Source organism: Pomacea canaliculata, linkage group LG11 (assembly GCF_003073045.1).
Source record: "Pomacea canaliculata isolate SZHN2017 linkage group LG11, ASM307304v1, whole genome shotgun sequence".
Classification (NCBI taxonomy): Eukaryota; Metazoa; Mollusca; class Gastropoda; order Architaenioglossa; family Ampullariidae; genus Pomacea; species Pomacea canaliculata.
Window position 1 is genome coordinate 15,396,454 of NC_037600.1, and position 226,240 is coordinate 15,622,693.

The 226,240-nt window shown below is 37.7% G+C and overlaps 15 protein-coding genes across 35 annotated transcripts; 1 reads left to right on the forward strand and 14 right to left on the reverse strand.

The window, feature by feature from the left end:
• Window positions 1-533: 533 nt before the first annotated feature.
• LOC112574770 (hillarin-like) lies at window positions 534-12,653 on the reverse strand. 7 transcript variants are annotated; one of them, XM_025256029.1, is made up of 15 exons: window positions 12,535-12,653; window positions 12,254-12,372; window positions 10,998-11,076; window positions 10,590-10,792; window positions 10,283-10,449; window positions 7,969-8,040; window positions 7,522-7,638; window positions 7,118-7,347; window positions 6,785-7,003; window positions 6,181-6,510; window positions 5,309-5,867; window positions 4,666-4,963; window positions 4,250-4,500; window positions 2,316-2,492; window positions 534-2,196 (listed from the first exon to the last, which is right to left on the reverse strand). In XM_025256029.1, the coding sequence occupies exons 4-15, from the start codon at window positions 10,750-10,752 to the stop codon at window positions 2,065-2,067; spliced, it is 2,715 nt and encodes a 904-aa protein (XP_025111814.1). In that variant the 5' UTR covers window positions 10,753-10,792; window positions 10,998-11,076; window positions 12,254-12,372; window positions 12,535-12,653; the 3' UTR covers window positions 534-2,064. The 7 variants fall into 7 exon arrangements, with proteins under 7 accessions (XP_025111814.1, XP_025111813.1, XP_025111816.1 ...); XM_025256028.1 differs by having other exon boundaries at window positions 534-2,193; window positions 2,313-2,492; window positions 10,998-11,073; window positions 12,535-12,652; XM_025256031.1 differs by having other exon boundaries at window positions 534-2,193; window positions 2,313-2,492; window positions 7,969-8,042; window positions 10,288-10,449; window positions 12,535-12,652.
• LOC112574780 (hillarin-like) lies at window positions 12,377-22,012 on the forward strand. 3 transcript variants are annotated; one of them, XM_025256055.1, is made up of 11 exons: window positions 12,377-12,463; window positions 12,778-12,860; window positions 13,833-13,949; window positions 14,578-14,807; window positions 14,927-15,145; window positions 16,324-16,680; window positions 16,989-17,556; window positions 18,437-18,734; window positions 18,902-19,152; window positions 19,645-19,824; window positions 19,925-22,012. In XM_025256055.1, exons 2-11 carry the CDS (start codon window positions 12,852-12,854, stop codon window positions 19,979-19,981), a joined length of 2,286 nt encoding a protein of 761 aa, XP_025111840.1. In that variant the 5' UTR covers window positions 12,377-12,463; window positions 12,778-12,851; the 3' UTR covers window positions 19,982-22,012. The 3 variants fall into 3 exon arrangements, with proteins under 3 accessions (XP_025111840.1, XP_025111839.1, XP_025111842.1); XM_025256054.1 differs by lacking the exon at window positions 12,377-12,463 and having other exon boundaries at window positions 12,727-12,860; XM_025256057.1 differs by lacking the exons at window positions 12,377-12,463; window positions 14,927-15,145 and having other exon boundaries at window positions 12,727-12,860.
• Window positions 22,013-23,562: 1,550 nt separating this feature from the next.
• Window positions 23,563-34,176, reverse strand: LOC112574777 (hillarin-like). Of its 5 annotated transcripts, none has more exons than XM_025256044.1 (13): window positions 33,408-34,176; window positions 32,243-32,315; window positions 31,896-31,987; window positions 31,344-31,419; window positions 30,579-30,695; window positions 29,875-30,104; window positions 29,539-29,757; window positions 27,019-27,375; window positions 26,154-26,721; window positions 24,951-25,248; window positions 24,530-24,780; window positions 23,845-24,024; window positions 23,563-23,744 (listed from the first exon to the last, which is right to left on the reverse strand). In XM_025256044.1, the coding sequence occupies exons 4-13, from the start codon at window positions 31,350-31,352 to the stop codon at window positions 23,688-23,690; spliced, it is 2,286 nt and encodes a 761-aa protein (XP_025111829.1). In that variant the 5' UTR covers window positions 31,353-31,419; window positions 31,896-31,987; window positions 32,243-32,315; window positions 33,408-34,176; the 3' UTR covers window positions 23,563-23,687. The 5 variants fall into 5 exon arrangements, with proteins under 5 accessions (XP_025111829.1, XP_025111832.1, XP_025111833.1 ...); XM_025256047.1 differs by lacking the exon at window positions 33,408-34,176 and adding an exon at window positions 32,620-32,849; XM_025256048.1 differs by lacking the exon at window positions 33,408-34,176 and having other exon boundaries at window positions 30,815-31,419; window positions 32,243-32,850.
• Window positions 34,177-37,234: 3,058 nt separating this feature from the next.
• On the reverse strand, window positions 37,235-64,029 carry LOC112574774 (hillarin-like). 2 transcript variants are annotated; one of them, XM_025256039.1, is made up of 11 exons: window positions 63,747-64,029; window positions 62,622-62,700; window positions 61,767-61,883; window positions 61,146-61,375; window positions 60,807-61,025; window positions 59,962-60,318; window positions 59,098-59,659; window positions 58,593-58,887; window positions 58,157-58,428; window positions 57,869-58,048; window positions 37,235-37,642 (listed from the first exon to the last, which is right to left on the reverse strand). In XM_025256039.1, the coding sequence occupies exons 2-11, from the start codon at window positions 62,628-62,630 to the stop codon at window positions 37,586-37,588; spliced, it is 2,298 nt and encodes a 765-aa protein (XP_025111824.1). In that variant the 5' UTR covers window positions 62,631-62,700; window positions 63,747-64,029; the 3' UTR covers window positions 37,235-37,585. The 2 variants fall into 2 exon arrangements, with proteins under 2 accessions (XP_025111824.1, XP_025111823.1); XM_025256038.1 differs by lacking the exon at window positions 37,235-37,642 and adding an exon at window positions 57,250-57,747 and having other exon boundaries at window positions 63,747-64,026.
• LOC112574784 lies at window positions 49,279-53,387 on the reverse strand. The gene is made up of 5 exons (XM_025256061.1): window positions 53,283-53,387; window positions 52,542-52,743; window positions 52,115-52,380; window positions 51,185-51,364; window positions 49,279-50,090 (listed from the first exon to the last, which is right to left on the reverse strand). The coding sequence occupies exons 2-5, from the start codon at window positions 52,702-52,704 to the stop codon at window positions 50,031-50,033; spliced, it is 669 nt and encodes a 222-aa protein (XP_025111846.1). The 5' UTR covers window positions 52,705-52,743; window positions 53,283-53,387; the 3' UTR covers window positions 49,279-50,030.
• Window positions 64,030-71,435: 7,406 nt separating the features above from the next.
• Window positions 71,436-106,819, reverse strand: LOC112574775 (hillarin-like). 4 transcript variants are annotated; one of them, XM_025256041.1, is made up of 12 exons: window positions 81,348-82,390; window positions 80,375-80,466; window positions 80,177-80,259; window positions 79,086-79,202; window positions 78,228-78,457; window positions 77,708-77,926; window positions 76,111-76,467; window positions 75,236-75,803; window positions 74,071-74,368; window positions 73,652-73,902; window positions 73,086-73,265; window positions 71,436-72,975 (listed from the first exon to the last, which is right to left on the reverse strand). In XM_025256041.1, exons 3-12 carry the CDS (start codon window positions 80,183-80,185, stop codon window positions 72,919-72,921), a joined length of 2,286 nt encoding a protein of 761 aa, XP_025111826.1. In that variant the 5' UTR covers window positions 80,186-80,259; window positions 80,375-80,466; window positions 81,348-82,390; the 3' UTR covers window positions 71,436-72,918. The 4 variants fall into 4 exon arrangements, with proteins under 4 accessions (XP_025111826.1, XP_025111827.1, XP_025111825.1 ...); XM_025256042.1 differs by lacking the exons at window positions 80,177-80,259; window positions 80,375-80,466; window positions 81,348-82,390 and adding exons at window positions 105,515-105,593; window positions 106,489-106,819; XM_025256040.1 differs by lacking the exon at window positions 81,348-82,390 and having other exon boundaries at window positions 80,375-81,180.
• LOC112574779 lies at window positions 83,809-94,992 on the reverse strand. Its single transcript, XM_025256053.1, has 11 exons — window positions 94,977-94,992; window positions 94,585-94,667; window positions 92,863-92,979; window positions 91,990-92,219; window positions 91,652-91,870; window positions 89,802-90,158; window positions 88,926-89,493; window positions 86,420-86,717; window positions 86,002-86,252; window positions 85,327-85,506; window positions 83,809-85,226 (listed from the first exon to the last, which is right to left on the reverse strand). Exons 2-11 carry the CDS (start codon window positions 94,591-94,593, stop codon window positions 85,170-85,172), a joined length of 2,286 nt encoding a protein of 761 aa, XP_025111838.1. The 5' UTR covers window positions 94,594-94,667; window positions 94,977-94,992; the 3' UTR covers window positions 83,809-85,169.
• Window positions 106,820-109,078: 2,259 nt separating the features above from the next.
• On the reverse strand, window positions 109,079-146,825 carry LOC112574773 (hillarin-like). 2 transcript variants are annotated; one of them, XM_025256036.1, is made up of 11 exons: window positions 146,773-146,825; window positions 114,058-114,136; window positions 113,272-113,388; window positions 112,741-112,970; window positions 112,402-112,620; window positions 111,752-112,108; window positions 110,886-111,447; window positions 110,387-110,684; window positions 109,959-110,230; window positions 109,671-109,850; window positions 109,079-109,553 (listed from the first exon to the last, which is right to left on the reverse strand). In XM_025256036.1, exons 2-11 carry the CDS (start codon window positions 114,064-114,066, stop codon window positions 109,482-109,484), a joined length of 2,316 nt encoding a protein of 771 aa, XP_025111821.1. In that variant the 5' UTR covers window positions 114,067-114,136; window positions 146,773-146,825; the 3' UTR covers window positions 109,079-109,481. The 2 variants fall into 2 exon arrangements, with proteins under 2 accessions (XP_025111821.1, XP_025111822.1); XM_025256037.1 differs by lacking the exon at window positions 146,773-146,825 and adding an exon at window positions 115,156-115,213.
• LOC112574783 lies at window positions 139,426-145,475 on the reverse strand. Its single transcript, XM_025256060.1, has 6 exons — window positions 145,273-145,475; window positions 144,400-144,967; window positions 143,221-143,518; window positions 142,796-143,049; window positions 140,478-140,657; window positions 139,426-140,377 (listed from the first exon to the last, which is right to left on the reverse strand). Exons 1-6 carry the CDS (start codon window positions 145,422-145,424, stop codon window positions 140,321-140,323), a joined length of 1,509 nt encoding a protein of 502 aa, XP_025111845.1. The 5' UTR covers window positions 145,425-145,475; the 3' UTR covers window positions 139,426-140,320.
• A 5,837-nt stretch (window positions 146,826-152,662) lies between the features above and the next one.
• Window positions 152,663-165,300, reverse strand: LOC112574778 (kyphoscoliosis peptidase-like). 3 transcript variants are annotated; one of them, XM_025256050.1, is made up of 11 exons: window positions 165,228-165,300; window positions 164,599-164,681; window positions 163,533-163,649; window positions 162,641-162,870; window positions 162,303-162,521; window positions 159,371-159,727; window positions 158,534-159,101; window positions 157,396-157,693; window positions 156,980-157,230; window positions 156,367-156,546; window positions 152,663-156,251 (listed from the first exon to the last, which is right to left on the reverse strand). In XM_025256050.1, exons 2-11 carry the CDS (start codon window positions 164,605-164,607, stop codon window positions 156,195-156,197), a joined length of 2,286 nt encoding a protein of 761 aa, XP_025111835.1. In that variant the 5' UTR covers window positions 164,608-164,681; window positions 165,228-165,300; the 3' UTR covers window positions 152,663-156,194. The 3 variants fall into 3 exon arrangements, with proteins under 3 accessions (XP_025111835.1, XP_025111836.1, XP_025111837.1); XM_025256051.1 differs by lacking the exon at window positions 165,228-165,300 and adding an exon at window positions 164,992-165,044; XM_025256052.1 differs by lacking the exon at window positions 165,228-165,300 and having other exon boundaries at window positions 164,599-164,952.
• Window positions 165,301-166,590: 1,290 nt separating this feature from the next.
• LOC112575790 lies at window positions 166,591-167,650 on the reverse strand. Its single transcript, XM_025257813.1, has 2 exons — window positions 167,592-167,650; window positions 166,591-167,267 (listed from the first exon to the last, which is right to left on the reverse strand). Exons 1-2 carry the CDS (start codon window positions 167,648-167,650, stop codon window positions 166,685-166,687), a joined length of 642 nt encoding a protein of 213 aa, XP_025113598.1. The 3' UTR covers window positions 166,591-166,684.
• A 2,593-nt stretch (window positions 167,651-170,243) lies between these two features.
• LOC112575791 (hillarin-like) lies at window positions 170,244-177,366 on the reverse strand. Its single transcript, XM_025257814.1, has 10 exons — window positions 177,171-177,366; window positions 176,916-177,002; window positions 176,523-176,605; window positions 175,460-175,576; window positions 174,584-174,819; window positions 174,246-174,464; window positions 172,191-172,547; window positions 171,332-171,899; window positions 170,415-170,468; window positions 170,244-170,261 (listed from the first exon to the last, which is right to left on the reverse strand). Exons 3-10 carry the CDS (start codon window positions 176,529-176,531, stop codon window positions 170,244-170,246), a joined length of 1,578 nt encoding a protein of 525 aa, XP_025113599.1. The 5' UTR covers window positions 176,532-176,605; window positions 176,916-177,002; window positions 177,171-177,366.
• Window positions 177,367-180,338: 2,972 nt separating this feature from the next.
• On the reverse strand, window positions 180,339-190,203 carry LOC112574782 (hillarin-like). The gene is made up of 11 exons (XM_025256059.1): window positions 190,175-190,203; window positions 189,770-189,853; window positions 188,215-188,331; window positions 187,339-187,568; window positions 187,006-187,218; window positions 185,057-185,413; window positions 184,199-184,766; window positions 183,048-183,345; window positions 182,643-182,893; window positions 182,047-182,226; window positions 180,339-181,931 (listed from the first exon to the last, which is right to left on the reverse strand). Exons 2-11 carry the CDS (start codon window positions 189,776-189,778, stop codon window positions 181,872-181,874), a joined length of 2,283 nt encoding a protein of 760 aa, XP_025111844.1. The 5' UTR covers window positions 189,779-189,853; window positions 190,175-190,203; the 3' UTR covers window positions 180,339-181,871.
• Window positions 190,204-195,480: 5,277 nt separating this feature from the next.
• On the reverse strand, window positions 195,481-208,684 carry LOC112574781 (hillarin-like). The gene is made up of 10 exons (XM_025256058.1): window positions 208,312-208,684; window positions 207,375-207,491; window positions 206,481-206,710; window positions 206,143-206,361; window positions 199,316-199,672; window positions 198,376-198,943; window positions 197,264-197,561; window positions 196,839-197,089; window positions 196,245-196,424; window positions 195,481-196,109 (listed from the first exon to the last, which is right to left on the reverse strand). The coding sequence occupies exons 1-10, from the start codon at window positions 208,318-208,320 to the stop codon at window positions 196,053-196,055; spliced, it is 2,286 nt and encodes a 761-aa protein (XP_025111843.1). The 5' UTR covers window positions 208,321-208,684; the 3' UTR covers window positions 195,481-196,052.
• Window positions 208,685-213,625: 4,941 nt separating this feature from the next.
• Window positions 213,626-223,265, reverse strand: LOC112576175 (hillarin-like). 2 transcript variants are annotated; one of them, XM_025258452.1, is made up of 11 exons: window positions 223,238-223,265; window positions 221,500-221,557; window positions 220,289-220,404; window positions 219,679-219,906; window positions 219,300-219,518; window positions 218,491-218,847; window positions 217,661-218,192; window positions 216,486-216,648; window positions 216,042-216,316; window positions 214,553-214,732; window positions 213,626-213,905 (listed from the first exon to the last, which is right to left on the reverse strand). In XM_025258452.1, the coding sequence occupies exons 4-11, from the start codon at window positions 219,786-219,788 to the stop codon at window positions 213,849-213,851; spliced, it is 1,893 nt and encodes a 630-aa protein (XP_025114237.1). In that variant the 5' UTR covers window positions 219,789-219,906; window positions 220,289-220,404; window positions 221,500-221,557; window positions 223,238-223,265; the 3' UTR covers window positions 213,626-213,848. The 2 variants fall into 2 exon arrangements, with proteins under 2 accessions (XP_025114237.1, XP_025114236.1); XM_025258451.1 differs by lacking the exon at window positions 223,238-223,265 and adding an exon at window positions 221,755-221,783.
• Window positions 223,266-226,240: the final 2,975 nt, after the last annotated feature.

The following is a 226,240-nucleotide window of genomic DNA, read 5'->3' on the forward strand; positions in this document are numbered from 1 at the left end:
GCAGCATGAACCATTGGGGTACAATGACATTGTGACAAGAAATCCGCAGGGTGTCGGGAGATCGCACTACCTACCCCGTCCGCAGCTCCAGCACTTCATACCTCCTCCTTCACCTCAGCCAGAAAGACCACAGTGCTGTCTTGACACATGGCATTTGTGAGTGCAAGGCTTTGATATTGTTTTCTGACACATCAGTAAAAAAGCAGTGAAAAGTAATCAAAAACAATAAAAAGTTACCCAGGCTGAGACCGAGACTATCTCTACACCCGACGGTTACGACAATCCCACCCGTCCGTCTCTTCAGGATTACATATCAGTGGGAATGGCGGCTGGGCAACAGACGTTGAGATATGTGGAATTTAGGACAAGATTTTAAAAAAAGTTATTACATTGGTGTACGACTGCCGCGCGGCCACGCTCTCAATACGCTGAATTGTTTACATTTCAGATTTCTTGGATCTCACTCTCACACACAAACTCACGAATGAACGCACACATATACACACAGAGGGTTAGAAACTTGGTTTGCATAGTAGATTTTTTTTATTGGAACAGCCAGTATCATTTTAGTAGATAAAATTAACATGAACACAAGTTCAGTAGTAGACAGTACAAAAGTAAAACACTTAGGCGTATCGCCACATTGATTCTTAAAACAAGTCTCTCTCGATATATACTTTACCAGGTAGAAACATCTGTAATTTAACTTGTACAATGGTTTAAAAAGGACATGTAAATATGCTACTTGATATTATTTATATGAATAAAACATTATTAAATTTATAGAATCACTTCAATATTTTCATATTTGCAAATAAATATAATCTGTCAACAAATAATTGTATTCTGTTTTTCTGTTCATCATAGTCAATTTTTGGCTAAAGCTTTATTCAGATGATTTTCATGTAAACATGTTTCCTGAAGTCCTTCATAGTAAAGTCGGGTTAGCTAGAGAACTAGACACAAACGTAAGCTAGGTTCTAAGAAATGATGAAATAATGGTTCACAAGGAAAAGTATAGTGATTTCATGTAAATCTCTCAGATTTGGTTAGGATTGTGATAATCAAAATAACTGGACAATGTTTCTATGGGCAAGGGTGATGAAAATGTAGTTTATGTTAGGGGATCAGTTCTGTAATTACCAATTGATCCTTTTGCCAGGATTATTATTTATTCAAATTTTATCTTGGTGTTCCGACTTACACACCGCTTGAACTACTTGGACGAGACCATCTCTGTTGACGAATTTTCACACTCGTGCTAAAAAAGCATTTTAAAAACTTCTGTACAAGACTTTAGAGAAAAAACAAACAAAAAGAGACATCAGGAAGTTTAACTTAGAGCTGAGGATAATGTTCACAGAAAGCTAATCTCTGTGTGAAAGAATACTTTCTGTCAGTCTTCGTGGAGCGTAGTGTCCCGTCACACACGTAGGCGTGGAGTGGTTTATTGTGCAAGTTCGCCAACGGTTCTTATGCACTCGCCAGTCAGGACCTCCCACCCTACCAGCGTGCACACCAGTCTACCTGTCTTTGTGAATAAATCAAGTGTTGTGTCGTTTTGTTTTGCTTTGTTGCCACCTACCTAACGCTCCCTAGCAACAGTCTGTAACATTATCAGACATTTTTCTTTATATGTTTTTGTTTTTGCTTCTCATATGTTATAGTGGTGTTCCTCTCCATCATTGGCTCTGTGTGTTTATGTCGAGACTGCGCTCAGCAAGAACACGAAGGACAGATTTTTTAAAGGATCAGTGTCCTGTGTGTCGCTTAAACTAATTAAACAAAAACTCCATTGCAGATAAATATAAAGAGAAATATTGTTTATTTCAACGCAGACTATAGAACAGCTATAGAATACATTTAAGATTGATGGTGACATAAATACAAAATTTTAATACGTGAAGACTTTATTTCTTTTCAATGAATATTTTTAACAAACGTCGTTATAGGCTCGTGCTGACCAACTATATGAAATGTCAGTAAAGTACAGAGTCAGTGAAATAAGTTGTAAAATTCTTACTGAATAATTCATTAACAGTCAGTCAAATATAAACATACGTATCACTTCTTCATGAGTATGAGAGATATGTTGCACCCTCTTGCTGGACAGTTGATATTCTTCATTTCCACGGCGTTAGTAGTCTTCTTGAGCCTCCCTACAGTTTCGTAAGAGCGGATCTTGTCCCAGCACTGAAAAAAAATCAGCCCTTATAAATGTAAATGTTACCTCCATAGAACAGTAATTCTGTATGACTGTGGGGTACAAAATATTAGTTAATTCGGTTAGTAAATACAGTTTGCAGACTTACCCTTTTCTTGAGTGTTTCTATTGACCTGTAATCGGCAAACGTTCCCTCAGCTCGATCCAACTTCTTTTTTGCCAGGTTCACCCGCTGTTGATTCAGATAATCAGTCGTATAACTGTTTACTTTTTTCTGCAATTCTTTTTCGTTCGTTTCCTTCAGTCTTGCAACGACCTTCTGCCAACTCTGAAATTCCAAATACTGTAGTAATGTTGCTCAAACGTGAACTGTATCATAGAAAACTTTAAAAACATCCACATGTTGGTACGAGTTGAACACACTGCCGTGACATTATCCTTCCTGTTCTGTGTTAAATATAATGTTATTGTCATGAACCAGCCTGGTTCAAGGCCAGAACAGCAGCTGAAGCGGGTATACATAATTATAGGGGGGCCGTGGTCAATGGAAGCGGACAGCGAGAGGAAGCCTTTCTGTCCGTTTCTACTTGAAAGATCGCCGTGAGTGATAGAGGCGATCGAGGCCAGGGTAAGCGGGTGTAGATAATTACAGGTGGGCCGCAGTCCATGAAAGCGGACAGTGGAGGGAAGCCTCTCTGTTCGTTTTCATTGATGTGACAGGTCACCTTGATTGATGGAGGTGATATAGGCCCAGGATAAGGGGGTGTATGATGTAGTAGTAGAGAATAGCGCGGTGGTCAGTAGTGGCCTTAGTACTAGAGAGATAGCGTTAGGGCCGGGGATGAGGGGTGGCGAGTAGCCACGTGGCCTCGTAGTATATAGTTAGGGTTAGAGGGTTAGTCGGGGCTTTTCCCCTCGTGTTCCAGCAGAGACACAGTCTCTGAGTGATTGTCAGTCGCAGGCAGCAGGTCTGAAATAGGGAAGCCCGTTCAGTCAGAACGTATCACTACCTGCTGGCACTTGTGATCTGGTGGAGTAGAGAGGAAGGTGTGCGCTGTAACCAAGGGTTAATTCTCCCAACGACAAGCGAGGGAATTTACTGTGTCCGGCAGCAAGACGTGCGAGGCAGCGGTTGGCAGACCCCACCGTGCCACCGGTCCAGGTGGTTACCTACAGAACAGCCTACAGTCATCTCTACTACGAGAATCGTCGCTGCACCCATTGCCTGGGGCAACTGTGGTGGGACAGTGACAAGGAATAATCTACGAGACCGGGTGTATGCAGGCAGCTGCACCCGTCTTCAGGAAATAACGACTTCCAGTTCAGGAGTCAGCTCTACTACGAGTATCGTCGCTGCATCCGTTGCCTGGAGCAACCGTGGCGGGACAGTGACAAGGAATCGCCTAGAAGCCCAGGTGTACGCAGTCAGCTACACCCATCTTCAGGGAGCAACGGGCGAAGCAGTCGAGTGGGACTATCAGTACGATATTATTCCAAGACTGTGAATTGTGTGTCAGGGACGGACCGCGTGTCCGGACTTATGTGCAGATACGTGCAGATACGTAAGATCATATTATTTTCTCAATTCATTGTTGTTTAATTGTCTTCTTGTCAACCTAATTTGCTTTTGTTTTAATTATAATCTTTTACGTGTACACTGTCGTGTCAGTTGAGTGTTTGCGCACGCGGGTGTGACTGCTAGTCAGGACGCGTGCGGACGTGTGAACGGGCGGACGAGAGGTGAGGGTGAAAGAGGGCAGAGCGAGCCAGCCAGAGTGACCCCTTTCCCCTAAGGGCGAGTGAGGCCCATCCCTCTACAGTCACGCACCGTTACATCACAGTTATATATGTATTTGCTTCTTCGGTGCTACTGGGCACATAGCAAGCTGTTTGTTGACAACTTTTTTTACGGATTATCTAATTTTACTTTTAAAGTTACTCTGACATTTATATGTAAACTACTTACAGGTATGTATCTGACCGTCAACCATATGTTTATTTATTATAACTAGTTTGCACAGCGAATGTGATCTATCTTAGTGGTGCTGCACATTACAAATACTCATTATTATTATTATTACTCACGTCAAGGTTTTCCTCTTTTTCTCCAATCAAAATGAAGGCTGCAACGATGACGTCCATGACATGGCCTGGAGGTCTTCTCACATTCGCCTCGTCCTGTTCCCTTACGGACAGCGTCCTCCTTTTAATGTCCTTCTGGACCTCTTTGAACCAAGCCTGCTCCTGTACCACTGCCCCCACACAGGTATTCTCTATTTTCTTTATGCACTCACGGAGTTCTTCCAGTTTGTTTCCTTTAACAGCCTTTTCCATTTCTGCACATATACATTGTAAAACGATACATGTACCCACATCCACTCATACAATCTCGCTGGAGAAACAGCCACGTGTACCAACTTCGTAAATCCCTAGTATGATATCTGTTTACGGAAACTTTCCACCAAAAATATTTATTTAACTTTAAAATAACTGTTTCCTACCTTCCTCACACAAGGCAATTAGTACTTTCTTGGAGTTTTCTATGTCTCCTCTGTTTTGCAGGTTTGCAGCAATGCAGGTTTTGAGATCTTTATTCAGACGATCCAAATTTCTTTCCCTTGCGGAAGTGAGCATTTCCTCAAGCATGTTTTTGTAGCAGGTTTGCTTGTTTCGTATTTTTTGGGTTAATATTGGATCATTAATACCAGCCATCTTGAGCATAGAGGCAGCTTTCTCCAGTATTCCTGCATCATCATTGCCAACAGAGACCCATGCATCTTCATAGTGCTGTAAATGTTCCTGAAAAAAAATTCATACTAAGACGATACACGTGATTTTTAATTTTCATTAACTTCATATTCATATAAGAATCATTGTATTTTACGACTTCTTTCTAATAAAATTATACGTGTGATTATATACCTACACAGACTACAGTTTTTACTAAATAGTTTTATAAAAATAGCCTAAACATACATTATTGTCTCTGTAATCAACTCCAAGGGTCAAACTATTAATTATTCTGACAGTCTGATTTAAGGTGTTTTTCATCCATAAATACCTGAACGTGCAAATGATCCAGTGGTGAAAGCACTATTTGGAAACAGAATCTGAAACATAAATGAATTGCTAAAATAGAAATACCTTTCTGTCTTTGTCCGTGATGACTGTACTCAGTGTTTCATCGCTTGTCAGAAGGTAATTAAGAGCAGGTAGTTCTTTTATCGAGTAGTCTGTTCCTTTAATATTTTTTGAAGTATCAACTTCAAGGGAATATTCTGGTTTCGGGTCGTCTGCGGGCAGTCTTGCAATAATTGTTACATTTTTGTTTTCTCGGTTTACGGTGATGTTGTCACGAAGTTTTTCTGATTCCCTGCTGAAGTGGACAAGTCTGGCCGAAATGTCCACATCATCTTTAACCTTGAAGTGGATGCTGATCTCGTCACCACTTTTCACCGGCACAACCCCTTCCGTGTGGGAAGGCTCCGACAATCCAGCTTCAGCAGCTGCTTCACCGAAGCCAAACCCGTTTTCTGGGTTGGACGGCAAGGGCCGTGTCTTTGAAGACGCATCATCATAAACGATCTGGAATGTGACTAGGCTAATTTCTCCAACTCCATGAACTTCCAACACTTCAAATTTGTATTTTCCAGTCTCTGGAAGTCTGACCAGAAATGATTCCCTCTGCTGAGTCCGCTTTAATCTGAAAGAACATTGCCATTTTAAAATAAACCGAAAAAAAATTATTTATGTAATTATCGGTCACACATTTGTTTCAAGTTCGAGACTAATTCTTTAAAAGGCTGACATTATTTAAATAAAAATATAAAAACTTAAAAATTTGCCAGTTATGTGCCAAAATGTGCAACATTTTGCTCATTATAGATGGGCAAAATAGTTTAGTGTCTTTTTGTAATTTTTGCTGCTCGTATCTGTTGACAGAACATACAGTGTATATTTATTTTCTTCTGCACTCTGCGATATTTTATTATGAGGTTAAAAAACATTGTCCTTACATAGTTACGCAGCGATCCGTTTCCACAATTTCTCCGGAGAATAATCTGTATTTAAGTTTATAACCAGGTCCTGGATTGAACATGTCAATCAAACACCATCCTGTTGTGGTCTTGATTACGCACGTCCATGGGCTGATTAGCTTCCATGCAGATGAGAAATAAGATTTACTAAAGAAAGGCGAGTCAAAGAATTCCTCTTCTGTCCATGGTTCAGTCACCAGCTGCTTGTCTTCATCATATGGGTGACAGAAATAATTCATCACCTCAGGGTCAGTCAGGAAATAAAATTCGTCAAAACTGGACATCTTGGTACCGACATTTGCTGGGAGCCTAAACAACAACAAACATCTTTTATTTATATACATACACTGATCATCTCTAGTAAATGGAACAAGAACTTAACCAATATTAAATCTTCAATAAGCCCATGTACCTGATGTTAACACGAGTACACCGATCATCAACACGCATGTTCCAAGGATATAAGAAAAAGAACACCGTGCCTCGGCACAGCTTAAGCAGTTTTATTCATTTTTAAATTGCGAATGTAAACAGGCGCCTACAAAATTACACATAAAAAGTAAACAACTGAAAAATAAATTACCTTGCTATTATTTGCTCTCCAGACTCCTCAACCAAGAATAAGTGTTCACTTTGGTACCCATGTACTGCTACGAAGGCAGCGAGAGAAAACACGAATCGCCAGCTGTCGGCCACGTAAACAACTGCCCAGGTATATTCTCCTTCGCTATCAACATTACCTGGCTCGTAGTTTGTACCTTTTGCCTTTCCGTTCACAAGAACACATGGGATTCTTGCAGCTCTGAAAATGAGTGCAATTATCAACATTATTAGCACCTTAGAAAGAGCCAGCATGATATCTGCATTGCGGACGTTTCTTTTTATGTATTTTATGATGAGAATATATATTACTTACCTACACATCCTGGCGAACATTATGTCAATTAACCTGCTGTTTTTCGATGCCTCCTGTAGGTAGTATTCTGGACTGTTCTTATCTTTGCAGTTGCTTTCCTGTTGTCGAAATCCTATCTTCTGAGCGCCCATCCACACAAAAATGGCTCTTAACTTGTGTAGATCGGAGCTTAAATGACTGGTGAGGTGCTGGACAAGTTTGTCGAAACTGTCCTTTGGTGAATTGAGTTTCTGAAACACGCACAAAATGAGGTATTCAAGAGGACAGTGTAAACATTTGATAGAAGAAGGGCAAAAACATTTTGCTATTACTGTACCCTTTTGGACAACGAATCGCGAGTTTTCCAGTATTGCAGGTACTAACTATCCTCCATAGCTATTAATAGTAATGTTTCTTTTTCGTACCGCCCGAGCGTCCTTGTCCACCTCAGTGAAGTCTACATCTCGGAGTAGGTCCTCCTTGAGGGTCTTCGGCGGACATAGGGGTGGGTACCCAACTTTGGGCTCCCATAGCTTCTTATCCTTAGACAGGGAGACCAGAAAAACCTCAATATAATATAAACTACTCTTGTCTTGAGCACATCTACCCCATAAGCAATTTTCTTCACATACCTCTCATGTTTTGCTTGTAATTAATGTGTAATATCTACCGTACACCTATCTGCAGTATTGCTATCTAAATTTAATCAGTTGTAATATGAGTATTACTTATCGTGAAGGTTGTGTAATCAAAATACTACTTTACCGAGACATCAACACAGAAACAGACAAAAGCACAATTTTTCACAAATATAAGCAGACACTCTAGAAATAATATGTGTATAAAAATAGGAAAGTGGCATGACGTCTGACCTTAATCATTTGAGAAATTCGGGTGATCAATTCTTCCCACTTTGGTAAGCGTCTTCCAGAAATATGGCTTTTCTGACATCAGAAAATCATTTGCTGTTGATAATGATCATTCTAAACAAATGTCATCACTTTTGTTTCACAAATAACATGGTAAATATTATTTTTATTTAACCTTGATGAACCAGGTTTTCTCCTACAAGTCTTTTAGTCCGCTCGTAAAGTAATTCAGATAGTAATAGTAAAACAGAGTAATTCCGCTAGGTGGATGAACTCCTGTAGCAGCAACAGAAGACTTCCACAGTACTCCCAAGAAAACTGATTTAGCCTCAGATTTTATAAATAGTACAGGTGTTATTGTGTTGAGCTTCACTACAACTTATTTAAATACCGGCAACGTACTCAGGCTACTTGACCGCCATCATCTGTGTGACAAAAGTGTTTTTATTATGTTTGTGTGTTTTCCTTTTTAGTAAATCGCTTTGAGTCCGCCTTTAATGGCACTCGTCCACACACTTGCGGACACCAACACGAAAGATTCTGGCCTCACCAACAGCCGCTACAAAAAAATACCCCAAATGATGCCGATTTCTAGGCAATAGTGTGAGAGAGAGACACATCTCTTCGAAGATGACCTTTCACCTTTAGGTCTTACGAACTCTCCGCTACCGAAAACACACGTGGCTGTCCTGTTGGTTGACCGTGGGCGAATTCGTGACCTGCCACAGTGTCTCCTCTCCATCCACACCCCTATTAACATTGAGATTGGTAAAAAGATACCCGTATCTCCAGTTCAAGCTGACTAGAATTCCTTCCTGCTACATACACCAAGAGGGGGAATGTAGAGCAAATTTTTTCTCATTTCACAAGCCATGAGGATAGCCTATCCAACAAAAGAAAATTTCCACTTGTACTGTGTCAACGTTGTTATAAATGCCCCTTTTCATGTTACCCAGCATCCCCCTGATCACTAAAAAAAGCACAAAATCTGATTCCCCATGCCCCCTATCATGTTACAGCAAAGTGACCACACTACTCCTGTCCTCTACTGAAACTTCTTTCGACCGAATTTTCTTTCACCCGAATTTTCCGTGTCAACCTCTGCCTTACTATCCGTTACAGATGAAAACAACGTGCGAACAGGGTCTCACAAAGGTAGCTAAAGATGACAGCTAAATCCTAGCTTCAGTACTGTCATACTGGGAGACTTGGTTATTGCGTTTGGCACTTGACAACAAACGCTGGACGGAACTACATCACACGGTCCTCAACCCTCTTGAACCGAAAGAGATCCTTAACACTGGCGTCAGAAGTGTACATGGGTATACAAACTTGATGTAAACTTAGCCAGAGGCGAGCTGGGACCTTTAGGGGTATCTGTGTCAAAATATCATGTCACAACAATGACCTTTCTTTGTGTAATGTGATATTTGTAGGGATGGTCCTCGAGAACTACATGGGTCTATATACCTTACATTGCTATTTTACTTAGACAAAAAAATACATCCACTAACAGGGGAGCTTACATGACAGGGTGGACGAATGCTGCGCAGAAGTCATAAAGTAAGCCACATCATATCATATCATACCATACCCATTTTGGGGAAACTAGTTTGTTCTATGCGTGGGCTGTCTTTCTGTCTTTGAAGAAAATGATTGTTTGACAGTGACGGATAAGCTTGAATAACTTGTTTTCAGATCTGATAATATCTTGGTACAACGACAGTCAGTTGGTCACTGTGCTGTTGTTCACACTCACACATCCGGGTGCACATCCCACCCCTTTACGTTAGATAAAATTTGGAGGAAGGAGAGAATGCATATCGATATCCGGATTGTATCATCTCTTTACTTTTACACTTAAAGATGATTATCTATATTCTATTATTTACTATCTCTGGACTTTAAGTCATACATCAGATTTTCCATAGTCTATTAGCTACGAATAAACCAAAATACTTTGTTTTGAATATTTTTAGAAAGTTTCTTTGGGAATTTTATTACATAAGGCCCAACACCGGCCATAAAATTGTCAAAAATTTTACATTTTAGCCAGTTTGAGATTACAACATATTGTTTAAGCTCAAAGTCTGTTCTATTCACTCACCAAGTTGCTTTTCGATTGTCATGGCTTCTGGATGTAAACAAATGTCAACAGTAACTTTAAGCTAGTTCTGGGATATTTTCTTTCTAAGACATTAACGTTATATATTAAATTTTCATTGGATTGTTTTTCTCCCAGCAGGATGAAACTAGTAAAGAGGACTTCTTTGGGAGACTTGAAAATACCTAACATGTCATCCGTTTGCAACTTCACCTTCTTGTTGTTGTTGCTGTTGGACTTTTCCAGATCCCAATATACCTCCTGGGCATACTTGAACCAAGCCTTTTCCCTTGCCTCTCTATTGACACCAGTCTCGGCTATTTTATTCAGCCAGTCTCCGATCTCTTGATGATCTTGATTGCAAATCGTCTTTTCCATTTCTGACAGAAAGATGTGTACACAAATAATACTCACATTTGAAATATTTCCATGTGGTATCCACAAGTGTTCTCAGTCTTTTTTAGACGCACAATATAAAAACGAAAAAAAAATATTTACACTTAGCATTTAATTTTCCTACCTTGCTTACAAAATGCCAGAATTTCTTTCTTCTTCTCCTCTATTTCTCCTCTGTCTTTAGACTTTATTTCTGAGAGTGCACGATTTAGCTGATCCAAGTATCTGTACCTTTCTTCCCTCTCTGGCAGTCCTTGTTGTGTTGTCAGGACTTCAGTGTCAGCCATCTTGACGCGACTCTATTCCTTTCTACCAGCCTAGAGTAATCTTTTCATCAGAAACATACACATCTTCATAGCATTGTAATGTTTGCTGTAAACGACAAATGTTTTAGCTTAAGGACACCTAAGACTTGTTTTGTATATAATGGTTCTTTCAGTCAATAAGAACATTGACATGTTATATTACATGAAACACTTTATCGTTTTAATGATATTTAGTTCTAAGAAAAAACGATTTATTTATAACTCACATTCTTGTTGCTTTCACGATGGGTTAGAATGTATCGCAGGCAGCCAATGCAGTCAACGGAGGATGGAGCAAAGATGCTTCTGATTACAGAGCACAATGCCAACAGCATTATTTTGAGTTTACTGAAGTTTATCAAGCTAACAACTTCTAAAACCAGGAAACAGAGATTTGTTGTAGTCCATCACTGATAATATAAAATGCAGATGTGAGTATTTTACTAAGGGAGGTCCTCCGAGGAACCCAGAAGGGATACTTTAAGTGATACTGCCATAACTATAGCAACTAATTCACTCGTGATTGTTGCATGTGTCCCGCATAAACCTACGATAAATATTATATGATTAGACTTATAACACTTTCTTTCAAAAAAATGAGAAAAAAACCAATGAAAGTTATATCTACCAGAAACATAGGAATGTGAGCACAACTGTAAGATGTTCTGAAGACTGTAGAGATGGCAACACATGAATCGCTACTACTTTTTTAATGAAATGATGTAACTAATTATACATATAACACTTTCTTTCAAAAAAATGAGAAAAAACCAATAAAAGTTATATCTACCAGAAACATAGGAATGTGAGCACAACTGTAAGATGTTCTGAAGACTGTAGAGATGGCAACACATGAATCGCTACTACTTTTTTAATGAAATGATGTAACTAATTATACATATAACACTTTCTTTCAAAAAAATGAGAAAAAACCAATAAAAGTTATATCTACCAGAAACATAGGAATGTGAGCACAACTGTAAGATTTTCTGAAGACTGTAGAGATGGCAACACATGAATCGCTACTACTTTTTTAATGAAATGATGCAACTAATTATACATATAACACTTTCTTTCAAAAAAATGAGAAAAAACCAATAAAAGTTATATCTACCAGAAACATAGGAATGTGAGCACAACTGTAAGATTTTCTGAAGACTGTAGAGATGGCAACACATGAATCGCTACTACTTTTTTAATGAAATGATGTAACTAATTATACATTAATTGAATAGTGTATGTAAAAAACATACATACTGTACGGTTAAAATTATATAATCAGTTTTAAATGCAAAAATAAAGACACTTTTCTATATAAATTTCATTGACTAACTACAAAGCTATTCGATGCTAAGAATTCTCGTGTTACTGAAATTTAGGTTAACAAACGGCAAAAAAACTACTTTGAGTAATCACACACCACAAAAGAATTGCACAAATAAAAACTAAAATTGGTGTAGTGAGAATGTGAGAATGTACTTACCACTCTGCCCACGGTGAACCATCTCTGGTGTATCGCGCTTAAATAGTAGTTTAAATACCGGTTTCTAGGAACTGGGACTTTTTCACTGATGACCAACCACCCACTCCACGCCTGTTCAACTGTGTGAACAGATACAGATGACCTACTTTTATCTGCAGCTATATAAGGCTTCTGAATGAAAAACATCTCGCTACTTCTGGGTAAATTCAAGTAAGTACTGTTCTTTCAGTCATTAGTTACATTTATTTCTTTTTTGTAACAAGTATTCGTTCTACACATACCTATTTAAACAGAATAAATCGCTGCAAGATGATCTTATCCCGTCTGCTGTGCACACGAAATTCGACATGTTAGTAAACCCGATAAGGTAGAGCAATGGAGTCCGAACCCAATGCAACGACGGTTTGATACCCGTATAGAGCAGCAAACGTCCTCCAGTACACCCTGAGTAAAGTAGAATTTTACAGGAAACAATTTAAGTGAAGAATGATTATTATTAACAAAGATTTATTTTCTGATGACAGTTCAGCCATATTTCTGGAAGCCACTGGCGGAAGTATAAAAAGTTTGAGAGTTCTTGTTTACTCATACTTCACAGATGAATCAGGTCAGACGTCATGTGACTTCATTATTTTTATACGTTTAATAATTATACCGTGAATATTGATATATTTGTGAAAAAGTGTGTTTGTGTGTGTGCGTGCGCGCGTGTGCAGATTCGTGTGTGTGTAGGAGTGTGTGGGGTGTGTGGGGTGTGTGGGGTGAAGCCCATAAAGCAGTATATATATGTGTGCAAGGAAAATCATGAACTTAACATCAAATCTCAACATTATACTACAACCACAGTAAATTGATCGAACCATGCTATCTTCATGGAGGATCCTGAGTTCCATTTGCAAATATTGGATCAAGTGCTTGAATCTCTTCTTTAGCCTGAAAGATATTTGTGAATATAATATCTTTTTACAATACTGAAATATAGGGTGTCCTAAAAGTGTACTCACCGCTCAAATAACAAACGCGGAATTTTTTTTGACATGATGAATAGTTAAATATTAAATTCAACACAATGACGCCTCGCTTTGGTGGATCTTTTTCTCAATTGTTTTTCCACTTTAATGATACTTTTGTGCTTCCAAAAGCAATTTATGATAAGTATCCTCTTTTTTAAAATTTCATCGTACCCCGGCCAGTTGATCTTCTCAGAAATGAAAAATTCAGTGAGTAGTAGAGAGTCCAAATGTGACTACTTTATTTCTTGCGAAATGGGGCACCGTGTCGTTTGTTGTGATATAATTTCCCATGCTGACAAAAGTGATGTGGAGGAAACACGACAAAGAAGATGAAAATGAGAAAAAGACGGTATTAAATAAAACCTTCATTGATAAGTGATACAACAACAAATTAAAAGCAAATACAAATACGTGTCTACAAAGGTACAGTTGAGAAGACATTAGACGTTTAATGCCAAATATGAGAGATAAGTGAAGAAAATTCTCGCCGGCTAGATCTCAACCTGTATAAAAGAAGGCGAATTGTTTATATTTCGCTAAGGTTTTCTTAATATCTCTGTCTAAAGGATCAGGAGCTATGGGAGCTCGAGGACTGGTACCCTCCTCTATGTCCACCGGAGACCCTCAAGGAGGACCTACTTCGAGATGTAGACTTCACTCAAGTGGACAAGGACGCTCGGGCGGTATAAATAAGAATCATTGCTATTAATAGCTACAGAAGATAGTTCTAACGTACAATACTGAAACATACATGGTCACTTTAATTTTCTTTTGTGATCAACAAAGTAATGTACTTCCAAACTTTTACTGATTTCCTCACTTCACAGGCTGGCATAAGCTTTAGAGAGTTGTTGCTCGGTACAGCGTTCTCCCTACTCCTGTCTGAATGTCCAAAATATAGATAGAAGACAGGAAAAACAGAAGTAATACACACTCTAGCTGCACTACGATACATTGTAGCTGTATCTCTTTGAGAAATTAACAAAAAACCGGTCTATGGGAGGGTCTAAGATTGAATTCACACACTTACTACCAGTCGAATGAAACAACAAAACACGAAGAGAGCAGTTGCCCCAATTGCAAAAATGCATAGTTCCCTGGGATGTGGTTTAATAGCCTGCTGCTCATAACAACTTAATTTGAGTACTTGTTCTGATGACAGTGTATAGAAACATGTCACAAAAACTATTTATCAACAACCTCTCTGCTTTATTTGTCAAAGAGGATTCAACAAAAACATGATAGTAGATCCTAATTTATATCAAATATTTATACCGTATTCTCAAATATCTCATATTGTGCGTGTTTCAGAAACTCGATTCGCCAAAAGACAGTTTCGACAAACTTGTCCAGCACCTCACAAGTCATTTGAGCTCCGATCTACACAAGTTAAGAACAATTTTTGTGTGGTTGGGTGCTCAGAACATAGGATGTCGACAAGAGACAGGAAGCTGCGAAGACAACAACAGTCCAGAGTATTACCTACAGGAGGCATCAACAGATTATAGTTTAATCGATAAAATGTTCACTAAGATGTGCAGGTAATCATTTGTATCACTAAATTAATATTTACTGGCATCGTAAAATCATAAAAGGACTGTTTTCAATATACAGTTATTATACTAGCTATTATAAGTTAATAACTGTAATAATTTCACAGAGCTGCAAGAATCCCATGTGTTCTTGTAAACGGCAAGGCAAAAGGTACAAACTACGAGCCAGGTGATGTTGATATAAAAGGACAAAATATCTGGGCAGTTGTTTACGTGGCAAACAGCTGGCGGTTCGTGTTTCCTTTCTGGGCCTTTGTAGTATTAAATGATTACCAAAAGGAAAATTTTGTGCTGGTTGAGGATTCTGGAACGTCAATAAAAACAAGGTAATTTTTATTTGCTTGTTTCCTATTTACGTGTAAAGTCATAGACAGGTTTTTTATTTAAATCGACAAAATTAACAAAGGATAAAACTGCGCTACATTTCAAAGCTGGATAAGATTAGTAAGTGTAAGGTATATGTCATCCTCTTAACATTTTTTAGTTCGGTTTTGAGGGTGAAGAGGTAGACGTGTCTCCATAGGCCAGCGTCTTCTTTTTTTGGGGCGATTCCCATGTATTCTTCTCGCCGCCTTACATCGATAGCCTTTCTACCTTTAGTATTAGCGACATCAACAGCAACAGCAGAAATGTGCAATTGTAAATAACGATAATTATGCTCGTATAGTCTTTAGCGTTTGATACAGAAACTACTATATGAAGGAATAGAAAAATAAGCACCTACGAGGATGAAGAATAAAACAAACCCATTTCGTTATTGCGGTTAGAACAGGGCTATTCTTGTTGTTATTCTTATTGTCGCTTGGCAATTTGCTAGATTATTTATTGCTTAGAACTGGGAAGAATCTTTATTCATTTTATAGCTTTTTAATAGCGAGAAACAGGACAGCATAACATAATGGTGTCTTATTCCAAACGAAAAAGCCATTGCATATTTCGTAGAATCTCCCATTACACATAAACCTGATGTTATCATTCCTTTTACTGTTGCAAAGTACAAAAAATTACTTACCAATATATTTTATAAATATCTGCTCTCTGTTTAAAATGCTAGCAGTCCAAATTCATATATTTTCTATTATGCATTCCCATTTTTAATACTCACATATACATTTAATTTAAAAAGAACAATGGAAGTAAAACATTCTTCAGCACATGCCTTTTGTGATGTATATCTTGCAGCTTTCGGATCTCTAAAATCGTTGCCATGGTTCAGATAAAAACTGAAACCAATACCAATTGTCTACTTAGAAGAACACAAGAGCTATTTGTTTGCATGATTACATTCAGTCTATTAGCAAGAAAACTTGTTTATTGTTTTCCATTAATTTATACTCATTCTTTGTTTTCAAACACAACATACAGTTAATGTATTTGGGAATGAGAGTATCGCGATGCAAAACTTACTGATCTCTAACTGATTTCAAAATTTTGTCACCTACACTTATAGAATATCACACTTTATACTGACAGTTTTCTCATTATGTTACTATTTGTTGTTTAGTCTCACAGCAAATGTCGGTAGCACACAGCACAGATTTAACGAATTTTTTTTCCTGACGGACCCCGAGGAGATGATTTACATCTGTCACCCATATGACGAAGAAAAGCAATTGCTGACTGAACCATGGACACAAGAGAAGTTCGTAGAGTCGCCTTACTTATGTGAACAGTATTTTTCGTCTGGATGGAAGCTGACCATCCCGTTCCACTGCGTGATCAAGTCCACATCTGGACTGTGTTTAATCGACATGTTTAGTCAGGGAGGTGGTTATAAACTGACGTACGAGTTGCTTTTCGACGAAGGTCGTTCAGGAAGAAAATTTCCACAGGAGATACAAACAGAACTCTACGTAACTATGTAAGGATAATACTTTTTAACCTCACAAGAAATATCGCGCAGTAATGTCGAGAAATAAATACTACTTTTGTCACTATATAGCATAAGTTGTGAAAATACAATAAAATTGTTCAACTATTTGAAAGTTGTATAACGTGGCAATTATCTGGAAAATATCTAGCAAAGATTTAACTTTTAGATGTTTATTTAGATAACGTTAGCCTCTGCAATAGTTAGTAGCTCACTTGAAAGAGAAAAATTGTGTTATCAATAGCTACCGAAGTACGATTTTTAGAATAATTATTTAATACATGACAGTTTTCTTCCAGAATAAAGCGGACTCAGCGGACGGACTCATTTTTGGTCAGACTTCCAGTAGCAGGAACATACAAATTTATAGTATGGGGAGCTCATGGAGATGAAACCTATAGCCTAGTCGAATTTCAGATCGTCTATGATAATTCAGCTCCAGACACACAGCCCTTACCGTCCCACCCAACAAACGGGTTTGGCTTTGGTGAAGCAGCTGCTGAAGCTGGGTTGTCGGAGCCTTCCCACACGGAAGGGGTTGTGCCGGTCAAAAGTGGTGACGAGGTCTGTATGCGCTTCAAGGTTAAAGATTATGTGGACATTTTGGCCAGACTGATCCACTCCATTCGGACACCGGAAGAGCTTCGGGACAACGTCATCGTGGGGCGAGAAGACGATAAAGTAACGGTCACGGCGAGACTCCCAGCAGACGACCAGACACCGGAATATTCTCTTGAAGTCGATACCATAAAAAACATAAAAGATAATGATCAATCTACAAACAATTTGTTTAATTTTCCTGTTCTGAACTACTTGCTGACAAGCGATGAAACACTGAATGCAGTAATCAGGGACGAAGACACAAAGGTATTTCTATTTTAGAATTTCATGCACGTGTCAGATTATACTGACATTCCTAATGATGCTGTCGCGTGCTTAAGACGTGGTATAATAAACAGTGTATAATTTGTATAATTTGTTTAGCCGACGACCTTATCTTCATATGTTAGAGTATTTATAATCTGAAAAGCTTAGAAAATCATGATTTCAGAATATGTAATAATTTGACCTGTGGAATTGGTCTCTACGTTCGAACTAACAAGTAGGTCATGGCTTGTATTAGAAATTAGATTTTTTACGATAATTTTTATTTTTCTACTGTATTGTTTGGAAAAAACAGTACTCTGTATGAGCAGACATAATAAAAAGTTTGATAGTATCTGTCGTTAAATAAATAATAATATGAGTCATGTATGAATATGAAGCCAGTAAAATGAAAATTTATGTTATTGCTCTTATGTTATTATTACGTTTTGTGTTTCTCTTTACATATTACATTTAGTCATAAAATTTCTGTTATGAATGCTTGTGTAATGCATATCAAGTACCAGGAGAAGTCTAGTGTACTGAATATTTTCAGACATGGTAGAAACGCATATTACTGTGTTCTGTTATTTCTTGTTTTGTGTAGAATTATGTTCTACGTGGCATAAATGTGAGATTCTCTGAGATTTGAGATTCTTTGTCACCATGACCACGCTGATATTTTTGATCGACCCAATAGTCTTTTCTTGATAATAATAAGAGTTTTAATAGAAATGATCTCAAAGTATTTTTAAAACATAACAATATGATCGAATTTAATTTCACATGACCGTATGTAAATGTAACTGTAACAATAAACTAAACTACAGAACACTCAAAATGAATAGCATATTGTGTTAATATAAATTTATATATTTTACAGAAAATATTACAGTTCTATGAAGATGCATGGGTCTCTGTTGGCAAGGATGATGCAGTAATGCTAGAGAAAGTTGCCTCCAGGGACGAGAGGGCTGATATTAAAGACCCGATGTTAGACAAAAGAATACGATCCAAGGAAACGTGCTACAAACGTATGATAGAGGAATTGCGTGTTTCTGCACAAAAAGGAGACTTCATTGAGCTGAATCGGAGCATCAGAAACTCCATGGTTGCAAACCTTCAGAACAAAGGAGAAATTGAGAACGCCAAGAAATTTCTAGTGGCATTGTGTCAGAAGGGTACGAAGAAGTATTTTAAAACCTATATAAATCCTTTGCTTTGGTGTGGACTGTATAGACATACAGAAATAACGCTAGGGTCTCAGGTAGATGGTACATTTGGATGTTTCTGCAGGTAGCTTGTGTAGATGTGGGTATGTGTATCTGTAGACAATTTATCTGTGCAGAAATGGAGAAGGCCGTTAAAAGTAATAACTTGGAGGAACTCCGTGAATGCTTCAATAAAATAGACAACACCTGTGTCAGTAAAATGGCTCAGGACCAGGCTTGGTTCGAGGAAGGCCAGGAAAAAATGAAAAAGATGGTGCAGTCCCTCAGGAAAAAAGACGAGGCGACTGAGGGAAGACCTCCAGACCACGTCTGTGACGTCATCGTTGCAGCCTTTATTCTGATTGGAGAAAACGAGGAGGAACTTGACGTGAGTACACGGTGTACATAATAGATACATAAATATACATAAATACATACATAAATGTACAGGCTTCAGGATGATACGGTGTACCCTTGAAATCATCGTGTAGTTGTTCAGGCTGAGTATCAAGAAGACGGGAAATGTGATTAAAATTAAGCTTTATTGCCATTTTCCTTGTGAGATTTAAAACTGCTCAGGTACAACTCAATTTCATCTATTTTTTTCTTCATCGTTTTCACAAGAGTCATATTTTGGGATACCAGCAGTTAAAATGAAACAAATACATACACTACTGAACCGTAATATAATCACGATATGACTTTTTGTAGTTTTATTGCTTACAGTAGTGATAAAAGATTGTATTAATAATTCTATTGTTGCTTTTGTAAAGAGACGCTGTGTTTATGCATGTGTTTAATATACCAACGTGCGGATGTTTGAGAGGTTTTCTTTCTCCAGTTAGTGGCTGAGAAACAAAAACTTTTTGGTTTTCAACAGACGTGGCAGAAGGTCAATGCAAAACTGAAAGAAACAAACGAAGAACAACTGATAAATAATGTAAACAGTCTGGACAACTCTTCGCTTACTCCAGAGCTGGTGGATCTGGCAGAACAGAAGCTGGAACGAGCTGTCGGGACGTTTGCCGAGTACAGGTCAATAGAAACACTCAAGAAACAAGTAAGTCCACACATTATATTTTAAGCCAGAATGCTTAAAACTAGACAATTTTATACCACAGAGTCTTACGAAAATGATTCGTAACATCTTACTTTTCCAGTGCATGGAGAAGATCACCTTTTACCGAACTAAAGGAAGTCTCAAAAGGAGAAACTAACTCCGTGCAGAATGAAGAACATCAACGATGTAGACAGAGGCTGTGACTTGTCTCCCCTACTCATGACCAAGTGATAAATGCTTTGGTAAGAGACTGACCCTTAATCAATTTTTCAGGAAGGATTTTACAACTTCTTTCAGTGACTCTATCTCTTACTGACATTTCGTTTTGTTTATCAACTCAAGCCTACAAAAAGTTTTTTTTTTTAGTTTTTATACTGACTATGGCGCCAGCTTTGACCGTTTAAAGCGATTTGTTCATGAGATGAAAAAAGCTAACATTTGTGCTGATTATATTATATTTCTTTTGTGTCACCATTTAGACAAATTAAAATTGATCCACATTATTCAAATTTAAGTAATTGTTGTTCTAAGAACTAGTTCACTGTCTCTTTTCCTAATATTTTTTTTTTTGGTTTCTTTAGATTATCAGTATATTATCAATCTGTACCTATGTTTTACTTCTTATCTCCTTGCCTCTGGGTATTTATCACAGAACAGGCTAAAGCTTCGCAGTTTTTTCATTCGAGAATAATATTAGTGGTGTAATTGTTTGGAAGAATTTTACAACTTATTTAGGTGACTTTATCTCTTACCAACACTCGATTTTGTTTATTAGCGAGCCTGAAAGATCTTTGTCTTTTGTCTTTAATATAAACTATTACTCCACTTTGGACGTTTTACAGGTTTTATTCATGAAAAAAATTTACATGTCTGCTTATTCTATTCTATTCTATTCGTATTACCATTTAGACAAGTTAAAATTCCTTGATCCACATAATTAAAATGTATGTAATCGCTGCATGTTTTAGGAACCAGTGTACTTTCTGTTTTTCCGCTGTTTCTTTGGTTTAACATCATTGCTAGATTATCAGTGTATTATCAATGTGTACCTAATTTTTTTTTTTTCTTGTTGCCTCTAAGTGTTTATAGCAGCACAGGTTGAGTAAGAGTGGTCCGTTTACTGTGACTATGTTTGATTCGAAAAAAGATGTCAGTGTTGTTGTTTGTCAACTTGCTGTATTTTGACCTTACAGAGAATGTTTTACAATGGCCAGACGGTTTTTAGGTTAAATCTTGTTTCATTAGCCGAGGTAAAGTGATAGATTGTGATGTTATTTACTGGTAGATTTACTTCATCTTGTAAATTTCGTGTAGAAATTGTTTTAAATAGTGCTATGCTATGTTATCGGAGTAATAGTATCGGAGTTATATTAAGGTAATAATAATCGAATGTCTTTGTTAAGAAATTAATGTAAACTATTGTATAAATTTCCATATCTTTTTTTTTTGCTGGTTTGACATTGTCAGAAGACTAACAAAAACTTGCACTAGGTAAAAAGTAGCACTCAATACACCTCTCGACTTGTATTCACACACTGGCACTGAGTGACATCCATGGTCAAGAAGAACGATCTCCTTCCCTGTACATGGCGAAAAGCTGCTTTTGCTTCCATCTCTAGCTCTTGTTGGTTTCATAGGTTGATCTTTGATTGAGACTTTCAATATTTACAATTAATTGTTGACTGGTGCACTGCTTTAATCACAAGCCACTACGATGTTTTGTATAACAAGCAAACCTTTGTGCATAAGGCTTTATAATGATATAAAATATCACGTACCATTAAAACTCTATGTCAATTGTATTATTTTCATGCCACTATTACAGAAAATTCGGACTTCTGCGAATTTTTTTCGCCTAAAATGTCTTAATATTTTTCCTCAAATTAACAATGTACTTCTTTATTATTTTAAAGTATTGTTTGTATAGGACTGTGTACATTGTAATAATTACTGTATTCAAGGCTGTTTTGTAGCTAGAACGATTCGCCTTCGCCTTACTGTGTAAACTGAGATAAATGTTACTGTGAATTTATTATGTCTTATTATTATGTATTTAAATATCTAAACCTTGATTTCCTTATCCGAGAAACTGTATCTGTTGTTATTCTGGAGTTCAAATAACATCGGATTATTAATCCACGATACATGTACCCATATTATGCATTAGGAATTATATTTTTCAATTGTTTGCTCATCTAACTTCGTTTTATATCTGTTATAGAAATGATCATACAAAATCGTCTCCATGCAGGGTATGAAAGATTATGTAGCACTTCAAGGACACCAAGCTTTTTCTCAATTCAAATAATTTCTGTTAAATATTTGCAATATTTTTCGTAAAGAGTAATTTTATGCTCGATAAAAGGAGCAAAAATTTTATTTCGACAGGGTAGTACACCATCAGTTAAATACTGGTTGTTTGGTTGTGTGATTCGCTTATGGGTATACCTTGTCATGTGATCTACAGTCCCAAAGTGACGTCACTATCCACCCCTACCTCTAGCTCAATGGTGTCAAACTCAATTACACAGGGGGCCAAATCTCACATCGCACACAAGGTATCGGGCCGAAGGTTATTATTTAAGTCCGATAACTTTTTATTGAACAGTAAAAAACTAAACTTTTTGTTATTAATTTTGTGTAAACAAAATCATACATTAAAACAAAATTAAAGTAATAACAAACCAAGGCTTAGCAGTTTTTTTTCTTAATTTACTTTGTCAGAAGTGGACGTTTGACATTTTTTTCTTGGCAACAAGTTCGTTTATGTTTGGAGAAAGTGTCTGTGTTGTGGAGATTCTCAGGATGGACTGCAAGTGTACATCAGTAAGACAGCTCCTGTGTGGTGTTTTGTTGATCTTCATCACAGAGAAAAGTTGCTCATGCACAGTTTGCACATATAATTCTAGTTGGTAGGTATATATATATATTATCCCCTGTCCTTGGAGAAGCTATACTCCCACCAACTTGATCTCCACAAGTTTGCTTCTCACAACTTAACGTCTCATCGAGACGCTCGCCAGCCCGCAGAGTCAGACAGTGATGAGTTTCTATTAGTCTTTTGCTGAGCTTCCTTGATCATACACGTGGGTTGACCATAGTCACCCTTTGATCTCGAACCGATTCAGGGAAGTTAACAGGTACTAAAAATCTTCGACCCGCGGACCGTGTTCAGGCCAGCGTGTCCCGTGTCAAAGGTCAGATTTATGGGCCTCGCCTTCACCATCCCTTCAGGTCATCAACAGGAGCGGTGGTAACTTGACCAGTGCACTGTTGGTGGTCTGTACAAACTTCACTAAACTCATCCCATCGCTTGCTGTGCTCGACGGGAACTTTTCTGTTCTTTGCCTTCTAACTGTCACCGTCGCCGGGCCATTAACAATGATTAACTAAAATTCTTTGCCGGCCAGGTAAAATTTCATGGGGGGCCTGATGTGGCCCGCGGGCCGGGTGTTTGACACCCCTGATCTAAAGAAACCAAAGAAAAATATAAGGAAAAGAGACAGTGCACTAGTTCTTAGAACAACAATTACTTAAATTTGAATAAAATGGAACAAGAAATTTTTACTTTTCTAAATGGTAATACAAAAGAAATATAATATAATCAACATAAATATGAGCTTTTTCTCGTTTTATGAGCAAATCGCTGTAAACAGTCAAAAGTGGTGTCATAGTCTGTATAAAAGCTAAAAAAAGCAAAACTTTTTGTTGAGAAACAATACAAAATTTCGGAAAGAGTTAGAGACGTTGTAAAATTCTTCCTGAAAAAATGATTAGGAGTCACTCTCTTATCAAAGCATTTATCACTTGTTCATGAGTAGGGGAGACAAGTCACAGCCTCTGCATCTTCATTCTGCACGGAGTTAGTTCCTCCTTTTGAGACTTCCTTTAGTTCGGTAAAAGGTGATCTTCTCCATGCACTGGAAAAGTAAGATGATACGAACAATTTTCGTATGACTCTGTGGTATAAAATTGTCTAGTTTTAAGCATTCTGGTTTAAAATATAATTTGTGTACTTACCTGTTTCTTGAGTGTTTCTATTGACCTGTACTCGGCAAACGTCCCGACAGCTTGTTCCAGCTTCTGTGTTGCAAGACTCACCCGCTCCCGGGTAAGTGAAGAGTTGTCCAGACTGTTTACATTATTTATCAGTTGTTCTTCATTTGTTTGTTTCAGTTTTGCGTTGACCTTCTGCCACGTCTGTTAAAAACCAGATAGCAATGCTGCTCAGTAATTAACTGGAGCAACAAAAACCTCTAAAATATCCGCACTTTGGTATATTGAACACATGCAAAAGCACAGTGTCTCTGTACAAAAGCAACAATAAAATTATTAATACAATCTTTTATCACAACTGTAAGCAATAAAACTACAAAATAATGCTAATATCTAAATAGATTTTTTTCTGTTTCATTTTAACTGCTGGTATCCCAAAATATGACTCTTGTCAAAACGATGAAGAGAAGCATTGGTGAAAGTGAGGTGTACCTGCCCAATTTTAAATCTCACAAGAAAAATTTCAATACAGCTGAATTTTAATCAAAGTCCCCGTCTTCTTTATACTCAGCCTGATTTCAAGATTGTAAAATTCAAGACTGAACACGTACACAATGATTTCAAGGGTACACCTATCACCCTGCAGCCTGTACATTTATGTATGTATTTATGTATATTTATGTATATAATTTGCACACCGTGTACTCACGTCAAATTCCTCTTCGCTTTGTCCAATCAGAATGAAAGCTGCAACGATGACGTCATTGACGTGGTCTGGACGTTTTCCCTCAGCCGCCTCGTTATTTGTTCGTAAGGATTGCACCATCTTTTTAATTTCTTCTTGGCCGTCTTCAAACCAAGCCTGTTCCCGAACCATTTTACTGACACAGGTGTTGTCTATTTTCTTGAAGCATGCACGGAGTTCTTCTAAGGATTTACTTTTAACGGCCTTCTCCATTTCTGCACAGATAAATCGTATACAGATACATATACCCACATCCACACATACAAGCTACCTGCAGAAATAGCCACGTGTACCAGCTACATAAGACCCTAGCGTTATTCTGTATGTCTATACAGTCAACACCAAAGCAAAAGATTTATTTAGGTTTTAAACTACTTCTTCGTACCCTCCTGACACAATGTCACTAGAATTTTCTTGGCGTCTTCAATGTCGTCTTTGTTCTGAAGGTTTGCAGCCATGCAGTTTTTGAGGCTTCGATTCAGCTGTTCCAAGTTTCCTTCCTGTGCAGAAACACGCAATTCCTCTATCATTCGTTTGTAGCACGTTTCTCTGGCTCGTATCTTTTTGTCTAATATCGGGTCTTCAATATCAGCCCTCTCGTCCTTTGAGGCAACTTCCTCTAACATTCCTGCATCATCCTTGCCAACAGAGACCCATGCATCTTCATAGAACTGCAATTTGTTCTGAAAAATATAAATATTTATATAAGGCGAAATGCGATTCATTTTGAGTGTTCTGTAGTTTGTTTATTTGATGTTACAGGTACATTTACATAAGGTGCAAGAGAAATTAAAGACGGCATTATTGTTATGTTTTATAAACACTTTGAGATCATTTCTATTAAAACTCTTCTTATTATCAAGAAAAGACAATTGCGTCGACTTAAAATAGAGTCGCCATGGTGGCGAAGATTCTCAAATCGCAGAGAATTTCACATACATGCCACGTAGAACATAATTCTACACACAACAACAAATAACAGAACAAAGTAATACTTCGTTGCTGTCAAATAACATGAAAATGTTCAGTACAATATACTTCTCTTGGTACTTGATATGAATTACACATGCATTCATGAGACATTTTATGAATAAATGTAAAAAGTAAAGAGAAACACGAAACGTAATGATAACATACGAGCAATAATATGAATTTTCATGTTTACTAGCGTCATGTTCATATATGACTCCTAGTATTATTTATGTAACTGACTATTTGATTATTTATTTGATGACTATCAAAATTCTTATTATGACTGTCTGCTCATACAGACTACTGTTTTTTTCCAAACAATACAGTAGAAGCATAAAAACAGATAAAAGAGACTCTAATGTGCATCATACAAGCCATGACCTACTTGTTAGTTCAAACGTAGAAGCCAATTCCACTGGTCAAATTATTACATATCCTGTAAGTAGGTGTTTCTGAGCTTTTCATTCGTAAGAAGATAATGTGGTCGGCTTAACAAATTATAGTATTATACGATGCTATTTACACTTTTTATTATACCACGTTTTAAGCACAGGACAGCATTATTTGGAATGTCAATATAATCTGATACGTGCATGAATTTTTAAAATAAAAATACCTTTGTGTCTCTGTCCGTGATTACTTCATTCAGCCTTTCATTGCTGGTCAGAAAGTAGTTCACAACATGACAACTAAGCAACTTCTTTGTAGATTGATCATTTTCTTTTACGTTTTTTACAGTATCTACTTCAAGGGAATATTCCGGTTTCGGGTCGTCTGCCGGCAGTCTCGCCGTGACCGTTACGTTATCGCCTTTTCGCTCCACGATGACGTTGTCCCGAAGTTCTTCCGGTGTACGGGTGGAGTCAACAAGTCTGGCCAAAATGTCCACATAATCTTGAACCTTGAAATTGATGCAGATCTCGTCACCACTTTTGACAGGCACAACCCCTTCCGTGTGGGAAGGCTCCGACAAACCAGCTTCAGCAGCTGCTTCACCAAAGCCAAACCCGTTTTCTGGGCGGGACGGGAAGGGATGTGTGTCTGGAGCAACATCATCACAGACGATCTGAAAGTCTACTAGTCTAAGGGTTTTGTTTCTATGAACTCCTCGTACTATAAATTTGTATGTTCCTGTTACTGGAAGCCTGACCAGAAATGAATCCGTCTGCTGCGTCCGCTTTATTCTGGAAGAATACTGTCACGAATTAAATAAACAACAAACATACTTCGGTATATATTGATAACATGTTTTTCTGTTTCAAGCAAAATACTAGCTATTGCAGAGGCTAAAATTATCTTTAAAAAGTCTAAAAGATAAATATTTGGTATTTTCGATAAAATTGCCACATTAGACAACTTTTAAATATTTAAACAATTTTATTGTCTTTTCACAACTTATAGTATATAGTGACAAAAGTAGCATTTGTTTCTCGACATCACTGTGCAATATTTCTTGTGAGGTTAAAAAGTATTATCCTTACATAGTTACGTAGAGTTCTGTTTGTATCTCCTGTGGAAATTTTTTTCCTGAACGACCTTCATCGAAAAACATTTTGTACTCCAGTTTATAACCAGCTCCTGGACTGAACATGTCAATTAAACACCATCCAGTTGTAGACTTGATCACGCACATGAACGGGTTAGTCAGCTTCCATCCAGACGAAAAATACGGACTATATAAGTGAGGCGACTCGAAGAACTTTTCTTGTGTCCATGGTTCAGTCAGCAATTGCTTTTCTTTGTCATATGGGTGACATATGTAATTCATCTCCTCAGGGTCAGTCAGAAAATAAAATTCGTTAAAACTGGGCGTCAGGTTACCGACATTTGCTGTGAGACTAAACAACAAATAGTAACAATTACTGAAAAAATTCAGTATAAAGTGTGTAAAGTGTTAAAGCATAAAGAATGATAACATCAGGTACATGTATAATGGGGGATTCTACAGACTGTGCAACTGCTTTTTTGACTGCAATAAGACATCATTAGTTGAGCAATACTGTTTCTTGCGATGAAAAAGCTACAAAACGGATTAAGATTCTTTCTAGTTCTAGGATATAATATCATGTTCATTAATTAAGAAAATTGCCAAGCGCCAATTGACGAACCTGCTTTCAAAATGCCGTTAGAGGATTATTAGGACCTGAATAGTTTATTATTCGCATGCACTACTAACATTGTTGGGTATAAAAAATGGTGAAGGTCATCTCCAAATCTTTACAGGTCTTTGAGGGTGAGGTGTTAGAGATCTCACTTTTCTCGGGGCCAGCTATTACTTGAGGGCAATGTTCATCTCCACACCTTCGCTGCTTTAACTTCTCCAACTCTATGGAGTCAGGTATCCATCGCTGTCAGTTGGGTTAACTGGGGAAATTTTTCTGCGCTAATCGGGTATTAAAGTTTTGATTTCTGCTGCAAATCTTGGTAGTAATCAGGACTAGATATAAACATTTACAAATTTTAATGAACTTGTAATGCTAGTTATTTATGTACTTTGTCTGTAATGTAAGGAAACAGAGCTTTACATCATTTGCACAGATAACAAAGGTTGTCTAGGGGTTGGATTGATTACTTAAACCAGATGTAACGAACAAAATGTGTGAAAACAATTATGAATAATATTCCCAACAAATAGAATGAAAAATGCTATCTAGTCAAGTTTATAGCCATTCAGTGTCTAGAGAGCTCATCATTGTCAGCCACCTAAAAGGCCAGACAGCTGGTGCTTTTCCCAGAAATCTTTGACAGAAAATAAGATACCACCTAGCCACAAAAATCAAAATCTGTAATCCATGTCACAGCAGAGGTAATTCATAAAATAATCCTAGCATACAGAGGAACAGAACATGAGCAGCTGCTCAAATTCTGGTGCACTTAGTGATGTATCTCTAGATCTCATGAATAGGTTATTCTTCTTATTCCTATGGGCCCCCAGTGGAGCATCGGTCCACAAGAATAGGTTATACTCCCCTGTAAGCTTTTGAAATAATTTCTTTAATGAAAGAATTATATGTTGATTATATGTTCATCCCATCACCCCGCAACTGAAGGGTAAGAATGAGAGTGTTTCCTACAAATGCTACTACGTCAGTAGATGCTCACAAAAATTGGAAGCAATATGTGACAGCATCACGAAATTTTAGCAAAAGACCAAAGATGGCAAAGACCATGAAGTTAGTGGACACTGAACTTCTATATACTAACTAAAACCATAACTGTGTAGCTAAATGTTTGCAAACATCATTTTTATTACTTTTTTTTCTCTGAAGCCTAGTCAGCATTTGGGCACACAACACAACCATGTTGCCTTTTATAAAAGTGAACAAAATAATTAATTTTATTAGTTATGTTAAAGTTATATGTAGTAACACATTGAAAGATGGTTATATTTTTCACTCAGCAGCTCAATTACATTAAAGGTTTAGATAAAACAAAGTTACTAAGCTTGAACTTTCTGATCTCACTTTTTCCGTTCCTTTGTTTTTGTTACAGTTTGTTAACTTAAATTCCCTGTAACTTTATATTGACATGTGATGCAGGCCTACAATTTGAATGCAGTTTTTTTCTACATATTTAAAAATTTTTGTGAGAGCTTGGTAAAAATAATTAGTGGTTTAGTAGTTACTAAGCTTTCACTTTGTTTTCCTTTGCCTTTTCAGTTTTTTGTTTTAGTAAGCTTGTTTGGTTCAAAAGCTTATGACTTTATATTGACATGTGATACATGTCTAAAATTTGGTTGAAGTTTTCTTTATCCATATTTGGACATTTCTATGATAGCTTTTTAAAATTATTTAGTAGTTTAGTAGTTATATTCTAAGCTTTCAGTTTTTCTTTCCTCGTTTTCTCAGTTTAACAGAGGACGACATATACCTTACCTTTACTTATCTTCTCTAGCTTCTTTGTAATTTAGCGCAGTTTTATCGTTTATTACTTTTGTCGAATTAAAAATAAATAACTACCTACAACTTTACACTTAAATGGGAAACAAGTTAAAAAATCACCTTGTTTTTATTGTCTTTCCAGAGTCCTCAACCAGCACCAAATTTTTCTCTTGGTATCCAGTTATTCCTACAAAGGCCCAGTAAGGAAACACGAACCGCCAGCTGTTTGCCACGTAAACAATTGCCCAGGTATTTTGTCCATTTATATCAACATCACCTGGCTCGTAGGTTGTACCTTTTGCCTTGCCGTTCACAAGAACGCATGGGATTCTTGCATCTCTGTGAAATTATTACAATTATTAACTTAGAAGTGCTAAAATGCAGCTGTGTATCGTAGATGGTCTGTTTTGATTTTACGACGCGAGTAAATATTACGTTAGTTATACAAATGATTACCTGCACATCTTGGCAAACATTCTATCGATTAAAATATAATTTTTTGATGCCTCCTGTAGGTAAAAGTCTGGACTGTTGTTATCTCCGCAGCTGCCTGTCTCTTGTCGACATCCTATGTTCTGAGCGCTCATCCACACAAAAATGGCTCTTAACTTGTGTAGATCGGAGCTCAAATGGCTGGTGAGGTGCTGGACAAGTTCGTTGAAACTGTCCTTTGGTGAATCAAGTTTCTGAAACACTCATGAATTGAGGTATTTGAAAGGACAGAGTACGAATTTGATATAAAGAAGAATCCACCATCTTGTTATCGCTGAATCTTCTTTAATAAATGTTTCTTGTGACAAGTTTCTATACACTGTCATAAGAGAAAGTGCTCTAATTAAGTTGTTACGAGTTGTTAAGTTGTTAATTTCTTAAACACACACAACTACAATGTATCGTAGTTTATCTTGAGTGTGTCTTACTTCTGTTTTAATCTGGATTCTATCTATATTTTCGGAAAGTGAGACGGTAATAGCGAAAACACTGCACCAAGCAACAACTCTTAAGCCATCCTAGGAAGTGAGGAAATCAGTCCTGCAAAGGTTTGGAAGTAAATTTCTCTGTTGTTCATAAGAAATCAGTTAAAGTGACCATGTTTTATTCATCGTTGCAAGCTATAGCCATTCTCAGTAGGTATAAATAGTAATATTTCTTATTCGTACCGCCCGAGCGTCCTTGTCCACCTCTGTGAAGTCTTCATCTCGGAGTAGGTCCTCCTTGAGGGTCTCCGGTGGGCATAGAGGTGGGTACCATTCCTCGAGTTCCCATAGCTCCTTATCCTTAGACAGAGAGGTCAAGAAAACCTCAGCAAAATATGAGCTACTCTTTACTTGTTTTAATAATTAGTGTAGATCTACTCAATGAGACATTTTCCACACTTACCTAGTTTTGCGCTTACCATATCATTTCTTGTTTACAGGGACTGATATCGACTTTTGTCTTGTTGTAATACGATTGTTACATCGATGCAGGTTCATTTTAATTCCGTCTTTTCCCCTTTTTTCCATTTTCGGCCTTGTTCTTCTCCACATCACTTTTGTCAGAAAGTAGGATTACATTACGGCAAACTACAGGGTGTACTCAAAATATACCTTTTTTTCTTCTGAGACCAACTAAGATATAATAATAGAATAAGAATGACTAAGTGTTGAGAAACATTTATCATTAATACCTAACCTTTACTGCTATCCAAGGACATAACATGACAGTTCCGGGTTCGTTATTTTTTGATGGGTTGGACAGTTGTGGTAGCAGTATAGGACTGAGATAAGAAAATGTCATAGCCATGGCTTTGCTTCTACATAAAAAAACTGCTTTATTGAAACATTTACAAGAGCACGCAAATTCACACTTTTGGCCAAATCCTATGAACATACCAGATCGAAAGATTAAGCGGATAAAAATAGTAAAGTCATATGACCTCTGACCTGATTCATTTGTGAAGTGTGCGTGAAGAGCTCTCCAAACTCTTCGTCTGCAAAGGCGTTGAAAAATATAGATGGTCTGTCATCAGAAAATATATTTGTTGATGACAATGATCATTCTAAACATATTTGATCATTCACGTTCCACAAATAAAACAGTAATTAGTCTCTTTTCTGAACCCAGTCTGATCCTGGTGAACCAGGTTTATTCCAAAATGTCTTTTGGTGTAACGGATGATACTTATTCTAAGTGGCGATAAGGAATGTCGATACACTTGTAGCAAAAGAAAATATTTCGTTAGTACTCCCGAGAAAACTAATTTGGTCCTACATTGTATCAATAGTGTAGGTATTATCTATTTAATTGATTTAAAGAGTTAGAAGAGATGACAAGTCAGATTCACTCTAATGCAAAGCTCAGAGGACAATACTAAGTTAACATGAAAGACTTGTTTTTGTTAATTATTTATCAATATAAGCTTTTCTGCAGGGAAATAAAAGGAAGACCCCAACCCAAAACTTACTCACCGGATACCGTTGTACTGTTTTACTTACTATTGAACCTTGCACCACCAAGGTTTGACTTCTTTGTACTCGCACTGTGTCAAGTGATGACTGAATTTTGTAGCAGGTCACATCACACCACACTGGCAAAAATATTATTCATTTATCTTTGAAGCAAACGTACTTTGATGGCTAATGGAAATTTTCACACTCAGACTCACGTTATCTTTGAACTATGATGACGATAGCGGGGGGGGGGGGAGTGCGAGAGCTAAGGAATAATATAATAACTATATTTTCAGTCACCAAAACACACACACGCACGTGAGCACCGAGATTTACTAACTTATTAAAAATTAGAACAAATTATAAAGATTTGCGCCTTACTAGTCCTTTACCTGGTGAGCTTTGTGTTTAGTTGCCGTCTCTCACACGAGCAGCACACGACGTCCGTACAACGATTGCCTGAGGCTGTCCATGTGATGTTATTAAGATGTGTGAATGACTCAGGATTTACAGATTACAAAACGCATAGGCATAAATAACAGCTCGCCTCTACACAATACTCTATCGGCGACACACAGCTAACGATACAATGTTTATCTCCTGTGCACTTCCTCGATCAACCGCACTCAGTCAAATAACTCTTAATCTCAACTGTTATCACCTATGTATGGAAAACACATGCTTTTCACAGGTCTGTTCGTCAACACAAAGTTCAAATTCTGTTATCTCATTCATAATCGCACCAGCAGTCGCTGAGTGCTTCACTTACAGTTTCTTGGCGACACGAAGCCAACGGTACGCCAGCCCACACACTGCTGGCTGTCACCGAAGCGATCGACGAATCGTCTAGATCTAATCCTTGATCAGAAGTGTTCTAACACAATCGTCCGTACTCAGAGGGAAATAAAAACAACCTTGGCTACGCAAGGAATTACTACTGCCATCTACGTTTCTCCTCTTAACAGTCTTAACACTAACTCAACACCCTTTCACTCTCATGTCCGCCAATGCCTTCTGCTCCTAAATATATTTTCGCTAGAGTGATCTCCCTTTCCTGGCTGACCCTCTCGCTCATTCTCCATTACGTGTTATTACCCTTGCAGTTTACAAACAGCGATGGTGTTAAACTAGCCTAAAAACATGGAGACACGGACTGGTCCGTGACATGCAGGAAGGACGAATACTGTATACAAGGTATATATAACAAAGATACCATCTAGGCACATCGCACCATACCCGACTGCCGGTGTTACGTCTGTGCTTTGCTGTTGTCACACTCTACATAATAATTATTATAGTCCCATCGCTACCGAAAGCAAATAAACAGCAGATATTTCCTGAAAATAGATGACAGCTAAGCGAATGATTGTGACTAAAGAGGGCAGACAGTAGTGATTATTATTGTTTATTTTGTTTAATATAATGCACTGACCAAAAGATTCTGATTTTCTTTGAAAATTAATCAATCGGATTAGAATTGTCTTCTCTGCAAACAAGCGGCTTTAAACATGTAGCTCTAAAGATAAGTTTAGTCTCAGAGATAAACAAAGTACTCACTAAACTTATTTCACGAGGGAGAAGACTTGCTCAGTTTGTAATCCAGCCGTGATTACACCTGCTCAACCGTGCACCCGTTGCAAGGAGTTGGGTGTTGGTTATGGCTGTCGAAATGAGTGTAGCTATCGACTCATGGCCCTCACGTGACTTATGCTCCTGTGAAAACCAGTGTCTGGCAGGGTGCACACCATTGTCCCTGTCCTTCTGAATAAAGTTTCCAGGATCGTGCTGTGTCCTACTCGTGATCCTTTCTGCCACCTACCTAACGCTCTTTCAGGTTATGCCATGGTGTGTGACATTATCAGTTATCGAATATCGTCAAGAGTTCACAGACCTCCAGGTACACGATAGGTATGTCTGCCTGCCTACCTTGATATCTGTTGCACCGCCCACCTGTGCGCTCGGACTCACAGTTTCACACACAGAATTACACGCACACACGCAGCTGGTTTATCAAAACGTTCAATACGAAACACACTTCTAAGGTGTATTTTTGAACAATCGTCTGTATGTAGACTATAGTCATAAACACTCACGGAAATGATCAGAGTAGTCTTACTAGGAGCTGGCCCTTACAAACTCCACACTGAATGCTGCAGGAATAAAATTGGTGGGTTTTTTCCACTTCTCAACAAAAGCGAGTCTTTTATGACAGAAACATATTCAAAGGCAGTTTTGCATTGCACTCTCAACGAAAGTTATCGCCCGTGATTGATTATGAATGTGTAGTGTTATGTCGTGAGTGGGAGACCATGTGAATAACAGTGGTTAGTAGAGAGGCCAGTATTCAATGTGAACTCGGTTCTTCACGAATAGGTCTTTGTGACAAAAGAATGTGTGAAAACGAAAAGGTCGAGAAGAAAGTACTTCCTTGTCTAGCCAAGGTAAAAGGTAAGTAAATGTAAATTCCCTATTTGTTGTCTATTTATATTTTGAAACATCAAACTATATAAGATGTGAGGAAATGAATAAGTATTAAGTATTAAGTTAATTTATTAGAGATGTGTATGGGACACATATATATTTGAATGTGCCACGAAAGTGAAACTAATGTTATGTCGGAGAATTAATATAAGTCAACTGATCATGAATTAATTAGGAAAAAAGAACTGAGGAACTACTTGCCCAGATATGCTCCAACGAGGAAAGTAGGAGAAACATCCACCAATCTACAAATTTACACCAGAAAATAACCATGTAGAAGCCAATTCGAGAAGAAGAAAAAATTTTTTAAACAAATGTAAATATTGAGAGGAAACAGTGCAAACACTGAAAGAATAGATAAGCTTAAATAAGTGACTTCTTGAATGATATAAGGGAATACTGGTGTTTACGTAATTGTGTAAGCAAGCATTACATTACATAAAAATTGTTTACCATTACCACCCCCTCCACTATTGTTGAAGCACCGTTAAGCCTAAAGATCTCTGGCAGCGGACATATTGTCAAAAAACTACACCGACATTACAAGCGAAAAGGACTAACAGTGTAATACATAACAGAGGTCAATTAGAGAAAGTTTTGCTGCTCTACACGGCTCCCATTTTCTTCAGATGCCAATGTTCTAAGTTATCGGGATTACTACTATGTCGGATATCGTCTACACAGCAGACCTGTCTTTAAAATACTAACATGTAGAAGGGACTTTTGTTACCAAAACATCGAGCTAATAAATCAAAATACAATACTTACTTGTATTCGCCCACAGGGAGCGAGGCTTGTTTCACTCACGAGCCTTTTATAGATGTAGATAATGATAGGTTATCACAGTCTCCTCACACATCCTAGATAAGTCAAAGCACTTGACTTTAAAGCTACTTTTAATGACTAATAGGGTTGGTTTCAAGTACAGTCTTTAACGTGTTCAAGCGCGTGCAGCTGTCTTTTTCAAGAAGGTGCCACTGTGTTTTTTGAGAAAATAAAGGAGATAAATACTGTGATATCAGTTGAATGCAGCACTCGGGTCCTGGTGGTGATAAAGTGTAAATTATGGAGAAGCACAGCATATCATTTGCACCTGTAATCTCAGGTAGATGATTGATAATGATGACCTCATAAAGAATCATTATCCGATCGCACGCTTCAACAAAACTTTACACTATATAATATTGGTTTTGTATTTATTAAAAGCAAAGTACTAAAAAATTTCGCTCACGCTTCCTACAACTATATTATTAGGGTAAAGCAGATACGATGGGCCACTTACTCTGATTTTTCATCAATTATCGCCCTACCTATCAAGTGTACCTTCAAGCTAGAGGTAGGGGTGGATGGTGACGTCACTTTGGGACTGTAGATAATGTGACATGCTATACACATAAGCGAATCATACAACAAAACAACCAGTATTTAAATGTTGGTGTACTAACCCTTTCGAAATAAAACTTTTGCTCCTTTTATCGAGCATACAAGTACTCTTTACGAAAAATATTGAAAATGTATAACAAAAGTTATTTGATTTGAGAAAAATCTTGATATCACTGAAGTGCTACAAAATCTTTCATCCCCTGCGTGGAGAAGATTTTGTATTATTATTTCTATAAGATATAAAACGAAGTTAGATGAGCAAACAGTTGAAAAAAATCGTTCCTAATACATAATATGGGTACATGTCTCATGCAATTTAATAATCTGATGTTATTTGTACTCCAGAATAACAACAGATACAGTTTTCTCTGATAAAGAAATCAACGTTTAGATATTTAAATACATAATAATAAGACATAATAAATTCACAGTAACATTTATCTCACACTAAACTTATGTTTAAACAGTAAGGCGAAGGCGAATCGTTCTGGCTACAAAACAGCCTTGAATACAGTAATTACAATGTACACAGTCCTATACAAACAATACTTTAAAATAATAAAGAAGTACATTGTTAATTTGAGGGAAAATATTAAGATCATCATCATCATCATCATCATCATCACAAAGACATTCGATTATTATTATCTTACTATCGCAACTCCGATGACATAACATAGACAGCACTATTTAAAACAATTTCTACGTGAAATTTACAAGAAGATGAAGTAAATCTACCAGTAAATAACATCACAATCTATCACTTTACCTCGGCTAATGAAACAACATTTAACCTTAAAACCATCTGGCCATACTGAAACATTCTCTGTAAAGTCAAAATACAGCAAGTCGACAAACAACAACACTGACATCATTTTCGAATCAAAGATAGATAAGTCACGGTACACAGTCCCTTCTTCTTCAACCTGTTCTGCTATAAACACTTATATGCAACAACAGAAAAAAATTAGGTACGTATTGATAATATACTGATAATGTAGCAATGCCGTTAAACCAAAGAAACAGCGGGAAAACAGAAAGTACACTGATTCTTAAAACATGCAGTGATTACATACATTTTAATTATGTGGATCAAGGAATTTTAACTTGTCTAAATGGTAATACGAATAGAATAGAATAAGCACACATGTAAGTTTTTGTATGAATAAAACCTGTAAACAGTCAAAAGTGGAGTCATAGTCTATATGAAAAACAAAAGACAAAGATTTTTCAGGCTCTTGCTGATAAACAAAATCGAGTGTTGGTAACAAATAAAGTCACCTAAATAAGTTGTAAAATTCTTCCAAACAACAACAACAACAACACCACTAATATCATTCTCGAAAGAAAAAGCTGCTAAGCTTTAGCCTGTTCTGTTATGAACACGGAGAGGTAAGGAGATAAGAAGTAAAACATAGGTACAGATTGATAATATACTGATAATCTAAACAAACCAAAGAAAAAGAATATAAGAAAAAGAGACAGTGCACTAGTTCTTAGAACAACAATTACTTACATTTGAATTATGTGGATCAAGAAATTTTAACTTGTCTAAATGTCACACAAAAGAAATATAATATAATCAGCACAAATGTCAGCTTTTTTCTTCTCATGAACAAATCGCTGTACACAGTCAAAGGTGGCGCCATAGTCTGTATAAAAACTAAAAAACAACCTTTTTGTAGGCTGTAGTTGATAAACAAAACGAAATGTCAGTAAGAGATAGAGTCACTGAAATAAGTTGTAAAATCCTTCCTGAAAAATTGATTAAGGGTCCGTCTCTTACCAAAGCATTTATCACTTGGTCATGAGTAGGGGAGACAAGTCACAGCCTCTGTCTGCATCGTTGATGTTCTTCATTCTGTACTGAGTTAGTTTCTCCTTTTGAGACTTCCTTTAGTTCGGTAAAAGGTGATCTTCTCCATGCACTGGAAAAGTAAGATGTTACAAATCATTTTCGTATGACTCTGTGGTATAACATTGTCTAGTTTTAAGCAGTGTGGTCTGAAATACAATTTGTGGACTTACTTGTTTCTTGAGTGTTTCTATTGACCTGTACTCGGCAAACGTCCCGACAGCTCGTTCCAGCTTCTGTGTTGCCAGATCCACCCGCTCTCGGGTAAGCGAAGAGTTGTCCACACTGTTTACTTTATCTATCAGTTGTTCTTCGTTTGTTTCTTTCAGTTTTGCATTGATCTTCTGCCACGTCTGTTGAAAACCAAAAAGTTTTGTTTCTCAGCCACTAACTGGAGCAAAGAAACCCTCTAAAATATCCGCATGTTGCTATTTAAACACATGCATAAACACAGTGTCGTTGTACAAAAACAACAATAAAATTATGAATACAATCTTTTATCACTACTGTAAGCAATAAAACTATCAAAAAAGTCATATCACTTAATACATTGCGGTTCAGTAGTGTATTTCTCAGTTGTATTTTAACTTCTGGAACCCCAAATACGACTCTTGTGAAAACGATAAAGAAAAGCATTGGTGAAAGTGATGGGTGCCTGCGACGTTTTAAATCATGCAAGCAAGATGGCAATAAAGTTTAATTTTAATCACATTTCCGGTCTTCTTTTATACTCAGCCTGATTTTCCGTGTAAATTTCAAGACTGAACACGTACACGTACAGTGATTTCAAGAGTACACTTATCACCCTACAGCCTGTACATTTATATTTGACTTATGCAAATTTATGTATATATTATGTATACCGTGTACTCACGTCAAGTTCCTCCGCGCTTTCTCCAATCAGAATAAGGGCTGCAACGATGACGTCATTGACGTGGTCTGGACGTTTCCCCTCAGTCGCCTCTTCTTTTTTCCTGAGATACTGCGCCATCTTTTTAATTTCTTCCTGGCCCTTTTCAAACCAAGCCTGGACCCGAGCCATTTCACTGACACAGGTGTTGTCTATTTTCTTGAAGCATGCACGGAGTTCTTCCAGGGATTTACTTTTAACGGCCTTCTCCATTTCTGGACAGATAAATTGTAGACAGTTACACATGTCATACCCACATCCACACAAATAATCTACATGCAGAAACAGCCACGTGTACCAGCTACGTGAGTTCCTAGTGTTATTTGTTCAAGTCTATATTGTCAACACAAAATCGAAAAATTTATTTAGGTTTAAAAATCGTACCCTCCTGACACAATGTCACTAGAATTTTCCTTGCGTTCTCAATGTCTCCTTTGTTGTGAAGGTTTGCAGCCATGCAGTTTCTGATGCTCCGATTCAGCTCATCCAAGTCTCCTTCCTGTGCAGAAACACGCAATTCCTCTATCATACGTTTGTACCACGTTTCTCTGGCTCGTATTCTTTTGTCTAATGTCTGGTCTTTAATTTCAGCCCTCTCGTCCCTTGAGGCAACTTTCTCTAATATCTCTGAGTCATCCTTGCCAACAGAGACCCATGCATCTTCATAGAACTGTAATGTTTTCTGTAAAATATAAATATTTATATTGAGACAATATGCTATTCATTTTGAGTGTTTGGTAGTTCAGTTAGTGTTACAGGTAAATTTACACAAGGTGTATAGTATTATTTTATGACTTATGACTATCAAAAGTCTTATTATGACTGTCTGCTTATACAGACCACTGTTTTTACAAAAAAATACAGTAGATACATAAAAAAGGTAAAACAGACTCTAATGTCCATCACACAAGCCATTACCTAATAGTTTAAACGTAGAAACCAACTGCAAAGGTCAAATTATTATATATTCTGACAGCATGATTTTCTGAGCTTTTCATATTATAAATACTCTAACATAAGAAGATAAGGTGATCGGCGTAACCAGTTATACAAATTATACACTGTTTATTATACCACGTCGTAAGCACGCGACAGCATCATTCGTAATGTCTATACAATCTAACACGTGCATGAATTTCTAAAATAGAAATACCTTTTTGTCTTCGTCCTTGATTACTTCATTCAGCCTTTGATGGCTGGTCAGCAAGTAGTTCAGAACATGAAAACTAAACAATTGTTTTGTAGACTGATCATTTTCTGTGATGTTTTTTATAGTATCGACTTCAATGGAATATTCCGGTGTCGGGTCGTCTGCCGGGAGTCTCGCCTTGACCGTTACGTGATCACCTTTTCGCTCCACGATGACGTTGTCCTGAAATTCTTCCGGTTTCCGGGTGGAGTGGACTAGTCTGGCCAAAATGTCCACATAATCTTGAATTTTGAAGTTTAAGCTGATTTCGTCACCACTTTTGACAGGCACAACCCCTTCCGTGTGGGAAGGCTCCGACAACCCAGCTTCAGCAGCTGATTCACCAAAGCCAAACCCGTTTTCAGGGCGGGACGGCAAGGGCTGTGTGTCTGGATCGGCTTTATCACAGACGATCTGAAATTTGACTAGGCGAAAGATTTTATCTCCATGAACTCCTAGAACTATAAATTTATATGTTCCTGTTACTGGAAGTTTGACCAGAAGTGAATACGTCTGCTGAGTCCGCTTTATTCTGGAAGAAAACTATCATGTCTTAAATAAAGAAATCGTACTTTGGTAGCTATTGATAACATGTTTTTCTGTTCCCAGTAAGATACTAACTATTGCAGACATTATCTTCAACATTATAATATTATAATGTCATAACTTTATCTTTGAGAAATCTAAAAGGTAAATATTTTCTATTTCCGGGAAAATTGCCACATTATACAATATTCAAATAGTTAAACAATTTTATTGTCTTTTCACAACTGATGTTATATAGTGACAAAAGTAGTATTTATTTTTCGACCTTCCTGTGCGATATTTCTTGTGAGTATAAAAAAGTATTATCCTTACATAGTTACGTAGAGTTCTGTTTGTATCTCCTGTGGAAATTTTTTTCCTGAACGACCTTCGTCGAAATACATCTCGTACTTTAGTTTATAACCAGCTCCTGGACTGAACATGTCGATCAAACACCATCCAGTTGTGGACGTGATCACGCACGTGAACGGGCTGATCAGCTTCCATCCAGACGAAAAATACGAATAAGAAAAACAAGGTGCCTCAACGAACTTCTCTCGTGTCCATGGTTCAGTCAGCAATTGCTTCTCTTTGTCATATGGGTGACATTTGTAAATCATCTCCTCAGGGTCAGTCAGGAAATAATAGTCGTTAAAATTTGGCGTCAGGGTACCGACCTTTGCTGTGAGACTAAACAACAAATAGTAACATAATGACTGAGAAAACTGTCAGTATAAAGTGTGATATTCTGTAAGTGTTACTGAAAAGATCTTGAGCTCAGTAAGTGTTACACCGCCATACTATCATTCCCGAATACATTTACTGTATGTTGTGTATTTGAAAACAAAGAATGAGTCATTAATTAATCGAAAGTAATTAAAAAGTTTTCATGCTAATAGACTGAATGTAATCATACAAACAAATAGCTCTTGTGTTCTTCTAAGTAGACTGTTAGTATTGGTTTTAGTTTTTCTCTGAACAATGGCAACGCTTTTAGTGACCTGCCGAAAGTTGCAACGAGATATACATCACAAAAGACAATAGTTTAAGAAAGTTTTACTGCAATTGTTCTTTTAAATTAAAAGTAAATGTGATTTTTAAAATGGTAATGCATGATAGACAATACATAAATCTGGATTACTAACATTTTCAACGGTGTACAGATATTTATAAAATACATTGGAATATAATTTATTGTACTTTGCAAAAGTAACAGGAATGATAGCATCAGGTTTATGTGTAATGGGGGATTCTACAGATTATGCAAAGGCTTTTTCGACATCATTATGTTGATCAATACTGTTGCATGCGATTAAAAAGCTACAAAATGGATTAAGATTTTTCCTAGTTGCAGGAGATAAGTAATTAAAAAAAGTGCCAAACCCCAATGGACCAACCAGTTTTCAAAATGCTTTTAGAGGAATAGGACCTGAATAATTTATCATTCGCACGCGCTACTAACACTGTTGGGAATAAAAAAAAAGCAAAGGTCGTCCCCTATCCTTTTTAGTTCGTTGGTGGTGAGGTGTTAGAGAGCTTACTTTTCTCGGGGCCAGCTATTACTGGAGGGCGATGCTCATCTCACCCTCACTGATTTACCTTCCCTGACCCTCTATGGAGTCAGGTACTCATTGCCGCCAGCTGGGTCGACTGGGGAAAGTTTGCTGCGCTAATCGGGTATTGAACCAGCGCGCTTTCAGTTCGGACGCCTTTATGTAGAGATTCTACTGCAACAATAATAATTTAAAAATCCTATCACTGAGACTACACAGAAACAAAAAGCAAAAATAATTAATCTGTGAAGGCGTGCAGCCACAGTACAGGCCATCATGGTGTTGGACACGATTATGACAGTCAGCAGCGGTCACAGATCCTTACACCATGGTGTTGGAGCACATGCACCTGATTTAACACGAGTACATCGACATAATAATTACAATAACAACAAGAAAAACCCTGTTATAATCGCACAAAGGAATAGGTGTATTTTTTTTTATCCTCATGGGTGATTATTTTTGTTCCTTCATGTACTAGTTTCTGTACCAAACGCTACAGACATGCTCTTATAGGCGCATAATGATGCGTCATTTACAATAGCACATTCAATTATAGTAAGGCTATGGATAGTAAGGCGGCGAGAAGGAGAAAAGATGGCAACCACCGTTAGAAGAAGACGCTCGCCTATAGAGACATGTCTACCACCTCAACCCCGAAAACGACCTAAAAATGTTAAGAGGACGACCTACACCTTGACTTTACTTATCTTATCCAGATTCTTTGTAATTTAGCGCAGTTTTATCCTTTATTACTTTTGTCGATTACAAAATACCTTCACAAAACGTTACACGTAAATAGGAAACAAGTTAAAAAGTTACCTTGTTCTTATTGGCTTTCCATAATCCTCAACCAGTAAGAAATCTTTCTTTTTGAAGCCACCTAATACTACAAAGGCCCAGTGAGGAAACACAAACCGCCAGCTGTTTGCCACGTAAACAATTGCCCAGGTATTTTGTACTATATGAACATCACCTGGCTCGTAGGTTGTACCTTTTGCCTTGCCGTTCACAAGAAGGCATGGGATTCTTGCAGCTCTGTGAAATTATTACAATTATTAACTTAGAAGTGCTAGCATGACAACTGTATATTATAGACCAGCGGTTCTCAACCTTTTACTTGTGGCGACCCCCCTGACGAACACCGGTAAGTCCGCGACCCCCCTTAGCCAGCTAAAGGTCGGTGGAAGAGCGGGGCAGCCTTAGCTAACCTCCAACCCCGCGTCGAGGAAATCAACAACGGAAGAACAAAGTTCGTATCTGCAAAAAGTATAACTGTTAATGAAATTTTACTAAAGCAAATTCTGCGGTGCTAATAAATATTATTTTATTAATTTTATTGGACACTCTCTTTGATTAATGAGAAGGCTGAGCCTGCTTGCTGTTGCATAGAGAAGCGAACCTGTGTGCGATGTTCGTACCCACTGCTATTCGCAGCTCAGCCTCTGCGTCCACACGATTTCTGTATTTAGACTTCAGTGCTGCCAATGCTGAAAATCCTTGCTCACACATATACGAAGTTGAAAATGGCAGAAGAACTTTCATTGCTTTCTCAGAAAGCACCGTTGACGCTAATCCAGAATGTTGGCACTGGTGTTGTTTGGAAGACCATTTTCAAGGATTGGTCATTCGAAAGGTTGATGAGCTGCTCTTCTTCTTCCGTGGAAACCCGCTTGTGCTAGGATCAGCCAGAAATGGATTACGAATCCAATCGCATTTAGTCACATCAATTTCAGCGAAATAATGCTGAAACCTTTCTTGCAGTCCGTTTAGATGGGCAATAATTACCTTCTTCACCTGATCAAGATTCAAGTTGTCAGCCTTGCACTTACACAAGCACAGAAACATCAAAAATATTTTCTCTTGCGTCCACAACGAAATTGTTCGGACGAAAGCATTCATCTTGTCAGTTGTTTGTAATATGGTGGTGTCTTTCCCTTGCAGAGACGTATTCACAACGTTCAGCTTCTCAAATGTGTCCGATAAATATGCCATTAGCAGCAGTCATCGGTCGTTCTTAAGCCCCCACCCCGCACTGTCTGGTCATGGCCTTCTGTCAGGGACCTAGAGTACTAGGACTGAGCACGTGAGCACGTGCGAGGGGAAAGGGTGTGAATGATGGACGTTTCCTGAATGCCTGCCTTTTAGATGTTTTTTTTTTTAAAAAGAGAGAGGTGTGACTGGAGAGGGAGAGGGGAGTCAGCGATGAGAGATTGGGGGAGAAAGAGGGCAAAAGGCGAGAGGAGGGAGATTGGAGGCTTAATTGTTGAGAGGGGGATTGTGTTTTGAGTTTTGGAAGTGAGAAGTCACTGCATGCCGATACAGTGTACTTGAATAGGGAGAAGCGATTTGGAGTTTGATCGCCCTCACCACTCGGTTACACAATCTAAGCTAATTGCACTAATACCGGTATAAGAAACTTTTAAAAAAGGACCACCTTCGCGACCCCCTTGTAGGCACGTCGCGACCCCCCAGGGGGTCGCGCCCCACAGGTTGAGAACCGCTGTTATAGACGGTCCTTTCATGGATGGTACGATGCGAGTAAATATTAATTTAGTGATACAAACGATTACCTGCACATCTTGGCAAACATTTTACCGATTAAACTATAATCATGTGATGCCTCCTGTAGGTAATAGTCTGGACTGTTGCTGTCTTTGCATCTGCCGGTCTCTTGTCGACATCCTATGTTCTGAGCGCCCATCCACACAAAAATTGTTCTTAACTTGTGTAGATCGGAGCTCAAATGGCTGGTGAGGTGCTGGACAAGTTCATCGAAACTATCTTTTGGTGAATCAAGTTTCTGAAACACACACAATATGAGGTATTCGAAAGGACAGAGTAAAAATTTGATAGAAAAAAGAATCTACCAACTCGTTATTTCTCGTTTGATAGAAGTTTTTGTGACAATTTTCTATTACATTGTCATCAGAGGAACTCCTCGAATTAAGTTGTTACCAGCAGCATGCAGTTCTGTTATGAACCACATCCCAGGGAACGGAGATTTTTGAAATAATTGGGGCAACCACTATCTTCGTGTCTTAATATTTCATACGACGGTTAATAAGAATGTGAAAGCGTTTTCTGTCCTAATCAGTTTTATACCATTACATAGACCTGTCGTTTCGTTGATTTCTTAAAGGCACACAGCTACAATGTATCGTAGTTTGGCTACAGTGTGTATTACTTCTGTTTTCATCTGTATTCTATCTATATTTTCGGACAGTCAGACAGTAGTAGGGAGAACACTTTACCAAGCAACAACTCTTAAGCCATCCTGTGAAGTAAAGAAATCAATCCTGCAAAAGTTTGAAGTAAATTACTCTGTTGTTCATAAGAAATCAAATAAAGTGACCATGTTTTATTCATCGTTGCAAGCTATGACTATGCTCAGTAGGTATAAATAGTAATGTTTCATATTTGTACCGCCCGAGCGTCCTTGTCCACCTCTGTGAAGTCTTCATCTCGGAGTAGGTCCTCCTTGAGGGTCTCCGGTGGGCATAGAGGTGGGTACCAGTCCTCGAACTTCCATAGCTCCTTATGCTTAAAGTAGACAAAGAGATTAAATTAGCAAAATAAGAACGACTCTTTCCTTGTAAATAATTAGTGTAGATCTACCTAATGAGACATTTTCCACACTTACCTATTTTGCGTTTAACGTATCATTTCTTGTTTACTACTTTTACCTTGTTGTAATATGATTGCTACATCGATGCAGGTTCATTTTTAATACCGTCTTTTCCCCTTTTTCCCATTTTTTGTCGTATTCTTCTACACATCACTTTTGTCAGCAAGTAGGATTACATCACAGCAAACTACAGTGTCGCGTGTCAAACATTTTTCTATTCCTGCCTTTCTCTCAGTGCTTGGAGACGCACCGGGAATAGAAAGGTAGCTTACAGCAGACCACGGCTGACGTCATTTTCCAGGCTATTTTTATCCGGTTCGCGGGGTCGAGGACTTCTCCCGCTGACTGTATCAACGTCTGACGTCATGCCCATGCTACGTCACGCGTCGTCTGCTTGATGCTGAGTCTGCTGCTTGTTGTAGCCATGGGGATGCACTGTTCATGGCCCCTCCCAACCCTGTCAGCGGTTTAGGCGCGAAAAGCCTTTACGCGCTTTAGAGTCACGTGGGTGTTGTGGGCGCTGGTTACAGCCCCTGGGAGAGAATGTAGCGAACCCCGGAGAGTAGCGTCCCTCGTGGCATTCTTCCTGAGGCGATGAGAAGAGTGGGTAATTTTGAGAAAGCAGGTCATAGCTATAGGTGGGTCATGGAGGGGGAAGTTTTTTGTTTCATGCTGAGGAAACCTAGTGACCGTTCTTCTTTTGTTTTCTCCACAGGCTTTGTGTAAGTGTAAGTGTTCTTGTACGTGTTTTCGATAGTTCTATCATCTTTGTCATCTTTATCGTCATTGTCATCTTTTTCATCTTACATTCTTCGTGTGATCTTGTCAACGTCGTCCTGGTTGTTGTCGTCACTGCATTTCTTCTACTTCGTCACATCTTCTTCGCCCTTTCCGCCCCAGCGTGGACGGAACCTCAACCGTTCTGCGTTTCGTTCTCCCTTCATTTCTTCGTTCCGTTTGCTTCGTCGATCGGTCCTGCAAGGCAACGGACTGTGAACCAGCAAAGGGTCCCCGCACAGATCGGACAGACAGTGCAGTTGTGGTCAGCTCTACACCTAACGTCAGATATAAAGGACTCAGGGGAAACAACTCTAACAGTACTGTGCCGCAGTGTGTGCTGGTGGTTTTTTTTTTTTTTGTTTTTTTTTTTGTCCATTGATTTTTTTCCCTTACTAACATCACTCGTTACCTTTTCTTTTCTTTGCGTGGGGTAGTCCCTGTTTCTCTTGCGTCTTGCGTGTCCGTGTGCGTGTACGTGCAAGTGTATTTCTTCAATATTTCTTTTTTCACATTTATCTACATTTTTATTAAACTTCATATTTGTACCGTTCATTCTCGTCTTTGTTGTGTCTACCTTCATCAAAGGTTCGACAGCCTCTGGCTGAGCGATTGGGTGTGTGTTCGTGCGGCTGTGTGAGCGATTGTGAGCGTGCGTCCGGCGACGCTGGGGGCGATACGCGACATATATAGTAGTGTAAGATTTAATTAGACATGTCATAGCCATAGCTTTGCTTGTACATAAATAAACTGCTTAAATGAGAAATTTACACAAGCACAGGCAAACTCAGATTTTTTCTAAAATCATATGAACATACAAGATCGGAAGATTAAGCGGATAAAAATAGTAAAGTCATATGACCTCTGACCTGATTCATTTGTGAAGTGTGCGTATACAAGAGCTCTCAAAACTCTTCTTCTGCAAAGGCTTTGAGTAATATAGATGGTCTGTCATCAGAAAAAAAAATTGTTGATGATAATGATCATTCTAAACATTTTTTGTCTTTTACATTGCACAAATAAAACAGTAATTAGTCTGTTTCTGAACCAAGTCTGATCCTGAGAAACCAGGTTTACCCCCAAATATTTTTTACTGTAACAGATGATAATTATGCTAAGTGGCAATAAGGAATGTCGATACACTTGTAGCAGCAAAACAATAATTCGACAGTACTCCCGAGAAAACTCATTTGGTCCGACATTGTATCAATAGTGTAGGTATTATTTATTTAATGGATTTAAAGGGTAAGAAAAGATGACAAGTCAGCATCACTCTAATGCAAAGCTCAGTGGACAATACATGTCTAAGTTTTGTTAAAGCAAATAGCATCGGATCTCATTCTTTTTAAATCTTTTAAAATACTTCGGATTTTGACCAAGGGATTCTAAAAATATCAGTGTTTGTGAAAGCAGAAATATATTTGCTACAGTAAAAAACAAGAGTCCCATATTTCTGTATTTTATTATTGCTTCATACAAATATCACGGGTTTTTGCAAGGCATTGTTTACTTGTGTGAAGTCATGCGCTACACCTTTGTCAATCCAAACAAATTTATAGTTCAGTATTGTGTACTGCTGTTTTTAAGGGTATTTCTGGATTATTCCTCTCGATTAAGATCTGTAAATATCAAGTTCTACGAAGACAAACTGATAATAGTATTGAAGTATAACCATTTTTATCCAAGTATATCCATGATTACCAGAACTGAGTTGCCATGTACAGGGAACTTTGAAAATTAATGAATCCGATTAGATTTTTCTTCTCTGAAAACAAGCGGTTATAAACATATAGTCACAAAGATATGTTTAGTCTCAGAGATAAGCAAATACAAAGTACTCACTATACTTTTCCACGAGGGAGAAGACTCGTTCAGTTTGCAATCCAACCTTTATGCATCCTGCTAGCCCTTGTACCTGTTGTAAGGAGTCGGGTGTTAGGTGCGGCTGTCGAAATGTGTGTAGCGATCTACTCATGGGTCTCACGTGACTTGTGTAAACCAGTGTCTGGCAGGTGGCTTATCAATGTCCATGTCCTTCTAAATAAATTTTCCAACCTCATGCTGTTTCCTCCTTGTAATCCTTTTTACCACCGATCTTCAGGCTGCGCAATGGTATGTGACAAGAGGTTATCTAATGTCTTCAAGAGCTCACAGACCTCCAGCTACACGATAGGTATGTCTGCCTGCCTACCTTGGTATGTTGCACCGCTCACCTGTGTGCTTCCACTCACAGTTTCACACACAGAGTTACACGCACTTAGTAGTTCCTTGTCTAGTATTATGTTGGAGAATTAATATGACTAAATTGATCAGGCAAGACTGTAGAAACCATTTATTCATAGGCTCATTAAATATATTGGATTAAGGGAAGATTACCCACATAATGTTGTGATACATCCTGGAAGATGCTTAGTTCTAGTCAACCTCAGATCAGCGAAGAGGCCCTCCAGATAATATATAATTCTCTTCATGTGTATATTTTGAAGCGGTCTAGTAGTGAAGAGCCACAGACTTTCATTTTAAAAGACGACGAGCTCTAATGAGAGTCGTTAACAATATTAGAAATTTACTTAGCGGACCCCTACCACTATCAGACGCTTGACTATTCGGTTCGTAGATAAACTGAATACGAAAGACACTTCTACGGTCTATTTTTGTACAATCGTCTGTATGTAGACTACAGTCATAAGCACTCACGGAAATGATAAGAGTAATCTAACTAGGAGCTGGCCCTTACAAACTTGACATTGTATGCTGCAGGAATAAAATTGGTGTTATTTTTTTCTTCTCAGCAAAACCGAGTCTCTCATGACGGAAACATATTCAAAGGCAGATTTACATTGCACTTGCAACTAATGCCCATGATTGATTATGAATGTGTAGTGCTATGTCGTGAGTAAGAGACCATATAAATAAATAGTGTTTAGTAGAGAGGCCAATTCAATGTGAACTCGGTTCTTCCCGAATAGGCATGTGTGTCAAAAGAATGTGAGTGAAAACGAAAAGGTCGGTAAGAAAGTACTTCCTTGTCTAGCCAAGGTAAAAGGTAAGTAAATGTAAATTCCCTAGTTGAGAAGAAGAAAGTTTTATTTTATAGCACTGTAAATATTTAGTATAAGCAGTGCATAATAAACTTAAAATACTAAAAGATTACAATGTAATCAACTTGCTTTGATAAATAACTTCATGAATGATAGAAGGAAATATGCTTACATTATCATACAAAGGAAAAAAAGTTTATTGTAACTTTAAATCAAACATGTTACTTTGCTCTTTTCTTTGTACAATATTAAATGTAAATTGAATGAATGTGTCAAAATATTGTCAAAACTACCAAGACATTCTTTAACATGATGACATCTTTCTTTTCTAAATACACTTTAGCCATTAATAAGATTCTTAAAGTATATTTGTATATGTATAAGAAAATACACAAATTTATGTAAGCAAACATTACATGATCTCTAAAGTGTATACAATTACCACCCCTTCCACTACGATTGAAGCACTATTAAACCTTAAGATCTCTGGTAGCAGACATATTACATAACATTGTCAGAAACAACACTGACATTATCTACAAATGAAAAGGACAGACAGAGTCATATATGACACAGATTTTTAATTATGTATTTAATAAAGTTCTTGTCGGAACAACAGCTTAAAGATCAGCAGGACAGGCACAACATGCTCAGGTGGTAACCACGGTGTGTTAGGCAAAACATGTCACACTCGAATCTCACGAAGTGTTTCATTTCTCACAAAGTAACCATGACATAAAACCAACTCTTAGGAGGCGAAGAAAAAGTCAAAAGAATTCCATTCTTGATTAACTCATAGAACTAAAGGTGTCACGTGATCTAAAGATGTGATATGATGTTATGTGTTGAAAAAGCGCATCATTCTCAGAAACGGGAAGCAGGCCACCCTGGTAAAACACTGAAACCATTTAAAGTAACATACATATAGTTGACTGTTTTTTTTTTCAGAGCACTGACTTAAGAATACTGCATAAATTATTTTTTTCCTATAGGAATACTTGTTGAAGCCAGTTAAAACATTGCGTTTGTTTGAAACACAAATTTGCAAATGTATAACACATTTGAAAATGCGTTAAAAATATTGAATAGGGCCACGAGTTTCAAAATTCCTAATCGGCATCAAGCAGATTCAGCCGTGTTCTATCAATTAATTTCACACTGTTGTCGCATAATTCTGGGAATTTGATTTTTTAACTCATAAATTGATATTACTAAAATAACTCGAAGCTTACAGACAAAAGGTATATGTTTTTATATATGTATGTGGAAATGAGGCTGCGCCTGTCAGACTAAGTTGCTTTGTTCTCCAGCAAATTTTCTTCTTTCTTGTTCAGCTTGTCTGTTGGTTCGTATTATAGGTTTCTTTTAGTTAATTGTTGCATTTTTGTTTCTCTTAATTTACTTTGTTTTTGATGTACTACTTGCTGCCGATTTTACTTTAACGTCTGCCATTCTTCGCCGTTACGTCGTTTTTTGGTCTAATTCTTGTTGTTAGTTTTATTTCCTCTCCTTTGAAACTGAACTTAACTTTACATCCTCAGCAATCTGTTGTACAAGCGAGTGGTGTCTGTTATATGAAAATATCACTGCGTGGTTATTGGTGATTTATTTTAGTTCTTTATATAATTTCTATACAGCGTTTTAAGCAAGTCATTGGAAAACCGTTCTATAAATTATTATTATTTTTGTGTCACGAAGTTTGTATAATGCACAAGTGAATAGCAAGTTTTCTGAATCAGTCCAATAAATCTGCTACACTACAATCCTCAGGCATGTCTTTAGCTGCTTCTATGTGTTTATAATACTAATAATTATACGATAAAGTATATAAGGCCAAATGACATCTTAAAGTGAAAACCATATTTAATCGATCTTTTTGTAATGGTCAACTTTACCAATGATATATATATATAGCTACTTTACTGTGTAGATACTTATGTAATAATTTCAACTCCTGGGATTAGTAATTCTACTATTGTTTAATATACTTACCCATTCATAAAGTCTCTTGTGGAAATCACACTGGTGGAAACGTCCATTACATCCCATGAACGTTTTTTCGGCAAGATCCAACTGCTCTCCAGAGAGCACAGAGTCGTCAAATTTTGTTAGTTTTTCAAGCAGTTGATTAGCGTTTGTTTGGTTCAGTTTTGTCCATATCTCTTGCCACTTCTGCACATTATCAAAGATTATTAATATTGCAAACACAACAATATCCGCAAAATAAACACTATGTCCCATTAAAAAAAGTGCTTGACATTATTAACCCACAGATGACACTGAAAATATTAGTATGCCCTTTGTTATTTTCAAATTTTTATGTTGAACATAATGTATTACTGTTTCTTAGGTTCTACTAACAATTACCAAATCTTTCATTAAATCACTTATTTGTGTTGGTTTTAGTATTATACCTGAGATATTATAAGAAAAAGTCTAAACTTCTATCAATATAGATATATAGGTATGCTGACTCTAATGCAACCATCATTCTACAGCGGTAGCTCAAGCAACATAAAAATATGCATGTAAAATTATATTTAAAATACACAAAAATTAAATTTGATTCACTGGTAATATAAACTGTTTGTATCTTGACCAAACCAACTAGAAATATCCTCAGGTAAGTAGTGTCGTGTGCCATGAATTTCTTTCTTTGCGTTTTCAGAAGTTTTACGTAGAATTAAGGTCAGACATTTTGTCGATAATAGTCTGTACAGCTGTAATTGGTATTAATGAGCCATTTGTTGTTGTTGTTGTTGTTGTTGTTGTTCATGATGATGATGATGATGATATCAAAGGTAAAGCGCGTACACACACACACACACTATTTATAAATGGCTTATACAAAAGTACATATATGTATTGTAATCTTGTACACTTAAGACTTTTCTGAATTTCATACATTCACTTTCTACTCACACTTAGTTCAGATTGGTTTTCTCCCAGCAGGAGGAAGGCAGTCAAGAAGAGGTCGTTAGGAGGCTTGAAAATACCTGAAATGTCATCCGTTTGCAACTTCATTTTATTTTTGTTCTTGTTAAACTCTTCCAGATTCCAATATACCTGCTGGGCGTACTTGAACCAAACCTTTTCCCGGGCCTCTCTATTGACACCAGTCTCGGCTATTTTATCCAGCCAGTCTCCGATCTCTTGCTGATCTTGATTGCAAAGCGTCTTTTCCGTTTCTGACAGAAAGATGTGAACATAAATACATACTCACATGTGTAAACAAAGTCATGCTGAAATACTTCTATGTGGTGTCCACAAGTGTTCTCAAATAGTCTTTTTTAGACGCATAATATGAAAATGAGAAAATTTGTTTACACTTAGCATTTTATTTCCGTACCTGCCTTACAAAATACCAGAATTTCTTTCTTCTTCTCCTCTACTTTTCCTCTGTCTTCAGGATTTATTCCTGTGAGTGCAAAATTTAGCTGATCCAAGAGTGTGTACCTTGCTTCCTGCTGTAGCAGTCTTAGTTCTTTTATCAGGAATTCGATCCCAGCCATCTTGATGGGACTTTATTCCTTATACCAGCTTAGAGTAATCTTTTCATCAGAAACATACACATCATCATAGCATTGTAATGTTTGCTGTAAACGACAAATGTTTGAGCATAAGGATACCACATACTTGTTTTGTATATAATGCGTTCTTTCACTTATTATTAGGTTATATAGTCAGTTTTAAATGTAAAAATAAAGACACTTTTCTATATAAATTTCATTGACTAACTACTGTTGAAATAAACAAAACTATTCGATGCTAAGAATGCTCGTGTTACTGAAATGTAGGTTAACAAACCACAAACAACCTACTTTGAGTAATCTATCAAAAACATGGGCGCCTCCGAGGTAAACAACTTTTACGACGTAGGCTTGGCACGTTAATTGTTAACATGCAATCAGTTTTTTTGTAAATTAAGCATGATTATATACTTTCTTCTTCTTATGAACTTAACTTGTACACAATTAAAGATAAAATCTGAAGGTCTATCAGTTCCCCCCCACACACACACACACAAAATTGCACAAATAAAGTCATTCCAATTAAAATTGGTGTAGTGAGAATGTGAAAATGTACTTACCACTCTGCCCAAAGTGAACCATCTCTGGTGTATCACGCTTAAATAGTAGTTTAAATACCGGTTTCTGAGAACTGGGAATTGTTCACTGATGACTAACCACCCGCTACACGCCTGTTCAACTGAGCGAATCCGTGGTATCGTGGTCAAGCTCAACAGACACGACCCGCGGGTTGCAGCGAACAGATTTGATTTAAAGGAATAGTGAGGTGCAATTTGTTTTAAATATCAGACAAATCATTTGTACAAGATAACACTTTCACAAACTGCTATTAAACACTTTCAAGACCACAAACATTATCAGAGATCATTAACACTGGAGTCAGAATTGTATATGGGGGGATGTAAACGTCATGTAAGTTCAGCCAGAGGGCGAGCTGGGACCATTAGGCATATCTGTGTGAAAATGTCATGTCACAACACTGACCTTTCTGTGTGTGGTGAGATTTGTAGGGATGTATCTTGAGAACAAAATGTGTGTATTCACCTCGAGATGTGATTTTCCCAAATTAAATAGACAAAAATGTTTACCCCAGTAAACATTTAACGGGTGAGCTTATGTACCAGGAGAGAGGAATGCTGCCTAGAATGCATAACTTTAACCCCATCATACCATACCCGTTTTCGGGAAACAGATTCGTTCTATACCTGGACTGTTTTTCGAGAAAATGATTGTTTAACAGTAACGGATGAGCCTAAATAACGTGTTTTCAGATATGATACTATTACATGAATACTTTTATTTGTTAAGTTGACATTTTTACGTAAAAACCTTGTGCACATGCTTGTTGTTCCAAAGAAATATTTTCAGCTGTCTGCTGGTGGTAAAAATGTTTGCGTCTTGCAAAGAAAACATTCCAAAAAGTCTTGCGCTGGTAAAAGCTAGAAAAAGTTTCTCACATCTTTTTATTTTAGACCAACTCTGTTTTCTTTGTATGTTCTTGTTGGGTACAGATGTTTACGCAATATCTAGTAAAGCTGTAATTAAAGGCTATAATGTCAATATCGTTTTGCTTATTCGATATTTTGTTTTCCTCTAATGTTCGCTAGGAGAAGTTTTGCGCCATCAGGTGTAAGCCGGCAACGGGTTCAAAGACGTTTGACGATTGCACGATCATACGCTTAATTAAAGAGTAAAATTTGAGGTGTAAAGATGAAAAAGGTAGATTCAAGTAGTTATGTCTGTTGTTTCGGCAATATCAAACATGTATGTATGTGTGTGTGGGAGAGATAGAGAGAGACATAGAGAGAGAGGAGAAAAAGAAAAGAGGGAGATGGAAAAGAAAAAAGAAGAGAGCTCATTGCTGACTTGATTTGTTTTCCATTTCAAAGAACAGCTTCATATTTCTAACCAATCACCTTATTGCACGACAAACGGCGACCTCTAAAAATCTCTTTCTATGACATTTTTGGGAGAAGAGATGGGTACCGCCTCACATACAACAGGCCCAGTAATTCCAGAACGAACACATTTAGGAGATCTTTACTCTCAGTGTATTAGCATCTTAAAGTTAATGCTTCATATAATAGTATGTCTATAAGTATTGTTACAGTAGACCAGTAGGGTTTGTACAATTTAAACAACAAACCTTGCAACTGTATATCATAATATCACAGACTTGAAATCAGATCCGGCATATGTATGTACCTTATCCAGGCCAAGGTGAGTTATTTCACATCCCGACAACTTGACACAGTTTCTGAAAAACTTTACTTTAAGTAGAATGTAGCACCCTACTAGGATACCTTATTCACGAGTACCAGAAGCTTCCTTGTGTTGCCGCTTTACTTTATCTATGACAGTCTACATTCTACAAAGATAGGTAACAATACAGAAGTTACCTTCTCATTCCATACCCTGCATTTGGAAAATTCAGTGTAATCCTAATCTGTTTTTAAAGGAAAATATTACAGTGGAAAATATAAAATTATCAATTTTAGCATACATGAAGCGCAAGAGTTCCCCAAGGGGGAGATGGAGAAAGAAGAATGAATACAACAGTTTTGTAGTTCGAAGGTTTGTCTGTTTTACTAGAGAATTCGTATTAACCCCAGGATGACCCCGTCTGACTTGTTTCATTCATGTCTAGGCTAAAATAATCCTTCTCATTTGTTTTAATTGTCTCACTCGTTTGCCGATTGTTTCCTTGAGGTCTCAACTATCTCAACCGTTTCCCGAGTCTTAGTTATTATCTATTTCTTGTCATAGTCTAGAGGTTTTCACAAACTTCGGGTACATTACATTGTATACATTTCAGGCACGCAATACTCACTGCTATTATTCCCTTGAATGCGCAATTACCCTTTTAGACTGTTTATTATTCCTAATTACTAAGTTATATGAGTCTTATTCAAGTGTAAATGAACAATTTTGTTTAATATAAGCCGATGAGTTTACAGATAAAAAAAGAAGCTAGAATAAAAAAATATAGTTTGTTCCTGTTGCCTTTTCTGTATCATCTATCAGCACCAATGTTTCCTTTATGGGACCCTTTCCTCTGACAAAAGCCGTGAAAGGAAACACGAACCCCTAGCTCTCGGAACGTACACAACTTCCCAAGTATATATGTTAACCCTTTTACATACAGACTTTTTTGTCACTCCCACAAAGAAATGCAGCTGTCACATTTAGTAGAATGTGTATTTCTTCCGTATTCATCTGTTGTCTATCTATATTTTAAGACAATCAGACTGGGGTGGGGAGAACATTGTACCAGCAGTACAAGTGTTTAAATTCTATGCATTCCTGTGTAGTAAGGGAGTAAGTATGACACCAGTCGCAGGTCCTTCTGCACTCATGTATGACTGTCATCAATAGTCATGAGCGTAGGGAATGAGCACACAGAGTTTGTGCGCTCCCAGGACTGTTTATAATTAAGGACTGCTTTAAAACTCTAAAACGGAAGTAAACTTTAATATTGAAAGTGGATACGCTGATTTTGGGTGGTAAATGTTAAATCTTAACTGCCACCAACAGGCCTACCTCCCTGTGGCCAATGCGTTCCGATGGAGAAGAAAATGGACAAAGATCGTATTGTTTATATTAAAATAATATTCGTTTCTTACCATTTACATCGATCAGCACTCAAAGATAATAATTATAGGCTATTTATTGTACGCCCCACAGAAAACGCAGACATTTTTCACACAAACAAACAATGGCGGTTAATTACCCTGGGTAAGTTGCCTGACACAAATAATGAGAAAGTTGTCGAATGTGAATAGCGGGAAAGGGCTTATCATTGTGTTTATGATCAGTTGTTACTTGCTCACTCTCTAGACTTCATTCACACATCTACATGCGCCCTGCAGAACACTTCATATGATGCCTTCGAATATGTTGCTCCCTCTTTCAACTCTGACCGGGTGCTTCTTTAAGCAGATTTAAAATATCTCCAGCATTTATCATTGTCTTTGACTATTTTCATAAGATCTGTGCTGTAAACTTCTCATAAACATAGGATGAAGCTCCGTTGAGACATAATCATGTTAGATGAGTATAAATGGTGTTTATTCCAAGCCACACTTTCAGAGGCACTAAACACCACGTTTAGAACATTTATTGGTAATGGGCTTGAACTACTTCTGTTTCATGTATTAATTTGTTATGTGAGAAATTTATACAGCTTCTCTGTCTTTACCATTATAATAAATATTCCCTTATCTCGCATGCGCAAAGTGTTGTTTTTCTTTATTCGAGATACAGTGGAATCATCAGAGCCAAATAAAATACAAAACAAAGATATAAAATATTTTCATGAGTCATTTAAACCAGTTATAAAGCTATATACGCGAACACTATACTGATTGATATTTTACCAACTAAATGAAACATTTTTAATGACTACACATCGTGTACAAGGTGCGTTTTGTCTCTGCAGTGTTCGAAGCCCTTGTATCACGAAAAGAAGCAATAAACATGCTCATTGATGTCAAACATACAAAATCAAGACTTCCATGATTTCTTCTGTTATAAATTTATTTTCAGGGTTATAAAATGTAACACTATGATGTTTAAAATATGTCAACATTGATTGTTTTCAATAAAATAATAGATCTTTCTGTAAGCGAAACATACACAGCATTATTAAAACAATTTGAAAGAAGCTGAACCTCATCTCTGCTAGCAAGTACATAAACAAATATTACTTTCACTGAAGCGACTTTAAACCTAAAAGGGTGTGGCCATTATTTAAAATAATTTCTATATTGTCAGATTACAGCAAGCTGACCAACAACAACACTGATATTGTCCTCAAATCAAAGATGGATAAGAAAATAATGAAGTGAATGAATATATTAAGTGATTATGAGTCAGTCTCTTACCGAACCATTTATCATTTGGTAATGAGTAGGGGAGACAAGTCACAGCCTCTTTCTGCGCCCTTGATGCTCTTTATTCTGCAAGGAGTAAGTTCCTCCTTTTGAGACTCCCTTTAGTGCGGTAAAAGGTGATCTTCTCCATGCACTGGAAAAGCCAGGTGTCATAAATGCATTTCTTTTGCTCTATAGATCGATCCAATATTTTGGTATAAGCTTCTAGTTTATTTGAGCTGTGTGGTTTAATTTAATGTAGTTTCTAGATTTACCTGTTTCTTCAGAGTTTCTATTGTTCTGTATTCGGCAAACGTCCCACCAGCCTGCTCCATCCTTCTTTTCGCCAGATCCACCCGTTCTCGAGTCAGCGAAGAGTTGTTCAAATTGCTTACTTTGTTCAACAGTTGTTCTTCATTCGTTTTCCTCAGTTTTGCATCGACCTTTTCCCACGTCTGTTAAAACCAAAATAGTAATGTTGCTCAGACATCCATTGAAAAGAGAACCTCCTGAACATCCACATTAACCTGTATCCTGTATATTCATGTGTTACATATACTCACGTCCAGTTTATCCTCTCTTTCGCCGAGCAAAATAAAGGCTGCCACGATGACATCAAAGACGTGGTCAGGAGGTTTCCGAACGTTCACATCGTCCTTAGTCCTCAAGGACTGCGTCATCGCTTGCTGGCTCACTTCTAGTTTCGATAATACTTTCTCGGCCTCTTTGAACCAAGCTTGCTGCTGTGCCGCCTCCCCGACACATGAGTGCTTTATTTTATTGATGCACGCATTAAGTTCTTCCAATTTTTTTCTTTTTACAGCCTTTTCCACTTCTGCACATAAAAATTGCATACATCCACACGTGTACCCACATCCACACATGCAAGCCACACACAGAAATAGTACCAGCCATGCGAGTCTCTAGGATAATGACTATAATGTATACCGTCCACTCAAAAGCAACGGATTACTTCAGCTTCAAAAATACATTCCCTACCTTTCTGACACAAGTACATTAGTACTTTCTTGCCTTCCTCGATGTCTTTGTCTTGAAGGTTTGAAGCAATGCAGCGACTGAGGAGTCTATTCAGTCGCTCAAAATTCATTTCTCTTTTACAATCAAGCATTTCCTGTACCATACGTCTGTACCCTGTTTTCTTGGTTCGTATTCTTTTCTCTAATAATGGGTTCGTAATACCAGCTGTCTCGAACTTAGAGGCAACTTCCTCTAACCTCTGTGAATCATCGTTGATGATAGAACTCCATACATCTTCATAGCACTGTAAATTTTTCTGTAAAATAAATTTTTTTGCATTAAGGTGATATGCAATTCATTATGAGTCTTATTTATTCAGCGAATATTAAAGATACATTTAAATAATCTAAAATTCATAAAGATATCATTGTAAAGTTTTAACATTCAGATTATTTCTATTACAACTCTTTATATTAAATAGAAAAGACTATCTCGTCAAATCTCAAATTTCGAAGAATACAAATACCTTTTTGTGCGTGATGATTGCACTCAGTGTTTTATCGCTGGAAAGCAAATAATTTAGAGCATGATAACTGGGCAATTCTGTAATTGATTCCTCTGTTTCTTTCATGATTTTTATACTATCGACTTCCAGGGAATATTCTGGCTCTGGGTCGTCTGCCGGGAGTGTCGCAATGACCATTGCGTTATAGTCTTCTCGCTCCACGATGACGTTGTCCCGAAGCTTTTCCGGTGTCAGGGTGGAGTGGACCAGTCTGGCCAAAATGGATCTGTCCATTGAAACCTTGAAACGGATGCTGATCTTGTCACCCTTTTTCACCGGCGCAAACCCTTCCGTGTGGGAAGGCTCTGACAAACCAGCTTCAGCAGCGGCCTCACCAAAGCCAAACCCGTTTTCTGGGTAGGACGGGAAGGGCAGTGTCTCTAGTGGCATGTGATTACAGACGATCTGAAATGCCACTAGTCTCGCGGTCTGACCTCCATGATCTCCTGTCACTACAAATTTGTATGTTCCAGCCACCGGAAGTCTGACCACAAATGACGTCGTCTGCTGAGTCCGTTTTATTCTGAAAAAAACCCCAAAATAACCACAAAACAATTTTGTACTTGGTAAAAAGTTTGGCTAATTGTGGTAAGAAACTAATTATTACAGTGTGGGTTAGCATTATTTTGACAACAATGTTAAAGATATCACGCTTAAATATTTGCTAGCTATGTGCTCTTTACTGGAAAGATTGCAACAATTAACAACTTTATTTAAACAATTTGAAGGTTTTTCAACTCTTTGCTATCTGTTGACAAAAGCAGTGTTTATTTCTCGACCGCATTCTACTGCATTGCTTGTAATTTTGAGAAAAAATATCCTTACATAATTACGTAGCGATCCGTTTGTATCTTTTGTGGAAATTTTTTTCCCGAGCGACCTCCGTCATAAAACATGGTGTACTTCAGTTTACATCCACCTCCTGGACTAAACAAGTCGACCAAACACCATCCAGATGTGGATTTAATCACGGATGTCAATGGACTGATTAGCTGCCATGCAGACGAGAAATAAGAACTCAAGAAAAAAGGCGAATCATAGAACTTCTCTTTGGTCCATGGCTCAGGTAACAGTTGCTTCTCTTGCTCATGTGGGTGACAGATGTAATTCATCACCTCAGGGTCAGTCAGGAAGTACAATTCATCAAATTTAGGCATCGTGGTACCAGCACTTCCTGTGAGTCTAAAAACAAAGAGCAGCTGAAAATTAATTGCCTACACTGACCATGACTAATAAAGGAAAAATGAAACAATAAGTGACATCCTATTGGGTCCAGCTTTCTTCTATATCCTGGTAAAGATCTTAGAGAGCTGCTGAAAGTTTAGAAAGTCTGCTGCTCAGAAAACAACACTAATGAAAAGTTGAAATGTGTTTTTAAAAAATTGAATTTATATGTATTTTGTAAAAAAAAATAAAGTACATCAAATTGGACTGCTAATATCATCAACAGTGTGAAGATCTGTAAAAAATTGAAAAATTGATTCAAATGGTATTTTATTGTATTTTGCAAAGTTAGCTATCTACAAATATATATATATGATGGTTATGATTCTGAAGCTGGCATCTAAAGGCGTCACACAATTTTCACGAGTGGTAAGTTACCAATTTCATGTTAAATACATGCCTAAAAATTTACATAGTTCATAAAACCCAAGCTAAAAATAAACTACCTTGTTCTTGTTGGCTTTCCAGAATCCTCAACCAAAAGCAAGTTTTCCTTTTGGTAACCACTTGCTGCTAAAAATGCCCAGAGAGGAAACACGAACCGCCAGCTGTTTGCCACGTAAACAATTGCCCAGGTACATTGTCCTTTTACATCAACATCACCTGGTTGGTAAGATCCACCTTTGGCCTTGCCGTTCACAAGAACACATGGGATTCTTGCAGCTCTGTCAAATTATTACAAGTATTGACTTAGAATATCTTGCATGACAGCTGTATATTGCAGGCATTCCTCTCTATGGATGTTACGATTGGAGCAAATATTTAATTAGAGATACAAAACTTACCTGCACATCTTGGCGAACATTTTACCAATGAACCTTTTGTTTTTTGTTGCCTCCTGTAGGTAATATTCTGGACTGTTGATGTATTTGCAGCTGGCTCCCTCTTGTCGACATCCTATGTTCTGAGCTCCCATCCAGACAAAAATGGCTCTTAACTTGTGTAGATCGGAGCTCAGATGACTGGTGAGGTGCTGGACAAGTTTTTCGAAACTGTCTTTTGGTGAATCAAGTTTCTGAAGCACGTATGAAAAGAATACACTAATAGAAGGAAGGAACGAACAACTGTTTTGTATAGAAACTTAGACACCCGCTCCACGCCTGTTCAACTGAGCGATCCCGTGGTATCCTATTCGTGACCCAAATTCTAGCTGTCTGTTGTTGGTTGGATTGTGATACTAGGAAGCGCAAAAATTCCAAAAACTTAGCCTCCTACCCTCTTTATCCTACTCTCTCTGACTGGCCATTTCACAATCACCAGTCCAATTACTTTTCATGTTTTAGGACTTTTTTTAGCGACTGCGAGCTCGCTATCACGATTGCCAATCATGGTTAAAAACTTTAGGAACAAAATGAATATCATAATTCTTCTCGGTAGCTATTACTAGTAATGCTTCTTTTACGTACCGCCCGAGCGTCCTTGTCCACCTCTGTGAAGTCTTCATCTCGGAGTAGGTCCTCCTTGAGGGTCTCCGGTGGACATAGACGTGGGTACCAGTCCTCGAGCTCCCATAGATCCTTATCCTTAAAGTAGACAAAGAAATTAAGAAAACCTCAGGAAAACAAGAACGACTCTTTACTTGTTTAAATAATTAATGTAGATCCACCCTATGAGACATTTTCCACACTTACCTATTTTGCGTTTAACGTATCATCTCCTGTTTACAGGGACTGATGTCTACTTTTAACTTGTTGTAATATAATTGTTACATCGATGTAGGTTCATTTAAATACAATTTTTCCCGCTTTTTGGTCGTGTTCTTCTCCACATCACTTTTGTCAGCAAGTAGGATTACATCACGGAAAACTACAGGGTGTCCCCAAAATATACTCACGTCTTTGCTTTCTCTTAACTCAATTTGTTTTCTCAGATCAACTGGATTATAATTATGGAATAAATATGACTAAGTGTTGAAGAGAAATACTTATCATAAATATCTCATCTTTACTGCTTTTCAAGAACACAGTATGACTAAGTGTTGAAGAGAAATACTTATCATAAATATCTCATCTTTACTGCTTTTCAAGAACACAACATGACAGTTCTGGGTTTGATATTTTTGATGGGGTGGACAGTTGCGGTAGTAGTGTAAGACTGAGATGAGAAAGTCATAGCTTTGGCCTTTGCTTGTACATAAATAAACTGCTTTACTGAGACATTTACACAAGCACACGCAAACTCAGACTTTTGCTCAAATCCTATGAACATACAAGATCGAAATATCAAGCGGATAAAAATAGTAAAGTCCTATCACCTCTGACCTGATTCATTTGTGAAGTGTGCGTATACAAGAACTCTCAAAACTCTTTTTCTGCAAAGGCTTTGAAAAATATGGATGGTCTGTAATCAGAAAAAGATATTTGTTAATGACAATGATCACTCTAAACATGTTTGGTTATCTATGTTCCACAACTAAAACAGTAATTAGTATCTTTTCTGAACCCAGTTTGACCCTGATAAACCAGGTTTACTAAGTCACATCACACCACACTAGCAAAAATACGATTCATTCATCTTTGAAGCAAAAGAACTGATGGCTAATGGGAGTTTTCACACGCATATTAGCTTTATCTTTTGAATTATGATGATAGCGTGGGAAGGGCAAGAGCTAAGTATATATATAGTATATAAGTATATATGACTAAGAATATTGTTATTATTAATAACAATATTCTTAGTCTCCAAAACACACTCGCGCGCGTGGGCACGGTGATTGTACAAAATTATTAAAAATTAGAAAAACTGGCACCCTACTAGCCCTGTAACTGGGGAGATCTGTGTTTAAGTACAGGAAGGACGAATGTTGTATACAAGGTATACATAACAAAGAGAAAGCGATACCATCTAGTCACATCGCACCATACCCGACTTCCGGTGTGACGTCTGTGGTTTGCTGTTAAGTCACCCGCTACATAGTGTTTTTCCCCTCCCGCCTTCCTCACCCCCACAACACAGGAACACACATGTTAGAGCTACTGAACAGACATGAAAAATAAAGCAAAAAGAATCGGATCTCATTATTTTAAAAATCTGTTAAAATACTTCAGAATATTATTGTTGGAAGTCACACAGAATGGCCTGTGCACTTGCAGTTGTCAACAATATTGAAAGAAGGCATATCTCTTCTGCTTCCCATATAGTTTCATCGGTCCCAAAGCCAATGAACAGCAGATATTTCTTACAAATAGATGACAGCTAAGCGAATTATTGTGATTACAGAGGGCAGACGGTAGTAATTATTATTGTTTATTATGTTAAATATCATGCACTAAGCAAAAAATTCTATTTATCAGATTAGATTTTTCTTCTCTGAAAACAAGCGGGTATAAACATATATCAACAAAGATAGGTTTAGTCTACGAGATAAGCAAATACAAAGTACTCACTACACTTCCTCCACAAGGAGACTCGCTCAGTTTGCAAACCAACCGTGAATACACCTGCTGGGCCGTGCACCCGTTGCAAGGAGTCGGGTATTGGTTACGGCTGTCAAAATGTGTGTAGCGAACTACTCATGTGTGTCACGTGACTTGTGCCCCCGTAAACAAGACACAAAGTGGGGCTACCCTGCATTTCTTTGCTTTACCTGAGCGTCTTTAAAAGGAGCAGTGCAGGGTATTAGGCAAATCTTCCAGATAATGTTTTTACAGTTTAGTCTTTAACTGTTGGTGTATTTGATCTTCATTTGTCGTTTTCAGCAAAACTTTGTTAAAGAATAAAACAATTAAACTTTATGACTTGAAATTATTTGATTCATACAATGAGTGTGGCATCCTTGAAATCAGACTAAGATTCAGAAATTTTGTTGTTTAATTGCTTTTCTAGCTTCACAGAAAGGTAAGAGACATGTCTGTGTGACAAGAGCACTTTCTGTCTCATACAGCGTGTGTGCACCACAGAGTGCTGTGACCCACGTCGGTGTGAAATAGTTTATTGTGCAAATTTGCCAAAGGTTATTATGTACTCGCAACTACGGGCCCTCCACCCTACCTGCATTCACACTACTGTCCCCGTCCTTCTGAATAAAGTTTCCAGGATCGTGCTGTGTCCTACTTGTGATCCTTTCTGCTACTGACCTACCCTCTTTTAGGTTATGCAATGGTTGGTGACATTAACAGTTATCGAATGTCGTCAAGAGTTCACAGAACTACAACTACACGATAGGTATGTCTGCCTGCCTACCTTGATATCTGTTGCGCCCCTCACCTGTCTGCTCGCACTTACAATTGGAGTCTCTCATGACAGAAACATAGTCAAAGGCAGTTTTATATTGCACTTGCAACGAGAGTTATCCCCCATGACTGATCATGAATGTGTAGTGTTTAAATTAATATTCAATGTTTACTCAGTTGCGCCATTCTCGAATAGGCCTGTGTTTCAGAAGGATGTGCGTGAAGTTTGAGAGGGAAAGAGTCGGAAAGAAAGTACTTTCTTGTCTAGTATTAAGTAGGAGAATTAATATGACTAAATTGATCAGGCAAGACTGTAGAAACCATTCACGGAGGCTCATTAAGTATATATAATGGATTACGGGAAGATTACCCACATGATGTTGTGAACATCCCGGAAGCTGCTTAATTCTAGTCGACCCAAGATCAGTTAAAAGGCCCTCTAAATAATAATGCTCTTCATATGTATTTTTTAAAGCGGCTTAATAGTGAAGAGCGGACCATAAACCACAGAGAGGGGAAACTACTCTCATTTCTAAAGACGACGAGTTCTAATGACAGTCGTTTACACTTTACAATATTAGAAATTTATTTTTCGTACCCATACCACTATGGTACGCTTAAATATTCGGTTCGTAGAGAAACTGAACTTTACAGTCTAACCCGATAGGTTAACGGGTATACCAAGAACTAAGAGATAGTGGAGAGAGTGTGAGAATAGAATTTAGGAGAGGAAATGGGACTTTTGTGTATATATATATAAATGTATTTATATATTGACATTTTTTACCGCATTGATGATGGAGAGTTGTAAATCACTGATATAATATTTACGGTTATGTTTATTGCTGCTAAGGTATAACTATATACACACTAAAAAATGGAAAAAACAATATGAGAGAAAATCCCAAGCAAGTATAAAAGAAAAAAAAGAAACCTAGCAAACACGAAAAGGGTTTTTCAAAAATGTTAATATATTAGTGGGGCACCTGCAGGCAGATGTTTGTTTTCTGTTGAGTGAAAGAACGCGTGTTATTACCTGTGTTCAAGTCTATATCGACTCAGTGAGGTTGTCCTGACAACCATTTCTTCTGCTCTAGGGACAACTGTCCTTCAGCAAGTAAGAATAGACTGCATTTTGACAACTCATGTTGCGGTCATATCAAATAAGTATCGTCCATGTTTCTTAGACGAGGTTTTAGCATATCAGTAAATCATCTGATGGCGAATGTGCAGACTTTGTGTGTTGTGCTGTTTGTCTCCCATGCTCAGTCCTCAAAGACATTTCTCGCTGGTTGTTGTTGTAGTGAGCTTTGACTCATGCACGCCACAGGATTTTTTTCACACTGACATCTCGCAGTCGAACCATTCTTTCCTTCAGTGGGGTTGTTGTTCAAATTATAAATCACACTGGTAATCTACTACAGGCGGATTTTCCTTTCCCGAGCGGGTAGAAAACTCGTGTAACTCATCGACAGATGACACTCCAAGGCCGTACACAGTGGTCGTGTCGGGGAGGGGTTCACACAGTCACAGTAGTTGTACTCTAAGGTGACAACAGAAACGAACAGTACAACGAGCACACTCACTGCTGGCTGTTTCACCGAAGGCGATCGAAGAATCGTCTAGATCTAATCCTCCTTCAGAATTTGATTAGATCAACACAACTGTCATGTACACGAAGAAAACTTGGCTAGGCAAAGAAGTGGCAAGGAATTTCTTCTAAAGCGCTGGCATCTACGCTTCTCCTCTTAACACACACAACGTCCCTCCACTCTCATGTCCGCCAATGCCGTCTGCTTCTCCTATACTTTTCGCTAGAGTGATCTCCCTTTCCTCGCCGACGCTCTCACTCACAGCGTCGGGGTTCAACTAACCTAACAACACGGAGACACGGACTGGTCCGTGACAGACTGAAATTTTCCAGATTCCTATATACCTGCTGGGCGTACTTGAATCAAACCTTTTACCACGCCTCTCTGTCCACACCAGTCTCGGCTATTATTTTTATTAAGCCAGCCTCCGATATCTTGCTGATCTTGATTGAAATTCGTCTTTTCCGTTTCTGCACAGAGACATGAACACAAATACATACTCATATACGTAAAAGGAGCAATCATGCAGAAATATTTCCAATATGTGTCCACAAGTGTTCTCAAATCGTCCTTTTTATAGACACGAGAAAATATCTTGAATACACTTAGAATTTATTTTTCGTACCTTCCTTACAAAATGCTAGAATTTCTCTCTTTGTCTCCTCTTCCTTTTCACACTATTCCTGTGAGTGTAAAATTTAGTTGATCCAAGTGTTTGAACCTTGCTTCCTGCTCTCCTTGTTCTATTAGTTCTTCAGTGTCAGCCATCTTGATACACCTTCATCCCTTTGTACAAGTGTAATCTTTTTCGACAGAAACATACACATTTTTACAGCATTGTAATGTTTGCTGTAAACGACAAACTTTATAGCATAAGGAAACCCAATATTTATTTAGCATACAATACGTTCTTTCAGTTAATATTAGAAGTACATTGACAAATGTTATACAAAATGAAACAGATATATAATTCTAAGGAAAGACGATTTAGCTAAAAATCACTAAAAAAAAAACGATTGCATACCAGGAGCACATCGCGAACAGCATTATTTTGAGTTTACTGAAATTTGTTAAAGGAAACAGAGATTTCTTATTGTCCATCACATGAACTGCAGATATGAGTATTTTCCTCTGTCCGTCTTTTAAAAATGGTCCCTTATCTCTGATCTGGAGAAGCTCCAGAAAGTGGAGAGTCGACTGGTTAGAATCTGAACCCAGAAGTTAGCCGGTTCGATACCCGTTCGGCGCAGTCGACCCAGCTGTCAGAAATGTATGACTGACTTTGGATTAGTATTAAGTGAAAAGAAGGGGGAGATGGTACTACTTTTACCAAAAATGTTCCTACACAGAAAGGCGTAGTCCTTCACTTCAGTACTCAAATGACACAAAAATAACTTAGGAAAGACCTTTTTCTACACATGATATATTTGATACATAAATATAAAGACTTCAATTTACAAGTTACTGGTAGGTGAATGGTGTCCTTGATATAAAGATACGTTTTGTGTACCAAATACATAGGAAGATAAGCAGTTATCGGATTACCAATATGTCGGATATGCACAACAGACCTGATAATCTCTTCTTGCAGTAATTGTCTTTAAACTACAAATATGTAGAAGGTCCATTTGTTTAAAAAAATCGAGCTAATAAATCAAAAGACAATACTTACTTGAATTCGCCCATAGGGAGCCAGGCTTGTTTCACTCACGAGCCTTTTATAGATGTAGATAATGATAGGTTATCACAGTCTGGTCAAATATCCTAGATAAGTCAAAGCACTTGACTTCAAGGCTACTTTTAATGACTAAATGGGTTCGTTTCAAGAACACTTTTCAAAAGCACAGAACTTTTAGTTTCGACAGAGATACTTCAGATATATATTTAAAAAAATTGCAGAGACGCACACACGTCTTGTAGGTGATAAGTGGAATTTTGAGGTGGCACATACATAAACCACTTATTCGGATCTGTAGTCACTTATCGAACTGTCTAGGTTTAGTACATAATGCTGTAGAGATTATTTTACAAATTGCACATTTCCTTGCAGCATTGTACTGCAGTTAAGTGTAAATAACAAATAACAAAGTATAAAGTCACACAGTATGTACAGAACATACAGGCTTTAGTACCTTTAGTGTCATTTTATTGTCATTTTTACAAGATAATGGCTGCGCTATAAGTTGTTACCTTTAATAAATTTTATTTACATTTTACATTTCGCTCTATTTAGTATTTAACGTGTTCAAGCGCGTGCAGCTGTAGTTTTCAAGAAAGTGTATAAAGGTGTTTTTTGAGAAAGTAAAGGAGATAAATACTGTGCTATCAGTTGAATGCAGCACACGCGTCCTGGTGGTGATAAAGTGTAAATTTCTGAAGCAGCAGAGATATGAACCACGTACTCAGATATTTATCAGTTATCGCACAGCGTATCATTTGCACCTGTAAGCTCAGGTAGATGATTGATAATGATGATCTCATAATCATTCTCCGATCACACGCTTCAAGAAAACACTACACTATGTAATATTGGTTTTGTATTTATTAAAAGCAAACTACTCAGAAAAATCCAGTATAATTTGCAAGTGTTTTAGCTAAAATATTTTATTTTATTATTATTCCTGTTTTTTTACTCTGTATATATTAATGTTTAAATACTTTAAGAAAAAAAGCATCTTTAACAAGCAGATGTTATGAAGCATTTAAGAATAATGCTATAAGAAGGGAAATCAATTTTAAATTGAACTGACAATTTCTGATTAAAAAAGTAAGAAAGGAAAGGCTAAAAACGTTGACCGTAAAATCAATAAATACATTTTAACAAGAACACAAACTTGCCCTACGGTTTAATTTAAACTGTCCATCTCAATTCCGTTAAAACTACTACAAAAGATATTCAAGTCCACAGAAAGACAGAGTAGGTCACTTTTAAATGTCATAAAGCTGCAAACATCGCCAGGCAGAAACTACAGACGTGCAGGCATTAAGAAAAACATTGGAAGAGACCGGAAAGACTTGAAATTGATATCACAACAAGAGATAAGTAAGATAAAATTATTATACTGCAGGTTAATGTACACAGATCACACAGTATAAACTTACATGGTGTATACAGAAGATTCTGTCAGTCCCGCAGACCTTAGTACCTTTAGTGACCTCAGTTGTGAGAAGTTATGTCAGGGTGTATGTAAGATTCACCATCCAGCCAGTAAGTAGTAATTAAAATTGTCTACTTTTGTTACAAGATAATGTCTGCGCTATATTTTGTTAACCTTTCAATTTGGACTTTTCAACTGCCTTTCCCGAGAAAGCAAGAGAACAAAGATTACTGCGCTACCAGTTGAATGTAGCTCACGTGTCATACAAATATAATATTAGGGTAAAGCAGATACGATGAGCCACTTACTCTGACTTTTCATCAATTATCGCCAAACCTGTCAAGTGTAACTTCAAGCTAGAGGTAGGAGTAGATAGTGACGTCACTTTGGAACTGTAGATCATGTGATAAGCTATACACATAAGCGAATCACACAACCAAACAACCAGTATTTAACTGTTAATGTACTAAACCTTTCGAAATAAAACTTTTGCTTCTTTTATCAAGCATAAAATTACTGTTTATGAAAAATATTTGAAGTGTATAACAGAAATTATTTGATTTAAGAAAAAGCTTGGTGTCACTGAAGTGCTAAATATTCTTTCATCCCCTGCATGGAGAAGATTTTGTACGATCATTTCTATAACAGATATAAAACGAAGTTAGATGAGCAAACAGTTGAAAAATTCGTTCCTAATACATAATATGGTACATGTCTCATGAAATTTAATAATCTGATGTTATTTGTACTCCAGAATAACAATAGATACAGTTTTCTCGGATACAGAAATCAAGGTTTATATATTTAAATACATAATGATTCGTTCTGGCTACAAAACAGCCTTGAATACAGTAATTACAATGTACACAGTCCTATAAAAATAATACTTTAAAATAATAAAGAAGTACATTGTTAATTTGAGGAAAAATATTAAGACATTTTAGGCAAAAAAAAATCGCAGAAGTCGGAATTTTCTGTAATAGTGGCATGAAAATAACATAATTGACATTGAGTTTTAATGGTACGTGATATTTTATATCATTATAAAGCCTTATGCACAAACGTTTGATTGTTAAACAAAAAATCGTAGTGGTTAGTGATTAAAGCAGTGCAGAATGCATAAACAGTCAAAAATTAATTGTAAATATTGAAAGTCTCAATCAAAGATCAACCTATGAAACCAACAAGAGCTAGAGATGGAAGCAAAAGCAGCTTTTCGCCATGTACAGGGAAGGAGATCGTTCTTCTTAACCATGGATGTCACTCAGTGTCATGAAGTTTCTCTCGTCGTTAATAAGACTTGAGCTAGTTAATAAGTTAATAAGACAAAAATGAGTAGTGACATACATGTACTGATGATTGTTTTCCTATCCAGAGAGCAGACCTAAGTCTACTGAAATGCCCATGCGGGCTTTAAAATGAAGAAATTAGAAGGCACCAATCAGCTATTTTATCATGGCAATGAAAAAGAAAGTTCCTGTGTGTGAAAACAAGTCGCGAGGTCTACTGAGTGCTACTTTTTACCTAGCGCAAGTTTTAGTTAGTCTTCTGACAATGACAAACCAGCAAAAAACATTGCAGTGTAATGCTTGCCAAAAACAGTAATGCTTACCAAAAACAGCAAACAAAACTTGCAGTCTAAATAACGCAAAAATGCAGTGGAAGAAAATTCAAAGTACTGTGAGAATATTATGAGTTTTAATGAGATATGATTCCGAGCCCTCCAAAGTCTTAACATGAAAATCAGATCAGAGCCAACATTTCTCAGAATAAGTTTGATTTTTTGTCTCAAAAGAATATTGGTCTTGAATTACAAATTGTTTGACAATTATCTATACACATATGTTTCACTCCATTTTAATAATAACCAGCTGTTGTACTTTAAGTGTATATAAATTAAACATCATCCACCCGATCCGACCATTTACATGGTACACGGACGTTTCACCGCCGGACGTTTCGGCGCGGGGCACTTCATTTCGGCATTTCACGCGGGACCTTTAGCCGAAGTCAAGTGTGTGACGCCCCTTAGCTCACACATTTCTCTCGCCATTGTATCAATGTATCAGTGAACTCTCTCTCACTATCCCTCCTCATGTGAACCGTTAGCTCACACATTTCTCTCGCCATTGTATCAATATTTTTTCTCAAAGCTGTTGCTCATAATCTGTGACAATCAAAGTGAACTGTCTGTGAAGTCTGTGTGTAAAATTTGTTTGAAATAAAGAATTATTGTGTAATCTAGTAGTTACTTTCATTCTTTGGGAAGTAAGTAAGCTCTCTCTGTCTCTCTCTGTGACATAATGCGGCGAAACGTCCGCACACGCATTTGTCTCATTAACCTGTATGTGCCACACACACTCGCTCCACTCTTTCACTGATATCCGCTTTCTTTAACAAAGTATGTGCATCCAAACAAACAATTCTAATCATAACAAAAAGAAAGTAGACTCCTCAAGGAAAACATCTCAGTCAAACTTCAATCCTGTCTCGACATTTCAATCTGGTCGAGTAAAGTCCATTCCGGGTCAGCTTTTGCGATGACCTTGTTCGTTAGGTTTGCTGGCTGGCTCATTCGTCACGTGATGGGGAAATCACGTGACTAGTCTCGTGACTAAACACGAATAGTCTAGACGTTTTTGTCTCTTGTGGAAAAGACAGCGGTATGTACGGATTTCTTATCAGAATGAGAGCATTAGTAGATAAATGCTAAAATGAGACTGAGAATAATGATGTTTGTTCTTGGGCAGCTAACTTAATCCGTTCCGACAGTTATGTTTCGGATTGATTTATTGGTTGATTGACTGACCAATGCGTAAATTAAAGGATATGGAGATTCATACAATAATTTACATTCATTTCTTAACAAAGACATTCGATTACTTATTATTTTCTTAATATCGCAACTCCGATAGCATAAAATAGACAGCATTATTAAAACATTTCTATGCCAAGAAGATAAAGTAAATCTACCAATATATCTACCAGTAAATAACATCACATAAATATCACTCTACCTCGGCTACTGAAACAACATTTAACCTCAAAACTATCTGGCCATTCTAAAAACATTCTCTGTAAGGTCAAAATACACAAGTCGCCAAACAACACTGTTATCATTATCGAATCAAGCATAGATAAGTCACAGTACACGGACCCCTCTTCCTCAACCTGTTCCGCTATAAACACTTAGAGGCAACAAGAGAAAAAAAAAATTAGGTACAGATTGATAATATACAGATAATCTAACAACACCAATAAACCAAAGAAACACAGCGGGAAAACAGGAAGTATATTGGTTCTTAAAACATGCAGCCATTACGTACATTTTAATTATGTGGATCAAGGAATTTTATCTTGAATAAATGGTAAGATAATATAATATGACATGACACGACATAACATAACATAATATAATATAATACAATCAGCACACATGTACATTTTGTAAAATAAAACCTGTAAACAGCCAAAAGTGGTGTCTGTACGAAAGCCAAAAGACAAAAGTCTTTTAGGCTCTTGCTAGTAAACAAGACCGGGTGTTGGTAAGCGATAAAGTCACTTAAATATGTTCTTCTTAAAAAAATGATTAGGATTAGAAGACAATCTTACCAAAGCATTTCTGACTTGTTCACGAGTACGGGAGACAAGTCAAAGCCTTTTCCTGTACCTTTTGTGTTATCACTGGGCACGGCGTTAGTTCCTCTTTTTGAGACTTCCTTTAGTCCGGTAAAAGGTGATCTTCTTCAAGCACTGTAAACGTCAGGTGTCATATATATATAATATAGAACAGCTTTGGTATGACTGTGGTACGATTTTGTTTTTAGGGTTAGTGTGGTCTGAAATACAGTTTGTGGACTGACCTGTTTCTTGAGTGTTTCTATTGACCTGTACTCGGCAAACGTTCCACGAGCTCCTTCCAGCTTCTTTTCCGCCAGATCCACCCGCTCTCGGGTAATCGAAAGATTGTCCAAACTGTACACTGTATTTAACAGTTGTTCTTCGTTCGTTTCCTTCAGTTTTGCACTGACCTTGTGCCACGTCTGTTAAAAACCAGATAGCAATGTTGCTCAGCCACTAACTGGAGCAAAACCTCTAAAACATCCGCATGTTCGTATATTGAGCACATGCCAAAAATTTTGCAGCATCCTTACACAAAATTAGTAAAAAAATTATCAATACAATATTTTTATCACTAGTGTAATCAAAGTAGTTAAGAACTACAAAAGTATGTTTCATATCACTGAATACGGTTCAGTAGTACAATTCTCTGTTTCTTTGTATAGCTCTTGCAAAATTTCACCCTAGCAAAAAAGATGAAGAAAACAATTGGTGAAAGTGAAGTGCGGTTTACAATCTCACAAGACTGAACACGTGGACACCGTATTACCCTTTACCCTGTAGATTAATGTACACTGTGTATACTCACGTCAAGTTCTTCCTCGCTTTCTCCAATCAGAATGAAGGCTGCGGCGATGACGTCATTGACGTGGTCTGGAAGTCTTCCCTCAGTCGCCTCGTCTTTTTTCCTGAGGGACTGCACCATCTTTTTCATTTCTTCCTGGCCCTCTTCGAACCAAGCCTGTTCCCGAGCCATTTGACTGACACAGGTGTTGTCTATTTTCTTGAAGCATGCACGGAGTTCCTCCGAGTTATTACTTTTAACGGCCTTCTCCATTTCTGCACAGATAAATTGTATACAGATACACATACCCACATCTACACATACACACTACGTGCAAAACCGCCACGTGTACCAGTTACGTGAGACTCTAGTGTTATTTCTGTATGTATACTGTCCACACAAAAGCAAAGGATTTATTTAGGTTCAAAAATACTTATTCGTACCCTCCTGACACAATGCCACTAGAATTTTCTTGGCGTCCTCAAGTTCTACTTTGTTCTGAAGGTTTGCAGCCTCGCAGTTTTTGAGGCTCCGATTCAGCTGATCGAAGTTTCTTTCCTGTACAGAACCACGCACATCCTCTATCATCTGTTTGTACCACTTTTCTCTGTCTCGTATTTTTTTTTCTAACATCGGGTCTTTAATATCAGCCCTCTCGCCCCTTGAGGCAACTTTCTCTAACATCTCCGCGTCATCGTTGCCAACAGAGACCCATGCTTCTTCGTGGAACTGTAATGTTTTCTGTAAAAAAGAAATATTTGTATTTGCTGTTTATTTTGTATTTTATGTAGCTCAGTAAATACTTCTGATACATATACATGAGGTCCAAGTGAAACTAAATTCGATATTATTGTTATGTTTTTTTAAAAAAAACTTTGAGAAAATTTCTATTAGAACTCTACATATTATCAAGAAAAGACTATCGGGCCGCTAATAAATATCAGTTCTCGTTGTGGAGTGAGAGAATCTCAAATTTCAAAGAATCTCACATGTACGCCGCGTGCGACAACCAGAGCATAATTTTACACACTACAACAAATAACAGAAAAATACTCCATTGCTGTCAATTAATATGTATTAAAATGATCAGTACAATACATTCCTCTTGGTACTTGATATGAAATAGATATGCATCATAAAATAAATCAAATACATATGAATTTATGTAAAACTAAAGAGACAACACAAAAAGGAACAAGAACATACAAAAACTTGAATTTTAATTTTGACTAGCTTCATATTAATATATGACTCATAGTATTATTTATTTGACGATCTGATGACTACTGAATTATTATTATGACTTACTCATACAGATTAAAATTTTTTTTCCAAATAACAGAGTTGCTGCATAAAACAGTTAAATCAGACTCAAATGTACATCAAACGAGTCATGACATAAATATTAGTTCAAACGTAGGTAATCAATTCCAAAGTTCAAATTGTTACTTATTCTGACAGTCTGAGTTTCTGTGGTGGTGTTCTCAACAAATTGTACGATGCTTCTATATTAAAAATGTTTATTATATTTCGTATTAAGCACATGACAGCATCATTCAGAATGTCAGTATAATCCGACACGCGCATCAATTGCTAAAATAGAAATACCTTTGTGTCTTCGTCCGTGATTACTGCATTCAGTGTTTCATCGCTGGTCAGCAAGTAGCTCACAACCTTAGAACAAAACAACGGTTTTATTGATTCATCTTTTTCTTTTATGTTTTTTATAGTATCGACTTCAATGAAATACTCTGGTGTTGGGTCGTCTGCCGGCAGTCTCGCCGTGACCGTTACGTTATCGCCTTCTCTCTTCACGATGACATTGTCCCGAAGTTCTTCTGGTGTCCGAGTTGAGTGGACCAGTCTGGCCGAGATGTCCACGTCATCTTTAACCTTGAAGTGGATGCTGACCTCGTCACCACTTTTGACAGGCACAACCCCTTCCGTGTGGGAAGGCTCCGACAAACCAGCTTCAGCAGCTGCTTCACCAAAGCCAAACACGTTTTTTGGGTAGGACGGCAAGGGATGTGTTTTTGGAGCAACATCATCACAGACGATCTGAAATTCGACTAGGCGAAAGGTTGTATTTCCATGAGCTCCTAGTGCTATAAATTTGTATGTTCCTGTTACTGGAAGTCTGACCAGAAATGAGTCCGTCTGCTGAGTCCGCCTTATTCTGGAAGAAAACTGTCACGTATTAAATAAACAAAACCTAGTACTTCAGTGTCTATTGGTAACACGTTTGTCTGTTTCCAGTAAGATACTATTGCAGAGGCAAATATTATTTCAATAAAATCTTTGAAAAATCTAAAAATTAAATATTTTCTAGATATTTTTCAGAAAATTGCTACATTATACAACGTTTGCTTATTTAAACAATTTTATTGTGTTTTCATAACTTATGCGATTTTGTGACAAAAGTTATTTAATCCTCGACCTTACTGTGTGACATTTCTTGTGATGTTAAAAAGTATTATCCTTACATATTTACGTAGTGTCCTGTTTGTATCTCATCTGGGAATGTTCTTCCTGAACGACCTTTGTCGAAAAGCATCTTGTACTTCAGTTTATAACCAGCTCCTGGACTAAAAATGTCGATCAAACACCATCCAGTTGTAGACTTGATCACGCAAGTGAACGGGTTGATCAGCTTCCATCCAGACGAAAAATACAGATCACGAAAGCGAGGCGACTCAACGAACTTCTCTTGTGTCCATGGTTCAGTCAGCAATTGCTTTTCTTTGTCATTTGGGTGACAGATGTAATTCATCACTTCAGGATCAGTCAGGAAATAAAATTCATCAAAATCGGGTCTCGTGGTACCGACATTTGCTGCGAGACTAAACAAACAGTAACACAATGACTGAGAAAACTGTCAGTATAAAGTGTGATATTCTATAAGTGTAGGTGATAAAATCTTGAAATCAGTTAGAGATCAGTAAGGTTTTCATCGCCATACCATTATTCACGAATACATTTACTGTATGTTGTGTTTGAAAGCAAAGATTGAGTATAAATTAATGGAAAACAATAAAGACGTTTTCTTGCTAATAAACAAAATATAACCATGAAAACAAATCGCTCTTGTATTCTTTTAAGTAGACAATTGGTATTGGTTTCAAGTTTTTTTCTGAACCATGGCAAAGGTTTAAGAGATCTTTCGAAAGTTGCAAGATATACATCACTAAACAATAGCTTAAGAAAGTTTTACTGCAATTGTTTTTTTAAAGCTTAATGTATATGACTATATGTGATTTATTTTAAACAAAACGATAATACATAATACAAAAATACATAAATTTGGACTGCTAACTTTTTCAACAGTGTCAAGATATTTATAAAATACATTTGAATGTAATTTATTGCACTTAGCAACAGTAACAGGATAGTATTATGATAATCTACTGCAGCGATGATAAAAAATCAGATCGCTACGACTACACACAAACAAAAAATGAAAAATAATGATTTGCGGAGAAGTGCAGCCCCAGTACAGTCCACCATTCTGTTAGACATGATCATGAGAGTCAGCAGCGGTCACAGCTCAACACACCATGGTGTCAGAGCACGTGCATCTGATTTAACACGAGTACATCGACATTATAATAAGAATAACAAAAAGAATAGCCCTGTGCTCATCGCAACAAGGGAATGGTTGTACTTAATCCTCATAGGTGCTTATTTTTCTGTTCCTTCATGAACTAGTTTCTGTATTAAGCGCTAAAGACTATATAAGCATAATTATCGCTATTTACAATTGTACATTTATACTGTTGCTGCTGATGCTAATAATACTAGTACTAAAGGTAGTAAGGCTATGGATGGTAAGGCGGGGAGAAGAAAAGAAGACGAAACCTCCCTTAGAGAAGACGATGCCTTATAGAGATGTGTCATATCGATCATCTCACCCCATAAAACAATCTAAAATGTTAAGAGGACGACATATACCTTACCTTTACTTATCTTATCCAGCTTCTTTGCAGTGTAGTGCAGTTTTATCTTTGTTACTTTTGTCGATTTAAAAAAAAATACATGCCCAGAACTTAACACATAAATAGGAAACAAGTTTTTAAAAATTACCTTGTTCTAATTGGTGTTCCGGAATCCTCAACCAGCACAAAATTTTCCTTTTGGTAACCACTTGCTGTTACAAAGGCCCAGTGAGGATACACGAACCGCCAGCTGTTTGCCACGTAAACAACTGCCCAGGTATTTTCTCCTTTTATCTCAACATCACCTGGCTCGTAGGTTGTACCTTTTGCCTTTCCACTCACAAGAACGCATGGGATTCTTGCAGCTCTGTCAAATTATTATAATTATCAGGGCTTCTGCTTACGCAAAAAATTACGTACAGTACGCATTAAAAGTTCGGAGGACCCCTTCAATTTTCGTCAATGGGGTCCCATTAAAATTTGGGCGAAGAACAGGGACCCCTTAAAAATCTGAAGAAGGGGTCCCTGGGACCCCAAAGAATTTAGCCTTAGCAGAAGCCCTGAATAATTAACTTAGAATAGCTAGTATAATAACTATATATTGAAAACAGTCCTTTTATGGATATTACGATGGATGTAAATATTAAGTTAGTGATACAAATGATTACCTGCACATCTTGGCGAACATTTTACCGATTAACGCTTTGACTTTTGATGCCTCCTGTAGGTAATAGTCTGGACTGTTGTTGTCTCCACAGCTGCCTGTCTCTTGTCGACATCCTATGTTCTGAGCGCCCATCCACACAAAAATTGCTCTTAACTTGTGTAGATCGGAGCTCAAATGGCTGGTGAGGTGCTGGACAAGTTGGTCGAAACTGTTCATTGGTAAATCAAGGTTCTGAAACACACACAAAATAAGGTATTCGAGAAAACTATAAACATTTGATAGAAGGATCTACCATATTGTTATTGCGGAATCCTCTTTGATAGATGTTTTTTGCGTCGTTTCTATACACTGTCATTAGAGGAAGTACTCGAATTAAGTTGCTACAAACAGTAGGCAGTGCTGTGATTGAACCACATCCCAGGGAATATGCGTTTTGAGAATTGGGGCAGCCGCTGTCTTCGTGTTTTGTTGTTTCAGACGACGGATTAAAAGAGTGTGAAAGCGTTTTCTGCCTGAATCAGGTTTAGACCATTACATATACCGGTGGTTCTGCTGATTTCTTAAAGAGATACAGCTACAATGTATCGTAGTTTAGCTAGAGTCTGTATTACTTCTGGTTTTACCTGTCTTCTATCTACATTTTTGGACAGTCAGACAGGAGTAGGGAGAACACTGTACCGAGCACAAACTCTTTAAAGCTTATGTCATCATGTAAAGTGAGGAAATCAGTCCTGCTAAAGTTTGGAAGAAAATTACTTTTTTGGTAATAAGAACAAAATTAAAGTGACCATGTGTTTTTCAGTATTACAGGTTAGAACTATCTTCTATAGCTATTAATAGTAATGATTCTTATTTGTACCGCCCGAGCGTCCTTGTCCACCTCGGTGAAGTCTTCATCTCGGAGTAGGTCCTCCTTGAGGGTCTCCGGTGGGCATAGAGGTGGGTACCAGTCCTCGAGCTCCCATAGCTCCTTATCCTTAAAGTAGACAGAGAGATTAAGAAAACCTCAGCAAAATAGAAACGATTCGCTTTTCTTGATACTGGTTGAGATCTAGCCGATGAGAATTTTTCCACTTATCTCTCATATTTGGAATTAAACGTTTAATCACTTTACTGTCTTGTCAGTTGTACCTTTGTAGATTTTTCTGCACATGTATTTGTATTTACTTTTAATTTGTTGTTGTATCACTTATCAATGAAGGTCTATTTTAATACCGTCTTTTAACTTTTTTGCTTTCTTTGTCGTGTTTCCTCCACATAACTTTTGTCAGCATGTGAAATTATATCCCAGCAATCTACAAGGTACCATTCCCACGAAATAGAGAAGTCACATTTGGACTCTCTATAACTCACTGAATTTTTCATTTCTGCTAAGATCAGCTGGCAGAGGTACGATGAAGTTTTAAAAAGAGGATACTTATCATAAAATGGTTTTGGAAGCACAAAAGTATCATTAAAGTGCAAAGACAATTTAGAAAAAGATCGACCAACGCAACGCGTCATTGTGCTGAGTCATTCAATATTAACTATTCATCTTGTCAATAAAAAATTCCGTATTTGCTATTTAAAAAGTGAGTACACTTTTAGGACATCCTATATTTCAGTGTTGTAAGAGATATTATATTCACAAATATCTTTCAGGCTAAAGACGAAATTCAAGCACTTGATCCAATATTTGCAAATGGAACTCAGGATCTTCCTTGAAGATAGCATGGTTCGATCATTTTACTGTGGTTGTAGTATAATGTTGAGATTTGATGTCAAGTTCATTATTTTCCTGGCACATAAATATATATACTGCTTTATGGGCTTCACCACACACACCCCACACACTCCCACACCCTACATACGCACACATACACACTCAAACACACTTTTTCACAAATCACATGAATATTCACGGTATAATTATTAAACGTATAAAAATAATGAAGTCACATGACGTCTGACCTGATTCATCTGTGAAATATGAGTAAACAAGAACTCTCAAACTTTTTATACTTCCGCCAGTGGCTTCCAGAAATATGGCTGATCTGTCATCAGAAAATAAAATCTTGCAGCGATTTATTCTGTTTAAATAGGTATGTATAGAACGAATATTTGTTACAAAAAAGAAATAAATCTAATAACTGAAAGAACAGTACTTACTTGAATTTGCCCAGAGTTAGAGAGATTTGCTTCATTCACAAGCCTTATATAGGTGCAGATGTTGATATGTTATCTCTGTCTGTTGACATATCCTAGTTAAAGCAAACCATCCGACTTAAAAAGTACTTCCAAATAACATTTTCTTTGTACACAGATACGTTATAACCACAAAAATTGCCGTGAGTATAACAAGGGTGAGCTGCTATTAAGATAACAACTTGTCATGATCTACTTTAGTTTCTACCTATGGCCGCAGACATCTATGACATCAGATGTATGCAGAACAGTTTGTATATAAGTTTCACCATCTTCCAAAAAAATAAATAGAATAATTTTCTCATTTCGTTACAAGATAATGACTGTGCTGTATGTTGTTAGACTTTCAACAATGATTATCTTAATTTTATATTGTTCACTCTCTATTAAGTCTTTAAAACATGTCAGCGTGTGACTGTCATTTTCAAGACACTCTCAGTGTCTTTTTTGAGAAAATAGAACAAAATGAATTACTGTGTTATCAGACAGGATGGGGCAGCAGCTGGATATCGCGTTATTAACGAGAAGTGGGGTGAAAGGGGTGCAGTGGCAAGTCAGCATGACCTCTTGTCTGTCACGTGTTAGCTACGTAGCTATTAGATGTAGCTAATTGGCAGAATGGTTGGATGTAGTATGCTTGACTAATCATGAGTGAGGATGATCCTCCCAGATGAAGATTTAACATTGTGGTTGATGAAGAATCATGGTCTTCGCACTGGGTTCTCGGAAACGAAGGTTGTAACTGAGATCCGTTCAAGTCTGTTCAGATTCTCCGCTGTGACTTTGTCTAGGAAACATCCATATTTGGAATTGTACCATTTTGTAAATTTATTTGGAAAATTCTCGATTATTAATAACATTATTTATTTATACTGAATTTCCTTGTGTTTGTTATTGTGGATACTCGCTGAGGGCTCAAGTACCTAGACAAACTCACAGCGGAGAATCTTTGCAGGTCCAGAATTCGCTTTAACGATGTGACGTCATTCATGCCCACGTGAGCGGCGTAGGACTCCCTGAAGAGATGTTGGTACAGAGTGATCTGCCTGTAGGATGGCAGGCCCGGGAAGACATCTCTGAACAGAGGCAGGGTGTCCACATAGCCTGTCACCTTCTTCTCCAAGTCCACCATCCTGTCACAGGATTTTGCGGCGTTGAAGAGAACGAGACAACCAAACCGTTTACAGTTGTGACCAAACAGTGTGACAGGCTCATCGCCTAGAAACTCCAGGAACTCAGCCAGAGCCTGGTGTATGGTCACAGCATCCACCTGCCTGCCCTTGTGATACAAGCCACCTTCAGCAAACTTCAGTCCACTGACAATTTCTGCTTGAACCTCAATCGGCTTTTTTATTAGACATCGGCTCTCTAAATCATTTTGGTTCAAGATTTTCAACTTTCAAAAGTGTACAGTTTGGGTAGGCTGCTATAATTCTGTAGGAAAAATAAATGGACTTAACATTAAAAAAATATTATGACTTCCTTCTAACAACATGAAAGCAGATAACAAATATGATATGACACATCTGTGCACCCCGGGGTAAACAACTCAGGAACAGTTTGATCCTGCCTCGACATTCCAGTGTAGTACCTAGAGGTATGTACCTTGATATCGGGTATGACACCCGTGGCCTTAGCGAGGACCTTGTCAGTGCAACCTTTCAAACTTCCGGTTCGCTCGCTGGCTCAGTGGTGACGTGATCGGGAAAATCAGATGACTAGTCTCGTGACTAGACTCCACCCAAATATAATAACGGACAAGGACAGTCTACAAAGTGTATCAACAGTGAACATACCACTAGTTGGGATTGTTGCTAACATTGCTTTGACTTGATCATACGTTGATTATGGTAAAGCCGTTATTTTTGTGCCTCATTGTGAAACAAAAGTTTCTGTGCGACTGGTGTTAACACGAATCTCTCTGCATTTATTTTTGTTATAATGAGATTTTTTGTTCCATCGCAATGTCCTTTTAAATAGTTGGTGTTATGTTTACTGTAGTAACAGTTGTAAGATATGCTTCAGCATTTACCGACTTATTTAAAGCATTCAGTTAGAATGGATAAGGATATCAGTAAAAAAAAATTGTTTAGAGGAAAACTGACGAATCACAGAAGAAAAGATAGCAGTGTGTAATAGTATAAAGGCCTTAAAGCTAACACAAAATCTTCCCTACCTAGCCAGCTAATGATTTCCGTTATTGAAGACAACAATCCTTTGTATATGTACCTACATGAGATAAACAGCACTATAAAGTCTATCTATACTTATATCGCAAGAGCCATAGTTTTGCTGTATACAATTCTAACAAACAGTGCAGAAGTCCAGGTATGAAGTCAGCTAGTACATGTCTGTACAGGTAGGAGTTTAATTTTAAAGTCATATCATTGTCATATAAGTATTGCTATATATAGAGGCACACCTAATGGCGGTGGGCTTTAAAGAAGACCAGGGGTGTAACCATTCAAGCTGTAACCATTCAAACGATTTGTTTAATGAAGTCTATGTTTCTCTCAGCAGTTATGCAGGAGGAAGATTGAGTCACCATACGCGAGATCTTTTTATACTAAACACTCGCAAAACACATCTATCCTGCCTCGACATTCTGGTCAATTCTGGGTCAGCTTTTGCGATGACCAGTGTCGAGTCAGCGCAATTTTTTTGTCTTGATGGCTCAGTGGTGACGTGATCTGGAAATCAGGTGACTAGTCTCGTGACTAAACACCAACCAGACATAGCAAAGGGCAAACGAAATGTACATAAGTGCATTGTGTAAGTGTGTGTGTAAGTAAGAGAGGTACGTCAGTCTATTGCAGGGGTGTCAAACACCCTGCCCGCTTGCCACATCCGGCCCGCCATGAAATTTTACCTGGCCCGCGAAAGAACTTTAATTAATCATTGTTAATGGCCCGGCGACGGTGACAGTTAGAAGGCAAAGAACAGAAAAGTTCCCGTCGAGCACAGCAAGCGATGAGATGAGTTTAGTGAAGTTTGTACAGACCACCAACAGTGAACTGGTCAAGTTACCACCTCTCCTGTTGATGACCTGAAGGGATGGTGAAGGCGGGGCCCATAAATCTGACCTTTGACACGGGACACGCTGCCCTCAACACGGGCCGCGGGTCGAAGATTTTTACTACCTGTTAACTTCCCTGAATCGGTCCGAGATCAAAGGGTGACTAGGGTCAAGCCACGTGTATGTATGAAGTTTCTCTCGTCGTTAATAAAATTTGAGCTAGTTAATAAGTTAATAAGACAAAAATGAGTAGTGACATACATGTACTGATGATGTTTTCCTTTCCAGAGAGCCGACCTAAGTTTACTGAAATTCCTCTGTGCGCTTTGAAATAGAGAAATTTGAAGGCACCAATCAGCTATTTTATCCTCGCAATGAAAAAGAAAGTTCCTGTGTGTGAATACAAGTCGAGAGGTCTACTGAGTGCTACTTTTACGCTAGCGCAAGTTTTAGTTAGTCTTCTGACAAGGACAAACCAGTAAAAAACATTGCAGTGTAATGCTTACCAAAAACAGTAATGCTTACCAAAAACAGCAGACAAAACTTACAGTCTAAATAATTCAAAAATGCAGTGGAAGAAAATTCAAAGTACTGTGAGAATATTATTAGTTGTAATGAGATGTGATTCAGCCCTCCAAAGTCTTAACATGAAAATCAGATCAGGGGTCCAAGCCAACATTTTTCAGAATAAGTTTAATTTTTTATCATCATCATCATCATCATCATCATCATCATCATCATCATCATCATCATCATCATCATCATCATCATCATCATCATCATCATCATCAATATTTGTATTAAATCTGAGGTCTCTTACACAGGTCTCTTAGAGGCAACAAGCGAAAAAAATTAAAATTAAGAACATTGATAATATACTGATAATGTAGCAATGCCGTTAAACCAAAGAAACAGCGGGAAAACAGAAAGTACACTGGTTCTTAAAACATACAGTGATTACATACATTTTAATTATGTGGACCAAGGAATTTTAACTTGTCTAAATGGTAATACGAATAGAATATAATAAGCAAACATGTAAGTTTTTGTATGAATAAAACCTGTAAACAGTCAAAAGTGGAGTCATAGTTTATATTAAAGACAAAAGACAAAGATCTTTCAGGCTCTTGCTGATAAACAAAATCGAGTGTTGGTAACAAATAAAGTCACCTAAATAAGTTGTAAAATTCTTCCAAACAACAACACCACTAATATCATTCTCGAATGAAAAAACCGCGAAGCTTTAGCCTGTTCTGTGATAAATACCCAGAGGCTAGGAGATAAGAAGTAAAACATAGGTACAGATTGATAATATACTGATAATCTAAAGAAACCAAAGAAAAAATATAAGAAAAAAAGACAGTGAACTAGTTCTTAGAACAACAATTACTTACATTTGAATTAAGTGGAGAAATTGTAACTTGTCTAAATGTCACACAAAAGAAATATAATATAATCCTCACAAATGTCAGCTTTTTTCTTCTCATGAACAATTCGCTGTACACAGTCAACGATGGCGCCAGAGTCTGTATAAAAGCTAAAAAATCTAAACATTTTGTAGGCTTGAGTTGATAAAACGAAATGTCAGTAAGAGTTAGAGTCACTGAAATAAGTTGTAAAATCCTTCCTGAAAAATTGATTAAGGGTCAGTCTCTTACCAAAGCATTTATCACTTGGTCATGAGTAGGGGAGACAAGTCACAGCCTCTGTCTACATCGTTGATGTTCTTCATTCTGCACGGAGTTAGTTTCTCCTTTTGAGACTTCCTTTAGTTCGGTAAAAGGTGATCTTCTCCATGCACTGGAAAAGTAAGATGTTACAAATCATTTTCGTATGACTCTGTGGTATAAAATTGTCTAGTTTTAAGCATTGTGGTCTGAAATACAGTTTGTGGACTTACCTGTTTCTTGAGTGTTTCTATTGACCTGTACTCGGCAAACGTCCCGACAGCTCGTTCCAGCTTCTGTGTTGCCAGATCCACCCTTTCTCGGGTAAGCGAGGACTTGTCCAGACTGTTTACATTATTTATCAGTTGTTCTTCCTTTGTTTCTTTCAGTTTTTCATTGACCTTCTGCCACGTCTGTTGAAAACCAAAAAGTTTTGTTTCTCAGCCACTAACTGAAGCAAAGAAAACCTCTAAAGCATCCTTACGTTGGTATATTAAACGCAGGCATTAACACAGTGACTCTGTACAAAAGTAACAATAGAATTATTAATACAATCTTTTATCACTACTGGCAGCAATAAAACCACAAAAAAATTCATATCACTTAATACATTGCGGTTCAGTAGTGTATTTCTTTAATTCATTTTAACTGTTGCTATCCCAAAATATGACTCTTGTGAAAACGATGGAGAAAAGAATAGATGAAAGTGAGTTGTACCTGAGCAGTTTTAAATCTCACAAACAAATTTTCAATAAAGCTTAATTTTAATCACATTTCCCTTCTTTTTGATACTCAGCCTGAACAACTACACAATGATTTCAAGAGTACACCGTATCACCATGCAGCCTGTGCATTTATATATGTATTCATGTATATTTATGTATATATTATGTACACCGTGTACTCACGTCAAGTCCCTCTTCGCTTTCTCCAATCAGAATGAAGGCTGCAACGATGACGTCACAGACGTGGTCTGGAGGTCTTCCCCCAGTCGCCTCGTCTTTTTTCCTGAGGGACTGCACCATCTTTTTCATTTCTTCCTGGCCTTCCTCGAACCAAGCCTGATCCTGAGCCATTTGACTGACACAGGTGTTGTCTATTTTCTTGAAGCATGCACGGAGTTCCTCCAAGTTATTGCTTTTAACGGCCTTCTCCATTTCTGCAGAGATAAATCGTATACAGATACACATACTCACATCTACACAAGCTACCTGCAGAAACAGCCACGTGTACCATCTACCTGAGACCCTAGCGTTATTTCTGTCTGTCTATGCAGTCCACACCAAAGCAAAGGATTTATATAGGTTTTAAAATACTTCTTCGTACCCTCCTGACACAGTGCCACTAGAATTTTCTTGGCGTTCTCAATTTCTCTTTTGTTCTGAAGGTTTGCAACCATGGAGTTTCTGATGCTCCGATTCAGCTCATTGAAGTTTCGTTGCTGTGCAGAAACACTCACTTCCTCTATCATACGTTTGTAGCACATTTCTCTGGCTCGTATTCTTTTGTCTAACATCGGGTCTTTAATATCAGCCCTCTCGTCCCTTGAGGCAACTTTCTCTAACATTCCTGCGTCATCGTTGCCAACAGAGACCCATGCATCTTCATAGAACTGTAATGTTTTCTGTAATATATAAATATTTATATTAACACAATATGCTATTCATTTTGAGTGTTCTGTAGTTTAGTTGGTGTTACAGGTACATTTACATACGGTGCAAGTAAAATTAAATTCGGTATTATTGTTATGTTTTAATACTTTAAGATCATTTATATTAAAACTCTTCTTATTATCAAGAACAGACTATTGGGTCGATCAAAAATATCAGCGTGGTCATGGTGACTAAGAATCTCAAATCTCAGAGAATCTCACATTTATGCCACGTAGAACATAATTCTACACACAACAACAAATAACAGAACAAAGTAATATGCGTTTCTGTCAAATACCATGTCTGAAAATATTCAGTACACTAGATTTCTCCTGCTACTTGATATGCACTACACAAGCATTCATAACAGAAATTTTATGAATAAATGTAACATGTAAAGAGAAACACAAAACGTAATAACATAAGAGCAATAACATAAATTTTCATTTTTACTAGCTTCATATTCATACATATAGAGCTGCCTCTGCCACTCTGTGCACTGTGCTATGATGTTGCGTAGTGCGAATATCTGGTCGGTGCATCCTCTTCCTCTACGAAAACCAGCCTGTTCTTCCCTAAGTTGTGTGTCCACTGCCTCTGAGATTCGTTGGATAATGATCTTTGTCATGATCTTACTCGGGATGGACAGGAGAGTTATTCCTCGCCAATTGTTGCAGTCACTAAGGGATCCTTTCTTTGGGATTTTGTAGATTTCCAGAAGGCTTTTGACAGCATCCATAGAGAGAGCCTTTGGCGCATCCTGAGAGCATACGGATTACCAATGGAAATTGTACTGCTGATCAAAAGCTTCTATGCGAACTTTTCATGCTGTGTTGGAAACAGTGACATCTACTTTGAGGTCGGGACCGGAGTGAGACAAGGCTGCGTGATGTCTTCCTTGCTCTTTAACCTTGTCATTGACTGGGTAACGCGCCATACAACGGAATATGAACCAAGAGGTATACGATGGACACTCTCTACGACCTTAGAAGACCTGGACTTTGCCGATGACCTGGCCCTGCTGTCACATACCCACCGACACATGCAGGAGAAGACGACTCGCCTACACACCTTTGCGCAGCAGGTCGGACTGCACATCAGCCGGACAAAGACAGAAGTGATGACCCTGAACACCACCAATACAACACCGATCAGCATAGAGGGTGAAGACCTGCCGATGGTTGAAAGCTTCACCTACTTGGGCAGCGTGGTCAAGCAGGATGGAGGAGCAGGCCGTGACATCCAGAGCAGACTGAGCAAAGGCAGGGGCATCTTCTGTAGCCTAAGCAACATCTGGAAGTCGACACAGTACAGCATCAATACCAAGCTGAGACTTTACCAGAGTCTGGTCATGTCCACTCTACTGTATGGCTCGGAGTGCTGGCGAATGACTGATAGCGACCTCAACAAACTGTCAGTCTTCCACACCAAAAGCCTGCGAAGAATTCTGGGCATCTTCTGGCCAAGGACAATCTCCAACGAAGAACTACTTGCCCAGTGTGGGCAAGAGAGCATGGCCACCATCCTGATGAAGAAGCGATGGCGCTGGATTGGTCACGTCCTCCGAGCAACTCCATCACAAAAACTGCTTACACTGGACTCCAGGAGGAAAACGCAAGCGAGGCCGGCCCAAGATCACCTGGCGCCGAACTGTGGAGGCAGACATGAAGACCCTAAACCACAGCTGGGGTACTGTGGGGAAACTAGCCCAGGACAGGCAAAAGTGGAGGACCTTTGTCACTGCCCTACGTGCCGACCGGCATAACGGGCAATAATCTAATAATTTAATCTATTCATACATGACTCATAGTATTACTTATTTAACGACATATACTATCAAACTTTTTATTATGTCTGCTCATACAGAGTACTGTTTTTTCCAAAAAATACAGTAGAAGCATAAAAATTATCTAAAGGAGACTCTATAATGCAAGAAATGACCTACTTGTTAGTTCGAACGTAGAGACCAATTCCACAGGTCAAATTATTACATATTCTGAAAGCATGATTTTCTAAGCTTTTCAGATTATAAATACTCTAACATAAGAAGATAAGGTCGTCGGCTAAACAATTTATACAAATTATACACTATTTATTATACCACGTCTTAAGCACGAGACAGCATCATTCGGAATGTCAGTACAATCTGACACGTGCATGAAATTCTAAAATAGAAATACCTTTGTGTCTTTGTCCGTGATTACTGCATTCAGTGTTTCATCGCTGGTCAGCAAGTAGTTCAGAACAGGAAAATTAAACAAATTTTTTGTAGATTGATCATTTTCTTTTCTGTTTTTTATTGTTTCGACTTCAAGAGAATATTCCGGTGTCGGGTCGTCTGCCGGGAGTCTCGCCGTGACCGTTACGTTATCGTCTTCTCTCTCCACGATGAGGTTGTTCCTAAGCTCTTCTGGTGTCCGAATGGAGTGGACCAGTCTGGCAAAAATGTCCACATAATCTTTAACCTTGAAGTTTAAGCTGATCTCCTCACCACTTTTGACCGGCACAACCCCTTCCGTGTGGGAAGGCTCCGACAACCCAGCTTCAGCAGCTGCTGCACCAAAGCCAAACCCGTTTGTTGGGTGGGACGGCAAGGGCTGTATGTCTGGAGCTGAATTATCATAGACGATCTGAAAGTCGACTAGGCGAAAGGTTGAATTTCCATGAACTCCTAGTACTCTAAATTTGTATGTTCCTATTACTGGAAGTCTGACCAAAAATGAGTCCGTCTTCTGAGTACGCCTTATTCTGGAAGAACACTGTCATATATTAAATAATTATTCTAAAAATCGTACTTCGGTAGCTATTGATAATATGATTTTTCTCTTTCAAGTAAGCTACTAACTATTGCAGAGACTAACGTTATCTAAATAAACATCTAAAAGTTAAATCTTTCCTAGATATTTTCCAGATAATTGCCACATTATACAACTTTTAAATATTTAAACAATTTTGTTGTCTTTTGACAACTGATGCTATGTGGTCACAAAAGTAGTATTTATTTCTTGACCTTCCTGTGCGATATTTCTTGTGAGGATAAAAAGTATTATCCTTACGTAGTTACGTAGAGTTCTGTTTGTATCTCCTGTGGAAATTTTCTTCCTGAACGACCTTCATCGAAAAACATCTTGTACTTCAGTTTATAACCAGCTCCCTGACTGAACATGTCAATCAAACACCATCCAGTTGTGGACTTGATCACGCACGTGAACGGGCTGAGCAGCTTCCATCCAGACGAAAAATACGCATCACGAAAGCGAGGCGACTCGAAGAACTTCTCTCGTGTCCATGGTTCAGCCAGCAATTGCTTTTCTTTGTCATACGGGTGACAGATGTAAATCATCTCCTCAGGGTCAGTCAGGAAATAAAATTCGTTATAATAGGATGTTGTGGTACCGACATTTGCTGTGACACTAAACAACAAATAGTAACAATGACTGAGAAAACTGTCAGTATAAAGTGTGACATTCTATAAGTGTAGGTGACAAAATCTTGAAATCATTTAGAGATCAGTAAGTTTTGCACCGCCATATTATCATTTCCGAATACATTTACTGTATATTGTCTTTGAAAACAAAGAATGAGCCTTAAATTAATGGAATACAATCAACAAGTTTTCTTGCTAATAGACTGAATGTAATCATGCAAACAAATAGCTCTTGTGTTCTTCTAAGTAGACGATTCGTATTGGTTTCAGTTTTTATCTAAACCATGGAAACGATTTTAGAGATCCGACAGTTGCAAGATATACATCACAAAAGGCATGTGCTTAAGAAAGTTTTACTGCCATTGTTCTTTTTAAATTAAATGTATATGTGGTTATTAAAAAAAGGTAATGCATAATAGAAAATACATGAATTTGGACTGCTAACATTTTAAACAGTGAGCAGATATTTATAAAATATATTGGAATGTAATTTTTTGTACTTTGCAACAGTAAAAGCAATGATACCATCAGGTTTATGTGTAATGGGAGATTCTACAGACTATGCAATGGCTTTTTCGTTTGGAATAAGACATCATTATGTTGTGCTGTTCTGTTTCTCACTATTAAAAAGCTAGAAAATGGATAAAGATTCTTCCCTTTTCTAAGCTATAAATAATCTAGCAAATTGCCAAGCGACAATGGACGAACCTGCTTTCAAAACGCTGTTAGAGGATTAGGACCTGAATAGTTTATTACTCGCATGCACTACTTACACAGTTGGAAATAAAGAAGGCAAAGGTCATCCCCTAACCTTTTTAGATCGATGGGGTTAGGTGTTAGAGACTTCACTTTTCTCGGGGTCAGCTATTACTTAAGATCAATGCTCATCTCCTCTCCCTCGCTGCTTTACCTTCCCCAACCCTCTCTGGAGTCAGGTACCCATTGCCGCCAGCTGTCAACTGGGGAAAGTTTGCTGCACTAATCGGGTATTGAAGCAGCGCGCTCTCAGTTTGACGCTAGTATATAAATATTCTACTGCAACCATAATATAATAAAATCTTATCACTACGATTAGACACCAACACGAAAGTAAAATTAATGGAGGCATGCAGTCACAGTACAGTCCACAATGCTATATGAGCATAATTATCATTATTTACTATTGTACATTTCTGCTGTTGCTGTTGATGATGCTAATAATAAAGGTAGCAAGGCTATGGATGGTAAGGCGGTGAGAAGGAGAAGAGATGGGAACCATCCCATAAGGAAGACGTTGGCCTATAGAGACACGTCTACCACTTCACCCTCATAACCGAACTAAAAAATGTTAAGAGAACGACATATATCTTACACTTACTAAACTTATCCAGCTTCTTTGAAATATAGCACAGTTTTTTTATCCTTTGTTCCTTTTGTCGATTTAAAAAAAACCTGGCTATGACTTTACTTGTAAATAGGAAACAAGCAAATAAAAATTACCTTGTTTTTATTGACGTTCCAGAATCCTCAACCAGCACAAAATTTTCCTTTTGGTAACCATTTAATACTACAAAGGCCCAGAGAGGAAACACGAACCGCCAGCTCTTTGCCACGTAAACAACTGCCCAGATATTTTGTCCTTTTATCTCAACATCACCTGGCTCGTAAGATGCACCTTTTCCCTTGCCGCTCACAAGAACGCATGGGATTCTTGCAGCTCTGTGAAATTATTACAATTATTAACTTAGAAGTGCTAGCATGACAGCTGTATATTGTAGACAGTCTTCTTTTGATTTTACGACGCGAGTAAATATTTAGTTAGTGATACAAATGTTTACCTGCACATCTTGGCGAACATTCTATCGACTAGTGAATTATTTTTTGATGCCCCCTGTAGGTAATAGTCTGGACTGTTGTTGTCTCCGCAGCTGCCTGTCTCTTGTCGACATCCTATGTTCTGAGCGTCCATCCACACAAAAATTGCTCTTAACTTGTGTAGATCGGAGCTCAAATGACCGGTGACGTGCTGGACAAGTTTGTCGAAACTGTCTTTTGGTGAATTGAGTTTCTGAAACACGCGCAAAATAAGGTATTTGAGAATACGGTATAAATACTTAATATAAATGAGGATCTAACATCTTGTTTTTGTTGAATCCTCTTTGACAAATAAAGCACAAAGGTTGTTGATAAATAGTTTTTGTGACATGTTTCTATGCACAGTCATCAGAACAAGTACTCGAATTAAGTTGTTACGAGCAGCAGGCTATTGAACCACATCCCAGGGAACTATGCATTGTTGCAATTGGGGCAACTGCTCTCTTCGTGTTTTGTTGTTTCATACGACTGGTAGTAAGAGTGTGAAAGCATTTGTCTGCCCAAATCAATCTTAGACCCTCCCATAGACCGGTTTTACGTTAATTTCTCAAAGAGATACAGCTACAATGTATCGTAGTGCAGCTAGAGTGTGTATTACTTCTGTTTTTACCTGTCTTCTATCTATATTTTTGGACAGACAGACAGGAGTAGGGAGAACACTGTACCGAGCAACAACTCTCTAAAGCTTATGCCAGCCTGTGAAGTGAGGAAATCAGTAAAAGTTTGGAAGTACATTACTTTGTTGATCACAAAAGAAAATTAAAGTATGCATTTTACAGTTTTGCAGGTTAGAACTATCTTCTTTAGCTATTAATAGCAATGATTCTTTTTCGTACCGCCCGAGCGTCCTTGTCCACCTCTGTGAAGTCTACATCTCGAAGTAGGTCCTCCTTGAGGGTCTCCGGTGGACACAGAGGTGGGTACCAGTCCTCGAGCTTCCATAGCTCCTGATCCTTAAAGTAGACAGAGAGATTAAGAAAACCTTAGCGAAATATAAACGATTTGCTTTTTTTATACTGGTTGAGATTTAGCCGACGAGAATTTTCTTCACGTATTTCTCTTATTTGGCAATAAACGTCTAGTGTCTTGTCAGCTGTACCTTTGTAGACTGTCAAGAACGCGGTTTTTTAGATCTCTCTTTCACTCACAACACGTACGCGTCCCCTTGCGTGTTCTTTCAAACATATATCACAAAGATTTGTCGTGGGAACAAAAATAACTTTAAATCAATCAACATTAACTAAATATATACAAAGTCCGTAGGTCTTCCACACAGCGACCTGTAGTCTTGCCCACACTTGACTGATATCCACACACAAACGATTAGAGGCAACCACATACACGTTCCGATGCTTACTAATAACAGGTGCTGGCTCGGCAGACACCTACAGACGACTCAAAATATATTTGCTGGAGTCAACACATGATCCAAAGCTGGGCACCACAAATATACTCCTGGGAATCAACACATACACAATATCCGAAGCGAACACCACACACACTTTCTGTCCGCCTCTCTTCCCTGCTCACAGCCGTCTGCTCTCTTCCAAATAATTTTCACTCTCCTCCAGACTAAAATTACGTCATAAAATGACGTCGGGTTCTGACGTGAAACCGCGACGCAACCAACACACTCTTATATGTAAGACAAGGGCAATAATCTTTAAGAAAACGAAAGACAGGGGCAACAACCTCCTGTTCCTAATAAACTGGTCCGTGACATAGACACGTATTTGTATTTGCTTTTAATTTGTTGTTGTATCACTTATCAATGAAGGTTTTATTTAATACCGTCTTTTTCCCATTTTCACCTTCTTTGTCGTGTTTCCTCCACATCACTTTTGTCAGCATGGGAAATTATATCTCAACAACCTACACGGTGCCCCATTCCGCAAGAAATAAAGTAGTCACATTTGGACTCTCTATTACTCACTGAATTTTTCATTTCTGCTAAGATCAACTGGCAGAGGTACGATGAAGTTTTAAAAAGAGGATACTTATCATAAATGCTTTTGGAAGCACAAAAGTATCATTAAAGTGGAAAGACAATTTAGAAAAAGATCCACCAAAGCGAGGCGTCATTGTGTTGAATTTAATATTTAACTATTCATCATGTCAAAAAAAAAAATTCCACATTTGTTATTTGAGCAGTGACTACACTTTTAGGACACCCGATATTTCAGTGTTGTAAGAGATTATATTCACAAATATCTTTCAGGCTAAAGACGAGATTCAAGCACTTGATCCAATATTTGCAAATGGAACTCAGGATCTTCCATGAAGATAGCATGGGTTCGATCATTTTACTTTGGTTGTAGTATAATATTGAGATTTGATGTCAAGTTCATGATTTTCCTTGCACATAAATATATATACTGCTTTATGGGCTTCACCCCACACACTCCACACACACTCCACACACACCTCTACACACACACACGAATCTGCACACGCCCGCGTACACATACACACACAAACACACTTTTTCACAAATCATTTGAATATTCACGGTATAATTATTAAACGTATAAAAATAATGAAGTCACATGACGTCTGACCTGATTCATCTGTGAAGTATGAGTAAACAAGAACTCTCAAACTTTTTATACTTCCGCCAGTGGCTTCCAGAAATATGGCTGATCTGTCATCAGAAAATAAATCTTTGTTAATATTAATCATCCTTCCCTTAAATTGTTTCCTGTAAAATTCTACTTTACTCAGGGTGTACAGGAGGACGTTTGCTGCTACGGGTATCAAACCGTCGTTGCATTGAGTTCGGACTCCATTGCTCTAATTATCGGGTTTACCAACATGTCGAATTTCGGATGCACAGCAGACCTGATAAGGACATCTTGCAGCGATTTATTCTGTTTAAATAGGTATGTGTAGAGCGGATATTTGTTACAAAAAAGAAATAAATGTAACTAATAACTGAAAGAACAGTACTTACTTGAATTTGCCCAGAGGTAGAGAGATGTTTTTCATTCACAAGCCTTATATAGGTGGAGATATTGATATGTTATTTCTGTCTGTTGACTTAACCTAGTTAAAGCAAACCATCCGACTTAAAATGTACTTCGAAATAACATTTTGTTTGTACACAGATACCTTAGAACCACAAAAATTGCCATGAGTATAACAAGGGTGAGCTGCTATAAAGACAACACTCTACTTAAGTTTCTACCACTGGCCGCAGACTTCAGTGACATCAGATGTAAGCAGGACAGTTTGTGTCTAAGTTTCACCACCTTCCAAAAAAATAGAATAATTTTCTCATTTCGTTACAAGATAATGACTGCGCTGTATGTTGTTAGACTTTCAACAATGATTATCTTAATTTTATATTGTTCACTCTCTATTAAGTCTTTAAAACATGTCAGCGTGCGACTGTCGTCAGTGTCTTTGTTGAGAAAATAGAACAGAATGAATCACCGTGGTGACACCTGTGTGCAGACAGGATGTGGCAGCAGCTGCATATCGCATTACTAAGGAGAAGTGAGGTGTGGAGAAAGTGGTGCAGTGGCAAATCAACATGACCTCTTGTCTGTCACGTGTTAGCTACGTAGTTATTAGATGTAGCTAATTAGCAGAATGGTGGGAAGTGAGTGTGTAGTATGCTTAAACAATCATGAAAAAGGACAATCCTCGAATATGAAGATTTAACATTGTGGTTGATGAAGAATCATGGTCTTCGCACTGGGTTCTCGAAAAGGAAGGTTGTAACCGAGATCCGTTCAGATTCTCCGCTGTGAGTTTGTCTAGGAAACTGCCATATTTGGATTTGTACCATCTTATAATTTATTTGGAAAACTCTTAATAATTAATAACATTATTTATTTATACTTTATTTATACCTTCTTCTCCAAGTCCACCATCCTGTCACAGGATTTGGCGGCGTTGAAGAGAACGAGACAACCAAACCGTTTACAGTTGTGACCAAACAGTGTTACTGGCTCATCGCCTAGAAACTCCAGAAACTCAGCCAGAGCCTGGTGTATGGTCACGGCATCCACCTGCCTGCCCCTGTGATACAAGCCACCTTCAGCAAACCTCAGTCCACTGACAATTTCTGCTTGAACCTCAATCGGCTTTTTTAGACATCGGCTCTCTAAATAATTTTTGCTCAAGATTTTCAACTTTCAAAAGTGATATCGGGTATGACACCCGTGGCCTTAGCGAGGACCTTGTCAGTGAAACCTTTCAAACTTTCGGTTCGCTCGCTGGCTCAGTGGTGACGTGATCGGGAAAATCAGATGACTAGTCTCGTGACTAGACTCCACCCAAACATAGTAACGGACAAGGACAGTCTACAAAGTGTGTCAACAGTGAACATACCTCTAGTCAGGATTGTTGCTATGAATGTTTTGACTTGATCATACGTTGATTATGGTAAAACTGTTATTTTTGTGCCTCATTGTGAAACAAAAGTTTCTGTGTAGCTGGTGTTAACATGAATATCTTTTCATTTATTTTTGTTATAATGAGATTTTTTTTGTTCCGTAGCAATGACCTTTTAAATGGTTGGTGTTATGTTTACTGTAGTAACAGTTGTAAGATAGGATTCCGCATTTACCGACTTATTTAAAGCCATCAGTTAGAATGGATAAGGGTATCAGTAAAAAAGATTTGTTTAGAGGAAAACTGACGAATCACAGAGGAGAAGATAGCTGTGTGTTATAGATTAAGGACTTAAAGCTAACACAAAATCTTACCTACCTAGTCAGCTAATGATTTCCGTTATTGAAGACAACAATCCTTTGTATATATACCTACATGAGATAAACAGCACTATAAAGTGTATCTATACTTATATGGGAAGAGCCATAGTTTTGCTGTATACAATTCTAACAAACAGTGCAGAAGTCCAGGTGTGAAGTCAGCTAGTACATGTCTGTACAGGTAGGAGTTTAATTTTAAAGTCATATCATTGTCATATAAGTATTGCTATATATAGAGGCACACATAATGGCGGTGGCTTTTAAAGAAGACGAGGTGTGTTTATATTCAAGATGTAACCATTCAAACGATTTGTTTAATCAAATCTGTGTTTCTCTCAGCAGTTATGCAGGAGGAAGATTGAGTCACCATACATGTTCGCGAGATCTTTTTATACTAAACACTCGCAAAACACATCGATCCTGCCTCGACATTCTGGTCAACTCTGGGTCAGCTTTTACGATGACCATGGTCGAGTCAGCGCAATTTTTTTGACTTGATGGCTCAGTGGTGACGTGATCTGGAAATCAGGTGACTAGTCTCGTGACTAAACACCAACCAGACATAGCAAAGGGCAAAGGAAATGTACATAAGTGTATTGTGTAAGTGTGTGTGTAAGTAAGAGAGGTACGTCCGTCTATTGGTACCGCAGTGTTCGTCTCTTCTTTTACTCCAAACTATCGCCAACCCTCTAAAATATCCGCATGTTGCTATTTAAACACATGCATAAACACAGTGTCGTTGTGTAAAAATAACAATAAAATTATGAATACAATCTTTTATCACTACTGTAAGCAATAAAACTATCAAAAAAGTCATATCACTTAATACATTGCGGTTCAGTAGTGTATTTCTCAGTTGTGTTTTAACTTCTGGAACCCCAAATACGACTCTTGTGAAAACGATAAAGAAAAGCATTGGTGAAAGTGATGGATACCTGCGAAGTTTTAAATCATACAAGCAAGATGGCAATAAAATTTAATTTTAATCACATTTCCGGTCTTCTTTTATACTTCTTTTATACTGATTTTCCGTGTAAACTTCAAGACTGAACACGTACACAGTGATTTCAAGGGTACACTTATCACCCTACAGCCTGTACATTTATATTTGACTTATGCAAATTTATGTATATATTATGTATACCGTGTACTCACGTCAAGTTCCTCCTCGCTTTCTCCAATCAGAATAAGGGCTGCAACGATGACGTCATTGACGTGGTCTGGACGTTTCCCCTCAGTCGCCTCTTCTTTTTTCCTGAGATACTGCGCCATCTTTTTAATTTCTTCCTGGCCCTCTTCAAACCAAGCCTGGACCCGAGCTATTTCACTGACACAGGTGTTGTCTATTTTCTTGAAGCATGCACGGAGTTCTTCCAGGGATTTACTTTTAACGGCCTTCTCCATTTCTGCACAGATAAATTGAAGACAGTTACATAAGTCATACCCCCATCCACACAAATAATCTACCTGCAGAAACAGCCACGTGTACCAGCTACGTGAGTTCCTAGTGTTATTTCTTCATGTCTATACTGTCAACACAAAATCAAAAAAATTATTTAGGTTTAAAAATCGTACCCTCCTGACACAATGCCACTAGAATTTTCCTTGCGTTCTCAATGTCTCCTTTGTTGTGAAGGTTTGCAGCCATGCAGTTTCTGATGCTCCGATTCAGCTCATCCAAGTTTCCTTCCTGTGCAGAGACACGCACATCCTCTATCATACGTCTGTAGCACGTTTCTCTGGCTCGTATTCTTTTGTCTAATGTCTGGTCTTTAATATCAGCCCTCTCGTCCCTTGAGGAAACTTTCTCTAACATCTCTGAGTCATCCTTGCCAACAGAGACCCAAGCATCTTCATAGAACTGTAATGTTTTCTGTAAAATATAAATATTTATATTGAGACAATATGCTATTCATTTTGAGTGTTTGGTAGTTCAGTTAGTGTTACAGGTAAATTTACACAAGGTGCATAGTATTATTTAACGACTTATGACTATCAAAAATCTTATTATGACTGTCTGCTTATACAGACCACTGTTTTTACAAACAATACAGTAGATACATAAAAAAGGTAAAACAGACTCTAATGTTCATCATACAAGCAATGACCTAATAGTTTAAACGTAGAAACCAACTGCAAAGGTGAAATTATTACATAATCTGAGAGCATGATTTTCTGAGCTTTTCATATTATAAATACCCTAACATAAAAAAAGATAAGGTGGTCGGCGTAACCAGCTATACTCTGCTATTTACACTGTTTATTAGACCACGTCTTAAGCACGCGACAGCATCATTCGTAATGTCTATACAATCTAACACGTGCATGAATTTCTAAAATAGAAATACCTTTTTGTCTTCGTCCGTGATTACTTCATTCAGCCTTTGATGGCTGGTCAGCAAGTAGTTCAGAACATGAAAACTAAACAACTGTTTTGTAGACTGATCATTTTCTGTGATGTTTTTTATAGCATCGACTTCAATGGAATATTCCGGTGTCGGGTCGTCTGCCGGGAGTCTCGCCGTGACCGTTACGTTATCGCCTTTTCGCTTTACAATGACGTTGTCATGAAATTCTTCCGGTTTCCGGGTGGAGTGGACCAGTCTGGCAAAAATGTCCACATAATCTTTAATTTTGAAGTTTAAGCTGATCTCCTCACCACTTTTGACAGGCACAACCCCTTCCGTGTGGGAAGGCTCCGACAACCCAGCTTCAGCAGCTGCTTCACCAAAGCCAAAGCCGTTTTCTGGGCTGGACGGCAAGGGCTGTGTGTCTGGATCGGCTTTATCACAGACGATCTGAAATTTGACTAGGTGAAAGATTTTATCTCCATGAACTCCTAGAACTATAAATTTATATGTTCCTGTTACTGGAAGTTTGACCAGAAGTGAAGACGTCTGCTGAGTCCGCTTTATTCTGGAAGAAAACTGTCATGTATTAAATAAAGAAATCGTACTTTGGTAGTTATTGATAACATGTTTTTCTGTTCCCAGTAAGATACTAACTATTGCAGACATTATCTTCAACATTATAATATTATAATGTCATAACTTTATCTTTAAGAAATCTAAAAGGTAAATATTTGCTATTTTCGAGAAAATTGCCACATTATACAATATTCAAATAGTTAAACAATTTTATTGTCTTTTCACAACTGACGCTATATGGTGACAAAAGTAGTATTTATTTTTCGACCTTCCTGTGCGATATTTCTTGTGAGTATAAAGAGTATTATCCTTACATAGTTACGTAGAATTCTGTTTGTATCTCCTGTGGAAATTTTCTTCCTGAACGACCTTCATCGAAAAACATTTTGTACTCCAATTTATAGCCACCTCCCTGACTAAACATGTCGATTAAACACCATCCAGTTGAGGACTTGATCACGCACGTGAACGGGTTGATCAGCTTCCATCCAGACGAAAAATACGGATAAATTAAACTAGGTACCTCAACGAACTTCTCTGGTGTCCATGGTTCAGTCAGCAATTGCTTCTCTTTGTCATATGGGTGACAGATGTAAATCATCTCCTCAGGGTCAGTCAGGAAATAATAGTCGTTAAAATTTGGCGTCAGGGTACCGACCTTTGCTGTGAGACTAAACAACAAATAGTAACATAATGACTGAGAAAACTGTCAGTATAAAGTGTAATATTCTGTAAGTGTTACTGAAAAGATCTTGAGCTCAGTAAGTGTTGCATCGCCATACTATCATTCCCGAATACATTTACTGTATGTTGTGTTTGAAAACAAAGAATGAGTCATTAATTAATCGAAAGTAATATACAAGTTTTCGTGCTAATAGACTGAATGTCATCATGCAAACAAATTGCTCTTGTGTTCTTCTAAGTAGACTGTTAGTATTGGTTTTAGTTTTTCTCTGAACAATGCCAACGCTTTTAGTGACCTGCCGAAAGTTGATACGAGATATACATCACAAAAGACAATAGTTTAAGAAAGTTTTACTGCAATTGTTCTTTTAAATTAAAGGTAAATGTGATTTTTTAAATGGTAATGCATGATAGACAATACATAAATTTGGATTGCTAACATTTTCAACGGTGTACAGATATTTATAAAATACATTGGAATATAATTTATTGTACTTGCAAAAGTAACAGGAATGATAGCATCAGGTTTATGTGTAATGGGATTTCTACAGATTATGCAAAGGCCTTTTTCGACATCATTATGTTGATCAATACTGTTGCATGCGATTAAAAAGCTACAAAATGGATTAAGATTTTTCCTAGTTGTAGGAGATAAGTAATTAAAAAAATTGCCAAGCCCAAATGGACCAACCAGCTTTCAAAATGCTTTTAGAGGACTAGGACCTGAATAATTTATTATTCGCACACGCTACTAACACTGTTGGGAATAAAAAAAAGCAAAGGTCGTCCCCTATCCTTTTTAGTTCGTTGGTGGTGAGGTGTTAGAGAGCTTACTTTTCTAGGGGCCACCTATTACTTGAGGGCGATGCTCATCTCACCCTCACTGCTTTACCTTCCCCGACCCTCTATGGAGTCAGGTACCATTGCCACCAGCTGTCAACTGGGGAAAGTTTGCTGCGCTAATCGGGTATTGAACCGGCGTGCTTTCAGTTCGGACGCCTGTATGTAGAGATTCTACTACAACAATAATAATTTAAAAATCCTATCACTGAGACTACACAGAAACAAAAGGAAAAATAATTATTCTGTGAAGGGCGTGCAGCCACAGTACAGGCATCATGGGTGTTGGAACACGATTATGACAGTCAGCAGCGGTCACAGATCCTTACACCATGGTGTTGGAACACATGCACCTGATTTAACACGAGTACATCGACATAATTACAATAACAAGAAAACCCTGTTATAATCGCAGAAAGGAATAGGTGTATTTTTTCATCCTCCTATGTGATTATTTCTGTTCCTTCATGTACTAGTTTCTGTGCCAAACGCTACAGACATGCTCTTATAGGCGCATAATGATGCGTCATTTACAATAGCACATTCAATTATAGTAAGGATATGGATGGTAAGACGGCGAGAAGGAGAAAAGACGGAAACCGCCGTTAGAAGAAGACGCTCGCCTATAGAGACATGTCTACCACCTCAACCCCGAAAACGACCTAAAAATGCTAAGGACGACCTACAGCTTGACTTTACTTATCTTATCTCATCCAGATTCTTTGTAATTTAGCGCAGTTTTATCCTTTATTACTTTTATCGATTACAAAAAATACCTTCACAAAACGTTACACGTAAATGGGAAACAAGTTAAAAAGTTACCTTGTTCTTATTGGCTTTCCATAATCCTCAACCAGCAACAAATCTTTCTCTTGGAAGCCACTTAATACTACAAAGGCCCAGCGAGGAAACACGAACCGCCAGCTGTTTGCCACGTAAACAACTGCCCAGGTATTTTGTGCTATATCAACATCACCTGGCTCGTAGGTTGTACATTTTGCCTTGCCGTCCACAAGAACGCATGGGATTCTTGCAGCTCTGTGAAATAATTACAATTATTAACTTAGAAGTGCTAGCATGACAGCTGTATATTATAGACCAGGGGTCTCAAACTCATATTAGCATGTGGGCCGCAGTGGAAAGTAACAGCCAGTCAGCGGGCCGCACCACGAAAAGAAAATGTAGTTTTTCATTAAATTTTACGAACACTACTGTCACTGCAGTTAAATGCTAAAAATAAAGTTTTTATAATTATTAATTACATTTAGTGTAGTTTTATTACATGCACAGGCAGTTTAGTTATTAAAATAAGTTGACGTATGTCTCTGTCACTTAATAACGGGGGTAATTTTCACTGCGGGAGTTAATCACCAGCAACAAAAACATACGATATACACCGCGGACGTGGCGAGGGCCGCACAAAAATGTTTCGCGGGCCGCATTCGGCCCGCGGGCCGCGTGTTTGAGACCCCTGTTATAGACGGTCCTTTCATGGATGTTACGATGCGAGTAAATATTAATTTAGTGATACAAACGATTACCTGCACATCTTGGCGAACATTTTACCGATTAAACTATCATCTTTTGATGCCTCCTGTAGGTAACATTCTGGACTGTTGTTATCTCCGCAGCTGCCTGTCTCTTGTCGAAATCCTATGTTCTGAGCCTTCATCCACACAAAAATGGCTCTTAACTTGTGTAGATCGGAGCTCAAATGGCTGGTGAGGTGCTGGACAAGTTCATCGAAACTGTCTTTTGGTGAATCAAGTTTCTGAAACACGCACAAAATGAGGTATTCGAAAGGACAGCGTAAAAATTTGATAGAAAGAAGAATCGAACAAGTCGTTATTTCTTAATCCTGTTTGATAGAAGTTTTTGTGACAAGTTTCTATTACATTGTCATCAGAGGAACTCCTCGAATTAAGTTGTTACCAGCAGCAAGCAGGGCTGTTATGAACCACATCCCAGGGAACGGAGATTTAAAATAATTGGGGCAACCGCTCTCCTCGTGTCTTGATATTTCGTACGACGGTTAATAAGAATGTGAAACCGTTCTCTGCCCTAATCAGTTTTATACCATTTCATAGACCTGTAGTTTCGTTGATTTCTTAAAGACACACAACTACAATGTATCGTAGTTTATTTTGAGAGTGCATTACTTCTGTTTTAATCTATATTCTATCTATATTTTCGGACAGTAAGACAGTAGTAGGGAGAACACTGTACCAAGCAACAACTCTTAAGCCATCCTGTGAAGTGAGGAAATCAGTCATGCAAAAGTTTGGAAGTAAATTACTCTGTTGTTCATAAGAAAGTAATTAAAGTGACCATGTTTTATTCATCGTTGCAAACTATGACTATGCTCAGTAGCTATTAATAGTAATGTTTTTTTTATTTATACCGCCCGAGCGTCCTTCTCCACCTCTGTGAAGTCTACATCTCGAAGTAGGTCCTCCTTGAGGGTCTCCGGTGGACATAGAGGTGGATACCAGTCCTCGAGCTCCCATAGCTCCTTATCCTTAAAGTAGACATAGAGATTAAGAAAACCTTAGCAAAATAAGAACGACTCTTGCCTTGCTTTAATAATTACCTAATGAGACATTTTCCACACTTACCTACTTTGCGTTTAACGTATCATTCCTTGTTTACTACTTTTACCTTGTTGTAATATGATTGTTACATCGATTCAGGTTCATTTTTAATACCGTCTTTTCCCATTTTTCCCATTTTTTGTCGTATTCTTCTCCACATCACTTTTGTCAGCAGGTAGGATTACATCACAGCAAACTACAGTGTCAGGTGTCAAACATTTTTCTATTCCTGCCTTTCTCTCAGTGCTTGGAGACGCACCGGGAATAGACAGGTAGCTTACAGCAGACCACGGCTGACGTCATTTTCCAGTCTATTTATATCCGGTTCGCGGGGTCGATGACTTCTCCCGCTGACTGTAACAACGTCTGACGTCATGACTATGCTACGTCACGCGCCGTCTGCTTGATGCTGAGTCTGCTGCTTGTTCTAGCTATGGGGATGCACTGTTCATGGCCCCTCCCAACCCTGTCCGCGGTTTAGGCGCGAAAAGCCTTCACACGCTTTAGAGTCACGTGGGTGTTGTGGGCGCGGGTTACAGCCCCTGGGAGAGAATGTAGCGAACCCCGGAGAGTAACGTCCCTCGTGGCATTCTTCCTGAGGCGATGAGAAGAGCGGGTAATTTTGAGAAAGCAGGTCATAGCTATAGGTGGGTCATGGAGGGGGAAGTTTTTTGTTTCATGCTGAGGAAACCTAGTGACCGTTGTTCTTTTGTTTTCTCCACAGGCTTTGTGTAAGTGTAAGTGTTCTTGTACGTGTTTTCGACAGTTCTATCATCTTTGTCATCTTTATCGTCATTGTCATCTTTTTCATCTTACATTCTTCGTATGATCTTGTCAACCTCGTCCTGGTTGTTGTCGTCACTGCATTTCTTCTACTTCGTCACATCTTCTTCGCCCTTTCCGCCCCAGCGTGGACGGAACCTCAACCGTTCTGCGTTTGGTTCTCCCTTCATTTCTTTGTTCCGTCTGCTTCGTCAATTGGTCCTGTTCGTGTAGTCAGCAAGGCAACGGACTGTGAACTAGCAAAGGGTCCCGGCACAGATCGGACAGACAGTGTAGTTGTGGTCAGCGCGAGAGTCTCGTAAGGCAACAGTATGAAGGAGGCAGTGTCAACAGAGTGCACAGTGCTCTACACCTAACGTCAGATATAAAGGACTCATGGGAAACAACTCTAACAGTACTGTGCCGCAGTGTGTGCTGGTGTTTTTTTTTTTTTTTGTCCATTGATTATTTTCCCTTACTAACATCACTCGTTACCTTTTCTTTTCTTTGCTTGGGGTAGTCCCTGCTTCTCTTGCGTCTTGCGTGTCCGTGTGCGTGTACGTGCAAGTGTATTTCTTCAACATTTCTTTTTTCACATTTATCTACATTTTTATTAAACTTCATATTTGTACCATTCATTTTCGTCTTTGTTGTGTCTACCTTCATCAAAGGTTCGACAGGTACGTTGTATCCCGCCTCTGGCTGAGCGATTGGGTGTGTGTTCGTGCGGCTGTGTGAGCGAATGCGAGTGTGCGTCCGGCGACGCTGGAGGCGATACGCGACATATATAGTAATGTACGATTTAATTAGACATGTCATAGCCATAGCTTTGCTTGTACATAAATAAACTGCTTAAATGAGAAATTTACACAAGCACAGGTAAACTCAGATTTTTTCTAAAATCATATGAACATACAAGATCGGAAGATTAAGCGGATAAAATAGTAAAGTCATATGACCTCTGACCTGATTCATTTGTGAAGTGTGCGTATACAAGAGCTCTCAAAACTCTTCTTCTGCAAAGGCTTTGAGTAATATAGATGGTCTGTCATCAGAAAAAAATATTTGTCGATGATAATGATCATTGTAAACATTTTTTGTCTTTTACATTGCACAAATAAAACAGTAATTAGACTTTTTCTGAACGAAGTCTGATCCTGAGAAACCAGGTTTACCCCCAAATATTTTTTAGTGTAACAGATGATAATTATGCTAAGTGGCAATAAGGAATGTCGATACACTTGTAGCAGCAAAACAATAATTCGACAGTACTCCCGAGAAAACTCATTTGGTCCGACATTGTATCAATAGTGCAGGTATTATCTATTTAATGGATTTAAAGAGTAAGAAAAGATGACAAGTCAGCATCACTCTAATGCAAAGCTCAGTGGACAATACGTGTCTAAGTTTTGTTAAAGCAAATAGCATCGGATCTCATTTTTTTAATCTGTTAAAATACTTCGGATTTTGACCAAGGGATTCTAAAACTATCAGTTTTTGTGAAAGCAGAAATATATTTTCTACAGTAAAAAACAAGAGCCCGATATTTCTGTATTTTATTATTGCCTCATACAAATATCACGGGTTTTTGCTAGGGATTGTTTACTTGTGTGAAGTCATGCGTTACACCTTTGTGAATCCAAACAAATTTATAGTTCAGTATTGTGTACTGCTGTTTTTTAAGGGTATTTCTGGATTATTCCTCTCGATTAAGAAGATCTGTAAATATCAAGTTGTACGAAGACAAACTGATAATAGTATTAAAGTATAACCATTTTTATCCAAGTATATCCATGATTACCAGAACTGAGTTGCCATGTACAGGGAACTTTGAAAATTAAGGATCCGATTAGATTTTTCATTTCTGAAAAAAGCGGTTATAAACATATAGTAACAAAGATATGTTTAGTCTCAGAAATAAGCAAATACAAAGTACTCACTATACTTTTCCACGAGGGAGAAGACTCGTTCAGTTTGCAATCCAACCGTAATCCAACCTGCTAGCCCTTGCACCTGTTGCAAGGAGTCGGGTGTTAGGTGCGGCTGTCGAAATGTGTGTAGCGATCTACTCATGGGTCTCACGTGACTTGTGTAAACCAGTGTCTGGCAGGGTGCTTATCAATGTCCATGTCCTTCTAAATAAATTTTCCAGCCTCATGCTGTTTCCTCCTTGTAATCCTTTTTACCACCGATCTTCAGGCTGCGCAATGGTATGTGACAAGAGGTTATCTAATGTCTTCAAGAGCTCACAGACCTCCAGCTACACGATAGGTATGTCTGCCTGCCTACCTTGGTATGTTGAACCGCTCACCTGTATGCTTCCACTTATAGTTTCACACACAGAGTTACACGCACACAGTAGTTCCTTGTTTAGTATTATGTTGGAGAATTAATATGACTAAATTGATCAGGCAAGACTGTAGAAACCATTTATTCATAGGCTCATTAAGTATATTTGATTAAGGGAAGATTACCTACATAATATTGTAATACATCCGGGAAGCTGCTTAGTTCTAGTCAACCTCAGATCAGCGAAGAGGCCCTCCAGATAATATATAATTCTCTTCATGTGTATATTTTGAAGCGGTCTAATAGTGAAGAGCCACAGACTGTCATTTTAAAAGACGATGAGCTCTAATGAAAGTCGTAGACAATATTAGAAATTTACTTAGAGGACCCACACCACTATCAGACGCTTGACTATTCGATACGTAGATAAACTGAATACGAAAGACACTTCTACGGTCTATTTTTGTACAATCGTCTGTATGTAGACTACAGTCATAAGCACTCACGGAAATGATAAGAGTAATCTCACTAAGAGCTGGCCCTTAAAAAACTCCACATTGTGTGCTGCAGGAATAAAATTGGTAGTTTTTTTTTCTTCTCAGCAAAAGCGAGTCTCTCATGAAGGAAACATATTCAAAGGCAGTTTTACATTGCACTTGCAACTAATGATATCGCCCATGATTGATTATGAGTGTGTAGTGTTATGTCGTGAGTAAGAGACCATATAAATAAACAGTGTTTAGTAGAGAGGCCAGTATTCAATGTAAACTCAGTTCTTCCCGAATAGGTCTGTGTGATAAAAGAATGTGTGAAAACGAAAAGGTCGAGAAGAAAGTACTTCCTTGTCTAGCCAAGGTAAAAGGTAAGTAAATGTAAATTCCCAATTTGTTGTCTATTTATATTTTGAAACATCAAACTATATAAGATGTGAGGAGATGAATTAGTATTAAGTATTAAGTTAATTTATTAGAGATGTGTATGGGACACAGATATATTTGAATGTGCCACGAAAGTGAAACTAATGTTATGTCGGAGAATTAATATGTCAACTGATCATGAATTAATTAGGAAAAAAGAACTGACGAACTACTTGCCCAGATATACTCCAACGAGGAAAGTAGGAGAAACATCCACCAATCTTCGTTGCAGTCAACTGTGGTGACTACGTCGCTGTACGACAGAGGTTCGACCCCAAACATCGTTTCCGCAGGCGAAACTATCGTTTGTTTTGATTTTTAGATCGGTTCTCTTGGTTGAGAAAGAGCTATATTTTATTCTTTTACAAGGCAGCAGCTGTTTAGGTTTGTTTTTCTTTTTTGTCTGTCTTCTCCGATTATCTTCTTTCAGCAACAACTTAACAACTAAATAAAACACTTTTAATGAATACACATCGTGAACAAGGTGCGTTTTGTCTCTGTAGTGTTCGAAACCTTTGTATCACGGAAAGAAGCAAGAAACATGCCCATTGATGTCAAACATACAAAATAAAAATTAAAAAATCATGATTTCTTCTTAAGAAATTTATTTTGAGAGTAATAAAATTGCAAGGCCATGATTTTAAAATATGTTAACGTTAGTTGTTTTTACTTTAAAAAATAGATCTTTTAGTAAGCAAAACATACACAGCATTATTAAAACAATTTGTAAGAAGCTGAACCTCATCTCTGCCAGCAAGTAACATAAACAAACATTACTTTCACTAAAGCGACTTTAAACCTAATAGGGTCTGGCCATTCTTTAAAAAGTTTTCTATTTTGTCAAATTACAGCAAGCTGGCCAGCAACAAGTCTGATATTGTCATCAAAGAAAAGATAGATAAGACACAATTCCTTCTAGCTAAGTCTCTTCTATTAATAAAAGGTACAGGTAGCGACATGTAAAATGAAGAATATGTACGAAATGATCATATTGATAAAATTAAAATACCGATAAACCACAAAGTGAATCTTTCAAGCAAAGAAAAAGCACTCTGGCTCTTTAAAAAAGCAAATAACTAAACATTTATAGAAACTAAAAATGAACAACACTGATAACAATATAGAATCAAACATAGAAAAGTCACAGTACACAGACCCTTCCTTCTCAGCCTGTTATGCTATGAACACGTAGAGACGACAGGATAAAAACTACAAAATAGGTTCAGAATAATCATACTGACAATGTAAAATACCGATTAACACCCACCCACCCAACCCGTAAAAGAAACCAAAACCAAAACAAAACAAAAACAAAATTGGGAAAAGAGAACTTACATTGGTTCTTTAACAGCAATTATTTACATTTTGTTTACGTGGATTAAGGAATTTTAAATTGTCTAAATGATGATATGAAAGTAATAAAATATATTCAGCACACAAGTAAGCTTTTTTATTTTCAAAAATGAAAATCTGTAAACAGTCAAAGGTGGAGTCATAGTCTGTATGAAAGAAAAAAATAAATAAATAAAATAATAAAAAATAAAACTCTTCGTAGACTCATGTTTTTAAACAAAACGGGAAATAGGTAAGAGATAGAGTCACTGAAATAAGTTGCAAGCTTTTATCGAAAAAAAGTGATTATGAGTCAGTCTCTTACCAAACCATTCATCACTTGGTAATGAGTAGGGGAGACAAGCCACAGCCTCTATCTGTGCCGTTGATATTCTTTATTCTGCAAGGAGTAAGTTCCTCCTTTTGAGACTCCCTTTAGTTCGGTAAAAGGTGATCTTCTCCAAGCACTGGAAAAGCCAGGTGTCATAAATGAATTTCTTTTGCTCTATAGAACAAGCATTTTCGTATAAGCTTCTAGTATACATGGGCTGTGTGGTTTAATTTAAAGTAGTTTCTTTCTTTACCTGTTTCTTCAGAGTTTCTATTGTTCTGTATTCGGCAAACGTCCCACCAGCTTGCTCCATCTTTCTTTTTGCCAGATCCACCCGTTCTCGAGTCAGCGAAGAGTTGTTCAAATTGCTTACTTGGTTCAACAGTTGTTCTTCATTCGTTTTCCTCAGTTTTGCATCGACCTTTTCCCACGTCTGTTAAAACCCAAATAATAATGTTTCTCAGACATCCATTGTAAAGAGAACTTCACCAACATCCGCATTAACTTGCATCCTGTATATTCATGTGTTACATATACTCACGTCCAGTTCATCCTCGCTTTCGCCGAGCAGAATAAAGGCTGCAACGATGACATCCATGACGTGGTCTGGAGGTTTGCGAACGTTCACATCGTCCTTAGTCCTCAAGGACTGCGTCATCGCTTGCTGGCCAACTTCTAGTTTCGATAATACTTTCTCGGCCTCTTTGAACCAAGCCTTCTGCTGTGCCGCCTCCCCGACACAGGTGTGCTTTATTTTATTCATGCACGCATTGAGTTCTTCCAATTTGTTTCCTTTTACAGCCTTTTCCACTTCTGCACATAAAAATTGCACACAGATACATGTACCCACCATCCACAGATGCAAGCCACACAGAAATAGTACAAGCTATGTGAGTCTCTAGGATAATGTCTATAATGTATACCGTCTACTCACAAGCAACCGATTACTTCAGCTTCAAAAATTCCTACCTTTCTGACACAAGTACATTAGTACTTTCTTGCCTTCCTCTATGTCATCTTTTTTTTGAAGGTTTGCAGCAATGCAGCGACTGAGGGCTCTATTCAGTCGCTCAAAATTCATTTCTCTTTTACAATCAAGCAATTCCTGTACCATACGTCTGTACCCTGTTTTCTTGGTTCGTATTCTTTTCTCTAACATTGGGTTCGTAATACAAGCTGTCTCGACCTTAGAGGCAACTTCCTCTAACCTCCCTGAATCATTGTTGATGATAGAGCTCCATACATCTTCATACCACTGTAATATTTTCTGTAAAATACAAATTTTTGCATTAAGGCGATATGCAATTTATTATGAGTCTTATTTTTCAGCGAATATTAAAGATACATTACATAATCTACAAAGATATCATTGTAAAGTTTTAACATTCAGATTATTTCTATTACAACTCTTTATATTGTAAAGAAAAGACTATCTTGTCAAATCTCAAATCTCGAAGAATACAAATACCTTTTTGTCCGTGATGACTGCACTCAGTGCTTTATCGCTGGTCAGCAAGTAATTTAGAACATGATAACTGGGCAATTCTGTGATTGATTCATCTGTTTCTTTGATGATTTTTACACTATCGACTTCCAGGGAATATTCTGGCTCTGGGTCGTCTGCCGGGAGTGTCGCAATGACCGTTGCGTTATCGTCTTCTCGCTCCACGATGACGTTGGCCCGAAGTTGTTCCGGTGTCCGGGTGGAGTGGACCAGTCTGGCCAAAATGGCACTGTCAATTGAAACCTTGAAGTGGATGCTGATCTTGTCACCACTTTTCACCGGCACAAACCCTTCCGTGTGGGAAGGCTCTGACAAACCAGCTGCAACAGCTGCCTCACCAAAGCCAAACCCATTTTCTGGGTAGGATGGGAAGGGCAGTGTCTCTAGTGGCACGTGATCACAGACGATCTGAAATGCCACTAGTCTCGCGGTCTTACCTCCATGATCTCCTGTCACAACAAATTTGTATGTTCCAGTCACCGGAAGTCTGACCAGAAATGACTTCGTCTGCTGAGTCCGTTTCATTCTGAAAAACAATTATGATGCAAAAATAACCACAAAACAATTTTGTACTTGGTAAAAAGTTTGGCTAATTATGGTAAGAAACTATTACAGTGGCTAGCATTATTTCGATAACAATATTAAAGATATAAAGCTTAAATATTTGCTAGCTATGTGCTCTTTACTGTAAATTTTGCAACAATTAACAACTTTATTGAAACAGTTTGAAGGATTTTTCAAATCTTTTGCTATCTGTTGACAAAAGTAGTGTTTATTTCTCGACCACTGTCTACGGCATTGCTTGTAATGTTGAGAAATAATATCCTTACATAACTACGTAGCGATCCGTTTGTATCTTTGGTGGAAATTTTTTTCCCGAGCGACCTTCGTCGTAAAACATGGTGTACTTCAGTTTACATCCACCTCCTGGACTAAACAAGTCGATCAAACACCATCCAGATGTGGATTTAATCACGGATGTCAAAGGGCTGATTAGCTGCCATCCAGACGAGAAATAAGAACTCAAGAAAAAAGGTGAGTCATAGAACTTCTCTTTGGTCAATGGCTCAGGTAACAGTTGCTTCTCTTGTTCATGTGGGTGACAGATGTAATTCATCACCTCAGGGTCAGTCAGGAAATACAATTCATCAAATTTAGGCATCGTGGTACCAGCACTTCCTGTGAGTCTAAAAACAAAGAGCAGCTGAAAATTGTTTCCTACACTGACCATGACTAATAAAGGAAAAATGAAAAAATAAGTTACATCCTATTGGGTCCAGCTTTCTTCTACAAATGACGTGCGGTTTCGAACAAGTCATCAAAACATACTATCTAAAAACAATGATAGACGAAAACATATATTTGACCTATACTTATTTAGTAGAAGCAATTTTCACGATTGGTAAAGTGCGAATTTCATGTTAAATACATGCCTAAAACATTACATAGTTAAATAAAACCCAAGCTAAAAGTAAATTACCTTGTTCTTATTGGCTTTCCAGAATCCTCAACCAAAACCAAGTTTTCTTTTTGGTAACCACTTGCTGCTAAAAATGCCCAGAGAGGAAACACGAACCGCCAGCTTTTTGCCACGTAAACAATTGCCCAGGTACATTGTCCTTTTACATCAACATCACCTGGCTGGTAAGATCCACCTTTGGCCTTGCCGTTCACAAGAAGGCATGGGATTCTTGCAGCTCTGTCAAATTATTACAAGTATTGACTTAGAATATCTTGCATGACAGCTGTATATTGCAGGCATTCCTCTCTATGGGTGTTACGATTGGAGCAAATATTTAATTAGAGATACAAAACTTACCTGCACATCTTGGCGAACATTTTACCAATGAACCTTTTGTTTTTTGTTGCCTCCTGTAGGTAATATTCTGGACTGTTGATGTATTTGCAGCTGGCTCCCTGTTGTCGACATCCTATGTTCTGAGCGCCCATCCACACAAAAATTGCTCTTAACTTGTGTAGATCGGAGCTCAAATGACTGGTGAGGTGCTGGACAAGTTTTTCGAAACTGTCTTTTGGTGAATCAAGTTTCTGAAGCACGTATGAAAAGAATACATTAATAGAAGGAAGGAACGAACAACTGTTTTGCATAGAAACTTAGACACCCGCTCCACGCCTGTTCAACTGAGCGATCCCGTGGTATCCTATTCGCGACCCAAATTCTAGCGGTCTGTTGCTGGTTGGATTGTGATACTAGGAAGCTCAAAATAAAAAAATAATTACCCTCTTTATCCTACTCTCTTTGATTAGCCATTTCACAATCACTTTAGTGACAAACTGAAGATCATGAGTATTCTCGGTAGCTATTACTAGTAATGCTTGTTTTTCGTACCGCCCGAGCGTCCTTGTCCACTTGAGTGAAGTCTTCATCACGGAGTAGGTCCTCCTTGAGGGTCTCCGGTGGACATAGACGTGGGTACCAGTCCTCGAGCTCCCATAGCTCCTTATCCTTAAAGTAGACAGAGAGATTAAGAAAACCTCAGGAAAACAAGAACGACTATTTCCTTGTTTAAATAATTAGTGTAGATCCACCCGATGAGACATTTTCCACACTTACCTATTTTGCGTTTTAGGTATTATCTCTTGTTTACAGGGACTGATATCTACTTTTGCCTTGTTGTAATATGATTGTTACATCGATGCAGGTTTATTTTAATACCATTTTTCCCGCTTTTTGGTCGTGTTCCTCTCCACATCGCTTTTGTCAGCAAGTAGGATTACATCACGGAAAACTACAGGGTGTCCCCAAGATATACTCACCTCTTTGCTTTCTCTTAACTCAATTTTTTTCTCTCAGATCAACTGGATTATAATTATGGAATAAGTATGACTAAGTGTTGAAGAGAAATACTTATCATAAATATCTCATCTTTACTGCTTTTCAAGAACACAACATGACAGTTCTGGGTTTGATATTTTTGATGGGGTGGACAGTTGCGGTAGTAGTGTAAGACTGAGATTAGAAAGTCACAGCCATGGCTTTGGCTGACATAAATAAACTAATTTACTGAGACATTTACACAAGCACACTCAAACTCAGACTTCTACCCAAATCATATGAACATCAAAGATCGAAATATTAAGCGGATAAAAATAGTAAAGTCATATGACCTCTGACCTGATTCATTTGTGAAGTGTGTGTATACAAGAACTTTCAAAACTCTTTTTCTGCTAAGGCTTTGAAAAATATCGATGATCTGTAATCAGAAAAAATATTCGTTGATGACAATGATCATTCTAAACATATTTGGTTATCTACGTTCCACAACTAAAACAGTAATTAGTCTCTTTTCTGAACCCAGTTTGATCCTGATAAACCAGGTTTACTGAGTCACATCACACCACACTAGCAAAAATACGATTCATTCATCTTTGTAGCAAAAGAACTGATGGCTAATGGAAATTTTCACACGCAGACTAGCGTTATCTATTGAATTATGATGATGATAGCGGGAGGAGGGCGAGAGCTAAGTATATATAATAACAATTTTCTTTGTCACACGCGCGCGTGCCCACGGTGATTGTACAAAATTATTAAAAATTAGAAAAAATTACAAAACAATTTGCACCCTACTAGCCCTTTAACTGGTGAGATTTGTGTTTAAGTACAGGAAGGATGAATGTTGTATACAAGGTATACATAACAAAGAGAAAGCGATAGCATCGAGTCACATCGCACCAGACCCGGTGTGACGTCTGTGGTTCGCTGTTAAGTCACCTGCTACATAATGGTTTCCCCCTCCCGCCTTCCTCACCCCCACAACGCATGAACACAAATGTTAGAGCTACTGAACACATATAAACAGTAAAGCAAATAGCATCGGATCTCAATATTTTACAAATCTGTTAAAATACTTCAGAATATTATTGTTGGAAGTCACACAGAATGTCCTGTGCACTTGCAGTTGTCAACATTATTGAAGGAAGGCATGTCTCGTCTGCTTCCCATATAGTTCCATCGGTCCCAAAGCAAATGAACAGCAGATATTTCTTATAAATAGATGGCAGCTAAGCAAATGATTGTGATTACAGAGGGCAGACGGTAGCAATTATTATTGCTTGTTTTGTTAAATGTTATGCACTAAGCAAAAAATTCCATTTTTTTAAAAAATTAATCAATCAGATTAGATTTTTCTTCTCTGAAAACAAGCGGGTATAAACATATATCTACAAAGATAGGTTTAGTCTACGAGATAAGCAAATACAAAGTACTCACTACACTTCCTCCACAAGGAGACTCGCTCAGTTTGCAAACCAACCGTGAATACACCTGCTAGCCCGCGAAACCGTTGCAAGGAGTCGGGTGTTGGTTACGGCTTTCAAAATGTGTGTAGCGAACTACTCATGTGTGTCACGTGACTTGTGCCCCCGTGTTAACAAGACACAAAGTGGGGCTACCCTGCATTTCTTTGCTTCACATGAGCGTCTTTAAAAGTAGCAGTGCAGGGTATTAGGCAAATTTTCCAGATAAATGTTTTAACAGTTTAGTCTTTAACTGTTGGTGTATTTGCTCTTCATTTATCGTTTCCAGCAAAACTTTGTTAAAGACTAAAACAATAAAATTTATGACTTGAAAATAATGTGATTCATACAATAAGTGTGGCATCCTTGAAATCAGGCTAAGATTCAGAAATTGTGTTGTCGTCTAATTGCTTTTCTAGCTTGACAGAAAGCTAAGAGGTATGTCTGTGTGACAAGAGCACTTTCTGTCTCATACAGCCTGTGTGGACCTCAGAGTGCTGTGACCCATGTCGGCGTGAAATACTTTATTGTGCAAGTTTGCCAAAGGTTCTTATGCATTCGCAACTACGGGCCCTCCACCCTACCTGCATTCACAATACTGTCCCTGTCCTTCTGAATAAAGTTTCCAGGATCGTGCTGTGTCCTACTTGTGATCCTTTCTGCCACCGACCTACCCTCCTTCAGGTTATGCAATGGTGGGTGACATTAGCAGTTATCGAATGTCGTCAAGAGTTCACAGAACTACATTTACACGATAGGTATGTCTGCCTGCCTACCTTGATATCTGTTGCACCTCTCACCTGTCTGCTCGCACTCACAGTTGGAGTCTCTCATGACAGAAACATATTCAAAGGCAGTTTTATGTTGCACTTGCAACGAGAGTTATCCCCCATAACTGATCATGAATGTGTAGTGTTATGTCGTGAGTGGGAGACCATTATTATTGCATGTATGTCCCTATTTCGCGGAAATTCGTTTATCGCGGCTGATCATAGCACCTATCCCCCGCGATAAACGAGGGAACACTGTATACCTTTCCTTTACTTATCTTATCCAGTGTAGTGCAGTTTTATCCTGTTACTTTTGTCGATTTAAAAAATAGCTGCCTAGAACTTTACAGGTAAATAGGAAACAAGTTTAAAAAATTACCGTTGTCTCTTATCGGCTTTCCAGAATCCTCAACGCAGCATCAATTTTTCCTTTTTGTGACCACTTGTTACTGAATTCCCCAAGGCCCAGTGAGGATACACGCAACCGCCAGCTTTTTGCCACGTAAACAATCTGCCCAGGTACCTGTCCTTTTTTACATCGACTCAACTGTCTCGTAGTTTGTACCTTTTATACCTCTTGCCGCTCATCATGAGAACGTCAGGGAATTCTTGCAGCGTTTCCGCTGTGAAATTAGTTGATTCCTCCTCATCTCATCAGACTAAGAATAAATAGCATCATAAACTGTATAATTGTAAGTCAGTCAATTTTATGGGTATTATGATCGAGTAAATATTAAAGTTAGTGATACAAATGATTACTTGCACATCTTGGCGGACACTTTTTACGCCGATTTTTTAGAACTTTCTCTCATCACATTCTTAGAAAAGCCTTCTGTAGATAATTATTAGCGGACTGTTTGTTATCAGTCCACAACTCCTGTCTCTTTATCTGACTCCTAATTTTCTGAGACCGCACATCCACTAAACGACAGAAATTGCATACATTAAACATTTTGGTGTAGATCGGAGCTCCAATGACGGGTGTTAGGTCGTTGAACAAGTTTGTCGGAAACTGTCCCTTTGGTGAATCGAGTTCTGAAACGCACACAAAAAATAGAAGGTACCTTCGAGAAAACAGTGTAAACATTGATAGAAGGAATTATATTGTTATTGCTGAATCTCTTTGATATATGTTTTATTTTCCTTGCGTCGATTTCTATACTACTCGTCATCATAGGAAGCTTTTTTCGAGAGTAAGGCTTTGTTACTTCTAAGCAGCCTCTAAGCATGTGGCATTGTTTAATTGAACCCCCACATTCGCAGCGAACAATTAACCGTTTTTGAGAATTGGAGGCAGGCCGCTTCTCCTCGTGTTTTGTTGTTCAGACAAGGGTAATAAGAGTGTGAAAGCGTTTTCCTGCATTTCTGTCCGTCCCGAATCAATTTAGACCTTACCGTTACCGCTGGGTCTAGGCTAATTTCTTAAAAGAGCATGGGCAAGCTCTATCATTGTATAGTAGTTTAGCTAGAAGATTTAGGTATTCACTGTGTTTATTTAATCTGTCATTATTATGACTTCACAGTCAGACGGTGTGAGGGAGAACACTGAATCCTTGAAAAGGGTCTTTAAAGCTTATGTTGAGTCTCTGGAGAGGTTAGGAAAATCAGTGACGGCAAAAAGAATTTGGTAAATAAATTTAAACTGTTAGGATAATAACGAACAAAAATGAATAGTGAACAATGTGTTTTTTCCAAGAAATATTGATGTAAAACTATTCATCGATAGCTATTAATAGTAATTTTTCTCATTTTGTACATGCCCGAGCTCATGTCCACTTGTATGTATATCTTCATCACGGAGTAGTCCTCCTAATAAGAGGTTCCTCGGTGGACATAGAGGTACGGGTATCATTCGAAGCTCCCATAGCTTCCTCTATCCTTAAGATAGACAGAAAGATATAACAGCAAAACCTCAGCAAAATAGAAACGATTTCCGCTTCCCCAATGCATAGCTGGTTAAAAAGATCTAAGCCGATGATGAATTTTTTTCCCTACTTTATTTCATATTTGGCCAATTAACGTTGTATCACTTTAGAGCTGTCTTTCAGTTGTTGACCTTAAGATAGATTTCTCTGCTATCAATGTATTTTTGTATTTTACTTTTTAATTTGTTGTTTGTCATCACTTATCAATGAAGGTCTATTTTAATACCGGGGTCTTTTAAACTTCTGGGTTAAAAAACTTCTTTTTTGTACAAGTGTTTGGGGCTCCACATCCATGTTTTGTCAGGCGATGTGAAATTAAAACTTCACAGCAAACTACATTAGGTACCAATTTTGCCCCCAAGGAAATAAAGAGTCACAGGTTCGATTCTCTAATACGGCATACAATGAGAGTTTCATTTTCGTGCGAAAAGTCACTGGCGAGGCACGATAGGATATATTAAGGAGAGTAAGAAATTTATTACATAAAAATGGTTGCGGAAACACCAAACGAATAAATAGTGTCCATACATTAAAAGTGGAAGAGAGCAACTTGAGGAAAGATCACACTCAACGGCGTACGCGTCATTGTGTTGAATTTTAGATTGAGAGAGTTCATGCTGCATGTTCAAAACAAAATCAGATATTTGTTATTTTGAGCAGTGGTACAAAACCACCTTTTTAAGACATCAATAATAAAGTTTTCAGTGTGTTATATAGAATACTCTTATTAGGAATTCACAAACACTAATCTGTTCAGGCTAAAGACGAAATTCAAGCACTTGATCAATTTTTGCAAATGGATACTCAGGATCTTCCATGTAACATAGCCACTAAGCGCGTATAGATCATTCTTACCCTGCTGTGCTCTGCACGTAATATGCCTCTGAGAAACTTATGATGTAAGCCTTCATGACTCCCTTCCTGGCAAGTAAATATCTTACCCTGCTAAAATTATGGCGCTTCCACCCACACACCTCTACACACAATAATCAAATTCATCACACCACTCTGCACAACAGCGCGTGGTACACATACACACATAAACTACCACTTTTTACACCAAATCATCTAATCAAAAAAGAATATAGCAAAACGTATAGGGATCGAAATTTATAAATGTAAAAAAAATCAATGGGTCAATATAGAACTTACCTGATTCAATATATGCTGAAATATGAGTAAACGAGAGAACTTGCAAAGTGTATAACTTCGACTCAAAAGGTCCTTCCAAAATATGGCTGATCATGTAATTCAGAAAATCAATCTTTGTTTATAATAATCAATCCGTTTCACTTAAAGTTTGTTTCCTGTAAAAATTCTAGCTTTAACTGCAGGGTGACGGCGAGGACGTTTCGCTGCCACCACCACAGGGTTTTTACTCCAGTAGCTCTAATTATTCTGGTTGGAAAACACTGTCGAATTTGTCGGATGTACAGAGACAGACCTGATAAGATCTTTCGATGCAGCTATTAAGTCTGTTTAAATAGGTATGAGATAAGAGAACGAATATTGTGTTACATGGAAAAGAGAAATAAATTCTAAATAACTGAAAGAAACAGTACTTACTGTGACACTCCTGCCCAGGAGGTAGGAGATTCTGCTTCATTCACAAGCCTTATTAGGTGCAGATTTTAGCTCACTCCTATAGTACATGGCCACTTCTTTTTATCACTAGTTTAAGCAACCATCCGGATCCTCGTAAAAAGTAATACTAGGGGTCCAAATAACAATTTTCTTTTGTACAGTAGACGTTGAACCAACATAATAGCAGTAGAGAGTTAACAAGGTTAGCTGCTATATAATGCATAACAGGAAAATTGTCATGTGAGTCAAACTTAAGTTTCTACCCTATGGTGACATCGATGATGTATGTCAGGACAGTTTGTATCTAAGTTAAACACAACATTGCCTAAAAATAGAATAAAAATAATTTCTCATCGTTACAGAGATATATGACTCGCTGCGCTGTATGTTTGTGAGAAACTTCTAACAATGATTGATCTTAATATCGTATAATGTTGTTTCACTCTCTATTAAGTGTTTACTAACATGTCACGCGGTGTGACTTGTAACATTTTTCAAGAAACTTCCAGTGTCTTTTTTGAGAAAATAGAACAGATGAATTACTGTGTTGTCAGAAACCAAAAATATTCCAAGCATGGTGGCAGCGAGGGGCGCATATCGCGTTTATTAATCGAGTAAAGTGGGGTGAAAGTGGGTGCTGAGCTGGCAAGTCAGCATGAACCTCTAATTGCCTGGTGTCACGTGTTAGCTACGTAGTTATAAGATGTACGCTAAATCGAGCGAATGGTGGCTCGTAGAATATAAACTTGAATAACATCAGAGAGGAGGAATGATCCCCCAGATGAAGATTTAACATTGTGAGATGAAAATGAATATGATCTTCTCGCACTGGTTTTCGAAAAAGCGAAGTGTCTGTAACTGAGATCCGTAAACTTCTGTTCAGATTCTCCGCCTTGTTGACTTTGGTTCTAGGAAACATCGATATTCCTCGGAATTTGGTAGGGCAAAATTCTTCGTAAATTCCTATTGGAAAATCCTCCGGGATTATAATAACATTATCTTATTAATTACTTGAATTCCTTTATTTTGTTTAAATTCGTGGTATACGGCTGGGGCTCGGAGGCATTAAGTAAAATCTACTAAGGAGTGTTGAGTATGCATAGTTACCACGTAATGGGAGTGGAGGTCGGTATTATTATCCTGTCCTACGAGTGTGAGAAGACTGCGAGGGCAACGGTCAATAACGTAACCCTCTCGAATATCCTAATACCGCGTGCTCAAATTCCCGGTGTTATGAATCTCACCTGACTAATATTAAAGCTCTCGTATAATACTAAACAGTAGTTAAAAAAACCTTTTAACCTTGGTTTTTAGAGGCTCTCCTACGAGATAAAGCAAGAAAACAATGTTTAGCTTGAATAACGGAAGCTGTTCTAACAAAAACCGAAAGAAGGAAATCTTTATCTTTACGGCAGGGCTGAATGGAATTAATTGCAACTATCATCTGGTAGGAGTGAAGTGTGTTTTTACCAAGTGCAATTTTACTTAACAGTTTTCTTCCCACTAAACTCTGCAATCTAAATTCTCAGTCAGTGGACGCCTGCACCTCATACGACCTGTGCAGACTAAACCTCTGACATTCCGTGGATAATGGATTCCAGTGCGCGTGTGTTCTATGTAAAATTAGCAGACTATGGGGAATTATCCAGAAGAAAAATATGTCTAGAAGTCATGTCTCGCCTCAGAAAATAACCGCGCGTTGATCTTTGCTCAAATTTTGTCAGTGTCCCAACACCGAAGTATAGATTGATCTTCAGGTTTGTTGTCTTCTGCAGCACCGTAACCTGGTATTTCGAATACTCAATGTATTTTGACTATGGTAAATTTGTCGTTGGTCCACCTGTATGAACCAACATTCTTGATAATATCCTCATCGTTGACTTAGTCGGGTAAGGATGTAGATCCCTATTAGAAACAGTATTTGCATACGGCTGTTTTCCACATCCTTCACTGTCATCAGTCTGGAGAGATGTACAATAGTCTATACAGATGCTAAGAGCGGAGAGTGAAAAGGATACAACAGTCTATACAACCGTCACGTCAAAAGCTAAGAATACGGCCATTTAGTACCCAGGTGGAAACAAGTTCTAAGTACAAATATGTAGGGCAATAGTCTAATTGAAAAGTTACATAGTCTTTAACTATTTGGCTTTGTTGAAAACCTCAGCGGAAATCAGCTGCAGACCTCTTTCTGTTTTTAATCTAACGGATAATCTTTCACACCCTGTAAACAACTCACGATGATCAAAATGAATGTTTGTAAAACCTGCTTCCCGGTGTAACAGATTGCTATATTCAATTCGTCTATAATTAACCGATGTTGACGTCAACCACTCATACCACGGTGAGCGGCGTCACGCACTCCTGAAGAGATCTTGGTGACACGTGAGTGATTCGGCCTGTAGGATGGCAGCCCCCGAGAAGACATCAACTCAAACAGAGAGGGGTGTCCCACGATAGCCGTGTCTGAACTTCTTCTGAGAGGTTCAATACCAATCCTGTCACAGGTATTTGAACGGGTTGTATAGAGAACGAATGTTATGAAAAAGAGATGTTGTACAGAGTGATCGGCCTGTAGTGATGGCAGGCCCGGGAAGACCAATCGAAAAAATCTAAAAACAGAAAGGCTGTGTCCACATAGCTTGTCACCTTTTTCTCCAAGTCCTCCCATCGCTGAAGAAGGATTGACGAGCGTAGAAGCAGAACAGAGATGTTGAAGAGATGTTGGTACAGAGTGATTGTCTCTGCAGGAGAAGCAGGCCGGTTAAACAATCTCTAAACAGAGGCCCTGGCAAAACGCCGGGTGTCCCACATTAGCTGTCACCGTCTTTCTCCAAGGGTTCCACCATCCCTCGAATCACACCTTGGGAGATTTTGCGGGACGTTTGAAGAGTACCTGTTAACAGCTCAAAGCCGTTTTTACAGTTGTGTACCAAAAACAGTGTGAAAACAGGCGGAGTATTTTGCCACTAGAAACTCCAGGAACTCAGGCCAGAAAGAGCTGGTGTAATGTAATCGGCAAAATAACTTGCCTTGCCCCTGTGTCGATACATATCCACCTTCAGCAAACTCAGGTAACATGACAATTTCTGCTTGAACCTAACACCATCCGAACCTTTTTTAGACGTAATAACATAACAAAAGAAAAAGCGATCAGCAATCGAGTACCATCGCAACAAGACCCGGTGTGACTTGTTGGTTCGCTGTTTCACCCTGCTAACATAATGGTTCCTCCCGCCTTCCTCAACCCCCACAACGCATGAACACAAAAAATGTTAGAGCTACAATGGAACATATACAGTAAAGGCAAATACATCGATCTTCCGGTTCAAATCTTATTAGAAAGAATTTTTCAACTTTCAATAAGTGTAACAGTTGGGTAGTCGCCTTAATTTCTGTATGGAAAAAATAAAAACGACATTAAATATTTAAAAAATCTTATGACTTTAAGAAAGAAATATAAATACATATTTTATTGTTTTCAAGCACGTGTTCTAAGAAAGTAAAATAGAAAATTCGACCTATTTAATTATAGGTAAGTTTGTATTATAAAATCTTGTTCTCACGTCAAGAGAGTATTCGAGCAGACGAACACGCTGAGAAACGACTCGTTCTTCTACACACACTCACAACACTCATAAGCGTTAAAGCAGAATAACAAATATGATATGACAACACTTCTTGCTGATGCCCGTGGGATGACAAAGCCTCAGTTGGTAACAAGTTTTGATCCCATGTACTCAACCATCAGTTTATATGTCGAGTAAACATTTCGTGAAGGACGATGTACTTGACTATCGGGCATCGACATCTGTCAAACCTTTCGGTTGCTCGCTGGCGCAGTGGTGACGTGATCGTCGAAATTCAGAGTGCACAGTCTGTCCTGTCCCGAACTTAGACTCCACCCTAAACAATTAGTAACGACAAGGACAGTTTCCACAAACGTGGTCAACAAGAACATACCTCTAGTCAGGATTGGTTGCTACTTGCTTATGACTTGATCATACGCTGATTGTGAAATCGTTAATTCCTTTAATGTGCCTACATGTGTGAAACCAAAAGATTCTGAGTGCGAATACTGGTGTTAACATGAATCTCTCCTGCATTCTAGTTGCTGTTAATGAGATTTATTTGTTCCATCCTCGTAACTCGTCTCTCTAAATAGTTGGTGTTATGTTTTACTATAAAAATGTAAACAGTGGTGTAAGATATGCTTCAGTATTTACCTGGCAGCTAAGCAGTATTGTAATTTTAAAGCCTATCAGTTTTTGAGACATGGCATAAGGGTAATCATAAGAAAAGATTTGTTTAACGAGGCATTTAAACTGAAGCGAATAGAGCAGAGGAGAAGATAGCAAAGATGTTGAAAAGGCGAGAGAACAGGCTTAAAAGGCTATCACAAAGGTCTTACGTTATGCCATGCAAAAGATTCTAATGATTTTCGTTATTGAAGACAACAATCCTTTTATGAACACATACCATATGTAATTAATACGAGCACAATATAAGTCTATTCTATATTATGTTGGCAAGAGCCCATAGTTTTCGCTGTATTATTTCAATTCTAAAATAAACAGTTGCGGGGAGTTCCAGGTGTGAAAGTCACTAGTATCATTTTAGTCTGTACGTGTAGGATTTAATTTTTAAAGTCCATATCATTGTAGCCTCAATATAAAGTAGGAATTGGCTATACTATAGAGAGAAACAAAATAATAGGCTGGTGGCTTTTAAAGAAGAGTATGGTGTTGTTATACCATTCAAATTTATAACGACATATGTTTAAATCGAAAGTCGATGATTCTCTTCGAGCCAGTTATGCAGGAGGGAAGATTGATCACACATAAAATCTGCCGAGAATAATATTTCAAATGAATTCTAAGCAACTCTGCATAAAACCACATCGATCCTGCCTCGACATTCTGGTCAATTCTGGGTCACGCTTTTGCGATGACCATGGCTCGAGTCAGCGCATATTCCTTTTTATCTTGAGGGCTCAAGTCGGATGACGTAATCCCAGATCTAGGGAAATCGAGGTAGGTGACATAGAATAAACCTCGTAAGATAAAAACAAAATCAAACTTCATAACTGCACACATAAAATCAAAGCCAAAGCAAAAGGTAAATGTACAGTAAGTGTGATGTGTAGTGTGTGTGTAAGTAAGAAGGGTACGTCCGTCTAAATTGCAGGGTGTTTTCAAACACCCGGCTCCTTGGGCAACCCCATGGGCACGGCCGCCAATGAAATTTTACCTGGCCGCGAAACAAGAACAATTGTACATAATAATCATTGTTAATGGCCCCTGCGACGGTGACAGTCTCAGAAAGGCAAAGAACAGAAAAGTCCGGTCGACAAGCAGCACTGAGGATGAATTTAGTGAAGTTTTGTATCATGACCACCAAACAGTGGAACTTGGTCAAGTTACCACCGCTTCCTGTTGATGACCTGAGGGATGGTGAAAGGACGGCCCCATAAATCTGACCATTGGACACTCCGGGACACGCCTTGCCTGACCAACGGAGACCCGCCGGGTTGAAAAGATTGGTGGAATAGCTATCCTGTTAAGCTATCCCCTCGACTCGGTCCGCACGACTCAGGTCGCTAGGTCAAGCTTTACCGCTCGCTATAGAGATATACGTTCTGTTTATATAAAATTGAAGCTAGTTAATAAGTTCTATATAAGACAAAAATGAAATAGTCGACAATAACATGCCTAGGGGATGATCTGTTTTCCTTTCTCGAAGAGCAGACCTAATGTCTCACTGAAATTCCACCTTCTGTGCGCTTTTGAATATAAGAGAAAAGCTTTGAAGCCACCAATCAGCTATTTTATCTCGCAATGAAAAAGAAAGTTTTTGTTTGAAAGACGGTCGCGAAGGTCGTACTGATGCTACTGTTCACGCTCAGCCGCACACTGTAATTATAATAACTGACAATGACCAACGCCAGAAAAAGAGACTTGCAGTGTAATGCTTAAAAAAAACGGAGAAACAAAACTAATAACAGTCCTAAATAATTTCACAGATGGCAGTGGAAGAAAATTCAAAGTGGACTTGGTAAGAAGAATTATTAGTTTGTAAATGCGGGGATATGAGTCTCAGCCCTAACAAAGTCTAACATGAGAATATGATCAGAGCTCCAAGCGCCAAACATTTTTCAGATAAGCTTTAATTGTTTATTCTCATTCATTACCATCCATAAACATATACTCATGTCAATCAATTCAGATATTGTTTAAAATCTGAGGTCGCTTACACAGGCCTCTGTTAGAAGGCTAACATAGAAAAAACATTTTAAATTAGGTACAATCAATTGATAATATACTGGAAATGAGTCAATAGTAGAAGAGCCAATAGAACACAGCCGGACAAAGACAGAAAGTACAAAAAACTCTGGTTTCTAAAACATACTATGTGAATTACATAATTTAGATTATGTGTTGATCAAAGGCACATTTTAACTTGTCTAAATGGTAATACTAATAGACACTGCAGGTAATAGCTATCATACATGTAACTTTTTTTCATAGAATAAAAAGAAACTGTAAACATCACAAAAAGGGAAGGTCAATGGGAGTCTGCTAATCAAAAAGACAAAGACAAGAAGGTCCTTTCAGGCTCCTGCTGCATAAAATCAAAATCGAGTGCTTGTAACAAATAAAGTCACCTAATAAGTTGTAAAATCTTCCCATGACCAACAACAACTACCTTACTATATCATTCTCGAATAAAAAACTTCTTGGCCCGAAAGGTTCTCAACCCTATTTTCTAAGCCTGTTCGAGAGAAATACCACCAGAAGGCGTACACGAGATAAGAAGTAAAAATAGGTAAATTGGCAGAAATTTGTCTAAATGTCACACAAAAGATAATATAATTATAAATCAGTCACAAATGTCATCTTTTTTCTTCTCATAGAAAACAATATCGCTGAAAGAACAAGTTTCAAAACGAATGCAGACGATAGCTCCGGTATAAAGAGGATCTAAAAGAAAAAAACCTTATTTGTTGTAGCATGAATTTGATAAACAAAACGAAGATTCAGGGGAAGATATAGAGTCACTGAAATAAGTTCGCTCAAAATCCTTCACCACTGAAAAATTGATTAATTGGTCAGTCTCTCACCAAGCATTATCATTGGTCATTGAGTAGGGGAGACAAGTACAGCCTCTTCTGCTATTCGTTCGATGTCATGGTAAAACTCATTCTGCTTCTGCAAGAGTTAGTTTTCTCAACTTTTGAACTGGCCTTTTTAGCTCGTTAAAATGGTGTATCTTCTCCATGCACACTGGCACACACACGTAAGATGTTAAGATCGAATCATTTCGTATATTGTGTATACTCAAATTGAGTTTAAGCATTGTGCGCTGAACTATCAGTTGTTAACTACCTGGGTTCTTACTCTGTTTTCTGAGTTTTTCTATTGACCTGTACTGGCAAAGCAACGTCCAGACAGCTTCGTTCCAGTCTTCTCTGTTGCGTATGCCACCGTCTGCTGGAGTAAGCGATAGAGCATGTCCACACTTTTTACATCCACTCTTATCAGTTGAAATTCTTTTCGTTGTTTCTTTCAGTTTCATTGACCTTCCCTGGACTTCTCGTTGAATAATCAAAAAGTTTTGTCTTCTCTCAGAAACTACTAGGAGAACGAAAAAAAACTCAAAATGTCGTCATTGTTGGTAATTAAAGGAGACACATGCAGAGAGACTACAGTGTCTCTGTACAAAAGTCAACAGAATAAAGAATTATAAGAAAAATCTCTTTATCACTACTTGTAAAGACAATAAAATTAAAAAAAGTCTAATACTAATCGGATACATTGCGATACAGTAGTGTAAATAGCAATTTGGTTTCATCCAAAATATGACTTTGGAGAACGATAAGCAAAACAATTGAATAAGAAAAGGATGTGTAACATGGCACAATTCCTCTAAAATCTCTACAAGGGTAAACAATAGCAATATAAAGCTATAATTTTAATCGACATTCCCGTCTTCTTGATACTCAGCCTGAAACAGGTTACCAATACCATTCAAAGGGTACAGACAAATATTAGTCCGAGGTCACCCTGTCTGTACACTATTTATAATGTTTTTCATGTTATAGGGATAAAATTTCTCCATGTACAAGGCGTGTATCTCACGTCAAGATGCTCACTCGCTTCTCCAATCAGAATGAAGCTTCGCCAAACGATGACGTCACAGACGTGGTCCTGGAGGTCTTCCCCTCAGAAATCGGCTCGTCTTTTTTCCTGAGGGATGTTTGCACGATTCTTTTTCATTTCTTTCTGGTTCCTCCTCGTACCTAAGCCTTGTTTACAGGCCATTCACGACACAGGTGTTGTCTATTTTCCTTGAAGCATGCACGAGTTTCTTCTCAATATTTATCTTTAACGGCCTTCTCCTCTATTATGCACCAGATATATTAGGTTGTCAATTGAACCAAGGCCTATGATAGGCACATACCAACGAGTCCACGACAAATAATATACATGACAGAAACAGCGCTCGTTACCATGCTACGTGGATTCCTAGTGTTTAGTTTGTATCATGTCTAAATATTGGTCCACAACAAAATCAAAAAGTTTATTAAGGTCTTAAAAATCGTTACCTCCTGAATCATCATGCATTATGAAGATTTTCTTGTCGTCTCTACTAATTTCTCCTTTGTAATGTGAAGGGTCTTGAACCAGGGATGTTTCTGATTGCTGGGCCGATTTCCAGCTCGCATCTCCAATGAAGGAATTTTGAGTCTCCTCCTGTGCGGGAAACACTCAATCAGCTTTGGCTATCAACGTAACTTGTACCACGTTTCCTCTGGCTCGTATTTTCTGTCTAATATGGGTCTTTAATATCAGATCCCTCTTCGTCCTTGAGGCAATTTCTCTAACATCTGCTGTCGTCATCCTTCGCCAGGGCAAAGCAGACCGAAGCATGTCTTCATAGAGACTGAGATATTTTACTCTGTAAAATAATAAAATATTTATCATATTGAAGACAATATCTATTCATTTTGAGTGGTTTGGTAGTTCACTTAGTGTTAGCAGGTACATTTACATAAGGTTGCAAAGAATTTTAAAAGTAATTTACCTGCGTTTTCGTCAAATAACAATGGTCTGAAAATATTAAGCACAATACCTTGCTGTACTAGAGTTTGATGACTCGAATTCACTAAACAATGGGCATTTCATATTCTAAATAGAAATAATTATTTGTAAGGTTCAATGTCCAAAGAGTTAAGGAAAACTACCGCACGCCACGCAGCAAATAAACGTGAAAAGCACTGGCTGAAAATTCTTCAATTGTAACTGGCAGTTGTCATATTCATACTATGACTCATAGTCAAATATTTCACCCATAAAAACCACGACTTATGACTATCACAAGTCTTATCATGACTGTCTTCTCATGACAGGACCCACATGTTTTTTCTAACAATACAGGTAGATGCATAAATAACGGTAATCAAAACAGACTACTAATGTCCACATTCATGGAGCAAGCCCATTGAAGTCGCTCTGCTTAGTTGGTTCAAACTTTAGAAACGTATTGCAAGGTCAAATTATTACATATTCTAGACACAGGCATGATTATAAATCTTGTAGCGAATTCATATTATACGAATAGCCTCTAACATGACCACGTTCTAAAGCAAGCACCCGCATCATTCGGAAATGTTCTATTCCACATATAGAGCGTCGTAGACTATGAAATTCTAGGAGAATAGAAATTAGGCTGCTGATCCCCTTCTGTGTCTTTGTCCGTGATATACTTATCATCTCAGCTCTCTTTCATCGGCTTTGTCAGCAAAGTAGTTTAGAATATGAACTCACCGTTATTGTTTTGTAGATTGATCATTTTCGTCTTACTGTTTAATTATAGCATCGACTTCAATTCGAATATTCCGGCGTCCTGTCGCCTGCCGGGAGTCTCCCGTGGGAAACCGTCTGGTGATCGCCTTTATCGCACACACGAATGACGTTGATCCCGAAGTCTCTTTACCGGTTTCCGGTGGAGTGGACCAGTCTTGCCGGATGTTTACACTCACAACTTTAATTTTGAAGTTTATGCTAGCTCCTCCGATCGACGTTATGCAAATGGCCGTTTGACCGTGCAACAACCGCCTTCCAGTGGTGGGAAGGGCTCCGACAATATCCGAGCTATAACAGTCATGGCCTTGCTTCACGCCCAAAGCCAAAAACCGCGTTTCTCATTGACAGGTAGCTGGAACGGGAAGTAGTCTCTGGGGCAAGCTACAGTCATAGCACATGACGAACTGCAGAAATTTCGACCAGAGCGAAAGTTTGGTAAAATCTCCAGTGAGTCCTACGTACTTACTAAATTGTACGTTTTCCTAGTGTACTAAACAGAGAAGTTTGACCAGAATTGAGCTCATCTGCTGCGTCCGCTTTTATTACTGGAAGACACACTGGTCATAATTAAATACAAAAGGCTTAATCGCACTTCAGGTGATGCTTAGTTGTTAACCTGCAGTGGTTTTTCTTTTCACTTGAGTCAAGATACTAGCTATTGTAGAGGTTTAAAACATTCTCTTTAAATATCTAAACTGGTAATATTTGCTATTTTCGAGAGACAGTATGCAAATGAACAACTTTTAAAATCAATATTAATCAATTGCTATTGTTTTACACAACTATATTGTTGACTAAAAGTAGGGGATTTCACTTTCTCGACCTTACCAGTGCGATATTTCTTGTGAGGCCTTAAAAAAGTAATTATCCTCGGGTTACAGTAGTTAGCGTAGAGTTGTGTTTGTATCTCCTCGCTTGGAACGATTTTCTTCCTGAAGGAGACCCCCCTTCTCGTTAAAGCATCTCGTCGTCAGTTTCAACACCACCTCCCTGACTTTTTGGAGGAATACGTCGATGAAACCATCCAGTTGTAGACTTGATCCGCATTGTACACCGAAGCTGATAGTCAGTTCCCATCCAGAAAGAAATACTCATGGCACATAAGATTGAGGTGCACGAATCCCGAACGAACTTCTTTGTTTCCAGGTTCAGTCACGCAAATTGCTTTTCTTTCGTCATATGGGTGACCAGATGTAATTCATCGTCTCAGGGTCAGTCAAGGAAATAAAATTCGTTGAACAGGGGTTAAGGTTTATCCGCCCAGGTCTCATTTGGTTGTGAGACTATACATAGCAACATAGAACATATTAGGACCTGAGATATATATCCTGTCATATATAAGTGTCATCATCTAATATATACTATTGTTTAGCTCACAAAAGCGGGAAAGAGATGAAGGAAGTTGTTGCATTCACCATGAATCTACCTATCGCTCTCGCGAATAACATTTACTGTCTGTTGTGTTTGAAAACAAGAATAGCCAATAAATTAACTTAGGGAAAGACTATATTAACAACGTTTTTCATGTTAGATAGTAATGAATAGAGAAAACCATAAAATAATTAGCGTCTTGTAGTTCTTCTTAAGTAGATTAGTTAAGTTTTTTGATAAGTTTTTTCTCTGAACAATGCAAAGTATTGTTCAGAGATTTCTGCAACGTTGCCAGATATGGATATATATAGATGCACATATAGAGCGCAAGAAGTTTTTAAGAAAGTGTTACAATGTGTAAGTGAGAGGGACTCTACAGAATACGCAATAGTAATTTTAGAATTGTCTCTTCTTTTTTGATTGCAATAATCATCATATGTTTAGCAATACTAGTTTTTCGTCTGCGATGAAAAGCTCGAAATGTCATTTAAGATGTTCCTGAGTTCTAGGAAATATAATACAAACGTGCTGGTCGCCTCCAATGTAAGTTAACCTACTTTCAAAACGCTATTAAAGGAATAGGACGCTGAATCAGTTTACGTGCAACAAGTACTAAATTATTTGCTTCGGGAAAGTACGAAAGTAAGGCCTATCCCGAACCTTTCAGTCGTTGGGGGGTCAGGTGTAGATGAGCTCCCTTTTATCTTCGGGGCCCAGGGTGAGGCGCGATGCTCTCGGGCCTCTCTCTACGGCTCATGTATTCACACTATCCTTATGCCGCCAATCTGGGTTAATCGGGCAAGTGTTTCTGCGAACTATCGGGATACTCGAACGTACAGCGCGCCTTCTCACTTGGCATCAGGCGTGTATATCTACTCCAACGATTAAAAAAAATCAGATCACTAGGACTTAACACAAATAAATTTATCTCGAAAAAGAAGCGTAGGGAGGCGTGCACCAACGACATGTGCATATATGAGTTGTTAGAGCAGAACAATGAGAGTCAGCAGCGTCACAGATCAACACAACCTTTCTTGTACCCTAAATTCCAATGGTGTCAGAACACATTCATTCCTATTTCAAACAGTACATAGAATTATTAGTCAGAATAAACGAAAGAATTGATAGCGGGTGATACAGTTCCGCAAAAAGGAATGTGTGTATTTTATATCTTCATGCTCTATGGTGCTTAATTCTCATGTTATCAAATTATTACTCGTCATTCAAACGCTGAAAGACTATTTGACTAATTATGCTATTGTACAATGTAAAATTTATGCTGTTGATCTGCTGCGACGATAATTATGTAATACGTAAGGTAAGTAAGGTCTACTAAAATGGTAAGCGCGGCGAGATGGAGATTAAGACGGGAACCCGCCGTTAGTACGTATAGACGCTGGCCTAATAGAGAGTGTCGTGAGATCTTACCTAGAATCCGACCCTAAATATAGTAGGAACGACATAAAACAATACCTGCCTATGAATTTACACATAATAGGAAACCAGTTTAAAAATTTACCTTCTCTTTGGTTTTCCGGAATCCTCAACCAGCACAAATTTCTTTTGGGTAACCACTTTTTCGCTACAAAGGCCCAGTGAGAAACACGAACCGCCCATTTTTTGCCACGTAAACAATTGCCCAGGTATTTGTCTTTATACATCGACATCACTGGTCTCGTAGTTGTACTTTTACCTTGCCGTTCACAAGAACGCATGGATTCTTGCAGCTCTGTGAATTAGTAAATTAACTTAGAAGTGCTAGTATGACAGCTGTATATTGTGTCAGTCTTCTTTTGATTTTACGACGCGAGGTAAATATTAAGTTGTGATACAAATATTACCTGCACATCTTGGCGAACATTTTACCGATTAAACTTTATGTCATTTGTTGGCTTCCTGTAGTAGTCTGGACTGTTGTTATGCTCACAGTTTGCCTGTCTCTTTAGTCGACATCCTATGTTCTGAGCGCCCTCACACAAAATTGCTCTTAACTTGTGTAGATCGGAGCTCAAATGACCGGTGAGTGCTGGACAAGTTTGTCGAAACTGTCTTTGTGAATCGAGTTTCTGAACACGACAAATAAGGTATTCGAGAAAGGAATATTTTATAGGACAGGATGTACATCTTGTTATTGTTGAATCCTCTTTGGAGGTGTTGATAAAGTTTTTTGTGCGTGATTCTATAAACTGTCTCATAGGAAGTATTCCCGAATTAAGTTGTTACAAGCAGCAGCAGTGCTTTGATATTGAACCACATCTCAGGGAACAATAGCGTTTTGAGAATTAGGGCAGCCGCTTCTCTGTTTTTGTTTCAGATGACGTTAATATAGAGTGAAAGCGTTTTCTACATCGCCGAATCAATTTAAATCTTACTAGCATTACGGTTTTCTCGCTAATTTCTCAAAGAGACACAGCTACAGATGTTAGTGTAGTTAGCTTAGAGTGTGCATTATCTTTGTTTTATCTGTCTTCTATCTACATTTTGACAGTCAGACAGGATAGGGAGAACACTGTAGCGAGAATCTTTAAATCTATGTTATCAATGTGAAGTTAGGAAACTCAGGCTGCAAAGTTTGGAAGTAAATACTGTTGGTCATAAGAAAAATTAAAATGACTATGTGTTTTTTTCAGTTTTGCATGTTTAACTTATCCTCGATAGCTATTAATAGTAATTTTATTCATGTTGTACCGCCCGAGCGTCCATGTCCACCGGTGGTAAGTCTTATTCCGGAGTAGGCTCCCTTGAGGGTCTCCGTGTGGACACAGAGATGGGTACAGTCTTCGAGCTCCATAGCTCCTTATCCTTTAGACGAGAGATTAAGAAAAACTTAGCAAAATAGAAACTATTCTCGTTATTATACTGGTTAGATTCTAGCCGATGATAAATTTTCCACTTCTTCTCATATTTGGAATTAAACGTTATAATGTCTCGTCATCCTTTCCTTTGGTAGATTTTCTTGCACATGTATTTGTTTACTTTTACTTTGTTGTTGTATCACTTATCAATGAAAGGTCTTTTAATACGTCTTTTAACTTTTTCAGCTTCTTTGTCGTGTTTCCTCCACATCACTTTTGTGAAATATCATCCAGCAAAACTACACGGTCATTCCCAGAAAATAAAGTAGTCACATTCGACTCTCTATAACTCACTGAATTTTCATTTCTGCTAAGATCAACTGGAGAGGTACGATGAAGTTTTAAATGAGAGATACTTATCAAAAATGCTTTGGAAGCACAAAGTATCATTAAAGTGCAAAAGACAATTAGGAAAAAGATCCACCACGCGACGCGTCATTGTTTAGAATTTAATATTAAATTTATCATGTCAAAAAATTCGTATTTGTTATTTGAGCAGTGAGTACACTTTAAGAACACCTTATATTTCAGTGTTGTATTTCAGGCTAAAGACGAGATTCAATATTTGCAAATGGAACTCAGGATCTTCCATGAAGATAGCATGGTTCGATCAATTTACTGTGGTTGTAGTATAATGTTGAGATTTTGATGTCAAGTTCATTATTTTCCTTGCACATAAATATACTACTTTAAGGGCTTCACCCCACACACCTCTACTCACATACACACGAATCTGGACACACGCGCGCACACACACACACACACACACACACACACAAACACACTTTTTCACTAATCATATGAATATTCACGGTATAATATTAAACGTATAAAAATAATGAAGTCACATGAGTCTACCTGATTCATCTGTGAAAGTATGAGTAAACAAGAACTCTCAAACTTTTTATAACTTCCGCCGTGGCTTCCAGAGAATATGGCTGATCTGTCATCAGAAAATAAATCTTTGTTAAATAATAATCATTCTTCACTTAAATTGTTTCCTGTAAAATTCTACTTTACTCAGGGTGTACAGGAGGACGTTTGCTGCTACGGGTATCAAACCGTCGCACCATTGGGTTCGGACTCCATTGCTCTACGTTATCGGGTTTACCAACATGTCGAATTTCGGATGTACAGCAGACAACATCTTGCAGCTATTAAGTCTGTTTACATAGGTATGAATAGAACGAATATTTGTTACAAAAGAGAAATAAATGTAACTAATAACTGAAAGAACAGTACTTACTTGAATTTGCCTAGAGGTAGAGAGATATTTTTCATTCACAAGCCTTATATAGGTGCAGATAATGTTAGCTGATCTCTGTCTGTTGACATCCTAGTTAAAGCAAACCATCCGACTTAAAAAGTACTTCCAAATAACATTTTTTTTTTGTACACAGATACGTTAAAACCACAAAAATTGCCGTGAGTATAACAAGGGTGAGCTGCTATTAAGACAACACTCTACTTAAGTTTCTACCACTGGCCGCAGACTTCAGTGACATCAGATGTAAGCAGGACAGTTTGTATCTAAGTTTCACCACCTTCCAAAAAGATAAATAATTTTCTCATTTCTTATAAGATAATGACTGCGCTGTTGTTGTTAGACTTTCAACATGATTATCTTAATTTTATATTGTTCACTCTCTATTAAGTCTTTAAACATGTCAGCGTGTGACTGTCATTTTCAAGAAACTGTCAGTGTCTTTGTTGAGAAAATAGAACAGAATGAATCACTGTGTTGTAGACAGCATGGGGCATCAGCTGGGATATCGCGTTATTAACGAGAAGTGGGGGTGGTGGAGGTTGTAACCGAGATCCGTACAGTCTGTTCAGATTCTCCGCTGTGACTTTGTCTAGGAAACATCCATATTTGGAATTGTACCATTGTAAATTTATTTGGAAATTCTCGATTATTAATAACATTATTTATTAATACTGAATTCCTTGTAATTTGTTATTGTGGATACGCGCTGAGGTCGGAGTCAATTAAAGTATAATTAGCAATTTAGTGTGAGTTGCATGTACCCGTAATTGGGTGAGTTAGTAAATCTGTCACGAGTGTGATTTCGCTCCAGGCAACGGCAATCAACCTCTGACCATCTTCGCGTGCTCAAGCCCCGTGTTAATGTCTACTGATAATATTAAGCTCCTCCTTTCTAACAGTGTTAAAAAACCTTAAACCTGTTTTAGAGGTTCATAGCGAGATAAAGCAAGAAAAATCAATGTTTAGCTTGATTACGGAAGCTTTTACAAAAACCGAAGAGGAAATCTTTATCTTTGCGGGCTGTGGGGTATGCGACACATGTGTAGGAGTGAAGTGGTTTACTGTGCAATTTTACTAACAGTTCTTCTAAACTCGCAGCTAAACTCCAGGTCAGGACCCTGCACCCTACATGTGCAGACTACCTCTCAAAGTGGATAATGTTTCCAGTCGCGTGTTGTTTTTGTAAAATTAGCAGACATGGAATTTCCAGAAAGTAAATATGTCTAGAGTCATGTCCCTTCAGATAATTTGGTTGATCTTTGGTCTTTTTTGTCATGTCCCCCGATTTATATTGATTTCAGGTTTTGTTCTCTTTGCAGCACCGTAACCTGTATTTTGACTAATGTATTTGACTATGCCAATGTCGTTTCCACCTGTAGACCCCATCTTCAAAATCTCTCGTTGATGCGTAGGATGTGCTCCTAAGAAACATTTTGCACACCTGTTTCTCCAACCCTTCTGTGAATCAGTTTATACAATGTACAATAGTCTATACAATGTAAACAGTCTATAAAGTGTACAACAGTCTAAAAACGAACACTAGTCTATACAGAATACACCAGCTTATACAGTGTAAACAAGTCTGTACATTGTACAATAGTCTATGAAGTTTACTTTAGTCTTTACATTGGCTTTGTAGACAACCTCAGGATATCAGCTTGCAGACCTCTTCTGTTTTATCAATGCGTCTTTCACACCCTCACGGATGTACTCGAGATCAAATGAATGTCTGTAAACTACTTCCGGTGTAACAGATGGCAGGTCAAGAATTCGCTTTAACGATGTGACGTCATTCATGCCCACGTGAGCGGCGTAGGACTCCCTGAAGAGATGTTGGTACAGAGTGATCTGCCTGTAGGATGGCAGGCCCGGGAAGACATCTCTAAACAGAGGCAGGGTGTCCACATAGCCTGTCACCTTCTTCTCCAAGTCCACCATCCTGTCACAGGATTTGACGGCGTTGAAGAGAACGAGACAACCAAACCGTTTACAGTTGTGACCAGTGTGACAGGCTCATCGCCTAGAAACTCCAGAAACTCAGCCAGAGCCTGGTGTATGGTCACGGCATGCACCTGCCTGCCCTTATGATACAAGCCACCTTCAGCAAACTTCAGTCCACTGACAATTTCTGCTTGAACCTCAATCGGCTCTCTAAATCATTTTGGTTCAAGATTTTCAACTTTCAATAGTGTACAGTTTGGGTAGGCTGCTATAATTCTGTAGGAAAAATAAATGGACTTAATATATAAAAATATGACTTAAGAAAGATTATAGTTTGTATTTTTTAAAGCCCATCGTGTTTGAATCAGTAAAGAAAACGACATTATTTTATGTATAGAAATTTGTCTTATAAAATCTGTTATCACGCAAGAGAGTATCGACAGACGACACGGCTACAACCACTCGTTCCTTCTAACAACTCACAACATCCTTAAAAACGTTAAAGCAGATAACAAATATGACATGACACATCTGTGCACCCCGGGGTAAACAACTCAGGAACAGTTTGATCCTGCCTCGACATTCCAGTTTAGTCGATTACATGTACCTTGATATCGGTTATGACCTTTCAACCTTTCGGTTCGCTCGCTGGCTCAGTGGTGAAGTGGTCGGGAAATCAGATGACTAGTCTCGTGACTAGACTCCACCCTAAAATATTGACGGACAAGGACAGTCTACAAAGTGTGTCAACAGTGAACATACCTCTATTCAGGATTGTTGCTAACAATGTTTTGACTTGATCATACGTTGATTCGGGTAAAACTGTTATTTTTGTGCCTCATTGTGAAACAAAAGTTTCTGTGCGACTGGTGTTAACACGAATATCTTTGCATTTATGTGTGTTATAATGATTTTGTTTTTTTGTTCCATCGCAACGTCCTTTTAAATGGTTGGTGTTATGTTTACTGTAGTAACAGTTGTAAGATATGCTTCAGCATTTACCGACTTAGTTTACAGCCATCAGTTAGAATGTATAAGGATATCAGTAAAAAAAATTTGTTTACAGGAAAACTGACGAATCACAGAGGAGAAGATAGCAGTGTGTAATAGTATAAAGACCTTAAAGCTACCACAAAATCTTACCTACCTAGTCAGCTAATGATTTTCGTTATTGAAGACAACAATCCTTTTTATACATACCTATATGTAATAAACAGCACTATAAAGTGTATCTATATTTATATGGGAAGAGCCATAGTTTTGCTGTATACAATTCTAACAAACAGTGCAGAAGTCCAGGTGTGAAGTCAGCTAGTACATGTCTGTACAGGTAGGAGTTTAATTTTAAAGTCATATCATTGTCATGTAGGTATTGCTATATATAGAGGCACACCTAACGGCGGTGGCTTTTAAAGAAGACGAGGTGTGTAACTATTCAAGCTGTAACCATTCAAACGATTTGTTTAATGAAGTCTGTGTTTCTCTCAGCAGTTATGCAGGAGGAAGATTGAGTCACCATACTTGTTTGCGAGATCTTTTTATACTAAACACTCGCAAAACACATCGATCCTGCCTCGAGATTCTGGTCAATTCTCGGTCAGCTTTTGCGATGACCATGGTCGAGTCAGCGCAATTTTTTTGTCTTGATGGCTCAGTGGTGACGTGATCTGGAAATCAGGTGACTAGTCTCGTGACTAAACACCAACCATACACAGCAAAGGGCAAAGGAAATGTACATAAGTGCATTGTGTAAGTGTGTGTGTAAGTAAGAGAGGCACATCCGTCTATTGCAGGGGTGTTAAACACCCGGCCCGCGGGCCACATCCAGCCCGCCATGAAATTTTACCTGGCCCGCGAAAGATCTTTAATTAATCATTGTTAATGGCCCGGCGACGGTGACAGTTAGAAGGCAAAGAACAGAAAAGTTCCCGTCGAGCACAGAAAGCGATGGGATGAGTTTAGTGAAGTTTGTACAGACCACCAACAGTGCACTGGTCAAGTTACCATCGCTTCTGTTGATGACCTGAAGGGATGGTGAAGGCGGGGCCCATAAATCTGACCTTTGACACGGGACACGCTGCCCTCAACACGGGCCGCGGGTCGAAGATTTTTACTACCTGTTAACTTCCCTGAATCGGTCCGAGATCAAAGGGTGACTAGGGTCAAGCCACTTGTATGTATGCAGTTTCTCTCGTCGTTAATAAAATTTGAGCTAGTTAATAAGTTAATAAGACAAAAATGAGTAGTGACGTACATGTACTGATGATTGTTTTCCTTTCCAGAGAGCAGACCTAAGTCTACTGAAATTCCTCTGTGCGCTTTGAAATAGAGAAATTTGAAGCCACCAATCAGCTATTTTATCCTCGCAATGAAAAAGAAAGTTCTTGTATGTGAAAACAAGTCGCGAGGTCTACTGAGTGCTACTTTTACGCTAGCGCAAGTTTTATTTAGTCATCTGACAATGACAAGCCAGAAAAAAACATTGCAGTGTAATGCTTACCAAAAACAGCAAACAAAACTTACAGTCTAAATAATTGAAAAATGCAGTGGAAGAAAATTCAAAGTATTGTAAGAAAATTATTAGTTGTAATGAGATATGATTCAGCCCTACAAAGTCTTAACATGAAAATCAGATCAGGGGTCCAAGCCAACACTTTTCAGAATAAGTTTAATTTTTTATCATCATCATCATCATCATCATCATCAATATTTGTATTAAATCTGAGGTCTCTTACACATGTCTCTAAGAGGCAACAAGCGAAAAAAATTAAAATTAGGTACAGATTGATAATATACTGATAATGTAGCAATGCCGTAAAACCAAAGAAACAGCGGGAAAACAGAAAGTACACTGGTTCTTAAAACATACAGTGATTACATACATTTTAATTATGTGGATCAAGGAATTTTAACTTGTCTAAATGGTAATACGAATAGAATAGAATAAACACACATGTAAGTTTTTTTCATGAATAAAACCTGTAAACAGTCAAAAGTGGAGTAATAGTCTGTATAAAAAACAAAAGACAAAAGTCTTTCAGGCTCTTACTGATAAACAAAATCGAGTGTTGGTAACAAATGAAGTCACCTAAATAAGTTGTAAAATTCTTCCAAACAACAACAACACCACTAATATCATTCTCGAATGAAAAAACTGCGAAGCTTTAGCCTGTTCTGTGATAAATACCCAGAGGCAAGGAGATCAGAAGTAAAAAATAGGTAATGTGGAGAAATTTGTCTAAATGGTGACACAAAACAAATATAATATAATCAGCACAAATGTCAGCTTTTTTCTTCTCATGAACAATTCGCTGTAAACAGTCAACGATGGCGCCATAGTCGGTATAAAAGCTAAAAGAAAAAATTTTTTGAAGGCTTGAGTTGATAAACAAAACGAAATGTCAGTAAGATATAGAGTCACTGAAATAAGTTGTAAAATCCTTCCTGAAAAATTGATTAAGGGTCAGTCTCTTACCAAAGCATTTAACACTTGGTCATGAGTAGGGGAGACAAGTCACAGCCTCTGTCTGCATCGTTCATGTTCTTCATTCTGTACGGAGTTAGTTTCTCCTTTTGAGACTTCCTTTAGTTCGGTAAAAGGTGATCTTCTCCATGCACTGGAAAAGTAAGATGTTACGAATCATTTTCGTATGACTCTGTGGTATAAAATTGTCTAGTTTTAAGCGTTGTAGTCTGAAATACAGTTTTTGGACTTACTTGTTTCTTGAGTGTTTCTATTGACCTGTACTCGGCAAACGTCCCGACAGCTCGTTCCAGCTTCTGTGTTGCCAGATCTACCCGCTCTCGGGTAAGCGAGGACTTGTCCACACTGTTTACATTCTTTATCAGTTGTTTTTCGTTTGTTTCTTTCAGTTTTGCATTGACCTTCTGCCACGTCTGTTGAAAACCAAAAAGTTTTGTTTCTCAGCCACTAACTGAAGCAAAGAAAACCTCTAAAGCAGCGGTTCTCAACCTGTGGGGCGCGACCCCCTGGGGGGTCGCGACGTGCCTACAAGGGGGTCGCGAAGGTGGTCCTTTTTAAAAAGTTTCTTATACCGGTATTAGTGAAATTAGCTTAGATTGTGTAACTGAGTGGTGAGGGCGATCAAACTCCAAATCTCCTCCCTATTCAAGTACACTGTCTCGGCAATGCAGTGACTTCTCACTTCCAAAACTCAAAACACAATCCCCCTCTCAAACAATTAAGCCTCCAATCTCCTCCTCTCGTCTTTTGCCCTCTCTCTCCCCAATCTCTCATCGCTGACTCCCCTCTCCTCTCCAGTCACACCTCTCTCTTTTTTTTTTTTAAAAAAAAAACAACATCTAAACGGCATGCATTCAGGAAACGTCCATCATTCACACCCTTTCGCGTCGCACGTGCTCCTAGTACTCTAGGTCCCTGACAGAAGGCCATGACCAGACAGTGCGGGGTGGGGCTTAAGAACGACCGATGACTGCTAATGGCAATATTTATCGACAATGTTTCAGAAGCTGAACGTTGTGAATACGTCTCTGCAAGGGAAAGTCACCACCATATTACAAACAACTGACAAGATGAATGCTTTCGTCCGAAAAATTCGTTGTGGACGCAAAAGATACGCCAAGAAAATATTTTGATATGTTTCCGTGCTTGTGTAAGTGCAAGGCTGACAACGTTGAATCTTGATCAGGTGAAGAATGTAATTATTGCCCATCTAAACGGACTGCAAGAAAGGTTTCAGCATTACTTCACTGAAATTGATGTGACTAAATACGATTGGATTCGTAATCCATTTCTGGCTGATCCTAGCACAATCGGGTTGTCCACGGAAGAAGAAGAGCAGCTCATCGACCTTTCGAGTGACCAATCCCTGAAAATGGTCTTCCAAACAACACCAGTGCCAACATTCTGGATTAGCGTCAACGGTGAATATCCTCTCCTTTCTGAGAAAGCAATGAAAGTTCTGCCATTTTCAACTTCGTATATGTGTGAGCAAGGATTTTCATAAGGTGACCAGACGTTTCGGGGGCGAAAGCGGGACACGTGCCGATGATGGTGTCGTCACCGTCAAAAAAACGCTGAAAAAAGTGATTTTTAAAAACAACCGGGACATTCGATGGACTTGCCAGAAAGCCAGAAAGCGGAACATTGGGCGTCCCGCCCGATGAGCAGGCGGGACACGAGGTCAAAAGCGGGACTGTCCCGCCTAAAGCGGGACGTCGGGTCACCTTAATTTTCAGCATTGGCAGCACTGAAGTCTCAGTACAGAAATCGTGTGGACGCAGAGGCTGAGCTGCGAATAGCAGTGGGTACGAACATCGCACACAGGTTCGCTTCTCTATGCAACAGCAAGCAGGCTCAACCTTCTCATTAATCAAAGTGAGTGTCCAATAAAATAATATTTATCAGCACCACAGAATTTGCTTTAGTAAAATTTCATTAACAGTTATACTTCTTGCAGATACGAACTTTGTTCTTCCGTTGATTTCCTCGACGCGGCGTTCGAGGTTAGCTAAGGCTCCCCCCTCTTCCACCGACCTCGCTGGCTAAGGGGGGTCGCGGACGTACCGGTGTTCGTCAGGGGGGTCGCCACAAGTAAAAGGTTGAGAACCGCTGCTCTAAAGCATCCTTACGTTGGTATATTAAACACATGCATAAACACAGTGTTTCTGTACAAAAGCAACAATAGAATTATTAATACAATCTTTTATCACTACTGTAAGCAATAAAACTACAAAAAGTCTTATCGCTGAATACATTATGGTTCAGTAGTGTATTTCTTTGTTTCATTTTAACTGCTGGTATCCCAAGATATGACTCTTGTGAAAACGACGAAGAAAAGAAAAGATGAAAGTGAGTTGTACTTGAGCAGTTTTAAATCTCACAAGCAAAATAACAATAAAGCTTAATTTTAATCACATTTCCCGTCTTCTTGATACTCAGCCTGAACAACTACACAATGATTTCAAGGTTATACCGTATCATCTTGGAGCCTGTACATTTATATATGTATTTATGTATATTTATGTATATATTATGTACACCGTGTACTCACGTCAAGTTCCTCCTCGCTTTCTCCAATCAGAATAAAGGCTGCAACGATGACGTCACAGACGTGGTCTGGAGGTCTTCCCTCAGTCACCTCGTCTTTTTTTTTCCTGAGGGACTGCACCATCTTTTTCATTTCTTCCTGGCATGCCTCGAACCAAGCCTGGTCCTGAGCCATTTTACTGACACAGGTGTTGTCTATTTTCTTGAAGCAAGCACGGAGTTCCTCCAAGTTATTACTTTTAACGGCCTTCTCCATTTCTGCACAGATAAATTGTATACAGATACACATACCCACATCTACACATACAAACCAGGTGCAGAAAAAGCCACGTGTACCAGCTACGTGAGTTCCTAGTGTTTTTTCTTCATGTCTATACTGTCAACACATAATCAAAAGATTTATTTAGGTTTGAAAATACTTCTTCGTACCCTTCTGACACAATGTCACTAGAATTTTCTTGGCGTTCTCAATTTCTCTTTTGTTCTGAAGGTTTGCAGCCATGCAGTTTCTGATGCTCCGATTCAGCTCATCCATGTTTCCTTCCTGTGCAGAAACACGCACTTCCTGTGTCATACGTTTGTAGCACGTTTCCTTGGCTCGTATTCTTTTGTCTAGTATCGGGTCTTTAATATCAGCCCTCTCGTCCCTTGAGGCAACTTTCCCTAACATCTCCGCGTCATCCTTGCCAACAGAGACCCATGCATCTTCATAGAACTGTAATTTTCTCTGTAAAATATAAATATTTATATTAACACAATATGCAATTCATTTTGAGTGTTCTGTAGTTTAGTTGGTGTTACAGTTACATTTACATACAGTGTAAGTGAAAATAAAGACGATATTATTGTTATGTTTTAAAAATACTTAAGATCATTTCTATTAAACCTCTTCTTATTATCAAGAAAACACTATTGCGTGGATCAAAAATATCAGCGTGGTCATGGTGACAAAGAATCTCAAATCTCCGAGAATCTCACATTTATGCCACGTAGAACATAATTCTACACACAACAACAAATAACAGAACAAAGTAATATGAGTTTCTACCATATCTGAAAATGTTCAGTACACTAAACTTCTCCTGCTACTTGATTTGAATTACACAAGCATTCATAACAGAAATTTATGAATAAATGTAACATGTAAAGAGAAACACAAAACGTAAATGTAACATAAGAGCAATAACATAAATTTTCATTTTTACTAGCTTCATATTCAAACATGACTCATAGTATTATTTATTTAACGACAGATACTATCAAACTTTTTTATGTCTGCTCATACAGAGTAGTGTGTTTTATTAAACTATAAAGTAGAAGCATAAAAGTTATCTAAAACAGACTGTAATGTCCATCATACCAGCCATGACCTAATAGTTAGTTCGAACGTAGAGACCAATTCCACAGGTCAAATTATTACATATTCTGAAATCATGATTTTCTAAGCTTTTCAGATTATAAATACTCTAACATAAGAAGATAAGGTTGTCGGCTAAACAATTTATACAAATATACACTATTTATTATACCACGTCTTAAGCACGTGACAACATCATTTGGAATGTCAGTACAATCTGACACGTGCATGAAATTGTAAAATAGAAATACCTTTGTGTCTTTGTCCGTGATTACTGCATTCAGTGTTTCGTCGCTGGTCAGCAAGTAGTTCAGAACTGGAAAGTTAAACAAATTTTTTTTAGATTGATCATTTTCTTTTATGTTTTTTATGGTATCGATTTCAAGAGAATATTCCGGTGTCTGGTCGTCTGCCGGGAGTCTCGCCGTGACCGTCGCGTTATCGTATTCTCGCTCCACGATGACGTTGTCCCGAAGCTCTTCTGGTGTCCGAATGCAGTGGACCAGTCTGGCCAAAATGTCCACATAATCTTTAACCTTGAAGTGGATGCTGATTTCGTCACCACTTTTGACAGGCACAACCCCTTCCGTGTGAGAAGCCTCCGACAAACCAGCTTCAGCAGCTGCTTCACCAAAGCCAAACCCGTTTTTTGGGCTGGACGGCAAGGGCTGTGTGTCTGGAGCTGCATTATCATAGACGATCTGAAATTCGACTAGGCGAAAGGTTGTATTTCCATGAGCTCCTAGTACTCTAAATTTGTATGTTCCTGTTACTGGAAGTCTGACCAAAAATGAGTCCGTCTTCTGAGTCCGTTTTATTCTGGAAGAACACCGTTATGTATTAAATAAACAAAAAAATCGTACTTCGGTAGCTATTGATAACACTATTTTTCTCTTTCAAGTAAGCTACTAACTATTGCAGAGGCTAACGTTATCTAAATAAAAATCTTAAAGTTAAATCATTGCAAGATATTTTCCAGATAATTGCCACATTATACAACTTTTAAATATTTAAACAATTTTGTTGTCTTTTGACAAATTATGCTATATGGTGACAAAAGTAGAATTTAATTCTCAACCTTCCTGTGCGATATTTCTTGTGAGGTTAAAAAGTATTATCCTTACATAGTTACGTAGAGTTCGGTTTGTATCTCCTGTGGAAATTTTTTTCCTGAACGACCTTCGTTGAAAAACATGTTGTACTCCAGTTTATAACCACCTCCTGGACTGAGCATGTCGATCAAACACCATCCATTTGTAGACTTGATCACGCACATGAACGGGTTAGTCAGCTTCCATCCAGACGAAAAATACGGACTACGTAAGTGAGGTACCTCAAAGAACTTCTCTTGTGTCCATGGTTCAGTCAGCAATTGCTTTTCTTGGTCATGTGGGTGACAGATGTAAATCATCTCCTCGGGGTCAGTCAGGAAATAAAATTCGTTAAAATTTGGCGTCGGGGTTCCGTCATTTGCTGCGAGACTAAACAACAAACAGTAACATAATGACTGAGAAAACTGTCAGTATAAAGTGTGATATTCTATAAGTGTTACTGGCAAGATCTTGAAATCATTCAGCAATAAATTCACTGTAGTTTGTGTTTTAAAGCAAAGAATGAATAATGAGTTAGTAAAAAACACTAAACAGGTTTTCTTGCTAATATTAATATTGATTAATTAAAATTAATCCTGCAGACAATAGCTCTTGTGTTCTACTAAGTAGACATTTGATATTGGTTTCAGTTTTTCTCTGAACCATTTTACAGATCTTCCAAAAGTTACAGAGAAATTTACATCACAAAAGGCTATAGCTTGAGAAAGCTTGACTTCCATTGTTCTTTTTAAATTAAATGTATATGTGATCATTAAAAATGGTAATGCATAATAAAAAATACATGTACATGAATTTGGACTGCTAACATTTTAAACAGTGAGCAGATATTTATGAACTATATTGGAATATAATTTATTGTACTTTGCAAGAGTAAAAGGAATGATACCATCAGGTTTAAGTGTAATGGGAGATTCTACAGACTATGCAATGGCTTTTTCGTTTGCAATAAGACATCATTATGTTGTGCAATACTGTTTCCTCCTATTAAAATCTATAAAAAAAGATTCTTCCCAGTTCTTGGATATAAATAATCTAGTAAATTGCCAAGCCCCAATGGACAAACCTGCTTTCAAAATGTTGTTAGAGGATTAAGACCTGAATAGTTTATTATTCGTACGCTTTATGAACACTGTTGGAAATAAAGCAGGCAAAGGTCATCCCCTAACCTTTCCTGGTCGTTGGGGGTGAGGTGTTAGAGATCTCACTTTTCTCGGGGCCAGCTTTTACTTGAGGGCGATGCTCATCTCCTCATCCTCGCTGCTTTACCTTCCCAAACCCTCTATGGAGTCAGGTACCATTGCCGCCAGCTGGGTCGACTGGGAAAAGTTTGCCTATAGAGACATGTCTACCACCTCACCCCCCAAAACGACCTAAATGTTAAGAGGACGACATATACCTTTCCTTTACTTATCTTATCCAGTGTAGTGCAGTTTTATCCTGTTACTTTTGTCGATTTAAAAAATAGCTGCCTAGAACTTTACAGGTAAATAGGAAACAAGGGTAAAAAATTACCTTGTTCTTATTGGCTTTCCAGAATCCTCAACCAGCACCAAATTTTCCTTTTGGTAATCATTTAATACTACAAAGGCCCAGTGAGGAAACACGAACCGCCAGCTGTTTGCCACGTAAACAATTGCCCAGGTATTTTGTCCTTTTACATCGACATCACCTGTCTCGTAAATTGTACCTTTGGCCTTGCCGTTCACAAGAACGCATGGAATTCTTGCAGCTCTGTGAATTTATTACAGTTATTAACTTAGAATAAATAGCATAATAACTGTATATGTAGTCAGTCATTTTATGAGTATTATGACAGGAGTAAATATTAAATTAGTAATACAAATGATTACCTGCACATCTTGGCGAACATTTTACCGATTAAACTATTATATTTTGATGCCTCCTGTAGGTAATACTCTGGACTGTTGTTATCTTCACAGCTGCCTGTCTCTTGTCGACATCCTATCTTTTGAGCGCTCATCCACACAAAAATTGCTCTTAACTTGTGTAGATCGGAGCTCAAATGACTGGTGAGGTGCTGGACAAGTTTGTCGAAACTGTCTTTTGGTGAATCGAGTTTCTGAAACACACACAAAATAAGGTATTCGAGAAAACAGTGTAAACATTTGATAGAAGGAATTTATTGTTATTGCTGAATCCTCTTTGATATATGTTTTTTCCGTCGATTCTATACACTGTCATCATAGGAAGTATTCGAATTAAGTTGTTACAAGCAGCAGGCAGTGCTGTTATTGAACCACATTCCAGGGAACTATTCGTTTTGAGAATTGGAGCAGCCGTTCTCTTCGTGTTTTGTTGTTTCAGACGACGGGTAATAAAAGTGTGAAAGCGTTTTCTGCATTCTGCCCGAATCAATTTTAGACCCTTACCTAGTGGGTCTGCTAATTTCTTAAAGAGACACAGCTACATTGTATCGTAGTTTAGCTAGAGTATGTATTACTTTTGTTTTTATCTCTCATTTTTGGACAGTCAGACGGTAGTAGGGAGAACACTGTACTGAGAACTCTTTAAAGCTTAAGCCATCCTGTGAAGTTAGGAAATCAGTGCTGCAAAAGTTTGGAAGTAAATTAATCTGTTGGTAATAAGAACAAAATGAAAGTGGCAATGTGTTTTTCAGTATTGCATGTTAAAACTATTCTCCATAGCTATTGATAGTAATTTTTCTCATTTGTACCGCCCGAGCGTCTTTGTCCACTTGAGTAAAGTCTTCATCTCGGAGTAGGTCCTCCTTGAGGGTCTCCGGTGGACATAGAGGTGGGTACCAGTCCTCGAGCTCCCATAGCTCCTGATCCTTTAGACAGATTAAGAAAACCTTAGCAAAATAGAAACGATTCGCTTTCCTTGATACTGGTTGAGACCTAGCCGATGAGAATTTTTCCACTTATCTCACACATTTGGCATTAAACCTATGTCCTGTCAACTGTATCTTTGTAGAATTCTTTGCACATGCATTTGTATTTACTTTAAATTTGTTGTTGTATCACTTATCACTGAAGATGTATTTTAATACCGTCTTTTAACTGTTTCACCTTCTTTGTCGTGTTTCGTCCACATCACTTTTGTCAGCATGTGAAATTATATCCCAGCAAACTACAAGGTACCATTCACCACGAAATAGAGAAGTCACATTTGGACTCTCTATTACTCACTGAATTTTTTCATTTCTGCTAAGATCAACTGGCAGAGGTACGATGAAGATTTAAAGAGAGGATATTTACCATAAAATGGTTTCGGAAACACAAAAGTATCATTAAAGTGGAAAGACAATTAGAGGAAAAGATCCACCAAGGCGACGCGTCATTGTGTTGAATTTAATATTTAAATATTGATCATGTCAAAAAATTCCGTATTTGTCATTTAAGCAGTGAGTACACTTTTAGGACACCCTATATTTCAGTGTTGTAAGAGATATTATATTCACAAATATCTTTCAGGCTAAAGACGAGATTCAAGCACTTGATCCAATATTTGCAAATGGAACTCAGGATCTTCCATGAAGATAGCATGGGTTTGATCATTTTACTGTGGTTGTAGTATAATGTTAAGATTTGATGTCAAGTTTATTATTTTCCTTGCACATAAATATACTACTTTATGGGCTTCACCCCACTCACTGCTACACACACACACACACACGAATCTGCACACGGGAGCGCGTACACATACACACAAACACACTTTTTCCCAAATCATATGAATATTCACGGTATAATTATTAAATGTACAAAAATAATGAAGTCACATGACGTCTGACCTGATTCATCTGTGAAATAACAAGAACTCTCAAAGTTCTTATACTTCCGCCAGTGGCTTCCAGAAATATGGCTGATCTGTCATCAGAAAATAAATCTTTGTTAATATTAATCATCCTTCCCTTACATTGTTTCCTGTAAAATTCTACTTTACTCAGGGTGTACAGGAGGACGTTTGCTGCTACTGGTATCAAACCGTCGTTGCATTGGGTTCGGACTCCATTGCTCTACGTTATCGGGTTTACCAACATGTCGAATTTCGGATGCACAGCAGACCGGATAAGGACATCTTGCAGCTATTAATTCTGTTTAAATAGGTATGTGTAGAGCGGATATTTGTTACAAAAAAGAAATAAATGTAAGTAATAACTGAAAGAACAATACTTACTTGAATTTGCCCAGAGGTACAGAGATGTGTTTCATTCACAAGCCTTATATAGGTGCAGATATTGATATGTTATTTCTGTCTATTGACTTATCCTAGTTAAAGCAAACCATCCGACTTAAAAAGTACTTCCAAATAACATTTTGTTTGTACACAGATACGTTAGAACCACAAAAATTGCCGTGAGTATAACAAGGGTGAGCTGCTATAAAGACAACACATTGTCATGATCTACTTAAGTTTCTACCACTGGCCGCAGACTTCAGTGACATCAGATGTAAGCAGGACAGTTTGTATCTAAGTTTCACCACCTTCCAAAAAAATAGAATAATTTTCTCATTTCGTTACAAGATAATGACTGCGCTGTATGTTGTTAGACTTTCAACAATGATTATCTTAATTTTATATTGTTCACTCTCTATTAAGTCTTTAAAACATGTCAGCGTGCGACTGTCTTTTTTGAGAAAATAGAACAGAATGAATCACCGTGGTGACACCTGTGTGCAGACAGGATGGGGCAGCAGCTGCATATCGCGTTACTTATGACAAGTGGGGTGGGGAGAAAGGGGTGCAGTGGCAAATCAACATGACCTCTTGTCTGTCACGTGTTAGCTACGTAGTTATTAGATGTAGCTAATTAGCAGAATGGTGGGAAGTGAGTTTCAACAATGATTATCTTAATTTTATATTGTTCACACTCTATTAAGTGTCAGCGTGCGACTGTCTTTGTTGAGAAAATAGAACAGAATGAATCACCATGGTGACACCTGTGTGCAGACAGGATGGGGCAGCAGCTGCATATCGCATTACTAAGGAGAAGTGGGGTGTGGAGAAAGGGGTGCAGTGGCAAATCAACATGACCTCTTGTCTGTCACGTGTTAGCTACGTAGTTATTAGATGTAGCTAATTGGCAGAATGGTGGGAAGTGAGTGTGTAGTATGCTTAAACAATCATGAAAAAGGACAATCCTCGAATATGAAGATTTAACATTGTGGTTGATGAAGAATCATAGTCTTCGCACTGGGTTCTCGAAAAGGAAGGTTGGAACCGAGATCCGTTCAGATTCTCCGCTGTGAGTTTGTCCAGGAAACTGCCATATTTGGATTTGTACCATCTTATAAATTTATTTGGAAAACTCGCAATAATTAATAACATTATTTATTTATACTGAATTGTCTTGTGTTAGTTATTGGGGATACCCGCTGACGGCTGCAACCACTCGTTCCTTCTAACAACATTAAAGCAGATAACAAATATGATATGACACATCTGTGCACCCCGGGGTAAACAACTCAGGAACAGTTTGATCCTGCCTCGACATTCCAGTGTAGTACCTACAGGTATGTACCTTGATATCGGGTATGACACCCGTGGCCTTGCGAGGACCTTGTCAGTGAAACCTTTCAACCTTTCGGTTCGCTCGCTGGCTCAGTGGTGACGTGATCGGGAAAATCAGATGACTAGTCTCGTGACTAGACTCCACCCAAACATAGTAACGGACAAGGACAGTCTACAAAGTGTGTCAACAGTGAACATACCTTTAGTCAGGATTGTTGCTAACAATGTTTTGACTTGATCATACGTTAATTATGGTAAAACTGTTATTTTTGTGCCTCATTCTGAAACAAAAGTTTCCTGTGCGACTGGTGTTAACACGAATCTCTCTTCATTTATTTTGTGTTATAATGAGATTTTTTTGTTCCATCGCAATGTCCTTTTAAATGGTTGGTGTTATGTTTACTGTAGTAACAGTTGTAAGATATGCTTCCGGATTTACCGACCTATTTAAAGCCATCAGTTAGAATGTATAAGGGTATCAGTAAAAAAGATTTGTTTAGAGGAAAACTGACGAATCACAGAGGAGAAGATAGCAGTGTGTAATAGTATAAAGGCCTTAAAGCTAACGAAAAATTCAAGTCAGCAAACGATTTCCGTTATTGAAGACAACAATCCTTTGTATATATACTTATATGAGATAAACAGCACTATAAAGTGTATCTATACTTATATGGCAAGAGCCATAGTTTTGCTGTATACAATTCTAACAAACAGTGCGGAAGTTCAGGTGTGAAGTCAGCTAGTACATGTCTATACAGGTAGGAGTTTAATTTTAAAGTCATATCATTGTCATGTAGGTATTGCAATATATAGAGGCACACATAATGGCGGTGGCGTTTAAAGAAGACGAGGTGTGTAACTATTCAAACGATTTGTTTAATCAAATCTGTGTTTCTCTCAGCAGTTATGCAGGAGGAAGATTGAGTCACCATACTTGTTTGCGAGATCTTTTTATACTAAACACTCGCAAAACACATCGATCCTGCCTCGACATTCTGGTCAACTCTGTGTCAGCTTTTGCGATGACCATGGTCGAGTCAGCGCAATTTTTTTGTCTTGATGGCTCAGTGGTGACGTGATCTGGAAATCAGGTGACTAGTCTCGTGACTAAACACCAACCAGACACAGCAAAGGGCAAAGGAAATGTACATAAGTGCATTGTGTAAGTGTGTGTGTAAGTAAGAGAGGTACGTCCGTCTATTGGTACCGCAGTGTTCGTCTCTTCTTTTACTCCAAACTATCGCCAACGTTCGCTCGTCAATTATCAGGTCCTCAAGCACATTAATGGCTGACAGTCTGTCAGGAGACATCCACACTAGCGCATAGTCTCGACGTTTTTTTCTTTTTAATCTCTTGTGGAAAAGACAGCGGCTTATAAGGATTTATTACCACAAAAGAGAGCATTGATGGCTAAATTCAACTCTGAGAATAAGGTTGTTTCTTCCTGTGCAGCTAACTTAATCTGCTCCGTCAGTTATTCTCGGGATTGATTTATTGGTTGATTGACTGACCAATGTGCAAATTTAAGGATATGGAGATTTATATATTAGTTTATATTAATTTCTTAACGACATTCATTTTGTTTTAATTTTCCCTGTTCTTCACCTCCTTCTTGCTACCAGTAAATGCATTTTCAAACTGTAAAATGTTACGAATGCGGAAAATGGGAATTAGTATATGATTGTATTTATGATTTTTACTTCTTTACCCTCTAGACTCCCATTAACACACTTGATGTTGGGCAAGCGACCCGCACAATGTACTCCACCTTGCTGTCCAGCATGCTATAACAACTTAAATTAATTTTAAATTGATCTGACAATTTCCGATAAGAAAAAGATAACAAAGGAAAGGCTAAAAAAATTGACCTTAAAATCAATAAATACATTTTAACAAGAAGAACACAACTTTTCCTACGGTTTAATTTTAAACTGTCCATCTCATTTCCGTTTCAACTACTATAAAAGATACTCAAGTCTACACAAAGACAGAGTAGGTCATTTTTAAATGTCACAAAGCTGCAAACATCGCCGGCAGAAACTACAGACGTGCAGGTATTAAGAAAAACATTGTAATAGACCGGAAAGAGTTTTAATTAATATCAAAACAAGAGAAAAATAAGATAAAATTATTATACTGCAGGTTAATGTACTCAGATCACACAGTATAAACTTACATGGTGTATACAGAAGATTCTGTCAGTCCAGCAGACCTTATTACCTTAGTGACCCCAGATGTGAGAAGTCAGGTCAGGGTGTATGTAGGATTCACCATCCAGCCAGTAAGTAGTAATTAAAATTGTTTACTTTTGTGATAAGATAATGTCTAAGCTATAATTTGTTAGCCTTTCAATTTGGACTTTTCAACTGCATTTTCCGAGAAACCAAGAGAACAAAGATTATTGTGCTATCAGTTGAATGTAGCTCACGCGTCCTACAAATATAATATTAGGGTAAAGCAGATACGATGAGCCACTTACTCTGACTTTTCATCAATTATCACCCCACATATCAAGTGTACCTTCAAGCTAGAGGTAGGGGTGGATAGTGAAATCACTTTGGGACTGTAGAGTCACATGACAAGGTATACACATAAGCGAATCACACAACCAAACAACCAGTATTTAACTGTTGGTGTACTACCCTGTCGAAATAAAATTTTGCTCCTTTTATCGAGCATAAAATTACTCTTTACGAAAAATATTAAAAATGTATAACAGAAATTATTTGAATTGAGAAAAAGCTTGGTGTCCCTGAAGTGCTACATAACCTTTCATACCCTGCATGGAGAAGATTTTGTATGATCATTTCTATAACAGATATAAAACGAAGTTAGATGAGCAAACAATTGAAAAAAATCGTTCCTAATGCATAATATGGGTACATGTATCGTGGATTAATAATCCGATGTTATTTGTACTCCAGAATAACAACAGATACAGTTTATAAAGAAATCAAGGTTTAGATATTTAAATACATAATAATTAAAACATAATAAATTCACAGTAACATTTATCTCACAGTAAAGTTATGTTTACACAGGAAGGCGAAGGCGAATCGTTCTGGCTACAAAACAGCCTTGAATACAGTAATTATTACAATGTACACAGTCCTATACAAACAATACTTTAAAATAATAAAGAAGTACATTGTTAATTTGAGGAAAAATATTAAGACATTTTAGGCGAAAAAAAAAAAGCAGAAGTCGGAATTTTCTGTAATCGTGGCATGAAAATAATATAATTGACATTAATATTTTATGGTACGTGATATTTTATATCCTTATAAAGCCTGTTGCACAAAGGTTTGATTGTTATACAAAACATCGTAGTGGCTCGAGATTAAAGCAATGCAGAATGCATAAAGAGTCAAAAATTAATTGTAAATATTGAAAGTCTCAATCAAAGATCAACCTATGAAACCAACAAGAACTAGAGATGGAAGCGAAAGCAGCTTTTCGCCATGCACAGGGAAGGAGATCGTTTTTCTTAGAATGTCACTCTGTGCCAGGTGTATTGAGTGCTACTTTTTACCTAGTGCAAGTTTTAATTAGTCTTCTGACAATGACAAACCAGCAAAAAACATTGCAGTGTAATGCTTACCAAAAACAGCAAACAAAACTTGCGGTCTAAATAATTCAAAAATGCAGTGGAAGAAAATTCAAAGTACTGTGACAATATTTTGAGTTTTAACGAGATATGATTCCGAGCCCTCCAGTCTTAACATGAAAATCAGGTCAGTGGTCCCAAAGTATTTGCACCCAAACAAACAATTGTAATCATAACAAAAGTAAGTATAAAACATATGGACTCCTCAAGGAAAACATCTCAGTCACATGTCGATCCTGTCTCGACATTTCAATCTGCTCGAGTAAATGCCATTCCGGGTCAGCTTTTGCGATGACCTTGTTCGAGTCAATGCAATCTTTGGGTTTGCTGGCTGGCTCATTAGTCACGTGATTTCATCATCACGTGACTAGTCTCGTGACTAAGCACGAATAGTCACGAAGTTGTTATCTCTTGTGGAAAAGACAGTGGTATGTGCGGATTTCTTATCAGAATGAGAGCATTAGTAGACAAAGCTAAAATGAGACTGAGAATAATGATGTTTGTTCTTGGGCAACTCAATCTGTTCCGTCAGTTATGTTTCGGATTTATTTATTGGTTGATTGACTGACCAATGCGTAAATTAAAGGATATGGAGATTTATACAATAATTTACATTAATTTCTTAACAAAGACATTCGATTTTTATTATCGTACTATAACTCCGATACTATTACTCCATTACCACAGCATAGACAGCATTATTAAAACAATGTGTACGCGTAATTTACAAGAATATGAAGTAAATCTACCAGTGAATAGCATCACAATATATCACTTTACCTCGGCTAATGAAACAGCATTTAACCTAAAAACAATCTGGCCATTCTAAACATTCTCTGTAAGGGCAAGTTGACAAACAACAACACTGATATCTTTTTCGAATCAAACATAGATAGTCACAGTACACAGATCATTCTCACTCAACCTGCTCTAATATAAACACTTAGAGGCAACAAGAGAAAAAAATTACAATTAGGTACAGATTGATAATATACTGATAATGTAGCAATGCCGTTAAACCAAAGAAACAGCGAGAAAACAGTGAGTACAGTGGTTCTTAAAACATGCAGCGATTATATACATTATGTGGGTCAAGGAATTTTAACTTGTCTAAATGATAATATGAATAGAATAGAATAGAATAGAATAGAATAGAATAAGCACACATGTAAGTTATTTTCATGAATAAAACCTGTAAACAGTCAAAAGTGGAGTAATAGTCTATATTAAAGACAAAAGACAAAGATCTTTCAGGCTGTTGCTGATAAACAAAATCGGGTGTTGGTAAGAGATAAAGTCACCTAAATAAGTTGTAAAATTCTTCCAAACAACAAAAACAACGACACTCATATCATTCTCGAAAGAAAAAGCTGCTAAGCTTTAGCCTGTTCTGTGATAAATACCCAGAGGCTAGAGATCAGAAGTAAAACATAGGTACAGTGAAAAGAAACTGCACTGATTCTTAGAACAACAATTACTTGAATTTGAATAATGTGGAGAAATTTTAACTTGTCTAAATGGTGACACAAAAGAAATATAATATAATCAGCACAAAATGCCTTTTTCTTCTCATGAACAATTCGCTGTAGACAGTCAACGAAGGCGCCATAGTCGGTATAAAAGCTAAAAAACAACCTTTTTGTAGGCTTGAGTTGATAAACAAAACGAAATGTCAGTAAGAGTTAGAGTCACTGAAATAAGTTGTAAAATCCTTCCTGAAAAATTGATTAAGGGTCAGTCTCTCACCAAAGCATTTATCACTTGGTCATGAGAAGGGGAGACAAGTCACAGCCTCTGTCTGCATCGTTGATGTTCTTCATTCTGTACGGAGTTAGTTTCTCCTTTTGAGACTTCCTTTAGTTCGGTAAAAGGTGATCTTCTCCATGCACTGGAAAAGTAAGATGTTACAAATCATTTTCGTATGACTCTGTGGTATAAAATTGTCTAGTTTTAAATTGTCTAGTTTTAAGCATTGTGGTCTGAAATACAGTTTGTGGACTTACTTGTTTCTTGAGTGTTTCTATTGACCTGTACTCGGCAAACGTCCCGACAGCTCGTTCCAGCTTCTGTTCTGCCAGATCCACCCGCTGTCGGGTAAGCGAGGACTTGTCCAGACTGTTTACATTATTTATCAGTTGTTCTTCGTTTGTTTCTTTCAGTTTTCCATTGATCTTCTGCCACGTCTGTTGAAAGCCAAAAAGTTTTGTTTCTCAGCCACTAACTGGAGCAAAGAAAACCTCTAAAGCATCCTTACGTTGGTATATTAAACGCAGGCATTAACACAGTGACTCTGTGCAAAAGCAACAATAGAATTATTGATACAATCTTTTATCACTACTGTAAGCAATAAAACTACATTGTGGTTCAGTAGTGTATTTCTTTGTTTCATTTTAACTGCTGGTATCCCAAAATATAACTCTTGAGAAAACGATGAAGAACCGAAAAGATGAAAATGAGGTGTACCTGAGCAGTTTTAATCACATTTCCCGTCTTTTTTGATACTCAGCCTGAACAACTACACAATGATTTCAAGGGTATACCGTATCACCATGCAGCCTGTGCATTTATATATGTATTTATGTATTTATGTATATATTTTGTACACCGTGTACTCACGTCAAGTTCCTCCTCGTTTTCTCCAATCAGAATGAAGGCTGCAACGATGACGTCACAGACGTGGTCTGGAGGTCTTCCCTCAGTCGCCTCGTCTTTTTTCCTGAGGGACTGCACCATCTTTTTAATTTCTTCTTGGCCGTCTTCAAACCAAGCCTGTTCCCGAGCCATTTTACTGACACAGGTGTTGTCTATTTTCTTGAAGCATGCACGGAGTTCCTCCAAGTTATTACTTTTAACGGCCTTCTCCATTTCTGCACAGATAAATTACACACAAATATACATACATACCCACATCCACACCGGTGCAGAAACAGCCACGTGTACCATCTAGCTGAGACCCTAGTGTTATTTCTGTATGTCTATACAGTCCACACAAAATCAAAAGATTTATTTAGGTTTAAAATACTTCTTCGTACCCTCCTGACACAATGTCATTAGAATTTTCATGGCGTCCTCAATTTCTCTTTTGTGGTGAAGGTTTGCAGCAATGCAGTTTCTGATGCTCCGATTCAGCTCATTGAAGTTTCGTTCCTGTGCAGAAACACGCACTTCCTCTGTCATACGTTTGTAGCACTTTTCCTTTTCTCGTATTTTTCTGTCTAATATCGGGTCTTTAATATCAGCCCTCTCGTCCCTTGAGGCAATTTTCTCTAACATCTCTGCATCATCGTTGCCAACAGAGACCCATGCATCTTCGTAGAACTGGAGATTTTTCTTTAAAAGAGAAATATTTATATTAACACAATATGCTATTCATTTTGAATGTTCTGTAGTTTAGTGGGTGTTACAGGTACATTTACATACGGTGCAAGCCAAATTAAAGACGATATTATTGTTATGTTTTTAAAACACTTTGAGACCGTATCTGTTAAAATTCTTATTATTGTCAAGAAAAGACTATTGCGTTGATCAAAAATATCAGCGTGGTCATGGTGACAAAGAACAGAGAATCTCACATATGTGCCATGTAAAACATAATTCTACACGACACAACAAAGTAATATGCGTTTCGGTCAAATACCATGTCTGAAAATATTCATTACACTAGACTTCTCCTGGTAGTTGAATATGCATTACACAAGCATTCATAACAGAAATTTTATGAATACATGTAAAATGTAAAGAGAAACACAAAAAGTAATAATGACATAAAAACAATAACATAAATTTTCATTTTTACTAGCTTGATATTTATATATGACTAATAGTATTATTTATTTAACGACAGATACTATCATTTTATTATGACTTCTCATACAGAGTACTGTTTTTTTACCAAACAATATAATAGAAGCATAAAAATTAGATAAAACAGACTCTAAAAGCAATGACTTGTTACTTCAAAAAGAGACCAATTCCACAGGTCAAATTATTACATATTCTGAAAGCATGATTTTCTAAGCTTTTCATATTACAAATACTCGTAGATAAGAAGACAAGGTGATCGGCTAAACAAATTATACAAATTATACACTATTTATTATACCACGTGACAGCATCATTCGGAATGTCAGTACAATCTGACACGTGCATGAAATTCTAAAATAGAAATACCTTTGTGTCTTCGTCCCTGATTACTGCATTCAGTGTTTCATCGCTGGTTAGCAAGTAGTTCAGAACAGGAAAATTAAACAAATTTGTTGTGGATTGATCATTTTCTTTTCTGTTTGTTATAGTATCGACTTCAAGGGAATATTCTGGTTTCGGGTCGTCTGCCGGGAGTCTCACCGTGACCGTTATGTTATCGCCTTTTCGCTCCACGATGACGTTGTCCCGAAGTTCTTCCGGTGTACGGGTGGAGTGGATCAGTCTGGCCGAAATGTCCACGTGATCTCTAACCTTGAAGCGCATACAGATCTCGTCACCACTTTTGACAGGCACAACCCCTTCCGTGTGGGAAGCCTCCGACAAACCAGCTTCAGCAGCTGCTTCACCAAAGCCAAACCCGTTTTCTGGGCGGGTAGGGAAGGGATGTGTGTCTGGAGCAACATCATCACAGACGATCTGAAATTCGACTAGGCGAGAGGTTGTATTTCCATGAGCTCCTAGTACTCTAAATTTGTATGTTCCTTTTACTGGAAGTCTGACCAAAAACGAGTCCGTCTTCTGAGTCCGCCTTATTCTGGAAGAACACTGTTATGTATTAAATAAACAAACGGTAGCTATTGATAAAATGATTTTTCTCTTTCCAGTAAGCTACGAACTATTGCAGAGGCTAACTCTATCTAAAGGTTAAATCTTTGCTAGATATTTTCAAGATAATTGCCACATTATGCAACTTTTAAATATTTTTTGTGGTCTTTTCACAACTGATATAGTGACAAAAGAAGTATTTATTTTTTGACCTTCCTGTGCGATATTTCTTGTGAGATTTAAAAGTATTATCCTTACATAGTTACGTAGAGTTCCGTTGGTATCTCCTTTGGAAATTTTCTTCCTGAACGACCTTCGTCGAAAAGCAAACTGTACTTCAGTTTATAACCACCTCCCTGACTAAACATGTCAATCAAACACCATCCAGTTGTGGACTTGATCACGCACATTAACGGGTTGGTCAGCTTCCATCCAGACGAAAAATACGGACTACGCAAGTGAGGCGACTCAACGAACTTCTCTTGTGTCCATGGTTCAGTCAACAATTGCTTTTCTTTGTCATATGGATGACAGATGTAAATCATCTCCTCAGGGTCAGTCAGGAAATAAAATTCGTCAAAATTGTGCTTAGTGGTACCGGCATTTGCTGTGAGACTAAACAACAAATAGTAACATAATGAGAAAACTTTCAGTAGAAAGTGTGATATTCTATAAGTATAATTGACAAAATCTTCAAATTAGTTAGAGATCAGTAAGTTTTGCCTCGCCATATTATCATTCCCGAATACATTAATTGTATGTTATGTTTGAAAACAAAGAATGAGTCATTAATTAATGGGAAACAATAAACAAATTTTCTTGCTAATAGACTGAATGTAATCATGCAAACAAATATTTCTTGTGTTCTTCTAAGTAGACAATTCGTATTGGTTTCAGTTTGAAACTATGAACCATGGCAAAATTTCAGAGATCTTCCGAAAGTTGCCAGGAGATATACATCACAAAAGGCAATAGCATAAGAAAGTTTTACTGTTATTGTTCTTTTAGAAGAAAACAGTAAGTCATATTTAAATTCTAAATTATATTCTAATAAAATATGATCTTGTTTGGTACTTTACGTTTTAATATATTATGTAAAAGTATTTTTCTTAATTTCTGACTTTTGACCTTTGACCCGATTTCTGAATTCTCTGGCCCTTACAGTTACTATCTTTGATGTGAGCTTACTACAAGAAATCAAAACCTACAATTCTTAAAATTAACACTCCGCGAATGTTTTTAAAAGTGCTCTTTTAAACGGTGTATCACATATATTTGTCTTTTTTGTAAGTTAACAGTTATAATTTTTCTAAAACACCGGTCACAATTTTGCTTTGCAGGCACTCAATGCTAAGTAGTGAATGGTTTCGCTCGGCTCTGTACCTTCGTGGCGTACCGATACTAATATTATTAAATGCATCAACAGGGCTTCTGCTAAGGCTAAGTTCTTTGGGGTCCCAGGGACCCCTTCTTCAGATTTTTAAGAGGTCCCAGGCTAACTCTAAGGGGTCCCTTTACAAAGTTGAAAAAACTCCAACAAATCAACATACTTTGTTCAACTGCCTTTCATGCACACAAAGCACTGTAATGTCTAGTCAGAAACGGCGAGATTTCTGTGCCATGAAGAGTGTGCAAGCATCTGTAATAAGCTTATGAGCTCACTGTACTTGGGGTGCTCACTTTCTTTCCGTTTCTGAGACGATGATTCTAACCACGCTGTCAACGACATCTTGGAAATAGGTTAATGGAACTCTTCTCGGTAAGGGAAAAAACTCAGTGCAAGGGAAGTTACTCTCAGCTTATAGCAGACAATAGATTGGGCTACGATGTCAGACACTACACTTGCCCAATTTTGTATCTGTTCTTCGCCCATTGACGAAAATTGAAGGGGTCCTCTGAACTTTTAATGCGTACTGTACGCAATTTTTTGCGTGAGCAGAAGCCCTGGCATCAATCTGATTTTTTTCAACACGAACAATTTTTATTCATTTCAAGCTTACAGATGTAAACATTTTTGTTTTACAGTGTTTCATCTCTAATTATCAGTTTAAATGTTTTTTCTGTCTCTTACAGTTATTTTTAATGATTTTTTGGAAATTGGTGGATTTCCATGCGCAATATGGTAATGTGACCTCGTTGAACCTGACATAGCGAAAGAGTTAAAAACGGTAATGCTAAATAGAAAATACATGAATTTGGACTGCTAACATTTTCAACAGTGAATTTTTTTATTATTCTCACGTCTACTAACAGTGTTGGAAATAAAAAAGGTAAAGTTTATCCCCATAGCTTTTTTAGATCGCTGGGGGTGAGGTGCTGGAGATCTCACTTTTCTCGGGGCCAGCTTTTACTTGAGGGCGATGCTCATCTCACCCTCAGTCCTTTACCTTCCCCAACCCTCTCTGGAGTCAGGTATCATTGCCGCCAGCTGTCAACTGGGGAAAGTTTGCTGCGCTAATAGGGTATTGAATCAACGTGCTCTCAGTTTTGACGGTAGTATGCAAACGTAATTAAAAAAAATCCGATCACTACGACTATACACAAATACAAAAGTGAAAAAAATAAAGGAATGGAGGCGTGCAGTCACAGTACAGTCCACAATGCTGTCAGACATGCTCATGAGAGTCAGCAGCCGTCACAGCTCAACACACTATGTGTCAGAGTCCATGTATTTAATTTAACACGAGTACACCGACATTATAATACAGAATAAAAACAAGAATAGCTCTGTTCTAACCGAAAGAACGAAATGGGTTTGTTTTATACTTCATCCTCATAGGTTCTTATTTTTCTGTTCCTTCATGTACTAGTTTCTGTATCAAACGCTAAAGACTATATAATCAAAAGTATGCGCTATTTCCAATTGTACATTTATGCTGTTTTTGCTGCTGATGCTAATAATGCTAATACCAAAGGTAGTAAGGCTATGGATGGTAAGGCGGCGAGAAGGAAAAGTGACGGGAACCACCCTTAAAAGAAGACGATGGCCTATAGAGACGTGTCTATCACTTCGACCTTAAAAAGGACTGAAAAATGTTAAGAGGACGACATAGACCTTACACTTACTTATCTTATCCAGCTTCTTTGAAATGTAGCACAGTTTTATCCTTTGTTACTTTTGTCGATTTAAAAAATAATACCCGCCTATGAATTTTTACATGTAAATAGGAAACAATCTAATAAAATTTACCTTTCACTTTTTGGTTTTCCAGAATCCTCAACCAGCACAAAATTTTCCTTTTGGTAACCACTTATTACTACAAAGGCCCAGTAAGGAAACACGAACCGCCAGCTGTTTGCCACGTAAACAACTGCCCAGGTTCCTTCTCCGTTTATCTCAACATCACCTGTCTCGTAGTTTACACCTTTTACATTGCCGTTTACAAGAAGGCATGGGATTCTTGCAGCTCTGTAAAATTAATACAAATTTTAACTTAGAAGTGCTAGGATGACAGCTGTATATTGTGGACAGTACTTTTTTGATTTTACGACGCGAGTAAATATTAAGTTAATGATACAAATGATTACCTGCACATCTTGGCGAACATTTTATCGATTAAACTATTATTTTTTGATGCCTCCTGTATGTAATAGTCTGGACTGTTGTTGTCTTCGCATCTGCCTGTCTCTTGTCGACATCCTATGTTCTGAGCGCCCATCCACACAAAAATGGCTCTTAACTTGTGTAGATCGGAGCTCAAATGACTGGTCAGGTGCTGGACAAGTTTGTCGAAACTGTCTTTTGGTGAATTGAGTTTCTGAAACACGCGCAAAATAAGGCATTTGAGAATACGGTATAAATACTTAATATAAATGAGGATCTAACATCTTGTTTTTGCTGTATCCTCTTTCACAAAAATGCAGAGAGGTTGTTGATAAATTGTTTTTGTGACAGGTTTCTATGCAATGTCATCAGAGGAAGTATTTGAATTAAGTTGTTACGAGCAGCAGGCAGTGCTTTGATTGAACCACATCTCAGGGAACTATGCGTTTTAAGAATTAGGGCAGCCGCTCTTTTCTTGTTTTTTTAATTTCAGATGACGGTTAATAAGAGTTTGAAAGCGTTTTCTACATGAATCAATTTTAGATCGTTACCTATACCGGTGTTTTCGTCAATTTTCTCAAAGAGACACAGCTACAATGTATAGTAGTTAAGCTTGAGTGTGCATTTCTTCTGTGTTTATCTGTTTTCTATCTACATTTTTGGACAGTCCGAAAGGAGTAGGGAGATCACTGTACTGAGCAACAACTGTTTAAAGTTTATGTCATCCTGTGAAGTGAGGAAATCAGTGCTGCAAAAGTTTGGAAGTAAATTACTTTGTTGGTCATAACAAATCAATTAAAGTGACCATGAGTTTTTGAGTTTTGCAGGTTAGAACTATCTTCTATTGCTATTAATAGTAATGTTTCTTATTTGTACCGCCCGAGCGTCCTTGTCCACCTCTGTGAAGTCTTCATTTTGGAGTAGTTCCTCCTTGAGGGTCTCCGGTGGACATAGAGGTGGGTACCAGTCCTCGAGCTCCCATAGCTCCTTATCCTTTAGACAGAGAGATTAAGAAAACCTTAGCAAAATATAAACTATTCTTCTTCTATTATACTGGTTGAGATATAGCCCATGAGAATGTTTCCACTTCTCTCTCATATTTGGCACTAAACGTATCAAGTCTCGTCATCCGTTCCTTTGTAGACTTCTTTGAACATGTATTTGTATTTACTTTTACTTTGTTGTTGTATCACTTATCAATGAAGGTGTATTTTTAATACCGTCTTTTTCCTTTTGGCTTCTTTGTCGTGTTTCCTCCACATCATTTTTTTGTCAGCATGGGAAATTACATCCCAGCAAACTACACGGTGCCCCATTCCCCACAAAATAAAGTAGTCACATTTCGACTCTCTATTACTCACTGAATTTTTCATTTCTGCTAAGATCAACTGGCAGAGGTACGATGAAGTTTTAAAGAGAGGATACTTATCATAAATGCTTTTGGTGCAAAATATTATCATTAAAGTGCAAAGACAATTTAGAAAAAGATCCACCACCGCGACACGTCATTGCGTTTAGCCATTTAATATTTAACTATTCATCATGTCAAATAAAATTCCGTATTTGTTATTTGAGCGGTGAGTACACTTTAAGAACACTTTATATTTCAGTGTTGTATTTCAGGCTAAAGACGAGATTCAAGCACTTGATCCAATATTTGCAAATGGAACTCAAGATCTTCCATGAAGATAGCATGGTTCGATCAATTTACTTTGGTTGTAGTATAATGTTGAGATTTGATGTCAAGTTCATTATTTTCCTTGAACATAAATATATATACTGCTTTATGGGCTTCACCCCACACACTCCTACACACACACACGAATCTGCACACACGCGCGCGTACACACACACACACACAAACACACTTTTTCCCAAATCATATGAATATTAACGGTATAATTATTAAATGTACAAAAATAACGGTCACATGACGTCTGACCTGATTCATCTGTGAAGTATGAGTAAACAAGAACTCTCAAACTTTTTATACTTCCGCCAGTGGCTTCCAGATATAATGCTGATCTGTCATCAGAAAATAAATCTTTGTTAATAATAATCATTCTTCACTTAAATTGTCTCCTGTAAAATTCTACTTTACTCAGGGTGTACTGGAGGACGTTTGCTGCTACGGGTATCAAACTGTCGTTGCATTGGGTTCGGACTCCATTGCTCTACGTTATCGGGTTTACCAACATGTCGAATTTCGGATGCACAGCAGACCTGATAAGATCATCATGCAGCTATTAAGTCTGTTTAAATAGGTATGTGTAGAACGAATATTTGTTACAAAAAAGAAATAAATGTAACTAATAACTGAAAGAACAGTACTTACTTGAATTTGCCCAGAGGTAGAGAGATGTTTTTCATTTAGAAGCCTTATATAGGTGCAGATAATGTTAGCTTATCTCTGTCTGTTGACATATCCTAGTTAAAGCAAACCATCCGACTTAAAAAGTACTTCCAAATAACATTTTGGTTGTACACAGATACGTTATAACCACAAAAATTGCCATGAGTATAACAAGGGTGAGCTGGTATTAAGACAACACCTTGTCATGATCTACTTACGTTTCTTTCACTGGTCGCAAACTTCAGTGACATCAGATGTAAGCAGGACAGTTTGTATCTAAGTTTCACCACCTTCCAAAAAAATAGAATAATTTTCTCATTTAGTTACAAGATAATGACTGCGCTGTATGTTGTTAGACTTTCAACAATGATTATCTTAATTTTATATTGTTCACTCTCTATTAAGTCTTTAAAACATGTGAGCGTGTGACTGTCATTTTCAAGAAACTGTCGGTGTCTTTTTTGAGAAAATAGAACAGAATGAATTACTGTGTTGTCAAACAGCATGGGGCATCAGCTGGATATCGCGTTATTAACGAGAAGTGGGGTGTGGTGAAGGTTGTAACCGAGATCCGTACAAGTCTGTTCAGATTCTCCGCTGTGACTTTGTCTAGGAAACATCCATATTTGGAATTGTACCATTTTGTAAATTTATTTGGAAAATTCTCGATTATTAATAACATTATTTATTAATACTGAATTTCCTTGTATTTGTTATTGTGGATACGCGCTGAGGGCTCGGAGTCAATTAAAGTATAATTAGCAATTTAGTGTGAGTATGCATGTACCAGTAATTGGGGTGAGTCGGTAAATCTGTCACGAGTGTGATTCGCTCGAGGCAATGGCAATCTAACCTCTGACCATCTTGGCGTGCTCAATCCCCGGTGTTAATGTCTACTGATAAATATTAAAGCTCCTCGTTTCTAACAGTGTTAAAAAAACCTTTAAACCTTGTTTTAGAGGTTCATGGCGAGAAAAAAGCAAGAAAAATCAATGTTTAGCTTTGATTACGGAAGCTGTTTACAAAAACCGAAGAGGAAATCTTTATCTTCGAGGGCTGTGGGGTATTGCGTGAAGTGGTTTACTGTGCAATTTTACTAACAGTTCTTCTAAACTCGCAACTAAATTCCAGGTCAGGACCCTGCACCCTACATGTGCAGACTGCCTCTCCTTGTGGATAATGTTTCCAGTCACGTGTTGTTTCGTAAAATTAACAGACATGGAATTTCCAGAAAGTAAATATGTCTAGAGTCATGTCACTTCAGATAACTGGGTTGATTTTTGCTCTTTTTTGTCATGTCCCCCGATTTATATTGACTTCAGGTTTTGTTCTCTTTGCAGCACCGTAACCTGTATTTCGACTAATGTATTTGACTATGCCAATGTCGTTTCCACCTGTAGACCCCATCTTCAAAATCTCTCGTTGATGCGTAGGATGTGGTCCTAAGAAACATTTTGCACACCTGTTTCTCCAACCCTTCTGTGCATCAGTTCATACAATGTACAATAGTCTATACAATGTAAACAGTTTATAAAGTGTACAACAGTCTATACAACCTACACTAGTCTATACAAATTACACCAGTTTATACAGTGTAAACAAGTCTGTACATTGTACAATAGTCTATGAAGTTTACTTTAGTCTTTACATTGGCTTTGTTGAAAACCTCGGGAAATCAGCTTGCAGACCTCTTCTGTTTTATCAACGAGTCTTTCACACCCTCACGGATATAGTCGAGATCAAATGAATGTCTGTAAACTACTTCCGGTGTAACAGACGGCAGGACAAGAATTCGCTTTAACGATGTGACGTCACTCATACCCACGTGAGCGGCGTAGGACTCCCTGAAGAGATGTTGGTACAAAGTGATCTGCCTGTAGGGTGGCAGGCCCGGGAAGACATCTCTAAACAGAGGCAGGGTGTCCACATAGCCTGTCACCTTCTTCTCCAAGTCCTCCATCCTGTCACAGGATTTGGCGGCGTTGAAGAGAACGAGACAAGCAAACCGTTTACAGTTGTGACCAAACAGTGTGACAGGCTCATCGCCTAGAAACTCCAGAAACTCAGCCAGAGCCTGGTGTATGGTCACGGCATCCACCTGCCTGTCCTTATGATACAAACCACCTTCAGCAAACTTCAGTCCACTGATGATTTCTGCTTGAACCTCAATCGGCTTTTTTAGACATCGGCTCTCTAAATCATTTTTTACAAGATTTTCAACTTTCAAAAGTGTACAGTTTGGGTAGGCTGCTATAATTCTGTAGGAAAAATAAATGGACTTAATATATAAAAATATGACTTAAGAAAGATTATAGTTTGTATTTTTTAAAGCCCATCGTGTTTGAATCAGTAAAGAAAATGACCTTATTTTATGTATAGAAATTTGTCTTATAAAATCTGTTATCACGCAAGAGAGTATCGACAGACGACACGGCTACAACCACTCGTTCCTTCTAACAACTCACAACATCATTAAAAACGTTAAAGCAGATAACAAATATGACATGACACATCTGTGCACCCCGGGGTAAACAACTCAGGAACAGTTGCCTCGACATTCCAGTGTAGTCGAGTACATGTACCTTGATATCGGGTACGACCTTTCAACCTTTCTGTTCGCTCGCTGGCTCAGTGGTGACATGATCGGGAAAATCAGAAGACTAGTCTCGTGACTTTAAAGTTTTAGTTAGTCATCTGACAATGACAAACCAGAAAAAAACATTGCAGTGTAATGCTTACCAAAAACAGCAAACAAAACTTACAGTCTAAATAATTCAAAAATGCAGTGGAAGAAAATTCAAAGTACTGTGAGAATATTATTTGTTGTAATGAGATATGATTCAGCCCTCCAAAGTCCTAACATGAAAATCAGATCAGTAGTCCAAGCCAACATTTTTCAGAATAAGTTTAATTTTTTATCATCATCATCAATATTTGTATTAAATCTGAGGTCTCTTACACAGGTCTCTTAGAAGCAACAAGCGAAAAAAATTAAACTTAGGTACAGATTGATAATAATACTATTAATGTAAGCAATCGGCCGTAAAACCAAAGAAACAGCGGGAAAACAGAAAGTACATCTGGTTTTAAACATAAGTGATATACATACATTTTAATTATAGTGGATCAAGAATTTAACTTGTCTAAATGGTAATACGAAATAGAATAGAATAGGCACACCATTTAAGTTTGTTTTCATGAATAAAACCTGTAACAGTCAGACGTGGTGAAGTAATAGTTTTATTTAATTAAAGACAAAAGACAAAGGTCTTTCAGGCTCTTGCTTGATAAACAAAATCGAGTTGTATAGAATTTTAACAATAAAGTCACCTAAAATATAGATAATATTAACTAAAAAGAATGTAAAATTCTTCCAAAAACAATGGGGGCAACACCACTAATATCATTTCTCGTAGAAGTGGTGAAGGGAGGAAAGAATGAAAGAAACTGCTAAGCTTTAGCCTGTTTGTGATAAATACCCAGAGGCAAGGGATAAAGAAGTAAAAAAAATAGGTAATGTGGGAGAAATTTGTCTAAATGACTGACAAAAGAAATAAATATATATAATCAGCACAAATGTCAGCTTTTTCATCTCATGAACAAATCGCTGTACACAGTCAAAGATGGCGCCATAGTCGGTATAAAAGCTAAAAGAAAAAAACTTGTTGAAGGCTTGAGTTGATAAACAAACGAAATGTCAGTAAGATATAGAGTCACTGAAATAAGTTGTAAAATCCTTCCTGAAAATTGATTAAGGGTCAGTCTCTTACCAAAGAGCCATTTATCACTGGTCATGAGTGGGGGGAGACAAGTCACAGCCTATGTCTGCATCGTTGTATGTTTCTTCATTGCCTGTACGGAGTTAGTTTCTCCTTTTGAGACTTCCTCTAGTTCGGTAAAAGGTGATCTTCTCCATGCACTGGAAATGTAAGATGTTACAAATCATTTTCGTATGACTCTGTGGTATAACATTGTCTAGTTTTAAGCATTGTGGTCTGAAATGCAATTTGTGGACTTACTTGTTTCTTGAGTGTTTCTATTGTTCTGTACTCGGCAAACGTCCCGACAGCTCGTTCCAGCTTCTGTTCTGCCAGATCCACCCGCTCTCGGGTAAGCGAGGACTTGTCCACACTGTTTACATTATTTATCAGTTGTTCTTCGTTTGTTTCTTTCAGTTTTGCTTTGACCTTCTGCCACGTCTGTTGAAAATCAAAAAGTTTTGTTTCTCAGTCACTAACTGAAGCAAAGAAAACCACTAAAACATCCTTACGTTGGTATATTAAACACATGCATAAACACAGTGTTTCTGTACAAAAGCAACAATAGAATTATTAATACAATCTTTTATCACTACTGTAAGCAATAAAACCACAAAAAATGGATATCACTTAATACATTGCGGTTCAGTAGTGTATTTCTTTAATTCATTTTAACTGCTGGTATCCCAAAATATGACTCTTGTGAAAAAGATGGAGAAAAGAATACACGAAAGTGAGTTGTACCTGAGCAGTTTTAAATCTCACAAGCAAAATGGCAATAAAGCTTAATTTTAATCACATTTCCCGTCTTCTTGATACTCAGACTGAACAACTACACAATGATTTCAAGGGTACACCGTATCACCCTGCAGCCTGTACATTTGTGTATGTATTTATGTATATTTATGTATATATTATGTACACCGTGTACTCACGTCAAGTTCCTCCTCGTTTTTTCTCCAATCAGAATGAAGGCTGCAACGATGATTCGTCATTGATGTGGTTCTGGAGGTCTTCCGCAGTCGATGAGCCTCGTCTGTTTTTTGACCTGAGGGACTGAACATTTTTTTTTCCATTTCTTCCTGGCCCTCTCGAACCAAGCCTGGTCCTGAGCCATTTGACTGACACAGGTGTTGTCTATTTCTTGAAGCATGCACGGAGTTCCTCCAAGTTAGTTTACTTTTTTTTAACGGGCCTTCTCCATTTCAGTGCACAGATAAATTGTATACAGATACACATTCTCACATCTACACATACAAGCTCCTGCAGAAATAGCCACGTGTACCATCTACCTGAGACCCTAGCGTTATTTCTGTATGTCTATACAGTCCACACCAAAGCAAAGGATTTATTTAGGTTTTAAAATACTTCTTCGTACCCTTCTGACACAATGCCACTAGAATTTTCTTGGCGTTCTCAATTTCTCTTTTGTTCTGAAGGTTTGCAGCCATTGAGTTTCTGATGCTCCGATTCAGCTCAGTTGAAGTTTCCTTCCTGTGCAGAATCAATAAAACACTCACCTTCTTCTATCATGCGTTTGTATAGCACGTTTCTCTGGCTCGTATTCGTTTTTGTCTAAACATCGGGTCTTTAATATCAGCCTCTCGTTCCCTTGAAGCAACTTTCTCTAACGAAGATATGGATTACTGCGTCATACTTGCCAACAGAGACCCATGCATCTTCATAGAACTGCAATGTTTTCTGTAATATATAAATATTTATATTAACACAATATGCTATTCATTTTGAGTGTTCTGTAGTTTAGTTGGTGTTACAGTTACATACATACGGTCAAGTGAAATTAAATTCGATATTATTGTTATGTTTTAATACTTTAAGATCATTGCTATTAAAACTCTTCTTATTATCAAGAAAAGACTATTGGGTTGATCAAAAATATTAGCGTGGTCATGGTGACAAAGAATCTCAAATCTCAGAGAATCTCACATTTATGCCACGTAGAACATAATTCTACACACAACAACAAATAACAGAACAAAGTAATATGCGTTTCTGTCAAATACCATGTCTGAAGATATTCAGTACACTAGACTTCTCCTGCTACTTGATATGCATTACACAAGTATTCATAACAGAAATTTTATGACTAAATGTAACATGTAAAGAGAAGTACAAAACGTAATAATAACATAAGAGCAATAACAAATTTTCATTTTTACTAGCTTCATATTCATACATGACTCATAGCATTATTTATTTAACGACAGATACTATCAAACTTTTTATTATGTCTGCTCATACAGAGTACTGTGTTTTTCCAAACAATACAGTAGAAGCATAAAAATTATCTAAAGGATACTCTATAATGCAAGCCATGACCTACTTGTTAGTTCGAACGTAGAGACCAATTCCACAGGTCAAATTATTACATACTCTGAAATCATGATTTTCTAAGCTTTTCAAATTATAAATACTCTAACATATGAAGATAAGGTTGCCGGCTAAACAAATTATACAAATTATACACTATTTAAGCACGTGACAACATCATTTGGAATGTCAGTATAATCTGACACGTGCATGAAATTCTAAAATAGAAATACCTTTGTGTCTTTGTCCCTGATTACTGCATTCAGTGTTTCATCGCTGGTCAGCAAGTAGTTCAGAACAGGAAAATTAAACATGTTTTTTGAAGATTGATCATTTTCTTTTCTGTTTTTTATAGTATCGATTTCAAGGGAATATTCTGGTATCGGGTCGTCTGCCGGGAGTCTCGCCGTGACCGTTACGTTATCGTCTTCTCGCTTCACGATGACGTTGTCCCGAAGTTCTTCTGGTGTCCGAATGGAGTGGACCAGTCTGGCCAAAATGTCCACATAATCTTTAACCTTGAAGTGTATGCTGATTTCATCACCATTTTTGACAGGCACAACCCCTTCCGTGTGGGAAGCCTCCGACAAACCAGCTTCAGCAGCTGCTTCACCAAAGCCAAACCCGTTTGTTGGGTGGGACGGCAAGGGCTGTGTGTCTGGAGCTGAATTATCATAGACGATCTGAAATTCGACTAGGTGAAAGGTTGTTTTTCCATGAACTCCCCATACTCTAAATGTGTATGTTCCTGTTACTGGAAGTCTGACCAAAAATGAGTCCGTCTGCTGAGTCCGCTTTATTCTGGAAGAAAACTGTCATATATTAAATAAAGAAATCGTACTTTGGTAGTTATTGATAACATGATTTTCTGTTCTAAGTAAGATACTAACTATTGCAGAGGCTAACATTATCTTTAAGAAATCTAAAAGGTAAATATTGGCTATTTTCGAGAAAATTGCCACATTATACAACTTGTAAATATACAATTTTATTGTCTTTTCACAACTGATGCTATATGGTGACAGAAATAGTATTTATTTCTCGACCTTCCTGTGCGATATTTCTTGTGAGGTTAAAAAGTATTATCCTTACATAGTTACGTAGAGTTCTGTTTGTATTTCCTGTGGGAATTTTCTTCCTGAACGACCTTCGTCGAAAAAGATCTGGTACTTCAGTTTATAACCAGCTTCCTGACTAAACATGTCAATCAAACACCATCCAGTTGTAGACTTGATCACGCACGTGAACGGGTTGGTCAGCTTCCATCCAGACGAAAAATACTGTTCACATAAGTAAGGCGACTCAACGAACTTCTCTCGTGTCCATGGTTCAGTCAGCAATTGCTTTTCTTCGTCATACGGATGACAGAAGTAAATCATCTCCTCAGGGTCAGTCAGGAAATAAAATTCGTTGAACATGAGCATCGGGGTACCGACATTTGCTGTGAGACTAAACAACAAATAGTAATATAATGACAGAAAACTATCAGTATAAAGTGTGATATGCTATAAGTGTAGCTGACAAAATCTTGAAATCAGTTAGAGATCAGTAAGTTTTGCATGGCCATACTCTCATTCCCGAATACATTAACTGTATGTTGTGTTTGAAAATGAGTATAAATTAATGGAAAACAATAAACAAGTTTTCTTGCTAATAGACTGAATGTAATCAGGCAAACAAATAGCTCTTTTGTTCTTCTAAGTAGACAATTGGTATTGGTTTCAGTTTTTTTCTGAACCATGGCAGCGATTTTAGAGATCCGACAGTTGCAAGATATACATCACAAAAAGCATGTGCTGAAGAAAGTTTTACTGCCATTGTTCTTTTTAAATTAAATGTATATGTGAGTATTAAAAATGGTAATGCATAATAGAAAATACATGAATTTGGACTGATAACATTTTAAACAGTGAGCAGATATTTATAAAATATATTGGTATGTAATTTTTTGCAACAGTAAAAGGAATGATACCATCAGGTTTATGTGTAATGGGAGATTCTACAAAATAAGCAATGGCTTTTTCGTTTGGAATAAGACACCATTATGTTGTGCTGTCCTGTTTCTCGCTATTAAAAAGCTAGAAAATGGATAAAGATTCTTCCCAGTTCTAAGCTATAAATCATCTAGCAAATTGCCAAGCGACGAACCTGATTTCAAAACGCTGTTAGAGGATTAGGACCTGAATAGTTAATTATTCGCATGCACTACTTACACTGTTGGAAATAAAGAAGGCAAAGGTCATCCCCTAACCTTTTTAGATCGTTGGGGGTGAGGTGTTAGAGACCTCACTTTTCTCGGGACCAGCTGTTACTTAAGGGCGATGCTCATCTCCTCTCCCTCGCTGCTTTACCTTCCCCAACCCTCTCTGAGTCAGGTACCATTGCCGCCAGCTGTCAACTGGGGAAAGTTTGCTGCGCTAATCGGGTATTGAAGCAGCGTGCTCTCAGTTTTGACGCTAGTATGTAAATATTCTAGTGCAACCATAATAAAATAAAATCTTATCACTACGACTAGACACAAATACAAAAGTAAAATTAAGGGAGGCGTGCACTCACAGTACAGTCCACAATGATGTCAGACATGCTCACGAGAGTCAGCAGCCGTCTCAGCTGTACCCACCATGGTGTCAGAGCCCATGTACTTAATTTAACACGAGTACACCGACATTAAAATAAGAATAACAACAAGACTAGCCCTGTTCTAACCGCAACAACGAAATGGGTTTGTTTTATTCTTCATCCTCATAGGTGCTTATTTTACTATTCCTTCATATAGCAGTTTCTGTATCAAAGGCTAAGGACTATACGAGCATAATTATCATTATTTACAATTGCACATTTCTGCTGTTGCTGTTGATGATGCTAATACTAAAGGTAGAAAGGCTATGGATGGTAAGGCGGCGAGAAGGAGAAGAGATGGGAACCATCCCAAAAGGAAGACGTTGGCCTATAGAGACACATCTACCACTTCACCCTCAAAACCGAACTAAAAAAATGTTAAGACGACAACATATATCTTACACTTACTAAACTTATCCAGGTTCTTTGAAATGTAGCACAGTTTTATCCTTTGTTACTTTTGTCGATTTAAAAAAAAACCTGTCTATGACTTTACTCGTTAATAGGAAACAAGCAAATAAAAATTACCTTGTTTTTATTGACGTTCCAGAATCCTCAACCAGCACAAAATTTTCCTTTTGGTAATCATACAATACTACAAAGGCCCAGAAAGGAAACACGAACCGCCAGCTGTTTGCCACGTATACAATTGCCCAGGTATTTTGTCCTTTTATCTCAATATCACCTGGCTCGTAGTCTGCATCTTTTACCTTGCCGTCCACAAGAACGCATGGGATTCTTGCAGCTCTGTGAAATTATGACAATTATTAACTTAGAAGTGATAGCATGACAGCTGTTTATTGTAGACAGTCTTCTTTTGATTTTACGACGCGAGTAAATATGAAGTTAGTGATACAAATGATTACCTGCACATCTTAGCGAACATTTTACCGATTAAAATAAATGTATCATCATTTGATGCCTGCTGTAGATAATAGTCTGGACTGTTGTTATCTCCACAACTGCCTGTCTCTTGTCGAAATCCTATATTCTGAGCGCCCATCCACACAAAAATTGCTCTTAACTTGTGTAGATCGGAGCTCAAATGACCGGTGAGGTGTTGGACAAGTTTGTCGAAACTGTCTTTTGGTGAATTGAGTTTCTGAAACACGCACAAAATGAGGTATTTGAGAATACGGTATAAATATTTGATATAAATTAGGATCTAATATCATGTTTTTGTTGAATCTTCTTTGACAAATAAAGCAGAAAGGTTGTTGAGAAATAGTTTTGTGACAGGTTTCCTTGTTATCAGAGGAAGTACTCGAATTAAGTTGTTATAAGCAGCAGGCTATTGACCACATCCCAGGGAACTATGCATTTTTGCAATTGGGGCAACTGCTCTCTTCGTGTTTTGTTGTTTCATTCGACTGGTAATAAGAGTGTGAAAGCATTTGTCTGCCCAAATCAATCTTAGACCCTCCCATAGACCGGTTTTTCGTTAATTTCTCAAAGAGATACAGCTACAATGTATCGTAGTGCAGCTAGAGTGTGTATTGCTTCTGTTTTTACCTGTCTTCTATCTATATTTTTGGACATTCAGACAGGAGTAGGGAGAACACTTTACCGAGCAACAACTCTCTAAAGCTTATGCCAGCCTGTGAAGTGAGGAAATCAGTAAAAGTTTGGAAGTACATTACTTTGTTGATCACAAAAGAAAATTAAAGTGACCATGTATGTTTCAGTATTGTACGTTAGAACTATCTTCTATAGCTATTAATAGTAATGATTCTTATTTGTACCGCCCGAGCGTCCTTGTCCACTTGAGTGAAGTTTACATCTCGGAGTAGGTCCTCCTTGAGGGTTTCCGGTGGACACAGAGGTGGGTACCAGTCCTCGAGCTCCCATAGCTCCTGATCCTTTAGACAGAAATATTAAGAAAACCTTAGAGAAATATAAACGATTCGCCTTCTTTTATACAGGTTGAGCTCTAGCCGACGAGAATTTTCTTCACTTATTTCTCATATTTGGCATTAAACGTCTAATGTCTTGTCAGCTGTACCTTTGTAGACACGTATTTGTATTTGTTTTTAAGTTGTTGTTGTATCACTTATCAATGAAGGTTTTATTTAATACCGTCTCTTTCCCATTTTCACCTTCTTTGTCGTGTTTCCTCCACATCACTTTAGTCAGCATGGGAAATTATATCAACAAACTACACGGTGCCCCATTCCGCAAGAAATAGTCACATTTGGACTCTCTATTACTCAATGAAATTTTCATTTCTGCTAAGATCAACTGGCAGAGGTACGATGAAGTTTTAAAAAGAGGATACTTATCATAAATGCTTTTGGAAGCACAAGTATAATTAAAGTGGAAAGACAACTTAGAAAAAGATCCACCAATGCGAGGCTTCATTGTGTTGAATTTAATATTCATCATGTCAAAAAAAATTCCGCTCTTTTTATTTAAGCAGTGAGTACACTTTTAGGACACCCTATATTTCAGTGTTGTAAGAGATATTATATTCACAAATATCTTTCAGGCTAAAGACGAGATTCAAGCACTTGATCCAATATTTGCAAATGGAACTCAGGATCTTCCATGAAGATATCATAGGTTCGATCATTTTACTGTGGTTGTAGTATAATGTTGAGATTTGATGTCAAGTTCATGATTTTTCTTGCACATAAATATACTGCTTTATCGTCTTCACCCCACACACTCCTACAGACACACACACATGAATATGCACACACGCGCGCGTACACATACACACACAAACACACTTTTTAACTAATCATATGAATATTTACGGTATAATTATTAAACGTATAAAAATAATGAAGTCACATGACGTCTGACCTGATTCATCTGTGAAGTATGAGTAAACAAGAACTCTCAAACTTTTTATACTTCCGCCAGTAGCTTCCAGAAATATGGCTGATCTGTCATCAGAAAATAAATCTTTGTTAATATTAATCATTCTTCCCTTAAATTGTTTCCTGTAAAATTTTACTTTACTCAGGGTGTACTGGAGGACGTTTGCTGCTACGGGTATCAAACCGTCGTTGCATTGGGTTCGGACTCCATTGCTCTACGTTATCGGGTTTACCAACATGTCGAATTTCGGATGCACAGCAGACCTGATAAGGACATCTTGCAGCGATTTATTCTGTTTAAATAGGTATGTGTAGAACGAATACTTGTTACAAAAAAGAAATAAATGTAACTAATAACTGAAAGAACAGTACTTACTTGAATTTACCCAGAAGTAGAGAGATGTTTTTCATTCAGAAGCCTTACATAGGTGCAGATAAAAGTAGGTCATCTCTGTCTGTTTACCTGTCCCAGTTAAAGCGAAACATCCGATTTTAAAAGTACTTTCAAATAAATGATAATGTTCCGCCACTTTTTTGTTTGTACGCAGATAAGTGAAAACCACAAAATATTGCCGTGAGTATAACAAGGGTGAGATACTATTAAGATAACACCTTGTCATGATCTACTTACTTTTCTTCCACTGGTAGCAGACTTCAGTGACATCAGATGTAAGCAGGACAGTTTGTATCTAAGTTTCACCACCTTCCAAAAAAAAAAAAATAGAATAATTTTCTCTTTTCCTCACAAGATAATGACTGCGCTGTATGTTGTTAGCCTTTCAACAATGTCAGCGTGCGACTGTCGTTTTCAAGAAACTGTGACTGTCTTTTTTGAGAACATAGAATAGAATGAATCACTGTGGTGTAACCTGAGTGCAGCACACGAATCCGGGTATAGCAAGGGGGATTGTGCCGCAGCCGGATATCACGTTACTTATGACAAGTGGGAGAAAGGGGTGCAGTGGCGAATCAACATGTGTGTCTGTCATGTGTTAGCTACGGAGTGACTAGATGTAGCTAATATGCAGAATGGTTGGAAGTGAGTGTGTAGTAGTAGTATGCTTGACTAATCATGAGAGAAGATGATCCTCGAAGGTGAAGATTTAACATTGTGGTTTGTAACGGATAAGTACTTAGTAGAGGGGGTAAGGCGGGAAGGTCGACAACCGTGGTTGATCTGATCTAGGGTAGTGGGCTGGAAGTTGTTTGCCCTTGAGCAAATGACGTCAATTGTGATGTCAAAATAAGGTGACGAAAAAAGATAGAGGAAAATAACGTTAGAGGGAAAAAACGGTAAGAAGAGAGCAGACGGCGGAACAGAAGTTGGAGTTGGTGGTTTTTCTCTGGATTTTCTCGTTACTGCTGCGACCGCGGAATAAGTATTACCGGGGAAGTAATACTGCGTTTATACTACAGGGGGATGTACTTCACTGATCGTGATTTACTGTAGTCCGTGTCAGCGCCGTGGGGAGCTCTGTGGCTTGGGCATCCCGCAGTACAGTTTCTTGGTGGGGCCAAGAAACCACACACTGGTGTGAGCGAGTAAACCACGGATCCAGATCTTGGTGCAAAACTGGCTCACCGACCACCATCCGTCGCCTGGAAAGGACAGTTCCAAACAGCCTGAGATTAAACCGCCGGTGGAGGGAAGGTTTTCTCTCGGCCTTCAGCTAACCTATCCTCATCCTGCTAAACACCCAGGAGGCAACCGCATGTGCAAGTCCGTGACGTTCTGCCTGTAAACTGTGGGTATCGTAAAATACTTTTTTTTAATGATAAATCGACTTCTAGGAAAGAAGATTAGTGTTACTCATTAGAATAGAGGACTTGGGAGGGTTGCAATGACTTTAATATAAAAGGTTTGGGTTTCGTCAAGAACGAACATTTTATACTATAATACAGTGGATATTAACATTGGTAATTCATCAAGAAAGGACAGCACCGGAGACAGCGGAATACTTTATCAGTGACAGTATTTGTGTGAATCAACTTTATTGTTAACTCTAATAGTACGTTGGATGAATGATATAATATATTGGTAATATATCTTGTGTGGCGAAAGAAGGAGTGAATCTCTGATTGTTGATACTTTGTCTTTTTTTTATTTAAAATTGTGTTTGAATTCAATAATTATTAGTGCCTCTAAGGAGGTTCGCCCACCCTCAAGCGATCTGATTATATTGGTTTCTGGAGAGAATGCACGTTTTTAATTTGATGAAGAATCATTGTCTTCGCACTGGGTTTTCGAAAAGGAAGGTTGTAACCGAGATCCGTTCAGATTCTCCACTGTGAGTTTGTCTAGGAAGCAACCGTATTTGGAATCATACGATCTTGTAAATTTATTTGGAAAACTCTCGATTATTAATAACATTATTTATTTATACTGAATTGCCTTTGTTTGTTATTGTGGATACACGTTGAGGGCTCGGAGTCCATTAAAGTATAATTAGCAATTAAGTGTGAGTGTGAATGTACACGTAATTGGCATGAGTTAGTAAATCTGTCACGAGTGTAATTCGCTCCAGGCAACGGCAATCTAACCTTTGACCATCTTCGCGTGCTCAATCCCCGGTGTTAATGACTACTAATAAATAATAAAGCTTCTCGGTTCTAACAGTGTTAAAAAAACCTTAAAACCTTGTTTTAGATGTTCATAGCGAGAAAAAGCCAGAAAAATAAAAATGTATCTTTGATTACGGATGCTGTTTACAAAACTCGAACAGGAAATCTTTGTCTTCAAGGCTGTGGGGTAATGTGTGAAGTGAAGTGGCTTATTGTGCAATTTTACTAGCGGTTCTTGTAAACTCGCAACTAAATTCCAGGTGAGGACCCTGCACCCTACATGTGCAGACTACCTTTCTTGTGGATAAAGTTTCCAGTCGAGTGTTGTTTTGTGAAATTAGCAGACATGGAATGTCCAGAGACTACATATGTCCAGAGTGATTTCCCTTCGGCTAACTGGATTGATCTCTGTCCATTTTTGTCTCGTCACCCGATTAATATTGATTTCATGTCTGTTAATGTTTTTTTGTTTTTTTATAGCTTTCTAACCTTTATTTGGACTAATGTATTTGACTACGCCAATGTCGTATCCACCTGTAGACCGCATCTTGTCGGCATGTTTCGTTTGATGGATCCCTTGTCTCAATATTTTGTTGCATGTACAACATTTTGTTTCTAATCTATGGATACGCAATCTTTACGTTTTATTCATTTCTAGCTTTGTTGCTACATTTTCCAGTGCAAGTTCTTATTTGAAATCTGTACATGTGAGGATTTCGACTGTACGTCGGAGGAGAAATGTTTAGCCTTTCCTTTCTTCACTGATTTTCTAGTTCGTAACTGCTAATACATCCTAGGTTCCAGAAAGGACGACCTTGGAGTCCTGGCAGTTGTTATCATCATCAGTAGTATTGTATCTGGCTGCTTATTTTCTTTTTCCTCCAAATCATCAATTTCATTGTAATTTTTATCCTTATTTTGATATTTATATCCGACTGAACTTTGGTGAAATCCGAGCCAGCTCCTTCGTTGCTTCTTTGGTTTCTCTAAATTTGCTGTTTATTCGGCACACAACATGAATTATGTAAGGATGAGTCACTTCTAAAGGTTAAGGACTACATTTCATTGGTCATTTTGTGATGATTATTGTGTAGAAAGTTTGTTTCGGCTGTTGTTGTGTCTCCACAGTTATAATATCAAGAGCACAAAAGCCAAGTGTTGCCAAGACTGCACAACTTCTGGACCAGGGAACTAGTTCCTCCATAATAACATAGCGATCCGTCTGTATCTCTGGAAATCTTTTATTCGAGCAATCATCGTCAAAATACAATTGGCTTTTCAGTTTGTAAAGTTTTGTTAGACTAGAAAATTCTTTAGAAAATCATTCAGAGCTGGAGTTTATTAGTCATGTCAATCGTTCTTAACAGAATGTATAGTACGTGTCTTGAGATGTAAAACACACACACACACACACACACTCGCTCAACTCTTTCACTGATATTCGCTTTTTCTAACAAAGTATATTTACCCAAACAAACAATTGTAATCATAACGAAAGAAAGTAGGACAAAAATGGACTCCTCAAGGAAAACATCTCAGTCACATGTCGATCCTGTCTCGACATTTCACTCTGGTCGAGTAAATGCCATTCCGGGTCAGCTTTTGCGGTGACCTTGTTCGAGTCAATGCAATCTTTCGGCCTGCTGGCTGGCTCATTAGTCACGTGATGGGGAAATCACGTGACTAGTCTCGTGATTAAACACGAATAGTCTAGAGTCTAGAGTTTTTATTTCTCGTGGAAAAGACAGCGGTATATACGGATTTCTTATCAGAATCAGAGCATTAATAGATGAATGCTAAAATGAGACTGAGAATAATGTTTGTTTGTTCTTGGGCAACTCACTTAAACCGTTCCGTCAGTTATGTTCCGGAGTGATTTATTGGTTGATTGATTGACCAATGCTTAAATTAAAGGATATGGACATTTATACAATAATTTACATTAATTTCTTAAAAAGGACATTCAATTATTTATTATTATCTGACTATCGCAACTCCGATAACAAAACATATACAGCATCATTAAAAAAATTTCGACACGAAATTTACAAGAAGATGAAGTAAATCTACCAGTAAATAACATCACATAAATATCGTTTTGCCTCGGGTACTGAAACAAAATTTAACCGAAAAACCATCTGACCATTCTAAAAACATTCTGTGTAAGGTAAAAATATAGTAAGTCGACAAAAAACAACACTGATATTTTCAAATCAAACAGAGATAAGTCACAGTACATAGTCCCGACTTCCTCAACATGTGCTGCTATAAACACTTAGAGGCAACAAGAGAAGTAAAAATTAGCTACAGATTGATACCTGATAATCTATAATTATATATCTACTGAGATAAACTGATAATCTAACAATACCGATAAACCAAAGAAAAACAGCGGTAAAAGAGAAAGTACACTGGTTCTTTAAACACCAATTACGTACATTTTAATTACATGGTTCGAGGAATTTCAACTTGTTTAAATGGTAATATGAAAGTAATTTAATATATTCAGTACACGTGTAGGTTTTTGTTTTCATGAATAAAACATGTAAGAAGCCAAAGGTGGCGTAATAGTCTATATGAAAGACAAATACAAAGCTCTTCCAGCCTCTTGCTGATAAACAAAACCGGGTGTTGATAAGAGACAGAGTCTTTTAAGTAAGTTGCAAAATTCTTCTTAAAAAATGATTAGGAGTCTCTTACCAAAGCATTTCTGACTTGGTCATGAGCAGAGGGGACAGGCTGCAGCCTCTTCCTGTACCTTTTGTGTTCATCACTTTGCACTCTTTTTGAGAGTTCCTTTAGTTCGGTAAAATGTGATCTTCTCCAAGCACTGGAAACGTCAAGTGTCATATATATAAACATAGAACAATTTTAGTATCACTGTGTTACATTATTTTATAGTTTAGGCAGGGGCATGTAGTCTGAAATACAGTTTGTGGACTGACCTGTTTCTTGAGTGTTTCTATTGACCTGTATTCGGCAAACGTTCCACGAGCTCCTTTCAGTTTCTGTTCCGCCAGATCCACCAGCTCTCCGTTAATAGAAAGGTTTTCCAAATCGTTTACTTTATTTATCAGTTGTTCTTTGTTCGTTTCCTTCAGTTTTTCATTGACCTTCTGCCACGTCTGTTAAAAACCAAATAGTAATGTTTCTCAGCCACTAACTGGAGCAAAGAAAACCTCTAAATCATCCGCATCTTGATATATTGAACACATGCTAAAAAAATTTAATTTTACAGTATCCTTACACAAAAGTTGTAATAAAATTATCAATACAATATTTTTATCATTAGTGTAATCAAGATAACTCAGAACTACAAAATTATATCTCATATCACTGAATACGGTTCAGTAGTGTACTTCTCTGTTGTAACTGCTGGTATCCCAAAAGATCACACATGAGAAAATGATGAAAAGAATTAGTGAAAGTGAAGTGTACCTACGCGGTTTTCAATCTCACAAGACTGAACACGTACATAATGATTTCAAGGGTACACAGTAGCACCCATTATTGTGTACATTAATGTACACCGTGTACTCACGTCAAGTTCCTCCTCGTTTTCTCCAATCAGAATGAAGGCTGCAACGATGACGTCACAGACGTGGTCTGGAAGTCTTCCCCCCGTCGCCTCGTCTTTTTTCCTGAGGGACTGCACCATCTTTTTCATTTCTTCCTGGCCCTCTTCGAACCAAGCCTGTTCCCGAGCCATTTGACTGACACAGGTGTTGTCTATTTTCTTGAAGCATGCACGGAGTTCTTCCAAGTTATTACTTTTAAAGGCTTTTTCCACTTCTGCACAGATAAATTGTACACAGATACACATACCCATATCTACACATACAAACTACGTGCAGAAACAGCCACGTGTACCAATTAGTGAGTCCCTAGTGTTATACTCTCCACACAAAAGCAAGTTTTATTTCGAATTCAAAATATATGTTCGTACCTTTATGAAACAGTGTCACTAGAATTTTCTTGGCGTCCTTAATGTCTCCTTTGTTCTGAAGGTTTGCAGCCTCGCACTTTTCGAGTCTTTGATTCAGCTCATCCAAGTTTCCTTCCTGTGCAGAAACACGCAATTCCTCTACCATACGTTTGTAGGATGTTTGCTTGGCTCGTATTTTTTTGTCTAATAACGGGTCTTTAATATCAGCCCTCTCGTCCTTTGAGGCAACTTTCTCTAACATCTCTGCGTCATCCTTGCCAACAGAGACCCAAGCATCTTCGTGGAACTGTAACTTTTTCTGTAAAAAAGAAATATTTGTATTTTATGTAGCTCAGTAAATACTACTGGTATATTTACATGAGGTCCAAGCGAAAATAAATTCGATACTTTTTTTAAACACAGAATATTTCAATTAGAACTCTTCATATTATCAAGAAAAGATTATCGGGCAGCTCAAAAATATCAGTTCTCATGGTGGAGTGAGAGTATCTCAAATCTCAGAAAATTTCACATTTATGCCGCCTGCAATAGCCAGAGCCTAATTTTACATGCTACAACAAATAACAGAAAAAGATAATACTGCGTTACTGTCAAATATTATGTCTAAAAGTATTCAGTACAATACACTCCTCTTGGTATATCATATGCATTCGACATGCATCATAAAATAAATCAAATACGTATGAATATATGTGAAATTAAAGAGACAACACAAAAACAGCAATAACATGAATTTTCATTTTGATTAGTTTCCTATTTATATAATTATGACTTATAGCATTATTTGTTTAACGACCGATGACTACCAAAATTCTTCTTATGACTGTCTTATACAGACTAATTTTTTTTTCAAATAATAAAGTAGCTAAAACACACTCAAATGTGCACCATACAAGCCATGACATGGATGTTTGTTCAAATGTGGCTAACCAATTCCAAAGGTCAAATTAGTATTTATTCTGACAGTCTGTGTTTCTGTGCTTTTCATATGTGAAAATAGAGTTAACGTACAAAGGATCAGGTGGCATGCTCAACAAATGATACGATACTATATATTGAAATGTTTATTCTATTTCGTCTTAAGCACACGACAACATCATTGGAATGTCCTTATAATCCGACACGTGCATCAATTGCTAAAATAGAAATACCTTTCTGTCTTCGTCCGTAATTACTGCATTCAGTGTTTCATCGCTGGTCAGCAAGTAACTCACAACCTTAGAACCGAACAATGATTTTATTGATTCATCTTTTTGTGTTATCTTTTTTACAGTATCGACTTCAATGGAATATTCTGGTGTTGGGTCGTCTGCCGGCAGTCTCGCTGTGACCGTTACTTTATCTTCTTCTCGCTCCACGATGATATTGCCCCGAAGTTCTTCCGGTGTCCGAGTGCAGTGGACTAGTCTGGCCGAGATGTCCACGTCATCTTTAACCTTGAAGTGTATGCTGACCTCGTCACCACTTTTGACAGGCACAACCCCTTCCGGGTGGGAAGCCTCCAACAGACCAGCTTCAGCAGCTGCTTCACCAAAGCCAAACCCGTTTTCAGGACAGGACGGGAAGGGATGTGTGTCTGGAGCAACATCATCACAGACGATCTGAAAGTCGACTAGTCTGTTGATTTCATCTCCGTGAACTCCTAGTACTGTAAATGTGTATGTTCCAGTTACTGGAAGTCTGACCAAAAATGAGTCCGTCTGCTGAGTCCGCTTTATTCTGGAAGAAAACTGTCACGTATTAAGCAAAACAAAATCGTACTTCGGTATATATTGATAACATGTTTTTCTGTTTCAAGTAAAATACTAACTATTGCAGAGGCTACCACTATCTTTAAAAAATCTAAAAGGTAAATATTTGCTATTTTTGAGAAAATTGCCACATTTTACCACTTTTAAATATTTAAACAATTTTGTCGTCTTTTCACAACTTATATGGTGACAAAAGTTATTTTTTTCTCGACCTTCCTGTGTGATATTTCTTGTGAGGTTAAAAAGTATTATCCTTACATAGTTACGCAGAGTTCCGTTTGTATTTCCTTTGGGAATTTTCTTCCTGAACGACTTTCGTCGAAAAGCATCTCGTACGCCAGTTTATAACCACCTCCCTGACTAAACATGTCGATGAAACACCATCCAGTTGTGGACTTGATCACGCACGTGAACGGGTTAGTCAGCTTCCATCCAGACGAAAAATACGGATAATGTAAGCAAGGCGACTCAACGAACTTCTCTTGTGTCCATGGTTCAGTCAGCAATTGTTTCTCTCTGTCATATGGGTGACATTTGTAAATCATCTCCTCAGGGTCAGTCAGGAAATAAAATTCGTTGAAAATGGGCGTCAGGGTACCCTCATTTGCTGTGAGACTAAACAACAAAAGTAACATAATGACAGAAAACTGTCACTATAAAGTGTGACATTCTATAAGTGTTACTGACAAGATCTTAAGATCAGTAAGTGTTGCATCGCCATACTATCATTCCCGAATACATTTACTGTATATTGTGTTTGAAAACAAAGATTAATCCATAAATTAATGGAAAACAATAAACAAGTTTTCTTGCTAATAGAATGAATAGAACTATGCAAACAAGTAGCTCTTGTTTTCTTCTAAGTAGATTATAGGTTTTGATATTAGTTTTTCTCTGAACCATGGCAAAGATTTTAGAGATCTTCTGAAAGGTGCCAGTATACATTTATATCACAAAAGGCAATAGTTGAAGAATGTTTTACTGCATTTTTTATAATTAAATGTATATCTGATTTTTAAATATGGTAATGCATAATCAAAATATACATAAATTTAGACTGCTAATATTTTCAACACTGTGCAGATATTTATAAAATATATTGGAATGTAATTTATTGTACTTTGCAACAGTGAAAGGAATGATAACATCAGGTACATGTGTAATGGGGGACTCTACAGAATACGCAATAGTTTTTTTTATTGCAATAAGACATTATTATGTTGAGCAGAATTGTTTCTTGCGATGAAAAAGGTACAAAATGCATTTAGATTGTTCCTAGTTCTAGGATTTAATAACAAATTGCCAGCGCCAATGTACGAACCTGCTTTCAAAACGCCGTTAGAGGATTAGGACCCTAACCTTTCCAGGTCGTTGGGGGTCAGGTGCTAGAGACCTCACTTTTCTCGGGGCAAGCTATTACTTGAGGGCAATGCTCATCTCGTCACCCTCTATGTAGTCACTTGGGTTAACTGGGAAAAGTGTTCTGCGCTAATCGGGTACTGAGCCAGTGCGCTCTCAGTTATGACGCAGGTATGTTGATATTCTACTCCAACGATAAAAAAAATCAGATCACTAGGACTACACACAAATAAAAAATTTTTTTAAATGAATCTGTGGAGTCGTGCAGCCACAGTACAGTCCATAATGCTGTTAGACATAACCATGAGAGTCTGCAGCTGTCACAGATTAACATACCATGGTGTCAGAACACATGCATCTGATTTAACACGAGTACATCGACATTATTAGTAGAATAACAAGAATAGCCTTGTTATAATCGCAAAAAAGGAATGGGTGTATTTCATCCTCTTAGGTGCATATTTTTCTGTTCCTTCATGTACGAGTTTATGTATCAAACGCTAAAGACTATTTGAGCATAATTATCGCTATTTATAATTGTAAATTTATGCTGTTGCTGCTGATGATGATAATTATGATAATAATAAAGGTAGTAAGGCTGGTAAGGCGGCGAGAAGGAGCAAAGACGGAAACCGCTGTTAGAAGAAGACGCTGGCCTATAGAGACATGTCGTATCTACCTAAAACGACACAAAAATGTTACGAGGACGACATATACCTCACCTTTACTTATGTTATCCAGTTTCTTTGTAATGTAGCACTGTTTTATCCTTTATTACTTTTGTCCATTTAAAAAAATACCTGCCTACAACTTTACACGTAAAAAAGCAATAAGGTAAAAAAAAATACCTTATTGGTGTTCCGGAATCCTCAATCAGCACCAAATTTTCCTTTTGGTAACCACTTGCTGCTGCAAAGGCCCAGAAAGGAAACACGAACCGCCAGCTGTTTGCCACGAAAACAATTGCCCAGGTACCTAGTCCTTTTATATCGACATCACCTGGCTCGTAGGTTGTACCTTTTGCCTTGCCGTTCACAAGAACACATGGGATTCTTGCAGCTCTGTCAAATTATTACAATTATTAACTTAGAAGTGCTAGCATGACAGCTGTATATTGTAGACGGTCCTTTTATGGATGTTGCGACGCGAGTAAATATTAAGTTAGTGATACAAATGATTACCTGCACATCTTGGCAAACATTTTACCGATTAAACTATTATATTTTGATGCCTCCTGTAGGTAATAGTCTGGACTGTTGTTGTCTCCACAGCTGCCTATCTCTTGTCGACATCCTATGTTCTGAGCGCTCATCCACACAAAAATGGTTCTTAACTTGTGTAGATCGGAGCTCAAATGACCGGTGAGGTGTTGAACAAGTTCGTTGAAACTCTCTTTTGGTGCATCGAGTTTCTGAAACACGCACAAAATAATGAAATGGAGAGGACAATGTGAACATTTGATGGAAGGGAGAATCTAACATCTTGTTATTGCAGAATCCTCTTTAAAAACTCAAACAGAGAGATTGTTGATAGATGGCTTTTTTGTGACAGGTTTCTATGAACTTTTATCAGAGCAAGTGCTCGAATTAAGTTGTTACGAGCAGCAGGTAGGGCTGTTATTGAACAACATTCCAGGGAACTATGAGTTTTTAGAACTAGGACAGCCGCTCTCAACGTGTTTTGTTATTTCAGACGACGTGCAATAAGAGTCTGAAAGCATTTTCTGCCCGAAGCAATCTTAAACTCTTACATAGACAAGTGGTCTTGCTAATATTATAAAGAGACACAACTACAATGTATCGTAGTGCAGCTAGAGTGTGTTTTACTTCTGTTTTTATCTGTCTTCTATCTATATTTTCGGACAGTCAGACGGGAGTAGGGAAAACACTTTAAAGCTTATGTCATCCTGTGAAGTGCAGACATCAGTGCTGCAAAAGTCTGGTTCTAAAATTAATCTGTTGTTCATAAGAAATCAATTAAAGAGACCATGTTTTTTCTATCGTTGCAAGCTATGACTATGCTCAGTAGGTATAAATAGTAATGTTTCTAATTTGTACCGCCCGAGCGTCCTTGTCCACCTCTGTGAAGTCTTCATCTCGGAGTAGGTCCTCCTTGAGGGTCTCCGGTGGGCATAGAGGTGGGTACCAGTCCTCGAGCTCCCATAGCTCCTGATCCTTACAGCAGACAGAGAGATTAAGAAACCTTAGCAAAATATGAACTACTCTTGCCTTGCTTTAATAATGGTTGAGATCTAGCCAAATAGAATTGTATCCGCTAACTTCTAATATTTTTCAATAAAATTATAATGTTTCATAAGCTCCACCTCTGTAGAGATATCTGCACAAGCATTTATATTTACTTTAAATTTGTTGTAGTATCACTTATCGATGAAGATGCATTTTAATACTGTCTTTTCCCTTCAATTTTTTCCTTCTTTTTACTTAACATTACTTTGGAAGCGAGTAAAATTAGATCACGGCAAACTTACGATGACGTTTTGAAGAGAGAAATTGTATCATAAATACATCTGGAAGAACAGTAGTATCACTGAAGTGCAAAAACAATTTACAGGACACTTTCCATAAGATCCACCAACTCGACGTACCATTATGTTTATCCTTTTCGTATTTATTTGTGACCCTCCACAATCAAATGAGTCTTAAGTCGGGAATTTGAGATTTGCAAAATACATATTTAAAAAAATTACAGATTTTGAACTTTCGTTTGATACAAAAGTTGTTCTTCTAGTCCTAACATTGAGTTATAAACGTTTGAAGTGTGAAAGTACGGTGGCGGCCATTTTGAGAAAAGCGGGTTCAAAGATTGGCGTCAAGATGGCCGACCAGATTTGCTTACTCCTAAACTTTTGCAGACAAATCTTTTGATCGGTTAATACTGGAATCGTTCTTGAAAGAAGCTGAACATACAGACTGTGGGCTTTCTGCCAAGGTATAACACGATGAGGTTATGACAGGGAAAGAGTATCGAAAAAGCGTTTGAATTTCGTCTGAAAGCAGTAAGGATCGCAGTAGAGTACCTCGATTAAAACGTATTTTAAGTCGATTTCTAACTTTTATTTTAACATAGCAGTGTATTTTCCTGATAGTTTATTAACCAAGGAATCCATTTTTAAAGAAAAGTCAAACTGCACAAAACTGACCTCGATCACCTTTCGGGGCCTCTAGAACAAAACTGTTCCGTAAGACTTAAAGACTCATTTCGTCGTGGAGGGTCACATTTGTATATCTTGTTAAAAAAAAATTCGTATTTCTTCTTTGAACAGTGAGTACACTTTTGAGACACGTTGTCGTTCACTGTTGTAAAAAAGATGCTATATTCACAAATTTTTTTCAGGCTACAGACAAGATCCAAACCCTTCATTCGATTTTTACTGCTCAGGATCTTCCGGAAAGATAACATGGGCTCGGTCATTTTTATAAGGTTGTAGTGTAAGGTTGAGATTTGATGTCACATTCATGGCTTTGCTTGCACATAAATATACTGCTTTATTTGCGCACCCACACATACACACACACTTTTTCACCAATCATATGAATATTCACGGTATAATTATTAAACGTATAAAAATAATGAAGTCACACGACGTCTGACCTGATTCATCTGTGAAGTATGAGTAAACAAGAACTCTCAAAGTTCTTCTTACGTCGGCCAGTGGCTTCCAGAAATATGGCTGATCTGGATAAAAAGAAAAATAATAAATTGCTGTTGATAATAATCATCATCCCCTTATTTTTTTCTGTAAAATTCATTTCACTTTCCTCAAGGTCTAGTGGAGGAGGTTTGCTGCTCCACTCGGGTATCAAACCGTCGCAACATTGGGTTCGGACCCCACTGGTCTAACTTATCGGGTTTAACAACATGGCAGACGTCGGATGCACAGCAGACTTAGTAAGGTCTTCTTGCAGCGATTAATTCTGTTTTCAATACACTTGTGTAGAACGGAGTTTGTAAGAAAAAAAAGAAGTCTGGCTAATAAATAAAAAAGACGGTACTTACTTGAATTTCCCCAGAGGTAGAGAGATTTGTTTCATTCACAAGCCTTATGTAGGTGTACACAATGATATGTTATCTCAGTCTGGTGACATATCCTAGATAAAGCGAGACATCCGACTTTAATGCTACATTCACATAAATAATATTGTTCCGCCACTTTTAGCTGGACACAGATACGTGAACACCACAAAAATTGCCGTGAGTCTTACAAGGGTGAGCTGCTATTAAGACAACACCTTATCATGATCTACTTCAGTTTCTACCACTGGCCACAGACTTCAGTGACATCAGATGTGAAAATATAAGAAAGTTTATATTTACGTTTCCCCATCCTTCCAAAAAATAATAATTATTGAGAAATTCTCATTTCGTTACAAGATAATGACTGCGCTGTAAGTTATTAGCCTTTCATCAATGCTTATCAATTTTATTTTTCACTCTACTAAGTCTTTAACATGGTTAGTGTTCAACTGTCGTTTTCAAGAAAGTGTCCAACTCTCGTTTTCAAGAAAGTGTCACAGTCTTTTTGAGAAAATAGAAGAGAACAAAGATTACTGTGCTATCAGTTGAATGCAGCTCACGAGTCCTGGTGGTAACAAAGTAATTGTAGGGTTTTACAGATATGAACCCCTTGCTCGGACTTATCGCACATTCAATCACCTGTACCTGCAAGCTCCTAATCAAGAATCATTCACCAATCCCACTCTTAATTAAAAAAATGTCACATTATATTATATTTATTTTGCATCGGTTAAAAGCGAAGTACTAACGAAAACGCAAGAAAAAATGTGTATCGAATATATTTTATTGTATGTATTATTCATGTATTTTTTTTTTTACTCTAAGTATCGATCCTAAGGTCTAAATACTTTAATAAAATAAACATTTTGTAACAAGCAGAGTTAACTAAGCATTCAGGAATGATGTTATAACAACGTAAAGTAATTGTAAATTTAACTGACAATTCCTAATAAAAACAAGGAAAGACTTAAAAACACAAACCATGCAATCGATAAATACATTTTAAAAAACAAGAAAAAAAAATTCATACGGTTTAATTTTACTTTTTTCATTCAAATCACCAAAAATCAATGACCTCCATACAAAGGCAGAGTAGGTCACTTTTCAACAAACAGATAACCGGCAGAAACTGCAGACGTGCAGACATGATACACATGCGTGTCGTTATTATTCAGAAAAAATAGTCTAAGGTAATATTACAACAAGTAATAAATAAGATAAACTATATATGCTACACATTTTCTTTCAAAATTATGTTGCAGTTTAATGTACACACCTCACACAGTATATAAAGAAAAATCTGCCTATGGCGCAGGCTTTAGTATCTTCATTGACCTCAGATATGAGAACTTAGGTCAGGGTGCAGGTAGGTGTCAACATCCCACCTAAAGGTAAGAATTAAAACTGTCGCATTTTGTTACGAGACAATGATTGCATTTTAATTTTCTACTCAGCCTTTAGCACCAAACTAGTGCAACTGCTATTTTCGAGAAACGAAGATAACTGCAATATCAGTTGAATGTAGAACATGCGTCCGACAGGTAAAAGTTTGGGGAAGAGCAGATATGAAACACTTAGTCGTATTTTTAATGACTTATCACACATTCCATCACGTGTACCTTCAAGTTAGAGGATAGATGGTGACGTCACTTTGGGACTTTAGAGTCACGTGAGAAGCCACGCCCCTAACTGAATCCCACAACCAAACAGCCAGTATTTTACTGTTGGTGTACTAACCTTTTCGAAATCAACATTTTGTGATTTCCTTCAACATAAAATTATTTTTTTGAAAAATATAAAAAATTTGAAACAAAAATTATGTCGGCGATTATTTTACTTTCCATACTTGGCTGACCTGCCGTCGGGTGCATGAGGGGAAACACATCTTATCAAATAACATTTTACCTCGTCCTTGAGTAATGGGTGGAAGTGCGAGTGAGATAAAATGTTTTATATTAGTGATTATTTGTGTTGGCAGTTTGAGTCTGATATGTATGCTAAAGTTAGATCACCTCTGTTAGTTCTGGAATGTGGCCGTTGGATCGAGGCGCATGTGGCGCGCACCCGCATTTTTGGTTTGAGTAAAGCAACCCAACCCCCACGCAACTTTTGTTTCTTAGACAGCTTGTTTCTAGGACTGTGGCCAGAGATGTGTATGCGTGTGTGTCAGGGACGAGTTCAATTCACACTTTCACACTACTCGCACTCACTGTACGCACACGTCCCCTTACGTGTTTTTTCATTCACAAATGAATGAATGAATGAAGGAGTCTTATAACGCGCAAAATCCGAATCATAGATTTGTCGTGGGCAACAAAACTTTTATATCAGTCAACATTAAACACACACACACGATACTGCCAACTATATATATATATAAAGTCTGTAGGTCTTCCACGCCGCGGCCTGTAAATCAAAGTTGTCGTATGTATTGAATATTTCGTTAAAGTCTTAGTTACTCACACCGCACTGCCTGAAGAGAACGTCTGAGCAACGCAAAAATAAAACGTCTTGGTAAATTCCTCCCTTTCCCTGTTCCAGAAGTTGTGCAGTCTTGGCAACACTTGTCTGATATCCACAAACAAAACTTTTAGGGGAAACCACATACACGTTCCGGTTCTTAATAGGAGTAAGTGCTGACTTGGCAGACACCTAGTCGACGACTAAGAATATATTCTCTGGGATCAACACACAAGATCCAAAGCGAACACTACAAATAAATTCCCTGGGATCGACACACAAGATCCAAAGCGGACACCACACACTTTCAGTCCGCCTCTCTTAACTCCCACAGCCGTCTGCTCTCTTCCAAATAATTTTCACGCTACGTCCCTCTAAAATTGCGTCATAAAATGACGTCGGGTTCTGACGCGAAACACGACGCAACAAAAACACTCTCATACGGGTAAGGGCGATAATCCCTGACTAACAACAGACAAGGGCAACAACCCCCTGTTCCTAACAGTGTGTGCATGAGATAGGGTATTATTGCAAAGTATGTAAATAACATTTGTAAATGTTCACATCTAGTCATGATTACTACCAAGATTTGCAGCAGAAATTAAAACTTCGCTTTATTTTCGAGACGATTACCACATGACTGACGGTGATCTCGACATCAGAATTCAGTTCACTACGTTACGTTATTTTACCTGCTACAACGGTCTAAGAATGTCCTCGTGGTTTTTATTCTTTCCCACGTGGTATTTTGAGAAGAAATGAGCGTCTGACAGGCACAATGAACATTATATATATAAAACGTTAATGTCAAGAAAGATAATATCCAATAACTAGCTTTGAGTTACTGTCGACATTGTTGATATCTGGAAGCCATGACAGGTGCATTATGGGATACCCGAACACTTCCGAAGCGTGTTCGTGGGAACTATGACCCCATCTAGGTCGGCGTTAGTAAATTCCGATCTGGTATATGCAAATTATGTTTCCGTATGCGTCTATTATTAGAACATTTCCGACCCTTTTATACAACTAAGAACTGTACACAGCTGTTGTTGTTCTGGAGTACAAATAACATCCGATTATTAAATTGTGTGAGACATGTACCTGCACTATGTATTAGCAGCGAACGTTTTCCAACTGTCCGCTCATCTAAATTCGTTTTATTTCTGTTACAAATTTAATCATACAAAATCTTCTGCCTGCAGGGGATGACAGATTATGTAGCACTCCAGACATGTGTATACTTTTCGTGTTGTTCCGGACAAGAATTTTGTGATATGTGTACAGATCTTTGTACTTGTTTCAATGTTCCAGCGCCAGTGGAGTTGAAGGTAATGTTTTTGGAATTTTTGATGTAATAAAATATTTACTGGCATAGAGTTGAAGCAGCATAGGATAAATATACTAACAGTGTAACATGTTACGTATGTTGGGTTTGCTGTCAATGAACACGTGATACAGCAATGTGTCACAATGCAAATAAATAGAAACTTTTAAAAACTTTATATTATTGTCTTTGTATTTGCCTTGGAATATCACTTTAAGAAAGTTCAATTAACTTTGTGGGCTTCTGATATTGTAACACAAATGAAAAGTCACAAAAGTAAAGTAATTTTTTTAAGATTTGAAAAGTTTTTCATTCTCTTTTATAAAAACGTAAGCATTTACAAAGTAGTTTTATTCATAACATCACAATCTTTAGCTGTGTTGTGAGTGTTGAGTATAGAAATGTTTATGTTCTTTTTGTTATAAGCATCATCATCATCATCATCATCATCATCATCATCATCATCAATCATCATCATCATCATCATCAATACTTAAATCTTAAATCTTAGGTCTTTTACACGATGTCTCAGGAACAAGGATTTGCCACACACACACACACGCTTAACTCTTTCGCTGATATCCACTTTCTCTAGCAAAGTATATGTACCCAAACAAATAATTGTAATTATTAGCAAAAGAAAATAGGATATATATATATATATATGGAATCGTCAAGGAAAACAAACTCACTCAAACAATAATGTACATTAATTTCTTAAGAAGGACATTCAATTATTTATTATTATTTCAATATCGCAACTCCGATAACATAACATACACAACATTATTAAAACAATTTCTACGCCAAATTTACAAGAAGATGAAGTAAATCTACCAGTAAATAACATCACAAAAATACCACTTCAACATTTGTTTCGGATACTGAAACAACTTTTAAACTAAAAACCGTCTGGCCATTCTAAAAACGTTCTCTGCAATGTTGGCAAACAACAACACTGATATCATTGTCGAATCAAACATAGACAAGTCACAGTACACAGTTCCTTCTTCCTCAACCTGTTCTTTTATAAACACTTAAACACCTAATTTGTATATAATATGTAGAAAAACATGAGTCTCAACAAGAAATAAGAAATAAAAGTGTATTTATTAAAGCAAAAAATATAAAATGTACTGTACTGTACAGTACAGTACAGTAAATTGTGTTTCATTTACCGTACCTGTACCAAACTTTATGGCAGGAGGGAATGAATGTGGAGGGAGGAAGGAAGGGGGATGGTTATTGTTTTGAAGGGGAGTCCTCTTCAATAAAAACAGAGGGTAACTGCTCTTCGGGTGTTTCTGTTCTCTGTATCTTTTGCTGAGGAGAATCAGAATCTTGCTCTGCAGTTGCTTGTCTGATTTCTTTACGGAAGAATTTGTCAATTGTTTGCTGTTTTTTTCTCCTCTGCACTCACACAGATGACGCAAGCAAGGCGCACTGGGCCGAAATGAACGCCATTCGGCTCAACTCGGCTCATCTCGGACGTTCGGATGTTCGAGTTCCAAATATTTGTTCGGATTCCAAGACAGAATTTTCTCGAATTTCCTGGTCGAATACCGATTTGGTCGAAAGTCAAGGCGTTCGAGAACCGAGGTATCACTGTACTTACTGAGATATACTGATAATAATTTATGACAACACTGATAAACCAAAGAAACACAGCAGTAAAAGAGAAAGTACAGTGATTCTTAAAACAGCAATTAAGTACATTTTAATTATGTGGATCAAGGATTTTTCCCTTGTCTAAATGAAAATACGAAAGTAATATACTCTAATATAAACAGCACGCATAGAAGTTTTTTTTCCATGAATGAAACCGCTAAACAGTCAAAAGTGGCGTAATAGTCTGGCTGAAAGACAAAAGACAAAGCTCACTGTAGGCTCTTGTTGATAAACAAAACGGGAAGTCGGTAAGAGATCGATTCACTGAAATAAGTGGTAAAATCTTCCTGAAAAAAATTGATTAGGAGTCAGTCTCTTACCAAAGCATTTATCACTTCGTTATGAGTAGGGGAGACAAGTCGCAGCCTCTTCCTGTACCTTTTGTGTTCATCTGTTTGCACGGAGTTATTTTCTCCTTTTGACACTTCCTTTAGTTCGGTACAAGGCGATCTTCTCCAAGCACTGAAAACGTCATGAGTCATATATATATATAATAATTTCATAGAATAATTTTCGTATGACTGTGGTACACGATTTTATTTTTTTTTTTGGGGGGGGGGGGGGCAGTGTAGTCTGAAATACAATTTGTGGACTGACCTGTTTCATGAGTGTTTCTATTGACCTGTACTCGGCAAACGTTCTAACAGCTCGTTCCAGCTTCTGTTCTGCCAGATCCACCTGCTCTCGGGTAAGAGAAAAGTTATCCAAACTGTTCACTTTATTTAACAGCTGTTCTTTGTTCGTTTCCTTCAGTTTGGCGTTGACCTTCTCCCGTGTCTGTTGAAAACCAGAGAGTAATGTTGCGCAGCCATTAACTAGAGCAAAGAAAACCTCTAAAACATCCCCATGTTGGTATATTGAGCCAAAAAATTTAATTTTACCATATCCTTACTCAAAAGTAGTAATAAAATTTTCAATACAATATTTTATCACTAATGTCATCAAGATAACTCAGAACTACAAATTATTTCTTTTATCACTGAATACGGTTCAGAAGTGTATTTCTCTGTTTCCTTGTAACTGCTGGTATTCCAAATGTCACCCTTGTGAAAACAATGAAGAAAAGAATTAGTGAAAGTGAACTGTACCTGAGCGGTTTTTAATCTCACAAGACTGAACACGTACACAATGATTTCAAGGGTACACCGTAGCACCCTTTACCCTGTACAGTAATGTACACCGTGTACTCACGTCAAGTTCCTCCTCGCTTTCTCCAATCAAAATGAAGGCTGCAACGATGACGTCATTGACGTGGTCTGGAAGTCTTCCCTCAGTCGCCTCATCTTTTTTTCTTTGGGACTGCGCCCTCCTTCTAATTTCTTCCTGGCCCTCTTCAAAACAAGCCTGTTCCCGAGCCATTTTACTGACACAGGTGTTGTCTATTTTCTTGAAGCATGCATTGATCTCTTTCAAGGATTTACTGCTAACGGCCTTCACGATTTCTGAAAAGATAAATTGTACACAGATACACATACCCACATCCACACATACAAACTACCTGCAGAAAAAACCACTTGTACCAATTAGTGAGTTCCTAGTGTCAGTTATGTATGTGTATACTGTCCACACAAAATAAAAAGTTATGGTTATTTAGGTTTAAAAATACTTCTTCGTACCCTCTTGATACAATTTCGTAAGCATTTGCATGGCGTCCTCAATGTCTCCTTTGTTCTGAATGCTTGCAGCCATACAGTTTTCGATGCCTCGAATCAGCTGATCCAAGTTTCCTTCTCTTGTAAAAACACGCACTTCCTCTGTCATACGTTTGTACCACGTTTCTCTGGCTCGTATTTTTCTGTCTAACATCGGGTCTTTAATATCAGTCCTCTCGTCCCTTGAGGCAACTTTCTCTAACATCTTGGCGTCATCGTTGCCAAGAGAGACCCATGCATCTTCATAGAACTGTAATTTATTCTGTAAAATGGAAATATTTATATTAAGGCGATATGCTATGCATTTTGAGTGTTCTGTAGTTTAGTGGGTGTTACAGGTACATTTACATACGGTGCAAGCCAAATTAAAGACGATTTTATTGTTATGATTTAAAATCATTTTGAGATAATTTCTGTTAAAACTCTTCATATTATCATTGGTGGCGAAGAATCTCAAATCGAATAGAATCTTACATTTATGCCGCGTAAGACAACCAGAACATAATTCTTCACGCTACAACAAATAAGAGTAATACTGCGTTTCTGTCAAATAGCATGTCTGAATAAATTAAGTTAAATATACTTCTCTTGATACTTTATATGCATTACACAGACATTCATAAATTTTATGAATAAATATAAAAACTAAAGAGACGACACAAAACACTAATATACAAATATAATAACATGAATTTTCATTTTTACTAGCTTCATATTCAAAGATGACTCATAGTATTATTGATTTAACGACTCATACAAACTACTGTACAATGTAGTAGATGCATTAAAAAAGCTAAATCAGACTCTAATGTATCATACAAGCTATGACCTACTTTTTAGTTCAAACTTAGGTAACCAATTCCAAATGTCAAATTATTACATATTCTGAAATCATGATTTTCTAAGCTTTTCAGATTATAAATACTCTAACATAAGAAGATAAGGTTGTCGGCTAAACAAATTATAGCATTAGACGATGCTATTTACACTGTTATCATACGTCTTAAGCAAACGACAGCATCATTCGGAATGTCAATATAATGTGACACGTGCATGAAATTCTAAAATAAAAATACCTTTGTGTCTTTGTCCGTGATTACTTCATTCAGCCTTTCATCGCTGGTCAGCAAGTAGTTCAGAACATGACAACTAGACAATGTTTTTGTAGATTGATCATTTTCTTTTATGTTTTTTATGGTATCGACTTCAAGGGAATATTCCGGTGTCGGGTCGTCTGCCGGGAGTCTCACCGTGACCGTTACGTTATCGTCTTCTCGCCCCACGATGACGTTGTCCCGAAGCTCTTCTGGTTTCCGAGTGGAGTGGACCAGTCTGGCCGAGATGTCCACGTCATCTTTAACCTTAAAGTGTATGCTGATCTCCTCACCACTTTTCACCGGCACAACCCCTTCCGTGTGGGAAGGCTCCGACAACCCAGCTTCAGCAGCTGCTTCACCAAAGCCAAACCCGTTTTTTGGGCAGGACGGCAAGGGCTGTGTGTCTGGAGCCGCATCATCACAGATGATCTGAAAGTCCACTAGGCGAGAGATTTTATCTCCATGAACTCCTAGTACTCTAAATTTGTATGTTCCTGCTACTGGAAGTCTGACCAGAAATGAGTTCGTCTGCTGCGTCCGCTTTATTCTGGAAGAACACTTATTGTTAAAATAAACAAAATCGTACTTGGGTAGTTATTGGTAATACGTTTGTCTGTTTTAAATAAAATACTTAATATTGCAGAGGCTAACATCATTTAAATAAAAAGCTTCGGTAGTTATTGGTAACATGTTTTTTCTTTTTTAAGTAAGATACTAGCTATTGCAGAGGTTTACATTCTCTTTAAATATCTAAGTGGAAAATATTTGCTATGTTCGAGAGAATTGCAACATTCAACAACTTTGAAATATTTAAACAATTGTATTTTCACAACTTATGCGATATAGTGACAAAAGTAGTATTTATTTCTCGACCTTCCTGTGCGATATTTCTTGTGAGGTTAAAAAGTATTATCCTTACATAGTTACGTAGAGTTCTGTTTGTTTCTCCTGTGGAAATTTTCTTCCTGAACGACCTTCGTAGAAAAGCATCTTGTACTCCAGTTTATAACCAGCTTCCTGACTAAACATGTCGATTAAACACCATCCAGTTGTGGACTTGATCACGCACGTCAACGGGCTGATCAGCTTCCATCCAGACGAAAAATACTCCCTACGTAAGTGAGGGGACTCAAAGAACTTCTCTCGTGTCCATGGTTCAGTCAGCAATTGTTTCTCTTTCTCATATGGGTGACAGATGTAAATCATCTCCTCAGGGTCAGTCAGGAAATAAAATTCGTTGAACATGGGCGTCAGGGTACCTACATTTTCTGTGGTACTAAACAACAAATAGTAACATAATGACTAAGAAAACTGTCAGTATAAAGTGTGATATTCTATAAGTGTTACTGACAAGATCTTGAGATCAGTAAGTGCTGCATCGCCATACTATCATTCCCGAATACATTTACTGTATGTTGTGTTTGAAAACAAAGAATGAGTATAAATTAATGGTAAACAATAAACAAGTTTTCTTGCTAATAGAATGAATAGAACCATGCAAACAAGTAGCTCTTGTATTCTTTTAAGTAGATTATAGGTATTGATATTAGTTGTTTTTCTCTGAACCATGGCAAAGATTTTAGAGATCTTGCGAACGTTGCCAGGATATATATATATACATCACAAAAGGCAATAGTTTAAGAAAGTTTTACTGCAATTTTTTTTTAATTAAATGTATATCTGATTTTTAAATAAGGTAATGCATAATCCACAAAAATACATAAATTTAGACTGCTAATATTTTCAACACTGTGCAGATATTTATAAAATATATTGGAATGTATTTTATTGTACTTTATAACAGTCAAAGGAATGACAACATCAGGTACATGTGTAATGGGGGACTCTACAGAATATGCAATAGTTTTTTGATTGCAATAAGACATTATTATGTTGAGCAATACTGTTTCTTGCGATGAAAAAGCGTTAAAATTCTTCCTAGTTTTAGGATATAATAACAAATTGCCAGCGCCAATGTACGAACCTGCTTTCTAAACGCCGTTAGAGGATTAGGACCTGAATAGTTTATTATTTTCACGCTACTAAGACTGTTGGGAATAAAAAAGATAAAGATCATCCCCTAACCTTTTCAGGTCGTTGGGGGTGAGGTGTTAGATACATCACTTTTCTCGGGGCCAGCTATTACTCGAGGGCAATGCTCATCTCCTCACCCTCTATGTAGTCAGATGCCCATTGCCACCTGGGTTAACTAGGAAAAGTGTTCTAATCGGGTACTGAGCCAGCGCGCTCTCAGTTAGGACGCAGGTATGTTGATATTCTACTCCAACGATAAAAAAAATCAGATCACTAGGACTACACACAAATAAAAACTTAAAAAAAAGAATCTGTGGAGGCATGCAGCCACACTACAGTCCATAATGCTGTTAGACATAACCATGAGAGTCAGCAGCGGTCACAGATCAACACACCCTGGTTTGACCCTACAGCTACAGTCAAGCAGCCGTACCACAGGAGGTAGCCATAACAGAGACCAACCTAGCAACACTACCACAGGAAATAGCCATAACAGAGACCAACCTAGCAACACTACCACAGGAGGTAGCCATAACAGAGACCAACCTAGCAACACTACCACAGGAGGTAGCCATAACAGAGACCAACCTAGCAACACTACCACAGGAGGTAGCCATAACAGAGACCAACCTAGCAACACTACCACAGGAGGTAGCCATAACAGAGACCAACCTAGCAACACTACCACAGGAGGTAGCCATAACAGAGACCAACCTAGCAACACTACTATAGGAGGTAGCCACAACAGAGACCAACCTAGCAACACTACTACAGGAGGTAGCCATAACAGTGACCAATCTAGCAACAGGTCCCAACCACTACTCACAGACATGTTCCAGCGGTCACAGATCACCACTTGGTCTGCCAGCACGAGAGGTACACAGAGACAAGAAACGGACCGGAGCTAGGGATGGGGCCCTTGCCCCAACCTCACTGACTTACAGGAAACATTAACTTCCCCTGCTATCTGTGTTTCAAACATGAAGATAATGTCGTGGAATGTTCAAGGACTAAAATACAAACTAAAAAGGCCATTCTTCAGAGAGTTCTGTGGAAAGTTTACAATTTTTGCTTTATTGGAGACCTGGTCATGTCAGCTGAGTGAGATAGAAGATGCCTTCTCAGACTATGTTGTATACTTCTCTTCACGTGAACAGAGACTCAATGGTGGTGTAGCTGTTTGTATTCATAAAACTGTGTTGACAGGTATTATACTTCTTAAGCTGGCAGAGGATTTTATTTTTCTTAAAATAGGTAAGTCTGTTTTGAACAGCTGGGAGGATATTATTGTTGCCTGTGTATATGTAGCACCAGAAAGATCAGTAATCTATTGGGATGACAACAGTAAAGGGATAGAAAATTTAGGTCAACATATGAATCAATTAGCTAGTGAACATCCGTACTTACCATGGTTGTTATGCGGTGATTTTAATGCCCGCATGGCGGAACTTAGTGATGCTGACTATGATGACAGCGATAGACATGTACACCCCCTAAAAGACCTTAAAATTCTGTTTGAGACATCTGTAACACCCCCTCCACGCTCATCCAAAGATCTTAGCATAAATAAATTTGGTCAGGAACTTATAAAGCTCTGCAAAGAATTTGATATTTTTATTGTTGACGGTAGATCAACCGGGGCGTGTGCGGACGTTTCGCCGCCGGACGTTTCGGAGTCGGACGTTTCGCCGCATTATGTCAGAGAGAGAGAGAGAGCTTACTTACTTCTCAAAGAATGAAAGTAACTACTAGATTACACAATAATTCTTTATTTCAAACAAATTTTACACACAGACTTCACAGACAGTTCACTTTGATTGTCACAGATTATGACCAACAGCTTTGAGATACATTTATACAATGGCGAGAGAAATGTGTGAGCTAACGGTTTACATGAGGAGGGATAGTGAGAGAGAGTTCACTGAAACATTGATACAATGGCGAGAGAAATGTGTGAGCTAAGGGGCGTCACACACTTGACTTCGGCTAAAGGTCCCGCGTGAAATGCCGAAATGAAGTCTCCCGCGCCGAAACGTCCGGCGGTGAAACGTCCGGCGGCGAAACGTCCGGCGGCGAAACGTCCGTGTACCCAACCGGGGATGAAAAAGGAGAAATTACATGTGTAGCTAACAGGGGCAAAAGTGTTGTGGATTATTTCATCTGTTCAAGCTCCATATTTGACTTGATCTCAGAAATGCATGTGGACAATAAGGATGAGTCAGACCATTTCCCTATTGTTATTACATTGTTAAAAGATTCAGATACCCAAGGTAGTGATACAATAAATACCACAATTCACTTAGAAGATGAGGTTAGATATATATGGCAAGACCAACATGAAGCACAATATACTGAATATCTGAAAACAAAAGCAGAGATAGAACTTTCAACGTTTTTAGTCTCTCTTGATAAAAGTGTTGAAGACGGGTCCTCCTGTTTTGTAGATTTTCTTCAGAAAGCAGCTTCCCACATGAAATCAAAGCACACTGCACAAAAACATCGGACCCAGCCACAATGGTGGGATGCAGAATGTGCACATACAAAAAAAGTGAAACGCAAGCAGTTAAGAACATTTAGGAAGAGCAATACACAATTCGACCTACAAAAATATTTAAACCTCAAGAAAACATTCAAAAGCCTATGTAAAACAAAAAAAGAAAAATATGACGAGCGTATAATCAGTGATCTGAACACTGCATGTAATGACCCTAATACTAGAACATTCTGGCAGAAAGTGAAAGCTCTTACAACAAATGCATATAATGATCGCAATAAAATAGCTCCTCAGGCATGGTATGACTACTTTAGAGACCTCCTAAATATAACACAAACATCACGGGATAATGATTTTGACAGACAGGTTGAAAGCTCAGTACATGTTCATAATAAAGGGAACTGTGAGAAATGTTTACATTTTAGCGCAAACTCAAACATAGAAGAAGAAATTTCTCACTCGGAAATACTTGAAGCTATCCGTTGCCAAAAAAAAAAGCAAAAGCACCTGGACCTGATGGATTACCTTCTGACCTATTTAAGATTGCAGATAACATCCTCCTAAAATTTCTACATCCCCTCTTTAATAAAGTGTTCACAAGTCCCTTACACAAGAAAGGTGATAAAGGTAAAGTAAATAACTTTACAGGGATTTCACTTTCAAATATTATTAGCAAACTGTACAGCTGCATTATTAACAAAAGACTGACCCAATTCTGTGAAGAAAATAAACTTATCCCAGAAGCTCAAGCAGGTTTTCGTAAAGGTAACAGTACAACAGATAATATTTTTTGCCTTCAGTCACTGATTCAGAAATATTTGACAAAACAAGGTGGACGCTTTTACACCATTTTTGTAGATTTTTCGAGAGCATTCGACACTATTGACAGATCCAAATTGCTATACACCCTGTTAAAAAGGGTGTCCATGGAAGAATGTTTCAAACGCTACATAGTATGTATAAAAATGTGAAAGCGGCTGTTAAGGTTGGATCTCAAATAACTGACTACTTTGATTGTATATCCGGTGTCAAAGAAGGATGTGTACTAAGCCCTTTACTGTTTTCCATATTTCTATCTGAGCTTTGGTCAGACCTAACATTATGTGGTGCACGTGGTATTGATGTCCTGGCAGATCCACTTGGGATCTCCCTTTTGATGTATGCTGATGACATTGCTATTAATGCTGATTCCCCTGTTGACCTTCAACGTAAAATATGTTATCTTGAAACATTTTGTAATAAATGGGGACTTACAGTCAATATGGATAAAACAAAAATAATAGTTTTTAAAAATGGTGGATTTATTAAAGATTGTGAAAAATGGTACTATGCTGGAAAGAAGATTATTGTAGAACCCAGCTATAACTATTTGGGGATTACATTCACGTCTACACTTAAATGGGTCAAATGTACTGATAGTTTATCTGGAAAGGCATTAAAAGCCTTTGCAGGAGTCAAGAAAATGTATTTTAGACTAAAGAACCTTCCAACAGACATAATCTTTAAAATATTTGACACAAAAATAAAACCTATTCTTTTATATGGATCTGAGATTGGGGGATGAAAGCAATACAATGATATAGAGAAAGTTCAAATAAAACTTTGTAAATTAATTTTAAATGTAGTTAGGGATGTTAGAAATGATATAGCTTTGAGTGAATGTGGAAGGCTTCCTCTTGTGTCTGATTCATATATAAGAGTTATTCAATACTGGTGCAGAATATTAACGTTGCCAGAACACAGGTACCCAAGACAATGTTACAACATGTTATATTTACAAGATAAGGCAGGCAGAACCAACTGGGCATCCCAAGTTAGAATTTTATTATGTAGCTACGGTTTTGGATATGTGTGGGAATGGCAGACAGTTGGTAATCTCCCCTTATTCATCACCACTATAAAAGAAAGATTCAAGGATTGTTCTCTCCAAAAATGGCATGATTCAGTATCTTCTTCTTCTTCTTCTTCAGATTACTGCGATTACCAGCCAGATTTACTTAGACTAGATATTACGACGTGAACATAGACGGGTCCTGTGTTTGCTGAGAAGTAATTGTTTACCCCTTAATGGAAACACCCGTCACCAAACTAGCAACAAACCTGAGTGCAAGCAATGTGATAGTCAAAGTGTGGAAGACCGATACCATTTTCTGTTAATATGCCCTAAATATACAATTCTATGTAAGAGATATATCCCACTCTTTTACCATAAATTCCCCTCATCCTTTAAGGTTCACCTTTTGTGTAAGAACCTTAAGGGTAAAGTAGTTATTAATGTAGCCCTCTATATAACAGAATGTCTGAAAATGAGGACATCATGACAGTGTACATATAATTACTTAGAACTGAATTTCATTATACTGTTTATTATTTAACTAAAAACCAAATACAACTAAAAGGTTGATCATGTACAGCAACCCACTGTTAATATGCATGTAACATACAATATAAGAGGTTGATGTGAACCAAATGGTATTTGGAAATTGTAAACTACACATGTAAGAACCTAGAGTGTAGAGTAACCATTAGAGATGTCCTTTACTTAAAAACAAGGTTTGTAAAGGAGATCTGCATGACCATGAGCATTACATGAGGATGAATGTCTGAATCTTGTCTGACTGTTATTATTATGTGATGTTGATGTGGGCCAGATGGCCTCATAAAAACTGAATGAATAAAATATTAAAAAAAACCACCATGGTGTCAGAACACATGTACCTCATTTAACACGAGTACATCGATATTATTAGTAGAATAACAAGAATAGCCCTGTTATAATCGCAACAAAGGAATGTGTGTATTTTATACTTCATATTCATAGGTGCTTATTTTTCTGTTATCAAATTATTTATGTATCAAACGCTAAAGACTATATGAGCATAATTATCGCTATTTACAATTGTAAATTTATGCTGTTGCTGCTGCTGATGATAATTATGATAATACGTAAGGTAGTAAGGTTATAAATGGTAAGGCGGCGAGAAGGAGCAAAGACGGGCACCGCCGTTAGAAGAAGACGCTGGCCTATAGAGACGTGTCGTATCTACCTAAAACGACCTAAAAATGTTACGAGGACGACATATACCTCGGCTTTACTTATGTTATCCAGTTTCTTTGTAATGTAGCGCAGTTTTATCCTTTATTACTTTTGTCGACTTAAAAAACTTCCTGCCTACAACTTTACACGGAAATAAGCAATAAGATAAAAAAAAAATTACCTTGTTCTTATCGGCTCTCCAGAATCCTCAATCAGCACCAAATTTTCCTTTTGGTAACCACTTGCTGCTGCAAAGGCCCAACGAGGAAACACAAACCGCCAGCTGTTTGCCACGTAAACAACTGCCCAGGTACATTGTCCTTTTATATCAACATCACCTGTCTCGTAGGTTGTACCTTTTACCTTGCCGTCCACAAGAACACATGGGATTCTTGCAGCTCTGTGAAATTATGACAATTATTAACTTAGAAGTGCTAGGATGACAGCTGTATATTGTAGACAGTCTTCTTTTGATTTTACGACGCGAGTAAATATTACGTTAGTGATACAAATGATTACCTGCACATCTTGGCGAACATTCTATCGATTAAACTATTATATTTTGATGCCTCCTGTAGGTAATATTCTGGACTGCTGCTGTCTTTGCATCTGCCTGTCTCTTGTCGACATCCTATGTTCTGAGCGCTCATCCACACAAAAATGGTTCTTAACTTGTGTAGATCGGAGCTCAAATGACTGGTGAGGTGTTGGACAAGTTTGTCGAAACTGTCTTTTGGTGAATGAAGTTTCTGAAACACGCACAAAATGAGGAAATGGAGAGGACAGTGTAAAAATGGAATGAAAGGGAGGATCTAACATCTTATTATTGCTGAATTCTCTTTGACAACTCAAACAGAGTGGTTCTTGATAGATTTGTTTTGCATGTTTCTATACACTGTCACCAGAGGAAGTGCTTGAATTAAGTTTTACGAACAGCAGGCAGTGCTGTTATTCAACCACATCCCAGGGAACGATGCTTCTTTTGGAATTGGGGCAGCCGCTGTCTTCGTGTTTTGTTGTTTCAGACGACGGGTAATAAGAGTGTGAAAGCGTTTTCTGCCCGAATCAGTCTTACACCATTACATAGACCGGTGTTTCTGGTAATTTCTTAAAGATATATAATTACAATGTATCGTAGTTTAGCTAGAATGTGTATTACTTCTGTTTTTATCCGTCTTCTGTCTATATTGGACAGTCCACAGGAGTAGGGAGAACATTGTACCGAGCAACAACTCTTTAAAGTTTATGTCATCCTGTGAAGTGAGGAAATCAGTCCTGCAAAATTTAGGAAGTACATTACAGTGTTGGTCATATTTACTCATAAGAAATCAATTAAAGTGACCATGTTTTATTCATCGTTGCAAGCTATAACTATGCTCAGTAGCTATCAGTCCTAATGATTCTTATTCGTACCGCCCGAGCGTCCTTGTCCACCTCTGTGAAGTCTTCATCTCGGAGTAGGTCCTCCTTGCGGGTCTCCGGTGGACATAGAGGTGGGTACCAGTCCTCGAGCTCCCATAGATCCTGATCCTTAAGTAGACAGAGATAGGAAGAAAACATCAGCAAAATATGAACGACTCTTGTCTTGTTTTTATAATGGTTGAGATATAGCCAAATACAATTTTCTCCACTTACCTCTCATATTTTTCAATAAACATATAATGTATTGTAAACTGCAAATTTATAGACCTATCTGCACAAGTGTTTGTATTTACTTTCATATGTTGTGATATCACTTATCGATGAAGATGCGTTTTAATACTGTCTTTTCTATTTATTCGTCTTCCTTGTTTTTTCTTCACCTCACTTTGGCAGCAAGTAAAATTACATCACAGCAAACTTACGATGAAGTTTTGAAGAGAGGAAATGTACCATAAAATACATTTCGAAGCACAATAGCATCACTGAAGTGTAAAAACAATTTAGAGGACACTTTCAATAAGATTCACCAACTCGACGTACCACTGTGTTTATCCTTATTTAACTATTCATTTTTTTTTTTAAATTGGTCTTTGTCATTTAAACAGAGAGTACACTTTTGGGACACGTAGCCCACTGTTGTAAAATGATACTATATTCACAAATTTCTTACAGACTAAAGACGACAAAAATACCCTTCATCCGGTCTTTACTTCTCAGGATCTTACGAGAAGATAATATGGCTTTGCTCATTTTTATAAGGTTGTAGTGTAAGGTTGAGATTTGATGTCACATTAACAGCTTTGCTTGCACATAAATATACTGCTTTATTGGCGCGCCCTCCCCCCACACACACGTTTTCACAAATCTTATGAATATTCAAGCTACAATTATTTAAGTGCAAAAATAATGAAGTCACATGACGTCTGACCTGATTCATCTGTGAAGTATGAGGAAGCAAGAACTCTCGAAATTCTTCTTACTTCGGCCAGTTGCTTTTAGAAATATGGCTGATCTGGCAAAAAAAAAAAAAAATTGTTGTTGATAATAATCATCCTCCCTTAAATTGTTTCCGTAATATTCATTTCACTTTCCTCGGGGTCTAGTGGAGGAAGTCTGCTGCTCCACTCGGGTATCAAACCGTCGCACCATCGGGTTCGGACTCCATTGCTCTAAGTTCTCGGGTTTTACCAACATGGCAGACGTCGGATGCACAGCAGACTTAGTAAGGTCTTCTTGCAGAGATTAATTCTGTTTCAATACATTTGAGTAGAATGGACATTTGTAAGAAAAAAAGAAATCGAGCTAATAAATAAACAGACGGTACCTACTTGAATTGCCCAGAGGTAGAGAGATTTGTTTCATTCACAGGCCTAATATAGCTGTACATAATGATATGTTATCTCAGTCTGGTGCCCTATCCTAGTTAAAGCGAGACATCAGACTTTAAAGCTACTTTCAAATAAATAATATTGTTCCGCCACTTTTAGCTGGACACAGATACGTTAGAATCACAAAAATTGCCGTGAGTCTCACAAAGGTGAGCTGCTACAGCACCTCACCATCATCTACTTAAGTTTCTACCACTGACTGCAGACTTCAGTGACATCAGATGTGAAAATGTAGGACAGTCTGTATCTAAGTTTCACCATCCTTCCAAAAATATTATTGAGAAGTTTCTCATTTCGTTACAACATAATGACTGCGCTGTATGTTGTTAGCCTTTCAACAATGTTTATCAATTTTATTTTTCACTCTACTAAGTCTTTAACACGCCAGTGTCCAAATCTCGTTATCAAGAAAGTGTCTCAGTCTTTTTGAGAAAACAGGTTACTGCGCTATCAGTTGAATGTAGCCTACGAGTCCTGGTGATAACAAAGTAATTTTAGGGTTTTAGAGATATTGCTCGTTGTTTTTTTTTTTTTTTTATCAGTTATAGCAATCACACTTACCCGTAAGCTCCTAATCAAGAATCATTCATCAATCCCACGCTTAATTAAAAAATGTCACATTATATTATATTTATTTTGCATCTGTTAAAAGCGAAGTATTAAGGAAAACGCAAGAAAAAAAGTGTATCTAATATATTTTATTGTGTGTATTATTCCTGCCTGATACACATACTTCTCGTTATTATTCAGAAAAAATAGTCTAAGGTAATATTACAACAAGAAATAAATAAGATAAACTATATATGCTACACATTTTCTTTCAAAATTATACTGCAGTTTAATGTCCACACATCACACAGTATATAAAGAAAATTCTGCCTACGCCGCAGGCTTTACTATCTTGATTGACCTCAGATGTGAGAACTTAGGTCAGAGTGCAGGTAGACTTTAACATCCCGCCTAAGGGTAAGAATTAAAATTGTCGCATTTTGTTACGAGACAATGATTGCATTTTAATTTTCTACTCAGCCTTTAGCACGTCCAAACTAGTGCAACTGCTATTTTCGAGAAACGAAGATAACTGCATTATCAGTCGAATGTAGAACATGCGTCCAGGTACCGACAGGTAAAAGTTTGGGGAAGAGCAGATATGAAACACTTAGTCGTATTTTTAATGACTTATCGCACATTCCATCACGTGTACCTTCAAGTTAGAGGATAGATGGTGACGTCACTTTGGGACTTTAGAGTCACGTGAGAAGCCACGCCCCTAACTGAATCCCACAACCACAACAGCCAGTATTTTACTGTTGGTGTATTAACCTTTTCGAAATCAACATTCTCTGATTTCCTTCAACATAAAATTATTTTTTGAAAAATATGCAAAATTTAAAGCAAAAATTATGTATTTTGACAAAAAGCTTGGTGTCGCATGTCGGCGATTATTTTGCTTTCCATACTTGGCTGACCTGCCGTCCGGTGCATGAGGGGAAACACATCTTATCAAGCGACATTTTACCTCGTCCTTATGTAATGGGTGGAAGTGCGAGTGAGATAAAATGTTTTATATTAGTGATTATATGTGTTGGCAGTTTGAGTCTGATATGTATGCTAAAGTTAGATCACCTCTGTTAGTTCTGGAATGTGGCCGTTGGTTCGAGGCGCATGTGGCGCGCACCCGCATTTTTGGTTTGAGTAAGGCAACCCAACCCCCACGCAACTTTTGTTTCTTAGACAGCTTGTTTCTAGGACTGTGGCCAGAGATGTGTGTGCGTGTGTGTCAGGGACGAGTTCAATTCACACTTTCACACTACTCGCACTCACTGTACGCACACGTCCCCTTACGTGTTCTTTCATTCACAAATCACATAGATTTGTCGTGAGCAACAAAACTTTTATATCAGTCAACATTAAACACACACACACGATACTGTGAACTAGATATATAAAGTCTGTAGGTCTTCCACGCCGCGGCCTGTAAATCAAAGCTGTCGTATGTTTTTGAATATTTCGTTAAAGTCTTAGTTACTCACACCGCACTGCCTGAAGAGAACGTCTGTGCAACCCAAAAATAAAACGTCCTGGTAAATTCCTCCCTTTCCCTGGTTCAGAAGTTGTGCAGTCTTGGTAACACTTGGCTGATATCCACAAACAAAACTCTTAGGGGAAACCACATTCACGTTCCGGTTCTTAATAAGTAAGTGCTGACTTGGCAGACACCTAGTCGACGACTAAGAATATATTCTCTGGGATCAACACACAAGATCCAAAGCGAATACCACGAATATATTCCCTGGGATCAACACATAAGATACAAAGCGAACACCACGAATAAATTCTCTGGGATCGACACATAAGATCCAAAGCGGACACCACACACTTTCAGTCCTCCTCTCTTCACTGCCCACAGCCGTCTGCTTCCTTCCAAATAATTTTCACGCTACGTCCCTCTAAAATTACGTCATAAAATGACGTCGGGTTCTGACGCGAAACACAACGCAACAAAAACACTCTCATACTGGTAAGGGCAATAATCCCTGACAACAACAGACAGGGGCAACAACCCCCTGTTCCTAACATTCCTCCCCTCTTACAAAAAAAAATGTTCACATTTTTGCTAACTGTACTACTATATTTCTCACTACAATACTAAGGAGTTTCACACTTTTGCTGTACCACTTTAGCTCTCACTACAATGTTATGGAATGTCACATTTTTGCTGTACCTCTCATTTTCTCACTACAATGCTGAAGAATTTCACATTTTTGCTGTACCACTCTATCTCCCACTACAATACTAAGGAATTTCTTGATCTGTCCCCGTTCGTGACAAGGCGTCTGCTAATCTGTTGTTAGTTCCCTTAATAGGTTCAATGTCAAATTTGAATTCTTGCAGGGCTAAAGCCCATCTCATTATTCGTGCATTTTTATACGGAGTGGAGGTGAGGAAGGTGAGGGGTTTGTGAGCTGTAAAAAGAACAAACTGTCTGCCGTACAGATAGCGAGACAGTTTCAGAGCAGCCCAGACGATCGCTAAACATTCCCTCTCTGCGGTACTATACCGTGCCTCTCTGTCCAATAGTTTGCGACTGGTGTACATGACTGGAAAGAGGGCATCGTCGTGTTGTTGCAGTAACATCGCCCCTAGCCCCACAGCGCTGGCATCGGCTTGTAGCATGAAGGGCAATGCAAAGTCCGGCAACCGCAGGATGGGAAAGCTGGATAAGAGAAATAGAATTCTCTCTAGTTTCGCCTGACACTCTGTAGTCCAATGTATCGAGCGTGGACTGGTTCCTCTTACCAATTCTGATATGGGCGCCATTATTTTGGAAAAGTCGGCGATGTATCGCCGATAATATCCTATGAGCCCTAGCAGTGATCTCACTTGCTTCTTGGTTTGTGGCGTTTTAAGGTCTAATATCTTCTGGACAAGTACACGGTCGGGTCTCATGACACCTTGGCCAATCTGGTGTCCTAGGTAGAGTATCTGAGGATATCCATAGTAGATCTTTGAAGGCCTGGCTGTCAGTTGATATTGTGATAGTGTGGACATTATTTCATTTAGGTGGGATAAATGGTCATCCCATGAATCACTCCCTATGAGTAAGTCGTCAAAGAAGTGGTATGTAGAAAATCTTTCTAAGTTTAGCAAGCGCATGGCGCGCGCAAAAGTGGCTGGAGCTGTCACCAGACCAAAAGGCATTCTGGTCCACTGGAAGAGTCCTTTCGTGGTTTGAAAGGCTGTCATGCCGATCTTCTTGTCTGACTGGTATTTGCCAATATCCTTTAGGCAGGTGAATATTGGTAAAGAATTTGGCTGAGGCGAGTTTAACGTAGACCGCCGCTGTGTCCGGAATTGGCTCGGCATCGAACTGAGTTATCTGATTGAGTGACCTGTAGTCGACGCAAAAGCGTATCGAGTCGTTTTTCTTCTTAATCAGGAGAACGGGGGAAGAATAGGGGGATATGGATGGCTCAATCACCCCGAGTTTTAACATAGCGTCCACTTCCGCCTCTATCTGTTGTTGAAGAGCAAATGGCACTGGGTAAGGACGCTGTCGTATCACCTTGTCCTGTGTTAATTTTATTTCATGTTCGATAGCTCCCTGGGCGGGCTGTCAGAACGTCTTGATAATGACTGAACAGCTTCTGTAAAGCTTTTAAAGCTTTTTATGAACACTCTCATACTGGTAAGGGCAATAATTTCTGACTAACAACAGAGAGGGACAACAACCCCCTGTTGCTAACATTACACCAATACCACTTCACTTCTTTGTAGTCGCACTGTGTCAAGTGATGACTGAATTTTGTAGCTGGCGATCTAGAAATGTGAACAATTTCAAAGAGTGGTGCAGAGTAGTTTAAAAGGATTAAGTAACACTCTATGAAAGATGATTTCCCATGTCTGGGTGCCTTCTGAATTTCATATACATGCCTACAGATGACATGACAGCACACACTGAGAAAGTCAACAACGGATATACGAAAATCCTCGATAAAGTGTTAAGGCAAGACACAGCAAAGAAATTGAACAAAAATCTAAATTTTCAGCCATTTTACGATGATCGCATGTTATGAATGTTCAGCATGTCATCAAGTGATTTTTAATAAGACAATGTAGGTACTTTGTATATTGTGTTACTAAGAAAAGTGTTATATTTGGTCATGATGCACATAGATTCAGCAAAAGCAATGTTTGGCACATTGCTACACAGTCTTTAAAAAAAAAACTTAGTCACATCACACCACACTAGCAAAAATACGATTCATTTATCTTTGAATCAAAAGAACTTTGATGGCTAATGGAAATTTTTACACGCAGCTAGAACTAGATGCTAAGTTAGAAAAAAAAGGGTTATACATGCTTAATAGACATGCTTAAATAAGCGACTTCGTGAATGATATAGGGAAGTACTGATGTTTACAGTAGAAAACAAATGAAATAAATTCTACTGTAATTTTACATCATACATGTTACTTTATCATTTTCTGTACAACATTAAATGTAAATTGTTTTGGAGGATGTGAGTTTAGAGCCACAGCCTTGTCTTTTACCCTAGTCCTTGGTTTTGACTAAACTAGTTGCTTTTTGTACACTTTTCTCTGGATCGGAAGGACTTCACCCTGTTCAGGCACTGCAAACATCAACAATGACATTCATGTAGTTGAAACCACTTATGACACAATGTATAGAACATTGCATTTAAACACCTGACTTAGTTTGAAAGTAAAGCATGAAAATGTTTTTAAGAACACAAAAAGCAAAGTTGGAAGTGTATAAAATATACGAAAATGTTGCCATAGCGCCACCAATTCCAATATGCCCAGATGGCATCAAGCAGAACCAGCTAAATTCTATTAATTTCAGACAGTGGTCCAGGCAAAAAAATTTCGGAATTTATTGGATTTTTAGACTCATTCATACTATTCCTTAATAAAATAATTTACAGCTTAAGAGACAAAAGGTATATGTTTGTATATGTGTAAGTTTCTTACTCTCAATTTGTATAAAGCATAAGTGAATTAAAAGCTGCTAGCAAGTTTTCTGAATCAGTCTAATAAAACGGTTACACTTTATTCCTCAGACATTTCTGTAGCCGCTTCTATGTGTTTATAATTCTAGTTCTTTTAAGATATAATTATACAAGAGATTTGACAGTGAAAACAGTATTTAATGGACAACTTTAACCAAGGATCTATGCAGTTGTTATACAGTGTATATAGTAATCTAATAAATTTAACTACTAGGATTAGTAATCCTGCTATTGTCTAATATACTTACCCATAAATAAAGAGTCCTGTGGAATTTATCGCCGTGAAAACTTCCATCACATCTCATCAATTTTTCTTCTGCTAGATCCACCTGCTCTCGGGTCAACACAGAGTCGTCAAATGTTATCAGTGTTTCGTGTAGTTGATTGGCGGTTATTTGGTTCATTTTTGTCCATATCTTTTGCCACGTCTGCACATTATCAAAGTTTGTTAATATTGCTACACAATAATGCTCCAAGAATTGAACAATGTGCTTAACATGACTGGCACACTGATGACAACGAAAACATTAATGTGTACTTTGTGGGGGGTGCGTTTTTGTGTTTAACATGATGTAAGATATTACTTCTTGTTGTGTATTAACCTTAATGTGGAGGTAACAATCGCCTCAAGTAGGGTGTCGGGTGAAGTGTTTACTAGCCAGAGACCTATTATGTACGAAATGGGGGCTTCTGTGCCATCGCAGAAGTGTAATATGAGGTAGGAGAGCTGAGGTGTTACAAGTGCCAAGAGCGACCAGCAGAGGTGTCAATGATGCCTATGAAGAGTGACGCCTCAGGGGCTCCCACACCTGTCCGCCTGATTCACGGGGAGTGGGGGTTAGTCACCTGTCCACCAAACTGCATCGTGAACCCACAAAAACGACAGCTTTAACATCAGAGCTCAGTTAATATGCGTGTGAGAGTGAATGGTAGATTTAGAGAGAGGTAATAGCACTGGAATAGTGGAAGCACGCTTAGCTCGGATGGTACTGGGTCTTCCCCTAGACGAGTCTTTCTATTGAATGTATTCGTGTGCTTTTTACGTTTCCCTACGCCTCGGCCACAGCCAAGCGAGCGTGGTGCCTTACTGGTATACGTGCCACTCACAGCCATGCGAACCATTGTTGTGGTTTTTTTACTTATAAAACACGTTATTTTGCCCTTAAAATGCATAATTACGATAGTTTAGACATTTCTGAAAACAGGAATCTTCCTTGAATATGAAAGGAAGTTTAGGTATTTACCCAAACTGCTTTTTTCCTTTGGAAACATGGCGAGTCTGATGATGAAAGGGAGTTGGAGGTGGGAGATAATGACGATGACAAAGAAGAGTGCATCGACGTAGACAACAACACAATTTTAGAGGGGGTGACGAAGAATTACTTCACGAAACGAATTTACAGATTAAGTTCATAGGTGAAGCAGACGAGCCCGAGGAGTACAATACAAAATCGACAGCCATCCTTGCACGAACTTGTATTATTGGACTGTAGACCAAAACCTTAGCAAACGAGCATTCCTGCTAGCATCGGTAGAGATCGGACTAATGGTATCTCGTTCTTAAGTGTTAAGAGCAAGCTCCTTAGGAGTGCGAGCATGTTTGTGCATTAATTATTATTATTATATAAAAGGTTAAGTATATATAAAAATGTTTTACATAAATATGCATATATCTATTGTAATGTTGTACACTTTAGACTTTTAAGAACATTATACCTACATTAACGTTTTACTTACACTTAGTTCTGATTGGTTTTCTCCGAGTAGGATGAAGACAGCAAATAGGACATTAATCGCGTCGTCAGAAGATTTGAAAATATTCACTTCGTCACCCGTTAACAACTGCCCCTCCCTGTGGTTTTGTAGGAACTCTTCCAGATTCCAGTATAGCTGTTGGGTGTGCTTGAACCAAAACTTTTCTCGCGCCTCTTTACCGACACAGGTATTAGCTATTTTAATAAGACATTCTTCCATCTCTTTCAGCTTTTGATTGTAAAGCGTTTTTTCCATTTCTGCACAGAGAGATGTGTACACAAATGCATAAATATTTACATCTCTACGCGCATTATGCCCTAATAGCTCCATGTTAAATTTACAAGTGTTCTGAAATCCTATTTTTTATAATCAAACTATATAAAACATCCAAATACCTTGTTTACACTTAGCATTTTATTTTCGTACCTTCTTTACACAATGCCCATAATGCTGTCTTGGCCTTCTCTATCTCTCCTTTGTCTTGAAACTTTGTAGCTATGAAGTCTTCAAGTGCACGATTTAGACGATCCAAATTTTTCCCCTGCATAGCAGCGAGCAGCTCCTCTCGTACACCCTTGTACCTTGCTTCCTGCACATGTATTGTTTGTTTTATTACTGAGACTTTAATGCCAGCCATCTTGATGCCACGTGCATCCCTCTCAAACAGCTTAGTATCATCGTTTCAGACGAAAACGTGACCTCTTCATATTATTGTAAATTTTGCAGTAAAAGACAAATGGCTCATCAGAAGAAGACAAATTGTTTTGTTTACCAAGCATTTTTTGTGAATATTAAAAGTACACTAAAATATGTAATAGAACACGAAATACTATATCACTTAAGTGTCTAAGAAGGACGATTTAGTTATCAATCACATTTTTCGTACTTCCACAAAAAAACCTATTGCCTTCAGCAAGAATTTAGGCTTCCTTGCGGCTTTGTGTTGTAGAATTTTAAATCTTGAATCTCTGTACTACACGCTTTAGAAGTGAGTAAGTAAAGTTGTCTTGTAGCTCAAATACTGTGCGTTGTGACAGAATCTTGAGCATACAAATGCGTAAGCACAATATGAGCTTGGAAATAATGGAAAACAGGAAATAATGATGGCAAATTAAAAGATTAAGAGATTGGGTGTTTTCCCGAAAGAGGGGAGTTTTAACACTAGCCCGTATAGCATTGAAGGTGGTAAGAGTGTGGTGCCAGACGAAGAAAAAGAGCTTCTACCAAATATACCTCATCTTAGATATAACACATACGATCTGCATGAGCAGACAGGTGTCTTTGAGCAAGGCCAGGAAGGCACAGTAGGTGTCGTTTTTGTGCTGGGTACAAGTGTGAACTGGAAGCAAACTCAGCTAACGACAAAGAGATGACGCGACTGTTAAAATGGTCTGAAATCTTTGACCTGACGAAGCTCCAGAAAGCGGATGTTAAGTGCTTAGAGCTATCATGTCTGAACATATAGGTCATCAGGTTTGATACCCGTATGGTACAGTCGATCCATATTTCAGGAACGGGTAGTTAACTTTTTATTAGGAAACGTTAAGCAGAGAGAGAGAGAGAGAGGAGATGGGTACACCATTACCAAAACGATTACACACCTGCCAAGAGTAGTCGCTGGTCAGCAAGTAGTTTAACATGATCTTGTCCTTGACTGTTCTGCTGACTTTGTCTGATTTTATGGCCTCAATTTCAAGAGAATATTCAGGTGATGGGTCATCTGCCGGCAGTTTAACATTAACGGTCGCCCTGTTATTGTCTCTTCCCACACTAACGTTGTTCCGCAGTTGCTCTGGTGTTCGCGTGTTGTGGAGCAGTCTTGCTGAAACATCGTCTTCGGAAGGAACATTGAAGCTGATGTTGATCTTCTCGCCACTTTTCACTTGTACAGTCCCTTCTTTGTGAGAAGGCTTTGATAAGCCAAATTTTAATGCTGTCTCAGTAAATCCATATTGATTCTGAGGTTGGGGTGGGAACGGTCGTATCTCAGGTTCCACATAATCGCAGACGATACCAAATTCCATTAGGTTGCACTCGTACCCAGCCTGGTTAACGACAGCCAGTACCAGTTTATATGTTCCAGTAACTGGAAGTCTCATCATAATTGATTCCTTTCTCAAACCTTGATTCGCCCTGTTAAACATTAATGATTAATTCAATAAGCTGGAAAAATTATTTTCAGAAGTGAAAAATTATTTCACTGGATACAGAGAATTTGCATGCGTCGGACACCTGCTTTACGGCGTCTAGAATTATATCGCTACCCATAAAGAACTTAAAATATTTGCCTTTCGCTTCTCAACAGAAATATGCAATGTCCTCAGCATTTAAAGTTTATTTAATTTTAAGATTTATTTTGACGAAGAAAATGTTTTATTTCTCGACCATAACTGTGATACTGTTAACAAGGTTTTAAAAAGTACATTCTTACATGGTTACATAGCGATCCATTTGAAACTCTTGCGGAAATTTACTCTCCGAACAACTTTGATCGAAAAACAGTTGATATTTAAGTTTTGAATCTGCTTCTGGGCTGGACAGGTCGACAAAACAGCGTCCAGCTTCAGTCTTTATTTGACCAGTCAAAGGTCTAATCAGAATCCACCCAGATGAGAAATATGACTGCGAGAAATAAGGCGAAGCAAAAAAGTTTTCTTCTGTCCATGGCTCAGTCAAAAGCTGCTTCTCACTGTCATCTGGATAACACATGTATTTCAGCACTTCGGGGTCAGTCAGGAAAAAAAATTCATTGACGTGGGTTACCAGTTCTCCATCACTTGCTTTGAACCTAAACAAGTACAAATTCAAAATTGCAAGCCTACAATAATCTTTATTTTAATGGCTGAACAAAATATTAATATGCAAAACTGTAATGAAGCTAAGTGCATCTAAAGAGACAAGATATTGAAATAAAGAGGAAAAATTAGCTAGTCGCCGATGTATATTGTGCATTCCTCATGCCATTCCTATACGTCTTATGAACTCAAAATTACTTATTTTTCTGAAGCTAGCATGAAAACTTAGGATTGTTAAAATAACCGGTAGGAATCGAATAAGAAAAGGATATTATTTATGCAATACTTGAATAAGGATGTTTTAAAACTAAGTGAAAGTATGCAGTCCAACTTTGTTCCCATCCACGACACTCAAACGGAACACATTTTCATGACAATACAGTTGAAAGGCTTATGGGATAATTGAAAGACTCAGTATATTTCTCATGAAGATAATTTAAACTACTTTGTTCTGAAGGCCTGTCCACAATCTTCAACCAGCATCCAGTTTTCCTTTTGGTGGCCTTTTGATGCAACAAAGGCCCAGTGAGGGAACACGAACCGCCAGCTGCTAGCCACGTAAACAACTGCCCAGATGTTTTCTAGTTTGATGTTCTTGTTAGTAGTGTCGTAAGAAGTACTTTTCACCTGACCTTTCACAAGTATGCATGGAATTTTTGCGGCTCTGTAAATGAGACAAATGGATCTTTAACAAAATTCAGCTTCTCAAAAATGTAAAATAGTATAACAAAAAAGTGTACACTTTTGTGCACACGATTTAAAAATATTATGAAGATTAAGTAAGTTTAAGTTAAGTAAGATTAAATAAGTGACGCTAAACTTACCTGCACATCTTGACAAACAGTCTTCCAATGAAGAACGGATGTTCACATGCTCTTTTTAAGTAAAATCTCGGACTGTCCTCATCTGTGATGATTTCTGTCATTTTCGACATCCGATTTCTTGAGCACCCATCCAAGAGAAAATGGCCTTACTTGTGGAGATTCGGACGTCAAATGACTGGTGAGGTGTTGAACAAGTTCGTTGAAACTTTCTTTTAATGAATCGGGTGCCTGAAACATATAAAATCCACACATAAAATAGAAAATAGAAAAACAAAAAAAGAAATTAAATGGCTGAAAAAATTAAAAAGGTCAAATAAAAGACATACATATATACCAAGTTGAATATATTGATTGACAGAAAACATGAACATGCAACGAAGCATACACGCGAGCGAGCGCGAAAAAAAATATATATACACAAACAAAAACACACATAAACATACTCACATAGCACATCCACAGAACCAGATATACAAAGTAAATGTGTTTGTGCATATGGTCAATAAAACGTTCTTATTCCTGAAATAGCATGTAGTTTGTATTAATTTCTACACGATCAGTACATTTGGTGTCACTGCTAGCTGTTATCAGTAAATTTTCTTGGTGATACCGATTCGGCTGTCTCATCGACTTTCCGTAAAGTCTTCATCTTGAAGGAGTTTCTCCTTGGTGGTCTTGGTGACACAGACGTGGGTACCACTCTTCGGGCTCCATAAGCTTCTGATCCTAAAAAAAAAAGACTAAATAAATCTATAAAAAAATACACGACTGAATAAATGACATTCATTAGTCACTGTCAGGCTGTGCTTTCGCTAGTGTTCAATGTCCACTGGCTTTGTGTGTTCTCTACTGCCTTTCCGATTGAAAGTTTTTTTTCTTTTTCTTTATCATTAACCATTTAAATTGTCATAACAGTATTGTAGTCTAAAACGGAAGTTATTTCATATTTGTACACACAAATGTTTTAATGACTAAATTTTCTGGGGGTATTCCAGTTTCTCCCAATAGTGCGAAATCACTGCAAGGTGGAAGCACTCTCCTACTAAATCAAACCTACTAAACAACAAGCTTTTATATTGTACTCGATGCAGAATCTGTTCTTAGGCTAACCTGGAAACGATAATTATTGTCATTAGTTATTGGACAAGTCAATGTCATTATCAACATCAGTTAAAGAAAGCGTATCTCATCTGCTTACTATACAGTACATTAAGTCCAGATAAATAACCAGCATTGAAATTATTGATAATGGATGCAGCTAAATTTTTATGATTGGCTCTAAAGATGGTGATTAGTTTTTGTTATTTTGATTGATTATTTATTCAGCCGAAATATTTCATTTTATTGCATTTTATTCATTTTATTACTGTTTTAATGCTACCAGATGGTAATCTCTAATGATGTTGCATTTAAAAGAGAAAGCAAGAGAAATCAAGCTGCAGCCAACGACAGAAGTGACTTATGCTGCCCCTGTAAACTTTGAGGGCAACCGGCGTCAGAGACCTTGTTCGGCGTGCATTCTTCAACAAAATAAATTCCAGCAGTCACCAGGACATCTGCACTCCAGTGCTCCAAGTGTCCAACATCTACGCTACCACACTGTAACTGCAGAGTCATCTAATATTCCACAGGTGGTAAAAGATTTTAAACCGATTTTGTCTTCTTTGAAATGAAGGACAACAAAGCGGTCAGTAATTCATTGTTGCGTACTGACCATTTCCAAATTATGTTTTTCTTTTAATTTTCCAGCAACAATTAGCCCACACTCAAAATTGAACATGCCACACAAAAGATTAAAAGAAAATTCGCATTGTATCTGACCTGATTCATTGTGAATTCTTTTAAAATCCGTCCTAAAGTGGCCAGTCTGGATTCAAATCTGAAAAAATATATTTTGTATTGTCGTGGTAAGATTTAAAGAACAAAATATACTTTCGTCATTTGAAAGATTTACCATTTGTTAATAATATCCTTTACTGGAACCACTAACTAAATAACGAAGAAGAGGAAGAAGAACACAACAGGAAGATGAAGTCAACGTTTAAATAAAGAAATAAGACACAATACGGCAGTCACCAGTTTCTCATAAGAAGAATGCCTATGGAAAAACCCAAGTAGACATCAGCATGGAATAAGATTTACGATTACAAAGTAACATATTTAATCAGTTAGGGAGACGCCAATCAATGATAAGCAGTGGTAGAGCTAAATTCAACGTTTGTTGCTTCAACTCATTCTTCAACGGTATACCAAGTGAAGAAGCTGAAGCAGCACTGCATCCGATGAACAAGTGTTACAAAACGTTTTCTGGATGCCAGTATTTGTTGAAGTGAAATACCACGAATCAGGAACGCTGACGAAGTGCGGTGAATAAAAAGGCTTAGTGTACTAACCCAATAGAAGACCTCGAACGTTCGTATGTTTGCGAAGAGCTACTGCCCATGTGAACCCACCACCTACCCCGAATCTTAATTACGCTTCAAACCATTACCTGGGGCTGGGGTACATTACAAGATCATCGTAGAAAGTGGAAAAACTTGGTACTTACCACAAAGTCGGAAACGGAGTATATTCGACAAGAGTGATTAGTTAAAATATTATAATCTTGTTTAACAGTCGAGTTGTTCAATCAAAGTATTTTCCCCTTTTTTACAGGACAGACAATCCACAAACGTTATACTTCACTTTTACACTAGAATATTTAAGAAATACTGTTAAGATCTGAGGAGCTTGGTAGGTTACACTTCGCAGAATTTAGGTTAGGATATCATGAATTAAATCTTCATGAAGCATACAGAAGATACATTAATGTGACAAGGTCAAATACATGGATAAGATTAGAAAATAAAGATGAGGCCAAAACACGCTGTTTTTGTTCCCTTTAACGGGTTATATAAGACTAATTGTAATTGTTGGCAGTCACAAAACAATGGTTAAACAATTTATGAAAAGAAAGATTTGTTTAATGAAGCCCATCTATTGCCTATATGTAGCCATTCCTTCTAGAAAGCTTGTACTGCTAGCCACCTACGTACCTTCTACTCTTTAACTACAAAAGCAAATTATTGAAAAGATGAATTATTTAGCGTAGAAGGAACTAAAAATAATTTGAATTAAGAAATGGAAAAATTCTATTGGAATATAACCCACAAGTGAGAAAAACATGTTCACTCACGAGCCTTTGATACATTTAGGACATTTTTTCTCAGTCTTGTGACATTTTCTAGGTAAAATGACGAAATATGGTTTAAAATATTGTAATGAATAACTGAGGAATCATACTTCCATATAAATTTCTCTGTACTAAAATCCACTGACTCGTCTATGTGAAAGTAAGATTCGATCACGAGATCGAACGATGTGGTGTGTTTGCACCATCTGGAGGTGAACGCAAAATCTTCTACGTTATTGGGATTAACCCATATTGCGAACGTCTGATGAACAGATACTGGATCACCTTTAATCGTAGCAGTAGTGTGTAATTAGTTTATTAATACATGGTTTGTAGCAAAACATTAGATAAAAAAATGGAGCTAATAAATTAAAGACATGAGACTACTTGAATTTTCCGCACAAGGAGATGAAAAGCTATTTCACTCACAAGCCACGCTTTTTATAGGTTGTAGTTCATGATAGGTTATCTATGAGCCGCCTAGTTTAAGCGTAAAAACATACTGTACAGCTACTTTTAACTAACATAACATGTTACACTTTAGGTGAAACCTAATACAATTGACTTGAGCTGCACAGAAGGCCGAGCTGGCTATATAAACACCAATGCTTCGTCAAAATTGTTCTCGATTTCTTTGCCAACGCAGGCAGATTGTAAGTGACATCATATGTGCAGAATTTAAGACATTTGCAGTTAGTGTCATCATACCACCCAAAAATTAAAAAATTAGAATTGTCTTCACTTTTATTGCAAGATAAAACTAATCGATAATTATATTCCTTTCAAAAATACGTATCTTAATTTCATATTTTACTTCTGCAGGTCTTTACATCTCCAGCTCATGAAGCTCTGCGTTTTCAAAGATGTGTCACTGTCGTTCAAAAAAGTCTCTGTCCTTTCTGAGAAAATGAAAGAGAACGAAGATTTATCTTGTACTATTCGTTGAATCCAACAACGCTGTCCTGGGGTAACAAAGTGTATTTTGGGGAAGGCCAGGGTTATGGAACCCTTTCTTGAATCTTTATCATTATGATCTATTTATCACGTGTACCGTTAGGAGCTCGGCAGGCTGATTTGATAACGTGACCTAATACAAGATCATTAACTGATCCCGTTGTAATTGTTACACTATATGATATTAAAAAGTGCAGTACTGTGAAATGCAAGAAACAAAGTGTAGCGTGTATACTTGTTTTTCTTATTTATTGGTTATATTCCTGTCTTGTTTACTCGTAAGTTTCGATCCTAAGGTCTAAATACTTTAATAAATAAAACATTTGTAGCTTCAAACGTTCAATAAAGTATCAGGAATAAATTCTCTAGCAATGTAAAGTAATTGTAAATTCAATTAACAAATTCTTTAATTAAAAAAAAGATAACAGGGGAAAGACTTAAAGCGTAAACCATAAAAATAAATAAAACATTTTCAACAAGAAAAGCATACATTTTATACAGTTGATGTAAGCTGTAATATCTCAATCCCATTCATAACTAACGAAACAGAAATACTCCTTCCCTACAGAGGGCAAGGCAACAAGTACGCGGCCAATTTTAACGACTATAATACAAACTTCTGTGTTGGCAGGAAACTATAGACTGCAGGCAGTCCGTTAGGTTAGAATACTTTTAAAAATTAATTGCAGAGACTGTGTAGAATCGGTTTAGATACCACAACAAATAATAAATAAAATCAAAATATATTGTGTAACATTTTCTTCTAACACTACCACTGCAGTTTAAAAGGCACAATAAATTACTAAACAGAAATATAAGAATAAGTTGCCAACTGCGCATGTAATCAGGCTTCGTCGACCTTCAGATGCAAGAGTTTCAAGTTAACAGGTAGCATTGGACATTAGTTTAAAAATATTTATTCCTCCGCTAAGACTGTGACTTTTTGATGCCCCCCTTCCTGGGAGAATTAAAGATTTTCTCATTTAGTTAATAGACTGCATTATGATTGATTAGCCTTTAAAACAATGGTATATCTTATTTTTAGTTCAGTTACTAAAGTTCTTAACACGTCTACTTGTGCAACTTCCTGTTCCGAGAAAGCAGAAGAAAACGAAGATAAGTTTGAATGCAGCATACAGCGTCCGCAAGTGTCATTGGGGGTCGCGCAGATAAAACCACTTTACTTGGATTTTTAAACATATTTCACTATCGAATCAACGTGTCACTTTAAGCTAGAGATAGCAGCAGATGGTGCCTCACCTTAAGACTTCCCGTCTCAGGTGAGAAGCCAGACATAACTAAATCACACAACAAATAACAGTATTTAACGTTTGTTGGCTAACCTTTTTTAAATCCGGACATTTTGCTTCGTCTCGACCATAATTATTATTTTTATAAAATATTAAAATTTATAATATATATCTGAATGTATGATCTATGAAAACCCTTCTAGCGCATCAATAAAAGAAGAGCGAAAACATTTGACTGTTTACACGATTCAACAACCGAACGCGTTCTTTCTTCGATTCAGAAGTACCTTGGGTTCCTAATTATACAGCACTTTAGATCTTGGATTTGTGTTGAACTGTTGTATGATATCGGCATGCCAAAGATGCCTGTTCTCTGTTTAAAAAACTCTAAACTTGAATTAGAGTAAAAAGGTATTATTTTTTAGCGAGAAGACTGGGTTTTTTTTATTGGGATAACAACTTGAAAATAAAAAAGTGGAGTTTAATTTGATTGGAGTATAATGCTCACGAAAAGCTTAGCAGACGAGTTTTCGTGAAAGATATAACCACATACTGATTTTTTTACACACTTGGATTATTGTCACACTATGAGAAGTGTTCATAGGATAATTTGGCTATATAAACACTGAACGGATATACAATGCAAGGATTATCGGACTGAGAAATGTTTTTGTCTTCTATCTCCTTGAATGTTATAAATATGTTAACATAGTATCGATAACATATTAATACAATCATGTCGGTTAAATACGGATTCTATAGACAGGACCGATTAAAGTCATATGCAAGCAAAAATAATTCTGATCTACATAGATTGTTGAATAAAAAGGAATTATGAGAACCAAATTTTTCCAAAAAAAAAAAAAAAAAAAAAAATCATATCGGCCAATAACTAAAAGCACATGGAAGTCCTGCTGAAGAGTATAAACAATGAAAATCTTATTAAGTTATAATACTACTTAGAATTTCCCAGAGGTGAGATAAAGAATTTTGCTCTTAAATTCACTCAAGCCACGGCTATATAGATGGGTCCTGGCTAGACTTTAGATCATATGTTATCTCTGAAGAGTACGTCCTCTTTTAGTATAACATTTACCTAGGACTGGATATCCCTCTCTCACTGTTACAATATAAGACGTCACAAGCACCAACTTACATCACGCCGACCTACAGCCCTACATCCCAT

What these genes read in the sequence shown, in the direction of transcription:
- LOC112576175 (XM_025258452.1), bottom strand. Translation starts at nt 219,788, where the DNA reads ATGTCGAAAATGACAGAAATCATCACAGATGAGGACAGTCCGAGATTT. An exon ending in CTGTTTGTCAAGATGTGCAG is followed by an intron (nt 219,519 to 219,678) that starts GTAAGTTTAGCG and finishes TCTCATTTACAG; the next exon opens with AGCCGCAAAAATTCCATGCA. An exon ending in GGACAGGCCTTCAGAACAAA is followed by an intron (nt 218,848 to 219,299) that starts GTAGTTTAAATT and finishes GTACTTGTTTAG; the next exon opens with GTTCAAAGCAAGTGATGGAG.
- LOC112574778 (XM_025256050.1), bottom strand. An exon ending in ATGTTCGCCAAGATGTGCAG is followed by an intron (nt 162,522 to 162,640) that starts GTAATCATTTGT and finishes TTAATTTTACAG; the next exon opens with AGCTGCAAGAATCCCATGCC. An exon ending in TAGAAACACTCAAGAAACAA is followed by an intron (nt 156,252 to 156,366) that starts GTAAGTCCACAA and finishes TTACTTTTCCAG; the next exon opens with TGCATGGAGAAGATCACCTT.
- LOC112574775 (XM_025256042.1), bottom strand. An exon ending in AGTGGCATTGTGTCAGGAGG is followed by an intron (nt 73,903 to 74,070) that starts GTACGAATAAGT and finishes TTATCTGTGCAG; the next exon opens with AAATGGAGAAGGCCGTTAAA. An exon ending in AAAGCGAGGAAGAACTTGAC is followed by an intron (nt 73,266 to 73,651) that starts GTGAGTATACAC and finishes GGTTTTTAACAG; the next exon opens with ACGTGGCACAAGGTCAGTGC.
- LOC112574783 (XM_025256060.1), bottom strand. Translation starts at nt 145,424, where the DNA reads ATGTGCGTGATCAAGTCTACAAATGGATGGTGTTTGATCGACATGCTC. An exon ending in ACCGAACTCTACGTAACTAT is followed by an intron (nt 144,968 to 145,272) that starts GTAAGGATAATA and finishes GTGTTCTTCCAG; the next exon opens with AATAAAACGGACTCAGAAGA. An exon ending in TAGAAACACTCAAGAAACAA is followed by an intron (nt 140,378 to 140,477) that starts GTAAGTCCAAAA and finishes TTACTTTTCCAG; the next exon opens with TGCATGGAGAAGATCACCTT.
- LOC112575790 (XM_025257813.1), bottom strand. Translation starts at nt 167,650, where the DNA reads ATGTCACCACTGAGCCAGCGAGCGAACAGAAAGGTTGAAAGGTCGTAC. An exon ending in AGGTCGTACCCGATATCAAG is followed by an intron (nt 167,268 to 167,591) that starts GTACATGTACTC and finishes TTTTTCCTACAG; the next exon opens with AATTATAGCAGCCTACCCAA.
- LOC112574784 (XM_025256061.1), bottom strand. Translation starts at nt 52,704, where the DNA reads ATGGCTGGGATCGAATTCCTGATAAAAGAACTAAGACTGCTACAGCAG. An exon ending in TCTGGTATTTTGTAAGGCAG is followed by an intron (nt 52,381 to 52,541) that starts GTACGGAAATAA and finishes TCTTTCTGTCAG; the next exon opens with AAACGGAAAAGACGCTTTGC. An exon ending in AAAACCAATCTGAACTAAGT is followed by an intron (nt 51,365 to 52,114) that starts GTGAGTAGAAAG and finishes GATAATGTGCAG; the next exon opens with AAGTGGCAAGAGATATGGAC.
- LOC112574781 (XM_025256058.1), bottom strand. An exon ending in TACGAAATTGTATCAAGAGG is followed by an intron (nt 197,090 to 197,263) that starts GTACGAAGAAGT and finishes TTATCTTTTCAG; the next exon opens with AAATCGTGAAGGCCGTTAGC. An exon ending in AAAGCGAGGAGGAACTTGAC is followed by an intron (nt 196,425 to 196,838) that starts GTGAGTACACGG and finishes GGTTTTCAACAG; the next exon opens with ACACGGGAGAAGGTCAACGC.
- LOC112574774 (XM_025256038.1), bottom strand. An exon ending in ACGGATCGCTACGTAATTAT is followed by an intron (nt 59,660 to 59,961) that starts GTAAGGATATTT and finishes GGTTTTTTTCAG; the next exon opens with AATAAAACGGACTCAGCAGA. An exon ending in CAATCATCACGCACAAAAAG is followed by an intron (nt 58,888 to 59,097) that starts GTATTTGTATTC and finishes TTTATTTTACAG; the next exon opens with AAAAATTTACAGTGCTATGA.
- LOC112575791 (XM_025257814.1), bottom strand. An exon ending in ATGTTCGCTAAGATGTGCAG is followed by an intron (nt 174,465 to 174,583) that starts GTAATCATTTGT and finishes ATAATTTCACAG; the next exon opens with AGCTGCAAGAATCCCATGCG. An exon ending in ACAGAACTCTACGTAACTAT is followed by an intron (nt 171,900 to 172,190) that starts GTAAGGATAATA and finishes GTTTTCTTCCAG; the next exon opens with AATAAAGCGGACTCAGCAGA.
- LOC112574773 (XM_025256036.1), bottom strand. An exon ending in TGGACAAGGACGCTCGGGCG is followed by an intron (nt 112,971 to 113,271) that starts GTACGAAAAACA and finishes TACGTGCTTCAG; the next exon opens with AAACTTGATTCACCAAAAGA. An exon ending in ATGTTCGCCAAGATGTGCAG is followed by an intron (nt 112,621 to 112,740) that starts GTAAGTTTTGTA and finishes ATAATTTGACAG; the next exon opens with AGCTGCAAGAATCCCATGCC.
- LOC112574782 (XM_025256059.1), bottom strand. An exon ending in GATTCCGGAACACCAATAAG is followed by an intron (nt 185,414 to 187,005) that starts GTATTTTTTTTT and finishes TTTGTTGTTTAG; the next exon opens with TCTCACAGCAAATGAGGGTA. An exon ending in AGTGACACTGTTTCATAAAG is followed by an intron (nt 182,894 to 183,047) that starts GTACGAACATAT and finishes TTATCTGTGCAG; the next exon opens with AAGTGGAAAAAGCCTTTAAA.
- LOC112574770 (XM_025256029.1), bottom strand. Translation starts at nt 10,752, where the DNA reads ATGGCTGACACTGAAGTCCTGACAACACAACAAGGACTGCCAGAGAGG. An exon ending in ACGGATCGCTGCGTAACTAT is followed by an intron (nt 5,868 to 6,180) that starts GTAAGGACAATG and finishes ATGTTCTTTCAG; the next exon opens with ATTAAAGCGGACTCAGCAGA. An exon ending in AAAAAGAGGAAAACCTTGAC is followed by an intron (nt 2,493 to 4,249) that starts GTGAGTAATAAT and finishes TTGGAATTTCAG; the next exon opens with AGTTGGCAGAAGGTCGTTGC.
- LOC112574779 (XM_025256053.1), bottom strand. An exon ending in AGTGGCACTGTGTCAGGAGG is followed by an intron (nt 86,253 to 86,419) that starts GTACGAAGAAGT and finishes TTATCTCTGCAG; the next exon opens with AAATGGAGAAGGCCGTTAAA. An exon ending in TAGAAACACTCAAGAAACAG is followed by an intron (nt 85,227 to 85,326) that starts GTAAGTCCACAA and finishes TTACTTTTCCAG; the next exon opens with TGCATGGAGAAGATCACCTT.
- LOC112574777 (XM_025256044.1), bottom strand. An exon ending in TGGACAAGGACGCTCGGGCG is followed by an intron (nt 30,105 to 30,578) that starts GTACGAATAAGA and finishes TGAGTGTTTCAG; the next exon opens with AAACTTGATTCACCAAAGGA. An exon ending in ATGTTTGCCAAGATGTGCAG is followed by an intron (nt 29,758 to 29,874) that starts GTAATCATTTGT and finishes ATAATTTCACAG; the next exon opens with AGATGCAAGAATCCCATGCG.
- LOC112574780 (XM_025256055.1), top strand. An exon ending in TCAGGGACGAAGACACAAAG is followed by an intron (nt 17,557 to 18,436) that starts GTATTTCTATTT and finishes TATATTTTACAG; the next exon opens with AAAATATTACAGTTCTATGA. An exon ending in AGTGGCATTGTGTCAGAAGG is followed by an intron (nt 18,735 to 18,901) that starts GTACGAAGAAGT and finishes TTATCTGTGCAG; the next exon opens with AAATGGAGAAGGCCGTTAAA.